The sequence below is a fragment of the Stegostoma tigrinum genome, chromosome 12, assembly GCF_030684315.1.
Source record: "Stegostoma tigrinum isolate sSteTig4 chromosome 12, sSteTig4.hap1, whole genome shotgun sequence".
In the NCBI taxonomy this organism is placed as follows: domain Eukaryota; kingdom Metazoa; phylum Chordata; class Chondrichthyes; order Orectolobiformes; family Stegostomatidae; genus Stegostoma; species Stegostoma tigrinum.
This window is the reverse complement of record NC_081365.1, coordinates 68,009,968-68,298,325: the sequence shown is the minus strand read 5'-3', so window position 1 is coordinate 68,298,325 and position 288,358 is coordinate 68,009,968. Positions and strand designations below refer to the sequence as shown.

The 288,358-nt window shown below is 41.1% G+C and overlaps 2 protein-coding genes across 11 annotated transcripts; one reads left to right on the top strand and one right to left on the bottom strand.

The window, feature by feature from the left end:
• The first annotated feature begins 83,944 nt into the window (after positions 1 to 83,944).
• Positions 83,945 to 185,410, top strand: scml2 (Scm polycomb group protein like 2). Of its 5 annotated transcripts, none has more exons than XM_048540754.2 (15): positions 83,945 to 84,058; positions 106,635 to 106,730; positions 116,516 to 116,584; positions 123,847 to 123,917; positions 127,695 to 127,929; positions 129,612 to 129,700; positions 133,769 to 134,012; positions 152,925 to 153,172; positions 155,640 to 155,775; positions 158,109 to 158,312; positions 169,404 to 169,586; positions 175,329 to 175,454; positions 177,998 to 178,276; positions 183,717 to 183,880; positions 183,986 to 185,410. In XM_048540754.2, exons 2-15 carry the CDS (start codon positions 106,706 to 106,708, stop codon positions 184,109 to 184,111), a joined length of 2,199 nt encoding a protein of 732 aa, XP_048396711.1. In that variant the 5' UTR covers positions 83,945 to 84,058; positions 106,635 to 106,705; the 3' UTR covers positions 184,112 to 185,410. The 5 variants fall into 5 exon arrangements, with proteins under 5 accessions (XP_048396711.1, XP_059506390.1, XP_048396712.1 ...); XM_059650407.1 differs by lacking the exon at positions 83,945 to 84,058 and adding an exon at positions 84,067 to 84,188 and having other exon boundaries at positions 178,001 to 178,276; XM_048540755.2 differs by lacking the exon at positions 83,945 to 84,058 and adding an exon at positions 84,067 to 84,188.
• A 16,204-nt stretch (positions 185,411 to 201,614) lies between these two features.
• LOC125457286 (retinoic acid-induced protein 2) lies at positions 201,615 to 287,478 on the bottom strand. 6 transcript variants are annotated; one of them, XM_048541293.2, is made up of 2 exons: positions 287,439 to 287,478; positions 201,615 to 210,199 (listed from the first exon to the last, which is right to left on the bottom strand). In XM_048541293.2, the coding sequence occupies exon 2, from the start codon at positions 210,113 to 210,115 to the stop codon at positions 208,430 to 208,432; it is 1,686 nt and encodes a 561-aa protein (XP_048397250.2). In that variant the 5' UTR covers positions 210,116 to 210,199; positions 287,439 to 287,478; the 3' UTR covers positions 201,615 to 208,429. The 6 variants fall into 6 exon arrangements, with proteins under 6 accessions (XP_048397250.2, XP_048397246.2, XP_048397251.2 ...); XM_048541289.2 differs by lacking the exon at positions 287,439 to 287,478 and adding an exon at positions 287,060 to 287,312; XM_048541294.2 differs by lacking the exon at positions 287,439 to 287,478 and adding an exon at positions 286,017 to 286,200.
• Between the last annotated feature and the right edge of the window lie 880 nt (positions 287,479 to 288,358).

The window sequence follows — 288,358 nt, the reverse complement described above, 5'->3', positions numbered from 1 at the left end:
CAGTCTTACAAATAATGAAACATGGTGGCAGCTGAAAGGCAGCAAAAAACTGCAACAGTTGTTGACTGCATCTATTGATGTGAACCACATGGTCAAGAAGAGGAAAGAAGTTTTCAAGACTCATCAGGACATCTGGGTACATCACGGGCACAACAGAAGGCTGTAATATGGATTTGGGAACAACACAGCAGTGAACAGTGAACCAAACAAGCAAGTAGCAGGTCAACCACAGCCATAGTCAATGAGCAGTCCCAGAGCATAAAGAAAGCATGGAGACTAATCTGTCATTCCCATATTATTCCAGGTGATTGACAGAACCCACCAGAATTGGGAATAGGAATAGTGGAAGAAAAGATTTATGAATTTTAGAATAACTTTAGACTTCGACAAAAAGGGGCAGAAGACCCAGATAATATGTTACCATACGCCTTGGGGCCCATTGCAAATGACGTAGTTGCAAGACAGGGCAGTGCGGAAAATTCTGCATCATATGGTGAAATGTTGAGGATAGTAAATGCATGTTTCAGTGTGAGGATACATTTAGTAATAGACAATGCAAAATACAATTAGAGGCCTGGGGAAAACATGAATTTGCTCAAAATTTCTTTTACATGCTAACAGAAAATTATGCATATGAAGTGCTGAAGACAGAACTAACTTGCAAGCAGGCTGTGGTCAGAGTTTCAAATGGGGCCTTTTCAGTTCTTTTACAAGCCAGAGAGGATTTGATGCTGGTAAAGGCAGTACAGATCACTGGGCAAACTGAACTTCAGAGGCAGGGAAGGGCTTTTGTTGAAGATAAAAAGAAGTGCTATGGAAGAAATCAGATGAGGTAATTCAGTACAGGCAATTCCATAGGAAAGAAAGCATGCAAGAAGCACAGCTAATGAAAATAGAGACCATCTACCCTTTGAAATGTCCAAGATGTGGAGGGACTAAGTCACACAATGGGATGACTGCTCACCAGAGAGAACACTACTGCAGCGGATTGGGACAATACAGAATACAGTAAATAAAGAGGGAAATGCTCTAAAATCAATGTAAATTCAAGAAATGGAAGGAGCACAGAGGTCAAAAACGTGTTCTGGGAGAAGTCAATGACTCTAGAAATAAATGTTGTATTGTTAAAATGAAAGTGAATGGATTCACCGTGGATTTTAAACTGGATACCAGACTTAATGTCTAGGTTTTATCACATCAGCTTAAATTGTTTAATAAAACTAAATTGCAACCATCGTTAATGACTTGACAGGACCAGACCAGTTTGAGCAAAGCGATTGCAAACTATCCTCAGGCTTTTGAGCCAAGGCAACATTTCGCAACCTCAGGATTAGGCACAACCAATTTTTATGCCAGAGATTACTTAAGGAAGGAATGTTTGTGTAGATAAAAACACATCAGAACTCATGCTTTAAATATTAAAATTGATGAAAAGTGGCATGTTGTTCTTTGACATCTACGTAAATTTAATTTTGTCACAGTAATTTACATAATCAAGGACAGTGTGCTTTATTGACCACATCACTAGCTCTGATAATGCACTGTTATTAGTATCTTACTTGGAAATTGTTTTTATTTTCTGATGGGATTACATGGATCACCCATAATATTCTATTGGGCCAAGAAAAATTCAGGCCTATTAAACTCTTAGTCCAGCAATGTACTGATTTTCATGAAGCTGAACACATCACTACAAACTAGCCGCTAACATTTCAACAATTACAAATAAAATAGTTTCATTTAGATATCTGCGAGAAGCCTATGGAAGTAGATTCTGTTCCTCTTGCAATGATGCAAACAAGCTGTAACAAATGGGTATATTGGTTAATTCGACACATTTTTCAGGGATCCATCAAGGAAGTTTTCTTGGTCTCTTTGTTTTTGTTCCTTGTATTTATCAGCAAGATGGTAGAGGTGAGCAAAGATTATTTGGTTTCATCAATGAAGGTTACACACTTTAGCTTCCATTCCCAAATTAGAGATAATTGGCAACATAACATACAGTAATAAACATAAATGGAATTGCCTAATGTCTGGAAAGGGAGGGTTGTTTCAGGGGGACCAAAGTTGGACAGGCTCAGAGTGTATTGGCTAGAGTTGAGAAGAGGAAGAAGTAATTTGATTGAACGATATAAGCTACTGAGGAGTCTTGACCAGGTCGATATACACGCAGTATAAGGAATGAGATAAATGAGCTTGTGGTGCAGATTGAAACTGGCATGTATGACGTGGTAGGCATCAGGGAGACGTGGCTGCAAGGGGATCAGGATTGGGAACTGAATATCCAAGGATATACATACTATTGAAGAGATAGACAGGTGGACTGAGGGGGTTAGGTTGCCTTATTAGTGAGAAATGAAATTAAATCAATAGGAAGAAATGAAGTAGGGTCAGATGGTGTAGAATCTGTGGGGGTAGAATTGAGGAACCTCAAAGGTAAAAACAAACCATAGTTGGAGTTGTGTATCGGCTGGCAAATAGTAGTCAGGAGCTGGGGCGCAAGATGCACCAGGATGTAAAAAAGGTGTGGAAGAACGGCAAAGTCACAGTGATCATGGGTGATTTTGATATGCAGGTGGACTTGCAAAATCATGTTGGTATTGGATTGCAAAAAAAGGAGTTTGTGGAATATCTACAAGATGGCTTTTTGGAGCAGCTCGTGGTGGAGCCCATAAGGAAACAGGCAATACTAGATTTAGTGCTGTGCAATGAGGCCGATTTGATAAGGGAGCTGAAGGTAAAGGAACCTTTAGGAGGCAGTGATTATAATATGATTGAATTTACTCTGCAATTTGAAAGGGAGAAGGTAGAATTAGAGGTAATGGTATTATAGCTGATTTAAAAACAACTACAGAGATATGAGGGAGGAGCTAGGCAGAATTGACTGGAAGAGGAACCTAGCAGAAAAGACAGTGAAACAGCAATGGCAGGAGTTTTAGGGAGTAATTCAGGAGACGCAGCAAAAATTCATCCAGAGGAAAAAGAAGCATGGTACAGGGAGGATGAGGCAACCACGGCTGACTAAAGAAGTCAGGGATAGAATAAAACCAAAAGAGAAAGCATATAATGTGGTGAAGGGCAGTGGGAAACCAGATGACTGGGAACCAACAGTGAACAACAAAAGTAAGAAATAAGGCAGAAGAATATTAATTATGAGGGCAAGCTAGCCAATAATATGAATGAAGACCGTCAGAGTTTCTTTACGTATATAAAGGGCAAAAGAGAAGCAAAAGTGGACATTGGACCATTGGAAAATGATGGTGGAGAAACAATAGTGGGGAACAAGGAAATGGCTGAGGTACTGAATAATTACTTTCCGTCAGTCTTCACGGTGGAAGACATGAGTAAAATCCCAAAAATTCAAGAGAGTCAGGGGGCAGAGCTGAGTATGGTGGCCATCACCAGGGAAAAAGTGCTAGTAAAACTGATTGGCCCAAAGGTGGACAAACAACCTGGAGCAGATAGACTACGCCCCAAAGTTCTAAAGGAGAAAGCTGAAGAGACAATAAAAGCATTAGTGGTGATCTTCCAGGAATCACTAGAGTCAGGGAGGGTCCCAGAGGACTGGAAATTTGGTAACGTGACACCCTCATTTAAAAAGGGAGTAAGGCAAAAGATGGAAAATTACAGCCTGATTAGCTTAACCTCAGTCGTGGGTAAGATTTTGGACTCCATTGTAAAGAATGAGATTTCTGAATATTTGGAAATGTATAGTGAAATAAGGCAAAGTCAGCATGGTTTCACCAAGGGCAGGTCATGCCTGACAAATCTGCTAGAATTCTTTGAGGAAGTAATGAGCAGGGTAGACCAAGGACAGCCAATGGATGTTATCTACCTGGACTTCAAGAAAGCCTTTGATAAGGAGGCTGGTGAGTAAGATAAGGGCCCACAGTGTTAGAGGCAGGAAGATTGGCTGTGTGGCAGAAAGCAGAGAGTGGGGATAAGGGGGTCTTTCTCAGGATGGCAACTGGTGACGAGTAGTGTTCCACAACGGTCAGTGCTGGGACCGCAACTTTTCACTTTGTACATTAATGATTTCAATGAAGGAACTGTGGGCATTCTGGCTAAGTTTGCAGACAATACAAAGATAGGTAGAGGGACAGGTGGTATTGAGGAGGTGGCAAGGCTTCAGAGGGATTTGGACAGGTTAGGAGAGTGGGCAAAGAAGTGGAAGATGTAGTACAATGTGGGAAAGTGTGAGGTCGTGCACTTTGTTAAGAAGAATAAAAGCATGGACTCTTTTGTAAATGGGGAGAAAATTCAGAAGTCTGAGGTGCAAAGAGACTTGGGAGTCCTAGTCCAGGATTCTGTCAAGGTAAACTTCTAGGTTGAGTCAGTAGTCAGCAAGGCAAATGCAATGTTGACACTTCTTTTAAGAGCACTTGAATCTAAAAGCAGGGATGTATTGCTGAGGCTTCATAAGGCTCTGGTCAGGCCACATTTGGAGTATTGTGTGCAGTTTTGGACTCCATATCTCAGGAAAGATGTACTGGCCCTGGAGTGAGGTCAGAGGAGGTTCACGAGAATGGCCCAGGAATGGAAAGATTAACATATGAGGAAGATTTGAGGACTTTGGAACTATACTCATTGGCATTTAGAAGGATGAGTGGGAATCTAATTGAAACTTACAGAATACTGAATGGCCTGGATAAAGTGGATGTTGGGAAGATGCTTTCATTGGTAGGAGCATCTAGGACCCAAGGGCACAGCCTTAGAGTAAAGGGAAGGCCTTTTAGAGTGGAGATAAAGAGAAACTTCTTCAGCAAGAGAGTGGTAAGTCTGTGGAATTCACTGCCACAGATGGCCACGGGGGCCAGGTCATTGAGTAAATTAAGACTGAGATAGATAGGTTCTTGATTATCAATGGATCAAGGGTTATGGGGAGAAAGCAGGAGAATGAGGTTGAGGAACTTATCAGTCGTGATTGAATGGCCTAATTTCTGCTCATATGTCTTATGGTCTTATGTAAGGAGAATGTTTGCTCTTGCAACTGGCCCGAATGGACTCCCTGGTTGTGCACTCAGATCCTGCGCAGACCAGGTGATGGGAGTATTCGCAAACATTGTTAATCTCTCCTTACTCCGATTTGAAGTCCCCACCTGCTTCAAGAAGACCACTGTCATCCCAGTGCCAAAGCGAAATCATGCAGCGTGCCTCAATGACTACTGCCCAGTGGCTCTGACCTCCATAATTATGATGTGCTTCAAAAGGTTATTCATAGCTCACATCAACTTCAGCCTACCAAATTACCTTGATCCTTTGTAATTTGCCTACTGGTGCAACAAGAACACAGCAAATGCCATCTCCCTGGTACTACACTCATCCTTAGAGCAAGTTCCCCCTTCAAAACCATAATTCCAAACATACTCATCTCTAAACTTTGAGACCCAGGTCTTGGCTCTCCGCTCTGAAATTGGATTCCTGATCCATAGAATGCAATCAGTAAGAACAAGTGACAACAGCTCGTCTGCCCTAAACCTCAACAGAGGTGCTATGCAAGGCTGCGTACTCAGCCCCTATTATACTCATTACATACTCAAGACTATGTGGCCAAATTCCACTCTACCTCCATTTACAAGTTTGCTGATGACACCAGCATTGTAGGTTGGATCTCAAACAATTATGAGAAAGAACACAGGAAAGATTGTATGCTTAGTAGCATGGCATAAAGACAACAATCTCTCCCTCAATGTCAACAAAATGAAGGAGCTGGTCATTGGCTTCAGAAAGTGGAGTGGAAAGCATGCCACTGTCTGCACCAATGGTGCTGAGATGGAGATTGTTGAAAGTATCAAGTTCCTGGGTGCAATGATCACCAACAATCTGCCCTGTCCACCCAAATCAACATGATTGTCAAGAAAGCACAATAACGTCTCCGTCTTCAGGAGGGTAAGCAAATTAAGCATGCAACAAGGATCTGACTAATTTTTATCGATTGCATCATAGGAAGCATCCTATTTGGATGCATCATAGCACGATATAGTAACTGCTCTTCCTAAGACCACAAGAAACTATACAGAGTTGTGAATGCAGCCCAGTCCATCACATAAACCAGCTTTCTATCCATTGACTCTATCTATACACCTACTGCCTTGAGAAAGAAACAAACATAATCCAAGACTCCTCCAACCCTATTTATGATCTCTTCCACCTTCTTGCATTGGGCAGAAGATATAAAGGTTTAGATACATGCACAAACAGGTTCAAGAATAGCTTCTTCCTCACTGTTAGTAGACTTCTGAATGGACATCTCAAATGTTAAATTCTGATCTCTCTCTCTCACTCTGTACCTTTTATGCAGCTATAAGTCTGTATTCGGCACTCTGTTCTGCTACCCTGATGCACTTTGGATGGTGCAATCTGTTTATATAGCACACAAAACACTTTTCACTGTATCTCAGTATAGGTGACAACCATAAACCAATCAATTCATCAACCTTCTGAGAGATTGTAGAATTAGGGGAATTGTCTAAATAACACTGTTTAAAGCATTTCTCTGAAAGTCATGAGTCTTTTGTACATTTTCTAGAAACAGAGTCTTTCAATATTTTGTTGGAAGATGGGATAGATTCTTGTTAAACAGAGGGTGAAAGGTCATCAGCAATAGACTGGAATGCAGGTTTGAGGTTATAGTCAGATCAGTTATGACCTTAATGAGTTGCAGAGCAGGCTTGAATTGCTGAATGAGGTACTTCTGCTGTTAATTCATACGTTTGTACGTCAGGAGGGTGGGTTATTTTCTTTGTGGTAGAAAAGCAACAAGAATCATGGTTCAGAGATATTCCATTGGGAGATAAAAGAAATTTATAAGACATGTTCCTCTTCCTGTCTTTACAAAGTAGCACAATCATCTTATAAGTGATCATTTCTGTCCTTTGAACTTGGTGTTGTTACTGTTAATTTTACTTTTACGGTTTTGGTAAAGACATAAATGATTATTTGAATAGCAACAAAGTCCAAGGGTATAGGGAAAAGACAGGAGGATAGCACTAATCTTAATGCTCATTTAGAGTTCCAATGCAGACATGATGGGTCAAATGGACTTTTCAATGCTGTAAGATGTCTTTGACTTTGTAATTCTGATCATTGGTCTTCATGACTTTTTACCTTATTTGTTCACAGACTATCAAACATGCACTTCCTCTCCTCTGCATTCTCACTGTGTTAAAATCAAAACTGACTATCCTAAATTTCACTTAAACTTACTCTTTTTTCAAACTTCAGAAGTGTGGAAATCTTTATTTCTCCCAGTGTCTTTTTCCTTGAAGAATCTGAAGACTTTTACTGCCAAGCTAGGCATCACTCCTTCATCTTTCATCTTAGTCATCATTCCCCAGCCCTTAAATTTTTTTCAATCTTGAATGTCTCTTACCCTTTGGATCTTTGCCATTCATCTCACGTTCTCAATTTTCTTAATATTATTAAAGAGGGTGGTTAAAAAATGGGAGCGAAAGATTGACATGTATAAAATAAGTAACTGTAATGTGCACGCTCAGAAATGGTGTGATGATAATTTCTGCTTCCTCAGTTAGAACACTGCTTGTGAAAAATTATTATAAGCTCCAATAGACGTCAAGCCAATTGGATTGCTTAGTTCCCAGTGTGAGACACCTATTAATACCACATTCTGCAGTTTGGCACCATGAGATCACAGAACATGCATAAGGATATTTGCTGGTTGCAGGTGTTTCTACAAGAGAAATGTTAATGCAAACAAGCACTTGTAAAATTATTCTACAATGCACAGCTAGTTGCCACCTCACACTCTGAGAAGTGAGGAGGTTTAGACTTTAAGTTGAAAAATTTCATATCTGGTGACAGATTTTTAGATTAAAAAATATACATAGAAATATATATAGGTGGGATGTTATTGATTGGTGGGAAACAACAAAATAGCTTTTCAGAGTGCAGTAGGCTATATATTATACTATACTCTTGAGATAAAAGGTGTCAAGAGAATGGAGTGCTAAGTGGCTTTGGTAAGCAAGTGATGGAAGTTTGAGACACACAGCTGACACTTACAGAGAACAATCAGTTGTGGTTTATTTATGTGACTTGGTGTCAGTTTGGATGGATGACAGTTCTCTGAAGAGCCTTGAGACATTTTACTACATTATAGATTTTGTATATGTGCAAACTGTTGTTGCTTGCTGTCTTGGAGCATGGAATAGACTTTGTGCAAGAAATAATAATATCTATTTTTGAGAAGGGAAAGGGAATCGAATTCAATTTAGGAAATAGCCAATTGAAATTTCATGAGCGAAGTAGAAACTGGCTGTAAACAAGCTAGCATACAAAACAAATGTTCCCACTAAAGTGCAACCCACCAAGTCCCAATCAGAACAACACAATTAGACCCCTCTAAATTACTGCATGGGTATCCCTGCACAAAAATATTAAGGGGGCTATATACACAAAAAATTGCCCGCACACTCTAAAGGAAATTGGAGGGAACATTGCAGGGAAATGTTAATTGTACCAGTGACTACTGTCTTTATGAGTTGATTTCATTTTCTTTTGTTGGCCAGGAGTCAATTCATTCCAGGCAAGAGCAATTGGGTTAGGCGACAAAAGGATTAACCTACTTGTAGGTCTTACGTTTAGTCTCTCATCTTTGCTGTGATTATTGATATCACTAGAGTATTGTAATTTGATACACCACAGGCCAGTTCTGGGAGAAGAATAATCCCAATACTGGATGTTATTGATTAGTGGGAAAGTTTGTACATATAGACATTGCTTGAGGATCATGTTTGTCTATTAAGCCATCATCTGATAGGTCAGTGAAAAGAAGCAGATCTAAAACATGAAATCAACTGTGCATTCCTACCCAGAATAACAGAATGAAACTAACCAGCATTCTCAACTGTCGGCAAGATATTCAACAGAGCAGACAATACAATGTTATGTGCTGTGGAAGAACTCATACATCTTTGAATAGTGAAGTTTGTTATATAAGAAAATTCATACACTATGATTTTTATTCATAACTCCCACAGCTGTTTTCTTTCCTAAACAAGGCCTCAGAATGTAAATTTATTTAGTTATATATTTGATAAACACATTAAGCATGGCAAAATCTGAGGCTTGATTCAGTAATCAATGGAGATTCACAATGGAGACAATGAACCTCCCTGCAGGATTAAAAAGAACTCAGCAGCAAAGATATATAGAATTGCTCTTACGTATCATTTTGGACTAATAATGTCGCAACATTGGCAGTTGGCTATGAGCTAACCTCTAAGAAAGCATATGAGCATAGATAGATAATATGTGATGTAACAGCAAGAACTCAGTGAAAAATAGAAAATACTGACAAAAGTAAAATCACTGCCATTCAATTTTTGCTAATAAGTAATTTATTTTCAGCTCTCGGAAAAAATAGAAACATGACCAGAATAAATCTCTGCTGCTAATTCAAAGCAGACTACAGCAAACAAGTGACAATGATGTTTACCCAAATTAATGGGTAAAACAGCTTCCTCTCAACCATCGACTCAAATTGCATCTGCTTTACTGCCAAGAGTCTGAAATACACAATGCAGGGATTAGCTTTGCAAACACTGCCATATATGTTTTCAGGATCTTTTCTAACTGTTATTCCACTGCTGACCATTTGTCCTACAACTCCATTAGTGTCATATTTGGTTTCTTCTTTGAAGTCATTCACAGAATTTAATGTCACTGGATAGGCCAGCATTTGTTACCCACCCCTAATTGTCTTTGAGAAAGGGAAGATAACTGCATTCTCGAACTGTTGCAATCCATATAATGTGTGCTGTCAAGGAGCTGTCTCCAGGATATACCCTGCAACAATGAAGCAAATATGTTCAAGTCATGATGATGTGTAGCTTTGAGGGAACCTGCAGGTCGTGCTACTCCTGTGTATCTGCTGTCTTTCCCTTCCATGTCATTGAAGTCATGGACTTGGAAGGTACTGACTAATAAGTCTTGGTGAATTATTGCAGTGCATCTTGTTCATAGTACACATGGCGGTCATTCAGTACTAATAGTGGAGGGATTGAATGTTGATAGTGTTAGATGGGGCTCCAATCAAGTGGGCTACTTTGTCCCTGTTGGTGTGAGCTTTTTGATTGTTGTTAAAGCAGTACTCATCCAGGTAAGTGGGGGGAATTTCATCTTGCTCCTGGCTTGTGCCATGTGGGTGATGAAGAGGCTTTGAGGAGTCAGCAGGACTAGCCTAGTTCATTTTTTGTTTAATGGCAACATTTAGGCTGTAGATAGTGGATAGTGGGGAGTTTATTGATGATGATTCCATTGAAACATGGGCAGTAGTTGGATTCCCTCTTAGCTCCCGGACGTTGGTAGGGAAGACTGTGCAGTGTTGACAGGGCTCTGCTTGCCATTGTCAGTGCCAGTGCTTTAGTTGATGCCCCATAGTCTGTTTGGTTTCATTTGTTTTATCACACGTTGAAGTGGTTAGATTTAGCAAAGTGGCTTGCTTCACCATTTCAGAGTCAGCCACATTCCTGTGATTCTGGAGTTCACATGCAGGCCAGACTAGGTGAAGATGGCAGAATGATAGTTGGAGGGTAGTTGTCTCATCTTCAGAACATCACTTCAGGAGATCCTCAGGGTAGTGTCCTCAGCCCAAACAGGTCAAGCTACTTCATCAGTGATCTCAGTCAAAAGGTCAGAAGTGGGAATGTTCACTGATGATTGCACAGTGTTCAGCACCGTTCATAATTCCTCAGATACTGAAACAGGCAATGTCCAACTATAGCAAGACCTGAGTCTGAGGCTGATGACCTTTGGCATCCATGAGTGGTCACAACTGCACAAACTAATCAGTTACAGTTTGCTAGCCAAATCTCACTCTGTACTTACCCCAGTTCCATGTCATCTACTCCCATCTACCCCAGTATGTGAACAAAGCAGCAATGTAAACACTACACACAATGAGTTTCAATAGTTTGTTTTTGAAAGTGTAACAACTCCTTCCACAGTCCTTGGTTTTAATAAAATTCCTTTTTCCATTTTAGGCCACAATCAAAAGTACAGAAAATACAATGGTGCAGTCTTTATAGCGGTCAGTTAACCATTTGAGGGATCAGACTCTGCTCCTTTATTCAGCAAGGGTGAAGAGCCAAATGTCAGACGACCCACTACCTGTCTTGACTCTGTCTGCCCTATTGTGGGTTGTTTCCCTCCTGGAATAAGAGAGATGTAGCTCTTAAGGAGGAGAAAAGTGAGGTCACAGCTGTTACCTTTGATGTCCTGAACTAGTAGGCAGTACAGATGATATGCAGGGCTATTAGTGTTAGAGATTGGGGTGGGTGACAATGAGTGAGGGAAGAGTTTGCAGGCAATTTTGAAAGGGGTAGAGGATGAACCTTGGTGCGATGCAGTACATAACAGATATAGTGAGTTTGAGTCATTGGAGACAAGATGATTAGCACTTACACTGGTGGAATAGAGAAGGTCATTGACGCTTCTCCTGCACCTTTGGGCATTTGTATAGCATAGAGTCTGCACTGTCTCAGGTGGTCATTTCAACCAAAGCAACCTAGCCTGGTATTATAACCTCCATTGCTGATCCTCAGGGAAGAGGTACTCCTACCTCTGTACCACCTCATTCACCAGGATCTCCAGGTCACTGCCCACAAGGCTGAACATCAATTTTGCTTTGTCTGCCATGTCAGGGCAAATATCAGGAACTGTGTGGGGCAACTGGACTAACGGTGGTTGTCCAGATGTACAACAGCCTTTTACATATGGTTCTGGCACCAGGCCTATTGTCCCATTTCGGGATATGCTAGCAGTGGCAAGTTGTTCTGTGTGTGTTTAGTGTTAGAATGGGACGAGAATTGGGTGAGATGTGTGCTACAGAAGTAGGGTTGTTAGTTAATGTGGTAGATTTTGTAAGATGCAGTGAGAGGTTTTGCAAAGCCCTGCAGCAAGAAACCCTTCACAAAACTCAATGGTACTGACACTTAGCTAGAATTTTGAAAATTCAACTCTGGTTACATTCCTGGTTACATTGAATTTGGATTGAATGGATTGTATGGACGGAATGGATTGGATGAAGGAATAAAAATGAGGCAATCGCTTTGATGGAAATAGTTTGGAGGGAGATAAAAGACCAAATGCCAAAATAATAAGGTGGTAATTGTGGGAGATTGTAATTAACCTTATGTTAACAATGATATAATCTGTGTAAAAGATGCAGTGGGCACAGAATTTCTGAATTGAATTCTAGAGAAACTTTTAGCCCAATATGAGTTGAAGAACTATTCACTATTGAAGGCACAAAATATTAACCACATCCGAAGGTTTAAATAGAGGAAGTAACTTAAGGTAGTTAATATCAACAGAAAAAAAAATTGTTAGAGAAAATTAAGGGACCAAAATCTGACAAATCCCCAGGATATGACAATTTATATCCTAGGGTTCTAAAAGAGGTCACTGACACTTTCATATCTCTTGGATGTAACGTAAACAGATGCTTTTGCAAGAAGGTTGCCCAGTTAGATCGAATAAGTATTCCCTTCCTGTGTCTGAACATGTATTTACACACATTATCACTTTATGAGTTATTGTACAAGGAAGAGCTTAGTTTGTGGCTCCAATTAAACCTTCTTTGGCAGTGTTCTAATGGTGGAATGGGTAGTTCTGAGTCCAAGTACTTTGAATTCCCTCTGTTTGGCTGTTTTTGTCTTCATATTTTTAAAACTGCATTTGTTAGCTTTATTTCGTTTCTCTTATTCTTCCATAAACACTTCTTGAACTTCACTTTGGACAACTCCTTGTTAAGATGCTGGTCACAATATCCATTATCTTCATTTACTTCAAACAGCCACAGGAAAATTGGCAAGCAGTGATATAATTATGGTAATCGTCAAAGATGTAGGCTAGAAATGTCATGAAGGCAGACGATCATTGCTTGCTTTCTTCCTGTGCAAAACTGACAGCAACTTCCAATCTCTGCATGTGCATAGTTAAACACAGAAATCTGGAAGATGCCCTCTGAGGTACTTACTCCTTCACAGGATGCGCTATCTAAATTCTTAAAAATGAAATCAACGCAGAATTAGTGATTTGATGTGAACTTAAGTTTATAATATTGTTTCTCACCGAAAATCATTGGCTGTACTAAACTTTATTTGATCACGAGCAACTGACCTTTTAATGGTGCATCAAGTCATTATTATTATTGATGCTCAGACTCAAATCTCTCTGATTTTGCAAAATTAATTTTACAAATGTGGCATTTCTCAATCAGGAAAACGTTTTAAACTGTATTTTTAAGCCATGACTTAATGTTCATTTTTGATAGTTCAGCTTCATTTTTAATTCCATCTACCTATATTTATTTTTCTTACCTTCAATAATTAAACTGTTAATCCCAAGTTTTACTTGCTGCCCTGGAATCGGTAAGAATCTGATTTCTGGTCAGCCTGTCAGTCTGCACTGTTGCTGGCCACCACAGATGGCGCCAAATTCAAAACAAAATGCGAAGAGAGAAAATCCGCTCTTGAGAGTTTGTAAAGCATTTTAAGGTCAGCATAGAGCTTTATTTATTCGTTGCTGATGGCAAAACCGAGCCATTGTCTCCCTTAAAACAATATTTCAAACAGTTAAGAAATATTAAGCATGAAATTCTAACAGAATAAAATTCTGCGAAATGTATGACTTGTGATGAAACTATGGCCAGAAGAGGTGTATTTTTTCCACTTTCTTCATCAAAAAAGGTTAAGGCAGAGGTACTAGGCAGTCTACTCCAAAGCCAAGAAAGTAAATAGCTTAAGATAACAAAGTGTGGAGCTGGATAAACACAGCAGGCTAAGCAGCACAAAAGCTGATGTTTCGGGCCTAGACCCTTCATCAGAGAGGGGGATGGGGAGAGGGAACTGGAATAAATAGGGAGAAAGTCTCTCCGCGACTCCCTTGTCCGCTCCACACTACCTTCCAACCCCACCACACCACCCTCCAACCCCACCACACCCGGCACCTTCCCCTGCAACCGCAGGAAGTGCTACACTTGCCCCCACACCTCCTCCCTCACCCCAATCTCAGGCCCCAAGATGACCTTCCATATCAAGCAGATGTTCACCTGCACATCTGCCAATGTGGTATATTGTATCCATTGCACCCGGTGTGGCTTTCTCTACATTGGGGAAACCAAGCGGAAGCTTGGGGACCGCTTTGCAGAACACCTCCGCTTGGTTCGCAACAAACAACTGCACCTCCCAGTCGCGAACCATTTCAACTCCCCCTCCCATTCCTTAGACGACATGTCCATCATAGGCCGCCTGCAGTGCCACCATGATGCCACCCGAAGGTTGCAGGAACAGCAACTCATATTCCGCTTGGGAACCCTGCAGCCCAATGGTATCAATGTGGACTTCGCCAGCTTCAAAATCTCCCCTTCCCCCACCGCATCCCAAAACCAGCCCAGTTCTTCCCCTCCCCCCACTGCATCACATAACCAGCCCAGCTCGTCCCCTCCCCCCATAGTATCCCAAAACCACCCAGCCTGTCTCCGCTTCCCTAACCTGTTCTTCCTCTCACCCATCCCTTCCTCCCACCTCAAGCTGCACCTCCATTTCCTACCTACCACCTCATCCCGCCTCTTTGACCTGTCCATCTTCCCTGGACTGACGTATCCCCTCCCTACCTCCTCACCTATACTCTCCTCTCTACCTATCTTGTTTTCTCTCCATCTTCGGTCCGCCTCCCCCGTCTCCCTATTTATTCCAGTTCCCTCTCCCCATCGCCCTCTCTGATGAAGGGTCTAGGCCCGAAAAAACAGCTTTTGTGCTCCTGAGATGCTGCTTGGCTCTTGGATTCTTCAGCATCTGCAGTTCCCATTATCAAAGTAAATAGCTTGTTCAGCCTTGAGTTTTTTTTAAGGTTGAAACAAAAGAAGCAACCAGAATGGGTGGGGTCAAGCTCCCACAGAACTAGGATTTTTTGTTTTAGCATGCAGTCGCTGTGGTCTTGAAGCTGGATCTGGAATCTTTAATTCCTCACTATGAGACAATCTATTTTACTGAATTCACCTTCGCCAAGGGTGTTTTTATGGGATGTTTTGAAATTGGAACAGTTAATTAGAATGAGTTTCTATATATTATATATATATATTTTATTAAGAATTTCAATAGAGCTACAGTTAAGCCAATTCTTTTTATTTTGTCTGTATTTTAAATATAGTTTATGAATAAAGTGCATTTTGTTTCAAGCCTGGCAGTTTGACCAATCAAATTGAATCTGGAACACAATATTTTACACTTACCTTTAAAATAAGGAAAAGTTATGGTCTAGGCTATCTTCTTAATATATCTTGAGGAAGTTTGGACTGGTCCATAAAAGAGTACATGAAACATTTAGTCACTTTTTAATTTTTTACTGCAAAGAGAAGTTTGTGTCAGACAGTTGTTTAACCTATTAGGCAAATAAACTTTTGGAGAAATCCACAATGCAGAAATTGTCCACTGGTGTTGTTCTACTCCATTCTGAGAACATCAGTCACATTGTCACTGGATGATTTCCCAACATCTCTCATAACATGTGAGAATTCATTGAAATCGGAATGGTTCAAACTTGTAATAATATGCAGGTATATTAATTAGTTTGCAAATGTGGAACAGTATATTAACCAAAGGGAATAACACGTTCTGACTATCAAGACTGACAGTTCCATAAAAGATTTCAAATTTAGTATCTTACTGCCTATCAGTTTTTAACACTGGTTTACCCAGATCAGGTGACTTCTTAGTTTGCTAAAATTAGACTTAATTCTGGTCAGTATTTACATTCTGGATTGCTACTGTCCTTGTCCATAACTAATCTAAAGTTTATATTACTATAATAACTATTCCTCTTGGGAAAGGTGATACTCTTTATTCCACCATTTCATAGGCCAGGACTAAAACCAGCCATTAAATTATCAAGTACAAGCTTGAGGAGCTTAATGGTCCGTTCTTGCCACTATGTTTTTATTCTGAAACAATTAAATCAAAGTTGTTGGACATTATTTGCAACTCAAGGCTATCTCCCATTAAATTAATAGGGACTAAGATCAACGAGGAAGTCCAGTGATCAAGTAAATAAGTTCATGACTCGGAAAGTTTTTGAGGGATTTGGGCCAAGTGCAGGCAAAGGGGACTAGTTTACTTTGGGAACATAGTCGCCGTGGATTGGTTGAACCAAAAGATCTGCTTCCAAGCTGTATTACTCTATGACTCCATAGGTGCACCACCTGACTTTTTCATACTTTTTAAATGAATCCTACTTTTCCTGGTTTGGCCCCCATCCCCTCTATGGGCTAATGTATGAAATGCTGCACAGTTATTCCAACTGGTTACATGATTTTCTTGACAATGGATTGGCAGTGGCAACATCATCAGCAGAGATGCCAAAACATCATCCAAGTTGAATTGCTCTTCCAAGGCTTACAACTTAATATTACTGCATGTTATATTTTATATTTGTGACAACTCATCTTACCTATCTATAACTCTTTAGGGCCTCTTTGCATGCCACTTACAGCTTACTTTCCTATCTAGCATTGTACTGGTAGCAATACTCTGAGCACTAGGCTAGGCTGTAATTAGATAAACCAGAGAAGAAATATCTTAAACACTTCCAGTTCCCAAGGGATTGTCACAGAGTTCTGCCCTCTGAAGCCCAAAACATCTGGTTTAAGGACAGCTTATCCCACAGAAGTAGAAACAACTTTTGGAGGAATAAGCCTTTGGAGGTAGACACAGTGAGGACATTGTCCAGGGATATCATTCTAAGTATGGAGTAGAACATAGTCACATTGCCACAGAAATATTTCACATTTTCAGGAATATGCCTATAGCTGATCTCTGTGGAAGTCTAAATATTTGTAACTTGAAGTAATATGCAGATAGATTGATGCAATCACTGACTTCACACAATGTTGTGGACCATTTCAGTGTGGTCAGGAGCTGTGGTTTCAGGAGAGAACAGTGTTCTTAGAAGGATAATTTTCTTCTTCAACTAATAGAGATATAGAATTCACTTAGTCAAATCGGGATGAGAATCCCTGTGGACTCTCACTCAGATTTGAAGCCTAATCTTGACATTAAAGATATAAGTGACAAAACCAGATTACAATTTTTTTGAATTTAGTTCTGATATGTTAATCATACATGATAATTCAGAAAGAAATAAAGGAAAGAAAAGAAAACTTCAATAAAAGGAAATAAAAACATTTTAAGAAATACAATTTTATTTGACCACTAGCAGTAACCCCAAATTAGTCTGTTCAGTAGAGGTTCCTACCATGATAAAATAACCTTGTTACATACATTACCAAGTTTCAAACATGGATGCACTCTACAGACAGTCACTCCATCAATGTCCTTTCCACCATCCACCTGGTCATCTCATTGACTGGTCAATTCAGCTGCAGCAGCAAATCCTGGAAGCAGCGTCCCCTTTGAGCTCATATCGTCAGTTTATAGGTTATTGTCCATCCATAAACTTTGTCTCCAAATGGTGACCCTATAGTCATTGTTGTGGGACGTAGTTCGATGGTCATCAAGATCAATATAGTAACAATAGGACTCTATTTAAAGAATGAAAGACTCTATTTTCCTAAATGATCGGAGGGAAAAATATAGTCACAACGATTATCAATATGGATAATATTTCTTCTGATTACATAACTGATAAATTTTCACAGAATCCCTACAGTGTGGAAGCAGGCCATTGAATCCATACAGACCCTCTAAAGAGCATGTCACCCAGACCCACCCCAGCCCCTATCCTATCCCTGTCACCCTGCATTTCTGATGGCTAATCCACCTAGCCTGCACGACCCTGGACACTACGGGCAATTTAGCATGTCCAATCCACACATCTGTGGAGTGTGGGAGTAAACTGGAGCACTCAAGACGAAACCCACACAGACATGGGGAGAATATGCAAACTCCACACAGTCACCTGAGGCTGAAATGGAACCTGGGTTCCAGGTGTTGTGAGGCAACAGTGCTATCCACTGAGACTCCTTACCACCCAAAATTTTGATTTAATTCTTCAATTTGACATTTGAAGCAGAGTCACTCATCGATTTATACAATTGTTTACAGAGTCCGAATTCACTTAAAAGCTTCACTTAAAAATCAAAAGTCAACACGGCTTTGTGATGGGCAGGTCATGCCTCACAAACCTTATCGAGTTCTTTGAGGATGTGACTAGAAAAGTTGATGAGGGTCGAGCTGTGGATGTGGTGTATATAGACTTCAGCAAGGCATTTGATAAGGTTCCCCATGGTAGGCTCATTCAGAAGGTCAGGAAGAATGGGATACAGGTGAACTTAGCTGTCTGGATACAGAATTGGCTGGCCAACAGAAGACAGCGAGTGGTAGTAGAGGGAGAATATTCTGCCTGGAAGTCAGTGGTGAGTGGTGTTCCACAGGGCTCTGTCCTTGGGCCTCTACTGTTTGTAATTTTTATTAATGACTTGGATGAGGGGATTGAGGGATGGGTCAGGAAGTTTGCAGACGACGTGAAGGTTGGAGGTGTCGTTGACAGTGTAGAGGGCTGTTGTAGGCTGCAGCGGGACATTGACAGGATGCAGAGATGGGCTGAGAGGTGGCAGATGGCATTCAACCTGGATAAATGCGAGGTGATGCATTTTGGAAGGTCGAATTTGAAAGCTGAGTACAGGATTAAGGGTAGGATTCTTGGCAGTGTGGAGGATCAGAGGGATCTTGGTGTGCAGATACATAGATCCCTTAAAATGGCCACCCAAGTGGACAGGGTTGTTAAGAAAGTATATGGTGTTTTGGCTTTCATTCGCAGGAGGATTGAGTTTAAGAGTCGTGAGATCTTGTTGCAGCTCTATAAAACTTTGGTTAGACCGCACTTGGAATACTGCGTCCAGTTCTGGTCGCCCTATTATAGGAAAGATGTGGATGCTTTGGAGAAGGTTCAGAGGAGGTTTACCAGGATGCTGCCTGGACTGGAGGGCTTATCTTATGAAGAGAGGTTGACTGAACTCGGACTTTTTTCATTGGAGAAATTGAGGTATACAAGATAATGAGAGGCATAGATAGAGTTGATAGCCAGAGACTATTTCCCAGGGCAGAAATGGCTAACACGAGGGGTCATAGTTTTAAGCTGGTTGGAAGAAAGTATAGAGGGGATGTCAGAGGCGGGTTCTTTACACAGAGAGTTGTGAGAGCATGGAATGCGTTGCCAGCAGCAGTTGTGGAAGCAAGGTCATTGGGGTCATTTAAGAGACTGCTGGACATTCATATGGTCACAGAAATTTGAGGGTGCATACATGAGGATCAATGGTTGGCACAACATCGTGGGCTGAAGGGCCTGTTCTGTGCTGTACTGTTCTATGTTCTATGTTCTAAAATGCGAAGCGAATTAAAAACTTAAAATGCAACAATTGGCAATGGCTAGCTTTAGGGCTATAGAGGGTATTATTGCTGTTTCCTGGATAATGAATGCAGCAGTAAACAGAAAAGTTCCTGTGGTCACATTCCACCTGAAAAATACTTGCATGCATATTCTTTTTCTTCATGATGTCATGAGGTTTACATGAAAATCTTTGATGCCAAATTGGGTGCCCAGGGAAACTCATTCAACACATACTTATAAAATCATAAATTGGTCAGGCATGCTCATCTGATGCCTACCTAATGAGGAAAGAAATGAATGGTTTGCTGCTTCTCCCTTGAATGTGTGTACTACATATGTCGCTGATGCAGCTTGATGGTGGTAAGTAATATTTACGCAGTAGTAACTTTGCGAAGAAATTTCTTCGCTGAGTTATCCAGTTACAGATCTTGATCTGGTGGCCAAATTATTACTATTAATATAAAGTTAGATGGGAAAGTAAACCATGAGGGAGATTCAAAGAGGCTTAAAGATATATTGACAGCTGAAATGAGTGGGCATGAATGTGGCACATGAAATGTTATGTGGAAAACTGTGAAATTGTCATCAAAGGTGATAGTAGAAAAACAGAATGAATTTCTGAAAAGGTGAGATATTGGTAATTGTGATATTCAGAGGAATTTTTAAAAATTCATTCATGGGAGGAATGTGTAGTATGCTGGCTGATCTCTCATTAGCTTTGGGAGGGTGGTGGTGAGCTGTCCTCTTGAACCTTTGCAGCCCATTTGGTAGAGGTAGACCCACAGTACAATTAGAGAGGAAGTTCCAAAATTTTGAACCAGCAACATTGAAGAAATGGTGATATATTTCCAAGTCAGGATGGTACATGGCTTGGAGGAGAACCTGCAGGCAGCAGTGCTGATGAATCTACCACCTTTGTCCTTCGAGATGGTAGTGGTTGTGCGTTTGAAAAGTCTTGGTGAAACCTAAAAAGTCTCGGTGAATTTCTCTAGTATCTCTAGCAGATGATATGTACTGCTGCTACTGAGTGTTGGTAGTGGAAGAAATGTCTGCGGATATGATACCCACCCAGTGGGCTGCTTGTACTGGACAGTGTCAAGCTATTTGAATATTGGAGCTGCACTTATTAGGTGGAGAGTATTCCATCACACTTCTGACTTGTGCCTTGTATATGGTGGACAGATACTGGGGAGTCAGGAGGTGAGTTATTCACTTTTGATCTGCTCTTGTAGTGACAATATTTAAATGGCTGGTCCAATTCAGTTTCTGGTCAATGGGAAATACCAGTATATCAAGAGCGATGGTTAGATTTTATCTTGTCTAAGATGGTCATTGCCTAACATTTAACAGCTCAAACCTGTATATTGTCCCGATCTTGCTGCCCTTGGACATGGAATGCTTCAGTGTTGTAGGACCTGTGAATGGCACTGAACATTGTGCAATCATCAGTGAACATACTCAGCTCTGAACTTGTGATGGTGGAAAGGTCAGGGTTTAGTGAGAGGGAGGAACTGAAGAAAATCTGTATTAGTAGAGAATGGTGTTGTGGAAATTGTGGGTTTAAAGGCTAAGAAATTCCCAGTATATGATAATCTACATCCAAGAGTACTTAAGGAAGTGACTCTGGAGAGAGTGGTGATCATATTCCAAGATTCTTTTGATCTGGAACAGTTCCTAAAGATTGCATTACCACTATTTAAAAACGGAGGCAGAGAGAAAGCAGGGAATCATAGACCAGTGAGTCTGATGTCCGTTGTGAGGAAGATGCTAAAATCCAGGACTTCGTAGCAGAGGACTTGGAAAACAGTGTCAGAATCAGGCACAGTCAACTTGGATTAACAAAAAGGAAATCTTGTTTGACCAATCTACAGAAATTCTTTGACAATTATTGTGGACCAGACCAAATCCCCTCAAAATATATGAAGAAGATAGCCCAGACCCGAAAGTTTTCTTATTTCAAAGGTAAGTGTAAGGCATTGCATTCCAGATGCAATTCAATTGGTTAAACTACTTGACTTTAAGCAAAACAGGTTTTATTTTTACACTACCGTTGAAGTACAGACAAAATGAAAATAAACAAAATGAAATTACTTCAATGCAACTCTTGAACTGCTTAACAAAATAACATATATATTCAACATTACTAAAAAACTGTTCCAAAATAGTAATATCATGTAAACACACTCTTGGCAAAGACAAATTCATCAAAATAGATTGACTCAAATGTAATTCTAGCAGCAGGAAGCGAATTCCAGCTTTTAGCTGCAACAAAGAGGGAGGAATAAAAGCTTCCACATCCATCTTCAAGACCCCAGTAATTGCTGAAAGCTAAAACTAAAAATCCTGGTTCTGTGGGAGCTTGACCCCAACCATTCAGATTGCTTTATTTGATCCAACTTTTCAAAAAGCTGTTTACTTTATCTGCTTTGGAGCACAGTGCCTCAACCTTTGTTCATTAAAAAAAGGACAAAATACACCTCTTAAAGCCATAGTATCATCATAGGATGCAATGAGTAGAGTTGATCAGGAAGCCAGGGATGTGTTTTATTTGGACTTTCAGAAGATTGTCAACAAATCTCACGTGATTTATGTGAGAAATTAAAGCACATAGGAATGGGGTTGTTGTATTGAGATTGATAAAGTGTTGGTTAGCTGACAGGAAACAAAGAGTGTTTTGTATTGAATGGCCAGCAGTGACTTGCAGGGATCAGTCCTAGGACTCCATCTATTCACAACATATGTTAATAATTTAAATGAAGAAACTAAATGTAATGTCTCCAAGTTTGTAGATGACACAAAGTTAGTGGTAGGATGAGCTGTGAAAAGCATGCAGTGTGAATTGAACAGGTTGAGTGAGTGGGCAAATGCAAGGCAGATGCAGGATACTGTCGATAAATGTAAAGTTATCCACTTTGGTTGCAAAAGTAGGAAGGCAGTTACTACTTGAATGGCGTAAATTAAGAGAGCTGAAGGTGCAATGAGACCTGCGTGTCCTCGCTCACCAGTTACTAAAAGTGTGTTGGTGAAGTAGGCACTAAAAAAGGCAAATTTTGGCCTTCATAGCAAGATGATTTGAGTACAGGAATAAGGATGTCTTGCTGCAATTATACAAGCACAGGTGAGGCCCCATCTGGTATGTTTTGGGTGATTTTGGTCACCTTATCTATGGAAGGAAGTTCTTGCTCTCGAAGAGTGCTGTGAATGTTTACTGAATTAATTCCTGGGATGACAGGACTTATGTGTGAAGATAGATTGAGTCAGGAAGAATTGTATTCACTGGATTTTAGAAGAATAAGGAGGGGGATTGCATAGAAATCTATAAAATTCTAAAAGCTCCAGATGAGTTAGAAGCAGGAAGGATGTTCCTGATAGCGTGGAGTCCAGAATGAGAGGTCATAGTTTTAGAATAAGGGGTAAACCTTTTTTGGACTGAGGTGGTGAGAAATTTCTTCATCCGACAATTGTCGGATGACAATTAGAAGTGCAAAGGGTATTGTAGGAGAGGAGGATCTGCAAGTCACCATCACACTGACTTAAATAGGAAGACAATGAATCACTACGGTGGGTATGGCAATTGTAAACCATATGTTGAGAAGAAGCATTGGGGATATTAAAGGTCAATTAAAATGCTTGTACAGGAACAAGAGGGGCTTGCACACTAATTTTCTCATAGAAGCCTATAAAAGTATAAAGGGACGAGGCAGAGTAGATGCAAGAAGGATGTTCCTAATGATAGGGAAGCCCAGAAACAGGAATCACAGTTTAAAGATTTTGGTTAAACCATTTAAAACTGAGAGGACCCAAAAATAGTGATTTAATGGAATCTGCTGCCACAGAAAATGGTTGAGGTCAAGACATTGTAATGAAGCGTTATATACAGCATTTGGTACATTAAAGTATCGAAGGATATGAGAGAAAACAGGAACAGGCTAATGAGTTGGATGATTATCCAGGATCGTAATCAATGTGGCTGGAAGACCGAATGACCGATTCCTGCTCCTATTTTCTATGTTTCTAATGGGGTGACAGGAACACAAAATAAAGCATGATGAGCACAGATGGAGGTAATCCTGACTGTCAAGTGGATTCAATAAATCACTTGTAAGAGCCTAAATTGGATAATGTGCCATCTTTGATCATATATCAAAATGCATGCTGATACCTTCATAGCGGGTGGACAAAGTTTATTTTTTGGTCTTTGTTGTCAGGGTGAACATGTTTGCAGCCTCTGCCATAACACTGTACTTCATATACAGCTCCTGCATTGGCTGACAATGCACATTAGAAATCTTGGCCTCAAGCAATCAAGACTATTCAGTTGTTTCTAACCATGGAACTAAATAATCTATTTGTGGCACAGAACTTGAGTAATGCTGAAAAAGACATTTTGTCACTGCTAATTGTAAAGAGGTTCAATGTATCCCAACACACTGGAGTAGCAGCTGGAAATCAAGCACTCCTAATTCCTGGAGTTCCTGTAAAAGTTACAGCTTTCAGAAGAAATATGCAAACTTTTTGATTTTCAGACCCAGGTTGATGGATAAAAGATTAGGTTTCCATACTTAACAAGAAGACATTATTTATTGTAGAACTTTATATTATGGCTGTAGGTAAACAATTAAACTAAATTAAGTAAACTCTACAAATTAAAACTCCAAACTCCTTATTAACTCCCCCTTGCATACAAACATGCATAATATACATAGGGATAAAAAGCACATGGGCTGAGGAAAACTAGGAAAACAGTTTTTTGTGGTCTTTGTTCCTAATCTGTATAGAGTTGTTTCCTGCTGATCTGAAGATATCTCCTTGACCTTCCTTTTTCCAAATGCTTCCAATAGTTTCCAAGATGTCAAGGTGATTGGTTCACTCAGGAAAGGCACTGACTTACCCAATTCAAAGTCACAACTTGCAGCATCTATTGAAGAAAAGATACATTGGCTTTGTTCAGGCTTAAAGTTGATCACTGCAGAAAACTGAAAGACAGAGAGAATTTTTAAGCTGCAACAGATCTAGTTTCTCTTCAGATCTGAAGAAGCTTCTCTCTATGTTGCTCACTGCCCAAAATGTTCACCCAAATGATAGCCTCGTGGAATTCCTCCGATCTCAGTTCCGGCCCATCTTTCCATGCATCACTCCCACAATAACCTCCCACTCAGTCCATTTCTGTCTGAAGACCAGCATCCCCTGTGCCCACACCATATCTAAATCACTGCAGTGCACCTGGTTAAATGTTGGCATTTCAGCGATACCCCTCACCAGCAATAAAATGATACAGCAGCTGCAAAAGCAAACTGCCCATAGCATATAGCTGACAATTCCAAAGACAAACCTGAGCTTTAGTTTATAGTTAGGAAAACAAAATGGAATGAAGCCACCAGGGGCATAACTGTGCCCTACAATGCCAACCAGATTCGGACATCCTGACCAAAAAAGTGACAGTTTGCTCTCAGCAGAGCAGACTTCCTCCTCTTTGCACTGAACAATTACACTTACTTTACACCTCCATCTCTCCTTTACCACCATTAGCATGCCCTTGTGTTTTGGTCTGGGCACCCTCACAACCTATCCCATTCACTTGTTTGTCAACAGCATAAAAACCATCACGTTTCAACCCCAATCAGTTCTGAAGAAGTCATATCGAACTTGAAACATGAACATGGACATGTTTCTGTCTCTATTGATGCTGCCAGATCTGCTGAGTTTATCTAAGATTTTCTCTCATTCTTTCAAATTTCCAGCACATGCAATATTTTGCTTTTCTATGACAGTTACTCTGCCCATTCAGGGTGTTTTTCCACCCATTTTCTAGGAGCACATTGCAACTAGAAAAGGGAAAGTGTGGCTAGCAATGCAGATTGTGCTGCACACTGTCAGCAACAGACTTTGCTTTGCCACCAGGTATGCTCTAAAGCCTACCCTCTGCTACCTTGCATTACCTGACAGCCCATTTCGACCCATTCCTCCAATGTGGAGATGCAACCTATTTAACTTTGTCTACACAATCCTCCCTGCCCCCAAGTCTTGGCATTACATCTTTGTGATATCCACACCCAACCTTTACATCCATCTTAAGAGTCACAGTCAACAACACTCCCTCCTTTTCTCCAATGTAGTTCCGAATTCTGGCCTCCTGACTTAAGTGTTCTGCCATCACCACTCTTATTTTATGTGCCCCTGTTTTTCTCCCAATCATGATATTACTACTCCTTTTGACATTGATCTCCATTCTGACCCAATAAACCACCCTCCCCTGAGTCCTCCTGAAAGGTGGACAGACATCCAGGAGCATATTCACCCCAGACCTTTCATTGGCTTCAATGAACGGTTTTTGGAAATGTCTCACTAGACCTCGTATCCCCCACAATCGAGCCTCTGATCAAACTAAAGGAATTTCTTGGTAAAGTATGATCAAAATTATGAGGCCTGTGCTTTGAAGTTAGTTTATCATCTGTGAAGCCAAAAGCATCTCCCCAGGATTGTTTGCCTTCATGACTTTTATTGTCACAATGAGTTGGATCACTGCCCAAAAAATGTCAGTAAAATGAGCATGTTGTTCACTAGAGCATCTTTGTCAGTTTATCAATTCACAACTAGCTCTGTCCTAGATTTGTAATCATTCTTGTTCAATTACCTTGCTGATAGTAATCTCAGAAAATAATACATGCTCAAATTTCAACATTTGCAAATGCAACATTTCATGAAAATAGAACAAAATGTTTCTAGCTTTCTACAACCACCACAAGGCCACAGACTGGAAATGTATTTTTCATTTAGTTTGACAAATTTGAAAATGAGCCACCATAAAAAAAACAGCATTTTCTAGTGTAGCTGTTGAGACAGACTGTGCTTCAACCAGAACATTTGAACACCTATAATGGCACCAGAATACAATGTACGTGAAGTAGTCAGCGCTCGCTGACCTACCATGACCTACAACCAAATAATGCCTTGATTTTAAAATTCTCATGCTTGTTTTCGATTCCTTCTATAGCCAGGCCCCTACCATTTTACTAATATTGTCCAGACCCAAAACCTCCTTAGATAACTATTATTTTCCAACTCTGCCCCTCAAGTTCCCTGCTTTTAACTTCTCCACAGTTGGTGGCTACGTCTTCAATTAGCTAAGTCCTTAGTACGACTGCCTTACAGTATTTTGGCAAGTCAGTTGATGAAGGAGCAAATTTTTACACAATCTTACACTTATTTACAGAGTATAGTATTAGAAGCTACCACCCCACAGCTTCAATGAATGTCTTTTTGTGACTAGCTCCAAATGACAGGGAACATCTCACTTTGGTTGTTTATGTGACCCCAACCCTAAAGCCATATGTTTCAGATACTGAGAAAACTAATTAGTATACTAGAGGCAAAATTGGCAGTTCATTATCCCTGGATTTAGAATTTTAAGGCTGGATAGAGTGGGTGACAAAAAAGACGGCGGGAGCAGTATTGGTTAAAGAATCAACTTCAATTGCGAAAAAGGATGATATACTAAATTGTTAACAAATGAGACTGTGTGGGTTAAAGTTAGGAATGGAAAAAGGGGCAGTCACGCTACTAGAACTATATTACAGATCCCCAAATAGTGAGAGGGTGATAGAAGAACACATGTTTAAATTTCTGCCTGTAGGAATAAGAGGGCAATAAAGAGGTTTCAAATAGTATAAGAGGAAATGAGGGTGAAAAGTTCATGTACCATGACCAAGAAATTTTTTTGAACAACGCATGACAAGCCCAACAAGAGGAAATGCAATTCTGGATTTAGCTTTGAGAAATGAAAATAGGCAAGTGGGTGAAGTGACTGTAGGAGACCATATCGGGGACAGTGACCACAATTCAATTAGATTTAGCATTATTATGGAAAAGGACAGAGATAAATCAGGAGTAAATACTCTTTGCATTGAAGTAAAAACACTTCAACCTAGTCAATTTCCTTTGCTGAATGCTTTTTAACCCTCAATTCTATTGTCTTCCACGTTGCCGACTGTATCACTGTTTAATGTTCTACCTCCCGTTTCCTGAAATGAATCTGACCAATCTAAGCCTACACTTTGGTTCCTATTCTCTTGCCATACTAATTTAAAACCTCACTAACAAAACTAGCAAAAGCCCCCACAAGGATCTTTGGCCTAGCTCTGCTCAGCTGTTGTGTTTGGATTCAAACGTCACTTTATGTCTTCTGAGTAGGTATGAAAGAAAATCTTTAAAACAAAGGCCAGACACACTTTCTCAATCTGACATCGTGTCACTCCATTTGTGTTAAAGCCTTGGATGTAGATGTTGCTCTTGCAGGGTTAGGTTTGCTCTAATTCCAATCTAACTGGTATCACGCTGCAGGCTGACTTAATTTTTTTAAGTCATTTACTTTAGCACTAATGTTGTCACCAATTGTTTGATTTCGGAAAACGTAGCTTTTGTTCTGTGCCATAATACATCTAGGCAGGAAGTTGGTCTAATGGTTAACATGCCCAACAAACTGTAAAAGAATTGCAACAAGAAGGTAATGAATCCAACAAATTGTTGCACTGTGTTTATATCAGTTGGTCGTTACATTGCTGCTACAGTTCTCATTTTTTTGGGAGCCTGGCAAAGACATTTTGCTGATATTTCTCCAGAGACCATCTATATCTAGCTGCTGTACTTCCTTCTAGCCATATACTTATATATGCAACATGATCCATCTTCTTGCAGTGATAACAGTCCTTTCCCCACAATAGGCATGCTTTCTTCTTTGCATGATGACCTCTGCAGTAGTTACACTCTGCATTTTGTGATTTTTCTGTCTTGTGTGCCTGAAGTACCAGTCAGCATAATGGGATACGTGGTCTGTTCTGCCATGAAGATGCTCTAATTATTGACTGACAATCTCAGTGCTTCTGTCAAATGCCTATTGCTCTCTTAAATTTATGTTTCTCTTCTGTCAGTAGATGTGCTTTCACTTCTGGGTCTCCATTGCCTAATATAATCCTGTCATTAACTACATCAGCCTTTAATCGTGCAAAATCATAGGTTACTGCATGCTAAGTTAATGATATTACATAGAAATCAATGGACTTTTCATCGCTTTGATCCTTAGCATTGAATACGAAAAAAAATCATGTATAACATTCATTTGGGATTTAGAGCATGCATTCAAAGCTTTTAAAATTCATGTATGTTTTCTTTGAGCTTCAGAGGGGTTTTGGGCGAAATATGTTTTAAAACAGTCTCTTTTGAACAGTGATAAAAGTACACCACCTTGTAACTGTTCCAGTTTGCTCAACAAATCCACTGCTATTTCACAGTTCTGTTATTGAGTGTAAGACGTTGCAATTTTGTTTTCTGTCTCCTGTCATTTGAACATGAGCTGGAAACATTTCTTTTAACCAGTGTTTTAACTGTGGTTTGCTTTGTTGTTTTTTTTACTCTGCGGGCAGCTCTCAGCTCTGCATCTGGCTGTATTTCCCTGTCAGCAGCTGCACTTATGCAATATTCACCTCAGTGCCTCTTCTGACACCATGTTTTGAGTATACAATACAACAGTGTGTTTGACACAAGGACTTTTTATTCAAGTGAAATCAAAATGTTTGTTTACAGTGTTTCTGCCTCATTTTAGAGGCCACATGTCTACAGCAGACTTGGAGGGACATTTGTACATGACTGCATTTCAATCTAAACACATTTTCAAGATGGTCATTAGCTGATAGATAAAACAAACACAGAGTGTTGGAGAAACTCAACAGGTCTGGCAGCATCTGTGCAGAGAGAATCAAAGTTAACGTTTCAAGTCTGGTATGACTGTGTTTCAGTTCTGCCAATAGATAGGTATGTCAAGAGTCATAGAATTATGAAGGTCTACAACATAGAAAAAAGTCTTATATCCTATTAAGTCTGCACCAGTCAATAACAACTGCCTAATTATTCAAATCTCATTTTTCAACACTTAGCCCATTGTTTTGTATGCTTTGGTGTCACAAGTGTACATCTAAATGCTTCTTAAATGTTATGAGGGATTCTGTCTCTACCACCCTTATAGACAGTGAGTTCCAGATTTCCATCACCCTCTCAGTGAAATTTGTTTTCCTCACATCCCCTCTAAACGTTCTGCCCCTTGTCTTAAATTTTTGCCCCCAGGCCATTGATCCTATATCAAGGGAAAAGTGTCTTCCTGACTCTTGCATTGTGACCCTCAAAATTTTATACACCTCAATAGTGTCCCCCCTCAATCTTTCCGCTCCAAGGAAAACAACCCCACTCTGTCCAGTCTGTCGTCATAAATAAAACTCTCCATCCCAGGCAACATTCTGGTAAATCTCCTCAGCACCTTCTCCAGTGCAAGCACATCTCTCCTACAATGTTGTGGATTCCAGAACTGCACAAAATACTTCAGTTTGGCTGAACCAACTTTTTATATTGTTCCAACATAACTTACCTGCTCTTAAACTTGGGCTAATAAAGACAAATATCCCATATGCTTTCTTATCAACTTTATCTGCATATTCTGATACTTTAAGGGACCGGTGGACGCACATACCAAGATCCCTCTGATCCTTAGTGCTTCCCAGGGTCCTACTGTTCATCGTGTATTCTCTTGCATTGCTTGTCCTGCCCATGTGCATCACCTCACACTTATCTAGATCAATTTCCATTTGCCACTGATCAGTCCATCTGACCTGCCTGTCTTTATCCTCCTGTCATCTTAGTCTGTCCTCCTCATTATTTACCACCTCAACAAATTTCATATCATCAGCAAACTTAATGAACAACCCTCCTGTATTCAAATCGAATAATTTACACATATCACAAACGGCAAGAGCCACAGCATTGATCCATGCAGAACTTCACTGACCACAGGCTTCCAGTCACAAAAGCACCCTTCAATCATCACCTCTGCTTCCTGCTACTCAACCAATTCTGCATCCAATCAGCTAAATTTTCTTGGCTCACATTGGCTCTTACCTTTGCTATCAATCTCCCATGTTGGATCTTATCAAAACCCTTGCTGAAGTCCAAGCAGACTAGTTCAAATGCATTGCCCCCATTTAAATATCTGGTTATCTCAACAAAAAATTCAATCAAGTTGGTCAAACATGCAAACAGGGTTCTGAGGAAGGGTCACCGGACCCGAAACATTAACTCTGTTTTCTCGTCCACAGATGCTGCAAGACCTGCTGAGCTTTTCCAGCAACATTGTTTTCGTTCCTGATTTACAGCATCCGCAGTTCTTTTGGTCAAACACGACTTCCCCTTAACCAAACTATGCTGACTGTTCTTGATTAATCCCCAGCTCTGTTAGTGCGGAACGATTCTGACCTTTAGAGTTGTTTCTAACAGTTTCGCCATCACTAAGGTTAGACTAACTGATCTATAGTTTCCTTGTTTATCTCCTGCTCCATTCTTGAATTATGTTACCACTTTGGCTGTCCTCCAGTCCTCTGGCACCTCTCCATTGGCTAGAGAGGAATTGAAAATTATTGTTAGCAGCCCTGCTAACCCATACCTCACTCAACAGCCTGGGATACATTGCATCCAACTCTGAAGATCTGTTTACTTTCAAACCTGCCATACCACTCAGAACCTCTTCTTTGTCTATGCTAATTGCTTTAAGTACATCACAGTTCTTGTCTCTGACTTCTACACTTATATCATCCATCTCATCAATGAATATCAACATAGAATACTCATTTAGAACCCCACCTACATCTACTGACTCCATGCACAAATTACCAAAATGCACCTGAATAGAACCTTAGGAGCACAAAAGCTGACGTTTCGGGCCTAGACCCTTTATCAGAAAAGGGGGATAGTGAAAGGATTCTGAAATAAATAAGGAGAGAGGGAGAGGCGGGAGAAGATAGGTGGAGAGGAGAGTATAGGTGGGGAGGTAGGGAGGGGTTAGGTCAGTCCGTGGAGGACGGACAGGTCAAGGGGGTGGGATGAGGTTAGTAGGTAGGAAATGGAGGTGCAGCTTGAGGTGGGAGGAGGGTACAGGTGAGAGGAAGAACAGGTTAGGGAGGCGGGGACGAGCTGAGCTGGTTTTGGGATACAGTGGGGGGGAGGGGAGGTTTTGAAGCTTGTGAAATCTACATTGATACCATTGGGCTGCAGGGTTCCCAAGCAGAATATGAGTTGCTGTTCCTGCAAACTTTGGGTGGCATCATTATGGCGCTGCAGGAGGCCCAGGATGGACACGTCGTCTAAGGAATGGGAGGGGGAGTTAAAATGGTTCATGACTGGGAGGTGCAGCTGTTTATTGCGAACCGAGCGTAGGTGTTCTGCAAAGCGGTCCCCAAGCCTCCTATGCTCGGTTCACAATATACAACTGCACCTCCCAGTCGCGAACCATTTTAGCTCCCCCTTCCATTCCTTAGATGACGTGTCCATCCTGGGCCTCCTGCAGTGCATTAATGACGCCACCCGAAGGTTGCAGGAACAGCAACTCATATTCCGCTTGGGAACCCTGCAGCCCAATGGTATCAATGTGGATTTCACCAGCTTCAAAATCTCCCCTCCGCCCACTGCATTCCAAAACCAGCCCAGCTCGTCCCTGCCTCCCTAACCTGTTCTTCCTCTCACCTGTACCCTCCTCCCATCTCAAACTGCACCTCCATTTCCTACGTACTAACCTCATCCCTCCCCAATCGACCTGTCTGCCCTCCCCGGACTGATCTATCCCCTCCCTCCCCACCTATACTGTCCTCTCCACCTATCTTCTCCCCTATCCATCTTCCATCCACCTCCCCCTCTCTCCCTATTTATTTCAGAATCCTCTCCCTCTCCCCCTTTTCTGATGAAGGGTCTAAGCCCGAAACGTCAGTTTTTGTGCTCCTAAGATGCTGCTTGGCCTGCTGTGTTCATCCAGCTCCACACTTTGTTATCTCGGATTCTCCAGCATTTGCAGTTCCCATTATCTCTGCACCTTAATAGAACCCACTCTTATCCTTCACGTATTTGTAAAATAACTGAGATTTTCCTTTACCTGTCATGATTCTTTCATGTCCCTTTTTCCTTTCCTAATTCCCCATTAAGCTTCCCCTTGCATATTCAGTCATCCTCCAGAGCTTCTGTTGTTTTCAGCCCTCATTATCTCCCACATGCCTCACTTTTTCTCTTTATCCAATCTTATATATGCCTTAAAATCCAGAGTACACAGGATTTAGTCATCCTACCTTTTATCTTTATTGGAACATGTTAGCCATATACGCTCCCTACTTCTTTCTTGAGTGCATCCCACTGCTCTGACACAAATTTATCAAGATATGTCTGTGCCCAGTCATTTCTGGCCAAATCATATCTAATCTTATTAAAATCAGGCTTCCCCCAGCTTAGAACTTTAACTTCATCCTCATATGTGGCTGCATTAATACAGAACATGTAATTGTGTGATTTTGGACACTTGAAAGATGATCTCTTGAAATATAAAATTTTCATAGGCACAAATTATTCTATTATGACACTGCAACTGCTAAGACAAGAGAATCTGGCTCTCAAGGTTGTCCTAACACATGCAGAAATTCTGCACTATAAGTCAACAACTACAGCAGATACTGAAAAAAAAACGCAAGAAAATCACAGTGGGTCAGGCAGCATCCAAAGAGACAGAGCAACATAATGTTTCGTGTGTTATGAAACAGAGGTCAACCCCCCCCCCCACCAAGTAACTCAAACTGACCAAGGGAAGCTCGCCTCGCCTCATAATCTGTCAAAGAAAGTGTGAAGAGTGATATAACCTGCCTCTCACTCCCCTAGTCTGTGATAACAGAGTGGTTAAATGAAAGAGATCCCTGATAATTTATTTAGACGGTGCTTATTCTGAGAGCTTAGAGAGTTCTGTGAGAGCCTGAGTCTTTCTTTTATAGCTGAGAGCTGTTCTCTTTGCAGATGACAGTTGACTCTCTCACCAATTTTCAAATGCCCTCTTCTGATGACCAATTAATTTCTTACAATAGGATTGGTGGTCCTAGATAGTCCAAGGCTGTCAAAGCTATCAGATTTAAATTTAATTGGATTTTGGTATCTAGGACCAATTTAAATTAATTTGCTAAATCCAAAAATGTGTTGTCTTGGTAATAATGCTACTTTGCCTTCTAACAATATCACTTTTTGATACAATGTTTCAAATTCAAGAACTCTGTGCACCTGTTGCTGCCTGCAGATTTTTAAAAATCTCCAACCCTAAAAAAACACATCATCTTTTCCAGGGACCAACACTCTTCCCACCTATCATTTCACAAACATCAAATTCTAAAATACTCTATCTGACTTCAGCACACTACCCCCTTAAGAAAAAATTGAACCATCATGAAGAAAAGATGTCATTTTTATTCTAAATCTTAACACCATTACTGCTAGGTCCATTAATCTAGAGTTACACAGTTCATTTAAATTCTATGTACATATATGTAACATTGGACACTACCGTTTTGATCTGATATACGTATTTTTCTTTTCAAACCTCAATAACACTTCTGCAATAACATTTTCATGACTCGCAACATGTACAATCTGTAAATTACATGCTTGTACCATAAGACTTCAGTGAAAAAGCCTGGTGTTCTTGTCTTTAAATCTTTCCAAAACTGTTAACAAATTTTGATCAGTGCATACAAACATCTCTGATACATTGTTTGCAACATAAATTTTAAAATGTTGCAAGGCCAATACCAAACTCTATAACTCTTCTTCAAAGGTTGAATATTTTCTCTGGTGAATATTGAGCTATCTTGAAAAATAAATGATTGGCCTTTCAAATCCACAATCATCCTCATATAACAACACAGCTCCAACCCCTACATCGCTTGGATCGATAGCAACTTTAAAGGGTTTTAAGAAATTTGGCATGGCTAAAACTGGTGTGGTAATTAACACTGCTCTTAAATTCTCCGATGCCTTCTGGCATTGTTCTTTCCACTGAAATTTCATCTGCTTTTACAGTTCCATCAGTGGTGCCACCATACTACTAAATGTTGGTACAAATTTCATATAGAATTCACTCAGCCTCAAAAATCATAGCACCTCTTTCTTCAAGGATAGTCTTGGAAATTCCTCAACAGCATTTGTCTTCACAGTCCTCTGTGTCATCTGTCCATATCCCACGTTGTGCCCTAAGAACATCACTTCTGCCTGCGCGAATTCTGTTTTTGTCAAATTTATATCAACTTCGCCTTCCATATTCTCTCAAAAAGCTCTGCCAAATACATCATGTGATCTTTCCATGAGTGGCTAAAGATCATTAAGTTGTCTGTCTTGACAGCAAAATTACTCAGTCCTGCCACAGTTCTGTTCATAAATCTTTGAAATGTGTCTGGTGCATTCTTCCTTCCAAAGAGCATTACTTTAAATTGTTGCAGCCTATTTGGGGTTACAAACATTGAAACTTCTTTCACTTTCTCCTCCAAAGGCACTTGTTAGTAACCACAAAGTAAGTCCAACTTTTGTGATGTAAATGGCTTGTGTAACTTTTTCCATACAGTCCTCCAGCCTTGAAATTGGGTATGAGTTTGATTTAGTCATGGTGTTGACCTTCTGATAATCTACGCAGAATTGTTGATTTTTAAGGCAAGGCTGGATAAATTTTTGAACAGCAAAGGAATTAAGGGTTATGGTGAGTGGGCAGGTAAGTGAGTCTTGAAAAGATCAGCCATGATCTTATTAAATGGTGGGGCAGACTCAAGGGGCCAGATGGCCGCCTCCTGCTCCTAGTTCTTATGCTCTTAGTACCATCAGGTCTGGGAACTAACACAATTGGCGAACTCCTCTCACTTGGACTTGGCTCAAATATATTTTCTTGGAGCATTGTTCGCATTTCCTTCTGTACCAGTGGTGCTTTGAGATGATTAAGCCTGTAGGGGTGTTGTTTTATTGGAACAGCATTCCTTATGTCCATGTCATGTACTATAGTGTTAGTCCTTCCCATTCTATTTCTATATATATCCTCACAGTGCTGCAACAGCCTTTCGATCAGTTCTCTGTTCCTCAGACAGATAGCTTACTACCCAATTCTATTTTTAAGGACTTCCTCATTATTCAATTTATTTTGAGGCACATCAAAGTCCACATCAGTGGATTTGATTTCTCACTCTGAAGGTCAGTAACTAATACCTGTTTCTCTGGTTCCCTTTCCCTGTCAGAGTAATGTTTCAGCATGTCCACTTGACATACCCGATAATTTTTTTTCCTATCTGGCATCTTTATTAGATAATTCACCTGATTGAAACTTCTTCTCAAGCTGATAGGGATCACTAACCCTTGCTTTGAAGAGATCTCCGACCACTAGAACAACACCAATACTTTAACCCCGCAGGCAAATATACAAATTTTAGATTTCCTATCTGCTTCTTGCTTCATTAGATGCTGTGCCACCTTTAAGTATTGTCTAGCTAATTCACCGACTCCATTTAATCTTTCTCTCACTTTAGATACGTAATCTAACTGTGAGATCTCTGACTTCGGACCATCAACCTTTCCTTAATTAATTTTAAAGTCCCTCTTACTTCGAGTCTGAGTATCAATTCAAATGAATTAAACTGAGTATCTGTATCAGCAAATAACATAAAGGGGATACCTGTATCCCAACCATTTGCGTAATCCTGGCAATAAGCTCTCAGCATTGTCTTTAGGGTCTGATGCCACCTTTCCAATGCTTCCTCGGATTCACGATGGCATGTACTTGATTTAAAGTGTTGGCTGCCCAAACTATCCCTGACCTCCTTAAATAGTTTGGCAGTAAACTGGACCCTTGGTCTGACTGAACCTCCCTGGGTAGTCCATAATGGGTAAAGAAAGCAAGCGATGTGCTTCTGAGGCTTTATAAGGCTCTAGTTAGGCCCCATTTAGAATACTGTGTCCAATTTTGGGCCCCACACCTCAGGAAGGACATACTAGCCCTGGAGCGTGTCCAGCAGAGATTCACACGGATGATCCCTGGAATGGTAGGTTTAGCGTATGATGAATGACTAAGGATCCTGGGATTGTACTCATTAGAGTTTAGAAGGTTGAGGGGAGATCTAATAGAAACTTACAAGATAATGTATGGTTTAGAAGGGGTGGATGCTAGGAAGTTGTTTCCATTAGGCGGGGAGACTAGGACCCGTGGGCACAGCCTTAAAATTAGAGGGGGTAAATTTAAAACTGAAATGAGACGACATTTCTTCAGCCAGAGAGTGGTGGGCTTGTGGAATTCATTGCCGCAGAGTGCAGTGGAGGCCGGGACATTGGATGCCTTCAAGGCAGAGATCGACAAATTCTTGATCTCAAAAGGAATCAAGGGCTACGGGGAGAGTGCAGGGAAGTGGTGTTGAAGTGCCCATCAGCCATGATTTAAATGGCGGAGTGGACTTGATGGGCCAAATGGCCTTACTTCCACTCCTACGTCTTATGGTCTTAACATTTCAGAAGTAGTGCAAATACTTGCAGCTCATACTACCAGAGACTAACCAGCTCCCATATCTCTCAATATTGTAACTTGTTTACCTTCTTCCCTGTTCTTCCTGATTAAACCTTACCCACAGAGGTGAAGTCTTTGAAGAGATCAGGCACTATCTTACTTTCCAGACCATGACTAGGCTGTGCATTCTCCTGTGCTCTTTGACTTCTTTTGGGATTTCCTTCGGTACTTCAACTGAACCCAATCATTTAGCCTCTTTTACCAAATCCTTTTTCCCAGTTTTGACATATTTGTATATATTCCTACCAGATCTTTGGCCACAATGAGTTTGCTTCACATCATTCTGCTCCTCACCAAACCTATCTTCTATCTTCATTTCCATCCTTTTAAATTGAATTTCCTATTTAATTGCAATTTCTGAACGTCAAACTCTCTTTTTCCCTTCCTTCTGTCTGTTTGTCTTTTTGTCTTTCATCTGCTTGTAACCATAAATCAGACCGTTTTGGTTCCCTTTCTTCTCCGTCTTTTTCCTTTTCTGACTCCACTTGTCTAAATTTTAGTTTATTTTTTTCTAATTCCACTGCACTTGACTGTTTCTTTGATACACCTAAACACTTGACCATCTCCATTACAATTTCAGCTTTTCTCTTATCCCCAGTTAAACTCAGTTCTAGTCTCAGAGATAACAGGAACGGGTCTAGACCCGAAATGTCAGCTTTCCTGCTCCTAAGATGCTGCTTGGCCTGCTGTGTTCATCCAGCTCCACACCTTATCTCCAATTCTACCCTGTTTGCTGCATCTAAAAGTATCTCCTTCCTTCGGCTTTTCAAACTCTCTTGGAAAATTTGGGAAGCATCATCAAACCCCACAATCTCTTGAGCAATGTTTAGAGCTATTTCCCCCAGTTTTATTAAATCAACGAGAAGTTTAATCACTCCTTCATAACTGATGACGGGGGCGGGGGTACAGTGAGAGGAAGATTATACCAGTTTTTGCACTTCCTTAAACAGATAACGAGGTGAAGCAAGCTTCTCTGGTGTTTTGGTTTTAGTTGTCAGAGTGGGGTTGACCCAGAGAAGCTCGCTTCACCTCGTTATCTGTTAAAGAAAGTGCATAAAACTGGTATAACCTGCCTCCCACCGTACCCCCCCCCATCATTTATTTATCTAAGTCTATTGGTAAACAAAGTAACAGAACTCCTAACAAATCAAGCAATTTCCCCTTCACTCCTAACTATTCCTGAATAAAACAAAATTCTAATAGCATGCTGTTCGAATAAATACATGTCCCACTTCTAAAAACCAAATTAATTTTACAAATTATATCTTAATCTCTCAAAATTACAGCCAGGTAAGTCTTCTGACATGTTGCTTGCCTTCTCTGCTGTCTTTCAGTCAGAAATGCCTTCTTCTGTTGAATTCTTGAGTCAGGAATATTAGCTAAGAGTGCCAGAGTATCTTTGTTTAGATGGTGCTTACTCTGAGAGCTTAAAGATTTCCATGAAAGCAGTGATTCTTTCTTTTAAAACTGAGAGTTATTCTCTTAGTAGATGACAATTGAGTCTCACACCAATTTTTGAATGCCCTCTTCTTTTATACCCTTAATGATCAATTGATTTCTTATAATACAAATGGTCAAAACCATCAGGTTTAAATTGAATTGGATTTTGGTATCTCGGACCTGGTTTAAATTAATTAGCTAAACTAAAAAACCTGCTGTCTTGGTGAAAATGCTGCTTTGCCTGCAATCAGTACAGACTTTTGATAAAATGTTTCAATTTCAAGAACTCTGTTCATCCATTGCTGCCTGTCAACTTTTTAAAATACCTAAACCTAGAAAAACACATAATCTTTTAAATGGACCACACATTCCTCCGCGCCCCCCCCCCCCCCCACCATCATCATCTTACAAACATCAAATTCTAACATCCTGCCTTCCAATCTATAACTACTGTACTCAACTTCGCAACACATGTCTAAATGATTCTTTGTCAGAGCTGGGGTACTGCAGCAACAACAACACATATGTGGGAAGTTTGTCTATAAAGTGGAGAAGCAGCTTAGATCTGTGCATTATTTTGATAAGCAGCTCAGACTTATTGGCGATATTTAAAAGCAAACTAGACCTTTGCAACAAATATGGAGAAGAACAATAGTAACCTCAAAAGATCTGCAGAAAGATCAAAGCTGAAAGACAAGTTGCAAATATTGTGAATTTCATCACATAAAACAACAGAAAACCTATCTAGCATGTAGAAACTGTTCTGACCACAAGAAGCTGAACCACTTTACATACAAGATTTATACCAAGGCTGAAGGAGTGCACTGTCAATTTACTCCTACCGCTCCATGGGTCACAATATAAAATAGAAGTACTTTGCTCAGTTATCAAAATGGTCAATTAAATACTTTATCAATATCAGGATTTAAATTGAAAAAACTATCAAGTAAGTTTCTTAAGAAATACAATTATTAGTTTTTTTCAAAACAAGACTTATTCAATTAAGATGCAATAATTAGTTGAGACACATTCAAGAAAATAGAAGAATGTCTACTTACACACACACACACACACACACACACACACACACACACACACACACATACACAAATATTCAGGAATTGGAGAAAAAAAGCTGATTTTTCTGCAGCTTTTTTCTGTCTAAATAAGCAACATTTTAGCCAATGAATTCATCTTGATGTGAAAGGATAAGGCACAGAATATTCTGAAGTCTGTTGCTCTATTGTTATGGTGTGGCCAATTCAGCATTGGGCACAATTTGCTCAGGAAATGCAGTGTAGAGAAGTTCTTCCAATCACTGCTTCAGAAGGAAAGAAATAAGTTTCAACATGAACTCCACAAGAGTGATTTATTTTCAGAAATGGGAGATCAGCTGGGCAGCCCTTCCCCACACGCTTCTTGACCCTAACTAATTCCAGACACCGAAACATTCTCTCCAAGTAAATCACTTCAAACAGCCTCAACAGGGATTTGCAGCAAAATAAAGTTATCACCAGTCATGTCAAAAAAAAAACTCAAACTGTGGCAGTGGCTTTTGTAGAATCCCTACAGTTTGAAACAAGTCCACATTGACTCACCAAAGAACTTCCCACCCAGATTCAACCCCTCCCCTATCCATTGCAGTTCCCATGGCTAATCCAACTAACCTACACATTCCTGGACACCGTGGGCAATTTAGCATGGCCAATCCACCTAACCTGCACATCTTTGGACAGTGGGAGGAAACCAGAGCACCCAGAAGAAACCCATACAGTCACGGGGAGAATATGCAAACTTCACATCAACAGTTGCCTGAAGCTGGATTTGAAACCAGGTCCGTGGCACTGTGAGGCAGCAGTGTTAATGACTGACAATCATGCCTCCCTCGACCAATTTTTAATAAAGCACTCTAGATACTTACATAAAACTTAAAATAAATTAGTATTTCTACAATTCTTTAAATCTTAAGTCCGCCATGAAAAATTAAACATAATGCGTGAGCTGTTCAGTAAGGAAGCAAACAAGCCTGTAAAAATCCTTGGGAACATTGCAACAGAAATGTCGGAACATGATACAAACAAATTAAGCATAAGTACTAGCGAGATATCAGACAAAGATTCACGCACTTCCATTAACAGCCCAGAATGGTTTTGCAATGCCAAGTATAAGGAAGAAAAATGGTTCAGAAATATAGTAATAAAGACAGCAGAAGGAGAAAGTCAAACAAATAAGAAGTGCCAGATAGATGCTTCCTACAACATTATGGGCTTCATAGACCTCTATAAATTTACATCAGGTAGTGATTTAAAAGTGAAACCCCTGTAGGTCAAGTTAAACTATGCTCACACCAAGAGGTTAAATCAGCTAGAGGGCCCAATGCTATGGCAAGATTGAACATCTGCAATTGCACAAATAACATAATTCCAGCATAATGCTAAAGCCACTCATCTCAGCAGGAGCAAGTCAAAAGCTCAGTTTGGTAACTGTAAACATTTCAGAAGAGATTTACAATGTCTAACGGTCTCACCAACTCATAAACAGGCAAATAAACAGCATGAAACAGCTAAAGGAAACTTGGTACGGAAATCAAAAAAATGAAATGATTGCCTTATGTTATGGTCCAGAGCAAATCCCCTCAAAATATATTAAGAACATAGCCTAGACCCTATTTTTTTCTTATTTTAAACGTAAACGTAAGGCGTTGTGTTTCAGATGCAATTTGATTGGTCAAATTATTCAACTTTAAGCAAAAAACACTTCATTTTTACACTACATTGAAAATACATACAAAATAAAAATAAAATAATTGGCATAACTGTAACTCTATCAAAATGCTTACCAAAATAATGTATATATTTACTACTACTACCCCCGTGTCTGCGTGGGTTTCCTCCGGGTGCTCCGGTTTCCTCCCACACTCCAAAGATGTGCAAGCTAGGTGGATCGGCCATGCTAAATTGCCCATAGTGTTCAGGGGGAGGTGGGTTATAGGGGGATGGGTCTGGGTGGGATGCTTCAAGGGGCGGTATGGACTTGTTGGACCGAAGGACCTGTTTCCACACTGTAGGGAATCTAATCTAAACTCTTCCAACATAGTAACATTACATAATATACCCTTGACAAAATCAAATTCAGTAAAAATAGATTAACTTACATGCAATTCTCGCAGCAGGAAGAGATCACTAGCTCTTATCTGTAACATAGGGAGGAATACTTTCAACATCCATCTTTAAGACCCCAGTAACTGCTGAAAATCTGTAACTAAAAATCCTGGTTCTTTGGGAGATTGACTCCACCTATTCAGGCTGTTATTATTGTTCCAACTTTTAATAAAATGCCCAAAGCTTCATCTTGGATTTGAGCAGACTGCTCTACGCCTCTATCAGACCTTTCTCCATGAAAAAAGTCAGGACACAACACACCTCTTAAAACCACAATATTGACCCACCTTCCCCCTTAAAAGAAAAGACCCATCAATACACAAAGATGACTTTATTTTTAAAAGACTTTAGCCTTAAGCTATTAGTTTACTACAATACATATACATTACATTGACACTAAGCATGTAAACACTACTAAAATCACTACTGACGTCTATTTCAGTCCACTTTTTCATGCTACTGAACGCCTCCATCTTCATTCAGTAAAGTTGCAACAATGCATCAGCAATTAAGTTCTCTCATCCTGCCACTCACATAAATGTTATATTGAACAGCTGCAATAATAAGCTCCATCTAAATAGTCTGGCATTTATATGCTTAAATTTTTCCAAAAATGTTCAAATTTTGCAATGCCAGTACTAAACTCAAGGTCTCCTTCCCAGTTCTGGAATATATTTGTTGATAACTTTTGAACTTTCTGGAAAAATACTTAATAGGTCTCTCTATTTTCTAATCATCTTTTTGCATGAGGGCAGCACTGACACACACATCACTTGCATCGATAGCCACTTTGAAGGCTTTGCATAACTAGCAGTGGCCGACACTGGGGTAGTGGTTAACACAGCCTTCAGGCTATCAAATTCTTTCTGATATTCCTCCATCCACTGAAATTTTAAGCACTACTTCAACAAGTCAGTCAGTGGAGCAACCACACTGCTAAATTTTGGTGCAAACCTCTCATAAAATCCACTCAGTCCCAGAAATTATAATACTTCCTCTTTTTATGGGAATCTCCTCAAAAACCTTTGTGTTCATATCCTGTGGGGTCATTTGTCCACATCCAATGACATGGCCCAGGAATGTGACATGGCGTTTTGCAAACTCACTCTTAGCTAGGTTTATCACCAAGCCCAACTCCTGAAGTCAATCAAACAATTCCAATAGATGCTCCAAGTGTTCCTTCCATGAGTGAATCCAAATAACCATCATCAATTAGCATCGCACATTGGGTATTCCTGAAATGACTTTTGGTTAGTCTTTGAAATGCGGCATATTTTTCATACCAAATGGCATGACTTTAAACTGGTACAGTCCATTCAGCATTGTGAAAGCCCAAACCCCTTTGCTCTTGATAAAGGTACCAGCCAGAATCCTCTGAGTGAATCCAACTTAGAAGTATAAGTTGCTTGTCCCACCTTCTCAATACACTCCGCCAAATGTGAAATATGACATGAATTAGATTTTGCATTTGCATTGACTTTGTAATAGTCCACATATAATTCTTGGGCACCATCTGGTTTTGGCACCATTACTATGGGTGAGCTCCATTCACTGCAACTCACTTCAATTATATTGTCTTTGAGCATGTATTCAACCTGTGCTAACTTTAGAGGGTTAAGTCTATAAGGATGTGGCTTAATTGGAACAGCATTTCTTGTATCAACTAAATGCATAATCAGATTAGTTCTTCTCAGCTTTTTCTCACTTATTTCCTCATGATTGTAATAACTCTTTCAGGTCATTTTGATTTTCCTCTGTCAGGTAACTCAGTAATTTACCCCTTTTTCTCAGGTCTTCCTCACTGTCCAATTTAATTTGAAGAGTATCCAATTCAGAATCATCTGAACTTGGTTCTTCACTCTATGTTGTTACCTGTAACACATTGTTCTTCCACTTTTCTTCCCTATCAAAATACCTTTTGAGTATATTCAGATGACACACTGTAAGATTTCTTCTATCTAGTGTTCTTATCAAATAATTCATCTCACTCGGTTTCCCTTCAATTTGATGAGGCCCACTAAACCTTGCCTTTAAAGGTTCACCTTCCACAGGTAGGAACATTAACACTTTATTTTCATTAGCAAAATTACGAATTTTTGATTTCTTGTCTGTTTCCTGTTACATCATATGCTGTGCTATTTTCAAATACTATCGAGCCAACTCACATACTGTTTTTAACCTTACCCTAAAACTTGACAACATGTTCAAATATATGGTCTCTGAACTCTAACAATTTTTCCTGAATTAATTTCAGTGGTCCTCTCACCTCATACACAAAAACTAATTCAAATGGACTGAATTTAGTTAATTCATTAGGTGCGTCTGTAGTTGGAAGAAGTACAATGGAACTCCTTTATCCCAATTCTCTGGACAGTCTTGACTATAAGCCCTCAACAGATTCTTTAAAATTTGATTCTACCATTCTAATGCTCCCAGTGAGTTCGAATGGTACGCAGTGAATTTGAATTGTTTTATTATCAGACTATCCGTTACATTATTGAATAATTTTGATGTAAAATTTGACCCTTGATCCAATTGTATTGCTGTGAGTTGTCTGTATGTAGTAAAACCTTTGAGTAACTCCTTTACAATCCTTTTAGCGATGATATTGCATAATGAAACGTTCCATGGAAATCTAGTAGATACATCCATTATGGTCAACAAATACTGATTCCCACTTTTGTTTTGGTTAGGGGTCCTACACAATCAATTAAGACTCTTGTAAAAGGTCCCTCAAATGTGGGAGTGGGTATTAAAGGTACTACTTTTATCATTGCCTCAGGTTTTCCAATTACCTGGGACATATGACATGTCCAATAAAATTCAACCACACAATCCAACCACCGACTGGTAATGCAACTTGGTGAACTGTTGTCCATTTCTCATCCTCCTGAATATGTAATGGTTTCCATTTCTTCATCAAGACAACACTTAGATTCTTCTTCTATGTTTGCTTTTTTCAAGAGCTGGTTTAGTTTCTCATCATTTTGCTTTAATTCAGGTATTTTTTCTGAACTAAAAATATCCACTTTGTCCTCCACCTGTTTGTGGATGGGTCTGGGTGGGATGCTCCAAGGGGCAGTGTGGACTTGTTGGGCCAAAGGGCCTGTTTCTACACTGTAGGGAATCTAATCTAAAAAAACCTTCTTGTTCTTGCTTTTTCTGAACCCTTTGACCAAACATTGTATCTGATAATTGAACTTCAACTTCCTTATCTTTACCCCTTGACTTCTTTTCCTGCCTCAACCTGTGACTTTGTGACCTTGTTACCACACAGTCAGGAATTTCCCAGCATTTACTTGCTGTGATACCTCAGTTGTCTGATTTTCCACTGGCTTTTCAACCACAGTAGGCATCACTGCCACCTGTGATCCAGCTTTTAATTACCAAGGATAAACTGTATTTTCAGAAATGAGAATTTCTCTATTACTCCTACGACCACACCACCACTTTTCACCAGACTGTCCAACCTCATTTTACATAACACAACTCTTCTCACCATGATTTCCACATTTTATCACTTTTTCTGGCAATACTCCTTCTGAATTACTTCTCACCTTCAATGATTGATTAGTTCCCGTATCTCTTAAAATGTTAGTTTCCTTATCTGGTCCTCCAGCATACATGAGTAAACCTTACCCTCGCAAATAAATTCTTGAAAGAGTCCTGGCATTTCTCAACCAACTCCTAATCACGTTGCACATTCTTTTGTAGCATTTTAGCTTCCACTGAGCTTTCTTTTACCACTTCAATAAAACTCACTAGCTTATCCTGCTTTCCCACATCTGTCTTGTCTGTACTTTTTCTAAACTAGCTACATTGTGACTTCCTGTGGCCTACTTTATTACAGTGAAAATACTTGAGCATTTTTACTTCCTTATCTCCTCTCTTGGGTTTCATTTTTACCCTGTGGTTAACTATCTATACCATCTTCAGTGAGATCTCCTTTTGCCTTTCGACCCAAAGGCTTCTCTTTTCCCCAATTTCTATCCCTCACAGATGAAAATGATGTCAGAAGCCAAAGTTTAATTTATTAACCAACTCATATTCATTGGCCATTTCTGTTAGTAATCTTGCAGTTTTAACTCTCTACTCTTACCCATGTGTTCTCACTTAAGCAAGTGAAGTTTTGAACTCCAAAATAATTGTCTGCCTAACAGCGTCATATGTTTGATCTATTTTCAATGCCCTTATCCACTCATCAAAATTACTTTGATCCTTTCAATCTCTTTGTATACTAGACCAGACACTTTCTCTGATAGTGATGAACATCTCTCACTAGCTCTACAAACAAACTTTGTTTAGATCAACAATACTCCATGGTCACCGGTCACTTCATTTGTTTAGCTACTTTCTTAAATGAAATGAAAAAGGCTTTGACATCCTTCTTGTTGAACTTTGGCAATGTTTGGACATATTTAAACAGAACCTCACCAGGCCTTTGGCTATAATGGGATAACTCTCCATCACTGTTCTCATCATTACTCCTATCTTTCACCTCCACCTCTGCCATTTTAAGTTGACTGTAAGTTTTCACTTCTGACCTCCGAAGTTCAAAATCTCTCTCTTTCTCCCTTTCTTCTGCTAGGGCTTTCCTTTCCTTTTCTTTTCGTTCTGCTCGTATTATTCTTTCTTTTTATTTTCCCTCTGCTACAGCTAGTGTCTCATTCCACTTTTCTTTTGCTTTCAATCATAATTCAAACTGACTTATTTCCTTGTCATGTTCAAGCTGCTTCATTTGCAGTTGAGTTTTTGCTATGTTCAAACATTTGGAAGGCATTTCCAGCAACCGTAAATGTCGGGCTATTGCTGCAATTATCTCCACTTTTTGCATGGACAAAAGCAACCCCCCAACTCTAGCTTGTCTGTCAGTTCCAAATGCTTTGCCTTGCTCACTTTCTGCAATCTCGTAAAATGACTCCTTCTGCCGCAAGGAAAGGCATAGTGACAAGGCACACGCTATTTAATCCAACCAACTACAACACCCAAAATAAAATAAAAACACCAATACAATCCACTTCTGCCTTTGAGTCCACTAATCCTAAACCCAACCTGGAATTAGAGATTTTGATCCCAACAAGAGCCCCCAATTTGCTACAGACCAAACCGAATCTCAAAATTAACCCTACAGCCTCACAAGCTGTTTGCTTTATTGGCTTTGAAACTGCTCGTCACCTGAGCATCAACCATTCTTCATAAAGAAAAAGGACAAAATACACCTCTTAAAGCCATAGTATTGTCACACTTACTGGATAGCTAATGCAACTAAAGGAAACAGGTACTAAGGCAACAGTATGATTCAGCAAAATCAGCTGAGAAGATTTCAAAATCGAAGCAGAGACCACATCATTTCAGCCAGAAGACATTGAGAAAAAGCCAACAACCTGCATCTATACAATCTCAAGATACAAACACTTTGAAGATCATGTGTGCCATGTGTGCAAATAAATAGACAAAAGTGGTGTCAGCATGAATAACAAACAGGTTTTCAGGCATTGGAACTATTGCTTGCATTGTTCATAACTTGAGTAATTCCTGTCACAAATCTTGTACACATTTCTTTTTTTTATTGTGAAAAAGAAAGTTATTTGGGTTAAAAAGCAATTGTACAAATGTCCTTCCTGCTTGCTATAATCGTGTGACCTCTGTCATGATTGTAGCAAGGTCAGCGACATGGACATCCTAGAATGTGAGTTCCCTGACTGGGGCTGTTAGCTTAGTTCAACTGGGGAGCCCTGGCTGACAGGTAGAAGCAAGTGTGTCAGAGGTTCTGTCTTCTCTGACAGGTGGCTCTGAGGAGGCTGGACCAGTGTCAAATATTATACTCGTGGAAATAATGGGTGACTTGATAATGGGATAGCAGCCTCTATGGAGTTGTTTCAATCTCTACCATGAGGCACTTACATTACAAGTAGCCATCTTACCAGGATTTTATAAGAAATACTAATAGTAAATACAAGACTGTGGTCTGATAAATATAGAACAAATCACTTTCTCCTCGTGACAGCTAACCAGTATCTAATAAGGAGGGATCATATAGCACTTATATTTTTATGATAAAGTTCTTAGCGAATTTATGGATTAAATGTTGCTTGAGTATTGATGAAATCTAAACAAGCTGATCTAAAACATCTACTGAAGTTTTTGAATGGCCCTCTTCATAAATCCATCAGCTGGTGAAGATGTCATGATGAGTAAACCTCTATGTAACATTTGCACTCTGACTCTACATTGATGTCTTTGTTACTACTAAATAGGTGGTCAGTAATAGAAAGTTTACCAAAAAGTTGTTCTGTCTTTCAAAGGAGCACTCTCCCAGGCATTTTAAGTGTTTGTTCATCCCACAGACTTCAAGTCCTTCAACACAGTTAAGTAAACCATCCTCCTCTGATGTCCCTCTACTACCAGTTGGAAGGACTCCACTCATTTGGTTCCGTTCTTATCTCTGCAGTTGGAGTGAGAGATTCACTCACAACGGTTTATTTTCCTGCCCTCACACAATTACCACTGGTGCCCAGTGTAACAGCGGAAGAGGGACCATTCCATGAAGCTTCTGCCGCTAGCCCCCACCTCTTCCTCCGCTACATCGATGACTGTATTGGCTCCCATGAGGAGTTTGAACAGTTCATCAACTTTTCTAACACCTTTCATCCCAACTCACATTCACCTGGACCACCTCCGATACCTTCCTTTCCTTCCTGGACCTCTCTGTTTCCATCTCTGATGACTGCATTATAACCAACATTTATTTCAAGCCCGCCCACCCACTCCAACAGCTACCTAGACTATACCTCTTCTCACCCACCTTCCTGCAAGAATGTGATCCCCTAGTCCCAATTCCTCCGCCACATCTGCTCCCAAGATGGAGCATTCCACTCTTGCACATCCCAGAATTCCTCCTATTTCAAGGACTGCAAATTCCCTCCTCCAGTGGTTGAAAATGCCCTCAAATGCATCTCTTGTGTTTCCCACATCTCTGCCCTCACATCACCTCCCCCCAACAAGAACAAAAATAAAGACAGTATCCCTCTTGTCCTCGCATATCATCCTCTGCAATCTCCACATCCAATGTATCATTCTCCGCCACTTCCACCACCTACTGTCCAACCGCACAACCAAAGATATATTTTCCTCCTCACCCCTATCTGCCTTTCTTAGGTACCGCTCTCTCTGTGATTCACTTGTTTGCCCCACACTCCCCACTAACCCTACCACCCCTGGCGCCTATCCCTGCAACCACAGGAAGTGCTACACCTGCCCCAATACTTGCCCTCTCCCCGCCATTCAAGGCAAAAAACAAACCTTCAACATTAGACAGGCCGGGGGGGTGGGGTTCACCTGCACATCCATCAATTTGGTCTACTGAATCCGCTGCACCTGCTGTGCCCTCCTGTACATTGGTGAGACCAAGCGGAGACTCAGAGATTGTTTTGTAAAGCATCTGCACTCTGTATGTGACGAATAACAACAGCTTCTGGTAATGAAACGTTTTGACGCTCCCTCCCATTCACTAGGTGACATGTCCATCCTGGGCCTCCTCCAGTGTCACAATGATGCCACCCACAAACTGGAGGAGCAGCACCTCATATTCTGTCTCAGGAGCCTAGCACCCGACGGCCTAAATGTGGATTTTATCAGTTTCAAAATCTCCCACCCCCGGCTTCATCCCCTGACCAACACTCCCTCTCATCCCTGCCTCCTTGATCTGACACAACCCGTCCATCTTCACTCCCACCTATCGGCCGCTCCCACCTCACTGACCAATCCTGACCACTGCCTACATGCACTCACCTATCACCATCCCACCTACTTTCTCCAGCCCTTTCCCTCCTCTTTCTATTTATTTCTGAACTCCCCTTCCCCATTTCTGAAGAAGGGTCCCAACCCAAAATATCAGCTTTCCTGTTCCTCTGATGCTGCCTGGCCAGCTGTGTCCCTGAAGCTCTACACTTTTTTATCTCTGACTCCAGCGTTGCAGTTCTTGCTATCTTGGTGGATAAAGATAAACCATTTCCAAAATTAGGGTCAGAATGTTCAGGGGAGATGTTTGGAAGAACTTCTAAACACAAAGCGTAGTAGTGTGTGCTGAATCAGTGATTAATTTAAATCTGAGATAAATAATTTTTTGTTAAGCAAAGGTATTGGGGATATCAGCCAAAGGCGGTATATTGAATTCGGTCACACATCAGGCATGATCTCATTGAATGGAGCAGCAGGCCTGAAGGCTGAATGGCCTACTCCTTTGTCATCTAGGGGTTCCTGCGTGCAGCTGCTGACCACTTAATTATCTGAGGAGATATAATTGAAACTGAACACTGTTCAATTATTAGTAACTTGTAGTCAAATTCCTACACTCTTCAAATGTACAATACCTCCTTGATGCTGTAATGATCAAATGCTGCCTTGATAACTAGGGCAATCACTCTCATCTCACAGAATCACAGTATCCCTACAGTGTGGAAACAGGCCCTTTGGCCCAACAGGTCCATACTGAACCTCAGACATCCCACCTAATCTACACATCCCTGAACATTAGGGCAATTGAGCCTGGCCAATCCACCCAGCCTGCACATCTTTGGACAGTGGGACGAAACCAGAGGACCCGGAGAAAACCCACGCAGACACTGGGAGAATGCACAAACTCCACAAAGACAGTCACCCGCGGGTGGAATTGAACCCAGGTCCCTGGTGCTGTGAGGCAGCAGTGCTAACCATTGAGCCACCGTGCCACCCCTTTAGTAAATTGTAAAACATTGTTCCCTCCAGTAAATGAGGAAGAATGACATTTTCTTTAACTTTAAACAGAACACCTGAGAAACTGACATGGAGGTGCTGGTGTTGGATTGGATCGGACAACAACAGGTTATAGTCCAACAGATTTATTTGAAAACACAAGCTTTTGTGCCTCACACTCCTCCTTCAGGAGTCAGTAAGAGAGATGGGTCAGACACAGAACTCACAAGTAAAAGGTCAAAGGGTCACATAACTGATCAGGATGCATTAAACAAACCCAAGATACCGCCAAATCTTCAGTTTGAAAGTTTTAACTGATTTTTCCAGAATTTCTTTCAAGTCACTACCCTGAGGGACCCAAAGCTTTGATCAGTGTGAACATCTTCTTTGGAATTTTACTCTTTGGTCCATGTTTAGACCAAGGCTGTGAGAGGGTCTGGAGCTAAATGGTCATGGTGAAATCTAAACTGAGGATCATTGAAAAAGGGATTAGTGCATGCTTCACTTGATAGCAGATTTAAAAACACTGCAATCATTTTGTTAATGACTGAGATTAGGTTATGGAATCAATTGGTCCATTTGGATTTGATTTGTTATTTCGTGGACAAGACATGCTTGAGCAATTTACCACTTCGTTAGGTAGTCCCTATATTGTATCTGTTCTGGAACAACATGTACAAGTCACAGCTCGTCCTGGTCTCAAGCCTTCAGGACTTACAACTGGGATGTTGTCGGGGCTATAGCTTTTGCTGTACCCATTGCAATTAGTTATGCCTCATTATCACATGGAGTGAATTGGATTTGCTAAGTACTGGTTTTGTGATGACCTCAAGAGCATGTCCCTTAAAGATATATAGTATGTCTACTGAGAAACCTAAGACAACAGACTACATGAATTTCTCTTCCACTGCTATCACTATATTTACTTTCAATGCTTTCTCCTTCCAATAAAATTATCTTTTAGTGTTGTTCAAAGCATTGAAAGTTGTTAGCGAGTTATGAGAAGATTTGTAGCTCAGGTTGAGGTTCTGGATGTGAGTTTGCTCGCTGAGCTGGAAGGTTAGTTTTCAGACGTTTCGTCACCTTTTTTTTATTTGAAAAAATATACTTTATTCGTAAGATGTACAAAAAATAAAACATATTTACACACCTACCCAGTCATGCAAGCCGCACCGGGTTACCCAGGGGGTACGTACACCAACTAAAGGTAAAAAAAAAGAAGGAAAATAAAAAGCAAAGAAAACACCCCGGCAGTTGTCACCCCGCACAGTCCCAGTTGGCCCCCTGACCAGTTGGGGAAGGCGCCAGCTGGGCCCAGTTACCAGATAGGGTTCTTTTTTCTATTCTGGATGAGGGGTTTCATACGGTGGTCTTTCCCCACCGCGCCTTGGCGGCGGCTGCCCCAGGCTTTACCGCATCCCACAGCTCTGGACCTTGGAGTACGCCAGTCTGCAACATTCGGTCGGGGTCAGTTCTTTCAGCTGGCAGACCACCAAGTTGCGGGCAGACCAAAGAGCGTCTCTCACCGCATTGATGGTCCTCCAGGCGCAGTTGATGTTGGTCTCGGTGTGCGTCCCCGGAAACAGCCCGTAGAGCACGGAGTCCCGCGTCATGGAGCTGCTTGGGACGAACCTCGACAAATACCACTGCATCCCCCTCCAGACCTCCTGCGCATAGGCACACTCCAGAAGGAGGTGATCAACAGTCTCGTTTCCACCCCCCCCCCCCCCCCCAACAGCTGCTTCGAGGGCAGCGTGCGGTAATGCAGAGATTCCGGGCATGCATAAAGGATCTCACTGGCAGAGCCCCTCTCACCGCCAGCCAAGCAACGTCCTTGTGCTTGTTTGAAAGTTCTGGCGATGAGGCATTCTGCCAAACGACTTTGGCAGTCTGCATGGGGAACCACACGACGGGATCCACCCTCTCCTTTCCCCGAAGGGTCTCGAGGATGCTACGTGCTGACCACTGCCTGACGGCCTTGTGGTCAAAGGTGTTTCCTTTCAAAATTTCTCCACGAAGGACAGGTGGTACGGAACAGTCCAACTACTCGGAGCGTTCCGCGGCAACGAGGCCAGGCCCATCCTTCGCAACACCGGGGACAGGTAGAACCTCAGTAAGTAGTGACACTTGGTGTTTGCATACTGAGGATCTACGCACAGCTTGATGCAGTTGCACACAAAGGTAGCCGTCAGGGCGAGGGTGGCGTTCGGTACGCCCTTTCCCCCATTTCCCAGGTCTTTGTACATGGTGTCCCTGCGGACCCGGTCCATCCTCGACCCCCAAATGAAGTGGAAGATGGCCCAGGTGACTGCAGCGGCGCAGGTCCAGGGAATAGGCCAGGCCTGCGCCACATACAACAGTACCAAAAGCCCCTCGCACCTGACAACCAGGTTCTTACCCGCGATGGAGAGGGACCGGAGCGTCCACCTGCCCAGCTTCTGCTTCAGTTTGGTGATACGCTCCTCCCAAGTCTTAGTGCACGCCCCAGCTCCACCAAACCAAACACCCAGCACCTTCAGGTAGTCTGTCCTGACGGTGAAGGGGATGAAGGAGCAGTCGTCCCAGTTCCCGAAGAACATGACCTCGCTCTTACCCCTATTGACTTTGGCACCCGAGGCCAGACGATCGGTACAGAAGACGGCGACATCGTCCATGTAGAGGGAGGTCTTGACCTGAAGACCTCCGCTGCCTGGGATAGTCACGTCCTTCAGGCTCACGTCCTTCCTGATGGATGCGGCGAAGGGCTCCACACAGCACACGAACAAGGCAGGAGAGAGCAGGCAGCCCTGCCTGACTCCAGATCTAACAGGAAAGCTGTCTGATTCCCACCCGTTGATCGAGACTGCGCTAACGATGTTGGCGTAGAGCAGCCGGATCCAATTGCGGATGCCCTCCCCGAACCCCAATTTGGAGAGGACGTCCCCCATGTAAGCATGAGAGACCGTCGAAGGCCTTCTCCTGGTCCAGGCTGACGAGGCAGGTGTCCACCCGCCTGTCCTGCACGTAGGCGATCGTATCCCTGATGAGCATGAGGCTCTCAGCAATCTTCCTGCCCGGCACAGCACAGGTTTGGTCCGGGTGAATCACCGACTCCAGGACAGACCTGACCCGGTTGGCTATGACCTTGGCCAGGATTTTGTAGTCCACGTTCAATAGTGAAATGGGACGCCAATTCTTAATTTCTTCCCTCTCCCCCTTTCTCTTGTAAATGAGGGTGATGATGCCCTTCCTCATGGACTTGCACATTTCCCCTGCCCGAAGCGCACTATCGTACACCTCCAGCAGGTCCTGGCCAAACAGGTCCCACAGAGCGGAATACAGCTCGACCGGTAAGCCGTCGCTTCCGGGAGTCCTATTCCTCTCCAAGGACTTGAGGGCTCTGGTCAGCTCGCCCAGGGATATCGGCCAGTCCAGCCACTCCCTCGTGCCGTCGTCTAGGACCTCCATGATAGACGACAGGAACGACTCGGAGGCCGTGCTGTCCGTGGGCTTCGTGTCGTACAGTCCGGCATAGAAGGATCTGCTGATCCTCAAAATGTCGGGCCGAGACGACGTCACCGAGCCGCCGTCCTCCTTCAGCCGGCTAAGCACAGAGCTGTCTTTGCGCACCTTCTGAAAGAAGAAACGCGAGCACGTCTCGTCCTGCTCCACGGAGCGGACCCTGGACTGGAAGATTATCCTGGAGGCCTCCGCGGCGAAGAGCGAGGCTTGCTGGCCCCTCACCTCGCGGAGGTCCTCCGTGACATCGACCCCCATCAACTGCAGAAGGAGCAGTTTCTGCACCCTTTTCTGGAGTCGCGACAGCTTTCCCCGCCTCTCTCTCGCCTTCCGAACACCCTTGAGGACAAAGAACCTCTTGATGTTCTCCTTCACCGTCTCCCACCAGTCGCCTGGAGACTCAAAGAGGGGTTTCACGGTTCTCCAACCGGCGTACTCCCTCTTAAGCTCCTCGACGTTCTCTGGGGTCAACAGAGTCGTGTTGAGCTTCCACGTCCCCTTGCCGGCCGGCTGGTCATCCTGTAAGTGACAGTCGGCCAGCAGGAGGCAGTGGTCAGAGAAGAACACCGGCTCGACGCTGGTGGACCTGACTGAGAACCCCGTGACACAAACAGGAAGTCTATCCTTGAGCGGATAGACCCGTCTGGCCGCGACCAGGTGTACCTCCGCTGCGCTCCGTCTGCAGGGGTGCTGAAGACGTTGAGCAGCTTAGTGTCCTTCACCGTGCCCATCAGGAATCTGGACGTGACGTCCAGTTGACTCCCCCCACCCGCTGTCCCCACGCCGGATCATCCATCTGCATCGATGATGCAGTTGAAGTCTCCGCCTAGGATGACCGGCCTGGACGTAGCCAGTAGGGGTGGAAGCCGCTGCAGGACGGCCAACCGCTCATTCCGTACCGCTGGGGCGTACACGTTGATCAGCCTCAGGGGAGCGTTCCTGTAGGTGACGTCAGCCACTAAGAGGCGCTCCCCCATCACCTACTGAACGTGAGAGATGGTGAAGTTGCGCCCCCGCAGCAGAATAGCCAGGCCCGAGGAGTGACAGTCGTTACCCCCCGACCAGATCGAAGGCCCACACTTCCAGGCGCCGGACCATTTCCCGTACCTGCCGAGGTGCGGTATCCCGCACTCCTGCAGAAACAGGAGGTCCGCCTTGATGGTGGTCAGGTAGGCCAACGTGGATACACATCTTGCGGTGGACTTGACACTGCGCACATTAATGCTCGCAATTCGTACCCCCATTGTGGGCAGTGACCGCAGTACCCTCCCCAAGTCCAAGGTCCAGCCCCCCCATCTGTCCCTTCATGCCCATTGCCCGGGCTAACTGCTGGACGCTTTCCGGGCTCAGGAAACCATCCGTGCTGCCTTCCGGGTGGCATCCCCCCGTCAGGGAAGCGGAGGCAGGAGTGTCCGGCTCCAGGTCAGGCTGGGGACGCGCTGTTTCCTCCTTCCTGCCTGGAAGTTCCGGGGGGCCCTCCAGTGCTCCAGCGGCACTTGACTGGGTGTCGGAGGGAGCCTCAGGACGCCTCCCATCACCTGGACGCGGGGTGCTGCTTTCCTTCCCCCTCGAGATCTTTAACTTCTGCTTCGGGTGGGCCCTCTCCGAATCCCCCTCGTCAGAGGATTTCTTATAGCCCCGCTGTAGCTGCCTCTTCCCGCCTGATAGTTGCGGTTCCTGGGCCCGTCGACGCACCTTCCTCCTTGCATTCCGGACTGTTGTCCACTCCCCTGGGTCGCCTGTCGACGCCTCCATCGACTCCGGGTTGTCGGGGGGGATTGGAGCCTGCAGGGTTGCTTTGCTGGCCTCGGGCCCATCCTGCGGGGCGGGGCCCTCCTGCACGGCCTGGCCCTCCTGCACATTAGTGGGGTCCTTGGTGGGCCATGGTGCCTTCCTCTCCTCCGGTGGGGGGCTGGCCCCCCCATTGCCCCTGCCGGCGACCTGGTCGTAGGTGGTCCCCCGCCGCAGGCATGCCCGAGAGAGGTGGCCCGCTTCCCCGCAAAGGTTGCAGCTTTTCTCTTGTGGGCAATCCTTTGCAAGGTGTCCCTCCTCCCTGCAGATGGTGGCTTTGCAGTCGGCTGCCATGTGACCTGACCTACCACAGGCATGGCAGACTCTAGGTTGCCCTGCATAGGTCAGGTAGCCCCTGCTCCCGCCGATCGCGAAGCTGGACGGTGGGTGTACGACATTCCCGTCCGCGCCCATCCTCAGCGTCACCTTGACCTGCCTCTTACTCGTCCAGATGCCAAAGGGGTCCATGATGTCAGTTAGGTCCCCTTCCACCTTCACGTACCTTCCGAGGAAGGTCAGGACATCAACTGCTGGCACATGCGGGTCGTACATGTGTACAGTCACCATACGGCTCCTCTGTGCTGGCATCACAAACAGCGGGACAGCGGTCAATACAGAGAGGGGGCCTTCATCTCCTTTCTCCTTGAAAACCTCCAGGAAGCGCTCGCAAAGCTTGGCACACCTGAAGGTCACGTGGTAAAAACCTCCTCCGGGGAAATCCTGCAGGCAGTAAATGTCCGCAGCAGCGAACCCACAACAGTCCAACAGGACCCTCTTCACGAAGAAGGTGCGGTCCACAGGTGCACCTTCATCCACCTTCTTTACAGAAACACGGATGGTGTTCCGGACCCCATGACCTGGGGCACGAGCACTTGCCGCAGCCATCGTTGCAGGATGGCTGCTCCCCTGAACCAGCGTTAGGCCGAAGCCAGCATTAAGATCCACTGGTCGCAAGGGTGCACAGCCAACCCGACGTGCTCCTGTCACCTCCAAGACAGCACTCTCCTCCTCTTGGTCCACAAGAGAGTGGGTCTTTATTTTGTTCCGGATGTAAGCTGGTTCACTGAGATGTAAGGTTTGTTCCCAGATGTTTCGTCACCGTTCTAGGTAACATCATCAGTGAGCCTCCGGTGAAGCGCTGGTGTTATGTCCCGCTTTGTATTTATCTGGTTAGGTTTCCTTGGGTTGGTGATGTCATTTCCTGCATTGGTGATGTCATTTCCTGTTCTTTTTCTCAGGGGATGGTAGATTGGCTCCAAATCAATGTGTTTGTTGATGGAGTTCCGGTTGGAATGCCATGCTTCTAGGAATTCTCGTGCGTGTCTCTGTTTGGCTTGTCCTAGGGTGGATGTGTTGTCCCAATCAAAGTGGGGTCCTTCCTTATCTGTGTTTAAGGATATGAGTGATAGTGGGTCATGTTGTTTTGTGGCTAGTTGATGTTCATGTATTCTGGTGGCTAGCTTTCTGCCAGTTTGTCCAATGTAGTGTTTGTCACAGTTCTTGCAAGGTATTTTGTAGATGACGTTTGTTTTATTTGTTGTCTGTTTCGGGTCTTTTAAGTTCATTAACTGCTGTTTTAGTGTGTTGGTGGGTTTGTGGGCTACCCTGATGCCAAGAGGTCTGAGTAGTCTGGCAGAAAGCGAGGAGGAAGGTGCATCGACGGGCCCAGGAACCGCAACCATCAGGCGGGAAGAGGCAGCTACAGGGGGGCTATAAGAGCTCCTCTGACGAGGGGGATTCGGAGAGGGCCCGCCCAAAGCAGAAGTTAAAGATCTCGAGGGAAAAAGATCGCAGCACCCGGCTTCCAGGTGACGGGAGGCGTCCTGAGGCTCCCTCCGACACCCAATCAAGTGCCGCTGGGGCACTGGAGGGGCCCCCGGAACTTCCAGGCGGGAAGGAGGAAACAGCGCGTCCCCAGCCTGACCTGGAGCCGGACACTCCTGCCTCCGCTTCTCTGACGGGGGGATGCCACCCGGAAGGCAGCACGGATGGTTTCCTGAGCCCGGAGAGCGTCCAGCAGTTAGCCCGGGCAATGGGCATGAAGGGACAGATGGGGGGGCTGGACCTTGGACTTGGGGAGGGTACTGCGGTCACTGCCCACAATGGGGGTACGAGTTGCGAGCATTAATGTGCGCAGTGTCAAGTCCACCGCAAGATGTGTATCCACGTTGGCCTACCTGACCACCATCAAGGCGGACCTCCTGTTTCTGCAGGAGTGCGGGATACCGCACCTCGGCAGGTACGGGAAATGGTCCGGCGCCTGGAAGTGTGGGCCTTCGATCTGGTCGGGGGGTAACGACTGTCACTCCTCGGGCCTGGCTATTCTGCTGCGGGGGCGCGACTTCACCATCTCTCACGTTCAGTAGGTGATGGGGGAGCGCCTCTTAGTGGCTGACGTCACCTACAGGAACGCTCCCCTGAGGCTGATCAACGTGTACGCCCCAGCGGTACGGAATGAGCGGTTGGCCGTCCTGCAGCGGCTTCCACCCCTACTGGCTACGTCCAGGCCGGTCATCCTAGGCGGAGACTTCAACTGCATCATCGATGCAGATGGATGATCCGGCGTGGGGACAGCGGGTGGGGGGAGTCAACTGGACGTCACGTCCAGATTCCTGATGGGCACGGTGAAGGACACTAAGCTGCTCAACGTCTTCAGCACCCCTGCAGACGGAGCGCAGTAGAGGTACACCTGGTCGCGGCCAGACGGGTCTATCCGCTCAAGGATAGACTTCCCGTTTGTGTCACAGGGTTCTCAGTCAGGTCCACCAGCGTCGAGCCGGTGTTCTTCTCTGACCACTGCCTCCTGCTGGCCGACTGTCACTTACAGGACGACCAGCCGGCCGGCAAGGGGACGTGGAAGCTCAACACGACTCTGTTGACCCCAGAGAACGTCGAGGAGCTTAAGAGGGAGTACGCCGGTTGGAGAACCGTGAAACCCCTCTTTGAGTCTCCAGGCGACTGGTGGGAGACGGTGAAGGAGAACATCAAGAGGTTCTTTGTCCTCAAGGGTGTTCGGAAGGCGAGAGAGAGGCGGGGAAAGCTGTCGCGACTCCAGAAAAGGGTGCAGAACCTGCTCCTTCTGCAGTTGATGGGGGTCGATGTCACGGAGGACCTCCGCGAGGTGAGGGGCCAGCAAGCCTCGCTCTTCGCCGCGGAGGCCTCCAGGATAATCTTCCAGTCCAGGGTCCGCTCCGTGGAGCAGGACGAGACGTGCTCGCGTTTCTTCTTTCAGAAGGTGCGCAAAGACAGCTCTGTGCTTAGCCGGCTGAAGGAGGACGGCGGCTTGGTGACGTCGTCTCGGCCCGACATTTTGAGGATCAGCAGATCCTTCTATGCCGGACTGTACGACACGAAGCCCACGGACAGCACGGCCTCCGAGTCGTTCCTGTCGTCTATCATGGAGGTCCTAGACGACGGCACGAGGGAGTGGCTGGACTGGCCGATATCCCTGGGCGAGCTGACCAGAGCCCTCAAGTCCTTGGAGAGGAATAGGACTCCCGGAAGCGACGGCTTACCGGTCGAGCTGTATTCCGCTCTGTGGGACCTGTTCGGCCAGGACCTGCTGGAGGTGTACGATAGTGCGCTTCGGGCAGGGGAAATGTGCAAGTCCATGAGGAAGGGCATCATCACCCTCATTTACAAGAGAAAGGGGGAGAGAGAAGAAATTAAGAATTGGCGTCCCATTTCACTATTGAACGTGGACTACAAAATCCTGGCCAAGGTCATAGCCAACCGGGTCAGGTCTGTCCTGGAGTCGGTGATTCACCCGGACCAAACCTGTGCTGTGCTGGGCAGGAAGATTGCTGAGAGCCTCACGCTCATCAGGGATACGATCGCCTACGTGCAGGACAGGCGGGTGGACACCTGCCTCGTCAGCCTGGACCAGGAGAAGGCCTTCGACGGTCTCTCATGCTTACATGGGGGACGTCCTCTCCAAATTGGGGTTCGGGGAGGGCATCCGCAATTGGATCCGGCTGCTCTACGCCAACATCGTTAGCGCAGTCTCGATCAACGGGTGGGAATCAGACAGCTTTCCTGTTAGATCTGGAGTCAGGCAGGGCTGCCCGCTCTCTCCTGCCTTGTTCGTGTGCTGTGTGGAGCCCTTCGCCGCCTCCATCAGGAAGGACGTGAGCCTGAAGGACGTGACTAACCCAGGCAGCGGAGGCCTTCGGTTCAAGACCTCCCTGTACATGGACAATTTTGCCGTCTTCTGCACCGATCGTCGGTCGGTGAGTAGACTATTGGACATCTGCGGCCAGTTTGAACTGGCCTCGGGTGCCAAAGTCAATCGGGGTAAAAGCGAGGTCATGTTCTTCGGGAACTGGGATGACCGCTCCTTCATCCCCTTCACCGTCAGGACGGACTACCTGAAGGTGCTGGGTGTTTGGTTTGGTGGAGCTGGGGCGTGCACTAAGACTTGGGAGGAGCGTATCACCAAATTGAAGCAGAACCTGGGCAGGTGGACGCTCTGGTCCCTCTCCATCGCGGGTAAGAACCTGGTTGTCAGGTGCGAGGGGCTGTCAGTACTGTTGTATGTGGCGCAGGCCTGGCCTATTCCCTGGACCTGCGCCGCTGCGGTCACCCGGGCTATCTTCCACTTCATTTGGGGGTCGAGGATGGACCAGGTCCGCAGGGACACCATGTACAAAGACCTGGGAAATGGGGGAAAGGGCGTACCGAACGCCACCCTCGCCCTGACGGCTACCTTTGTGTGCGGCTGCATCAAGCTGTGCGTAGACCCTCAGTACGCAAACACCAAGTGTCACTACTTACTGAGGTTCCACCTGTCCCCGGTGTTGCGAAGGATGGGCCTGGCCTCGTTGCCGCGGAACGCTCCGAGTAGTTGGACTGTTCCGTACCACCTGTCCTTCGTGGAGAAAGTTTTGAAAGGAAACACCTTTGACCACAAGGCCGTCAGGCAGTGGTCAGCACGTAGTATCCTCGAGACCCTTCGGGAAAAGGAGAGGGTGGATCCCGTCGTGTGGTTCCCCACGCAGACTGTCAAAGTCGTTTGGCAGAATGCCTCATTGCCAGAACTTTCAAACAAGCACAAGGACATTGCTTGGCTGGCGGTGAGAGGGGCTCTGCCAGTGAGATCCTTTTTGCATGCCCGGAATCTCTGCGCCACCGCATGCTGCCCTCGAGGTGGCTGCGGGGGGGACGAGACTGTTGATCACCTCCTTCTGGAGCGTGCCTATGCGCAGGAAGTCTGGAGGGGGATGCAGTAGTATTTGTCGAGGTTCGTCCCGAGCAGCTCCGTGACGCGGGACTCCGTGCTCTACGGGCTGTTTCCGGGGACGCACACCGAGACCAACATCAACTGCGCCTGGAGGACCATCAATGCGGTAAAAGACGCTCTTTCGTCTGCCCGCAACTTGCTGGTCTGCCAGCTGAAAGAACTGACCCCGACCGAGTGTTGCAGACTGGCGCACTCCAAGGTCCAGGACTACGTGCTGAGGGACGCGCGAAAGCTTGGGGCAGCCGCCGCCAAGGCACAGTGGGGAAAGACCACCGTATGAACCCCCTTGTCCAGAATAGAAAAAAGAACCCTATCTGGTAATTGGGCCCAGCTGGCGCCTTCCCCAACTGGTCAGGGGCCAACTGGGACTGTGCGGGGTGACAACTGCCGGGGTGGTTTCTTTGCTTTGTTTTTTTTTCTCTGTTTTGTTTTTTCCTTTAGTTGGTGTACGTACCCCCTGGGTAACCCGGAGTGGCTTGCATGACTGGGTAGGTGTATAAATGTTTTATTTTTTGTACATTCTATGAATAAAGTATATTTTTTCAAATAAAAAAAAAGTGACGAAACGTCTGAAAACTAACCTTCCAGCTCAACGAGCAAACTCACATCCAGAATTGAAAGTTGTTTCTGAGATGCATCATCCCCAAAGTATTATAAAGGAAGCCTGTTGAGATGAGTGAGAATTTCAATGACAAATTATATTGCTGGCACACAGATCAGAGCCTCTTTCAAATTCTCTCATTATTGATGTAATATTAAAACTGTGTAATTTTGCCAACATTTTGCAAGAATGGAAAAGGGGCATTATGCACAGCTGTGGTTTCTACTCAAGTTCTTTAGGCTCTAATCTGGACATCACATGCCAATCATTTTTGCCTTTAGTAGCCACTTGGAAGGCCACAACAATATTGCTGACTAATCATTGCCCAGTATTTTACAAACATAAGCTGGAAGAAACATGGATCTGCATTTAAGCATCAAAATATTGTTTAAAGGCTGGGCAGCATATTAGTGCTGAAACTGACAGTTTCTTTTCTTTGAGTTTAATAACTATAGGCAAAAAACTGCCTTAATGAGGTTATTAATGAATCACAAACTATATAACTAAACTCAGAATCTGCCAACTCATCATATAAATTCCTTTCCTGCTCACCTACAAATGCCAAACTTTGCTCTTGACAGTTTTTATGTTGGCTTTTGGATCAGTTACAACCCAATGCAACAATAGTTGGACCAACTGTGAGAAATGCTTTTATAGAAGGAGCAAAATCATGAAATTCTAAAGAGTGATAATTTCTAAAGCTCCTTTAACATAATATAACATCCAAAGGCACTTTATGGGAGCATTTTAGAACAAACATGACACTGAACCATGTACAAAGATATTAAGTTGGATTAAAAAAAAGCTTGATCAAAGTTAGGTGTTTATGTGGGTCCTCAAAGAGAAAATTGATTTCCTCACATTAAATTTTGAGAAGACTGAAGCTATTGTTTTTGGTTCTTGCTAAGAATATAATTCCATAGCTGTTACTCCATCTTTATCTCTGGCAATAGTCTAAGGCGCCAGCTGGGCCCAGTTACCAGATAGGGTTTTTTTTTCTATTCTGGACGAGGGGGTTCATACGGTGGTCTTTCCCCACCGCGCCTTGGCGGCGGCTGCCCCAAGCTTTAGTGCGTCCCTCAGCACGTAGTCCTGGACCTTGGAGTGCGCCAGTCTGCAACACTTGGTCGGGGTCGGGGTCAGAAAATTAGGGAATGCATCAGAGTCCAGAATTTGAGAGACACAGATATCTTGGAGGGTTGTGAGGCTCGATAAGGCTACAGAGATAGAGAGAATTGAGGTCATGGAGGGACTTGAAAAGAATGATGATAATTTTAAAATTACAACATTGCTTGATTGAAAACCAATGCAGGTCAGTGATTAGGGTTGTTAATGAGATAACACGATGTGAGGCTGGATGAACACAGCAGGCCAAGCAGCATCAGAGGAGCAAGAAAGTTTGACGTTTCGGGTTGAGACCCTTCCTCAGGGTTGCTAATGGAATGGGATTTGGTGAGAGTGAAGACCTGGGCAGTACTGTTTTCGATAGCTTTGAGTTTAAAGAGGGAGACAGGCCAGAACAGTTGATTATAGAGGCAACAAAGGCATGAATTCATGTTTCACCAATCCTTAGCTGAGACAAGACAGAAGTCAGACAATGTTACTGAAGTGGAAATAGACAGCCTTTGTGATAGCACGAATATAAGCTGAGAACTCATCACAGGGTTAAATGTGGCACCAAAGTTGCCAATGAATTGGAAAAGCCTCAGACTATTGCCAGAGATAAAGATGGAGTAACAGCTATGGAATTATATTCTTAGCAAGAACCAAAAACAATAGTATCAGAGATAATGGGAACTGCAGATGCTGGAGATTCCAAGATAATAAAATGTGAGGCTGGATGAACACAGTAGGCCAAGCAGCATCTCAGGAGCACAAAAGCTGACATTTCGGGCCTAGACCCTTCATCAGAGAGGGGGATGGGGGGAGGGAACTGGAATAAATAGGGAGAGAGGGGGAGGCGGACCGAAGATGGAGAGTAAAGAAGATAGGTGGAGAGAGTGTAGGTGGGGAGGTAGGGAGGGGATAGGTCAGCCCAGGGAAGACGGGCAGGTCAAGGAGGTGGGATGAGGTTAGTAGGTAGCTGGGGGTGTGGCTTGGGGTGGGAGGAAGGGATGGGTGAGAGGAAGGACCGGTTAGGGAGGCAGAGACAGGTTGGACTGGTTTTGGGATGCAGTGGGTGGGGGGGAAGAGCTGGGCTGGTTGTGTGGTGCAGTGGGGGGAGGGGATGAACTGGGCTGGTTTAGGGATGCAGTAGGGGAAGGGGAGATTTTGAAACTGGTGAAGTCCACATTGATACCATATGGCTGCAGGGTTCCCAGGCGGAATATGAGTTGCTGTTCCTGCAACCTTCGGGTGGCATCATTGTGGCAGTGCAGGAGGCCCATGATGGACATGTCATCAAGAGAATGGGAGGGGGAGTGGAAATGGTTTGCGACTGGGAGGTGCAGTTGTTTGTTGCGAACTGAGCGGAGGTGTTCTGCAAAGCGGTCCCCAAGCCTCCGCTTGGTTTCCCCAATGTAGAGGAAGCCGCACCGGGTACAGTGGATGCAGTATACCACATTGGCAGATGTGCAGGTGAACCTCTGCTTAATGTGGAATATCATCTTGGGGCCTGGGATGGGGGTGAGGGAGGAAGTGTGGGGACAAGTGTAGCATTTCCTGCGGTTGCAGGGGAAGGTGCCGGGTGTGGTGGGGTTGGAGGGCAGTGTGGAGCGAACAAGGGAGTCACGGAGAGAGTGGTCTCTCCGGAAAGCAGACAGGGGAGGGGATGGAAAAATGTCTTGGGTGGTGGAGTCGGATTGTAAATGGCGGAAGTGTCGGAGGATAATGCGTTGTATCCGGAGGTTGGTAGGGTGGTGTGTGAGAACGAGGGGGATCCTCTTGGGGCGGTTGTGGCGGGGGCGGGGTGTGAGGGATGTGTCGCGGGAAATGCGGGAGACGCGGTCAAGGGCGTTCTCGATCACCGTGGGGGGAAAGTTGCGGAGCCCAGCTCTTCCCCCCCACCCACTGCATCCCAAAACCAGCCCAACCTGTCTCTGCCTCCCTAACTGGTCCTTCCTCTCACCCATCCCTTCCTCCCACCCCAAGCCGCACCCCCAGCTACCTACTAACCTCATCCCACCTCCTTGACCTGCCCGTCTTCCCTGGACTGACCTATCCCCTCCCTACCTCCCCACCTACACTCTCTCCACCTATCTTCTTTACTCTCCATCTTCGGTCCGCCTCCCCCTCTCTCCCTATTTATTCCTGTTCCCTCCCCCCATCCCCCTCTCTGATGAAGGGTCTAGGCCCGAAACGTCAGCTTTTGTGCTCCTGAGATGCTGCTTGGCCTGCTTTGTTCATCCAGCCTCACATTTTATTAACCAAAAACAATAGCTTCAGTCTTCCCAAAATTTAATGTGAGGAAATCCAGTATTACATGTCAGATGAACAGTCTTACAATTTAGCAACAATGGAAGAGTTGAGAAAGGTAGTAGTGGAGATAGAATATGGTGTTTCAAGGGATTTGAGAAAACTTTCAGTCAGTGTAAGCAAGTGAGATGCAAGCAGATGGAAAATAGAACAGGACAGAGGCTAATATCTGATTGCAAAGCAGGCCAATAACAAATTTGTAATTCATTGACAACTGAAGGCATTTTGTTGAATACCTTTTGTTCCTTCATGGGATGAACGTTATTACTGGTAAGGCTAGCATTTATTATCCATCCCCAACTGCCCGAGAGAAAATGATAGTTAGCTGCATCTTTGAATGTTGCAGTCCTTGTGGTGTCCCTTTATGCAATTAAGATGGGAGTTCCAGGATTTTAACCCAGCAGTTGTGAAAGAAGGGTTATTCCAAACCAGGATTCTGTAGAAAACGGGCACCAGGAAAGGAAATAAGTCTTAAAATAATAGCAAACTAGTACAAAGAGTACATGTTTTCTTCGAATGAACTAAGAAGAGAGATATGATTGTATATAGCTATGAAAATCTTTTCTGAATATTGATAAAGAGCATCAGACGACTGGAAGTGCTGAATATCTTATTTCAAGAGGGAAGGTGTTTCATTCTGCTTCAAATCAAAGATGTAAGCCAAAAAAGATACCAAAAGATTCTGGACCAAGTCGGTTACTGATGCTAAATGATGACAATATTTGTTTTCCAGATGGGTTACTGCAGGAGAAAATATTAATTGGAGGAATGCATGCAGGCTGTAAACCAGTCCTATTGTACAGCATTGGATTAGTGAGTAAATTAGTAAATGACAAAGTTGGAGTTGTGAAGAAAGTCCTTACAGAAAAAATTGATTTTTACTTTGGGAAATGATCTGGCTGTTTCAAAAATAATGGCCTCACTGAAGATAGTGGAACAACCACTGGAGGTAAAAGAAACTGAAATGCTACAGGAGGAATTTCCTGGATTGCTTCCTGACTCTGTTGTGACAAGATATCAGGCTCATAAAATTAGGCAGAAAGAAGAGCTGTCAATGAGAAAGGAAGTTGACTTGAAAATTCACTTATCAGATGCACAGTCTCAAAATATTAAATAAAAAAGGACGATGGGTAAGAAAATGAAGCTGACATGTTTAGTTTGTCTTTTCAATAGAAATGCAACAAACAGACCCCATATTGAGAGGGTTACACCAAACAAGTGACTTAGAAATTGAATCAGCACCAACATTTAAGTGCTATTGTAGAAATGGGGAGCAACGCAAATACCAGCAATTGATGAATCATCAGTTGCCTGTCAAGTTCCATCCCACTATCAGAATGGAATTTTAAGGAAGACTCACAAGATTCCAATAGCAGGTCACGCAGGTATTCAGAAAACACCAGCTAAAACGTTAAAACATTTTTATTGACCATGATAACATAAAGATGTCATCAAATTTCATCAGCTGTCTACACATGTCAAATACTTGGAAAACCCCAACTATCCGTTGAACGTAAGTATTAATCCCAGAACCAGTTTTCAAAGAACTGTTATCGAGGTCTCAATAAATCATGTAGGACTCCTTCCTAATACTAGAAATGGGAAATCTCTAACTTGTAAAGATTAAGAATGTTTCCACAAGATTTCTGAGCAAGTTGGGAACCATTGGGTTAGATAGCATAATATGTTATCAATCAGGAAATTGTCAGAGTGACTTACAAGGACAATTACAGATTCCTAAATTGATTTGTGTGAAAAGGCCAGGAAAAGCTTCTGTGACTGTTGATAATGTTAAAGTAGCAGTTGTGTTACTTAAAGAACAACTTCATACAGATTAAATCCAGAGACATTATCTCAAGTGAGGGAAGAGATTAAGCTTATGATGGGAAAATTGTGTGTTAAACCAAGTCATAGTAGCTGTTGTGATGGTGCTGAAACCGGATTACTCACAAAAAGTTGGTTTTAATTGTATCAAAATCAAATGAGAATGAATGTGGACTCACATCCTCATCCAAGATTGGAGAACTGTATTAAATTGTCAAATTGATTGTATTGATGCATGATTCATCACCAAAATTAACTTACTAAAAGGGTATTTACAAGTTCCATTGACTGATAAAACCAGATAAATATTAGGTTTTATAACACCATATGTAGATCATCAATGCAAAGTCATACTATTTGGAATGAAAAATGCAAAAGAGACATTCCAACAAATAATCAGTGATAATGGGAACTGCAGATGCTGGAGAATCCAAGATAATAAAATGTGAGGCTGGATGAACACAGCAGGCCCAGCAGCATCTCAGGAGCACAAAAGCTGACGTTTCGGGCCTAGACCCTTCATCAGAGATGACCCCTCTGATGAAGGGTCTAGGCCTGAAATGTCAGCTTTTGTGCTCCTGAGATGCTGCTGGGCCTGCTGTGTTCATCCAGCCTTACATTTTATTACCAACAATTAATCAACCAAGTTATTGAGTGATAGGAAAATGACAAGGTTGACATGATGATTTGGTCATATTTAGCCAAAACCAGGGAGGACGTATACAACACTTGACAGAACTGTTTGATTAACCACAGATAGCCAATTTAGTTATGAATCTGGCTAAAAGTGAATTTCCAAAGCAAAAGCGACTTATTTGGACCACATTGTGGGACAAAGCCAAGCAGCATTTAGAAGCGAACGTAAAGGCTATTTTGGATCTTTCTTTATTTCGGACCACATGGAAAATTTTGCTAAATTTTGGGATGATTGGACTTTAGCAGAAGTTTGTTCTAAACTTTAGCAACATAGCCGCTCCTTTAACAACTTTGTTAAAGACTGAAAAATTGAATGAACTCAAAAATATCAGAATGCTTTTGATAACTTGAAAGCTGCACTGATAACTGCTCTGCTTTTAACCACATCAAACTGTGACAAGCTGTACATGCGAACTGGTTGTTAATGGTAGTGACATTCATGTGGGTGCTAAAGAAAAACCAGAAGAACTGCAGATGCCGTGAATTTGGAACAAAAACAAAGTTGCTGGAAAAGTTCAGCAGTTCTGGCAGCATCTGTGAAGGAGAAAACAGAGTTAATGTTTCGGGTCTGGTGACCCTTCCTTAAGCTCATCAGGTCGAGCAGCATTTGTGAAGGAGAAGACAGAGTTAACTTTGTTTTCTGCTTTACAGATGCAACCAGACTTGCTGAGCTTTTCTAGCAGGTTTGTTTTTATTCATGTGGGTGTTGTTTTACTACTACAAAATATGAACTGGGATCCAACACATCGTGTTGTTATTTTTCAAAGAAATCGAATGCATATCAACAGAACTATCTGATGGTGGAGTAGAAGATATTGAGTCTTGTGTTGGCTCTACATCCATTTAAAATCAATGTCACCAACAACGTTGAAGAAGCTGTTATTTATATTGATAATTTTTTCCCTGAAATTTCAGGACAAAAGATAATGGTTATTATGGTGGAGTTCTTCAGCCACACTATTTAAAACTCATTCACATCTTTGGAAAAAGGCAAGGTCGTGCCAGATGCCTTATTAAGACCACACAAGAAAGGAACCAAGTTATTGAGTGATAGGAAAATGACAAGGTTGACATGATGATTTGGCCATTATTAGCCTAAACCAGGGAGGACATATACAACACTTGACAGAACTGTTTGATTAACCATGGATAGCCAAAAATGCATAAAATGTAATTGCCATTAACTTGTTGTGTATTTAATGTCAATATATTATTACGATTATTGTGAAATGGGGTTAAAAATAATTTTTGTGATTGGAAGTTCAAAATAGCTGTTGCAGATAGGTTTTTAACTTTTGTGATGAAAAGTGTCTGATTTATATGTATAATATATAAATTGATAACATTTTCAGAGTTTGGATTTTAAAATCGTGGCATATGCAATTTGTTAATTTTCCAAGGAGATTTTACAAAAATGCTGGTACAATGGTCTAATCCAGTATTTGTCAGAGAACAGGTAACTTCTGAAGTGTTAATCAAAGATTGTTTGTACTAAACTGGTTTATGACAAGAAATGTAAACATTCAAGGTCATCAGCTTGTTTTAATTCAAGACAATCAAGAAAATATTTTAGCATTGGAAATCCAGTGATTTAAAGTTTTGTGTAGTTCGGAAGAGATCGGAAAAATGCACCAATACCTTTCTGAACCCACTCCTCAACTGATTCATAGCAACTTCTAAATTTAACTAGAGTATTGATATGGTCAATTATTTAAGCTTAAAGCTATACATGGCTTAGTATTAGAAATAGGCCAGACTCTGCACCAGAAGAGAGCAAATACAGTTTCTTTCCTAAAACAGAGAAGTGTTGGGCAGTTCAGAGAAAGCAATTAACTCAGTAAAAAAAGTTCAGTTTGTGCAATGTCTAGTTCAGGAGTGTTTGGTTAGAAGTCTTCAGGTTACTAAAATGTTGATACAGTCTAAGCACTCTGTTTATAGGTAATCATATAAAAATCATTCTCAAGGAAGAACCTAGGAGAATTAATTATGTTGGACTTTAAAATTTGATAAGAGAGGTGTAATTTCTCTAGATTTGAATTACTGTTAAATGATAGTCCTAGGTATTTTATAATTTGTTCCCTAATCATTTTCTACATCTAGCTTTTTTTTTGTTTGTGTTGTAAACTTTTATTCTGTTGTTAATGAATCTCTGCAGACTCTTGAGTATATTTTCTATGTTTTCTCCTCTCACCTTAAAATTATGCCCCCTAGTTTTGAACTCCCCCACGTAATGGCATTTGCTATTCACCTTATCTATGTGCCTCATGATTTTATAAACCTCTATAAGGTCACCCCTTAACTTCCTGTGCTCCAGTGAAAGAAGTCAAAGTCTATCCATCCTATTTTTAAAGCTCAAACCCTGTATTCCTAGCAACATCCTGATAAATCTTTTCTGAACCCTCCCCAGTTTAATAATATCCTTCCTATAACAGGTGATCAGAATTGCGCACAGTCTTCCAAAACAGCCCTCACAACTTCAACATGATGTCCCAACTTCTTTAATTAAAGATCCGAGTCATGAAGGCAAGCATGCTAAACACCTTCTTGTGCACCCGGTCTATCTGTGATGCAAATTTCAAAGAATTATGTACCTGAACCCCTGGATCTCTCCGTTCTACAACACCACCCAGGGCCCTACTGCTGATTATATAAGTCCTGTCCTTGTTTGTTTTACCAAAATGCAATTCCTCACTTTTATCCAAACTAAAATCCACTTGCCACTCTTCAGCCCATTGACTCAATTTATCGAGTTCTCTTTGTAATCTTAGTTAGCCTTCCTACTATTATTATCACCAATTCTGGTGTCATTCACAAACTTACTAATTGTGCCTCCAATATTCTCACCAAATCATTTTCTTACCACTTTATCCTAAAGTTTATTGGCAGCTATTACAACTTCATGATCATGAGGGCTCCTACTTTTAGTTCAGTTCCAATTCTATCCTGTGGCCTTTATTTCATCATTTAATCCATTCAAGCCATAACTGTGACTTTTGCATATATTTCTGTCAGGGCTACTTGTGCAAGATCTTCCACTTGCACAAGAGGATACACTTTCTCCAGGATGTGATTATTTTCTTTCACAAAAGTTACTTCTGGTCTCAATATCATGAAGCGATTGCTTGGCTAGAATGGTAGAAGGACAAGAAAGGTGTTCATATATGACCGGAATTTGAATGCAATGCATGGAGAAACAAAGGAAGTCAGCAAGGATTGCAATAGACATCAGTACAAGATAATCCCTGAAGGTACACGCTAATGGATTCTATCTGAGTACTTAAGCTAAAATGTAATCTATCTTCTGGCCTGTGGCAGTGAAACTCTTGGGTATAGAAAATTAAGGAGTGATTATGGGGATGTAGTTTAATTAACATGCAGATACGCCTGAGAGAAACTGTGATATAATTGTCCTCTTGATCATCATGTACTGGGACTCTACTTAAAGGTTCATAATGGCTTTTGCTGTTCTGTAGCCTACCATCATATGCAGTCTCATCAGAGTGTTCTTTACCCTGGAAGTGTGGCCTGAGCTTATTTGAACATCCAAAGGTGTGAATGAAACTTCAGCAGATTTTCAGACAGTTAGTAGTATTTGATTCTCACATCAGCCCAAGAAGAATATCATATTGAAGCCGTCCTCTTCAATCAGCAAACTAAGAAGACAGGAAAAATGGCAGACTCCATTATTCTGGACTTAGATCACCTGGCTACTTCAGAGTGACAACACATTGAAAGGTGAGCTCATTTGAGATAGAACAGTGGTCAGAGTCTTCAGCACCAAAGTCTCTGATTTCCTGCTGTCTAAAGAAAACTTAACACTGCAGCAAGCAGCCCGCATGAGGCAGACTAAATGAAGATTATGGAATACGGTTGTGATTTGGTGCAATTCCTTGGTTCAGAGTGAGCCCATTAGGTGGCTAGGCCTAACAACATCTATCTTGTCCAGAAGAAGCCTGTCAAAATCATGAAAGGGCACTTTGAAGTACTGACATTGCAGTTTAAGAAGGGAACACAGATGACAATATTGCCCAGCAAGAGCCATCCAACGCTGTACATCACGGAGAATGCTGCTTCTAATAAGTGTTCTTTAAAAGTAACCTAACATGCTGCTGAGATGCTTGGATGAAGATCCCTAAAGGAAATCAGTGAAACAGATAAGATTTTGGAATAAGTGATTTCAGTTTCACAGTCCCCATTACAGAGGTTAGGTTTCAGCAATTGGACTTCAGACAGCAGTCCATAAGGCCTCACTCACCAAAAAAGACTTTGAAGGGTCACATAACTGTTGGAAATCAGGCTGAGTTCACGGTAGCCATGGTTCACTCGGAGCTACAGACTCTAAAGCCTCACCTTGTGATCCTACTAGGGATTGCAACTGATAATTTGGACAGCCTGAAGTTAGCAACACAAATAAGCACACTCTCTCCGTGACTCCCTTGTTCGCTCCACACTGCCCTCCAACCCCACCACACCCGGCACTTTTCCCTGCAACCACAGGAAATGCTACACTTGTCCCCACATCTCCTCCCTCACCCCCATCCCAGGCCCCAAGATGACATTCCACATTAAGCAGAGGTTCACCTGCACATCTGCCAATGTGGTATACTGCATCCACTGTACCCGGTGCGGCATCCTCTACATTGGGGAAACCAAGTGGAGGCTTGGGGACCACTTTGCAGAACACCTCCGCTCAGTTCGCAACAAACAACTGCACCTCCCAGTCGCAAACCATTTCCACTCCCCCTCCCATTCTCTAGATGACATGTCCATCATGGGCCTCCTGCAGTGCCACAATGATGCCACCCGAAGGTTGCAGGAACAGCAACTCATATTCCGCCTGGGAACCCTGCAGCCATATGGTATCAATGTGGACTTCACCAGTTTCAAAATCTCCCCTTCCCCTACTGCATCCCTAAACCAGCCCAGTTCGTCCCCTCCCCCCACTGCACCACACAACCAGCCCAGCTCTTCCCCCCCACCCACTGCATCCCAAAACCAGTCCAACCTGTCTCTCCCTCCCTAACCTGTTCTTCCTCTCACCCATCCCTTCCTCCCACCCCAAGCCACACCCCCATCTACCTACTAACCTCATCCCACCTCCTTGACCTATCCGTCTTCCCTGGACTGACCTATCCCCTCCCTACCTCCCCACCTACACTCTCTCCACCTATCTTCTTTACTCTCCATCTTCGGTCCGCCTCCCCCTCTCTCCCTATTTATTCCAGTTCCCTCTCCCCATCCCCCTCTCTGATGAAGGGTCTAGGCCCGAAATGTCAGCTTTTGTGCTCCTGAGATGCTGCTTGGCCTGCTGTGTTCATCCAGCCTCACATTTTATTATCTTGGAATTCTCCAGCATCTGCAGTTCCCATTATCTCTCACACCTTTTGTTTGTTGCTTTTTATCATTCTTTTTGGTTCTGCAAAACTAACTGCTCTCCTATTCAATCTCTCCTGAAACTTACTCTTTCTCAGACATTGCTTATGTCCTTGTCCTTCCTGCCACTTGCTCAATATGGTCTATTACATTTCTTTTCTTTTCTTTTTGTGGAAATGTCACAGACCAAAATGTTAACTGCTGCTCTGTGTCTGCCCTGCTGAGATTTTCTGGCATTTACTGCTTTTATTTCAGATTACCAGCATCTGCAGTATTCTTCATTTTGCTCAATCTTGATTAAATGAGGGTATTAGAGTGACAGAACCAAGGTAGGTAAATAGTGTTTGGGAACTGAGCTATCTGAGTGGCAGAACAGTTTCCATGGATTGAATAGCATGTATGCTCCTGTGATGCAGCCACAGGACGAAATACAATTTTAAAAGCATCCTTTATCTACAAAAGGGACTGCTAACTTTTAAATCATTGCTTCATATTAGAAATGGTGAACTCAGCCAAGAATTTATCTTGCCACTCCAGTGCACTATATTAGAGCACCAATGACATGACGTAAGTACCTGAGCTTTCCATGTTACATATATTTCAGTGAACCTGAATTCTTAAATCTCAAAAGATTAATTTGGATGATAAAAATATATTTTAGAATGCTCTGTACAATTGAATTTGATCTGCACTGTTATCTAATTGGGTTTTAGCCTTTGTACTTTCACTTTCTGTTTATGTTTTCTCTTTTGGTTTCATTCTTCATGTATAACTGTTGTCCTTCTTAATACAAACAAACATGACAGTCAGAAACAGAATAGGTTAACTTTTTTAGTGCTGAACTCAATTTGCTTCTAACTTTCATGGCAGCTATGGAGACTGACACAGGACTTATCCTTAAATTTAAAAATTGATCAATTGTGATTGTGAAGAGAATCAAAAATGCAGCAATTTTATTGCCACTGATAACAGTTAAATAATACAAATGGAGAGGGTAATCTTTTACACTAATTTGAAATAGAATATGATCCTTGGCATTTTACCAATGACCCCATTTTGCAGGCAAAATATAGCTATACATCATGTTTAGACAAATAAAGTTACAGGTGCCCTCAGATAAATATTTTCCAAAATGTGAACAAAAGTATTATTTTTCCCAAAATTCAATCCTACGACATCTTCTTGTTTTCATTGGTCTAATTTAAAAAAAAGTGGTTAAGACATGATCAGATTTGACTGTGACAATAAAAAATGGGTTTGAATGACTGCCAACAATGTATTTGAAAGGTTGATGTACACATCATTGAAGTTCCAGAGGTCAGAACACAGTATGACTCTGTATCTTCAGGAAAGGTAAAAAGCAAATTGTAAAAGGAAATGATTGTTTAAAAGATATATTTCTCCTTTATAAATGACTACTGGAAATTTCAGTTGAGCATAAAATTTCGTGACCAACTGTCAGTCAAATTCTTCACAGAATGCCAGAATTATTCTTTCAAGATTGTGACGATTACATGCGGATCCTGGAGAGTCTGACTGCACATGAGTTTCTGTAATTTATGGTTTGCAATGAGGACTAAACAATATTTTGAAAAGCATTTTTCTCACACAAATTAAGGTTGGCAGATAGTTCTATAAAAACCATTCTCCAGGTATGTTTCTCATTGCTTGTCCTGTGTGGAATTATGAATGTCTTGTGATGTATGAAACCTCTATTGATCAAATGGCCTCCTTCTGTGCTACAACCATTCTATGATTTTGTATTGTTGAAAATGACAGTATTATTGTTTTGGGGGTTAGGACCCTGAAGCAACCTTGCAATGATATCACTGAGTTGCACATCAGAGTATAAATACCACAGAGTGATACACCCTCACCAGATAAACAGAAAGCAGGACATAACACCAGCGCTTCGTCGGAGGCTCACTGATGATGTTACCTAGAATAGTGACGAAACGTCTGCAAACTAACCTTCCAGCTCAGCGAGCAAACTCACATCTAGAACCACAGAGTGAGCAGAGATAGAACATTATTGAAGTATAGACTGGAAAACACCTACAGTGAGACCCTCTGGAAGGTCTGCAAAGAATACACAGACTTGAATGATGAAGAAGAGAGATTCTTCCTTAATGCAATCATAAGTAAGAACCTGGTATACCTAATCATTACCAAGTATTGCAGTATTTATTATTAATGTATCATACATATATTACCATTTTGAAGTCTAAACCTGAAGACAGTTCTGAACTTGGCTGTCCACTCAGTCTGTAAAGAAGTCATGGCTTGGCATCAAACCACAGAATAAAATAAACACAAATACTGAATTAACTTGGATCACTCCGGGACATGGTGGCCAGAATAGTGGATAAGGTTACAGAGATAATTGTGAACCTCACACAAAGAAAAAGAAAATTTACCATATGAAGAAAGAATAGAGTGCACTTTCAACTTTGAGTCAGGAAGATTCGTGGAGAGGGAGGAAGGGAACCCAAATTATAGAATACAGGTTCAAACTAAACCACTGCTGGTCTAGAAAAACAAATAGGAACTCTGGGGATTTCTCTTTGACAGAAGCATGCCTGGCACTTAGTCCAAGTTTAATTTGATTTATTGTTGTCATGTGCACCTAGATACACTGAAAAATTTTGTTTTGTGTGCAGTACAGGCAGATCATAACACACAAAGATTGAACAGAGTACGGAATACAATGTTTTGGCTGCAAGGAAGGTGTACAAAAAGCAAGATCAATATTACATGTGAAATTTGAGAACAGACTTAGAATTGAGGTTTAAAAGTGCAGAATGATTGTAAGAAACGTGGGAATAAGATCTGCTGTAGGGACCTTGTAAAGACTCGCTGTGTTGGCGCCAGCTTGAATCTTGAACCACCTAGCTCTGTCTGAAAATAGAAATCTGCGTCTTATTCAAGTCAAGAAATCCAGAATTCCATTTTAAAAGGACATTTCCCTGAATGTCCAATTATTTCAACAGTATTTCCCAGGATAGACTTTGGATTCATATAATTTTTATTCATTAGTTTTCGCTTGATTCCAAGATTAGCAATTCATTTGTAATTATACGAATGTTAATCTTATAATTTCCTGAATTTGCATTCTTTTCACTATTTCTGGATATACATTCCATTGGTGTCCAAATCTGATTTATCCCATAACTACTCATTTGGTTGGCAGTGGCTCACTTTCCAAAAAGGCCAATCCAATTTTCAGTCTCTGACACCATCATAGTTCTGACCAGCCTATCCGCTCCTTCATAGCCGGAAGTGTACATTCCAGTTCACCTTCCATTTTTCATTTGTACTCTATTCTGCATACAATGGGATAAATAATATTATTTCTATTCCAAACAGAAAGTGGATGTCTGGGCTCTGGATCTTGTGGCTGTGTGAAGAAGAAAACAGACACTTAAGGAAGAAAGAGAACGAAAGAATAACATGTAAAAGTATAGAATTATAAATGTGAGGCCTCTGAGGTGTAGATGCTAAGAGAAACAGAGAGGCAATAGATAACAAACAAGATCCATGTAGCAAAGTTAAAAAGCAAGATCCAGATCAACAATGAAAGCTTAATAGAGAAGGGTGAAGGGAACAGATTTGGACAAATGTAAGTAAAAGTTGCCATAGTCCTAGAGAATATTAGGGCTGCTCCCTTATTAATCTGTGGGTCACCATGCCCTGGGTGACAGGAGAGGTTGAGAAGGTGACACCTTCATGGTCACCTCAGCTAGTGCAGAAATTGAACCCGCGCAGTGACGTCACTCTGCGCCAAAAACAGCTGTCCCGCCAAATAAACTAACTGACCCTCATAACACAAAGAGACATACCTTTTAAGGTAAAACAGAAAACTGGAAATACTCAGCAGACTTAGCAGCATCTGTCAAGAGATAAAACAGTACTACTGTTTTAGGTCAAGAACCTTTCATCAGAATGGCTTTTCAAACTTATTAATGAGCAATGTTTTAAGAGATCTCCAAGAAACTTCCAGTTTTCAGCTGCATAGGCACCAAATGTTGCTCAATGAAAGAAAACAAAAGACTCATCCTCAAAACAGAATTCATTATTGCTGCTTCTCAGATCACAAAGTATGATTAAGTAATTCAAGCCTTCTTTCATTTGTGCAAAAAATTCAAGATTATTTGATCTCGCTTACAGTATTTCTTTTATACTTGTTAAAAATCATAACAGTTTACATTGTGTATCCTTCACAACGTGAAGCAATAATATAAATTAATAATTTGTCAATTTTAATGCATTTATTAAACAATAACAATATTAATTCATATATATGACAATAGGATAATTAGATTTGCTTGGAGCCAAACCAGTCAATTCGGATGTGATGATGGAATTCAGATGTCATTTCAGATTTCATTTCATCTGTCCAACTTCAAGAGTACACATTTGTACAGAACAGCAATGAAAGCAATATATTTGGTGCATGTTTCTAAAGGTTTGGTTAACAAGATTATGCTCATAAATTTATATACTAAGTGAGTTGAAAAGTGTGTTTCCTACAGCTTTACACCTGACATTCACACCATTCTGATTAATCTGCAAACCAAAAGCAAACCACTTTTCAGTCTATGTTTATTGAGCCTGTTGACACATGCATATAGTATAGTTCTGACCATGTAAATTCTATTCATCAGTGAACCTGGGGCTGAAACCAAAGTAATTTAGCAATTTATAGACAGCATTAGCATATTGTTCCCTCCATCTCAAGCCTTTCATTTTCTCTTAGCTTTTTCGCTGCACACAGTCCTTTGCAAACTATCCAATTGTTGTCTGAGCAATAAACCTGCCATTTACAAAAAAGCAGAATATTTTTCATTTTTCATTCCAGTTCATCCCCTCCCCCCACTGCACCACACAACCAGCCCAGCTCTTCCCCCCCACCCACTGCATCCCAAAACCAGTCCAACCTGTCTCTGCCTCCCTAACCGGTTCTTCCTCTCACCCATCCCTTCCTCCCACCCCAAGCCGCACCCCCAGCTACCTACTAACCTCATCCCACCTCCTTGACCTGTCCGTCTTCCCTGGACTGACCTATCCCCTCCCTACCTCCCCACCTACACCCTCTCCACCTATCTTCTTTACTCTCCATCTTCGGTCCGCCTCCCCCTCTCTCCCTATTTATTCCAGTTCCCTCCCCCCATCCCCCTCTCTGATGAAGGGTCTAGGCCCGAAACGTCAGCTTTTGTGCTCCTGAGATGCTGCTTGGCCTGCTGTGTTCATCCAGCCTCACATTTTATTATCTTGGAATCTCCAGCATCTGCAGTTCCCATTATCTCTGATATTTTTCATTTTACTCTTTTCCAATTGTGACAAACAATTTAACAGCAGCTTTTAAATATTATGAGACGACTCTCACTTTAATTTCTGTGTTCCTGAGGCTGCTACTCATTGCTGGGGTACAATTCTTAGAGCATTATTAGTTCTCTAGTACCTCAGGCAAGTGGCCATTTGCTGCTTCAAACAGATGTGTAAACATTAAGGCTTAGAAACTTGATCATGTTGTGCTCCTTTGCAAACGCAAAATGAGGACCAAATGATCCAGGATAACACAATTTGGTCAGGTTACAAAGACGTTGTGCACTAGGAAGATCATATACCAGTCAAAATGAACCAGAATAAGACCTCAGGATTCAAGGTCTCATATATTGCACTCAGACAGACTGATTATAAAATCTGAGTTTCCTTGTCGCAACTGTTGGCTAGACAGTTTTTTTAAGTCGTTTGCAAACGTGTACTTAAATATTCGGATTCATTATTTACCTTGATACAGTTGCAGATATGCTACTGAGCACTATACAAACCATTCATTTGAGTACAATAATATCTTTGTTTTGATGAGAAGAATACTAGTACCTTAAGAAGAATGTTTGGCAGAGGTTCTGGACAACTCTAAGGCATTGGACCTGCTGGTAGCAAATTCTCATTTAACTAAATACTTGAGGAGCAGAGAAGTGCAGTTTGATGTTCTGAGTTTCATCTTCATTCACATATTTATTGGGCAAGATCAGGTATGAAACAAGAGCATAAACAGAAAATGCTGGATATTCTCAGATCAAGCAGTTTGTGCGAAGAGAAACAGGGTTAACATTTCAAAACAAGACAAGCAGAGAGAAAAATTTACACACTCAAATATTTCACTCTTTCCAAAAAGGATCATTCTAGTAATTCAGAAAGTAAGACATGCTTCACTCATGCTAATAAAAATAAAGGCAAATAACCTATTTTTTCAGGTTTGAAACAGTGGCTCTTCATTAGTTTCCAACTAATATAGTAAGTACATTGGTCACTTTTTGAATGTTTCTCAATGCAAGAGTTTGGAAGAGTTGTCACATCGGGAACATCTGAATTCATTTAACTATCATATCCAATAATTATTTGTCACTGTTATCTCAAGAAGAAATCAAAGGACTGCATTTAAATAGCATATTCCACGATCATAGGATATCCGTTTACAATCACTAAAATACTATTTGAAGTGGAGTCACTATAATGTATGAAACATGACAGCAAATTTGCACACAACAAGCTCTAAGAAACAGCAATGTGGTAATGACCAGATAACCTGTTTTTGCAGTTTTGAGTGAAGGATAAACATCGGCCAGGACACTGGGGACAGCTGTCCTGAATTTCTTAATTGAATAGTGCCATTGAAACATTTACATCTATCTGAGAACAAGGTCTTTATCTTGTGTCTGATCAAAAAAAAGAACACCCCCAAAACAGTCCATTGCTATTGCTTTGATTTTTATGTCCGCCTTGATTTTTGTGCTTAAGTTCTGAAAATGGAATGTGAATCTACAATCATCATCTGTCTCAGGAGCAGGAGGACAACTAACTGAGTGACAGCTAATGATCAAATGCCTGATTCTGCTCACAAGTTTAAGCATATTGCATCATTTTTGCTTTCTAATCTGGTGACATGCCACAAACTGATGAATAATATATAGTTGATAAAACTTGGAAGGAAAAAGCAAATTTTGGTTGGTTGAATAAATATTCTGATCCACTCTAGAGTAGTGTGAATCCTTTCCTGCACATGGTACTGCTGAATTTTTTCTGACCATATCCTCCAAAATAGTTTCAGTAAATACCGCTATCCATTCTTTCAAACCAGTAAAAGAACAAATAAAGTCAATATTCTAATGGCACATCAGCAACTCCTTTGAAACATTTCCTCTTCAGGAATTTATACCACCAATTCAAAATGCCAAATTGCTGTGAGCTATAAAACAAGATCCTTGTCTTTCAATGGTATTCGGTCTAATTTCCACAATAAACAAGACCTTGGAGGCTGAATACCTCAATATATTATACTGAGCCCTAGTGCAACTCTTTGATTGTTGAACTGAAGTTTTGAGTTAAGAAATAATTCTAGCTATTTCTTGGATATGATGGACAAAGTGAAGAACATGTCATGGTAAATTTACAAAATGAATATTTGCAATATCTGTGTTTTCAAAATCCAGTAATTTGTAGACTAGCTCCATAAGTTTGACTTAAGTGTACTTATTTCAGTAAATGTATTTCAATGGAAGCAGAATTTTGTAAATTAATAAGTTATTTCAAATTTCCCCAAGAGTGAAAATAAAAGACCTCATCCATCTACATTTCCTTAAGATTTTGATATAATTTAAATGACTTAAGCATATTTTTCTGAAAGTGACCAACTTCCTCCCCACCACTTGCTGAGTGATTAGAGTCACACAGCGCGGAAATAGACCTTTCAGTCCAATCAGTCCATGCTGACCAGAATCCCAAACTAAACTAGTCCCACCTGCCTACATTAACCCATATCCCTCCAAATGTTTCTTATTCATGTACCTATCTAAATGTCTTTTAAACATTGTAACTGTACGCACTTCCTCTGGATGTTCATTCCACATGTGAGCCACTCTCGATGTAAAAACATTGCCCCTCATGTTTTCTTTTAATCTTTATTCTCTCACTTCAAAAATATGCCCCCTATTTTTGAAGTCCACCACCCCAGGGAAAAGACACCGGCCATTTGATTTTATAAACTTCTATAACGTCACCCATCAAATCCCAGGCACCAATGAAAAAATTACCAGTCTAACCAGCCTCTCCCCATAACTCAAGACCTCCATTCCCAGCAACATCCTGGTAAATGTCTTCTGAACCTTCTCCAGCTTAACTTCCTTCCTTTCACAGTAAAGAACTGCATGCAGTACTCCTGCATGCCAGTCCAGTCTTTGTTTGTTTTACCAAAATGCAATACATTACATTGAATTTATTTCCTGTCAATTATATACAGCATGATCATTGATGTGATTAAGGAATCTGTGGGTTGTCTTTTCTTTCTTTTGATGAAAAGTGGACATTATTAACAGTGATGTAATCTAAGCAGAAAAATAATAATGATGTGGTAATCACATAGCAATGATAATCCCTTTTATGCAAACTCAGATTGCAAAAGAGCAAAAATGTAAATGTTACAGGCAAATCACAAGAAACTTATTCAACAACAAACTCGCATTCATGTAACAGGAAAGAAAAGACTCTGGACAGAACTGTAGAGCAAGAACCCTTTGAATCCTAAGCAACAGAGAATGTTAAAATGGATGGTTCTAGTATCTTTGTAAGGATGAATTACAATGGGTTTACTACTATTGCTCACCTGCAACTAACAGCAGCAAATTGTATTTATTAAGCATGTTGAATATAACGAAATAACCCAAAGCACTTCACAGGAGCACTATAATACAAAGTATCATACCAAGCCACAGAAAAGGGCATATTACCAAAGGCTTGGTCAAAAAGGCAGTTTTTAAGAAGTGTCTTAAAATAGGAAAGCCAAGGTTAAGAGGGAATTTCAGAGTATGAGGCCTAGACAACTGAAGACACCACCAAAAGAGATGAAGCAATTATGTTTGGGAATGCACAAGACAGGAGAATTATAGGAGAACAGATAGAAAAAAAGTGATTGATGAGATTACCGTGATACAAAAGTGATACAGGGATTTGAAAACAAGGTTGATAATTTGAAAATCAAGATGTTGCTTGACTGGGAGTTAAATTAGATCAATAAGCATAGGGTGATAGTGGTATGGGACTTGATGTCAACTAAGAAATATGCAGCAAAGTTTTGGATGATTTCAAATTTATGGTTAGTAGTATGCAGAAGACATGCCAGAAGTGCCATAGAATGGTCAAGTCAAGTCGAAGGCACGGACAAGAGTTTCAGCAGCAGATAAGTTGAAACATGAAGAAATTGTGCAATTTTACGTAAGTAGAAAAAAGCAACATTAGAGATAGTCCAAACACGAGGATTGTAAACTTTTTGCAAGATCAACGTGAAAAGCTTGCAAACAGACCAGCTCATTATCAGACTATTGCCAGGGGTCAAGTACAAGACAAAGTTTGGAGTGGAAACCAGAAAAGTCATCACTCTTCCCAAAATTTACTTGGAGAAATAGCTTTTGACTTGATTCACCAAAAGTCAACTAAATTATACTTCATATGTGGATGACATCAGACATTGCATGGACTACCAGTAGTTATCTATCTATATAAACTAAAATGAAATCAGCAACCTGCACTCCCACTTGAAGGCAGCATAATCAGATGCAGAGCTATAAGTACTGACTTTACCACATAGTCATCATGAAAGGCGATTTCCTCTGAGTGGGTGAGGGTCAATTAATTCATCATTTGAGATTTTGACCCTACATTTTCTCCTCAGTTAAACTGAAAATATAAGATGTACTGATTATAAGTTTTCTTCCTCCACTGGAAAAGGGCTTTTATTTTGACAGTGGTGTAAGAACGATCACTTCTTTGGTCTGTATTGAAATAAAACATTGTAAAAATATTCAGATATGACATTATTAAGTGTTGTCTAGTGTAGACCACTCACAATCAGAGCAAATTTGTTTAAAACACCAACTTTCAAAATATTCTCAAAGCACCAAATCTTTGTTAAAAATGAGCTAATTCATGTTTCTATCAATGTTCTCTTCAGCAACAGACCTGAAGTACAGTGCACCTTAAAGACGTAAGGTAATTTTGTAAAAGCCGGATCATATGTATAAAACTAATTTCCTAATAATACCTCTTTTTATAATTTGTTTTTACTTATGAATGGGTTACCTATCTCAAAATAGTTTCGGACCAATACTCCATGGTGTTGGGTCAATATAAACTGGGCTTTTCACATGAAGCATTCTTGAAAAAAAATCAGTCAGAACAAATTAGTAACATCTTATTAGTTTTTATTGTCCTGTTCACATTTTTACATACATTTGTTGAATCAGATAATATTAATTATATTGCTTACTGATTCCCAATTGTGATGGAAACTAAGACAAAGTCTGAATTGTTTGCTTCCTTGACGGGAAGAAGTGAATTGTGTCTTCAGCCTTAGACTTAGGTCGGTTGGTTACTTTGATCTAAAGAATTAATTGTTCCATTGTGAAAACGTACTTGTTCAAGTAAATGTGCAATTGCTTTGTTGTGATTGACATTCTGGAAATTAAAGCATGTACTCTGCGATCTATTTGGTGTTTACATTCACGAAATTTTGTTGGATTTGTTGTGATAGAGTCTTATGCGAATCAGATAGTTGCATGATAAATTACTAGAAAACAGAAAATATAGTTTCCCAAAACCCGAGCTTTTGATGCCCTTCGGGGTAAAGCGTTGACTACTTGAGCAATCAAATTATTGGTACAGCTGTCCGTTAGAAGGAATCATGATGGTAGCTCCGTTTCAACACGGAAAAGTTTGCCAGAATTCTGACCGAGCTGAACAAAATAAGCTCTTTTCATGAACGGTTGTGGTTTTTGTGGTAATTCAAAGAGTATTTGTCTGCGTGGTGTGAAATGACATGCAATCCACAAGGCAGCTACGCCAAGTAGGATAATTGTGACAGATGTCTGTGGAGGAGCACAATAAAAGGTACTGCTTCTGGATCATTTAAATTAAAACAAAAGGCCGTTCTGTTGGCTGGCTCAGGCCGAACTCAGTACAGAAAACTTTCAAAACGTTATAAAAACAAATATGTCGGTAATTTCCGAACACTTTTTTGCAGCAATTCTGCCATTTCAGTTACCCATGTTAATTCAGACATTGTGTTTCCTTGCTGACTGCCTGATTCCAGGTGAACTGAAATGCATTCATTATCTCTGCACTTGACTGGGAATTCGGCTGCAAACAGAGTGACGGAAAATCATCTTGCTCGCTGCATCAAATAGAAATACGTGCTACATCACTGCAGTCAAAGAGTAGACGGGGTTGGTGCGATGGGATTAGCGCTAAACTTGCCTCCGTCTGATGGCTGTGAGCTGTCGGCACGTACAGTCCGATCCTCCCTTCGCCGTCGCCGCCGCCACGACTCGTTCGTGCACGCGATGCCCCTGACGTCGCGGTTACGCAGCGGAACATGGCGGCTCAGTAGAATCTGTGATAGCGGCGCTGAGCGGCTCTCAGCGACTTTTACACCGCGGGTGAGTGAGAGCGACTGCGGCTGGGAACGGTTTCGGTCGATCGGGTCCGACGGAATGGCCTTTTTGTTTTTTTTGTTTCGCAAGTTCGCCTCCCCTCTCGGTGTGAGGCAGGAGGATAGGAGATGTTTGGGTGAGTCGCAAGTCCCCCCGACGTTGGACGGTTGAGCTCCAACTGCCGCCGCTCGCGCCGGACTGTGGGGTGGAGGGATAGTGGCGCGCGGCGCAGCTCGAGCCCCCGGTCCTGTGCTGGGTCGGGCGGCGACAGTGAGCTTCACGCCCGCGACTTGCGCTCCGCGCTCTCACCTGTTCGGTTCCTTCAGCGCCGATCGTACAGCGGGAGCTCGGAGCCGGAGTTCCCAGCTCTGGGAGCAATTGGAGCTTGAGATTTCTTGGGTAATATTGGTAGAGCGGTGGGGTTGGAAGATGAGATACTGAAGTTGTAGATTCCTTCACTGCATGTCGCGATCTGACTATTGTTTATAGTTCTGCTTTAACTCATTATCCTCCACCTGCACCCGCCTGTTTCCCTTTCCATTTTGCTCATCTCTTTCTCCTCTTCCACCCGCCGCACTCAATATTTTTTCCGTTTCCGCACTGCGAGCAGCATGGTTCTAGTATTGAAAATAATGCAACGATTCTAGTTATACCTATAAATTTCGGACTGTGCAGACACTGAATGTTGCATAGATTGTAAGAAACTTGTGGTTTCAGCATTGTTCGCTGCCAAAGCAGCGGTTTCAGGACAGGTGTTTCGTTTCTAGGCCTTGGGGAGTACAGTATTTGCTTTGGGTTACTCGATCTGTTCGCAAGAATGGTAAGAATTTATCTCAAGACTGCGACCGCCTGCCCTCCCTAGATCGTTCGACTTTTCGCCGTTCGTATCAAACCGTATTGAGAAATGTTTTTTCCCAACGTTAGTCTAGTTACAGCGTGAAAAGAGGCTGTTCTCTTTCTCATTGCTTGCTCTAAAGGAGCAATTGACCTGATGCCAATCCCCTGCTTTTTCTTTTGCACTGAAGTCTTTTCCAATAATCCAGTTTTCTTTTGAAAGCCTAAATTGAGATTGCCCTCACCACACTTTTAATAGAATTCCTAAACACTCTCCTGTTTTCATAGTTTTTTTTGCTCATCTTAAATTTGTGCCCTCTGATTCTTGATCCATCCATGGGACCAATTTTTCCATATGCCGCTCTTAACTCCACACGTTTGGCTGTGTCCTTTTCAAAGTTCTGTTCTCTGTTCTGCAGTTATCACTGCTTTCAAATCTCATATCATCACATTTTGAAATTGTGCCTGGTACAAATTTTAATCATTGCTGAGAAAACTCTGCACGTCTGGCAGTATATGTGGAAAGAAGGCAGAGTTGATGATTTGTTTCGAAGAAGTGTCCCTGGACCTGAAACATTAATTCTTTCTTCTCTTGATCAAAAAATTCCAGCAAGTTAAATATGATTTGTCCTAACAAATCCTTACTAACTTTCCTCAAGTAACCTACATTTGCTTGAGTGATGATTAATCTTGCTGATTGCTCCCTACCATTGAAGTTAAATTTACTGGCCTCTAATTCATTAGTTTGTCTTTCTTTTTTTTGAACAAGGTTGTAACATTTCAATTCTTGGCTGCTAAAGACACCACATCTGTGGAAATTAGAAAATTATGGCTAATGTGACAGCAGAAACTTGTCCCAGTATCCTTTAGCTCTTCTCAGGTCCACAGATCTCATAACCTTGAAGGACAGACAGTTTATCCAGTACCTCTGCTTGTTCTTATTACCTCTCTTGTGCACCAGACCATTTTAAAAACAGCTGTGAAGTAGTTGTTTAATGCAACAACCATGTTTCCTCCCTCCAGGTGTAGGTAACCCCCCTTTTTTGCACCACCTTATAATCCTTTGACTGTTTACATGCTATAAAGGACTTTTGGTTTCTCTCTTATTTCGGTTGCCAGTTTGTTCCAATACTTGGTGTCAATGAATATTTTTTGTTTTATTTTCATTTCTCCTTTGAACTTACAATATTTGACTTGGTTCTCATCAATGTTATTCACCTGGCGTCTATTATAAGCACACTTATTTTTTGTTATAAATTTCTATCTCCTTTGGGATCTGGGGATCTGAATTTGTGTGCCCTACCTTCCTTCTGTAGAGTAATAACCAGACAGTACTTGACCTATCTCATTTTAAAGTCAAGACTTTACTCAGTTACATTTTTATTTACTATTTCTTTTTGGTCAGTGCGAGGTGCATTATTGACCCAATGCAGTTACCTTTTCCCAGTTAATGATTCTTAGTCTGGATTGTTCCTTTATCCTTTTCTACAGCCAACTTTAAATTTTGGCACAGTGATCTGTGTTACTGAAATATTTTCCTTTTTACACTTGATTCATTTGGTCCACCTTATTGTGAAGAACCAGGTCAAACAATACCCATTTTCTTGTTGGACAGAAGCACACTGCTATGGAACTTATGAACACAGTTCAGGAGCTCTTGCCCTTCATACTGCAGCAATCTGGTCTTTTTTATTCAGGCAATTAAAATTCCCACTATACCGGCTGAATAATGTTCTACGTCTGCAATTTCCTTGCAAGTTTATTCTGCTACACCTTTATTCCAAGTTGATGTATAGTCTACATTGAACCTTTTTTGTTCTTTACCTCCAGACAAATAGAATCATTTTTATGGCTTTGTTGAACAAATTCATATTTTTAATATTTTTCACAATATTAATGCACCACTGTCGTCATCCCATCTTGAAACTGGACTTGAACCCAGGTCTTCTGGTCTACAGGTGTGGACATAACCACTGCCTCAAGACCTTTCTTATTCATATTTTTAAATGTCATGTCTTTTACCAGAAGTAATTCCCTTTCGAGTATTCTCCATATATTTTTGCAAGTTGACAATGTTTAGTTTGTGTTCTTTGTCACTCACTTGGTAGCATCATTACCCCTCAAGTCAAAAGGTTGGGGTTCAACTTTGATCCTAGACCTGAACGCACAAATCAAAGATTACACTTCAGTGCAGTCCTGGGAGGAATACATGACTCGGCGGTCACATTTTTGAGATGAGATATTAAGCTATGACCCCATCTGCCACCTAAGCTGGACTAAGGAGTCTTCCACAATTTCTAAGGAGAACTGGTAAATTCTCTGTGGTGGCCACAATCAATACCGCAAGCAACAGGCCATTGGGAATTCTCAAATTGCTATTTGTAGGAGCTTTCTGCGCGTAAGTTGGCTGTCTTGTTTTCTACATTGCCAGTACCGGCATTGCAATGTACAACACGTCTGTTTTGATTTTGGATTAATTCAAAGTCTTCGCTATTCCAAATTGTTACACTTCTGCTTACTTTGTGTTTGAGTTATGGTTACTTTTTGCTTCAAGCATTCTTGGGGAATAAAAGAAATATAGGTATAGCACTACTTAATCTCATGTGAAATATCACTCTTTTGTAAAATTTAGGGCATCCTTATCGTAATCAAGTGCCAGTTCCTTTAATGCAAATATAAAAGGGCATGCATAGTTGGTAGAAACGGAAAACCGTTGTCTACTTATTGACTTGTTTGGAGCTGTAAAAATTTACATCAATGTGGTAAGGAAACTTGGAGATTCCGGGAAAGATCAATTCAAAATGAGCCAATTCATCATTAGTGTAGACAAGTATTATCTTGAGTAGGAAAACTGTTGTTGTGAACCTTTCATTGTGAATTTCTGAAGTCCCTTTCATTGCAAGAACATATGTTATTTGTTTAGGGGTAATTTTTTTTGTACTTTAAAGAAACATCTGTGTGTGTCTCACTGATGTATAATTTTTCATGATGCAAATGTAGATTGGAAGCCTAGATCTGATGTCCGCAATACTGTTTTGTTTTGAACTTGTTCAATGGAATTCATTTAATTCCGTTGAAGAGGGACAGAGTTTGTGTATCCAGGTATTAGAAAAAGGTAGGAACTTTGAGATTTCTGGAGTAGTTGTCAACTTTCCCGGTCTTTGGAAGACAAATTGTATGCGTAATGTTATTCAATTTATCAATTGTAGTATCTTAAAAGCATCTCTTTTTGTTCTCACTTAGCCATCAATTAACATAATTCTAAGTAATATTTTGGTAATCAATTAAGTTGAGATTTGACAAAATTTGATTTTGAAGCGAGTGTTCTGAGCTTTGGGTGATGTAGATTTAGTTCTGAAGCTGTGTCTCTGGTTTTGTTTTGTGCCAACAATGGGCGTGGTTGTTTGCCTGCTAACAGTGTTTTTGTAGTGTCTTTGGCTTGTTTCTAGCTGTGGTCTGAATTGCATTTTTGGGGCTCCATGATACAATGATTAAGATAAAATTTTAGTTTATACATAGTTTCCTTTATTGAAGCTCATCATACATAAATACAACGTAGAACTTGTTACAATTTAGTAATGCTTTTTTGCTCCTATTTGAGTAAAGGAATGAAGGCAGCCAAGCCTCTTATTGTAGATAATAAAATGTGAGGCTGGATGAACACAGCAGGCCAAGCAGCATCTCAGGAGCACAAAAGCTGACGTTTCGGGCCCAGATCCTTCATCAGAGAGGGGGATGGGGTGAGGGTTCTGGAATAAATAGGGAGAGAGGGGGAGGCGGACCGAAGATGGAGAGAAAAGAAGATAGGTGGGGAGGTAGAGAGGGGATAGGTCAGTCCAGGGAAGATGGACAGGTCAAGGAGGTGGGATGAGGTTAGTAGGTAGATGGGGGTGCAGCTTGGGGTGGGAGGAAGGGATGGGTGAGAGGAAGAACAGGTTAGGGAGGCAGAGACAGGTTGGACTGGTTTTGGGATGCAGTGGGTGGAGGGGAAGAGCTGGGCTGGTTGTGTGGTGCAGTGGGGGGAGGGGACGAACTGGGCTGGTTTAGGGATGCAGTTGGGGAAGGGGAGATTTTGAAACTGGTGAGGTCCACATTGATACCTTTAGGCTGCAGGGTTCCCAGGCGGAATATGAGTTGCTGTTCCTGCAACCTTCGGGTGGCATCATTGTGGCACTGCAGGAGGCCCATGATGGACATGTCATCTAAAGAATGGGAGGGGGAGTGGAAATGGTTTGCGACTGGCAGGTGCAGTTGTTTGTTGCGAACTGAGCGGAGGTGTTCTGCAAAGCGGTCTCCAAGCCTCCGCTTGGTTTCCCCAATGTAGAGGAAGCCGCACCGGGTACAGTGGATGCAGTATACCACATTGGCAGATGTGCAGATGAACCTCTGCTTAATGTGGAATGTCATCTTGGGGCCTGGGATGGGGGTGAGGGAGGAGGTGTGGGGGCAAGTGTAGCATTTCCTGCGGTTGCAGGGGAAGGTGCCGGGTGTGGTGGGGTTAGGGGGCAGTGTGGAGCGAACAAGGGAGCCACGGAGAGAGTGGTCTCTCCGGAAAGCAGACAGGGTTGGGGATGGAAAAATGTCTTGAGTGGTGGGGTCGGATTGTAGATGGCGGAAGTGTCGGAGGATGATGCGTTGTATCCGGAGGTTGGTAGGGTGGTGTGTGAGAACGAGGGGGATCCTCTTGGGGCGGTTGTGGGGGGGGCGGGGTGTGAGGGATGTGTTCCGGGAGACGCGGTCAAGGGCGTTCTCGATCACTGTGGGGGGAAAGTGCGGGAAAGTCTCTTATTGTGATGTATTTTTTTCCATTGTAGCTTGGTGATGAAGAACCTACGTTCAGTCCTTGTAATCGTTTTTGTTGAAATGATCTTCAAGAAAGGTGAAACAGAAAACTCATTAATTGATAGAGTTGCAAGTTGGTTTGAACACAGTCCAGACATTGTGAAATTAAATTACAGGAATAAATGCTGTGATGGCTCAAATGGTGTTTATTTTTTGACAATCTATTCTTTTTATTTGAGTTGTCAGTTCCTAGTCAGCATATTTTGGGCATTTGGCCAATGTTCAGGTATGAGGCTCTCAGGGTATCTTGAATGTTGGGATGTGATAATGACCTTCAGGCAGGTGTTAGCTTTAGTACTTGAAATATGCACAATTCACAGATAAGATATTTGGATATTGCCCGACCAGGACTGTAGTGAGAAGAGTTGTCCAATTGACCAATTGAAGAGGTAAACTCAAAGGCCTGAGAGAAGTATAGGCAAAAGGCTTTGCAAAATCATTTCCTGAGATTAGTGTCAAGGCAGTTGAAATTTGTCACTCAATTCAGAAGGGAAATCAGACGACAGGTGACTTTAAATGTTTTAGGAAATTATAAATGTGTTAAGTGTACAAAAAAGGTCCATTGTTTGTGTTGTGCATGTGCTTTGGGCTATCACTTCTGGTGTGCAGCAGTTTTAGGGATGTCCGGTCACACACAATGTGACTTCTGCCTGTTAGTCTGAATAAGAGAAGAATTTGTGTATTCTGTTACTGATCTTGTCTTGAGTGGTCGAAAATAGTGCAACAAAATTGGTAGTATCTGGTACAGACTACAAATGCTACTAAATCAGAAATGCTAGTTAACAAAACAAATACTGATTTTGATAGTAACCATGTATATATGAACAATTTAACCCTTGTCTGTATTTATTGTACCTGGGGAGCCAAATGTGGTGAAGAAAATAAACATGATTGAATTAATATTGCAAAAGAGGTGATCGTAGATAATTAGAGCATTCATTACCTTTTTAGTTGTGTTGTCATTCAAAGTTGGATAATTTCTAGTTGAAGTTTGTCGTTATGTTGGAGTTCTGGTGTTTATTGTCACTGGTGTGTACATCGCCACCTGGAATGTATATGTGATTCGGGTGGAAAATAACGCTTTTGGTTGTCGGAACTTTCTGAATTATATGGTGTCAGATAAGATTCGTAAAATACAATGTGGTAGGATTTTCAAATTTGACTTCCAGGACTCACCATTCCTGAAGAGAAACGATGCCCAAGGTCCTTGCCAACTTTCTAGGAACTTGAAGGCTGCGATAATTAGTTTCATTGCTTTGTACAGCACCTGTCTAGGCTGCAGGATCAAGCAGTCATAGACTTCATTGAACACTAGCCATTAAGATCTTGAAAGTCAGGTTTCTCACATTAGAAACAATTCAAGAAGTTGAATTTGCACTTTGTGCTGCACAACAATTCTGTATTTTGTACATATTACACAGTTAATTGTTCTTGTCCGCAGTGTTCTTATGAGATGATTCTTTTGGCTGCACTCCTTGAGCTTTCTCCAGGTACTTTTGTCTGCTTTCAGGAGGTATGTAGTGTCTAATTGACGCTTATCATAGCTCTGACATAAGGGTGAAAAGCCACAGTGACTGATGAGGAAGAATGAACTGGCTTTCTTCAGGTTTTTTAAAACTGTTGCGATAAGGGAATGTTCTTTCTTTACTGGAGGTCTGATGGCTTTTGACTAACCCTGCTTCCAAACATCCAAAAGTTGTATAGCTACCTGGAGCCACTTTCACAGTTCTTGATAGGCAGTACGCCTTTGTCAGCATCATTGTGTCACCTTTCTTCAAGCCAGTGAGCTACTTGTTGCTGACTGAATCTCCATTTGTGTGCAGTCCTTGGCTGTAGTTCATCTGCATTTAGCCTTTGCCCACTGCTTGAACAAATTGCAGTGTAGACAGCACTTAGTTTGTTTTTACAAGTTCTGCCAAGACCAATTCCCTTGTCATGAGTAACCCCCTGAATTAAGAGATTTTCCTTTTTGATACAGTAATGAATTGAACTTGATGGAACAATGCTGTGCTACATTATTGAAGTCTTTTCTATGAAGACTATGTCAGCGTGTAGTAAGTGTTTGTTGCAATGAATAATTATGGGTTGGTTTATTGAAATGCAGACAGCAAACATGATTTTTTTTCTCCTCGTATGTATGTATGTAGTATGCTGCTGTCATGTAAAATCTTCTTGGGGTAAATTTAACCTTATTAATGAAACTTGTGAACCGTATTTTGCAAAGTTTGTGGAGCACCTTTTTGGATGCTTTCCTGAAGGATAACCAAATGGGGGAAAAGAATGAGTGACAAGTCAGAAAATTATATTTGTGATAATGTTGGCAATGTCTCATTTAAAGTTTGGAGCTTGAAGCTACATATTAAGGGAAGAGAAGGTGATGTTACACGTTGTCAACTTGATAAATGACCAGTTCATGTTTTGTAATGTTGATTGAGAGAAAAACATTAAGGTTTTTGAGTAGATTTTTAGCTCGTGTTGTGGATGTTTTTGGTTGGTTAGCTCGCCGAGCTGGTTTATTGTTCCACAGACACTTCATTACTGTGCTGGGTAACATCATAAGTGCAGCCTCCAATGAAGTGCTGTTGTGTTTTCCCGCCTGTTAATTAGACTCTGATGTCCATTGAGCTGGATTACCTCACTTTAGGTTTGCCATCGTAATGGACCGTATATGGGGGTCTTGCTCTATGTATTTATTGATGGTTTTCTTAGTGGAGAACCAGGCCTCCAGGAATTTCTGTGCTTGTCTTTGCTTCGCCTGTCCCAGGATCCTAATGTCCCAATCGAATTAGTGCTTCTCCTTTATCCATGTGGATGGAGATGAGTGAGCATTGGTCACGTCTTTTTGTTGCCAGGCACCTATCACATTGATTAGCGAAGGAGTTACAAAGGAGACTAAAGCATCTCGTCAGCAAGTCACCTCACTCAATCCACGCAGCCCAAGAGTTCCTCAATTCCATCAAGGTTATAAGAATAGATGACGATGAGACCATGATATCACTTGGCGTTATTGCCCTATTCAAATCAATGGTCATACCACGAGCAAGAGCAACACTGGCAACCCAACTCAAACAAGAACAAGACACCATGTCCACAGACAACGCGCTGAAGATACTGCACCTATGCCTCACTACTCACTTTACCTTCTAACTGTCAAATGTATGAACAGATCAACGGGACACCCATGGGATCACCAGTCTCGTGACTAATAGCTGAAGCGGTGATGCAGAGACTCGAAAGCGTGGCCCTTCTGCTAATCCAACCAAAACTATAGATGTGTGTGGATAACACCTTCTTATTAAATGAAGCAAACTAAAGGAGATACACAGACTAATAAACAACTCCCTCACCGGGATCAGATTCACCAGAGAAGAGGAAAAGAACAAACAGCTCCCTTTCCTGGATGCCATGGTGGAACACAGCACCAATGTGAAATCCTAACAAGGGTACACAGGAAAGCCACACACTCTGACCAAGTATTGAATTTCAACAGCAAATTGTTGCCACTCCAAAATTGGAAGGTATTTCTTTGTAACCAGTTGTTTACCAACTTCACTACTGTGTGCACATTTAAGCAATTAAGCACCTTATCTTGCAACACTCCTTTCCAGATGAAGAGACCATTGATAATGCGAATTGAGGTGGTGAGTGCAAGGGGTACAGAGACATACTGGTCAAACTCTGGTACTCAGCATCTATGCAGCAATGACTTTCACAAGAATCTGACAGTGGAATCTCACAGCTACAATGTGATGCAGTCCTGCTTCTGAAGCTGTCAAGACCGGTTTGTACCTGTGGTGGGACAGTTGTTGACATGCACCTTTTTTTTGTATTTGAACAAGGGAGAAGTGCAACAAGGAATTTGGCCAGTGGTCTGCCAAAAAGGTTATTTGTTGTTGGATGTAAAGTAGTACAGGATAGAGTCCTTGGCCTTGACATTTTAAGCTGCTTCATTTAGTAATCTTCTATCCTTCAGGGTGCAATGAGGATCTTCACTGTACAAATCAGGCACCATTGAGACTCCTGATTACTCTAAAACAGCCAGTGTCAATGTATCACAAGATCATGGACAACATTTCAGGCTTTGCCTGCAAAGTAGCAAGTAACATGTGCCTCACAGTGCTAGGCAGTGAGAATTTCCAAAGGTGGTTCAACATTCTTTATCGCCCCTTTGCCAACTTCCCATCTGTCTGCATCTTGAGGGTTACCACTGACCAGAAACTGAACAAGAGCAGCCTTACATAATCTGCAATGTGAACCTCTCCTCCTTGCTTCCAAAGCCTGCTCACCTTTTATATGGCACAAATCAGGACTGCATGTTGTATGAGTGCAGCTTCAACAACACCAAAGAAGTTTGGCATAGTTTCAGACAAAGCAGCATGCATGATTTGGCTCCTCTTCCACCAATTACTTTGTCACCACACAGTGGCAGTAGTGAACCATTGACAAAATGTAGTTTAACAATTTGTAACAGGTTCTTTCAATAGCACTTTGCAAACCTGCAACATCTATCATCTTGAGAAACAAGAGCAGTCGATATGTCCAATCAGCAGCATTTTCAAGTTCACTTCCACGTTATCCTGACTCTAAGCTATATCTTCATGATCACTGGTCAAAATCCTGGAACTCTCCGATTTAGTCCTGTTGGGTGTACCCATAACAAGTACAGTACTTCAATGTAGCAATCGTCATCATTCTCTCAGGCAGTTATAGAATGGCAACAAATGCTGGTCTAGCCATCGATGCTCACCCCTGTGAAATAATTCTCTTAAGGCATGCCCTCAGTTCTGTTCTAAAGTGAACATTATTGGAACTGAAGCTTCAGGAAAGTATCCCCACCTCATTAAAATAATACTTAAGGATCTTTTGTCCACGAATGAGAGCAGATAGGACATTTTGTTTAATATTGTAACCAAAAGGTAGCAACTCTAACAGTGCAGAACTCTATCCTAGAATGGCACCCCAGTACAGATTTTCTGCTTGAGTCACAGTAGCTTTTCATATCAATTTCCAGCTGAAACCCCTCTTCCTTGATAGTATCCTTTTAAAAACTGTCATTATCATACAGACAAAAAAAGTTCATACAGTGAATTTGACATTATGGCAAACTTTGTGGTTATTCCCTTGTGAAATGCTGTGTTAGGTATGATATACAAATGGAAGGTGTTCTCTTGTACATCTGTGACTCTTAATACTCCTATCTAAATGCAGCTATTGCATAACAAGTGGAGTTGGAAAGCTGTTTTCACTCGCACATGAACTGGGTTTATATGTTACTAGTTAATCTTTTTAAAAAAAAGTCTTCCCACCTCTCACCACTCTTATGACTTAAAATAGGTCTGTACAAAATTATTCCTTTAAGCCTGACCAACTTTAAAACATGAATTCTCAATCAGTTCAATGAAACCTTGGAAAAGATCTGAACTGGCAGACAAATAATAAATATACTCTGGGAGTTCTGGGTAGAATTTTGTTAGAACAATAATGCTGTTAACACAGCATTAATGCTATGCAAATCAGCTAAAAACTCCAAATAATTAAATTTATGCTGTGTTTTGTGAGTGTCTAGAACTTTGTTCCTTTTAGCTTCCTGTTACTTCATGAATTTAGTACATTTAATTGTTAATCCTGGTACAGGAAGTTAAAATCTGGTAATCATCATAATGACCTTTTCAGCCATGTGATAATTGTTAGTGTAATATTAATCAAACTCTGTGGTCCTAGATTGGCAAAATTTGAAGTGCTAATTTGATATGTCCCGTAGGATGGGACTGTTTTCAGATGTGTTGTCGAGGGAAACTTTACACTTATGGATATAAAGCATGTTTTGATGAGTTTAATTTAGCTTTTGCTAATGTAACTATTTTAATTGACAGTGTCATTGTGCCATCTGGTCTTTGCTTACTTGGATTCTAAGGGGTATGTGTCTGTAAAACCTCTTGTGCATGTTAGTGCTTCACATTTTTAACAACAGTGTTAAATTTAGTTACTTTAATGTAATGCATGGTGAAGCCCACATGTCAGGAATCAAGCAGGCAGTTAAACTGTTCAGATTATCAAATCACGGCTTTGAATCACCTCATTTTTGGTTTATCATGTCTTTTGCAATGATTGAAATCTTTGTTCGCAGAACTCTGGTGGTTTTCAATTCAGTTCTTTTGTGGGTGTTGGACCAAAGTGTAAGGTGGCAAGTATGAAAATGTTGTTTAAACCGAAGCTACATGTTGCTCACGAAAGAAGTTGAGGCACATGAAAAAGTGACTCAGGACCTGTGGTTCCCTAGGGTTTCTTTGTTTTTTGCCATATAATTACTGGGTCATTGTAGAATATGAATTCAGTTGGTAGCTAAATGCAATATGTGACTACCAGGGTGAACTTTACGTATCCGGATTTTTTTTTTTGATGTGTAGACTGGGTGACCACTTTGCAGAACATTTGACATTCTGCTTGCAAGGAAGGCCCTGAGCTTCCAGTTGCCTGCCACTTTATCACAGCACCTTGTTCCCTAGCCAACATCTGTCTCTGGCTTGCTGCAGTGCTTCAGTGAAGCTCAACACAAGCTGGAAGAACAACACCTGCAGTCCACCAGACTCTGTATCAAATTCAGTAATTTTAGGGCCTAAACTCTCCTTTCTCTTAGTCTCATGTCCCGCACATCAGGCCTTGTAATCACATAGCCTGCAATTACATGCTACCTATTTTTAGTCACTAACAATTCCCATTAATAGCTGTTCACCCTTCTAGCTGGATTGTTATCAACTCCTTTGTCTATCCAACTGTCTTTTTCTCACTTCAGCTTCTATCCTTTTATCCTATCATTTATCCCGACCTTATCACCCTCCCTATTTTCTGCATATAAACTGATGATTTTCCCAGCTAGTATCAGTTTTGAGAAAAGGCCTGAAATGTTAACGCTGATTTTTTTTCTTCACCTGAGCTTTTCCAGCAACAACTTCTGTTTTTGATTTTTGTATATGTGAGATGTTTCCATGGGAACATGGGCATTGATAATTTTTATATCTTTGCAGCAAGGGCAATTGGTTGTAGAATGGCATATTAATATACATGTCATGTATAATTTTAGATGAAACATAGTAAAATGTTTTGTAACTTAACTCACCAAGGTGCCTACATCAATGACAGAAGTCATACATGATAATAAAACCAAGTAACGTTAATACAAAGTTCATCATAGTTCAGTTAATGTCTCCTGGGCTCGGGGAAAGCTGATTTGGGAACGATGGAAAATCCTGAAGACACAGCCGGGACCAAAGAGCCGTGCTGTACTGCTGGCCACAAGCCTCGCTGATGAAGACGGTCTCAGCCTAGCATGGCTATCTGTTGGGCTGCAGGAATACCTGGATGCTAAAGACGAAGATGAAGACCACCACATAGGGAGACTACTGGGCCAAGACAGCCTTTCTCCTACTTCAGGTGCCCAGGTCTAGCTGTGGACCTGGAGCCGCAGCCTACCTTGTGAGTCCAGGCCAGCGGAGTCAGTCGGGATCTCTTCCGTGCTCGCTGGGAGACCCTGGACGAGAGTGAAACTGCGCCCAGCTTCTCTTGGTGTTGATGCAACTGCTTCTTCTTCGATTTTGCACTTTCCAGGCTCAAAAGAAACAAAAACAAGGAAAGTTAAAAAAGAGAGAGAGAGAGAGATAACAGGAGTAGACAAGCCCCAGGCCCAGCACCACTACGCTGCCACCATCTTGAAAAGAAAAATAATTGTATACTGCATTGTTCAAAATGCTTGGACATTTTGCACACCCACCTTGCCATTGATAGTCTAACTTCTCAAGGATGAATGTAGCAATTTTCTGGACATCACTCTCTAATATTTGCTCTTCTGAAGTTTTACTTGCTCAATTTTTCTCCATTCATATGCCTGATGTGATTTTAACGTGTGTGCTATTGAAAATAGCCATTTCGAAAAATTTGCAGCGTCTAGATTCTGTTGCTCACTGATGTGACGTTCCCAAGTTCCTGATCTCATTTTTAAAAAAGTAATATAGTTTTAATGCTGATACCAGCTAAATGAAGTGTCCTGTTTTTCTTTTAGTTTGTATTTATATTATATGTCTCACTTAATCTTGGATATCTTGCCATCACAGCATTTGAACTGAAGGATAGTGAAGCAATGTCATGCTATTAATGAATATTTTCTCTGATAATTATTCTTGAGTGAAAAATTATACGAGAAGTGTTTCTGGTATCGTGGAACAAGCTAGATACATGCATTTGAAATTGGCAACCTGGGTGATTAGATTTATTAATGAAATTTGAAGGCACAAAATGTAAAACCTGAATCTGTTGCATTTCTTAGGTACTTTAAAAGAATTCGACAATAGTTTCTTAATTGTAAAGTATTTATTTTGAACGATTGCATTAATTTACTAGAAACAGAAGGCAAGCATTCTGTTTTAGGAGTCTTCATGGATTAGTCAAAACACTTAGTTGCAGCCGATTATACTTTGATTGCAAACAATTTCTGAAATTCCAAAACTAAATTTCTGAACAAGAAGTGAAGCGTTGATGAGATTTGTATGAGGGAATATTTGCTAGATAAAATCTAGAACTATTTCTTTTCACCATTTTGACCAGCTTCATACAAGAGCTTCACCTGATTTGACCCTTCCTGTAATTCCTTTTAACTCGTCGCAGCTTGGGATCAAATGTATAATGTATTTTTGGACACTCAAGTTTCACTTGGAAATTGGCAAATCCACGGTGTCCCAGATTCTGCTTCTTCTTTTCCGCTTCAAAGAGCTGCAATATATTGAAACTTTGATTTGGATGAAGAAAGTGAACATTATTCAGCCAAGTTTTTAAATAACCTCACCAATTAGCTTTCCATCTATTTTTGTGTAGAGAGAGTCTGCAGAGGGTTATAGATTTTGCCCACTCTCTCAAACCTTAGCAGATGAATATAATGTAGAAATGTCCACGGTTAAGTAGACTGAATATTAGGTGGCGGAATATTGCAGAAAGCAAAGGGGGTCTTGTGCACGTATCACATCCAACCTCACCTGGCTGTAGGGAATGCAAATGGAATGTTTCGCTTTTATTTTAAAGGGAAGAGAGTGTGAAAGTAGTGTGTTTTGCTAAAATTGCACCAAACAGTAGCCTGACCACAGTTCTGAACGGTTTTAGTCCTCTTATCTGAAGAAAAACATATTGCAGTGCAGAGAAGGTTCACTAGGCGGAACAGTCTTCTGAGTAGAGGTTGAGTAGCTCCAATGAGTACTCATTGGAATCTAGCAGAATGAAAGGTGACCACCTTGAAATGTACACAATTCTTATGGGACTTTGCAGGATGGATGTGTTAAGAGAGTTGAGGACCAGAGAGCAAAATCTCAGAATAAGGGGTCATACATTTCAAACAGATGAGGAGGAATTTCTTCTTGGGGGTGGTAAATCTGTGGAATACTTTATCTTAGATGGCTCAAGAGGCTGGGTTCAGCTTATTCAAGGCTGAGATAGATTGCTAAGGTAGTTGGAAGATAGAGGGAAAGGGCTTGGCAGTGGATTTAAGGATTATCAGATCCATCGTGATCTCATTGAGTGTCAGATCAACTCAATGGGCTGAATGGGCAACTTTTGTTCTCGTACCTTAGGATCTGTCTCCCTAATTGAAAGGTTGAAGAAGTTGCCATAAATGCACCGAAATTGTTTTTGCTATTGTTCTGCTGCTACATCAGAATCATTTGTGCAACTAGTCTGGTATTTGGCTGTGGTCTGATCACTTTGCTCATCAAAATCACTGAATACGTTTTTAAGTAATGGTGGGCCCAGATCCCTGTGGCACACCACAGTGACTGATGCCAACCTCCACCACCACCACCTGCAATAGGGTTAGGGTTAGCCCCACAGCGCCGCCCCCCCCCCCCCAAAAAAAGGAAGAACTCTGCTCTTAGCAGCAGTTAGGAAAGGAAACAATCACGGCTTGACATCTTCGAAAACTTAAAACACTGACCCTATCCAAGTGTCAGCATTACTTGGAAATCAGATCTGCGTTTCATGTACAGTTAAGCATGAGTTGTGACATGAGCAACAATAATAATTACCTGGGGTGTATAACTTGATCCTGGCGCATAGCTGTGTAGGAACAGAAATTGGCCATTTACTCGCTCAGGTCTGACACTTTGTTCAGCGTCTGCTTTCTACTCCATTTGCTCTCCTTTGTTTTATTTATCTTGCAAAGATAATCTATCAAGCTTTTGTGAAATCCCAATTAATCTGCATCTGTAGTCTTAGTATAATGTTATATTATATTTCTAGCTAATATCCATAGCTGCTGCAGTGGAGAAGTAGCCTGTGAATGCATTTTTGAATGCACTAGGATTGCAGCCTTACTCTGCATTGCAGATCCTAGTATCAATAGTAATTGTTAAGATTTTTACTGCAAACGATGTTGTAAAGTCAGCAAGTGAAAATTTGAAAGGACAGTTTTTATTGTGTGCGCTTTAGTGATTTGACTTGGCTCCATACGTGAATTTGATGTTTTAGGAGCTAATATAGGTTGTAGTATGAATGTTGTGTGCATTTGATCCTTGTCCTTTCTGAAATGGCTGGTGCTTTATGTTTCATTTACTTCCTGCTCTCTTCAGACTTTAAGTACCAAGAGTGTGTACTAAAGACCTGTCGGTACACATTCTCTGGTTGGACCATGTGGATTCCTTTCATGTACATTTCAGACAAGCCAGATGTTCCTTTTTAATGACTGAAATGTTTGACGCTGCGCCCTGGGAAATTAAGATGAAAGGCAGAAAGATGAAAACCATGACTACACTGTACTTTTCATCCTCTTCAGTTTGAAATGAACTATTAAGAGACAGCTGTTAAGTAAGATGAGGCAAGCTTTTTTTTAAATTTTTCTTTGACTTAATGATTGGTAATTCATGCTGCATTCCTTAACCTGGCTTAACTGATGACTGATATGATGCTAAGTACCTTTATATGCGTTTTACTAAACTAGGTACTGAAAAAAGTACGATCAACTGTTTGTTAATTAGGTGAATGAAGGACAAGTGAGTTAGTGTAACACTCTGGATTCGCTTCTTTATTTAGGAACTCGAGTATCCCTGCTTTTATCTTGTGATGCCAACACTAGCAGACATACGCTGGAAATGTCTGGTGGAAGTAACAGTATGGAACGTTCTCAGAAGTAATGTCACAGATAGCTAGCAGCATGGAGTGAGCGAGTGAAACTATCTCTCTTGTGGGGAAAATTGAGACGTCATGATCTTAAAGTTAGACCCATACCTGTCAAATGGGAATTCTGCTGCTATTTACTTTTAGGTGAACGGCTTATAACGTCTAATCTGGTTGATAGAAAATATCTCACATTTCTGGAGCAGGTGGAATTTCAACCTGGATCTCCTCTTTGAGGACCACAAGAGTGAACAGCTTTTAAACGGATACAGCTGACAAAAATAGGCTTAGCAGCTGTTCCATCACACTGATTTAGTGTGTGACTGTGTGGTAGACTGGAAAGTATTGTGCAGATCTGGTTCTGTGTTAAATATAACCTTTAAGCAGCCAAGAAATGTTAAAACGTACTACACATGGAAAAAATGGGTGTGCACAAAACAAAATTTTCAAGAAAATTTTGGCGTAAATTTTTGGGAAGGGTATACCGAAAGGCCTGTACACAGTCTCAAATGAACAAATGGAAAAAGTACCACACAGGAACAGGCCCTTTGACCCTCCAAGCCTGTGCCGAGCATCATGCCCTACTTGATGTAAAAACAACCTGCCATTTTTTTGATCTGTATCTCTCTATTTCCCTTCCTGTTCATTTATCTATCTAGGTCCCTCTTTATAAAGTCTTCAGTGTGCCCACTTCCACCCCCTATTCTGGTAGTGCCTTCCAGGCTGCTATCACACTGTCCGTGAATTACCTCTATTGTATATCTCCCTTAAACTTTCCCTCTCTGAACTTCAACCTGTGCCCCCTTGTTAATGAAACTTCAGTCCTGAGAAAAAGCCTCTGACTATCCACCCTATCTCTGCCCCTCATAATTTTGTAGACCTCTTATCGGGTCTCCTCTTAGCTACCGTCTTTCCACTGAAAACAATCCTAGTCTTTTTAACCTTTGCTCATAGTCAATGCTATGGAGACCAAACAGCATCCTGGTGAACCTTCTGTGCACTCACTCTGTCCACACTCTGTCCAAATCTTCCACATCCTTCTGATAGTGTGGTGACCAAAACTGCACACAGTACTCCAAATGTGGCCTAACAAGGGTTTTACATAGCTGCAACATGTTTTGCCAACTCTTGTACTCCATGCCCTGGCTGACGAAGGCAAGCCTGCTATATGCCTTCTTAATCACCTTGACTACCTATTTGTCAAATTAGGGAACTGTGGATCTGCATGCCCAAATCCCGGTGAATGTTAGTGTTCCTAAGGGTTCTGCCATTTTACAGTATAATTCACACCTAAATTTGATCTTCCAAAATGCATCGCCTCATATTTGCTCGGACTAAACTCCATCTGCCATTTCTGTCCCCAAGTTGCCAATCTATCTATATCCTGTTGGAGACTTTCACAAACCTTGGCACTGTCAGCACTTCCACCATCTTCGTGTCATCAGTAAACTTGCTTATCAGATCACCCACGTTTTCCTCCAGATCATTTATATATACTGCGAGCAACAAAGGACCTAAGACTAGCCCCTGTGGAACACTGCTAGTTACCAGTGTCCATTCTGAAAAACATCCTTCCACCACTACTCTCTCTCTCTTCTATGACCAAGCCAGTTTTATATCCATTTAGGCAGGCCACCTAGGCAGGCACTTTAGACACTTGGTCTTTAAAAACCTTCCACATGCCAGAGGCAGATTTGCACTCAAATAACTGCTTCCAATCCATATTGTCCAGTTTCTGTCTAATTTGGGTATAATTGCCCCTTGCCCAATTAAGCACCCTCACCCGAGGGCGACTCTCTTTCCTTGTCCGTGACTACTCAAAATCTTGTGGAGCTATGGTCAGTAAGCCCCAAGTGCTGTCCTACTGAAACATCAATCATCTCTTCTGGCTCATTGCCCAGGACCAAGTCTAATATGGCCTGCTGTCTGGTTGGATTGTCAACATTCTGCCTCAAAGCCCTCCTGGACTCAACCAACAAATTGCTCTCCATCCAAGCCCCTGGCTGTTTGGGATTCCACGTCAGTAAGAGGAAAGTTGAAGTCACCCACCACAACTACCCTGCTCTTTTCACACTTTTCTAGTATCTGACGTATGTCTGTTCCTCTCTCTCCCGTGGGCTGTTAGGGGGTCTTTAGAAAACTCCCAACATTTTTGATTTCACCTTTGCTGCTCCTGAGCTCCACCCATAATGCCACAATGTAAGATCCTTCCAATGTGTCCTCTCTCAACACAGCTGTGATGTGAAGCCTAATCAGCAGTGCAACTTCCCCACCCCTTTTGTTCCTCTTTCTATTCCTTCTGAAACAGCGAATGTTAAGTTGCCAGTCCTGTCCTTCCTTTTAACCTCCCTCCTGCTACTTGTCTGCCCCAAATCCTCACTTTTTCCTCCTTTTCGGATACTTTATAAAATTGTTTCTTTATGACCATGCTCTGGCTATCAGCCCAAATATAATTTTGTGTCTCTTGTGAAGAAAGTTGGTATGTCTTATTTTGTTGCAGCTGCTATACAGATATAATTGTTTATTTAAATGGTTTGAGTTCGAAATTTTTTTAGCTAAGTAGGGTGTAAGGCAACGACAAGATTAGTATATAGCTCTTAGTTAAGATCAGGAATGAGACTTGGAAAAAGCACTAGACTGCACAGTGGCTGAAGGAAACGAGGAGAATTCGGACTGCACGGGCAGTGAGGTATTAGAAACCTTAAATGGATAAGAGCAATTCTTGATGTATATAACATCGGATCAAGGGCATCAAGCCAGGGGCAATTGTTTAGCATGTGATTAAATTGTAGAATTAACTGATTGTATGCGTACATGACTAAAATCGTACATAAAGAGCAAAACTGGGGTTTTTCAGAGCACTCTTACAATGTCTAGGTCTGGCTGTGCCTGCTTATGCTTGACTACACAATCGTGACTTGAACCTGGAGTCTCCTGGTGGTTCGCCAAGTCACTCACAAAACCTAATTGTCTTGACTTGCATCTTATGTGGGTAATAAATATAGTTAAATTGTGATGTCTTTGATTTGAACTCGGTATACCATATACAGGTGATTTCGCAGCATGCTTTGATACAATAAATGCAATTTTCACTAAATTCAGTTACTCGCATTTGGTTATTGGCCTTCCAAAATTTCAGGAATTTTCAGTTAAATATTTAAAAACAGAAAAACAAGGTGCAGGAATAGGCCTTTTTAGCCTTTTGAACCCACCCTGCTATTGAATAAGATCATGGCTAATTGTGACCACAAATCTACATTGCTATGAACTTCCGACAACTTTGTACCCTTCGCTCCACCTAACATAGTAAAATATGGCCTCAAAATATTCGAGGGCTATGCTTCCACTGCCTTTTTGTAATGAGTTCCAAAGACTCTTGAACACCTGTGAGAACAAATTTTGTCTCATCTTGGAGTGAGTCTTGGCAGGTGTGGAAAATTGGTGACCCCTTTTAGTTCCAGTTTCTTGGATAAAACAAACATCACCTCCATATCCAGATTGTCAAGACCCCCAAGGATCTTCGTATGTTGCAGACAAGTCACTTCTTAGACTTCAAAGCGCTAGTGGGTACAAGTCTAGCCTGGCCGACCTTTCCTCCTGAGGTCACCCACCCACACCAGCAGGTGGTCTGGTAAGCCACCTTTAAATGCTTCCTTCCTTAAATGAAAAGATCAGTACTGTGATGCAGTTTTCCAGATATTGATCTCTATAACTCCAGGATAACCTGCCTACTTTTGTGCCCAGTTCCCCTTGCAATTAACTCACAATGTAGTATTAACTTTTTGGAATTGCTTGCTTTACCTGCATACTAACCTTTGTGATGTCATGCATTGGGTCACCAGGGTTCTTCTACATCTCCTGAGCTGCACAATCTTTCTCTATTTGGATTGCATGTGTTTTATTTCTCCTGTTAAAATGTAGAATTTCACTGTTAGGTTCATTTAATGACCAATCTATTTTTTTTTTAAAGAGCCTCCTAACGGCGGCTTCACAAGTTACTTGCCTATTTGTCTTCATGTTATTAGCTATTCGTCAACCGTACTCTTGGCCCAACTTTGGAGTTCCCAATACCGCTCGCCATGTCACATAATTTAGGTTTTATGAACCTGAAAAAACCTTGTTTCTGTTCAAGTTCTGCTTCCTGTTAGCAAAATAACATGACACCTTTATATACCATGAGTTTTCATTTTCGAAAATAAATAACCTTTTGAAGTGATACTTTATCAGATGTGTTCTGGAAATATAAATGCGGTGTATCCACTTGTTCTCCTTCATTCTGAGTATCTTATTTCCTTGAAGACCTCCAACAGATCAGTCAAACATGATTTCCCTTTCGTTAAACTGCATTGATTCTGTGTAATTACTTTGAACATCTCAAGTTCTGTTATATCTCTAATAACTTGTAACATTTTCCTTATGACTGATGCTAAACTAGCTGGCCTGCAGTTACCTGCTTTCAGTGTCCCTTTGTTTTGAATAAAGGAATTACTTGCTACGTTGTGATCGAATGGATCCTCCTGTAAGTCTTGGCAGGTGTGGAATTAAAACCATTGTGTCAACTATCTCATTAGTCATTTTGTCTGAGACCCTAAGATGAGGTCCTGCAGGACCCAGGTATTTGTCAGCCTGCAGCTTGACCATGGTACTCAGTATTACTTGTCTGGTGATTGTAATTTTCCTGGGGGAGCCTCCCATCTATTTCTTGATTTATAGTGCTTCTGAGAGTGAAGACTGGTGCAAAATAACTGTTCAATTCTGTAATGTACTTTACAGTATCAATTCCCTAAACTTACTTTCTATATTGAAAAACATTTGTTTGTCATAGATTTGTTCAAAGCACATCTTTGACTTTAGATTAGTGTCTCCCATTATTTAAAGAAGATGACCAGACCAAAAAAGCCTTCTATTAAGTGTACGATTCTTAGAATTTAACACTGAAGTGAAATAAACAATGTTCTCTTCTGTCCACGTGACCCTTTCAGCTGGTGAAATGTAAACTAGCTAATGACCATTTTCAAAAAGAAAGTTGATCTGTGTAATTTTTTTTTCTAACCAAAGTGAAATACTTTGAACAACAGTTGCTGACATAATTCTTACCTGCTACCCTACTTCACTGTGCTTCGTATATCCCGTGACTGGATGAAGGTTAAGCAGCCATTTTCTTTTGTAAAACTACTTTTAGTGCCAACAGTGCTCATTGATAAGTTATAATGCCATTACCCACACATTCAAATATTCTCTTTGTAATTATGTTGCAAGATGAAGTAACAAGTTTGTGCTTTCAGATGGCTGAAGTGTTATGACCAGTCTTATTTTATTCAGTTGTGGAACATGGTGTCACTGTTTAGGCTAGCATTTTGCCCATGCCTAGTCATGCTTGAGAAGGTGGTGACAAGTTATCTTTTATTTGAACTGCTGCAGTACATGTGCTGTAGTTAGACCAATGATCTGTGTACTTCATAGTGTGCCAACATTGTTGAGGCCTAACTGAACAGTTGAAGAGTTAACATGGGAGAGGAGTACAATTTGTTCACCCAGGATGTTGGCTACAATTTTAACCCTCAATGTTCAATTAATTCAAAGAACTCTTTATCAACCCTTAAAGTTCACACAGAAGAATGGAAGATTAGTCGGATAAAGGTAGCAGTTGTTTATAACTGATGTCTGCATCTTCTTTGTTAAAACTTCACGTCTAGGTGCATTTTCCTATTTTGTTCATAAGCAAATTATTACAGCTTCTATAATCTGCATTTTGCAGGAAAACTTTGAAGAAAAGAACGTTGGTTTTACTGCCGCTTTTGCGTGTTGTAGAACATTGCAGGAATTGCCATGGGGAGGGCTTCAGCAACAAAAGGTAAGCATGTCTGAGTAAAATTTTTTTTAAATTAATGTACCATCTTTGTGGATTGAAAGTATGTGATTTTGATTGGAGGTTGGATTTATTATGGATTGCCTTTATACCTTGCTGTGGTGTGCTTCACGTTGCAAATAAAATTAATGATTTTTTTTCAGTTGTTTAGTTTCAAGTGCCCTCATCTTTTTTCTTGTGAATAATTATCAGGAATTAGATCAGTACTATTTGTTGCCTGATCTGAATGTTAGTTTGAATAAAGCTGGTAGTGTGCAAGGTCTCATGGTAATTTTTCATTAGCCCTAAGCTAGTTTTATTGTAATCTTGAAGTGCCGTTAAAACCAAATTAAGGCTTTCAAAGTAGAAATGAATTTTATTGCCCGGCACAATCTTTGGGGAATGGCTTAAGGGTTGGATCTGCAGCTGATCCAATACTGTGACTGTTAAATGGGGATTTTGAGTTGATCAGCATTAACAAAAATTTTTTCAAGGCCTTTAAAAACAACCTGAAATGCAGCATCTTATGCATGATACGTGCATGAGGTTCTTGTTACCAAAATATGATATTGACAGTCATCATGCTGGAATGCTGTAAGAGCCTGGATTATGTGTTCCCCATTACTGAAAGCAAAATTACACAATGGAGAAGGTGCAAAACAAGTGTGTGAAGTTAACTGGGACAGAGTACCTCTTAGTTGGTGTAACAAGTTTTAGTCCAGCAAAATCAGTTGTGTCTGTCGCAGAAGTTGGATTGATCAAATGAGCAGTCATCCACAAAGCAGCATGTTCTGTTATTCAGTCCTGTGGTACATAAACAAGTAAAAGGCCCATTATAGGCAGTTGCAGAAATGTTCAAATTTCTTTTTTTGAAAGACCAGTCCTGGTTAATGATACAGCGAACTATAAATGCTTTATGGGAGGTTGGCTCATGACGTTTTAAATTCAGATGTTGTCACATTGTGGAACTTTGAGATTAAGTTGGACCAAGGCATTTTTGTCCCATTTGTTTGATTTTTATGGTAGATCATTCAAAAGAGAAGCTTTATTTTTGTTGTGTGGTCAGTCATTGAGGACCAAGATTCCACATTCTGATGTAAAAGAATTTTGAAAGCCTTGGTGATAAATTGTTGTTTATGGATGATTTGGTGGTTGAGTGCTACCATGTTATTTACCTGGGAAATAATGGTTTGAGACACATGAAATATTATTCTGTTCATTTGCATCTATTTAATCAGGTTCCAGCTGATAGAATTTTTCAAGTTTCATGGGTAGAATTTGACCCATTTCATTTATATAGATTTGACTGAAAGGTATAAATTATTTGTGTGGTAGCTCCTCTGTCGGACTCTCTACATTTGTTCACATTGTATACATTCTTGTGCTGCCATAGCACATGGAAGCTGGTTAGGAGGTTGAAAAGAATTATTCAATGAATGGGAATCAATACATCCTCATAACAATTACTTATTTTTTTAAACACTTCATAAGGATCTTGGTTTTGTGATTGCTCATAAGATTAAATTAGCTTCAAATTATAACAGACTAATGTTATGACAGAAAACAAATTTCCAGGATTATTGTTATGGACATGAGGGAGAGTAATTGAATTCTCCCAAGTTTCTGCTCTTCTGTCAGCTAGCATACATGTCTTAGTTTTGCTATTCCGTTTCCTCTCCTGTGAGAGGTTGTTGCATGATTTTTCCCCAAAACTCAATTTATGAGCTTAAATTTTGAAATGGCATGTAGCAAATGTTCTTGCTGATTAAATCACAAGTGTAGTTTACTCTGGCATTCAAACTCAGGTGATTGCTTTAAGATATGCATGCAGGTACAACGGGTAGGAAGGAAAAGTTTACAATGAGGTTTAACTAAGGAAAAAATTTCAAAGCATGGATGTGAACTTGTGATTTTTCTGAGGGTCCAGAAAGTCCGTAGCCAGTGGAGATTTTGCAAGACCTTGAATTCAAAAGGATGTGGAAGGCTGATATAACAGAATTCCGTTCATAGCTGATGAAGGACCAGCAAGATAATAGTGTCCAGACTTTTTCCACATTTCAAGTGAAGACAAGTTTTTCTCCAGATATAGATTTTGGAGGAAATGTAGACCAGATGCAGGTTGAACAAAGCCTGAGTTATATATTTTGCAAACTGTGATGTCAATAATAGACCAGACGGTTACCAGACAAAGGATGCCTTTAAAGCTTTATTAAAAGTAGGAGCTGGGAGGTCATGTTGTGGCTTTATAGGACATTGGTGAGGCCACTTTTGGGATACTGCCTGCAATTCAGGTCTCTCTGCTATAGGAAGGATGTTCTGAAACGTGAAAGGGTCCAGAAAAGATTGACAAGGATGTGCCAGGGTTCGAGCGTTTGAGCAATCGGAGGAGGCTGAATAGACTTCTCCGGAGAGGCAGAGGCTGAGGGGTGACTATTGAGGCTTATAAAAACATGAGATACATGAATAGAATAAATAGGCAAGCTTTTTTTCCCCCCAGGGTGAGATGTCCAACATAAGGGCAACTTGTCTCACAGAGGGTAAAGCGTATATGGAATAAGCTGGCATAGAACATGGTGGAGGCCGGTACAATTATTACGTCTAAAAGGCATCTGGATGGTTACATGATTAGAAGGGTTTAGAGAGACATGGTTCAAATGCTGGCAAATGGGACTAGATTATTTTAGCATATCTAGTCGGCATGGACAAGTTGTACCGAAGGGTCTGTTTCCCAGCTGTATATCTCTGTGACTCAAATTGGAAAGAATTTTGATTTGTGATGGGGCTCTTATAAGGATTAACTTTTTGAATTTAACAGGTTTCTGTCCCTCTGGCCAGAGATCCAGTATTCACCTTTTGCGATAAATGGGACAACAATCCCTTCATAAATATAAAAGGGTTAAATTGCTGTTGCCCTTGGTGAAATAAGTGAGATGTTGGGCCATTAGCACCATTTCAAGTATAGACATTCAAGAGTACCAATTTGTTTTTGGTCCCTGCCAGGGTGACGGGAGGGTAAAACAAATTGTTGACCTTTTGTTGACTGTGAAACTCCCACAATGCATGGATGAGAGATTCACTAGTATGATCTTTGTTCCTCCTGGTACTTGCTTTGAAATTTTCCAGAAACTTATTGTTATAACCATCAAGTGATCAATGTTTGCTTTGTTTTAGACCAACAAAGTCCTTTCTAAAATTTAAACTAGCAAATGTCCTTTAAAACAGTTTTATTTCCCTCACAGACAACAAAATGCGAGGCTGGATGAACACAGCAGGCCAAGCAGCATCTCAGGAGCACAAAAGCTGACGTTTCGGGCCTGGACCCTTCATCAGAGAGGGGGATGGGGGGAGGGAACTGGAATAAATAGGGAGAGAGGGGGAGGCGGACCGAAGATGGAGAGTAAAGAAGATAGGTGGAGAGGGTGTAGGTGGGGAGGTAGGGAGGGGATAGGTCAGTCCAGGGAAGACGGACAGGTCAAGGAGGTGGGATGAGGTTAGTAGGTAGCTGGGGGTGCGGCTTGGGGTGGGAGGAAGGGATGGGTGAGAGGAAGAACCGGTTGGGGAGGCAGAGACAGGTTGGACTGGTTTTGGGATGCAGTGGGTGGGGGGGAAGGGCTGGGCTGGTTGTGTGGTGCAGTGGGGGGAGGGGATGAACTGGGCTGGTTTAGGGATGCAGTGGGGGAAGGGGAGATTTTGAAACTGGTGAAGTCCACATTGATACCATATGGCTGCAGGGTTCCCAGGCGGAATATGAGTTGCTGTTCCTGCAACCTTCGGGTGGCATCATTGTGGCAGTGCAGGAGGCCCATGATGGACATGTCATCAAGAGAATGGGAGGGGGAGTGGAAATGGTTTGCGACTGGGAGGTGCAGTTGTTTGTTGCGAACTGAGCGGAGGTGTTCTGCAAAGCGGTCCCCAAGCCTCCGCTTGGTTTCCCCAATGTAGAGAAAGCCGCACCGGGTACAGTGGATGCAGTATATCACATTGGCAGATGTGCAGGTGAACCTCTGCTTAATGTGGAATGTCATCTTGGGGCCTGGGATGGGGGTGAGGGAGGAGGTGTGGGGACAAGTGTAGCATTTCCTGCGGTTGCAGGGGAAGGTGCCGGGTGTGGTGGGGTTGGAGGGCAGTGTGGAGCGAACAAGGGAGTCACGGAGAGAGTGGTCTCTCCGGAAAGCAGACAGGGGTGGGGATGGAAAAATGTCTTGGGTGGTGGGGTCGGATTGTAAGTGGCGGAAGTGTCGGAGGATAATGCGTTGTATCCGGAGGTTGGTAGGGTGGTGTGTGAGAACGAGGGGGATCCTCTTGGGGCGGTTGTGGCGGGGGCGGGGTGTGAGGGATGTGTCGCGGGAAATGCGGGAGACGCGGTCAAGGGCGTTCTCAATCACCGTGGGGGGGAAGTTGCGGTCCTTAAAGAACTTGGACATCTGGGATGTGCGGGAGTGGAATGTCTTATCGTGGGAGCAGATGCGGCGGAGGCGGAGGAATTGGGAATAGGGGATGGAATTTTTGCAGGAGGGTGGGTGGGAGGAGGTGTATTCTAGGTAGCTGTGGGAGTCGGTGGGCTTGAAATGGACATCAGTTACAAGCTGGTTGCCTGAGATGGAGACTGAGAGGTCCAGGAAGGTGAGGGATGTGCTGGAGTTTATTTCCCTCCATGTTTTGTGAAAAAGACAAAAACAAAACCAAGTTATATTGCCTGTCTGGAGTGTTGCTATGTTTTTCTTGTGTGAGTGTTTTAAACAGTCAAGTTGGGCTTCTTTAGTTTAAGCATGACATACAATCTAGAACTTGAAGTATTGTACAATGACCGTACAAATCTATTATTTTCAAGTTTGGGATACGCGTAGACCATTTAAGCATGTGTGCCTTTCTGGTTAGATTGTGGCCTGCATTTACTTAATTCCTTTTATTCTCTTTGTTTTAGATATCTTGCTACCGTGGCCCAACAACTATACATCAACTTTTAGTCTTCAAAATTCCAAATGACCTTGCAACTATTGCTTTTGGACAGAGCAAATTCTAGATTTTAACTTGTTTGAGGGAAAATATTTCCTGGTTGAATTGTTCAGTGGTTACTTTAAATTGAGATTGTGTTCTCTTGTTCTGGAATTCTTGTACAAGAGGAACTCACTTCTCTGTATTTACTTCACTTAATCCTCTGATTATTTTAGACCAGGTTTTTCTGACTGTTTTAGCATGGGGTGGCGCACATCAATTTTTTTGTCTTGGCTGGTGATCAGGTTTCAAGAAGGCAAGGTTGGGAACAGTGGTAACCATGGGCATGAAAAGAAAACATGATTCCAATCAAGGAGTGTGTACGGCTCAGTCTCCGAATTCAAACGCTCTCTCCATTTTGGCAGTCATTCATTCTTTCCCTTCTCGCACCCTCTCTCAGTCCTTTGTTGACCTACACACTCCTCTTAGCCCTGAGAGTAGAGAAGCATGCAGCCACCTTGATTATTCTTCAACAGTCCTGCACCAAGTACAGAGACTTGGCTTTAGCCTGACTTGCTTGCCATTTGGAAGCCTCTGCCCTATACACGAAGTCCAGTGGGTGCCCTAATCCTTGAACCCTTCATGAGAAAAGGAGACAGTGGCACTGCTCATGCTGTAAAGGGTTGGCTTGAGCAATGTTATTCTTGTTTGCACAACTGTTTCCTGTGTTTGCTGATCAGTTTACTAATGAGCTTATCAGCAGAGAAATGGCATTTGATCGAAGGAGCAACTCTTTGCAGTATCTTTTGGTTATGCTACTTTGTTGCCTGCAGGCCCCATGTTGGCTGAACATTGTGAACAAGTTAGGTAAATCACTGTCTAAAGGGAACTAAATCATCATATCCAGAATGGCTCATCAGTCTATTTGAAAGAAGCTACGTCATCTCAAGACCAGATGAAATGGAGTTGATGCCCAACTCTTGAGTTCTGGAAGATGTCTGCTCATGCAGCAAGACAATGTCTTGTGTGCAGCAGTTTTAAAGAAAGCTAGTTAGTGTTTTCTGTCATGAGCTTAACTGCAATGGTCTTGGTGCATACATGAATACAGGCTAAGATTCTACATTCTGTCTTCATAATATAACACTTTTCACCCATGTGATCATTGTAGTGTGTCTGCTGTACCCCTTCCAAAATTATTTGGTCTTTCATTTCCTCACATTTGTACCACTGCAGTATCTTTTAATGGTGTGTCCATAACACCTAAATCCCATTTCTGCTTCACAACTGCATGTATCTTGACATAAGGGAATTATTGTGATTTGTCAAGTACATTTACTTGCTTTTCCTAGGATTGAACTTCATCCTCCATAATTTTGCCCACTCACTTTGTCCATCTATGTGCCTTGTCTAAATTCCTCCTCCTTTCGACAAGTCCAAGTCATGAACATTGACAATGAAAAGCTGAAAAACCAGCTCAGGTGCCTAGGAACGTCCCTCGCTACATCTTGCCAAGGGGCAACTCTGTCCTTTTTCTCTGGTCTCCTATGTACCTCCCAATTAGTTGTTTGCAAAGCAAGGTTACCTACAAATCTCTGCATTCTAGTTTTCTGAATAGTCTCCCTGTGGAGAACTTATTCAATGCCTTCAGGATGTCTGTGTCAGAAACATTCACAGGCATTCCCTATCCACCATGTGTGTGACCTCAAAAATAAAAATCGAATAGATGAGTCAGATGTGGCCGACTTTTCATAAATTTGCATCCATTTTGATTAGCTCATACTTGTCTCAATTAATCACACTGCCACTGATGCATTTCAGTAACTTCCTGAAAATTATAAAATAAGCCTGAAGTTACTTAATTGCTTCATCTTCCTCTTTGTTCTTCCCCCAAGTGTAACATTGGAAAATTGCCAGTCTAAAAGTAAATTCATTCTTTCTGTTAAATTGTGACTGCAGTTACTATTTGTATACCTTTTCTCAACATGGTCATGGGTTGAAACTCTGTTTCTGATGATTTGTCTGTCTTAAATATCCATTTTTTTTAAACAAAGATCCACTCTTAAACATTTTATTTATTAACTCTTATGAAGTTCTTCCTTTCTTTTAGTTTCTCTTCCTCCAAGGATTGTTTAAAAAGTAAAAGTCTGCCATTACTTCATCCAGTCTTGCCATTCATCTTCAATGGTTTCACATTCCCCTCAAAACATTTGCCAAGGCTGTGCTATTAACTTTGATACCCCTTTAACATATTCCATTTTTGGAAGTCTTTTTGACTTGTTTACATAGTTCCTCCTGGTGACTCTGTTTATATTTTCTCTTGCATTTGTATGTGTGCACTTTCTTGTCATCTGATACTGTCTCTTTATTCTCGTGAACGACAAAGATTGAACCTTTACCTGCTAATTTGTTTCTTGAAAAGTTCCTGTTGTTTTCAGGTATATTTGATCTTAAGCAGATTAGCCCAGTGAACAGCCAAATTTGCATCAATTTTTAGATTTACGAGTGCCTATATCGTTTGAGCTTAATATTGAATTCAGATTGAAAACTAATTTCTTTTAGTTTCTCATCACTAAATCCAATATGATCTCTTCAGTTATAACACAGTCGGAGGTGGAGGAACATAGCAGGCCACGCAGCATCAGAGGAGCAGGAAAGCTGACGTTTCGGGTGGGATCCATCTCCAGAAATAGGGGAGGGTGAAGGGAGCTCTGAAATAAATCGAGAGAGTAGGGGTGGGGCTGGGAAAGGTAGGTGGGATGGTGATAGGTGTGTGCATGTAGGCAGTGAGGTGGGAGGGCTGGATAGGTGGGGCAGAAGACAGACAGGTCACGGAGGCAGGAATGAGAGGGAGCTAGTTAGGAGAGAAGACAGGTCAAGGAGGCAGGCATGAGAGGGAGGGTTGGTCATGGGATGAGGCCGGGGGGGTGTGGGTGCGGATTTTGAAGCTAGTAAAGCCAAAGATGTCAGACCATTGCGTTGTAGGCTCCCAGTTGTTGACTTTTCAGATTTGTTCTGGTTACTTTCTCGATATTCCAGGTTAATTTACTTGTTATTTTATTTGTCATGTGTCTTTGTACCACTTTATATTCACTCTCTATCCTCGAACATGTATTTCCTCATGAGATTTAAACTGCAGTTATTGCTCACTTAATTCAGCTCTCTTGTTGATAGTAGTGTTTTATCCTGCTTCCATTGTAAGTGTGCATGGTATTTATTTTAGCTGTCTGTTTGGAAAACACAAACACCAAGCCTTTAGTGCAAGCTACGACTAAAAATCTCTCCCCCCCCCGCCCCAAGTATGTAGAAAAGTAGTAAACCAGATAACTTCCCTAAGCTCCACCTGTCTTGAAAACTGTGGCCTGCTCAGGGATGTCTTCAAGTAGTATTTAGATTAATATAAACCTAGAGAATTGCGGATTCAGTACAACAGGAAGAAAAACAGAAGTTGCTGGAAAAGCTCAACAGATCTGGCAGCATCTATGAAGAGAAATCAAATCTGGTCTGGTGACCCTTCCTCAAAACCAGTGTGTAATTCCTTGGGTTCTTCTCCCCCCCCTCAACCCGCCGCCGCCACCGCCTTTTCACACTTCTTAAAAAGTAAAGTGATGTGAAGTGTTGCAATCCAAAGGAATAATCCCTGAATTGAGGGAAATCTGAAGCATTATCGTTAGGACTCTACAATGTGCTCCTCTGCTTCCTTTAACACTTCTGGAAGCCAAGTATCAGTGATGTGTCATTCTCTTAATTCCATTGATTTTCTCATTATTGATGTTTTATTTGTTAATTTTATTCAGTCCTTGTCTCCAATCCACTCTTAAATTCCTCGGGTTTTGAGGCAAGCTATCGTCCTTTTCTGCTGTAAATACTGCAGCAAAATAATTCTTCGATATGTTTGCTATTTCCTCATAATCATTGATAATATTTACACTTTGTCTTTGGTGCCTATATTGCATTGCTCCTGTCCACCTGCTTTCTCTTTATGTACTTATAGAATTTTGTCATATTGATTTTGATTTCCCAGAGAGTTTTCTCTCACTATCCCTTCTTGTAACTCTTATAAGCTTCTGTAGCCCATTTCTAGTCTGTCTTTCTTTCCCCTTCAGCAGGATCCATGTTATTTCTTGCATTTTATAAGCGCTTTCTTTAACTTTGTGCTGTCTCGTATCTCTTTAGTAATCCATGGCTGTTTTTCTGAAGTGGAGCTTTCGCCCTCTGCATAAACTTGTATTAAATGCTTCTTTAAACATCGGCTATTCTTCATTGTTTCACCCATTAGCAGATTTGTAATCCAGTTTACTGTGGACAGTTTGCATTCTCATCTTATTAAAGTTGACCTAACGAAAATCTAAAATTCAATATCTGAAGTTGATTTGTGCTTCTGGCTTTCCAAAGCTACATTGAACTTAATCATGTTATGACTAGTTGATAAGAGTTCATGTGTGATTGAGATACTAATTGAATCCGGCTCATTGCTAAATTCACTATTGAATCCAGCACACATTGCTGTAGGAAACTAACCTGGACACACTTCAGAAATTCTTGACTTTCTGAGATTGGGAGAGGCAGACAAGCACCTATGTTGAACTAAACCCTCACCCATTAATACTACTTTGCCTTTGCTTGATAGGCCCTTGCTTAATGTCAGCATTTATATAATCCAGCACATCAGAGCTACTACCACAGAATTTTCCACTAGAATGCTTTTTCCTTTATAACTATTTTAAACTGAATACATGAATATTTGAGGAAGATAGGGCTAATTATCTTGAATTTAATCTATTGAGCCATATAAAGGACTTATTCATACATTGCAGCCAATGATTAATGTACCTAAAGTGTTGTTTGCGTTTCCTCAGATGCAAAAGAAAATCGAAAAGAAAAAACCAGCAAGAGCCATGTACCAAACAATCCTCTTAAGGGTAGTGGTAAGTAACTTCTGTGTTAGGTTACAATTTTGTTCCACAAAACTTTACAGTACTTGATTTATTTTGTTTCTTAAACCACTCAAACGTGTTGGTATCTTAAAATGCACATGCTGTGCAAACCCAGGTGTACATATTTCATTTTTGCAAGTTAGGTTATTTCTAATAGCTTAAATACTGTTTTTTTTTATTTAACCGTCTTCAAACATTTATTTTTTCTCTAAATTGCATGCAAACATGTTTTGCAATGCTGAAGTAGTTAATGTACAATACCAACATGGTTTGTTTTTTGGGAATTTTTTGGTTTGCTTCTAAATAATTTGCCGAGTGACTAAAACAGTGTTGTGTTGGACTTCATTGATGAATTTGACCCCTCTGTCAATATGAGTGCGCTCTTATGAGACCAGTGGCCTGGCATAAGGTCTCTTTGCATTTTCCATTTGTCAGTTTATAGCATGAAATACTTTTTAACACTTAAAACAACTGAAAACAGCAAAATTCATCACTGTATACTCTGCATGATGCAGTTATTTGCATTCAGTCATCCATTTTACTTATTAGCTTGATGCAGAAACCAATTAGAACTGTGTCTAATTCATCTTTTAAGGATTCTATTCATTGGAAGTAATTTCTAAGTGTTTAACTAATATTTTTGTGGAAATACTGTTTCTATGCTTAATATTGCTTGTTGATTCTTGCAAAGAAGATTTTTAAAAATTGTATGTAATGAAATTGCATCCTAGTTCTCAAATACAACAAAAATAAGCTTACTGAAAGAAAATTGATATCCAAATCACTCTTTTCAAATTTTAAATTATGTAGTTTTTCTGACATTCACATTAGACTTTTAAATTTTAACTAACTTTTCCTTTCTTCATAGCAGGAGGTGTGGGGGTTTGGGGTGGGGGTTTGCTGGGGAAGGAGTTAACGACACTTGTCAGAGCACAAAGCTGGCGGGGTGTTCTGCATCCATAGTGTTATTGGTACGATGTTCAGTTTTTATTGTCCAGAGCTTGATCTGCTTTTCTGGCATCATCTGGTTAGGACTTGGTTTTGCTAAAGTGCTCATCACTTCAGGTTGACCATCTGTTGCATGTCTTTTTGGTTATGATTCCTGTTGTCTTGTGGTAATGTCACTTCATCCATCTTAAGAGCTGGCAAATCCTATTTGTTGTTTTTCTTTTGTGCAAGCATTTATCTCTTACCTGTTTTTTTGCATGCTGTCTATTTAAAATTCTCCACTTTTGATGGGTCTAAAAATTAACCTTTATTTTGGTCTGCACTACGACTGAAAGGTCTATTTGAATGGTTCCAGCATTTACTGTTCTTTGAATTCCTGCTTTGACTAGGTTGTACAGCACTGCAGTTTCCCCCAAGCTTGTGTGCTAAACTTTTGCTTACTCCACTCCTGTACTACAGAGGCTGATGTACAATCACATAAATGACTCATGGTGAGGAAGTTTAAAGGTTTATACATGTTATGTATAGGCAGGATCTTTAAACCTACCTTCCTCTGTGAATTTGTTAACAGCTGAGCAGGAATGTTTGTGCTTAAACTACATGAACAATCTGAAATAGTGCAACCTCTGAAACCTTTTCTCGAACTTTTAATTAGTGATATATTTAATCTTTCAAAATTATTCATTAATTTGTTTTTGTAATTCGCAAGACATTTCTGAGCCTACAGTGTTTCAAAAATTTACTTTTGGGAATTGAGCGTCTCAGTCAAGTCAGCATTTGTTGCCCAAACCTAATTGTCATTGAATAGGGTGGTCAGTTGTCATCCTGAGTTGCTGCAATATGTAGTTGCAGTTTATCCAAAGTAGTGTTGGCAAAGGTGCTTTATGATTTTGAACCATTGATAATGAGGAACTTTTAGGTCATGATGTTCCTATGCGTCTGTTCCTCTTCTCCTTGTTGAAAGTGTTTGTGGCTTTGGAAGGTGATCGCACATGAGGCCTTGGCAAGTTACTTGTAGATGGTGCACACTGCTACCACTGTATGCTGGTAGTTTGTGAGGCACCAGTAACATGGAGGTGTGGGAGTTGTGTCATGGGTCTCATAAATCAGACTAGCAATCTGGATTTGCATCTCACCACAGTAGATGCTGAATTTCAGACTCCAATGTTAGCTCTGTTCCCTCGACAGATATGCCAGACCTGCTGAATTTCTCCTGTACTTTTTTTCGTTTAAAACATGCAGATGCTGTTTGGTATTAGATTTTAACTTGATTGTTTTTACGTGGAACCTGATTCATTTGTCAAAATTTGGAATGCACTGCCTTTTGTTCAGGTGAGTTGTTCAAGATTTAACTGGTGATTGTTGTGTTTGAGGGGGTTAGATTTCCCGTAGAACAAGAATTCGGTACATGGAACACTAGTGCCCTCCAATGGTGTAATCTTGTCATTAGATGGCAGTGTGAGAATGCTGCAATTGTCATAAATACATCATGACTGCAGTGTACGGGCTCTGGATTTCTGTTAACTGGAATATGAGGAACTGTGTTACTTTGAATTGGCAGAAGTAAATTTCTTCAGACAGCGCTGCCTTGCTCTTATCAGAATTTTGAACTTCAGTTACTCGTGTTACGTGCAAAACAACTCCTTTACCATAACTACAAAACTTCTGTTTGCTTTTTTTTAGAATAGCTGACTTTAATTTTGCACACTGGGTATTCAGCTAATTTATAAAGTGCTTTATTCCAACATTGTCTTGGAACCCTCCTCCCTCTGTCTTTTCGTAATATATTTACTTTCGGATCACAACATCTAAAGTTCTGGTCCATCCATAGACTAAATCTAGAGACCTGCCAATTGTGCAGAAAATGCATTAGGTAATTGTTAGAGATTTATCTGTATAGTGATTCCATTAGTGGAAGATGCCAGTACAAGTACAATTTCTACTCTTCGAGGTGCCTGTCCACAGTGTGCTCTGTTGGGCAGGATAGATCGTTAATATGCCAGACATCAGACTGCATCCTCCAAGTTACACGTGCGTGGTTGAAGATTCTCAGAAGAACAAGGCTTGCTAAAGGGCAGGCCTCAAAACATGCCTGGAAGATGCCAAATATTCTTGCCAATACATTGGCAAACCTTGGTTTGTGACTGACCAGAATGGACCAAGTTTGTTTATGAAGGCACCAAATATATTGAAAGATGATGGTATCATGGTGATATCCTGAGGGTATAGGTTTAAATCCTACCATAGCAGCTGAAATTTAAAATCAGTTAATTAAATCTGAAATTGAAATCTAGTCTCAGTAATGCTGACTGTGAAATTATTATTGATCTTAATGAAATTCCATCTGGGGTTCATGAACATCATTTTAGGGAAGTAAATCTGCGGACCTTACATGTTCTGAACTTCATGTGACTCTAGATCCACATCTGTAGGTTTCACTGTGTACTGGCAGGCCCATTCATGTTCTGACCTAAGTATTATATACCAGACTGGACCCCTTCAATATGTTTTAAGAACTTAACCTAGATCGTAACTACTACTTTTTAGTGTTAGATGTGAAGCATTGTGTTCAATGCAATGCAACTGGTCAAACTACTCGATGTTAAGCAAAACACAATTTACTTAAACACTTTTTTTGGTTAAAATACAAACAAAAGAAAAACGAATTTAGAATAACAACTGTTGGAAAACTTTACAGAATAATAGATACAGTAACTAACTAATTAACTATTCCAATATTGTAACATCCCATAAATGCACCGCTTGGCAAAAAGGCAAATTCAGACACACATTCTTAAATATAGCTCTCCAAACCAGGTGAAAAAAAACATGAGAAAATTCAGAAAAAACTAGCAGTTAGGAGACATTCAGTGAAGCTCTAACTCTTCAGAGACTCCAAACTAAAACTAAAAACTGAAAAATAAACTCTGGACTGTAAGAAATAACCACACGCAGGCTGCATCCATTTTTCCAACTATTTTGTTAAAAAAAGCCCCAAGTCGTCACAAATTGTTTATTTTCTTAGAGACAGCTCGGTGCCTCTGCCTGACAACCTTTGTTTGTTTTTTTTAAAAAAAGACAAAATAACCTATTAAAGTGACAGCATCATCACCGACTCCTCCACAGCCATACATTTCAGCCTATACTGGCCTCTGAAATGGCCTATCAAGTAACTCATTTGTACTGACTGCTGTGGAGAATCTGGAAAGTATAAAGTCAGGGAAACCACCTGGCATAGACAAAGATGACAGAAACAACAATGGCACATATCTTCACAAGGTTGACAGGGTTTTCTTTAGCATCCAGGAGTTTGAACCAAAATTGGGGAAAGTAACCCACAACCTAGTCAAGCAACAGCCTAGTATAGTTAGAATCAGCATAACGTTGGCCTTTTGAATTGTTTGCTGCACCTATCTGTTTGCTTTTATTTTGACTGGTGTACAAGGACATCCAGGTCCCTTTGTGCATACACATTTCCCATACATTATCATTTTTAAATGATGTTTTCTGCTTTTCACATCAAAGACTAAACTTCACAGTTATCCATGTTGTTCGTGTTTTATTAAATAATTATTTCCATGTTTAGTTTCAGTCCTAAATGGAAGTATATTCAAGGAAGGGACTTCATGTGACAAGATTAGGAGAATGTGTAAACTCCCCAGTCAGTCGCCCGAAGTTAAAATCGAACCCGAGTCCCTGGTGCTGTGAGACAGCAGTGCTAAGCACTGAGCCACTGTGCTGCCTGAAGGTTTCATTGAGAAGTTATAGTTGCATCCCATCAAAAAGTTAACTTGATGTTTAGAAATGCCCATTTGAAAATCTTTTGCTGTGCTATATGTTCTTTTATAATGATCACAGAATAGAGTGAAATGCTGAATGTCTGACTTGAACTAGTATCAGACCTGAGGTTCATCCCAGTTTTCTCCCTGCCTAATTGGCCATGTTGGATATGTGGTGGGTTTATGTAATGTTCCTGTTGACATTTATATGTGGCTGATAGATTTTGGTCTTTTATGAAACATGTTGAAAAGCAGCCACTAAGCATAAAACATGAATGACAAATCATCATTAACTCTACACATTAGTGCTGCTGTTGGGAGTTTCATACACCCTTGGACCTACATCGTTGTGCTTGTAACTGATTTTGTGGGCACATGTTTTGGTGTTCTAAAAGCTTGCAACAACTTATGCCTGTTTAGCCTCACTTGTTTTGGACTTGTGAAGAAAGCTGAATGATGCAGAGTATGGGAAGAGATTAATTCATTTGCCATTGTGATGAAAGATCTAAACATAATATTATTTGAACACTTAAGGTTTCTTTGGAAGCTAAATGGATTTTGATGCTCAGTTCTTTGAAGGTGTGCATTTTTTTTAAAAACAAAGTTCAAGTTATTTTGAACTTTGAGCTCTGGACAGCATTTCCACAAAATTTTATGATTTCAACTAAGTGATTAACCAGCTCCCAGGAAGATGATTGCTCAAGCATTTGCAAGCAAGAAAGAGGATGAGGAGATTTGTGGTCAGAAACTGCTGTATTCAGAATGTTTCTTAGCAGTGCTATTCGTTTACTCCTCTCCATAACAGGGCAAAATTTGCTCAGAAGAAAGGTCCAGAAACAGAAAGAAAAATATCTTGTAAGGTTGTTCAAAGTGTGAATTTTAGTAATAATTGTGAACCGAGTTAACTGTTAAGGGTGTCTGGGAGCAACATCATTTGAAGTAAATAATATTAAGTGACTGAATCGTTGAATCTCAGAATTGTTATGGCATAGAAGGGGGCGACTGAGCCGCCATGTCTGCACTGGTCCCATTGCCTTGTGCCAGTCTCCTGCTTTTTCCATTTTTCCCTGCACACCATTTTTTATCAAAAAATCACCCACAGCCCGCTTGGCCTCAATTGAACCTGCTTCCACCACATTTCTATGCAGTACACTCCATACTCTAACTACTTATAAAAAATATTTTCTCGCATCACATTAAATCTATGCCATCTTGTTTTTTTACTTTTGTGAGCGGGAACAGTTTCTATCCAATCCCCTCATGATTTTAAATACTTCTATCAAATGTTTTATTAAATTCTTTGCCCACTTGACCTGTCACCTTTTAATGGTGTGTGTGTGTGTGTGTGTGTGTGTGTGTGTGTGTATATAACACGCACACCCAGGTCCCTTTGCTCCTGCACCCCCTTTAGAATTGTCACCAGCACCCCCCACCCCCAATTTTGTATTGTTTTTCAGTGCTGTATTGACAGAGTGCATCACACTTCACTGTATTGAACCTCATCTGCTATTTATCTGCCCACTCCACCAAGTTGTCCATGTCCTTCCACTCAAGCATGTGCAGAACTTTGACAAAAAGGATTGGATAAGGTGCATAGATAAACATAAAGTTTCCATGTGGTGATGGGATTTGGGGAGCCCTTTTCTGAGGTTTACAAGTGTGTAACATTGTTATTGGGGTTAAAAAGTTTAATTTTTCCTTCTGATATTTGTAGTGAGCTTATTTGAATAGTTCTTGTGTAATATAGTTTGTTTTTCCCTTATGAATGGTAGACTGTTGTGTTCGATTGGAAAAAGTAAATTGACAACCTCTTGTGAATTTTATCAATGATAGACTTCCACATATGTTCTGTCTAGCTAGGTCTTAGCCACATTCGCATAGGAACCTACAACAGGTTGAAACAGGGTAAATGCAGGAAGGATGTTCCTGATGGCTCGTCCAGAAACTGGTCACAGTCGAAGGATATAGGTTAAATCATCATGGACAAAAGAAATTTCTTCGCCCAGAGAGTGGTGAGCCTGTGGAATTCACTACTGCCAAAAGTTGTCAAAGCCAAAACATTATGTATCATGGAGAAGTTGGACATAGCATTTTATCTTCTGACCTCTTCAGCCATACAGGGGAAAAGCAGGAGCCGGCTATTAAGTTGGACGATCGGCTTTGTCATAGTGAATGCCAAAGGCAGAATTTCCTATTCCTCCCATTTTTGTATGCATCTACTTATCTTCATGAAAAGATTTGATGTCCTGCATAATATCTTGTGATTAAGGAAGAATTGTTTTGTCCGAATTTAAACAGTGATAGTTCAGTGTGATTTATTGAAAATGTCTTCTCAAGTCAGCTATGAAATTTAACTGTTTTTGTTGTATATATTCTGAGAGTGGCTGTAACCAGAACCACATGAAGCCAAGCAGAATAAATATTCCTTTGTTATCTGTATGAATCTCATGCAACCTTGAGTAGCATTAATGGCTTCGAAATGGTTCCATTTGAATGACTTACTAAACTTTTTCTGGTTGATCGCAGAACATTTTAACTGGGATGATTACTTAAGAGAAAATGGAGAAATCCCTGCTCCTCCACATTGCTTTAAACAGGCAAGTAACCACAGAAGCTGAATTTGGAATTGCAGTTTGTTTGACACAATTTCGGCATGTCGTGTTTCTGATGTCCATTTGCACAAAATTGTCATTGGTTTGAAAGTCAAGAATAGTACTGCAGAATATATTCATATGAGCATACATGGTTACATACCATGTATCCTCATATTCACCTGTTCCTGGAATAGAACTGGGCCGGGAATACATTCTGGGGATTTCTTATCGAGTCTAAATGACAACTTTGGTAGGACGTGACAATGCTAGAAACATCCTTGGCAACACAAGCATGTTATTTATGGTCCCAAACAGTCTGAAGATCTGAGCTCAAATTGGAATAACTGTTTATTTTTCCCAGTCCAGGACAACATGTTTCTATTTTGAGCTTTCAAGCTGCATTTGGGCAGTTTGGTATGATATTTTTTGTTTAGAGTTACAAATTGATTGGTTCATAATTGTTCAGCATGTATCATGTTTAACATATTTCTTGTTTGTTCTAACTTTGCGGCTGGGGAGCATTGCTTGTACAGTTGATGTGGGTTTAACCTGAATTGGCAGGGTCATAGGCTACGGAGTGCAGGTGCAATAGGGATGATGTGCATACAGATAAAGAAAAAAAATCAAATTGGTCTAGAAGGCAGTGTGAATATAGTCAAGTTCAAGCAGAAGGGAGCTGTCAAAGCTGGTGGTATTTATTTTGGCAGAGGACTTGAAGGCATTGATTTAACACCTCGGGATGTGGTATCACCACTATCACAGAGACCTGGTTGAGGATGGGACAGGATTGGCAGCTCGATATTCTAGGTTAGGCGAATAAAAGAAGTGATGATGTAATATTAATCAAGATGATGTAACGTTAATCAAGATGTCAATTACTGCAGGAGGGAGGGATGGCATCCTAGGTTCTTAAAATGCGGCCATTGAATTAGAATCAGCCTTTGTTGAGTATATGGGACAAGAAGTATAGTGAACAGTTTATATGTTGCCACTTGCGATGCCTTCCTAGGTACAAAGGTATGTATGTATGTATAGTTTCTTTCTTACAAGGTTTCATAAAATAGAGAAACAAAAGTTCAGAGCCATGGTTTCCTAGCTGATACCACACCGGCATCTAGCATCCAGAACGGACCAGGCCCTGGCTCTTGATTCTGCTAGGCTTCACGTTGAGAATGGTGAGACTGGGAGATTGCTATTGCTCCTGGCCACCTGCCAGGTCAGGAGGATGCCACGCCCAGAGGCCGCTACATCAGGCTGGTAGTTAGCCGTCAGTTACTGCAGTAAGGACAGTTGGCATCTTAGGTTCTTAAAATGAGACCATTGAATTAGAATCAGCCTTTGTCCCAAATACTCAACAAGTATACTGAACAGTTTATGCGTTGCCACTTGTGGTGCCATCTTAGGTACAAAGGTATGTAGGTATAGCTTCTTTTGTTACAAGATTTCAGAAAATAAAGAAATAAAAGTTCAGAACCACAGTCTCCTAGCTGGTACCACACTGGCATCTAGCCTCCAGACCATACCAGGCTCTGGCTGTAGACTCTGCTGGGCTTCACACTGAGGATGGTGAGACTGTGAGATTGCTTCAGGCTAACTGCTAGGCCAGGAGGATGCCACGCCCGGAGGCCGCTACACCAGGCTGGTATTTTGCCAAGCCATGTCTGGGGGCAGCTGTGCCATGCCAGGAGGCTACTGCACCAGTCTGGGAAGTCACCACACCCCACCACACTGGGAGGCTGTTGCACCGTGCCAGGAGGCTGCTGCATGTGGCCGGATGTCATTGGAGGCAGGGAGAGAGTAAATAAAAGAAACACAGATGTGAAATAGAAGAAAAGAAGAGGAAGAATGGTGGAGCGGATGAACTCGGCTTGGAGCATGCTGTCTCAGACTGGTCAAGTGGGCAGAACTTAAAAGGGGGGCAGTCGCTTTGTTAGTAATATGTAGACAGGGCAAAGTCAAAAGACAGAGACAGATATGTGTACAAATCTTGGAGTGTTAAAATAATAAGGGAATAACAGGGGGGATTTCAACTTCCCCAGTATGAACAGGGGAAAGTTTCAAAGGCTCAGAGGGGGCAGAATTCTTGAAAGGTGTCCTGGAGAGGTTGTTTAGTTTTCTCCTTGGCAAAAGTATACTTCATTCTTAATACACGTATGCAGTTACTGAAATATTTCTGTCCAGTCTTTGCATCTGAAGCAAACAAACATTGGAAATTTGGCAATCCGTGAAGTTGTGAAAACAAATGAAGGCATATGTTTGAGGCACCAGGAGGGTCTGATAACTGAGCGAGCTCCCCTTGTACTTTGGCAGAAAGACTTTAGGGTGGCCTTTCATCATTGTGTCTGGCAGCAGCTGCCCCAAGCTTTAGTGGTTCCTTCTGGACATCGGATCTTGCAGTGTGCCAGTCTGCAACATTGCTGGAGTCAACTCTTTGAAAGAGAAGACCAGCAAGTTCTGAGCAGATCAAAGAGTGTCTTTAACAAGGTTGATGGCTTCCGGGACGCAGTTCATGTTTTGTTTCTGAGCTTTCCCAGGAGCAAACTACAGAGCAGAGCTCTGCCTCGTGAGCTGCTCAGAATTAATCATGATAAGAACCATTGCATCTGTCTCCAGGCCTCCTTTGCAAAGGCACGTTGCAGAAGGAGATGTGTGGCAGTCTTGTCCCCCCTGCAGCTGCTTCCATGGTAGTGTCCAGTGATTTAGACATGCGTGAAGGCTCTCAAAGATAGTGCCTTCTCACCACCAGCCAAGCTATGTGTCAGTGCTTCTTGGAAATTCTGACAATGAGATGCTCTGCCAAATGACTTTTGATAGTCTGCTCGGGAACCACCCAACAAGATCAACCTTCCGTTTCTGAAGGGGCTCAAAGATGCTACGTGCTAACCACTGCCAAATGGACTTGTGATCAAAGTTGTTTTATTTCTCAAATTTTGCAATGAGAGGTGACGTGGAACAGTCTAACAACTTGGAATGCTCTGTGGCATTGAGGCCAGACCCCTCCTTCGTAACACTGGGGACAGGTAGAACCTCAGTAAGCAGTGATACTTGGTGTTTGTATGCTGAGAGTCTGTGCACATCTTGATATGGCCAAACATCAAGGTGGCCATCAGGATGAGGGTGTTGTAGACCACCCATCCCCAGCAATTCTTATGTGGCATCCCTTTGGGATGTTGGTGTAGTGCAGTTGGTTCCAACTGCAGATACCCTCCCCAAAGTACATTTTACAGTAAGTCTCTCGTGGGTGTGCAATATCCTGTCAAAGGCTTCCTTTTTCTCAAGGCTGATAAAGCATGTGTCCACCCCCACTGTCCTAACATAGGTGATCGTATCCCTGAGGAGTATGGGGCTCTGAGTTCTACCTGCCTGGTACAGTGCAGGTTTGGTGGGGGTGAATGACTGATCCCAGAGCAGGTGGCACTGTCCAAAAGCTGACAAGGTGGAAAAGCTAACTGTTGGGTTCAAGGCTGCCTTCTGATGGTATATCAAATATTTTGCCATGAATTGAATTTCTTTTCAGGACTTGGCACTTCTAGAATGCTCTGTTAGAATGCATTTTCCTCCAGCGTTTTGAGCGAAAGCTTTCCACTCTTGAACTTACTTGTGCACACTCGCTTTTGAAACCCTGTTCTAAGGGCTTAGTCGTGTGGTATCCTATGGTTTTGTTGTCAGGGTGTTCACAGATAAATGATTTTAAAATTCGCGTATGATGGCTTTTTATTGAACTATGTTGAGAAAGATATTTACTCAAAAAGGGAATTTACATTGTTCGCTCGCTTCCAGCCAAGAACACCACCTATCAATGAGTTCAAAATTGACATGAAACTTGAGGCTCAGGACCCAAGAAACGTTACCTCAATTTGTATAGCTACTGTTGTTGGAATAACTGGAGCAAGGCTACGATTACGATTAGATGGGAGTGACAACAAAAATGACTTCTGGCGATTGGTTGATTCATCTGATATACAACCTATTGGAACTTGTGAGAAGAACAGTGGAATGCTGCAACCACCACTTGGTAAGGTTATAAAACTTCTGCTTCAGAGGGAGATCTATCTTTCATCAAATCTGATGTATCTTTAATAAAGCAACCGATCCATATGTTGGTACCTTCACTTTATGTAAGACATTTGAAGTTTCTTTTTAAAGTGGTTCTGTTTCAGGTTAAGAAAATCACTAGGACATGGGGAGCATGTCTTAAAGGGCTGGAGGCCTACCAATTCCATAGCAATTTCTGTGCGTTGATGATTGATAACAAAACTGAATTGACATCAACAATATACTTAGTGGGCAATCTAAACAAAAAGCATTAGATAACCTGTAAATAGCCTTCCCTTCAAGAAGGTAGGCATAATTATTTGTAGCATCCTGCAAGTCAGTGTGATGGATTGTTAATAAGAATGAGTACTGACTTATCCGGAAAGTATCAATTTACGTATCAGTGCACATTGTACTGTCATTTTATAAATAAAAGTTAGGACCTTTTGCAATAGAAGTAATAATTATTTGTATCACTACCCCAAAAAGGAACCAGAATAGTTCAGGATATGTTGGAATTTACAAAGGCATCAACATTTAAATGTGTTTTTTATGGAGGAGAGAAGATTATGGACAAGATACAACGTTGGTCTTTAAAATACTGAAAAATATTTAAGATGAAATGTGCTTTTAACCTGAACAATGAATATAGGACTAGAGGAAAATGAATTTGATAATTACAGTCTTTAAGCAAATAGTTCTCCACCACCTTTTATTCTTTCTGCTTGTCTGGCCAGCTGACTATTTGGATAGATGGTATGGCACTAACCATTTGCCAAATATCAAGCTGCAACGTTAGCAAGAAAGACACAATTTGCATCATATTAGGCACGCTGGCAACATTGACTATGATATAAAGCTTTGTCTTTTTTTTAAAAAAGTAGTGCGGACTGCATGTATCAGCTGGTGACTACTCTGCTCTTACAAGCAATGTGTAGCAGCAGTCCCTTGTCTCTACACTTGCGGAGTTTCTTTAATTCCTTTGAGCCCGTCTTGCCAAATTTGAGCTCTTCAGTGTTCAGCACCCTTGTCCTGATTTAACCCCATGGGCGAGCAAAAGCTTCCTTCCAGATTCATGCTTCAGTTATTTGAAATTCCTGGGCCTTGTTGGTTTTGCAAGGACCTTCTGTATTCAGCATCCACTGGTAAAATAGGATAGATTGAGTTGATGACACTACATCTACTGTTACCAGTTAGAATTGTCTCTGGGCCAAACCTCCAATTAAGGTTTTTGAATGAGGCTGTTGAAAGGGGTTTGGTTCCTCTAGGCAAATTGCAAAAGATCCTTTTATTGTTTTTTTAAAAAAAAGGATCATTTTAAAAATGTTTTTCCAGCTGATAGAGGCCACCAGCTGCAGAATGCTTTGCCAAGCTCTGATGGGACCCCGTCAGATGCTAGAGAACTGTAAACATATGAATGGCCTTGACTCTAGCACTACACAATTAAGCACAGAGGTACATCCTTCTACAGGGTAGAACCTCATCCATATGAAAGTTTTATTGGCATTCCAGGTGAAATTCGGATCCCATTGCTGTCCTGAGCATATGAAATCTTACTTTGGAGTGGACCTTTCTCCTGTATGACAATTATATGTGTGGAGTACTTTGGAAAACTAACTGATTTGTTTGTTTATTTGTTTTTTTTTATATACGAGTGAACAGGCTTCAGAATGAATGCCTCATCCTGGCCAATGTTTCTGTTGCGAACACTAAATGGAGCAGAAATGGCCCCAGCATCCATATTTAAGAAGGTAAAAATAAGTGTTTAAAGACTAACTACATTTGTAGCATTTTTTATTATGCCCAGTGCCTCACTGCTTATTGGATTGTTTGAATAAAGTCCACTCTTTCATTGTCTAACATATCCCCTTAAATAATTAGACAGCATGACCAAAATGAATTTTCCCTTGAAATAACAATGATTTTACTGATTTTAAAAAAATTGATAAACTCTGCAGTAGTGGAAAGAAAACCCTTCGAGTTTAATTTTTAAAACTGGGTGGCATAGGTAAGTTAGGCCATAGGGTCAGTTTCCATGCAGTAGGTTTCTGACTCGGGGAATGATTCAGATTTTGAAGACTTTGACTTGCTTCCATGGATGTGAGTTTGCTCGCTGAGCTGGAAGGTTAGTTTTCTGACGTTTCGTCACCATTGTAGGTAACATCATCAGTGAGCCTCCGACGAAGCGCTGGTGTTATGTCCCGCTTTCTATTTATCTGGTTAGGTTTCCTTGGGTTGGTGATGTCATTACCTGTTCTTTTTCTCAGGGGATGGTAGATTGGCTCCAAGTCAATGTGTTTGTTGATCGAATTCCGGTTGGAATGCCATGCTTCTAGGAATTCTCGTGCATGTCTCTGTTTGGCTTGTCCTAGGATGGATGTGTTGTCCCTATCGAAGTGGTGTCCTTCCTTATCTGTATGTAAGGATACGAGTGATAGTGGGTCATGTCGTTTTGTGGCTAGTTGATGTCCATGTATCCTGGTGGCTAGCTTCCTGCCAGTTTGTCCAATGTAGTGTTTGTCACAGTTCTTGCAAGGTATTGTGTAGATGCTAGCCATAATGAGGGGTATGGACAGAATCGATAATTGTCTTTTCCCTAGGTTAGGAGTCACATTTTTAGGGTGAGAGGAGAGGAATTTAAAAGACATGAGGGGCAGATGTTTCACAGAGGCTGGTTCACATGTGGAATCAACTTGCTGAGGTCGTAGTAGATGCAGGTACAGTTACAAGGTTTAAAAAAGAGTTGGATGAATATGTGAATAAGGAAGATTTGGAGGGATATGGGTCAGGAACAGGCAGGTGTGTCTGGTTTAGTTTGAGATAGTGTTCAGTATGGACTAATTGAACTGAATGAGTTTCTGTGCTGTATGATTCTAAGTGTCTCAGGTTTTATTTCAAAGAAACATCTCTTTTTATGGAGAGATGAAAGCAGAGCGGCAGATGTTGCTTTGCTAAAGTCCATATAGATATTCAACAAGGTTCTGCATGGTACATTGCTAAGTAAGGGATCCAAAGGAAGCTAACCAATTGGATACAAAATTAGCTTGAAGATGGTTGACAGGGTGGTGGTTGAGGGGTGCCTTTCACACTGGAGATCAGTGGTGTGCCTCAAGGATTGGTGCTGGATCCATTGCTTCATCATTTATGTAAATTACTTGGATGTGAATGTAGGAGGCAGAGTTAGTACATTTGCAGATAACACCAAAATAGGTGGTGGTGTTGACAGTGAAGGAGATGATCGAAGAGTGCAATGGAACCTTGATCAGATTGGCCACGGAGTGGCAGTTGGAGTTGAACTCAGATAAATGTGAAGTGTGATAATGGGAACTGCAGATGCTGGAGAATCCAAGAGAACAAAGTGTGGAGCTGGGTGAACACAGCAGTCCAAGCAGCATCTCAGGAGCACAAAAGCTGACGTTTTGGGCCTAGACCCTTCATCAGATGAAGGGTCTAGGCCCGAAACGTCAGCTTTTGTGCTCCTGAGATGCTGCTTGGTCTGCTGTGTTCATCCAGCTCCACACTTTGTTATCTTAAATGTGAAGTGTTGCATTTTGGTAAGGCAAGCCAAGGCAGCACTTCTCCAGTTTATGGTAGAGCCCTGGGGACAGTTACCAAACAAAGAAACCAAGGGGTGCAGGTGTAAAGCTCCTTGAAAGTGGAGTCACAGGTAGCCAAGGTGGTGAAGAAGGGGTTTGGAATGCTTGCCTTTATTGGTCAGAAAATCGTGTGTAGGAGTTGGGATGTAATGTTGTGGCTGTACAGGTTGTGGTTGAGGCCACGTTTCGAATACTGCACATAATTCTAGCTGCACATCTTTCGCAGGAATGATGTTAAACTTGATAGGGTGCAGAAAAGATTTATGAGGATACTTCCAAGACTGGAGGGTTTGAATTTATAGGGAGAGGCTGAATAGGCTGGGGCTGTTTCCTCGGAGCATTGGAGGCTAAGGAGTGACCTTGGCAGTTTATCAAGTCGTGGATAGGGTGAATAGACAATGGCTTTTCCCCCAGGGTAATCAAGTTTAAAACTAAAAGCATAGGTTTAAGCTCAGGAGGGAAAGATTTAAAAGGGACCCAAAAGGTGACTTTTTTACGCAGAGACCGGTGTGTATATGAAATGAACTGCCAGAGGAAGTGGTGGAGTTTGGTATAATTAGTATAATTAAAAGGCGTCTGCACGTGTGTAGGAATAGGAAGGATTGAGAGGGATATGGGCCAAATGCTGGCAAATAAGATTAGTTCAGATGGACATATCTGGTTGGCACACCAAAGGGTCTGTTTCTGTGCTATATGACTGACTCAGTTGCTGGCTTGTGCCCATTGTCTGTTGCCCATGGTAAATTTTGCCTTATTGAGAAAATTAATGTTGTGGTTGAATGTATTGCTTTAAATTTAATGGAGCGGCAACGATGATTGGGAATATGAATAATTCTTCTAATTCTACTTTTTAGTTCAAGCCCACCAGATATCAACATACAGAAAAGTTTGCAACATCTAATGAAATTACTGAGACAGAAAAACAGGTCGCCAACAATTTTAAAAAAACCCTTGGGGAATATCAAGGGAAGCCCTTGAGGAAAACAAAATTATGTCCTGAAACTTTCCTCCATAGCACTTCACAACTCAAGTATTGGTGCTGATGAACTTTGGAATATGATGCACTGTACAAATACACTGTGTGTGTATATTTGTCCTGTTCAAAGAAATGAACATCAGCTCAGAACAGGAGATATGCAAAAACTTACTGTGCGTCGAATGAGGGAATAAACTCTGCTTGTATCCTTGCATGTATTGAATAAAATTAGGTAGTGTTTTCTGAAAGAACTACAGGCAACTATGCATGAATGGCAGACACTGTCATCAATTAATATATATGATGCCGTAAGTTAGTAAGGCACAGTGTATGCATGTCGTTTTGAAACGGGGCTCAGCAGAGGAGGGAATGGGGAGAAGGAGACAATTAGTAAACATAGCCCTAAATTTATACTTTAAAGACTAACTTAGAATCAGTAACTGGGCCAAGGTGTTGCTTGGGTGTGGGTGAAGTCATAGCATTGGAAGAGTGGAGTTTATTCTATCAGCTGCTAGTGTCAGTTTGTTATTGTACTGTAATCTTTGCTTCTTTCAATGGTTGTTTTCCTTTTTAACTGCACATTTAGTCCTGGCTAATGAGCACTGCTATCTTTTGACTATATTGCAGAGCTAAATGCTTCATTTTGATTTAAATTCTACATGGATTCTAGACTGCTCTGTTGTCTTTAAAGCCAGTTTTTTCTCTCTTTCTTTTCGTCTTGCATTTTGGGTATGGAGTTGAATACTTTTCCAGCTATGTTGGATTTCATAGACATAATTTTGAAACCCGTTGCACTGTTGCTAGCTGTGACCATGAAATGAAGTAATGACTGTAACATATCTTCTTTCGAGAAACAAAGCTTCACTTTGTTGGGAAGCCTGGGAAAATAGCACTTATTTTTGTGAGACTTCAGCTGTCATATATTAGACTTCAACTCTAATAGGGTTGTAATTTTTTGCTGTGTAAATTAAAACTCTCTCAAACTCACCAAATTGTGAGGTATCTTTATGTTTTGGATTTCCGTTTTTTAAAATGAACAATGCATTATTTGTGCATTTATAATATATCTGCACGCATTCAGCATTTATAGAAGTTCATTACACATCTGAAAGTGCTGAACTATAGTCACAGTCCGTAAATGCTAGTTTTTTTTTACTCAAAGGAGTTACAATCCATTTTGTTCTATGTTAAGTTCATGTTTGCACTTGGGCAGGAGAGAAAAAAGACTAATTTCTTTCCTGTTTGAGGAACCTCCAAGCCCACAGCAAAATCATTTCAAAGTTGGAATGAAACTAGAAGCAGTGGATCGAAAAAACCCCCATCTGATTTGTCCAGCAACCATCAGTGAAGTGAAAGGCGACGACATTTTCGTAACATTTGATGGCTGGAGAGGCGCATTTGATTATTGGTGCAGATATGATTCTCGTGATATCTTTCCAGTCGGATGGTGTGGCATGACGGGAGATGGCCTTCAACCACCTGGAAATAGAGGTAAGAATTTGAAATGGATTATCATTTTGTACTAAGTTTGCCAGAAAAGTGTTCTAAGTTGTGGAATACTTTCCACTAAAATTTCAGAAGAGCTCTATTTTAGAAGAGTGCAGGATCCTTTAACACTTTTGCTATATCATATAAATATTATATCAGCTTTTCTATGTTATATTAATTTTTTAAATGTCTATAAACTGACATTGTAGATGTTGTTAAAGGCCATATAGTTGACCTCTACAGGTCAGTTGTTCAGTTTGTGTCAAGTGAATACTGTATAATATCTTGTATTGAAGTTGTGAATATATGCTGACACAACTGTGCTCTTCTGCTTTGTTTTCTATGGACTGTTCCAACAGCGTGCGTTAGAATACACCATTATAGTCAGTGTACGTTTATGGACTTTTTTTATATTTCTGCTCAACCGTCATATTGGTTTGTGTCTGTGTGGTCAGGTATGCTTCAGTGTAAATAAGGAACTATGTTCAAGGACAAGGACTTGGAACCGCAGGAAGTGCTACACCTGCCCCTACACCTTCCCCCCTCATCCCCATCCCAGGCCCCAAGAAGACCTTCCACATGAAACAGATGTTCACCTGCACATCTGTGAAATGTGGTGTACTGTATCTGCCTTTCCCGATGTGGCCTCCTGTACATCGGGGAAATCAAGCAGAGGCTTGGAGACCGCTTTGTGGAACACCTATGCTCAGTTTGCAACAAATGACTGCACCTTCCAGTTGAGAACCACTTCAACTCCCCCTCCCACTCCTTGGATGAAATGTCCATCCTGGGCCTCCTCCAGTGCCACAATGATGCCACCCGAAGGTTGCAGGAACAGCACCTCATATTTCGCTTAGGAACCCGGCAGCCCAATGGTATCGATGTGGACTTCACAAGCTTCAAAATCTCCCTGCCTCTGACCACATCCCAAAACCAGCCCAGCTCGTTCCCGCCTCCCTAACCTATCTGTCCTTTCTCCCACCTATCCCCTCCTTCCATCTCAAACCTCACCCCACCTCCTACCTACCAGCCTCATCCCTGCCTCCTTGACCTGTCTGTTCTCCCTGGACAGACCAACCTCTACCCTAACTCCCCACCTACATTCACTTCTACTGGCTCCATCCCCACCTCCCTGACCTGTCCATTTCCTCTCCATCTATCTGCTCCTTTTATCCATTTTTCATCCCCTTCCCCCTATCTCTCTTTTATTTCAGAATCCCCTTCCACTACCCCATTTCTGAAGAAGGCTCCAGACTGAAACATCAACTTTCCTGTTCCCCTGCTGCTGTTTGGCCTGCTGTGTTCATCCAGCTCTACACCTTGTTATCTCCTACCACTATTTCCCACATTGGACTCCATCTGCCATATTTTTGACCATTTGCTTCACCTATCTAAGCAGGCTGAATGTTAGCAGGAAACATGCTTTCCTACCTGTCTTTGCCATCTGCAGATTTGGCCACCAAAGCTTTGTTTGCCACATCTCGGTCATTGACATGAACTGTAGAAAAATTGAGATGGCATTTACAGGTCTCTGTGGAACCTCATTCATTACATTCTGCCAATCTGAAAATTGCTGTTTTATGCAAGCTCTGTTTTCCTCCAGTCAGCCAATATAACATATGTGCCACGCTCACGTGAGCATAGCACATATGCTATATTGGCTGAGTGGAGGAAAACCACCAATGTGATAGTTTATTTAAAGTAGAAGATGTCTTACTATGAGCTTGTACTTTGCACAGTGACCTTTTCAATGAAACTTTGCCGAATGCTTTGTGAAAATCCAAGTATAGTACATCAGTGTCTGAGCTCCTCGTGATTTGTGAATACATTACTACCTCCGAGTTCCAATAATTTGGTTAAACACTATTTCCTTTTCACAAAGCCATGAGGACTCTTCCTAACTACTTTCCAAATGCCTAGTTATAACTTCCTTTATGTTAGATTCCAAGACATTGACAACTGCAAACATCAAGCTAACTGGGCCATTCTTGAGGAATTTCTACCTCCCCTTTCTTTCCAGGGGGAAGTGTTGGGCAAACTGAGAAGGGAAGCTGTTTATATTTTTAAAAATTCAGAACTTCCTAAAATAGGAAGGAAAATAAGATGCCAGAGTGGACTTAGGCTTCTTCAAGAGCAAGGTTGGAGGAATAATCAAGAGGAACGAGGAAGCAGTGGAAGAAGTACATAAATACTTTGCAAGACTCTTTATGAAAGAAGACACTAATAATATTTTAAAAATACTACGTAATCAAGGAGCAAAAGGGAGATGGGAAACACAATAACTGTCACAAGAGAAGTAGTACTCGTTAGTAGAGAAACTAATGAGCTAAAATTCATCAGCTGGTCCTGATTATATGCAACCTAGGATTTTATAGAAAGTTACAAAAGACACGTTGACACCCTGATAGTAGAATACCAATAGGCCACAGATTCTGGAAATGACCCAAAGAATTGGAAAACCACCACTGTGATAGCTGATTTAAAGTAGAAGATGTCAAAAAAAAATTCGAAGTCAGTTATCATATCTATTATTGGAAAAATGTTAGAGTCTATTATAAAGGATACAGTACCGGAACGTTTAGAAATGCATAATAAAATGAAGCAGAGTCAGCATGGTTTCATGAAGGGGAAAACATGCCTGACAAATATACTAAATTTCGTTGAGGTGGTAACAAGCAGATCAATTAAAAAGGGGAGTAGCAGATGTAATATATTTGGATTTCCAGAAGGCATTCACTGAGGTACTACATGTAAGGCCCTTAATCAGATAAAGCCAGGGTGTCAGGACTAGTATGTTAGCATGGATGGAGGATTGATGAAATCATTTTTTTAAAAATTGCTGAGATAAAGGACATTTTCAGGATGGGGCAACATGCACCTAGTAGCGTGCCACAGATATTTGGGACTACAGTAATTTGTGATGTGTTAATGATTTGGATGAGGGAAGTGGATGTACTTTGACCAGGTTTGTGGATTACACAAAAATAAATAGGGCGGCAAGCAGCGAGAATGAGGCTCTAACAAGGGATGTAGACAGGTTAACTAAGTCGACAAAAACATGGCAGATAGAATGTATTGTGTATAAATATGAGATTATGAACCTTGGCAGGAAGAGTTGAGGGGTTGAAAATTAATTAAATTTAAAAATATATAAGTACAAAGATCTGCAGATGTTGTTATTATGTAAGAGTCGGGCTGAAACATACTAAGTCTGGTACTAGGCCTCTGTTAAGAGAAAAATGGAATTAACATTTCGAGTCCAGTTTGAACAAAGGGCCACTAGACTCAATGTTAATTCTGTTCTTCTGTCAACACATGCTGCCAAACCTGCTGTTTCTCAGCTCCACTCTCTTTTGAATATTATTTATAAAATATGTATATGGGGAGCAACTTTAGAAATCTGCAGTGCAAAGGAATTTGGGTTCCTTGTATCAGAGATAATGGGAACTGCAGATGCTGGAGAATTCCAAGATAATAAAATGCGAGGCTGGATGAACACAGCAGGCCAAGCAGCATCTCAGGAGCACAAAAGCTGACGTTTCGGGCCTAGACCCTTCATCAGAGAGGGGGATGGGGGGAGGGAACTGGAATAAATAGGGAGAGAGGGGGAGGCGGACCGAAGATGGAAAGTAAAGAAGATAGGTGGAGAGAGTGTAGGTGGGGAGGTAGGGAGGGGATAGGTCAGTCCAGGGAAGACGGACAGGTCAAGGAGGTGGGATGAGGTTAGTAGGTAGCTGGGGGTGCGGCTTGGGGTGGGAGGAAGGGATGGGTGAGAGGAAGAACCGGTTAGGGAGGCAGAGACAGGTTGGACTGGTTTTGGGATGCAGTGGGTGGGGGGGAAGAGCTGGGCTGGTTGTGTGGTGCAGTGGGGGGAGGGGACGAACTGGGCTGGTTTAGGGATGCAGTAGGAGAAGGGGAGATTTTGAAACTGGTGAAGTCCACATTGATACCATATGGCTGCAGGGTTCCCAGGCGGAATATGAGTTGCTGTTCCTGCAACCTTCGGGTGGCATCATTGTGGCACCGCAGGAGGCCCATGATGGACATGTCATCTAGAGAATGGGAGGGGGAGTGGAAATGGTTTGCGACTGGGAGGTGCAGTTGTTTGTTGCGGACTGAGCGGAGGTGTTCTGCAAAGCGGTCCCCAAGCCTCCGCTTGGTTTCCCCAATGTAGAGGAAGCCGCACCGGGTACAGTGGATGCAGTATACCACATTGGCAGATGTGCAGGTGAACCTCTGCTTAATGTGGAATGTCATCTTGGGGCCTGGGATGGGGGTGAGGGAGGAGGTGTGGGGACAAGGTGTAGGTTACGTGGAACAGTCCCTCTTCCACACCTACACAGGCCCCAAACCCCACCTCTTCCTCCGGTACATTGATGACTGTATTGGCGCCGCCTCTTGCTCCCCAGATGAGCTCGAACAGTTCATCCACTTCACCAACACCTTCCACCCCAACCTTCAGTTCACCTGGGCCATCTCCAGCACATCCCTCACCTTCCTGGACCTCTCAGTCTCCATCTCAGGCAACCAGCTTGTAACTGATGTCCATTTCAAGCCCACTGACTCCCACAGCTACCTGGAATACACCTCCTCCCACCCACCCTCCTGCAAAAATTCCATCCCCTATTCCCAATTCCTCCGCCTCCGCCGCATCTGCTCCCACGATAAGACATTCCACTCCCGCACATCCCAGATGTCCAAGTTCTTCAAGGACCGCAACTTTCCCCCCACAGTGATCGAGAACGCCCTTGACCGCGTCTCCTGTATTTCCCGCAACACATCCCTCACACCCCGCCCCCGTCACAACCGCCCCAAGAGGATCCCCCTCGTTCTCACACACCACCCTACCAACCTCCGGATACAACGCATTATCCTCCGACACTTCCGCCATTTACAATCCGACCCCACCACCCAAGACATTTTTCCATCCCCTCCCCTGTCAGCTTTCCGGAGAGACCACTCTCTCCGTGACTCTCTTGTTCGCTCCACACTGCCCTCCAACCCCACCACACCCGGCACCTTCCCCTGCAACCGCAGGAAATGCTACACTTGTCCCCACACCTCCTCCCTCACCCCCATCCCAGGCCCCAAGATGACATTCCACATTAAGCAGAGGTTCATCTGCACATCTGCCAATGTGGTATACTGCATCCGCTGTACCCGGTGCGGCTTCCTCTACATTGGGGAAACCAAGCGGAGGCTTGGGGACCGCTTTGCAGAACACCTCCGCTCAGTCCGCAACAAACAACTGCACCTCCCAGTCGCAAACCATTTCCACTCCCCCTCCCATTCTCTAGATGACATGTCCATCATGGGCCTCCTGCAGTGCCATAATGATGCCACCCGAAGGTTGCAGGAACAGCAACTCATATTCCGCCTGGGAACCCTGCAGCCATATGGTATCAATGTGGACTTCACCAGTTTCAAAATCTCCCCTTCTCCTACTGCATCCCTAAACCAGCCCAGTTCGTCCCCTCCCCCCACTGCACCACACAACCAGCCCAGCTCTTCCCCCCCCACCCACTGCATCCCAAAACCAGTCCAACCTGTCTCTGCCTCCCTAACCGGTTCTTCCTCTCACCCATCCCTTCCTCCCACCCCAAGCCGCACCCCCAGCTACCTACTAACCTCGTCCCACCTCCTTGACCTGTCCGTCTTCCCTGGACTGACCTATCCCCTCCCTACCTCCCCACCTACACTCTCTCCACCTTTACTCTTTACTCTCCATCTTCGGTCCGCCTCCCCCTCTCTCCCTATTTATTCCAGTTCCCTCCCCCCATCCCCCTCTCTGATGAAGGGTCTAGGCCTGAAACGTCAGCTTTTGTGCTCCTGAGATGCTGCTTGGCCTGCTGTGTTCATCCAGCCTCACATTTTATTATCTTGGGTTCCTTGTGCCTGAATTGTAAAAAGCTAGTATCCACATTTAGCAAGAAATAGGGAAGGCATACATATGATGGCCTTTATTTCAAAGGGAATGGAGTATGAAAATAAGGAATCCTTGGTCAAGAAATCAAGGCATGAGTTTACATCATCCCAAGAATAGTGTGAATCGTTTTGGTCCCCTTAAACAAAGGGAACGTGATGTAAGGTTGAAGTCCAGACAGGCTTTACCAGGTTGAACCTGCATGGCAGGGTTTTCTCATGAGAGTTTATTGAGCCTGTGTACTTGAGAATTTAGAAGAATTTGAGGCAAATTTATTGAAACTGAAGAACGTTGAGGGGCTCAATAGTAGGTAGACAGTTTCCCCCCCCCACATTTGGGCAAGAGTGTAGGACTAGAGGACATATTCTTAGATTAAGGGATCACCCATGTAAGACAGATAAGAAAATTTCAACTTCTAGAGGCTGCAGAATCTGAGGATTGTTTTCATCAGAGGGTTTTCAATACTGGTTTGTTAAGTATATTCAAGGTTAAGCTAGTTTGTTGATCAGTAAGGGAATCAAGTGTTGTGGGGATAAGGCAGAGGGATGGGGTTGAGAACTATCAGGTCAGCCAGGTCTCTTTGAATTGTGGAGTTGACTGAGCAAGCCAAGTCCCCTGTTTTGCTTCTACATCTTTCAGTCTTAGGAAATATACTGAATTTGTTTTTCCAGAAAGAAGGGGTCTGTGCACAGTTGATCATGAGGTCTTATATTACAGCATTGGCTATAATTAGCAGTCTGGGTACAAATTTGGTTTCACAATTAAACTAGTTTTAACATGCTTCTTGTTCATGTTCATCCTTGAGTTTATTTGCATTTTGTCAGATGTAAATGTTCAATAAACCTGAGCAGTTGGCGAGTATTTTAGACTGTAAATTTGAAATATTTTCTGTTATAAACATCCCTATTATATTTCAAAATGTACCAGCTTATTACTTACTCGTATGATTTGAATGGGTTTATTTGAAACAAACCAGTGTTTTGTCCCTTATCTAAGGAACAAGTTGCAAATTAGTGAATATTTTGTTGAAGAGAAGCTGAACAGAATGATTTACTGGTTGTATTGGTGTACAGAACTCAAGTACTACTTTTTAAATATATAAAATTAATTTGAAATGTGCCTATTAATTAATTACACTTTTATATTTTAAAGGCCCCAAATATCAGAAATGGACAATAAATTGGTGATTCATTTAATCTGGATGCATGACCAATTTCTAACTTTTTGAACGAGTTCAAAACATCTGGAGCAAACTTTGCATTGGGCATGATTCGTTTTTTGAAGTTCTCTGATCTTCAGAATCTCCTGTAATAATTTTGAAAGATTAAAATCATGACACTTAGCTTTCTTTCAAATAATTATTTGCTACCCATTAGTTGAAGTGTTTTTGGTTGTGTCATATTATCTCATGTTTACAACAGGAAGCCAGCCTTTTCCACAGAGCAGGTCCAATCAGATCGAGTTAATTACCATCCCACTGATCTATTCTCATGATGGAAGATGCCTTTGACAGTCCAATCAAGTGGCACATAAACTGCAATAACCTACTCATCAATTTTCAGTTCACCTTCTGTCACAGCATTTGGCTTCCAACCTCATTACAGCCGTAATGCAAATTTGGACAGAAGTGATGAACTTGAGATAACTGCCCTTGCTATGGAAACGACAGCTTGAAGCTTAATACAGTCCAGGAGAATGCAGCCCTCTTGATCTGTGCCCTATCCACCGCCTTAAAGACCCACTCCCATCACTGCACAGTGGCTTCAGTGCTTGTCATCTGTAAGAAGCACTGCAGCATTTCATGAAAGCTCCCTTGAAAGCACCTACCCACCCAAGAACTGCCATCTAGAAGCACCCTCCAAGCCACAAGCTGTCTTAAGATGTCCCTGGATCAAAATCATGTTACTTAATTGTGAAACCAGACGATTGCACAATTTGAAGAAAGCACCTGACCACACCTTGAGTACAGTTAAGGCTGTGTAACAAATGCTGACCTACCAGTGGCACATAGGAAAGAATATTTAAGATTATTTTATGTGGTCAAAAATTATTAATTCCCACGACATCGCAAATGTGGTATTAATGGCTTGTTGATTTCATATTGCAAGCTGTGCTTGTGGTCACCACTGTTGAGCACAACTCTGATAAAGGTTGAAATTTGCGACTAGTGGAAAACTCACGGTGAATTGTGTATGCAAAAACATGTACATTTCGCTTAAACATGCCAAATTGTATGGTGTGTAGTAGACATTTGGTATTTTAAAAGGCACAATGTCTTGTTTTTGAGGTTTCCAGGGATTTGTTTTTTTTGGGTGAGAATATTTTGTAAATGCCAACCCAGTTTATGGTAGTAATCATGTTATCAAAGTCAGAAATATGGTTGAATTTCTCAGGGAGTCTTTTTAATCAGAAGCCTCCATGAATGTGTTTTCAAAACACAGCCTTTTGCTTTGAAGTGGAGTGAACAACTTGTCATGTGAGAGTAGTGGTTGTATTGCAAGATTTTTTTTGTTGTTTTCTATTATTTTGTGGATGTGGACAACTCTGGCATTGTCAATATTTGTAGTCCCTCCCTAGTTACCTTTAAATTGTCTTGCTTGCCAGGCCATTCCTGCAGGTAGTTAAGTAGCAACTACATTGCTGAGGATCAGAGTCACATGTAGGCTTGACTGGGTAAGGAGGACAGCTGAGTTTCTCTTAGCAATATTTTACAGCAATTAATAATTTTTTATGGTCAATATTATTAAGACTGGCTTCATGTTCCATGATTGCTACATGAAGTAAATTTTTTCACCAGCTGTCATGGTGGGATTCAAAAACATGTTCCAGCATGTCAACTTGCGTATCTGGGTTATGTCTTGTGACGAACCCATTACGCTGCAGTCGCCTGCTGAGTACTTTCATTGCCACCTGAGTTGCCTTCCTGATTTTTCTTCAGTGTTAGTGCTGGATGGTGTGACAAGGACCTTGTCATGATACAATGCATCAGTGTTTACAGAAGAACTTTTAGGTTATAGGAGTGTTTTCTTTAAAATTTCATGGACCCCTTGTAAACAAGGTATCTTCAGGTTTTAAATTGAACATCAGTTCTTTCTATATTATTGGATATGAAACATATTGTTGGTACTGTGTAGTTGTTCTGATGCTGTGACAACATCTTTGACATGTTTAATCTGGCTTAATAGTTTGGTTTTGTTGCCACTGAAGATCCAGCTTTGCATTATTTGCTGTACTGACCCAGCAACCTCTGCAGTACAGAATAAGAAATGCTGTATACATTGGGGCACTTGCTGTCTCCCAGAGTAGAAACCCCACTCTATAAATGCTGTGATCCCCATGCACACTGTTAATTTAGACAGAATAGTCAGTACATACAATTCAAGAGCAAGGCAAGAGGTGGAAGGGACTGGCAGGCAAGGGCAGGAAGAGGAGCATTTGGGAGAGAATAATGAAAATTGAACCATGCTGTGAAAAAGTGAAAAAGTAATTCTTGGATATGTGAAAAATAAATATTTCAGTACACTTTGCGAATGAGGGCTTATGAGAAGAAGGGAGAGATCAGGTCGATGACATGACTGGTATTCTGATGACCAGGACAGTTGTCAATCAATAGTTAGTGAGGAAATTAGCTGATCTGGAGCCTGGGTTGTGATGGGAAACCTTTACAGCCCCTTGGGTGCTCTATGAAGATCCCCAACTTAAATTAACTACGTTGACTCTTTCTGTCATATGGCACAGTTCCATTATGAATACCAAAATAACTAATGGTTTGAGCATTTCTATTAATGGGCAAACCAAAGGTATCAATCTTTTCATCAAATGCTGTTGAGTCTTCAGTAATTCATTGATAATTTCTTTCCATTATGTTGCTCCATTAAAATTTTGTTTTCATTTGAAGAAGGCACCGGTTAGCTCAGGGGTATGGGTATGAGTTTGAATTGTTTTTGGAAACAAATAATCAGAGATAGCAGAAAAGGTTTGATTTTTGGAATCGGTGCTGAGGCTGTGTTTATCTGAAACTGACAACTGAGTACAATTTCATTGTAGGCCTCATCAAGGAGGGAATTTGTGAAATGATACCTCAGGACTTGCAAACACAGAATGACAGATTCTTCTTTGCAGACTGCATCCTGTTTCTTCAAATTACATTCTTAAATGCTATTCAGAGCATACTATATGGCTGCCTTTAAATCTTTTTTATGAGACAGGGAGGAGAGATGTGACATATTCATTTGAGCCAATAAGACAGAGATTCTTTGTTCTTACATGAAAATCTGGTGCTGTCAGGAAGGCTAGAGTGTAGGGCCTACAGTGAACGTAGGACCTTCACTGATTAGATAGCAAAATTATTCTTCAAGGGGACCTCAGGCTCTGATTGAAACAAAATGATGTTACCATATGCTCAAGATTCATTTATTTTCTATGCCATGGAGGATTTTTAAAAAAAGTGATTTTCAAAAAAATGTCTGTGTAGTAATCAGCGTTTTAGTCATTTTCTACACTTTATTTTTTGTCCTGCAGATTGTTAACCCTTGCCTTGAGCCATACAATGAATTGCTAATTAAATGCATTCTAGATAATCAGCTTTCCTCATGAAAGCAATTAGATCAAGGTACTGTTAAGATTTTGTGGAGGCCTTTTTGAAGTATTTGAAGGAAAAGAATTAAAATTAAGTTAATAAACTAAATATTCATGTCTTTATTATTAAAGACAGTTTAAGGAATCATCTGTAACCTACCCTGATTTATAAATAACTTTCTACTCTGCCAAAATTGTTTATTTATATTGAGAAAATTGCTTTACTTAATATTTATGACACTTGGAGATAGTCAATCATCAATTAAGCAGACAAAAAAAAGTTTATGAACTTGAACTTTACAATATTTGGCCGATAACATAGCCTTAGAGACTTTAGCCGTTTTGATAATAGTAGTTTATATTTGACAAGTACAATCCCTGTTGCATAGTTTAAATATTACCTTTGACAGTTGACTTCATTGCTGCATAAGTCTATTCATGGTAGCTTCTGATTTGAGTGCAAGACTAAATGCGTATTTTGCTGGCTCCTCTATCTACTTACTGATTCAATCAGATAAATAATTATAAATTTCCAAAAAAAAATCTTAAAACAAACCAGTTGACTGTCAAAATCTCATTCCATCAGAATCTAATCCACATCTTTTTGGTTTGGTTTCATCGCTTATGCTTCAGAATAGACACTTTTGTCTACAGATGCAAATGACCAATTTGGTTTTCGGCCCTTTGTGGATCTGTGACCCATTTTAACCTTATAGCCTTCTGCAAAGTGGGGGTGGAGATAGCGGGAGCAGGTGACTGATGAGCACTGTCACTGTGGCTTGCACACAATATACATATTACTTTAAAACCCAAGTTGCCCCTCTTTCCCCCACACCACCCCCATCCTCTAACCAACCAAACAAATGCAAATATCCTAGACATGCTGTTTGCTGGTGGAGCCTCAGTCAGCATGAGCTTTGTTGATGAGCTAGCAGGCAGAAAAAAGTGCAGTCGACAGAGGAAATCTAGAAAGGAAATTCAAGGCTCCTAAACTGGTAGAAGTTTAAGAAGAAGTAAAACACAAACCACGGTGAGCAGTGCTGGAGCGTGAAATCCTTTTTTTAAGCAAAACTTTACTGCTAAATTGAACTGAGATGTAGGCCTTTGTTTGCCTGCATACCTTTTGTGTGCCAAGAGTGTATCAATCCAAATGAAGGCCGTAGGGTATGTCCTTTTGTTCAAAAAAAGTCTTTTTTTTATTGTTTTATTTTGGCAAACTAAATTCAAGTGTCTGTAGTTTTAGGCCAAGTGTTGCAGACCTAAACTTGAAATAAATAGTATTCCAACAAATTGTTATATAATGAATGTAGCAGTCTTCATTTGAGGGTTGCATTGTGCAATGTTTTAGAGTTCTGGCTTAACTTTACTGCAAATTTTGGTCAAAAACTTCTAAAACCATAACTTACTATTTTAGTGTATGTACCTTTTGCATTCAGTTGTGTTATATGATTTGAAATTTAAAATAAGCTAAAAGGCTTAAGGTTCAGTTCTTTCAAAGTAAATATTGCTCTTTGTTCTAAATAAAGGCCAGAGTAATTTATTGAATCTTAATAAACTCTAAGATTTCCATAGCATAACTTCAATTTTAATCATGTTTTCGTGTGAGAACTGTGTGTCTTGGTGAAAAATTAGACTCTGACATTGGGTCAGAGTGAACTTAGAACTAATTGAAAAATGAAAAATGAGTTCAATCTTTTTAAATATAAATCTACTGATACGGTATTCTTAGGCTTTTGTTTGCGTGAAAGCAATACAGCTGTGTCTGGAATATTTTGTATTTGAAATTAATTTTGTTTCATGTATGTCATTTAATACCCAAGAGTGACCAGCTGCCCCACAATTCAATTAAATAATAATTGGATCTTTGACATTTACATGCGTGAAAAGAAGAAAACACTCTGCCATTTATAATTGCCAAGTCCATAGTGCTGTCAAAGGTGTTTTCAGTACTGCAGCATTATTTCAAAAGATGACCACTATTTTTTTGTTAAATAATACCTTAAACTGTTTATAGAAGTAAATTAGGTAATCATTTGTAACCTGTGATTTGTAAATAATTTGATGCTGTAGAAAATAGTTAAATTGATGAAATTGCTTTTTTTAATATTCTTCCCCCATTTCTGATACATTTAGGCCTCACTTGGAGGCAGACAAAAATTGGAATTGCTGGAAAGGCTCAAGATCTGGCAGCATCTGTGGAGAGAAATCGGAGTTAACGTTTTGGGTCAAGTGACCCTTTCTCACAATTTCTGATTTGGAGGCAGTTGCTCAGTTTAGGTTGTGAGTTGTTTGCTTTGTATCAGAAGATTTAAAAAAAACACTGGTTACAGTTCTCCCAAACCACCTGATGGTTTTTAAGGTTTTGGAGTAGATCTGTAGCTTGGGTTGTGGGTGTCGAGATTGGTTGGTTCGCCGAGCTGGTTTGTTGTATCACAGACGCCTCTGATGAAGCCTTGGTGTGTTTTCCCCCATGGTTTTTAAACTCTGGGGTCTGTTGCGATGGATTGCCTCACTTCCAGGTTTCCTCCACGGTGGAATGTATATGGGATCGAGTTCAATGTGTTTATAAATAGCATGCTTCGAGGGGTGCCATGTTTCCAGGAATTCTCGTGCTTGTCTCTGCCTTGCCTGCCCCAGGATCTTGGTGTTGTCCCAGTCCAAGTCATGGTTCTCCTCGTCCACGTGGAATGAGATGAGTGAGTATTGCTCATGTCTTTTTGTAGCAAATTGGTGTTCATGTACTCTTGTTGTTAGTTTCCTTCCTGTTTGTCCGATGTAGTGTTTCTTGCAGTCTCTGCAGGGGATCTTGTAGATGACAGTGGTCCTGTCCATGGCGGGGAGTGGGTCTTTAGTTCGGGTGAGCACTTGTCGTAGGGTTTATGTGGGCTTGTGTGCCATTCTGATGCCCAGCGGTTGTAGAAGTCATGTGGTGAGTTCTGACATGTTCCTGATGAAGGGTAGTGTGATGAGTGTGTCGGGGCCTGTAGAATCCTTCTGATGCTGTTTGTGTAGGCATCTCCTGACTCAGTTCTTTGGATATCCATTATCCTTAAACACTTTGGAAGAGGTATGCCTCCTCCTCTTGGTTTAGTTCCATGTTTCTGCAGTGTGTTGTTGCCCTTTTAAATAGTGTTCGCACGCAGCTTCGTTTGTGTGTGCTGGGATGGTTACTGTTGAAGTTCAATACCTGGTATCTGTGTGTGGTTTTTCAGTGTACTTTCATTTGCAGTTCCCCATTTGTCTTGTGCTGTACCATGACATCCAGGAATGGGAGTTGTTTGTTCTTCTCCTCTCTGGTGAATTTTATTCCGGTGAGGATGTTGTTTGAGTTTTTGTCTCTGTTCTAATTTGGTCCTTTTCAATGATGACAAACATATCATATCCATAGTTTAGATTGGATTTGCGAAAGGGCAGTCCTTTCCAGTCTTTGCATCACTGCTTCTGCTATGAGCCTGGAGATGGGCAATCCCATGGGTTGCAGAAGCAGTGATACAAAGACTGGAAAGGACTGCCCTGCTGCAAATCCAACCTAAACTATGGCTGCTTAGATGACACCTTTGTCATCATTAAATGAATCAAATTAGGAGAGAGACACAAATGAGCCAGCTTGGAGAGCCAACCAACCTCAGCCGCCTGATGGTTGCTTAGTGACAAGCATTGGCTGAACTTTGTACTAAGCTAAATTCTTTTTCCACAGAATCATTAAATTGTTGGGGTGTACAAGGTACCATTTGGTCTGCATGGACTTCCTGAGCATTTTAAATTAAATTCTTGTCTTTTCCCATCGCCCTCCCATATTGTTTCAGTTTAAATAATAATGCAATGTTTTCTTGAGTGCCTCAAATGAATCTGTCACCATCGCATTTGAAGTCAGTGCATTCCAACCTGGACCATTCACTGTGCGCAGACATTTATTCTTGCCTCACGTTTGCTTCTTTTGCAAAATGTTTTAAAGCTGCACCATCTGGTTCTTGATCTTTTTTATAAGCAATGATAGTTTCTCCCTATCTAGCCAGTCCAGACCCTTCAAGATTTTGAAATGCTTTTAGTAAATCTACCCTCCAACAAATTGGATTGGTGTTTTGTTTTGATCAATTAATCTTTTTAAAAAAACTTCATATGGGTCAGGTTCATTTTACTAAATAGATAAATGATGAAAATGAGCAGAGTAACACAGTCTTTTTGCTGAAACCAGTTGCAAGCACTGGGTATCTCAGCCAGTCAAGTAGCAAGAATGGCAGATGCTGGAATCAGTCAATACGCCATGGAGCTGGAGGAACACAACAGGTCAGGCAGCATTAGAGGAACAGAAGAGTTGATGCTTTGGGCCCAGAATGAAGGGTCTAGGCTCAAAGCGTCGACTCTGCTGCACCTCTGATGCGGCCAGATCTGTGTTCCTCCAGCTCCACAATGTATTGATCTCAGCCAGTGAGGCTCCATTGGTGTCATGTATAACTGGAGTCCCCTAATGGAAATTGCCTCCTGAAACCCTAGTGGAAGCCAGCTAAGACAAGTGTAAGAAAATGACTGGTGACTGAAAGTTGTGCAGTGCTGCACATAGTGTAAGAAAAATGGGTACAGCTATACCAAAGACATTATCATAGAATTCCTACAGTGTGGAAACAGGCCCTTCTGCTCAACAAGTCCACACTGACCCTTGGAGCATCCCACCCAGACCCATCCCCCTATAACCCACCTAATCTACTCATCCCTGATTGCTGTTGGCAATTTAGCATGTCGTGCACATTGTTGGACTGAGGGTGGAATTGAACCCAGGTCCCTGGGGCTGTCAGGCAGCAGTGCTAACGACTGTGCTTCTGTTCCGTCCCTTATGTAGACATTAAACCTAATCCTAGGACTTGTGTTCACAAATTATGACTAGGGTCCCTGTTTTCAGAAACATTTCACAATCAAAACTGCTAAGCCACCTCTTCAGTGATGGCCTACAGATAAATTCAACAATAGGAATAGTTATTTTTACAGCAGTAAGGGTCACCAGTGTATTAATTTATATACTTAGATGCTCTAGTTACCACAATTATAACATACTACATCAACCAATTTACTGCTCACCGATGTCGTGTGCAAGAGGCATCAGTTTCCTTGTGGAAAGGATGCATTGCCTGAAAATAACCTCGACTGAATGGAAGAGTACCATGAGTTCAAGGTGTCATTCACCATCTATCAACAATACTTCCTGTACTTTGCAAAGTGGGAGTTAAAATCCTGTTTATGGATAAGCGTGCAAAGCCTAAGTTGATAGCTGAACACAAGAGTGCTGTTTTGTTAGTAATGATGTATTTTGTTCTGTATTTATTACCCTTGCAGAAAGAGTGTTTGGTGGCAGTGTGTGTTTTTAATGGGAACTTCATGGTGGAGATTGACATGTCCCTTTTCATGGAGGATCATGGAATGGTTCTGCAGTGTCTGGAGCTTTGGGTTTGTTCAGCTGCCTTGCTGCATCATTTATTTCTTCTGCTTTGCCTTCCTTCTCTTGCTTCACCCTAGCTGTTGTGGATTTGTTCAAGATGAGCAGGTTCCTGTGTTGGAATGGTATAATTAGACACCAGAGAACTGTGAAAGATACTATGAAAGTTGTTTCAAGCTTATCTCCTAGCCTGTCCATTCAGAAACTGAGAAGACTCTTAATTAGATAGTACAGCAGTCCATAAAAGAAATTCTGTAGTATGAGACCTGACCTTCACAGGCACTTTGGTACTCAATGCACAGCAAATCTTCTTATTGCAGCCGTAATAACAATGCTGTGTCACAAATCCTTGAAGATGTCAATAAAAAGAATTTATAATTGTGGAATGTCTAGAGTTAGCACCGTGAATTAATATCTTCTTTCTCTGCCACTTCCATGACTGATTCTTCACTTGGGCTTTATTTTGTGCTCTTTCCTTCACGGCGAAAATGCCCAAGGATGTATATACCCATACTGTTTCTTGAGTAACGTGACATAACAAATTGTGAAATACTGTGGTTATCAAAATGCCACTCAATCTTGAAGACCCTAAAGAATAGGAAATTGCAAATTTGTTTTTGTGGTATTAGGAAAGAATACCTTATACAGATAAGCTGCAAGAACACTGTGCCTAACGTTATTATTTTTCAAAATGTATGTCACTGCATATGGGAGCAATGATAAACTTTTTGTCTTTGTGATAATGTATCATTATATTCCAAATTATTTATGATACTGGAGGTGTAGGGAAGGATGGTGGAGGATGAGGAGATTTGGAAAAAGAGGAGAGGTGGCAAGTGCAGAGGAAAGGAGTGCGAGCGGTCAAGGAGGGACGGAGGGAGGGATGGAAGAAGACGATGAGATGTGCAAAGATGTTGAGGCATACTTACTGGTAACTGTGCAGCAAAAAGCAGGAACTTTCCTTTAGTTTTGGGTATCTCTTGATGGTCACATTCCTTTCTCCTGAAAGTGTGTATAATAAGTTCATATATCAGACTTTGGAAGAACTGTGCAATAGGTAAATGGGTACATAGTTTACATCTGTCATGATTGTCCCATGATAGTGCAGCAAACGTGTAATTTCAGATTGATTTTTGTCAGTTTGGAGAACATCCCAGAAAATGCTTCTTAAGTGATGAGAGTCATTTCACTGGTACATTGTTTAACTGATACTTAGCTTTGATTGAGAAAGGTTCAAGATGGTCACATTCAGTCTCATTTGGAGAAAACCAGCTTTGTAACTTTAGCATCTTGTCTTTTCATTAATGGTCTCACTGATATTGGTTATGCTTACCTTCATATTTTCTTTGCATGTTTACAACCGTTTTTAAACAAGTTTATTCGTCTTTTTTTGTATCATCACTCTTTACTTCTTTCATGGTGAGTTGCAGAACTTAAAAATTCTCCCATTCCTGAGCAGCTTGAGTTCCCTGTGCTCCTCCACATGGAGTCTGTGCAAATAAATTGGAAGTCTTGACTCCTGCCCATGAGGTCAGGCTTACTGCTTCTGGCTTGACCCTGGCAGCAATTCTGCAAAATCGGCTTTTTTTCCCTTCCTGCCAATGTTGTAGCCATTCACAAATGAGCAGGAAAGTGGATTGACTTGAGCTAATTTATGCCAGCCTGCTAGTTTTTTTTATGGATAGTTGATACACAGATTGCTATTCGTATAGTATAACTTTTCAGTTCGGGACGTTTGATTTTAAGAGTTGCAGGCTCAAATGCATTGCCTCTAAGTGCTGAAGTTCAAGGTTGATAAATATATCCCCTATTCTAGTTGTAACAGGGGCAGTTGCACATGTAAATGCTAAACGTTATTGATGTATAACAGTTAGTATTGAATCTATTCAAAACCTGAATCTTAGGTCATACCCAACATTTACAGGTTATCAGATCAGCATGGAAACAGGATTTTCCAAGGTAATAGCCAAAGATTTGTTGTAGGTTTGAGCATATGCAGGATTGGTATCAGTTTTTTTTTCTGCACGTCATCTGCATTGCTAAATTAACTTATTCTTCTTCTACCAAGTGCATAACGGGGCAAAACTTGAAAGACTGCAACCTTTCAAATAATGATTGGGGTCAAGTTTGAGATCATCCTAACTTGTGTCAGAACTTCAATTTATTGGAAATATTTCCAAACTCTGATAATATATGTAAATGTTCAATCCATCTGTCATGATGGTTGAATGAGGTCCGGTATAGGATGGACTCTCTTTTTTTAGTGTTTGTGTTTTTTCTCAATAGCTGCGTGTGTTTATTATTTTGCTCGTGGAACTCATCATTTTGGGGTCAGGCCACTTCTTTGGTTTCTAAGTCTCTACAAATGATTGAGGAGGTTTTTACAAAACACTAAATTTGATGCCAATGCTAGTTTTAACTCCTTTTTAGATCAGTTTAAGGTGGCAGTCAGATGTCTAAGTTTTTTGATTAACTGTCAAACTGGACAACCGATTATTAGACACATTTAACTTCAGCTGGATTGAGCAGAAGTTATTTCCATTCTGACTTGATACCTTCATGATTTTTTAATAAATGTATTTGAGTAGTTCTAAAATCTTATCAGGATGCTGGGACTGTTCCCCTACATTATGGTGTTTTGACTTCCACCTGAGAGAAGGATGAACCTTAGTTTGAGCTTTCTTTTTTGTAAGATGACACCTCCAGTGTTGCAGCTCTCCCAACATTTCTGTCACCAGCTAGTTCTCAAGTCATGAAGTGTGGTATGAACCTATGACTGTTGACAGGGAGGTGGGAGTACTGCAGTTGAGTGTACGTTGTCAGTGAAGCCTTAACTTATTAACTTCCACAAGAGAACTTAGAGACAAAGATACTCTTACTAGGCGATATGATAGATGATTTGGTTTGTTTTGAAGGAAAACATTTATTTTACATCAGTATTGTTGGATTTAATAAAGCATTTTTGAAATATTCTGCTTAATCTTAGTGTCAATTCCAAAGAGTATTCCTGCTACTCCGTCAGCTCCTTCCAGATTGCCTAAACGTACAATGCAATCACCACAGAAATCCGATGAGGTGACAAATCAGAAGAGTCATAAAAACATAAGAGGCAAACGACCTGGACAATCTACTTTGAAAAAGAGTACACCGTCACAATCCAATTCACCACTTCAATCTGATTCCATCTCTGATCCATCCAAAACTCTGAAACGAGGAGTGAAACCAGGAGTCAAGGTTTGTTCACACACAGGTGTAATTATATAATTGAAATGTTCCCAAATCTAGTATTCTGCACGCTGATACATTTTCAAGGATTTTATGTTCTGAATTGTAATAGACAAAATTTATTGTCGAGTTTCATTTGTATTTTGACAGGAACAATATTTTGAACCATTATCTCTCTTAACAAATGATGTTTTTGTTGTTTAGTAGAGGTAAATGTATATTTAATCCTACTAATATTTCTGTGAAGGGATATTGTTAATTTGGAAGTAACTATTTTGGTTTAAAAAGTGAGTGGCTGCTACATTCTATTGATGCTGTACATGATAGTTATATGGTGACTCCTTGACAGTGATGAGTTGTATTTTAAATGGTGCTTTCATCATAGTGAAACCTCCCAGCCCACCTAGGACATCATGTGAGTTCAGCCATTATCAACAACAATTTTAAAAAGACAATTGGATGAATATATGAATAGAAAAGGTTTGGAGGGATATGGGCCAGGAGCCGGCAGGTGGGACTAGTTTTATTTAGGATTATGTTCTGCATGGACTGGTTGGACTGAAGGGTCTGTTTCAGTGCTGTATGACTCTGACCCTGCGACTAAATAGGCATGGAAGACTTCCCATTAGTTAGACCAGAATCCTTATTACTAAAAACCACCATAATACTCCAAAATGAAAACTGATGTGTAGCAAAAAGGTTAGTGTTAAAATATTGTCTGTAGGCTTTCATTTTTAAATGGAAGACAATTAGTTACAAGTGGCACTGACTTATGCTGAAAGCTTAAGAAAATTTATTTGTTTTCGACCTACTATCAAGTAAACAGCCTTGAGAAGGACTTTTAAAAACAACTTTCTGGTGGTAAATAGTCAAAATTAAACCAAGCATGATACCACTTCAATGTGTAAGAAAAGCAAGACAGCTTTGCTTGTCAGTTCGCCAAATGTACCAGCAGTAATGGGTAGCTCATCCCTGCAAGACAGAAGATCTCACTCTCGTACCCTGCTGATGGAGTTTTCCACCTTCTTCCCATTCCATGTTTCTCCCTGTATTTCGTTTCAACCCATTGCACTAACTCATTCTGTCTAATCTTCTTCCTCTTCTCTGTCTGACCAATTCCAGTACCTCCCTGTACACAATGATGTGAAATGTTATGAAGGCGATGAGGAATCTGTACTATCTACTCCTAGGAAATCCCACTATATTATGAGCTCATCAAACAGTTAAGTTACTGGCGGGCTGTTCACAGGATTAGAACCGGGGTGGCCGTGGTGATACATGTGGAGGCCCCCCGCTCTTTTATTCAGGTGTCACTAGAAGGTTGTTGGTTGCTGCAGGCCAAGGATACAAGTGTTAGCACAAGGGCTTTGTGGGGTATGGATCAAGGAAGTTTGGCAATTACGGCAGGGGTGCGTGGCACTCGGTATGTTATACCTTCCTGACACCAGGTATCTTGATCAGGTGGTAAGTGATTTTAAATGAGGCACTCCTCTAAATAGACCACAGATCTGCATGTTGCGCTTCCCAGTTGGTGACTGGCCAGCCCACTTCCTCATTCCTGAATTAATTCTAGCAGTGATGGGAAGAGACCCTTAATTGGGCATTAATTTCCCACCTATAGGCTAAATTGGCAGTGAATGGAAAGGCAACTTACTGGCTTTTGTGCTGCTGTCTCAATTGGGGTGCTGTCTAATTAAATACCATACCAGCTTCCAAACCCACCAAAGAGTGAAACATAAAATACTGGCAAAAGTAAAGCAGGCAGTATAAACTAAATATTTAATGCAATGCAGCATCATGCACACAAATACAGGGCCATTTCTTGAGTAATGAAAAATAAGTAGTTTACTTACTAGTGATATAACAAAATTACTTAAGAAATCGCTTTTAAAATCTGGAGTGGTAGAAAGAGACTTCAGTTTCTACTGAAATCGGTGTAATGACTTGATGCACAGTTGTTGTAAATGAAACAAGGAGAGTGAAATTTCTCAACTTTGTCACATTTCAAATATCAAGGGTGGCCCAGGGGTTGGCACTGCTTCACAGTGCTAGGGACCCGGGTTCATTTCCACCCTCACGTAATTGTCTGTGGAGTTTGCACATTCTCCCTGTATCTGTATGGGTTTTCTCTGGATGCTCTGTTTTCCTCCCACAGTCCAAAGATGTGCAGGGTAGGTGGATTGGCCATGCTAAATTGCCCGTTATGTCTAGGGATGTTAGGTTAGGTGGGTTAGACTTAGGGTAATGCAGGGGTAGAGGAATTAGTCTGGATGGGATGTTTGTCAGAGGGGTGGTGTGGACTTGTCGGGCAGATTGGCTTGTTTCCACACTGAAGGGATTCTGTGATCTGATCTACGAAATGTATGGTTAAACTTTGGGTTCAGTGACTGTTGTTATTGAAATAGCGAAAAAAATCACATTGCAATAATTTATGCACAGTTGTCAGAAATTTTCAAGCTTTTTTTTAACGTTTCAGAGGAAGTCAAGAAGCGCACAGAGTCCACATCCTCCCTCTCCTACCACAACAACCCCTGAACCTGATATTAGCAGTGCCCAAGTACATCAAGATGCTGCTAGTATTCACAATACAACTCCATCTGTAATGTCTACAGGTAAATGTCACTAGTCATGTCAAACTAATATGCAATAGTGAATTTAAAAAAGCTGTCTGCAAATTGCCTGTTAGGATATAGCACGGTTGTGGGTATATGTCGTCGGTTCTTTATTCCTTGTACATGAATGATGAGCATCTCCTGAATGCTTTTTTATTGATTAGTTGTGCTCTTGTAATTTGAAATTAGGGCATATATCCTGAGAGAAACAATTCATTAAGTATTCTGCGAAAATTTGATATGAGTATTATGAAGTGAAATGAAAAACATGTACTTTTTTTGAACTAATATTAAATTTATGATCTAAGTGAAGACAACTTCATAAAGTACAATGGTGTATAATAACACAGATTTGATGTCTAACAACTTGATGTTTAATACATGAAATTAAATTAACTTGCTTGAAACCCAAGGAGCCAGGATTAGGAAATTGTACCTGTTTAGTTTGGTTTATGTATAATAATTTTTGAGATTTCCAAGAAAATATTTGAACCAGATGAATACCAAGTATTACATTACTAAAAGTTTAATGTTTGGATATTCATCAAATAAGCAGAATAACAATTGCAGTTTTTGAAGGATTAATTAATTTAATTTAAATTTGGTACATAATCAGATCAGATTTCCAACAGCTCACTTTGACTGCTGTGAAAAACAGATTAGTACATTATTTCATCATTCTTCCTCCACTTTGGAAAAAATGCTGTCTGCATAGAATTTTTGCCTACAGTCAAAGTGACATTAAGCTTTGCAGTAGTCTAACTTCTGTATCCTGTTTGTTGTAGCTTGTTATGTGGTGCAGTGTGCTGGAGTGGTGTGATTTAAAACTGATGAAGGTGGTTAAGTTTAACCAAGTAAATAAACTAATTGTTCAGTTGCATTTTCAAGGTTACATTTTAAGGAATTTGATGCAGTGGCGAATTGCAAGCTGTTGTGCCACTTGAAACTCAGATTTGAGTTTATGCCAAACTGATGGGTAGGAAAACTTCCCTCCTTTATATTAGACATAAGAACCCCATTTGAAATGCTTCTTTCTCACTCCTAATGAGTTGATTTACCATGTCAAAGAGCTCTCCTTAATTCAACGTGAAATTGCCATTCCGTTCCAAGAAACCAAAATAATGGATCATACGGAATATTGCACTTCTCAGGAGACCGTTTTGAGACTGGAGCATGTTAGAACAATATGTGGGGAGCTTTGCTCTGGATCTATCTGCACAGCACCCAACCTTTTGAACCTACAACCCATTGATGCTGGGTGTCAAAAACCATTATATCCCAAGGTAATGCCATTCTTAAACAAAGTGATCTGAACAAGGGTCACTGGACCTGAAAACTCCACTTTCTCTCTACAGCTGCTGCCAGATCGGCTGAGTATTTCCAGCAATTTCTGGTTTAGGTACTTGCATCCTACCCTGCTGTTAGATTTCAGACTTGCTGGACTAATCAAAGACCACACACACTTGCAAACAATAATCGAATGATAGTTGTTATCACAATTCACTTGCATTGGTTAAATGTAACATGGGCAGCAGTACACAACTGTATCTTAACATGACTTCTGCGCTTATTTCCTGCATATCTGTGGCAGCAGCTCTCCAAATGTTGAGTTGACTGATAATCTTTGGTCTACCCTGTTAGAACATATCCCAACCTTTGTCACATGATTTAGTCTGCTGTCGTAATTTCTTTTCATTTCAGTTCACAGACCCCTCTAGGGCTATGCTGTTCTTAGCAGCTGTTGCAAAAGATTCTGAAGGTCACAATTCTGCATAGCCTTTCAAGAAGTTCTCTTGGACAAAAATTCTAAACTTTTACAAGCATGTTATTGCATTTCCTTACCCAAGGCATTAATGCATAGAGTTACACTAATAATCCACTTCTCAACATTAAAACTTCAACATTTTATCAACCTCAATCTAAGTAATTTGCTCTTCTGGGTGAGGTGTCATACAAAGCATGTTTACATACTTTTTTCCTTACCATAGTTTACATATTTACCAACTACAGTTGGTTTATCCATATAAACGTCAAGATGTGATTGTTATGTTTCCAGACAAGGTTAACGATGCATTTTAGAATTTAGTCTTAGCATGACAAGCAAATTGGTAAAAAGATTACAAAAGCATCTTTAAAAGATCATAAGACTATTAAAATCTACGTGGTAAGCACAGAAGTTACCAAAGTGATTCATTTAACGGATAAAAAAATTGGGCTAGGAGCTATAATTTGTTAGTTGGTCACAAATATTATGTTAGTTACTAGTTAATAAATTCATCAACTAGACCAAGCTGAAGTATTAATGTTTAATATCAACTTTTTTTTTATTACAGTTTGTGTGTACGTTAACAAGCATGGAAACTGTGGACCACATTTGAATAAAAAAAACATTCAACAGCTTCCAGATCATTTTGGACCTGGTCCTGTACCAACAGTGCTTCAACAGGCTGTACAGGGTTGTGTTGATTGTGCCTACCAGGCTAAAACCGTCTTCTCCTTTCTTAAGTCTGGCCATCATGGTGGAGAGGCAATAACAGGTGGGGTTAAAAAAAATGCTGTATTTTTTAAAATTTAATTAGAAATGTTGGTAAAGAAAGATATTTTATTCAGTCTGTTCAGATATGATTTATTTCATCTACACTGAATATTTGAGTAAAGAAATGAATTTATATTGTGTCTGTCATGAGTTCAAATTGTGTCTAGGCCAACTGGATGCGTTCCATCTAGGTTTGTAGAATGTTTATAGCATGGAGTATGACTATTTGGCCCAAATTGCTGATACCATCTCTCTGTACGAGCAGTTCTCCCTTCCCTGTTTTTCTGCCTTTTCTTTGTAGCTTTTTAAATGATACGTTTTCAGTTAATTATCTAATTGTGTTTTCAAGGCCTTGATTGAAATTCTGTCCACTGCACTTTGAAATGCAGTTGATGTAAAGTTGTTTTATGGCAGTATTTTATATACTTTATTTTGCTGAAAGTAACAGTACAAAGTACTGCATCTGTTCTCCAGTATTGCTAAGGTGAAAGTTAAATAAGTTGATTGTGAATTACAAAATTCTGATTTTTAGCTTGGATAGCTAGACAACAAATAACAAGTGTAGACCATCAGTGTGGGCTTAATAGGTGCATGACAGACAGTCAGAAGTAGATCTTTGAGAGTGACTAAATGTTAAGAAGGAAATTTACATTAAACTCTGTACTTTTACTGTTATATACTGATTATACTTCTGTGTATTACTGTTTTGGGGAGCAGAGTGGCTCAGTGGTTTGCGCTGTTCCCTTAGAGCCCCAGGGGGCCAAGTTCAGTTCCAGCCTTGGTGATTATGTGGGGTATGCAAATTCTCCCCAGATCTGTTTTGGTTTCCTTACACAGTCCAGAGATATGCAGGTTGGGATGATTGTCTGTGTTAAATGCAGGGATAGCGTGAGGTTTGAGACTGGATGGAATGCCGTTCAGAGGGTTGATGCAGACTCAGGTCGAATGGCCTCTTTCTGCAGTCTAGGGTTTCTATGATTAAAATAGATTCCAGTTACAGTCATTGGCAAAATTTGAATTGTTTTATCTGAATCATGATTCAAAATGCACGTTAGCAAAGCCTAACCCAAATGCTAGAACTAAGGTTCAATGAAGTACCCATAATTTTACTCAAATTAATCTGTTGCCAACAGTGAGTCAATCAGTTTGTTTCAACTGGAATGTTCAGTAGTTGAAATTTTAAAACTGTATGATCAATGTATTTATCATGAATGACAGTTTCAAAAACTGTGTGCAAGGAAATATATTTATACTGTCATGATTTCAATGCACACCAAATGTTTTTCACTTAAAGCCAAACTAAGATGATTTCTGATGTGACAAATGTGATTTTCAAACAGTTTGTTGCGTTTAAATTTATAGATCTTCATCTATTTATGTCAACTAATTCTAACTTATTTGCTTTGTTATTTTAAACTTCTCATTCTTCAGAAGCGATGGTGCTGAGTGAAAGTCTTGAGTTTGAGTTTGTGATACATATAAACTGCATCTTTACCCATTGGAACACCATCTTTCCTTAAATATACCTGATTTCCTAATTTTATCCTCGTAGATACAACTTGTGTTTGGAATCCTTCCTCCTCTATTTGCTTTCTGATATGCTAGATCCCACTTTAAATTTACATCCGACAATTTAACAAATTTTGATATTTTCAGCCTACCTAAGGGCTAAAGTTGGTTAAATATGTTGGAAAATGTGGCTGGTTCTTAAAACCAAGGTGAGAAGTCGATTAAGGAAGCAAAGTTGTTTTCTTTAAAATCAAGTTCTTTGTGGGGAAGACACTACTATGGGAGAAGAGGGATATACAGTCTTTTGGAGAAGAATAAAAAATGATTATAAAAAAATCAAAAGAATTGGAAAATAAGTGCCTGAAATAATAGTGACTTTGACCTACAAGTTGAAAGAATACATGCGTCATTGTAGAAAGCTTATGTGACTCTGTCCACAAACATTCATTCGCAAGCCATTTGTGTATAGCTAAGCTATTAATTTGCAATTGCTAGCCACACAGTTGAAATTACTGCCTTTGACCACTTGCAAGGGCAAAGGAATTAAATAATAACTGATCTAACTGAATGGATTTTTTTTATTGCAGTGCTGTTGTGTAGTTTCCAAAACATCCTACAAATTTTTAAGTTGCTCAGAAGTTGCAATGTTGAAGACACTATGAAAGTGCAAGTTGTCATATATAACCTAGTCAGATTACATTTTACGAAAGCATTCAGAATAAAATAGATAAATTGATGGAGTAAATCAGGATGACAAGTGGTTTATGACTTGTGAAGGGGAAAGAGGGTTCAGGAGAGGTAATTGAACTTTCCAGAAGTAATAGGACAGAGTATGGAAAGGGTCAGAAATTTAACTGGAGGCACAGTAAAAAAGGGAACAATTATGAGAAAGAGGGCAGTAAACACAGGACTGAGGGTGTTGTATTTAAATACACACAATATATAAAACATTGTAAACGAACTTGCAGTGCAGATTAAAATTGATGGGTGCGCTGTGTGGGCACCGTAGAGACAAGGTGTTCAGAGCTGGCAACTAACTATCCAAGGCTACATGTCCTTTCAAAAGGGCAGACAGTTAGATGAGGTTGTCTTCTTAGAAAGAAATTAAATTAAATCAATAGTGAGAAGCAATGTAGGATTGGAAGGAGTAGAACCTATGTGGATCGGATTGAGGAATGGCAAAGGAGAAAAGGTCCGGATCTGAGTTGCATACAGGCTTCCTAGAAGTAGTCAGGATGTGGAGCAGAAAATAAGTCAGGAGACAGAAGTGTTAGAAAGGCAATATGATGGTAATCATGGGAGACTTGAGTATGCAGCTGGACTAGGAATATCAAGCTGGTAGCAGATCCCGAGAAAAGGAATTTGTGGAATGTCAGTGAGATGGTGTGTTTTTTTGTTGGAGTAGCTTGTGGTGGACCCCCACGGAGCAGCCACTTCTGCAGTTGATGTATAATGAAGCAGACTTCTTCAAGAAGGTGAAGGAACCCCTGGGGGCAGAGACCACAATATGATAGCATTAATTCTGCAGTTTGAGAGGGAGAAGCTGGAATCAGATGTAATGATATTACAATTGAGTAAAGATCACTAGAAAGACCTGAGTGGGGAGCTGGCCAGAGTTGATTGGAAGGGGAGCCCAAAAGGGCAGACAATGGAGCAGCAATGGCATGAGCTTCTGAGAATTATTAGGGAAGCACAGAAGTTCATCCAAAGGAAGAAGGAATTTACTGAGGGGAGTTGGGGGGTGCGAGGCAACCATCACTGATAAATGAAATCAGGGATACCATAAAAGCAAAGCAAAAAGCATACGATGTGGTGAAAATTATTAGGAAGTGAGAGTATTGGGAAACCTTTTAAAAAAAACTAGCAGAGGACAACTGAAAAAGCAATGGGGAGGAGGGAGACGCAGTATGAAATATGTGGGTAACAACTCGTAACATAACAGAAGATTGCAGGAGTTTTGAGATGTATAAAAGAGCAGCCAAAGAGGAAATTGGACTGCTAGAAATTGAGGCTGGAGAATAAGTAATGGGTAACAAAGGAATGGCACAGGAACTGAATAGGTACTTTGCACCACTCTTCCTGGTAGAAAACACCAGGAAAATATCTGGAACTTGAGTGTATTGGCCATCATGAAGGAGGAGGAGTTGGGGAAGTTGAAAGGTCTGAAGGTGCTTTCACCTGGACCAAGTGGACTATGCCCAGTGTTCTAAAGGATATAGCTGAGGAGATTTTGGAGGCATTGGTGGTCATCTTTCAGGAATCACTGGACTCAGGGAGGGTCCCGGAGGACTGGCAAATGGCGAATGGAACACCCCTGTTTATGAAGGAGGGAGACAGGCAGAAGGTAGGAAATTATAAGTGGTTACCCTGATTTCAGTTGTTAGCAAGATTTGAGTATGTTATTAAGGATGAGAATGCAGAGTACCTGGAAGTGCATGATAAAATACTCTGCACAATGGGACATCATGCCTGACAAACGTTAGTGTTCTTTGAGAAGTAAGTTAGACAAAGGAGAGCCAGGGATGTGATCTTTTTGGATTTTTAGAAGGTCTTTGACAAGATGCTGCTCAGGTTGCTGCTAAGTATAATAAGAGTCCAGGGGTTACAGGCAGGATACTGACATGGATAGAGGATTGAATTACTGACAGAAGGCATAGAGTAGAAATAAAGGGGTCTTTTTCAGAATGGTAGTTGGCGACTATTGGAATTCCGCAGGGGTTGGTGTTAAGTTTACAGCTATTCATATTATTCAGTAACAATCTGGACAATGGAATTAAGAGCATTGTTGCTAAGTTTGCAGATAGGTTTGGAACAGGTGGTGTTGTGTAGGCAAGGAAGCTGCAAAGGACTTGGGCAGGCCAGGAGAGTGAGCAAAGAAGTGGCAAATGAAATACACTGGGAAAACGTGAGGTTATGCACTTTGCTAAGAAGGGTGGAGGCGTAGACTATTCTGTAATTGGGGAAAAGCTTCAGAAATCTGAAGCACTAAGGGACTTGGTGCTAGTTTACGATTCTCAAGGTTAACATGCAGTATAATTTGGCAGTTAGGAAGGCAAATGCAATGTTGGCATTCATTTCAAGAATTAATTTCAAGAGCTAGAATGCAAAAGAAGGGATGTACTGCTGAGGCTGTATAAGGCTCTAGTCAGACCCTATTTGAAATATTGTGAGCAATTTTGGGCCCCCTATCTAAGGAAGGATGTGCTGGTGTTGGAGGGTGTCCGGAAGCATGATCTGGGAATGAAAGGCTTGTCACAACTTGCGGTTGAGGATTCTGGGTCTGCATTCAGTGGAGTTGAGGATGAGCAGTTCGAAGGGGGCAGGGACCGGGTATAATTGAAACTTAGAGTACTAAGGACCCTAAACAGAGTGGACGTGGAAATGTTTCCACTAGTAGGAGAGACTGGATCCGAGAGCACAGTCTCAGTTAAGGGACAACTCTTCAGAACTGTGGTGACGAGAAATTTCTTCAGCAAGAAGGTGGTGAATCTGGGTATCTCGTTGCCACAGAGAGTTGGGGAGGCCAAGTCATTGTATTTAAGATGGGAACAGGTACGTTCTTGATTAGCAAGGGTATCAAAGGTTATTCGGACAAGGCAGGAGTATAAGGTTGAGAAGCTAAGTGGATAATTCTGCTCCTATATTTTATGGTCCTATACTTCAGGATGAAGGCTTTATTTACTTCCTCTATCTGACATTCCAAAGGGATAAAAACACCTCAGATGGTCTGTCCAAATTTAAATTGACATTTATTCAATACAAAATTGCTGAAATTCTGGTTTTTTTTTCTTTTTCTGATCCAAATTTGTGGTGTTTGTTACAATCTTGAAAAACATATGTTACAACATGTTCTGTTTATTAACTTGCTCATATCATTTGTTGTAAAGATTTGACTAATTGCTGGGCCTATCAATTTATCTTTGAAAGGAAATTTCTAAAAACGAATATTCAGAATAGAATGAATAGTCACTTGGAAAAATGTACGGTAACTCTAGAGTAATCATAAATTTGTTGTGGAAAATAGACAATGGACAATAGGTGCTGGAGTAGGCCATTCGGCCCTTCGAGCCAGCACCACCATTCATTACGATCATGGTTGATCATCCACAATCAGTATCCTGTTCCTGCCTTATCCCCATAACCCTTGATTCCACTATCTTTCAGAGCTCTATCCATCTCTTTCTTGAAAGTATCCAGAGAGTTGGCCTCCATTGCCTTATGGGGCAGAGCATTCCATATATCCACCACTCTCTGGGTGAAGAAGTTTTTCCTCCACTCTGTTCTAAATGGCCTACCTCTTATTTTTAAACTGTGTCCTCTGGTTCTGGACTCAGCCATCAGCGGAAACATGCTTCCTGCCTCCAGAGTGTGCAATCCCTTAATAATCTTATACGCCTCAATCAGATCCCCTCTCATCCTCTTAAACTCGTGTATACAAGCCCAGTCGCTCCAATCTTTCAACATATGATAGTCCCGCCATTCCGGGAATTGACCTCTTGAACCTACGCTGCACTCAATAGCCAGAATGCCCTTCCTCAAATTTGGAGACCAAAACTGCGCGCAACACTCCAGGTGCGGTCTCACCAGGGCCCTGTACAGCTGCAGAAGGACCTCTTTGCTCCTATACTCAGTTCCTCTTGTGATCAAGGCCAGCATGCTATTAGCTTTCTTCACTGCCTGCTGTACCTGCATGCTTGCTTTCATTGACTGACGTACAAGAACACCTAGATCTCGTTGTACTTCCCTTTTATCTAACGACTCCATTGAGAGAGTGATCTGCGTTCCTGTTCTTGCCACCAAAGTGTATAACCGCACATTTGTCCACATTAAACTGCATCTGCCATGCATCCATCCACTCACCTAGCCTGTCCATGTCACCCTGTATTCTCATAACATCCTCCTCTCATTTCACACTGCCACCCAACTTTGTGTCATCAGCAAATTTGCTAATATTAATTTTAATGCCTTCGTCTATATCATTAATATATATCGTAAACAGCTGCGGTCCCAGCACCGAACCTTGCGGTACCCCACTGGTCACTGCCTGCCATTCCGAAAGGGACCCGTTTATCACTACTCTTTGCTTCCTGTCAGCCAGCCAATTTTCAATCCAACTCAGTATTTTGCCCCCAATGCCATGTGTCCTAATTTTGTTCACCAATCTCCTATGCGGGACTTTATCAAAGACTTTCTGAAAGTCCAGGTACACTACATCCACTGGTTCTCCCTTATCCATCTTCATAGATACATCCTCAAAAAATTCCAGAAGATTAGTCAAGTATGATTTCCCCTTCATAAATCCACACTGATTCTGAGCTGTTCTGTTACTGCTATCCAAATGAGTTGTAATTTCATCTTTTACAATTGACTCCAGCATCTTTCCCACCACTGACGTCAGGCTAACCAGTCTATAATTTCCTGTTTTCTCTCTCCCTCCTTTCTTGAAAAGTGGGACAACGTTTGCCACCCTCCAATCCGCAGGAACTGATCCTGAATCTATAGAACCTTGGAAAATAATTACCAATGTGTGCACAATTTCTAGAGCCACCTCCTTAAGTACCCTGGGATGCAGACCATCAGGCCCCGGGGACTTATCGGCCTTCAGACCTAACAGTCTATCCAACACCATTTCCTGCATAATATAAATACCCTTCAGTTCGTTCATTATCCTAGGTCATTCAGCCGCTATTGCATCTGGGAGATTGCTTGTGCCTTCCCTAGTGAGTACAGATCCAAAGTACCTATTCAACTCTTCTGCCATCTCCTTGTTCCTCATAATAAATTCACCCGTTTCTGACTTCAAGGTCCCAATTTTAGTCTTAACCATTTTTTTTCGCTTCACATACCTAACAAAGCTTTTACTATCCTCCTTTTATATTTTTGGCCAGTTTTCCTTCATAGCTCATTTTTTTTCTCTGTGTATTGCCTTTTTAGTTATCCGCTGTTGCTCTTTAAAAGCTTCCAGTCCTCTGGCTTCCCACTCATCTTTGCTATGTTATACTTCTCTTTTATCTTTATACAGTCCTTAACTTCCCTCGTCAGCCACGGCCCCCGCCTCCCCTTAGGATCTTTCTTCCTCTTTTTGGAATGAACTGATCCTGCACCTTCTGCATTATATCCAGAAATACCTGCCATTGTTGTTCCACTGCCATCCCTGCTAGGGTATTGTACCATTGAACTTTGGCCAGCTCTTCCCTCATAGCTCCATAGTTCCCTTTATTCAACTGCAATTCTAACACTTGCGATTCTCCCTTCTCCCTCTCAAACTGCAGATTAAAACTTATCATATTATGGTCACTACCTCCTAATGGCTCCTTTACTTTGAGGCCCCTGATCAACTTTGGTTCATTACACAACACCAGATCCAGAATTGCCTCCTCCCTGGTAGGCTCCAGTACAAGCTGTTCTAAGAATCTGTCTCCACAAACTCCCTTTCTTGGGGTGCAGTACCATCCTGATTCTCCCAGTCTACCCGCATGTTGAAATCTGCCATAGCAACTGTAGTGATACCTGTGTGACAGGCCAATTTCAACTCTTGATTCAACTTGCACCCTACATCCTGACTCCTATTTGGGGGCCTGTAGATAACTCCCATTAGGGTCTTTCTACCCTTAGAATTTCTCAGCTCTATCCATACTGACTCTACATCTCCTGATTCTATGTCCCCCCTCGCAAGGGACTGAATATCATTCCTCACCAACAGGGCCACCCCACCCCTTCTGCCCACCAGTCTGTCCTTTTGATAGCACGTATAGCCTTGAATATTCATTTCCCAAGCCCTGTCCACTTGAAGCCATGTCTCAGTTATCCCCACAACATCATACTTGCCAAATTCCCACTGAGCCTCAAGCTCATCCACCTTATTTCTTATGCTTCATGCATTCATATATAATATTTTTAATTTGTTTCTCCCCTCACCCTTCCTATCAATCCCTATTTCACTTGGCTATACTGTACGATCCCTTCTTGAGTTTTCTGCTCTGTTGATTCTGTTGTCTTTCTTAACTTCTCTTATTCTCACTTTCCCTTTAACTTCATTCTTAAATTTCCAGTTTGGCCCCCCTCCCCATTATTTAGTTTAAACACACCTGTGTTGCAGTGACAAATCTGCTTCCAGGATGCTGGTCCGCCACCTAATAAGATGCAAACCGTCCCTCTTGTGCAATTTATCCTTACCCCAAAACATATCCCAGTGATCCAAGAATTTAAATCCTTGCTTCCGGCACCAGTCCCTCAGCCACACGTTCAAGTCCATTATCTCTCTGTTCCTGCCCTCTCCAGCCTAAGGAACTGGAAGCAAACCGGAGATAACCACCCTGGAAGTCCTGCCTTTCAGACTTCTTCAGAGTTCTCTGAAGTCCCGCTGTAGAATGCCCCTACTTTTTTTCCCGACGTCATTAGTGCCAACATGCACCACCACCTCTGGCTCTTCACCTTCACCCTCGAGGATTCTCTGCACTCTATCAGTGACATCCTGGATCCTGGCACCAGGACGGCAACACACCATCCTCAAATCTTGCCTGTTGCCGCAGAAACCCCTGTCAGTCCCTCTCACAATGGAGTCCCCTATTACCACAGCTCTCCGTGATGCCTGACTTCTCGGCTCTGCCTCTACACCAATTTTGGACTCACAGACCTGTCCACCTCTCGGACTGGCAGTGTCGTCTGTCTCAACAGTTTCCAAGACAGTCAGCCTGTTTACAATAGGTGCTTCCCCTGGGGTGTCTTGTACTTCATTCATGTCTTCCTTCGTCATCGACATTCCCCTTCTCTCTTCAGGTATCCTCAGTGTAATGACCTCGCTAAAGGTCCTGTCCAGAAAATTCTTGTTCTATCGGATGAGCCTGAGGTCATCTAGTTCTTTCTTCAGGGCTGCAACAACATCCTTTAGAAGCTGAATGTGTACACACTTACCACAGCTATAGGAGCCAGAAACATCATCAGTGTCCCTGACCTCCCACATCATGCATGCAGCACACTGAATCAGCTTGGCAGTCATGTCTTCACCCTCTTCAACAGTGGCGTAATCTCCTCACCGAGCCTCTTCGAAAACTCCTGATCCAAAGACTTGCACTTTACTCACCAGGCACTTCCCTCAACCCTTGTTTTTTTTGCTGTGAGTCTGTGGACTCTTAATTAGGTTAGAGGAGGAGAAGGGTGGGAGGGAGGCCCTACCATGTAGGACCATGGGCCAAGAAAACACCTACTTAAATAGCACTCACTTACCTTCCCAACTGTCTCTCTGCCCTGACCTCACGTCCGCCCGGCTCATGCCGCTCTCCGCTGTGTCTAACTAACGTGCATTTTGAAAGGTAACAGAGGGTTATGGAGGGCAAGGCTGTTGTGGTAATGGTGGACATCCAAAAGGCATTCAGAACAAGGCTACACATTAAAATTTGAAGAAAGGGACATTTACAACATGGATACAAAATTGGCAATGTAATAGTGAATGAATGGAGAAAAGTTGGTTGTGAAATTCTGCCAGTTTTGGTATTAGAATGTTAACTTGTGTAAATTGACCTTGATCTTGGTGTGCAGGGGACAATTTAAAAGATGGCAAATGACACAAACTTAAAAAATTTGTCAACTGTGAGGATGAAAGTGTAGAAGTTGAAAGAGACATTGACAAGTTGAAATGGGTGGGTTCAATACAGATAAAGTTCGAAGTGAACAAGTATGAAGTGATAAACCTTGGTGCAAGGACCACGGAAAGCGAGTATAAAGTAAAGGGTTCTATTCTAAAAGCTGTGCAGGAGTAGAAAGACCTAGATGTACACATGCATGAACCATTAATGCTGCAAGGACGGATAGAGCTTCTAATTAAAATGTTCTGTATTCTAAGCATCATTAATAGGGCAGAGTGCGCAAGATCAGGAATGTTCCTATTGAACCTGTTCAGGGCACTGTACGGATCTCACCTTTTGGAATATTGTGTACAGTTCTGGATGCCATACTTGAGGAAAAGTTTTCCAATGCATTGGAAGAGAGAGCTGAAGAGATTTGAGACAATGATTCCACAGATGAGAAATTTCAGTTACAGAGATACATTGGAGAAATTGGAACTTTTGTTTTCCTTGAAGAGTAGAAGGCTGAGGGAAAATCTGAGAGGTTTTTGAAATCTTTTCAGGAGTACCTAGACAGGGAGAAACTGTTCCTGCCCCTCAAGAGATTGAGAATCAGAGGGCACAGTCTGAAAGTGTTTTGCAAGACAAGCAAATAAGGTGAGAAGAAGCTTTGACACAAAGTGAATAGTCCCAAGTTTGGAATGCATTGCCTGGAATTGTGTTGAAGGCAAATTCAGTTGAGACATTCAGAGATTGTTTAAACAATGTGCAGCATGTACGGGGTAAAGGCAGGAGTTCGGCACTCAGTCAAAATGTGCAGAAATGTTGGGCCGAATGACCCCCTGCAATTCTATTCTTCTGTAATTTTGATTGTATTGGACATTAGGTATTTTAAAGAACTGCATAGATATTTTTAAGGTTCACATATCATTAATTTATTTTCTGTTGTTCTATTTGTTGAAGTGTTTTGCACTTCGTCCAACAAGCACTTTCCACTTATCATCTTTTTCCTCTTGTAGCCACGTTTGATGGAGAGAAGCATACTGTGAAGCTTCCATCAGTAAATAGCGTCTCATTTGTATTGAGATTTCTGGAGAAGCTCTGTTACAGTTTGCAGTGCGAAAACCTCTTTAGCAGTCAACCTTTCAGCCCATATATAGGTAATTCACACACTCCAACAGAATACGAGAGAGTGAAATCAGGTAAAGGAGCCTCAATTTCTGTTAAAAAGAACCATTATTGTGATTTTAGAATGAAATTAGTTTTTTTGCATGGAAAGCTAAAGTGAAAATATTGAGTCTGAAGTGAAATCTGGGTCAATGAATTCATGTGCATTTATCAATATGGGTGAATTTATTACATTCATAGCCTCTTTTTATTATTTATTTTTGGTAGGAAAAAAAGTAAATTAGACAAATTTTGTCCCACTTTGCCTTAATTTGCTTTGTTTGCTCAATATTGTCGGAGTTTCCCCATCCATGTTTGCCATTGATATTTCTATCTCCTCATCTCAGCCCTCCAGCCACAGTATTGAGTTTTGGAATGTCAAATGTTTGCAACTATTTGTATTCAGTGGAAGAGTATTCAAGAAAAGTGCATGTTTTACGACTTGATGAATTTCACTCCAGATAAGTTGCTTGTCTGAAGTCGTGGTGTCAATTCTCTGGCGAAATAATATACAAATAAAGACACAAGCTGGCTTCTGAGTAGTTGTTTTGCTCTCGACAACTGTTTGCAAGAATACCAGTTTGAGAAAAAAATGTGTACTGTCAAAGATATGAGTGTTGATTAGTTGAGAACTGGATGCTAATAGATGTTTTGGTGGCACAAGTGGAAATAAATGAATGAGATTTGATATCTATTGCTCAGACATGGTTGCAGGGCAATCGAAACTGGAAACTTAATATTCAAGTGTATTTGATGTTCTGAAAGAATAGGCAATGAAGAAAATGGACTTGAGGTAATTTTATAACTAAAGGAAAGTATCAGTATGGTAGTGAGTTGCGAAATTGATCCATTAGATCATGATATGAAATCAGTTTGGGCGAAAATAAGAAATAACAACGGAAAGAAGTCTTGAGTGAAGTTATCTGTAGGCTCCTGAAGAGCTGCCTCACTGGTATAAATCAGGAAGTAATGGTGGTATGTGACAAGGGCACTAAATTGTCATAGGTGGTTTAATCTGCCTATTGACTGGACAAATCAGTTGGCCAGAAGTAGCATGGTGGATGAATTTGAGTGCATTAGGGCCTTTCTTTTCGTGCAGTTAAAGCATGTGTAACAATCTGGAAACAGGCAATTTTGGATTCAGTAATGTATAACGGGTAGAATTAACAAGAAATCTTGTAGTTAAGGATCCGTTGCAACATGGTAGGGTTTCTTATTCAGTTCGAGAGGAACGAATGTAGGTCCCAAACTACTGTCCTCAATTTAGGGTAATTACAGAGGTCAGAAGAAAATTGTTTAAAGTGGCTGACAAAATAGACTAAGGGGGAGGCCAATGTCCACACATTTAAACTGCTATCTCATTGCAAACAGCAAAAATTTTTGTCAAAATGTTGGACTCAAGGGCAAAATATCATGTGTCTAAGTTTGCTGATAATACAAACATCAGTGGCATAGCATGTTGTGATGAGGTCATGACAAATCTGCAAGGGGATATAGACAGCTTGAATGAGTGGACAAAACTTGGCAGGTGGAGTTAAATGTAGGAACAGTGTGAGATCACTGGATAGGAATAATGAGAAGGCATATTATTACTTAAATGGAGAGAGATTCCAAAAATGCAGCACAGATGGACCTGATTGAAACACAGCTAGCATGCAGGTGCAGCAAATAATTAAGATGGGAGGTGGTATTCTGGCCTTTCTTGCTCTTGTGCTGATGGAATTTAGAAATGGGTCAGTTTGTAGACACAGACACACTTGTGCTATGTGCTGCTTTGAATTGCATGTGCACACATTTGGTGGCAGCTGTGGTCTATGTGTTGCATCAGTGCTTAGATGTGAATGTGTTTCCCCAATGAGCGCCTGTGCGTAGTTGCCCACAGTTGTCCATATCAACAAACGCTGTTTTTAAATATAGGGAAGTCTTGTCACAACTGCGTATGCTGTTAGTGATGATGCAGCACCTGAAGTACTACATACTGTTTGGGTCTAATATTTTTAAAAAACTGGCAATTCAAGCACTTCAAAAGTCACTGAATTGATTCTTGAGCTGAAAGGGTTGACTAATGTAGGACAACTAAGCGGGTAAGGGGGAAAATGAGTTATAACAGATTTTTTTATCCCAGGCAGTAGTGAATGTCTGGAAATTCTCTACCACAGATAATACTGGAGGTTCAATAACTGAAACTTTTAAAGAGGAGTTAGATGTTTGTTCTCAAAGTCCCTGATATATTCAATGAAGCAATGACATGAGAGGAGAGTGGATGCCTAGGGCAGATCAGCCATTGTCAGTTGAATGCTTGAAAGGTTGAATAGCCTATTCCTCATAGCTTACATTCTTATGATTGGTAGAGGCGTTGAAAAACATACTTATTAATGCTGATTGATAGGCTGCAAGTTTTAAATCAGGCAGACTCATTCTGATTGGTCAGGACATTGCTGTGAGAAATTAACCAGCAAATAGTTGACACCCTTTTATGCTGGGCTAAGACAGATGCAGTACATATACACATTCACTCTGCCTACAACGAATAGGTAGTCTAACTGAAATGTCCAACGTTAAATCGGATTCTGCAGTTGGATAATGTTTGGATTATCCTGTGTATGCAAAAGATTACCCTGATTGACAACCAAATTGACAATCTTAAATTGGCTTTGTAGCGTGCCTATGTGTACTGTAAGCTACAGATATTAATACACAGTGATCTGTTCTGAGCAGAAAGCAAAAAACTCAGCGGATCAGTGATGGCCTTTCAGCGGTTAGTTTCTCAGAGCAATGTCTTGACCAATCAGAATTCACCTACCTGGTTTTGAATTTGAGCAAAGTATGCCAGTTAACTGTCGGTCAGCACTGGTGGATACACTTTCCATGTAATGACTACCAATCAGTGAACTTGTCAGCTAATCATTGCACTCTTCTTGTGCACATAAATATTGATTTTCTCCTTAAATTCGTATTCTTGAGAATTGCCTTGATGAGTCCAAGACAAGCGATTTCATCAAAATATGTACTATTTTTCAACAGTACTTATCTTAAGATTAAAGGAGTCTTAATATCCAAGAGAATTTGTATTCAGAGCATGGATTTTCCCCTCCTATTGTGGAAGAATGATTGGGCAAGTTGTCCACACAGAGATGCTAACTCTCACTCTTCACTTCACCAGTACTGGGTAGAAATATCCACAGGCAACTTTCTTGACCTGCCATCAGCTCAGCCTTTGTGATCAATCAATAAACACTTAAGAAGCTAAACATGCAACTTGCCCAATTAACTGTCTTCCTGGAGGATAATAAAGTGACTAGTTTTCAAAACCAGTGACTAGACGAGGTTGGTGATCAGACTTCCGATTACTCCTGTCTGGAAACAGTTGGAGTATGGATGAAAAGCAAGGGCTTGGCTTCTGAAAGTCTTGCATTCTGCCCTTTAATCTCCTCGTAACCCCAGGAAGATGGTAAAAGACCACCTCGTAAGTGGATCTTCCAAGAAGTAGGTCTTGATGGATCTTTAGGACCCACGTGTTGTTACAAATTAGTTAGCCAGCAAATTCTGGAGCCCAGTGTCAAGTCCTGCAATAGCCAACAAACTCATCCACACTTAGCTGTCAGCCCTTAGGGTGTTGGCACACGATAGATCCTGCTGCCTTATTCCCTCATTCGTTACATTTTTTACAAGGGGATAATTGTGCCTTGAATTTTTATCTTACCATAATTAGTGTAGTCCACCAATTGTCCACCTTTCACCTCTTGAAATGACCCATCAGATCAGAAGTGTACACAAAGCACTAGTGTTGTACTTACCTGTGTTGAATGACCTTAATAAACAAGCTGGAATGTTTCAGTTGACTTCAGCAATTGATGCTGAAAGCTCAGTTATGACGAAAAATAACCTGAAAATAATCATTCATGCTGCAGTTGTGGGCAAGAGCATCGGGCAAGGAAATCTTGTTTTAAGTTGCCTTTTGAAGAATATTGGACTGTATGTAGATACCAAAATCTTAAAGAAATTCAAGCTTCCAGCGATAAGCAGAAAAGTTGGCGCCAGAAGATTTAATATGTTGGGAGTAATTTTAACAGATAACATTTTTCCTAGGCATGCCCTTTCTAATTCACGATGAGACTCCAGTCGTCTTCTAAATCTTCAGGAATTTGTTTTTTTTCAAACCGAGGTTGAGCTCCGGTCCACATTTGTGTGTGACAAAACCGAGAGACTGCACATCCATCCTTCCACCCACTCCCCCATTCTGTCACTCTGTTTGGAAAACCTTAAATCAAATCCTAAAAATGGCTTTCTGTGAATCTGGAAATGCTAATTGGCTGTTCTTTAGACTTCTAACTACTTTTCCTTAAGTACGCACTTAAATTGTAACCATTTGCAAAACTCGACATTCTTGCCACCTTCCTGTGACTTTACAGACAAATAGTCTATCTGCTGTCAGTATCTAAGCCTCAGTCATTGTTCACACATGTCCTCAGTAAATCAACCTGAGTTATTCAGTTTTAAAAAGTGAAACTACAGGCAATCCTTGCTATTTGTAGGAGATATGTTTCAGAAAAACCTGACTATAGAAAAATAACCAAAAGCACGGCTTTCTTTCCCGTGAGAAGTAAGGAAAGAATTTTTGGCAACATGCTAAAATAACAAGTGCAAAGCAGCTGAACGAACTCTGTAAATTGTTCACTTATAAAATAAGATTGTATATTGAGTTAGTGAATCGTGTGGATCCTTGTACTTAGGTTTACTGTTAGCAGAATTCAGAATAAGTCTCATGGCTCCCTTTGTTTCTTGGTTTTGCCCAAAGTTAATGATTACTCCCTAAACACTAATAAATTTTATCTTCAGATTTGTGAAGACAGGAAGAATAATTAGGAGGTTGAATCTTTTCTCATTACAAATACCATTGTTAAATGGATTAGAATTCAAGTTTGCAAAACGTTGTCTATTTGGAACTTGAATACAATGTGCAAATATGTATTTGTACATGTCAAAAAAAATGACAGTGCACTACCAAAAAAGGCTTGCTGCTTTTAGCTTTCCTTAGTCACTGAAGTGGTATTTGCATGTATTACAGAGGGATTCTGTTTATTTTTGTGAAAACTAAGTGTGAACAGTACTGTTGGTGCATAAGCCTAATTTCTTTTTCCCAAGCTCACCTTGAAAGTTTGAAGTAAGCGTATTTTCTGTCCTGAAAACAGTAAATGCTGGAGATCACAGCAGGTCAGACAGCATCCACAGAGAAAGAGCTAGCTGATGTTTTGAGTCTAGATGATTCTACGTTTGCCTATTTACTGACAGGTGAACAATATTTTGACATATAAGCATAGATTTTTGAGAGTCTGAACCAGCTAAGATTGGAGAGTAATTTTGACAAATGCATATTGGAGAAACAATAACCAGTGAATAGAATGCTGCACCCACCTCTGTCTGATTTTCCTAATATCGTGCTTTGTAATGTTTCCAACTCTGAGGCAAGCTGTGTTGCTAAGTAAGTCTGGGAAGTATACCGTGGAAGTTATATTCTTGGATTCTGTATTTGTATATAAGGTATTATAGATAATATTATAAATGAAGCATTTGTGCATTCAGTAGAATGATTAGTTAACTTTGTTTTCAAAAATTTAATCCATGATTCTGAAGGAAAAAAATTTATCAAGTCGGTAATTATTCTACGTTCTTTGTTAGCCAGTTGAATGCCAGTTGATTTTAGTTTTCTGTTTAAATGTTATGATGTTACTGCTGCAATGTACTTATGACAACCAATGCATCCCTTTGTTTTTTAGCTGCAGAAGAAACATTAGACCCAGCCACGGTAACCAGGGGATTAAAACGGTTTCCTCAAGAATCTCCTCCATACGGTGCACCCCTCTCTCCAAAACTGCCAAGAACAGAGTCTCATCCTTCAGAAGGTACTGTATAGCTCATTAAAAGTGACCCATTACTTGATCCTTTGAGCATATAGTAAGAAAATGTCAGAGTAAATTGGCAAAATGCATTTACCTTGTGTAAATCATGACTTTTAAGATAAACAAAATAGTGATTTAAGTCGTGGAATTTCCCCTCGTGATTTTATCTAATCAGTGACACTCAATGATATGCATCATTGTTTTCCCTGGTTATGAAACTATTTATAAATGTTGGACAGAGATTGGGATGAAGAGAAGAAGGGCTGAAAGCAGTGTATAACTCCACTGATCTCATTGCTTGTCATTATCTGTTGTGCATGTCACTTAATCGTATTGCAACTGAGCAGTGTTTCACAAGTTCAAAATATGGAGTAGGATTAAGATGAGAAACATTTCTGCACATGTAGAGTAGCGAGCCTGTAGACTGTGGAGGACAAATCCCTAAATATATTCTTAAAAATAAATAGCATAAAGTTGCCAGAGGGTGTGGGAAGGGAGCGAGAGTATTGCTTTGAAATAGAGGATCCCTGTTATTATGTTGAGTGGCAAAGCAACTCCATCAGCCTTCTCCTCCTTTTTTTCTGTTTCTGAATAGCTGTTTTAGTTGATGAACCAGAAAACTAATGACTTAAGTTAGTCGACGATATAGTTCAAAAATATTCTCTCCTCTGCTGCTTGGCCTGCTGTGCTCATCCAGCTCTACACCTTGTTATCACTGCTCTCAAATGACTTCCACTGTCATCCTCCTAATGGCATTGTGAAACCCGTTGCATCCAGCTAGCAATGATTAAATATTATTCACCCTGATTATTTTCATCTGATGATAAGTAAATAGCAATTTACAATGCAATTGTTTACAAACTAATATTTTGTTTGGAATGAACAAATAAAACACAAGAACTGCAGGTGCTAGAAATCAGAAATACGAACAGAAATTGTTGGAAAAACCCCAAGTCTAGCAATACCTGTGGAAAAATGCAGAGTTAACATTTGGTTCCAGTGACCCTTCGTCAGAACACCTGGCAGTGCCACCCATTATTGGCTACAAGGAAGGAAGCAGACAAAGCGCAATCTGAATACAAGTTCTCAATAATGATTCAGTTGTAAATGTTCATTTGATATCAACGACTGCAATGGTAAATGAATGCTGCAGCAGTGGGGAGATTCTTACCCAAGGTTTCCTTGCCACAGGAACTCAATCCAGCTTCTGTCAAGGTCAACATGTCTACTGTTGTGCAACAGCATTCCAATGTTAAAAGCTGTCTTGCACAAGCCATCTGCCTAGAAAATGATATTTCCCCCACACACAACACCAGCTCTTTAGCAATCAGTACCAAAGGAACTGCAGATGCTGTAAATCAGGAACAAAAACAAAGTTGCTGGAAAAGCTCAGCAGGTCTGGCAGCATCTGTGGAGGAGAAAACAGAGTTAATGTTTCGGGTCTGGTGACCCTTCCTCAGAACTGAGTGACCCTTCCAGTTCTGAGGAAGGGTCACCGGACCCGAAACGTTAACTCTGTTTTCTCCTTCGCAGAGGCTGACAGATCTGCTGAGCTTTTCCAGCAACTTTGTTTTTGTTCCTGTAGCAATCAGCGACAAGTGGCAGGGACAGGTTTGTGACATGTGGAAATCCCTCACTTTGCACCAGTACTTAGGCGGTCAAGTTTGACTCAGTTGTTTTGCACTTGGAAAAGAAACAGGAAAGTGTTTTGGCAGCTTTGTTCATGAATGAGCAGTCCTTTTCTCTGGATAATCTGTTGGAATTGACGATGTGGGAATGGACCAGGAAGTAGTATCGAATGCTGATCTTGCTTAAGGAACCATATAGTCTATTCCTGCTTTTCTTTCTTATGATCTACTGTTATGAATGCAGTTCCAATGAAACCCAGCACCATTAAAGCCAAAGTAGCATGCATTCACCAACTTCAAACATTCAGTTCCTCATTCACCAACATGGAAGACAACAGAAGTGGTTATCATGCACAACATGCACCATCATCAACTCACCAAACCTCTTTGAACTCTACTTTCTGAATCCATAACATCCACCATTTAGAAGAATAAGGCTAGTTGTCACATGGAAATACACCACCCTGCAAGTTACCTTTTATGTAATGCACCACACTAACTAGGAACTATTTCATCAGTCCTTCACTCTTCCAGCATCAACATTCTGGAGTTCTTTTCGTAACAATACCATAAGTATACTGACATTACAGGGACTGCAGCAATTTAAAAGGCAACAGACTACCATCTCTAAGAAAAATCAGGTATGGGCAAGAAGTATGTTCCTCACCATCAAAGCCCACAGGTTTGTCTGATTTGTCTGATATTATTTGAAAACTGCTATTTAGTTGGGTGATCTTCATTTTTAATGAATCAACAAAAGGGCTAATCCCATGTTGTGTGAAAAATCCAATCAAAAATGAAAGTTGTGCACAGATTTTTGTGTAGCATTTGTCGTCTGTGAGAGAAATTGCTTTAATGGAACAAAGTTCTAATTTAAATGTTTTTAATATAATAATCTTTTTTAAATTTTGCCTTCAGCAGAAACATTGCCTGCAGAAGAGAATGTTACACCAAAGGAGCACAAATATTCAGAGTCCTTGGATTCCGCCTTAAATTCTTGTAAACCACCTAGTCCTCCTCAACGGAATTCCAATGAATATCGTAACTCAGGAAATAAATTTGTTTTCAGAAGTTCTGTTGTATCATCAGGCTGTACCTCAAACTCTGCACCTACTTTGAGAAGGCAGACTTCAAATTCAGCAGCAAATAATAGTTACTATGACATTAACAGAACCCGCATGCAAAGGAGAATAGAAGGTAAGTCTTTTGCTCCTGCAGCATGCCTTTTTAACAGAAGTCTTGCAGCTTTCTGTGTAAGGACAATCTTAGTGAAGTAGGAATAAAAGGAGTGCACAAAGAAAATGTAGATCAGATCTGTTTGGATCAAATAGCAAGTGTCCATTTTGCAATTTCTGTAACTACATATTGTGTAATTTATGCATTGTAATTTATTCCTAAATTACATAGTAAAATGTTCCAGGTTTTTCTGCAGTATAAAACAAATTAAATTTACAAAATGATGCAAGATAGTGGAATTGTGTGTCCACAGCACAAGTTGAATTTCCCAAAAATCAGTTTTCCAAACTGCTGTTAGATAGAGTTGATAAAGGTTCGCACTTTCTGCAAATACAGCTATTAGGGAGGGAGAAAAATTCATTGTAGAGAAGATGATGAACTCTAAATTTAAGAGGCACACCTGAAGCTGCAAATTGTCAGAATTACCTAATTGAAAATTGTGCATATATGTAAAAATACAAGTGATTTTGTTAGCCCCCTACAACAATTGATATTCAGGCATCTGTAATGGGAAGCAAGGTCTGAGCCGCGTCTTTAAATGTCAACTCCAGGATCCTGCTTCTTTTCAAGAAGAAAACATGCAAAGCACTCATTTAAATTACATTACCTCATCTCTTAATTTTGGAAAAATTGCAACTCTGTCTGTGTGGCATTAAAAGAAATGGCGAAGGTTTCCTATTGCCTGGCAGTTTTTAGCATGTTGTGCCTGTAGTTGTTTAAAGTTTTGGCAAAAATCTGTGGCTTGGGTTGTGGGTGTGGTTGTTGACTTGCTTGCCGAGCTGGCTTGTTTTTGTTCAGATGTTTCATCACCATGCAAGGTGACATCATCAGAGTAACCTCCAAAGAAGTGATGATGTTCTACTCCACTTGAAATTTATACTGTCCGGTCTGTTGTGGTGAGTACTGTCATTTCTGGTTTTGATCTGTGTGGGTTTATGTACGGTGTCCAATTCTAAATGTTTGATTGAAGTATGTTTGGAGAACCATGCCTCTAGGAATTCACAGTACTCACCGTAAAGGACTGGACAGTATAAATGCCAAGTGGAGAGAATAATATTGATTCATCAAAGGTTCCACTAGCATGTGACGAAACGGAATAAAAACAAGCCAACTCGGCAAGCAAATCAACAACTCCATAAAAATGAATCCAACTCAGTAATCATTTATAGAGGAGTCTTGAAAAAATTGGGCCATTAGAATTATAGTAAACATTTTCTGTATGAAGAAAATAACATGACCTTTCTGGTTGGGTTCCCTGTCCTGGTTGATCATATGAAAGCAGACCCATTGCTCCAACTAATCATCAGTGACTGTGTTCCCAAACAAAACCAGTCCCACTTTCTCCTGTCATCTTCAAAATTTGCCCCCGTGCATCTCCACCAAGTCTGACCTCAAACGTCTTTGTTGCCAAGAAAACAACCTCAGCTTAGCCAGCCACTCTCCATAGCTGAAATGCTCCATCCCAGTCAATATCCTTGTGAATCCCTTCTCCACTGCAATCACATCCTTCCTATAGTGCGCTGACTAATATGAGCCCCCTGCTATTATAATCTGTGCCATGACTGATAAAGGCAAGCATCCCATAAGCAGCCTTAACGACCCTATCAGACTACCCTACCACTCTTAGGAATTTGTAGACCAGCACCCCAAGATCCTTTTGTTCTTTTGAGCATCCTAGTGACCTGCCATTCATTTGAGTGTTCCCTGGACTTGCTTTCTCTTCCTCAGTACTTTACCTCATATTTATCAGGGTTAAATTCTGTTTGCCACTGATCAGCCTCTCTAACCAATCCATTTATACCTTCCTGTACACCACTTTCCTCACTGTCAAGCATCCAGCCAATTTTTGGGTTATCCACAAGCTTACTTATCATTCCCACCATTCTTATGTACATCATTTATGAATATCACGAACAATAACGGGCCAACCATTGATCACTGTGTATGCGAATGCACACCAGGCTCCAATGTCACAAACAGCCTTCTACAACTGCCTGTTTCCCGTCACGAAGCTAATTTTGGATCCAACTTGACAGGTTACACTAGATCTGATGAGATTTTACCTTCTTTTTCAATTTCCCATATGGGACCTTGTCAAAGCCTTGCTGAAATCCTTGTAAACTACATCAACTGCCCTACCCTCATCCAACACTGGGTCACCTCCTCAAAATTCCACCAGATTTGTTGGGCATGATGTCTCTCAGGAATAGCCCAATGGCTTTATCAAATCAAACCTTTGCTCACTAAATGGAGAATAATTTTGTCCTTCACTAGTTATTCCATTAACTTCCCCAACATTGATGTTAGACTCACTGGTCTCTCTCTTATCAGCTTTCTTGTAAAGTGTAACCACATGAACTGTTCTCTGGCACCTCTTTTGTGGCCAGAAATGATTTAAAAATTTTAGTCAGGGCCCATATAATTTTCTCTCGTGTCTCCCACGCCAGTGTTGGATACAACTCGCCCACACCTGGGGATTTGTCATACACTGCTAAATACTACTCTGCCTTTCTGTTTGTCTACACAACTGTATAACTTCTTCACATTTATCCATGTCTGGGTGCTCCGGTTTCCACCCACAGTCCAAAGATGTGCAGATTAGGTCGATTGGCTGTGCTGAAATTGCCCGTAGTATTCCAGGATATGTCACCTAGGAGGATTAGCTAGACTAGATGTGGGGTTGCGTACTAGGTCAATGTGGGATGCTGTTCGGAGGGTCAGTGTGGACTTGATGGGCCAAATACCCTCCTTCCATACTGCAGGGATTCTGTGATTCTATGATTATGCTCACTGAAACCATTTATACAAGCCTTGAATAGGTGAGGCCCAAGCACTGATCTGTTACGTGCCACCTATAAATACACTTATTTATTCCAACTCTGTTTCTGGTCTGTGAATCAATTCTCTGTCCTTGCCAGTATATTACACCAATCCCATGTACTTTATTAACAAAAGCTTAACCAAAATCCAAATATCCTGCATCCACTGGTTCTTATCTGTTCTACAAGTTACATCCTCAAAAACTTCCAGAAGATTAGTTAAGCATGATTTCCGTTTCTAAAATCCACACTGACATGTCTAACTCCATTAATGCCTTCCAGGTGTTCTGTTATCAGATCTTTGAAAATAGACTCCAGCAATTTCCGCACTACTAATTTTGTCACCCACTTATCTATGTATTATTGCACCCTCTCTAATTCTCAGTTTACAATCTCCTTGCTGTGGCTCGAACACTGATCCTTGCAGAGCCCCACCAGTTACAGCTTGCCCAATTGAAAGCTTTGTTTATCCTATTGTCTCACTTCCTGTGTGTTGAGCAAAGCTCAGAGCATGCTAACATACTTCCCCAGATCCATGAGTCCTCATCTTGCATTTTATCCTGGTACCTTATCAGATATCTTGTTGAAATTCAACCATACTACATCCACTAGCAATTCTTTTTAAAACTACCCTACTAATATATCCTCAAAAACCTCAAATGAATCTGTCAGATGTGACATTTCTGACACACTATCAACATCTTTTGAGTTACCAATGACCAGAAACTGCAATGGACTAATCATAGTTTGGATTCTGCCAGGGCTATTCAGGTGTTGTCTTCATTTCAGCCTTGGTTCAAACATGAATAAAGAGCTATAATTCCAGAGGTGAGGCAAGAGTAACTGCTGTTGACATCAAGGCTGCATTTCACTAAGATTGGCATCAAGGAGAAATTTCTCCGCATGTTGGGTTGATACCTGGCACAGAGTTCTTGATAGCTTCAGAGGAGAAGTGTACAATCAACAAAAAGAACCAAAGAACATATAAAAGGACATCCTCAAATCTCCCATAGGTACAAGTTAAAAGGTTGTAACAAGAGTGGGACTGATTTAAAGACTAGAAAAGGGTTTATGCAGGTAGGTGGAGGAATAGCTGAGACATTAACTTAGCTTACTTGGTAGAGAGACTGAGTATTGATATTTCTTAGGTTATGGTGAAAGAGGAGGCACTTCAAAAACTTGAAGGATTCAGAATTGATGAGATACTTTGGTTGTCTGTGCTAAAATGTTGTTAAGGCATCAGACCAAGTGAGATGTAGCAAGCGTACACAGGCTGGCTGTACTGGGTGGGACAACTGTGAATTTCAAAAAACGATGCAGCAATTACAAGTTGGTTAGTTTAACTTTGGTGATAGTGATACTTCTAGAAACAATAATTCTCTATAAAGTTATTAGTCACTTGAGCCAATCCAGGTTAATTAAGGGAAGCCAGCATGGCTTTGTTAGGACCGAATGTTTAACAAACTTGCTGGAGTTTTTTCAAGAGGTAATTGAGAAGAATGAGAGTAAGACTATTACTTGGTCTATTAATATCCAAAAGATAAGTACCACACCACAGACCTCTCATGCTTATGGAACTTATATTCAGCTGCTACTGTCAAATATAAAGTTAACCAATGATAGAAACAGTGTTGTAGTTGATGGATGTGTTGTGGAACGGAGCATGGTTTGTAATGGAGTTCCCAGGTGTCGATAATGTGATCCTTACTCCTCCTGGTATGTTAATACATATAAAGTTGTGGAATTGGCAGGTGATACAAAAATTAGAAACATTCAGCTATAAAATAGTGTAGGAGTGCAGAAGGACAAATAAGTTGTTGAAATGGACAGTCAACTAGCCAGTGGCATTTAATGCATTATTAAAGTGAAACATCATAATGAGAAACCTATGAAGATCATGTAAACGGTACTGAAGAAGTCATATTGAACTTGTAAAATTAACCATTCTTTTCTCTGCAGATGCTGCCAGACCTGCTGTGTATGTCCAATTCTTGCTTTTATCTAAGAGCCCCAACATCCATCATATATTGTGCCTTCAATAAAATAAAAGTTTAAATTCTAAAGGTGCTGCAGGGTCAGAGGGGCTTGGATGTAAATGTCTAAAAGTCACTGAAGGTGGCTGAAATGGCACTAGTTTTCTTTAAAAAGTTTTTTTAAGAAAATTATATTTTCTGTAACCTTTTCTGTTACTGGATCAAAAAAATTAGTTAAATTGTTCATGTATAATCTGCCATTTACACATTTGTGTAGAATGACCTTAAATAGCTCCACCTCTTCAGATGCCTATTGATGTTTATTTCCTGATTTTCCAAAATCTTACCCATTACTGATGTTAAACTGACCAACCAGTAATTATTAAAGTGCTGGCATTAATCTTTGGGAAAGATAGAAAATAGCCAGTTTTGAGCCCAACAAAAAAAATTAATTTTTAGAAATGGAAGTTAAATTTTATGTACTTTTTGTTATCATGAATCACAAAATCATCCACCTAGGTGAGGTTATTCAGATCCAGAAAACCTGAGTTCAACATTCCTGGTAGAAATTAATGCCTGGATTTATATATGTTTACCTTTCTGGTGTAGCTGCAAGTTCTACAACTGGACCTGACCTTCATTCAACAGAACGTGAATCCCCAAGAACGAGTAGTAAAGATCCTTCCACTTGGACAATTGAAGAAGTAATGAAGTTTGTTAAGGAAGCAGATCCCCAGGCTTTAGCACCGCATGCTGATCTTTTCAGAAAACATGTAAGTATTTTTCAGAGTTCTTTGAAATATCTTCTTAACATGCACTGGGTCTGATAATCTGTTTGCTAAACATGTTTTAATACTTTTTATTATGGTATGTTGCAGGAAATTGATGGAAAGGCATTACTCTTACTACGAAGCGACATGATAATGAAATATATGGGATTGAAGTTGGGCCCGGCTTTGAAGATTTGTTATCACATTGAAAGATTGAAACATGGAAAATACTAAAAGATCATTTCTTTCTTTTGTCAGCCTGATGAAAATATTTGTCCTCAAAGCCACTGAATTCCTCTTTATGTGAAATAACTTTATGATTTTTCTTAGAGGAGCAGTTATTTTGCTATTTAATGACTTTTAAACCAAGAAAATGTACAGTTTCATCCTGCAATATATTTGAAATGGGTCTGTTTTGCAGTGTCCAAGGAAGTTTTGTCATTTTGTGTTTCATATAACAAGGATGCGAAAGTACTGAATATTATGCATTGAAGGTGTTTCTGTATATGCTTTTGTAGCTCAACACGATTAAGTCTGCTGTTAGACATAGGATACAGAATTTTCATTTTTATCTTCCTGGTGTTAATGTGTTGGAACGCGGTGTTCCATTCGCAGGTTTTAGTTAATCCATAACAGCTTTTAGTGTCCTGGTACCAAATAGCTAAAATCCAAAGGATATCTGCATCAGGATTTTACTGTACTAAAATGTTTATGCAAAGCTTCTAGATTACTAGAAGGATTTTTGAGTGATCAGGTATTCTTGCCTCAGCAAACCCTGTGACTATTCTTACCTGGCTCCTCTTATGCTCCAGTGGAGCAATCGATCTTGTACGTATGATTTTTGTCATATGATCAACCAGGCTAATACTGTCGCCCTTGAAGGGATCAGGCAGTGGTTTACACTGTTATGCAGTAATTGAAAACTAGACCAGCACAATGTTTTGGCAGATTATCTTAAAGGCCTTTAACGTTTGTGTGTTTATACTATGTTCTTATCCTTAGTTTTTCTTTGTAATTTGTTGACTGATGATGTATAGTCAACCAGCCATGTTTTTTACACTGTGAGACCTAACATACTGATAGTAAGCTGTGTTACTATCTGTGCCTGTGAAAAAAAAGAATAAATCAGGGACACGAATGTAAAATCTCCTAGCCAGTAACAACTTGAATGTATTTCATAAATAAGTGTTAATTGGAAGAAATGACTATTTTACCTAAGTACGTAGTCTATGAAACTAGAGATTTTTATTTTGTTGCTGGTTGCCTTTTTATACAAGGTAAATTCGTTTTAGTAAGAAAACGTTTTTTGCATAGGTAACAACATACTTATGAAAGAATGCTTTGTGCATTATGGCTAATAAACATTGTAGTTATATAAACTCATGTATAATACTTTTGAGCGTAGTTGTGTTGTAATTTAAATACCATCGTCTGTGTTCATGAATAATACAGTCCCACTTTAACTGCACATTTTTCTATTGCAACTCTAATATACCACTGTACATAATAGAGCATCTTGGCAAGAAATAAATAAATTTGGTCTGTGTTCAGTTTTGGGTTTTACTACTTCTGATAAATAGTATAGCATGAATGATATTCTGAATGTGACCGGTTAAGGACTGAATTAGATCGAGTGTGGCAGTTTCAGCTGCCTGAAACTAGGCATCTCTTGAACACAGTATAATATTAACAACAGCAGAAATAGATGCAATTTTAATCGCTAACCTTATGGCCTGGAAGATAATTCATTCCTTGGCACTATCAAGCTTGGAGACTAATCTTGTATCAATGGAACATACTGTAATGGAATGTACCAGGAACAGTATGAGGCAAATTTTAGAATGTGTCAACATATTGAAGATACATATTGATATACATAACCAGAGCAGAACTAGATATGGTTTGTGAAATAATGCCAAAGAGGCAGGTATCCCATCACCAAGTCATCCTTTATTTGCAAGTGTGTATGACTCACATCCAGTTTCGTGGAGGACAGTCCCCACTGCTAGTTTTGATAAAACCTGTGTGTGAGCGACTGGGTATTTATCCAGCTGCAAAAAGCAGTTTACTGTTTATTTGAAATCCCCCCAAAAGGTTAACCGATCTGTTGGGCTTTGCAATTGATATGACTGGTACTGCCCATCACAGAAACTGGATTAGTTTGATGATTTCTTCGCTTTGCAGCCTCCTGATTTCAGCCTGTACTTTTGCCCATAATGCAGATGGCACAGGGCAAGCCTCGCAGAATCGTGGAATTGCTTCCTGGTGAACATGCAGGATAGGTTTGGCTCCTTTAATATTCCTAGGCCTGTGAAAAGCTTCCAGGTATTTAATTAAGACTTCTTTCAGCCTCAACCTTTTTCCATCAGAAAATGGCAGCCAATCAAGGTGAGCCTTTCTCACCCAATTTCACCCCATCAAGTTTAGGCCCAACCTTATACTGCAATCAGTGGTAACTGAACCAGTTCCTTCACATAAGAGACCAGAAGCAAAGTTGGACCCTTAATCTGTAAAGGTTACATAGTGTAGGGTCTCAGTCCATCTGAAGTCTTGTGCAAACCTAAGTCTAGAACAAATTTTGTAAAAGACTAGTTTTGTGATTACTGAAACGGCCAAGCCAGTATCGACCTCCATTAGATTCATTAGAACTGGATCACCATTTAACTAGATGTTTATTTTGATTGGTTCTGATTTGGATGTTGCTGAGCAACTTAACTGTTCTGAATCAGATGTAGTTAGACTTGACAGTGGGTGCACTTTCCTCAATAATGGCCTCTTGAGTTTTCCTACTCTGTTTCGGTCTAGTGGTACTCTTACTGTCTCAAGTCCATGTACAACTACAATGGCATGCCAGCATGGATCCTGAAGAAAATTTTAACAGTTTGCCCGAGGCTTGGCTTTGTTTTAGGGTTTTGCTGTTTTTCCAGCTGAGTGATCAGAACTTCTGATACTCCTGTTTTATATCTGTCAGCCAGGTCTCCTTGATTGGGGCTGTTAATCTGGTCTAATCAGAGAACTCGTATTCTGAGATCCACCTGGCTGATCTTGTTACAAAACTACAGTTGGGGAAATCGAACTAAAGAATAGACCAGCTGCACTGCTGGTTTGTGCTATAGAGTGCTGGGTCACCACACCTCACCAGGTTGCTAATGTTAAACCACCACCACCAGTTGGCTCTAATGACAGAACAGCCCTGTGGTCAGTTGAGTCAATGGTAACTTTGCAGAATCCAGACCATGCCTGAAAGTGGCCAATAAATGTTTCTAGGAACAAAATGGAAATGGTTCCCCAAAGCCATCTGTACTGATTTCAAAAGAGGTGATTCCGTCAATGTGCTGAACACTCAAAGCACCAAGCTTATAGGTAGCACTAAATTGTTCTACGATCAACTGATTAGGCCAAAGATCTCTAAACCTGCCATGTCTTTTGAAGGATGGTTGTCAACAATGAAGTTGGTCATGGAAGAAGATGGCATACATATTTCCAACCCTACCCCTGGTGGAGCCCAGCACACACAAGTGCAAGGAAAAACATGTTTTAGTGCTTGCCAATACCGCAAACAAAGTGTGAATAATTCTACTTGTCTAAAGGTTTTGAGCATGAGAAGTCTCCTGAAAATGTTCATTTGACACATTGCAAAGCAGTATCTGTGAGCACTGGCTACAAAAAAGCCTAAGTTTTGGTAGCATTCCAGCTGTAGTTCTGAAGATGTACACAAATAGAATTGGAATTAGCTGCATTGTCACATGTACTCAAATGAAAAGTGTATGAGTTGTCACTTAAAGTGCCATCTTAGGCACAAAGGTCCTTTAGTTACAATTCTTAGAAAAATAAAGAAGTAGGAAGTCCAGCATTGCAAATTTTAGGTAAATTATAAAGTGCAGAAAAAAAAGTTCAGAACAACAGTCTTCTAACCCAAGCCACACTGGCACCTAGCATCTAGTCTGCAGTGGGCTTTGACTCCAGACCATGCTGGGCTTCACCCCAGGATTCACGAGGCTGGAGATCGCTCTGGAATCACTTCACGACTGGAAATCCACACTGGGCTGAAAGATCATCACATCAGGCTGGGAGGCTGCCATGTCAGGTTGAGAGCACATCTCACTGGGTCTGCACTGAAGCTGGGAAGTTTGAGGCAGTGAGGTCAGAATCTGAGACGAGACAGGAGGAGGAGAAAAAAGACAAAGTGAACAGAAAAGGAACAGACAAGTCGAGCTGAAGCATCCCCTTTCACCACTAAGTTATAGAACAATGCAGCACATTGTGCTTGTACTGATGAAAGAAAGCAAGTTGACTGCTATCTTGCCCCTAGCCAAACCATTTCAGTTCGACTTTGACACTAGTGAACAATTGAGGTATGTGCTGCTATGCTCAATGCAAAGGGAAAATTCAAACAATTATGGACCTGAACAACAACTGTCAATCAATAGCAACAAACTCATCAATCCAGTCAGAGGATCCTATTTATCAATTATTTGTTCAGTTCAGTTTACAGCAGAGCTACTTGACTTCAGGCCTTATCATAATCCTTATCAGCCAAAGGTGGAAAGGTAATGGAAAATCCTGGCAAAGCCTGGATAAAGAAGTTTACCTGCCCAACCACCTCCTTGGCCTGAGTCATGGCTGACCCACAGATGATCAAGTTAGGAGACTGGTCATCACCGGTGCATAACATTGATACAGCTGCTTCACCAATGACTATCCATTGTTTTAGTCATAAATGAGTATCTTAGCTGATGATTATAGTATTTCAGTTCTTCAAAACTTTATTTTTGGAAGAAGCTGATATAGCTGCCCATAGCAACGCCTGGATAACATGTAGTTGTCTGAGAAATGGTACGTATAATTGTACCACAAGAGTTTCAGACAATGCCATTTACAACAAGAAAAAAGATAGTTGCCTTCTCTGACCTGTAGTGATCTACAAAATCCAGCAATACAGATAACAGTGCAAAAGCAATTAATTCAGCCCAACTGGTCTTTTAAAAGAGTTCATTCTCCTTACCAGACTCATCATATATTCACCTCTACCAAACCAACCCAGAAGCCAAACTAAGCATCTCAACACTGGCCATAAAAGCAGAGGCTGGATTCTGAGGCTCAATTTCAGATTCACTTCTTGTCACCAACGCCTCCACAAAATAAAAATGCCTCTGCTATCTAAACGATGCAAGTCAGTGTTGTGATAGGATGTCTATCACTCATCTGGTTTTGGCTGCAATAGTAAGAATCTAGAACTCTCTGAGAAACACCATGCTTAATCCCTTCTGCCACAGTTGTGTCTGCACTATGTAAATTTCACAAGATGTGCAAAGCAACCTACCAAACTTACTTCCACATATCTCCCATGCCTGCAACTTCATTGCCGAAGTGTATTGTGAAATTGTCACTGCTAAGTTCTTTGCAAGTTATTAATTGGTCTATGATCTTCGTGTTCTTAGCTCAATTTCAAAATGCTACATGTTTTCAATTGAAAATGCCATTCCATTTTGTGGCAACCATTGTCATGGAATAACTTAGTCCTGTCAATCTCCTGGTCTGGCAAATTGTGATTGCCCTTCCTAATCATGCTCTGACTAGGTGGTTGTTTTCTCATCCCCTATCTGAGTAGTGGCTTGGGATGCTTTTCTTTCTCATTAGCAATGCTAATAAATACAAGTAATGGTTGGTATAATTTTCTCCTTTGTTTTTAAGTTGCTAAGTTCTGTGAAGATTTTTTAATTGTATGGATGTTGGTTTACACTTTAGCCACCCAGAATCTTGATTGGCCCCTATAAATCAATAAACATTGGCTACAAGTTGGTTAATGAAAATTTCTCAGGATGGCAGAAAGTGAAAAGTGGTTTCCCATAGGGATCCACGCTGGACCATGATTCACTGCGTATATAAATGATTAGAACTCTTTTGAATCAACGTCAAAGCTCTCATGTATCAATCAAATTGGGGACATGGGGTGGATGGTACAGTTGAAGGAGTCTGGTGTACGGATAATAATGGAAAGGATTGTACCAAAATATAGAAACACATTTCGACTAAGTAAGTGTGAAGTAATTTATTTTGCGAGATAAAATATGATGATTTACCCGTAGAAAGGTAAGAAACTAAATGGGATTGATAAACAAAGAAAACATAAATTGGAGAAGTAGTGGAGCAAGATGCTGAAGTGATGAAAAGTGCAAGAAAGCACTGATACTCCTTTCTAAAGCAATAGATAAAAGCAGTAATTTTCAATCCACAGTGAAAATGAAGTTGAAATCATGTGCAGAGTTATGGTCTTGAGACGACAGAAGCATAAAGCACTGGACCAAGTACAGAAAAGATTTGTAAAGGTAATGCTAAAATTGAAAAGATGCAGCTAGCAGCAACAATTGAAAAGAAGAAGAGGCAAATGTGTCATTAAAAAATCTTAAAGTAGGCCAGGATGCATGGAGAAAAACTGGAATTCTCTGCAACATGGTGATGCACTTAAGGGTAAATTTGAAGTTGATAGAGAAATAAATTGTCATACAAGGCAGGAAAGAAGAAACAAGAACTGCAATAGGCTTGTAGGTAGCTTATTATAGCAAACATGTTCAATTGGGCCACTTTATTTTTCTGTGCTGTAAATTTTTATTTGTTCATGATGGTGGTTATTGCATGTTTTGAAGGTGTTCAACTCTCAGACAAATATCACTCCTATTTGAATTCTTTAGTTTTCTTTACTTAACTGGTTCTGACAAATTTGCCTTCTAAGACCATTAAGACTATTTCATGACAATAAAATGTGAGGCTGGAGGAACACAGCAGGCCCAGCAGCATCTCAGGAGCACAAAAGCTGACGTTTTGGGCCTAGACCCTTCATCAGAGAGGGGGATGGGGAGAGGGAACTGGAATAAATAGGGAGAGAGGGGGAGGCGGACCGAAGATGGAGAGTAAAGAAGATAGGTGGAGAGAGTATAGGTGGGGAGGTATGGAGGGGATAGGTCAGTCCAGGGAAGACGGACAGGTCAAGGAGGTGGGATGAGGTTAGTAGGTAGGAGATGGAGGTGCGGCTTGGGGTGGGAGGAAGGGATGGGTGAGAGGAAGAACAGGTTAAGGAGGCAGAGACAGGTTGGACTGGTTTTGGGATGCAGTGGGTGGAGGGGAAGAGCTGGGCTGGTTGTGTGATGCAGTGGGGGGAGGGGACGAACTGGGCTGGTTTTGGGATGCGGTGGGGGAAGGGGAGATTTTGAAGCTGGTGAAGTCTACATTGATACCATATGGCTGCAGGGTTCCCAAGCGGAATATGAGTTGCTGTTCCTGCAACCTTCGGGTGGCATCATTGTGGCAGTGCAGGAGGCCCATGATGGACATGTCATCTAAAGAATGAGAGGGGGAGTGGAAATGGTTTGCGACTGGGAGGTGCAGTTGTTTATTGCGAACCGAGCGGAGGTGTTCTGCAAAGCTGTCCCCAAGCCTCTGCTTGGTTTCCCCAATGTAGAGGAAGCCACACCGGGTACAGTGGATGCAGTATACCACATTGGCAGATGTGCAGGTGAACCTCTGCTTAATGTGGAAAGTCATCTTGGGGTCTGGGATAGGGGTGAGGGAGGAGGTGTGGGGGCAAGTGTAGCATTTCCTGCGGTTGCAAGGGAAGGTGCTGGGTGTGGTGGGGTTGGAGGGCAGTGTGGAGCGAACAAGGTAGTCATGGAGAGAGTGGTCTCTCCGGAAAGCAGACAGGGGTGGGGATAGAAAAATGTCTTGGGTGGTGGGGTCGGATTGTAGATGGCGGAAGTGTCGGAGGATGATGCGTTGTCCCTCACCTCTATCCCGGGCCCCAAGATGACTTTCCACATTAAGCACAGGTTCACCTGCACATCTGCCAATGAGGTATACTGCATCCACTGTACCCGGTGTGGCTTCCTCTACATTGGGGAAACCAAGCGGAGGCTTGGGGACCGCTTTGCAGAACACCTCCACTTGGTTCGCAATAAACAACTGCACCTCCCAGTCACAAACCATTTCCACTCCCCCTCCCATTCTTTAGATGACATGTGCATCATGGGCCTCCTGCAGTGCCACAATGATGCCACCCGAAGGTTGCAGGAACAGCAACTCATATTCCGCTTGGGAACCCTGCAGCCCAATGGTATCAATGTGGACTTCACCAGCTTCAAAATCTCCCCTTCCCCCACCGCATCCCAAAACCAGCCGAGTTCGTCCCCTCCCCCCACTGCACCACACAACCAGCCCAGCTCTTCCTCTCCACCCACTGCATCCCAAAACCAGTCCAACCTGTCTCTGCCTCCCTAACCTGTTCTTCCTCTCACCCATCCCTTCCTCCCACCCCAAGCCGCATCTCCATCTCCTACCTACTAACCTCATCCCACCTCCTTGACCTGTCCATCTTCCCTGGACTGACCTATCCCCTCCCCAACTATACTCTCCTCTCCACCTATCTTCTTTTCTCTCCATCTTCGGTCCGCCACCCCCTCTCTCCTTATTTATTCCAGAACCCTCACCCCATCCCCCTCTCTGATGAAGGGTCTAGGCCCGAAACGTCAGCTTTTGTGCTCCTGAGATGCTGCTGGGCCTGCTGTGTTCATCCAGCCTCGCATTTTATTGTCTTGGATTCTCCAGCATCTGCAGTTCCCATTATCACTAAGACTATTTTATGATTTCCTTCTAGTTCTCCTTGGATTGCTGGCCGAAGCTTCTTAACAATTCTGACGACTTCTTTACAAACTCTTCAATATGGAGACTTCACAAACTAAAACCCTTTTGCATTTGAACTGAAAACTGGATTCTCCTACTAGGAGGAAATGGTTTTTACGGACTGATGACCTGATTCTTCAGACATCAAAAGCTGAATTAATGGCCCCTGACCTGTTTTCTGAGCAATATTAACAATCCATCAATTCACATCATCAGTATCCTGTCAGGCACTTGACATAATCCCATGCTTTTTCTTTTGAAAATGTTGGACTAATGTTCCCATGTAGCAGTTGTGTTCATTTGAGGATGTTTCAAAAAGGATTTTGCTCCTTGACTTCTTACAAGATCTCTCACAATATTCTCACAGCTCATGAATAGCTATGGACCACATCTCTATGGTGACCCACTTTGCTATTGTGCACCTGGCAGTGTCTGAAGCATTCCTGGGATTCCCAGTACTGGCGCCATGCACCAGGTCTACATAGAACCATACAGCACGGTACAGGCCCTTCGGTCCACGATGTTGTGCCAACCTATTATCCTACTAAGATCAATCTAGCCTGCATATCCTACATTTTACTATCCTCTGTGTGCCTATCCAAGAGTCGCATAAAAGTCTCTAAAGTATCTGACTCCATTACCACTGCCGGCAGCGCATTTTATGCGCCCACCACTCTCTGTGTGAAGAACCTACCTCTGACATCTCCCCTATACCTTCCTCCAATCACCTTAAAATTATAGCCCCTCGTATTAATCATTTCTGCCCTGGGAAAAGGGCTCTGGGTGTCCACTCTATCTATGCCTCATAATTTTGTACACTTCTATCAAGTCACCTCTCATCCTTCTTTGCTCCAATGAAAAAAGCCCTAGCTCCCTCAACCTTTCCTCATAAGACTTGCCCTCCAGTCTAGGCAGCATCCCGATAAATCTCCTCTGCACTCTCTCTAAAGCTTCCACATCCTCCCTATAATGAGGTGACCAGAACTGATGACAATATTCTAAGTGTGGTCTAACCAGAGTTCTATAGAGCTGCAGCATAACCTCATGGCGCTTAAACTCAATTCCCGTGCCAATGAAACCCAACACACCATACGCTTTCTTTATAACCGTATAAACTTGGGTAGCAAGTTTGAGGGATCTCTGGACAATGGACCCCAAGGTCACTCTATTCCTCCACACTGCCAAGAATCCTGCCATTAACCCTATATTCTGCATTCAAATTTGACCCTCCAAAATAAATCACTTCACACTTTTTTGTGTTGAATTCCATCTGCCACCTCTTTGCCCAGCTCTGCATCCTCTCAATGTCCAGTTGCAACCTATAACTTGCCTCCACGTTATCCACAACTCCACCAACCTTAGTGTCATCGGAAAACTTACTAACTCACACTTCCACTTCCTCACCCAAGTCATTTATAAAGATCGCAAAGAGCAGAGGTCCCGAATAGATTCCTGCAGAACACCACTGGTCACCGAGCTCCAGGCTGAATACTTTCCATCTACTACCACTCTCTGTCTTCTATTGGACAGCCAAGTCTGTATCCGGTCAGCCAAATTTCCCTGAATCCCATACCTCCTTACTTTCTGAATGAGTCTACCATGGGGAATTTTATCAAATGCCTTGTTAAAATCCATATACACCACATCCACTGCTCGACCTTCAGCAACGTGTTTTGTCTAGTGTTGTGAACTAGCAGCTGGCCTTTACAGTGCGCTCAATGGGAGGTGAACAATAACATTTCTGAAAGCACAGAAATGGCATGGGTGACATTTCATTATAAATACAAGTTTACATTAGTAAATGTGTTGCTATTTTGCACCATTATCTGTTGGTCACTGACATTGTAACTGCAACAGCAAGAAACAGGCTACACAGGCTACCCATTCTTATTGTCGTCCAATTTTAGAATTTTAAGTGAGTGCTGCTCTTTGTCTAATGCCCAACATAGCATAATAAAAAAGACTAGACTGTGCAAATGCAATGAATAGTCTTTAAAGAAATATTACATGGTTTATAGCAAAAAAATATTCTCCCAAGTTACTAAAACACTAATTAAGATCAGTCAACCATAGCTGACAAAGGAAGTTCATGATTGTAAGATTAAAAGAAAAGGATTGTAAAGTGGCTAGAAACAGTAATAAATCGGAGGATTGGGAAGTTCTGAGAATTCAACAAAGGTGGTCCAAGAAACTGATGAAGAAAGGAAGTATAGAATACAAATGCAATCTAGCAAAAAAAATTAAAGCAAGATTTCTACAGGTATGTAAAAAGGAAACAAAGCTGAAAGTTGGCTTATTAAAGCAGGGTCAGGAGAATTCATAATCAGCTTAGAGAAATGAAACAAAATGTCAAAATGTTTACTTTGTGCCTGCTTTCATTGAGGAAGATACAATAAATCTCCCAGAATTAGAGATCCAAGTGTGAAGGAAGAGTGAGAAGTTGAAGGAATTTGTATTCAGGTAGAAGGTTGTACTGAAGAAGTTCATGGGGAAAAAGGTCATCGGTTCTTGGGACCTGATAGTCTACCAGAGAATTGAAGGAGATAGCAATAGAGATAGTCATTGCATTGGTAAACATCTTCCAAAATTGTACAGATTCTGGAATAAATCCTATGGATGAGAAGTAGCAGATGTCACCCCACTATTTAAGATAGGAGTAAGGGAAACAAGAGACCCATCAGCCTCATAAAAGTAGAGGGAACTGCTAGAATCTATTATAAAGGGCACGATAAATGGACACTTGGATAAAGTGATCTGATTGGACATATTCAGCATGGATTTGCAAATGTAAAATCATGTTTGAAAAACATGGAGATTTTTGAGGATGTTACAGAATTGATAAAGGGGAATTGGTGGACGTAGTACATCTGAATTTTCAGAAAGTCCCCCACAGAAGTTTGCTTAGTGAAATTAAGAGGTAATGTGCTGGCATGAATTAAATATTGGCTAACAGAAAACAAATACTAAATACATGGATCATTCTCATATTGGCAAATTGTGACTAGTGGATTGGCATGGGAAATGGCGGGGGTGGGGGGTGTTTCTGGCTGGGATATTCTTCAGAGCATTGATGTGGACTCAATGGGCTGAATAGCTTCCAACTATAGGATTATATGATTCTATGAAATCAGATGATATGGCTCAGCTGGAGGAAAGCTTAGGGTAAAGGAAAAAAGAAGAGATAGTGGCTCAGAGTGTGATTTTGATTCAAATTAGAGATTTGATTTAACTAGGAATCTACATTTAGTGTGTAAATTTAAAGATGGTGAATTGAAAAATACTTTACATTCTTTGAAAAGGTAATTATGAAATTGAAGTGGCTAAGAAGTATTTACAGTGTAATGGTGGGTAAAGCTATGAATGTGAATATCAGTTTGTTAGAAGAACAGTCTACAGACTATGAAACTGTTAAAAGGCAATGCCCAATGCTTATAAGGTTGTCCATGAAAGCTTACTGATTAGTTTAGCACTGTAAGGAAGAAACTAAAAATATTGCAAAGATTTATGAATCAAGGTATGCTAAACTGCCTGACTCTGTAATTCATTGAGAGAATTTCATCTCCTACTATTAAACCTAGAAGAGTAGAATAGTCATTTATTGCCATTTATATTTTTAACAAAAGAACGTGACATAATCCACATTGCAGGGGCTTTGTGATTCTATATTATTAACTGAAAGTATTGATAAGAAAAAGTTAAAAACAAATTATGACAAAGTCTTTCTTAGTTCAGTTCCTGGTTCTTCAATACCGACAAACTCTCCTTAATATCAGTACACTCAGACAATGAAGGCTATCAGTTTAACTAGGACAAGGTAACCGTAGAGGCCCCAGTCAAACATAGACACACAGGAATTCCAGGAGGCATGGTTCTCCACCCATAATACAATCGATAAACACATAGAATTGGACCCCATGTACAAACCTATACAGATCAAAACCAAAAAAGACACTGCTCACCATAATGGACCAGATGGTATGACTACCAAGCAGAGTAGAAGCACACTGCTTCATTGGAGAATCCACTGATGAAATCACCTAGCATGGGGACACAACGTCGGAACGAGAACAAGCCAGCTCAGCGAGCAAGTCAACAATCTCACACACAACCTGAAATACAGATCTTTGCCAAAACTTTGAACAACAGATTAGCATGGATAGGAGATTGGCTGGTTGGTAGAAACAGACAATGCATTTTAGTCTAATTGGCAGGGATGTGATGAGTAAGGCCTGTCGGGTATCCCTGTGGGTGTTCGAACTTTTACAACTTACATCAAAGATTTGGATAAGGAGATTGAAGATTTGGGAGCTATGTTTGCAGACAACACCAATATGGGTAGGAAAGCATATTGTGAAGCAGATATAAGCAAACTGCAGATGGACACAGTGAGCTTAGTGAGTGAGTGATAGTCTGGCAACTGAAGTATAATAATTGAAAATGCGAAATTGTGCACTTTGGCAGGAGGGATGGAAAATCTTTTCCTAGCACTTCTGTGATGTGAATGTTACTTGCCACTAATCAGTCCAAGCCTGGATATTATCCAGGTCTTGTATTTGGAGATGGACTTCTTCAGCATTTGGGGAGTTAGAAGTGGTGCTGAATATTGTTCAATCATCAGCGAACATTCCTAATTCTCACTTTATGATGGACATAAGGGCATTGATGAAGCAGGTGAAGATGTTTGAATCTATGATGCTACCCTGACAAGCACATGCAGAGACGTCCTGGATCTGAGATAGCTGACCTCCAACAATCACAATCATCTTCCTTTAAGCTATGTATTACTCCAAACAGCAGAGAGTTTGCCCCTGATACCCATTGACTCCAGTTTTGCTAGAGCTCTTTGATGCTGCACTCAGTCAAGTGCATCTTCAATGTCAAGGCTGTTATTTTCACTTCACCTTTGGAGTTCAGCTCTTTTGACCATTTTTAGATCAAGGACATAATAATATCAGGAGGGGCCCTGGTCAAACCGAACTGAGCATCAGTAAGTAGGTTATTTTTATACGAGTGCCTGTTGATAAAACTGTCACCAATCCCTTCTGTCATTAGCAGACTAATGGGGCAGTAGACTAATGGGTCAGGGTCAATTTGTCCTGCATTATTTGAACAGAATATACCGCAGCAATTTTCTTCATTGTCAGGTAGATGTCAGTATTGTAGTTGATTTGGAATAGCTTGGCAAGGAGCACAATTCTACAGTACTATAGCCAGAACTGGGGTCAAGGTTCATTGCCTTTGCAATATCCAATGTTTTCAGCTGATTCTGATGGCATTTGGAGTGAATCAAATCTGCTGAAAACTGACATGCTGCAGGTCTCAGGAGGAAGCAGGTATGAATCACTAACTTGGTACTCTGACTGAAGATGGGTTCTTCAGCCTTGTCTTTGTATGAATGTAATGGCTGACCACATAGGGGATATTTATGCAGCCCGCACTTTCACCCCCGTTAGTTGTTTAATTGTTCACCAACATTAAATATGGGATGAGGGAGGACAGCAGATCTGACCCATTAGTTGTAGGATGGCTAAGCTCTCCTTATTGCATGCTCCTCTGCCGTTAGCATGCAGGGAGGCCTGCGTTGTAGCTTCACCAGGTTGACACCTTAATTTTAGGTGTTCCTTGTGCTGCTACTGACATGCCCTCCTGCATTGTTCATTGAACCAGGGTTGATTCCTTGTCTTGATGGTAATGGTGGAGTGGGGATATGCCAGGCTATGACATTACAAATCTTGTTTGAAAACAATTCTGCTGCAGCCAATAGCCCACAGCCTCATGGACACCCAGTTTGATCTTGCTAGACTTGTTCAAAGTCTATCCCATTTAGTACAGTGGTATTGCACTGCAAAGACAGATCTTGTTATTCATAAGGTTTGCAATGGTCATTCCTACTGATCCTGCCAGGGACATGTGATTGGCAGATTGGTAAGGATGACGTCAAGTGTGTTTTTTCTTCTTGTTCCTTCCCTCACCACCTGCCACAGACCCAGTCCAGCACAAGTCTTTTAGGACGTGACCAGCTCAAAGTGAAATGGATTTATTAAGCCACTCTTGGTGTTGGACTTTCAAATTCCCTACCCAGAGTATATCTTGTGTCCTTGCCATCCTCACTGCTTCCTCCAAGCGTTGTCAACATTAAGGATATTAGTAATTAACTAGTCCAGGGTGAGGGGAATTATGGTAGGTGGTAACTGACAGGAGGTTTCCTTGCTCATGTTTAACCCAATGCCATGAAACTTCATGGGGCTCAGAATCGATTTTGAGGATTCCAAAGGCAACTCCCTCCCAAATGTGTCACTGCATTATGCCATCACCTCTACTGGGTCTGTCCTGCCAGTTTGGCAGGATATATCCAGGGATGGTGTTGGTGGTGTCTGGGACATTGTCTGTAAGGTATGATCTCATGGGAATGTCTGTGACAGGCTATTGCTTAACTGGTTCTGTGGGACATCTCTCAATTTTGGCACAAAGCCCCAGATGTTAGGAAGGAGAATTTTATAGAATTGGTAGAGTTAGGCTTGCATTGTCATTTCTGGTGCCCAAGTCAATGCTACATGTTCCATCTGATTTCATTTCTTTCTTTGGATTTTGTACTGGTTTGATACAACTAAGTGGCTTGCTAGGCTATTTCAGAGAGCAGTTAAGAGTTAATCACACCTGAAATTGTCAGCACATGTAGACAGGCTGGTGAAGAAGGAATATGGGGTGCTTGCCTTCATTACCAGGGCATAGAATATAGGAGCAAGGAAGTCTTGTTTCAATTTATAAAACATTGTTGAGGCCACAGATGGAATACTGTGTGCGGAGCTGGTCACCACACTATTGGAAGAATGTGATTGCGCTGGAAAGGTTGAAGAGATGATGCACCAGGATGTTGCCTGGGATGAAAAACCTCAGTTACGAGACTGGATAAGATTGGTTAGTTTCCCTTGGAGCAGAGGAGTCATGTCATCTGAAAACTTACTGATTATAGGAAATTATACATAGAAGAGTAAGAATTGGCTTGATTGAAGCATGTATGATCCTGAGGAATCTTGATGGCATAACAAAGATGTTTTCTTTTGAAAGAGTACCTAGAACTGGGGGTGGGAGAAGGACGTTGAAAGATATTAGATTTGTTTTTGCTGTCGTATGATTAAGTTTTTGGAACCCTCTTCCTTCAAAGGTGATGGGAAGAGGCTTTGAATATTTTTAAGGCAGAAACGAATAGACGTGTTTCAAGCAAGATGGTGAAAGGTTACCAGGGTAAGTGGGATTTGAGGTTACAGTCAGAATGATCATAGTTCTATTGAATGGTAGAGTAAGCTGGAGGGACTGAATGGTTTACTCCTGCACTTTGTTCCATATTTGGTACAGATTTATTTTTGTCACCATTATTTCATAGCCACCTATGTACTATTGAAATATACAAAATTATGAGAGGCATAGGCAGGGTAGACAGTGAGAAGACTAGAGAGTACAAATTTAAGGTGATGAGTAAGTGGTTCAGAGGATGGCACAGATATGGAGTGAGCTGCCTGAGGGTGGTGGAAGCAGGTACATGCACAACATTTAGGAAACATCTGGATGAGTCCTTAAAATGCAGGGCGTAGTGGGCTATGGGCCATGTGCAGGTAAATGGGATTTACGTAGTCAGCAGGGACATGGCGAGCTGAAAGGCCTTTTTTCATCTGGAGTCACGTATGTGCCAGACTAAGTAAGGACTGCGGATTTCATTCCCTAACAGACACGAGTGAACCAGAGACACAAAGGATATCTAAAGTAGGCGGTAAAGTAAACATTAAAGGTGAAGATCAGCTATTATCGTATTGAAGGTGGAGCAGGCTCAAAGGACTAAATGGCTCACTCCTGCTCAAATGTCTTGTTTTAGTGATGTTTTATGTGGTCGCATTGATCAAAATCCTTCACTAAATGAGCAATGCCAACTTATAATGATAAAGTGCCTTAAAATGTGGCAAGATGCTTGATGTAATTTGACACTGGGCCTTGAGAGATGTTGGGACCAGTGGCCCAAGGCAAGTCACATTTTTGGGTTTTTCAGTGAAAGTCATAACAAGTACAAGACATTTTTAATAATCACTTTAATAGAAGAAAATTCATAATATTTTCATAAGCAAACGAAACCAATCCCTGATGACGCTGTATTCTCTGAGTAAAAATTCAGTTCTCTGATATTCTATTAAATATCCACACCAAGCTTGTACTGCATCAACATACTGTACAGCATCATGAAAACAACTTGTATACAGAATGGTGTGCTTGCAATAAATTGAACACTAGCATAGAACATGCTGTTCAAAACATCAAACTGAAAGCAATAATCTGTAATTATTAAACTGGCTCAGAATACAGTGTAAGGCATGACATTTATGCAAATGTTAACTGGCATTACAGAGCATTAAAAAAGTTTCTGTAATATCTGATGTTTATATAGTTTTGGATGTATAAATAAAGTCTTTAAAAATATTTTTCAGCATAATTATATCCAGAAGTCTTGTCAGACTCAATGTTTCTTATAAAAGGTAAAATTATACATTTGATAGAACACTGGATATTAGAGTACAGTCCTGATATAATTGAACCATGTGGTGAAAGGAACAATAATCCATTTGACACAGTCACTTCTTATGACACCAGCACTCAGCTTAATCTGAATGATTAAACTTGTCATGGTTTCATGCTCTAAAGCTGACTTCAAATATGAAATTTGTATGTAAAATACCTTCAGCTACAAGTGCTTTGAACAGTGACACACATGATCCATTCATAGCAAGCTTTTTGTATGGGTAAAACATCCAAATTATTCGGAGCACAACCAATAGATTTATAAAATACATAAATCTATAGTACTATATAGTGCAAACAACATTTTTCCCTTTTTAACAAAACTTGTTACATTCTACTCAGATACAATATGTAAAAGGAACATTAACAGTGAAATAAATACAGGTTTGAACACACAGTGACACTGTACAACAACATGTAATCATCTGAAATCTTAATGCTTGGTTTTTCAACAATCAAGAATTGATGATGCTTTTTTGTAATAAAATGCACAAAAGAATGAATATGACTAAGTGTTTTATTTCACCGAATATATCATGATTTACGGTATAATTTTATGCATTATTGAAATGAAAGATTTTTAATAAATGTATCTAGCATTCACATTCTTAATCCATGTCATCAGTGCAGCATTCACAATACACAATGGGTCATAAAATGATATTCTTCTGTGTAGCTTCAATGCCTGTAAGGTTTTCTATACAGAAGAATGAAGAAGAACATCTGCTGCTCTGAAAATTCCGTCTGCAGCTCTGCTATAATGTAGCAGGAATGCATCTCCTTTTGTGTCTTTTTATTTTTCTTTGACATATTATTGCCTTACTGCCTTGTCACAAAGATACAGTACTTTCAAAATGAAGTAAAATCACACCATTAAACCAAAACATCAAAGTACCTAAACTCACTGACAGTTTCAGCATTGCACACATGTTTCTATGCTTCAGCAAGATCAATGTTCTGCATCTTATTACTTAGAGTTAGTTAGTAGCATTGTTCAATGCTGTTTAGAAAGGAAGTGTAGGCTAAAACCTTAACCACATCCACTGGAGGAAGGAAACCACTAGTGAACAAGCACTAGTGAACTGAAAAGAAAATTTAATCCATTATTTTTAAAAAATCTTCTGTTAGCAAATAAACACTTAAATAATAATGAAAATAAATTTGCTGAAGCATCAAGCAGTAGATTGTAACTTGAAAAAAAATCAATCATGGAATTGAAACAAATGAGAAATGAAATCTTTAAAAATTCTAGGATGGTACCCGAATAGAGACGTAATTTCGTTTCTCAAACATACCCCATTGCAGTGAATTTGGCTGCTTTTCCTGCAATTATTTGTTACTTTATACATTCATGGTGAAAGTACAAAAACATATAATAAATGGAGAGTAATGAAGAGAGATTAAGACGAAAAATGGTCAAAGCTTGCCAAAAAATGGTATTTTATTGGATTGGTTGTGTCTATGATGTGTAAAGAAAGCTTCATTATAGTGTAGCAACAAAGTAGCACACCTTCATACTGTTTTGATTTTAATTGCGATAATTAAAGACGAGATTTTAACTATTTAGAAGATCTTGATATTTCTGCATTGTATCCTTAAAGTAGCACAAAAAGGATGGTCTAAATGGCAGGTTGCTATCTAAGCTAATGGCTTGTATGAAGTTCATTCTTACCGTGGCTAATAACCCATCATGTTTATGGAAATTAAATATCCTGTCTCTAAATCTAAGGCATACTATATTTTCAATCTGCAAAACTAATACATGTTTTGCAAATTAGGCTTTGAACCACAAGATCAGTCCTTTCATAATGTTATTTTCATATTCTCTTTCCATGGATCGCCATTGTAATGTGATGGGGAGGCTTGCGTAATCTGATAATGCCATGAGCAATACTGTCAGGAGCTCTTTGCTCTAGGAGGAATCATCCTTGGTCAGGGAAAGATCAGGGTGAGGTGCCAGACAAAGTGCAGTTTGAAGGGCTTCAACAGCAGAACAAGTGAAGGAAGGCTGCGATTCTCACTTGCTGGGAAGGAGTACGGACGTTCCAGCACTGTGGTTTACCAAATCTCCAAAATCTGATAGCTAACCTGTGGGAGGCAGTGATGATGTTTGAAGATCCCCCATGTTAAATGACCTTGCAGACTTCTGGCAGGGTCAATTTGCCAAGTCCTAATAGCAATGGAGAATTGGCAATGTGAACAAGGCTGTGAATCTGGGAGTTCTTAATCTGGAATCCACACACAGGCCACACATGCATGAAGGTTGTTAGACATCTGTTGTTGGGGTAGTTGTCTCTTCAAGGAGCAGAGGTGACTGAGCCAAGCTCTTCAGGACAACCTCTGCTCACCCCAAGTGAGCAGCGGGGTGAGAAAAGGTTCCCAAAAAAATAAGCTGTCCTACTTTCTCTTGTCTAGGGAGCCACACCCTGTAGTAACTGTACCCAAATGTAACTTTAATACAATAGTGTAAAACAGTTGGTACATATCAAAACATCAACAATTTTAATGAAGTAAAGTGCTCACTTCAGTGACCTGCCTTTCATTTCAAAACAACTACACCCAATTGAAATGGAACTATGATTTTAAAAATCTACAGCAAACTCACCTCAGTCGTGGTTGAAGAAAGAAAGCTCATGTTCGAAAGATATCTTCAACTGGAAAGGAAAAGCTGATAGTGGCCCTCAAACCCACAGAGTGGATTTTGCCACCTAGGAGATGAATGCATTGCCAGAAGCCCCTTACTTTATGATTGAAAAACCCATGACACCCCACGTACAGTTTAGCTGTAACCAACATTCCACCCTCATTAGGTACTGGTCCTTCACTCTGATGAAGAAGTTAAAGAAAAGTTCTATCCTAATGTAGACCGTTATACTAACCATCGTATCACACAAAGCCCTTTTTGAAACCATGAGGGTCAAAATCTGCTTCACTCACAGGGATGGTGTTTCTCTTAATGATGACAATGCCATCCATCAAGTTTAGAACGAATATTTTCAACAACTCCCCAACTATGGTTCCACAATGGTAGCTTCTATTCTCCAGGCTATTCACGAGAATAGCCTAGGATTTATGTGCCCTATGGTAGAATCCAGTGTGAGTCAACAGCAATAGGATAGCTGAGATAAATAATCAAACAGATGGAAGACCGCAAAATCTGTGGCCAGCAATGTTATTCCAGCTGATGTCTTCAAAGCTGGTGAGCTTTTTGTTCACAGCTAGACTCCACACAATCAGATAGCACCCAATTCAGATAGCGGCAATAGAAAGACTACTGAGCAACAAGACAACAGAACAGGAAATGGATTGAATCATAACTAATTTGATAAGAATGGAACAAATAGCAGAAGTGTGGGAGTCTGACACAACAGGAATAGATGCAGTGCAAAAAAGAATACAGCCCAAATAAACAGTCATGGCCAAAGTGGAGGTCTACCAAAACCAAGAAACTGACAGAGAAATAGGAACACAGTGTGGAGCTGAAGGAACACAACGGGCCAGGCAGCATCAGAGGGGCAGGAAAGTGAATGTTTCAGGTCAGGACCCTTTTTCAGACACCTTCTGAAGAAGGGTCCCAACCCGAAACGTCCACTGTGTGGCCTCTGACTCCAGCGTCTGCAGTTCTTGCTATCTCAATGAAAATGGGAGTCACTTCCAGATCCTAACAAAGTATTAGCATTAGAGTATTTTGACAATTGGTGTTTTTAGGTGGTGATTTGAAGATTTATGATGCAGAAGCATGTATTTTGCCTTGCACATCACATCATGCAAATATTCATGTGGAATGTTTCATAGTTATGGGGAATTATTGATCAATTGTGTAGCAATTATAAAAAATTAAATGTGAAAAATTTGCTTGACAATTTCTCCAAGATTGTACTGGCAGGGTGTTTACTGAAGGACCAATTTCTTCTTTGGACAATTAAATCACTAAAGGTGGCAGGAGAGCATGGTTCATAAAGGACACATACCCTATGTTTTATTAACAAGGACATAGAGTAGCAGAGCAAAGAGATTAAGCTGAACCTGTGTGAGACATTAGTTACTGATGCTTCAGAACTGAACACTCACTTCAGGAGGGATAACAACGCATTTAGAGAGTGCTGAAGAAGTCTACCAGCATGGTTCCAGAGATGAGATACTTCAGTTATGAGGGTAGAGAGGAGAAGGCTAAGACAAGATTTGATAGAAGTTTTTAAAATTATGTGGGGCCTGGACGTTGTAGAGTTTTAGAATGATTTGAGGAAGAGGAAAACGTGATAAGAAAAAACTTGATCACAGTGAATGGTTTGTTCAAAAGTTTGGCAGAAGCATGTCTAATCAAAGAATTTAATAGGGCTTTAGACAATTATTGAAATAAAAACAATGCACAGGGTTACTGTGAAAGAATGAGAGAATGGTACTAAGTTATGCTGTTCTTCCAGCGAGGTGCTGCAAACACATTGGGCTGAGTAGGACTTCCTCATACATTGTAAAAATTCTGTGATTCTTTGATGTGACCAGCTTTGATGTATGTCTGTATAAAAGGATCACCAAACTTCATTAACAGAAATTAACAAATCGTATCAAAAGGACAGCTACTTAAAGGGCCAACTGAAATGCCAGAACTGGGGCTGAAATTCTAATATCTGCTAATTTTAGTAAAGAAGTAACAAGTTTGAAATGGTTAATGCCTGCTCAATATTCATGCTGACTTCTTCTTTAAAGTTAGTGACACTGCAATTTCATCCTCTCCATTAGTGGACAGCGCAAGCTGGGCATTAACAACCGCAAAATGTTCAATATTCAGATATTTGCTTCTCAAGCTATGTTTCATCCTTGCCATGATAGTGCAAAAAAAAAGACTAACTCAAAGGATCATTTGAGCATGATTATTGTTGTTGAGGAGAACATTTCGTATTGTGTTTGTTGTACATTAACACAGTAGCATTAAACTGTTGGTACATATCAAAGCTCCAATAATTTTAATCAAGGCAAGTGGTCAATTCAGTTACCTGCCTTTCATTTCAAAACAACTGCGCCCAATTAAAATGGAACTGTAATTTGAAAATTTACAGCAAATTCTAATGCCATATGATTGATAAGTGATGCACATAGATTTGTGTAGGGTAGTGAAACTGTAATGATTTATCAAAGCTTGAGTTCGATAGATTAGTGTAAGAAATTCTGGCCTCCATGGTAAACTATTCATAAGTTATTTTCACCCTTTGATCTTATAAACTTTATATTTAACTGGGCTTCCTGAAATTGCTATGTGGATCAGATTTCAATTTTGAAAGAGATATTGACTATGTCAGTGAAAGTCTACTAATCTTATTGACATGTGTGAAATTCCAATTTGAGCATGTGGATCCAATTCTCAATTTATGCAAATCAAAGCAAAATATGGCAGTTGCTGGGTATCTGAAAGAGAAACAGGAATTGCTGCAGAACTCTAACAGGTTTGGCAGCATCTGACCTTACACACCAAATTCGAGAGAGAAAATTCATCCTAATTCTCTCCCACTCAAAATACACACACACGCACAGAGTTTTATGGATTAAATGAAAAGACTTATCTGTTCTCTATAATGAGTAGTAATGGTGGACACCAATAGTTAGTGTGTCCCAAAGCCACATTAAAGGGTTATTACCTGTCATATTAGCACAAATTTATACTGACAGTGAATAGTGAAAATTTACTTGGGCTCCTTATTAGTTATTCAGATGATTAAACATTCACTCAACTGAAGACCACGCTCATGCAAGTAGTGCAGAAACTGGTATATGCAAATATGCACAAATGTGTAATTTTCATCCAAACCTGGTCTAACCTTGACAAAACAATGTGGTTGTCCTCAAGAATGCAACACTCCCACAGGAAATCTAAAGTATGCTTCTGACATTATGTTGTTGGATGAAATGAAAAAAGGACTTTGATAGAATGTCACTGTTCTTGGCAGAATCTGCAAAACCTCAGAAAAGAGGGCTTCACAGGAAGGCAAATACAATGATGAATGATAGTGTCAAGAGCTTACAGTTCAGTTCCATTTTTGGAACTGATGGAAATCAGTCAATGTTGGACAGCAACTCTGTGAGAAATAAGGCCAATACCAGGCTGACATTATGTCACTTAGTGAAGCGCGCAGAATCATGGAGACAAACTTATGTTTAAGCTAGAACAGCGTGATATCTTCCGATCTATTTTACTTCTGTGGCAGCTTTACATCTATCATAAACTCGTTATTCTCCAGGTTTACTTCAGACCATCATGGACTCAGAATTTAAGAACAATTTTTAAAAAGTAGCAATATGTTAGGGCTTGGATTGTAAAAACACAGTTAAAGACTCTAATCGCTGTAGCAACAAGAATATACAAATAATTCATTGTTTTTAAATCAATTTCAAAAATAAATAATTGAAAACAAAGCATCCTTAAAAATACTTTATATCAGATTAAATGCGAGTAACTGCAGTGATTGTAACGAGCTCAGCCAGATGGACCTCATAGTATAGGAGTTCCTGATTGGGCTGTTAACCTGGTCCAATCAGGGAGCCCTGGCTGACAGATATAGACAGGAGTGTCAGGGGTTCTGTTCGCTGAGAGCTGGCTCTAAAGGAGTCGGATCAGTGTCAAAGACTCTTCATGTGTAAATAATGAATGAATTGATGATGGAATACTGGCCTCTGTGAAGTTAATTCATTAACATGGTGTAATAAAAATAAATACCACATTTATACTGTACTGAATGGATTCAGATTAGTAGTTGGACAGAAAAAAAGTGATTCCAAGAAATGGCATACCAAAAAAATTCTCAAGTGAAAAACAAAGAAACAATTTTTCATCGATTTGTGTGGTCTGAAATGTGCTTATTGCCAAATACGTCCAGCACATGATAACAGGTTATGATGTTAAACAGGTTTCCGATGAAGTGATCTAAGCTGTTTCTCACAAGTATTTAAACCAAAGTAGGGGACAAACTTAGCACCTGCAGAATCAGGGATTCAACACAAAACATTTCAGGACAAGAAATAATATATCTTGCAACTCATATTCATACTATGTCAGAAAGGTACCTTGTCAACAAGGGTGTTTTATGAATGCTTCAGCTTGCCTGGAGTTGGAACGAAGAGATGTAGAGGGATAATTAATCAGAATTGTTCCAATGCAAACTGTAAGCATGATTCCAAAAAAAACTCTGAAAGTAAATGTTCCATTAAGTGTCATTGCTGCAAGATTCAATTTCATAACAGCAATCTTGTCCATGTTTCAGTGTTTTTTTATGGGTTTTCTTTCTCTGTACATCCAGAAGTACTTTCAAACAACCAAAAACTTTACTTCCTTGCGAAAAAGGCAGCTAGGCGCTGTTTTTTTATTGGAAGGACATGGAAATCCTGCGAACTCATTTTCTTTAATTTTATGCCTCTATTTTTATTACTTTTTTTGCTGTCTCTGAGCTCAAGTTGTGATTTGACATCATAACATTGTAAAACAGATTCCTGTGACAGATCAGTCTTATAAGAAAAGTTTTTCGTAGACACCCCAACAACAGTTTTTATCTTGCCACAGAGGATGGCTGGGCCAGCGTCCTTTACAGACACAATTACTTTCGCAGTATCTGTGCTATTGAGGGTTTCAGCATTATTGGCAGCTCGCATGTCATTCCTCAGTCTGCTGTAGTTTTGATCCATCACCCACTTAGGCTGGCCAGAAAACTCGCAGCTATTAGATGTGCCATGTAGCACCGTCTCTAATTTCTGCGCACCTAACAGTGGCACTGTGTTAGACCAGACTTCACTAGAACGAGTCAGGGGCTCATTCAACAAATTAGCTGACAGATTAGAAGATGCGTTACCTGGAAGGTTCTGACTCTCTTTCATTTTCTTGGGGCCTGCGACTGATAGATCCAGCACACCATCCTGTTCAATCTGCTGATAAAAAAACTCATTTTTCTTTACAACAGATGTTCGCTTCATAGATAGATCCAGTGCCTCAGTCTCAGTGTTGAACTTATAGTTGACATGTTGATAGTCTTGCACTCCTTGGTGCTGGATGTACTCTGAGACTTTTTGTTCTTCTTTCTCATTTGACGTTTGAGTGCTCCTGCTTGTGGTGCCAGAGCTGCTGGCTTTTCCGGGCATGTCCGTGAATCTGGCAGGATCTGGGTCCTTGGCCACAGGAATGGGAATGGGGATGGGAATGGGTATTGGGACTGGAAGAGGAACTATTATTGGATAAGGGACGAGAAGCGTAGCAGGAGGAACTAATGGGGAGAAAAGCCCACCACAGTTCTGGTGTGGAGAAGATGAGAAGCTAGGGGCCAAGTTCTCGGGGGCTGGTTGGACATTTGGTACTGAGGGTACAGTGCTGTGCGAAGGGAAAAAGTCCTGGAGGACTGTAGCAAATCCAGGGATCTGGAGAGGAGGGGGTATGTCATACTCTTGTGTTTGACTTAAAGATTTCTGGCCCAATGTTTGGGACTGAATGCAAGGCCCAGTTGTCCCCTGAATAATGTGGTTCTGGACAGAGTTCACAGGGCTTGCAGTAGGTGAAGCCAGCAGCAGAGGAGAATTTAAATGCTGAATCAAGTGTTGCTCCAGTAACACAGACAGTGGCATTGCTCCTTGATTAGTCATTACCCATGGTGCGTTACCACCCGCAGGTATCTGGGGGGCTGAGCTCCCAGCCACTTGCAAGTGGATGGGTAGGACCATTGGACTATCTCCTAAGCAAATTGGTTGCAGTACAGTAGCAGCTACTTTAAGAGATACTCCATTTGGTGGATCAGTTTGTGGCGTCATAATAGAAGATGCTGGAACAGCTACTAAGGGAGAAAGTGCTTTTTTCATGAGTCCTGTTGGATTGATATTCCAGGCTTCTGCAGTGATGAGCTGGGTCACTCCATTCTCCAGTTTATTGTTCGCAATAGTAGGGGACGGAGAGTCTGTCACATCCATGGGCAGGTTAGACTGAGCCTCTTTGTAAAATCGATCCATTTTATGCTGGTTGAGGCATTTCATGCTACAGAACCGAAGCTTGCTTTCACTGTCACTAGTGTCTACATAGTCTTTGGTGTGGTGGCTGTGTCTGCACCAATCACAGACCTGGAAGTTAAATCAGAAAAGAGTCTTGATTAGTTTTTAACCTTTTAAAAACTGCCTCGCCCAATATGGCAAGCTATAGAAGTTGTGCAATTGTTTGGTACAACATAATAAATCCTCATCAGCTTAGAATATCACAACCAAGGCACATTGAAAGAAGTTTGTTTTTTTTCCTGAACTGATTTCTTTGATTCCTTGGTTATTTTTGTTCGACCCAGAAAATGCAACAACCCAGTCAACAGACGGGGCAGAATATCCACTGACATCACCCCACCAATGTCTCATTGAACTTGTCCGGTGTGACTACGAGACACATTTATTGCAAAGTTCACAAGAAATCAATTGAAAGAAAGTGGTTAAAATGTGAAAGAGGTAGTTACAGCAATTAGCACACATCAGGGAGCAAGAAATAGGAAGTGACATTGAGGAAGTGAGGTAAAATGGAGTGGGATGATCATACAGAATAGGATCTCCAGCACTGGCCAAAACAGAACATGCTAGAGAAAGTCAACAGTTCAAGAAGCATCTATGGAGAGAGAAAAATTCGAGTTAGCATTTCAAGTCTGATATGACTCTTCTTTGGAGCTGAAGGGGGCTGGAATAACTTGTCTGTCACCTGGTGAGTAGAAGCACTGGCCAGTATGCCCATGGCAGATACAGAATAGGATGGTTCCAGCTTCAACCCACCCATGTGCCCAGTTAACTCTTCCAGGGCAACAGCATGGGGTTTCGAATTGGTCTTGCTGGACCTAGGCTATGAAAAGGAAGGACAGGGTTTTGTTCCCTATTTACTGACATTCTGCTGCATAGCAGTGGCCTCAAATTCAATGTATGATTATATGGACGGCAGGAGAGGAAATGATCACAGTTTCTTGCTCTAGCTACTGTGTTTTTCTAATCTCTGAACACTCATTGCCTGTATATACATATGGGCTGTTTGATAAGGTGTTGATAAACTGCAAGTGTCTGTGGAACTACATCTCAATATATCTTAACAACAGCTGTACAGAAGACTTGAGCCCAAAACAAATTGAGGAATTTATTTGCCTTTTGTTTTGGCAGGTACTGGGTGCTATAACAGCATAATACTTAGCACATGTTATCATAATGATAGAGAGATGAGTGATATCATCAATTAGATTTACAGGTGACAAAACATTTGCAGTAAGTAGGAGATGGTTAAATGTCAAGTTCCTGTAAGTGATGATCTGTCCTGGTCCACCCATGTTGACGTTACAGTCAAGTAAAAACAACAATGCCTCTACTTCCTAGGAGGCTAAGGAAATTTGGCATGTCCACAAAGATGCTTACTTATTTTTAAAGATACACCACGGCAAACATTCTGTCCAGATGCGTCACAGTTTGTATGGCAATTGCTCTGTCCAGTACCATAAGAAATCACAGAGTTGTGAACACAGCCCAGTCCATCACACAACCAGCCTTCCATCCACTGGCTCCATCTACACTTCTCACTGCCTCAGGAAGGCAGCCAACATAATCAAAAACCCCCCTCATCTGGTTATATTCTTTGCCAACATCTTCCATCAGACAGAAGATACAAAAGCTTAAACATATGTATCAACAAATTCAAGAACTTCTTCCTCACTGTTATTAGACTTCTGAATTGACCTACCAAATCTTAAATTTAATTTCGATCTAGTTCTCTGTGCTCCTCCTCTGCAGCTGTAATATTGAATTCTTTGCTCTGTTCTATTACTCTAATGCACTTTGTATGGTATGATCTGCCTGTTCTGCATGCAAAACAAAACTGTACCCAGGTACATGTGACAATAATAATTCAAATCAAAAATCAAAAAAGATGATCTTGAACTAATAACTAGAGATTAGTAACAGCAGGCAGGAACCTTGAAATGAAAGTCAACAGCACAAAACCAAACTGACGTATAAATCAAAAGTGCCAAGAAATATTCATATATTCAAAGAAGGAAGGGAACAAGAACAAGTTCAAGAATTGAAGCATTTAGGAAGTATGATATCAGCAGATGGAAGGTGCAACAAAAATAAGAACAAGGATAACAATGCAAAAAGCTACATTTAGTAAAAGCTAACAATTACTAACAGGAAGCTGAATATGAAATTCATAAAGTGACTTGAAAGGAATTTGCTTTGGAATATTATTTTGTATGGATATGAGATATGTACCTTATGGCAGGGGGAAACAAACTTGCTAAACAGCTTTGAAATTTGGGTTTGAAGAAGAATGGAAAGGCTCTGCTGGACAGAACAAATAACAATTGACGAATATCTGCAGGCAGTGAATGAACAAAGAAAGAACATAATTAGGGGAAGGCAGAGATATACATAGGACATATTTTAAGAGGAAGCTGACTTGTCAGAAACACTATGGAGGAAATGCTTCAGGGAATAAGAAAGAGATAATATCACAATAAGAAAACTTAAAAATCAAAGGATGTTATCAGCAAAAGAAGGAAATGGCACAGGATTGAGAGACACAGATCAAGTATTAATAGCTAACGGCCTGAATTTGGACATAGCACACAATCTGATGATGAAGAAGAACATGTTAAAGCCCAAACGATTTAATGTTTCTGCAGGTCCTTTTGAGTTGGGTCATACTCATCTTCTTTAACTTCCTCTGTTGGGCGCTTGTGTGGATGACTTCATTCCAAACGTTTCCATTCGGCTAGACCTTCTCCATTTCCCACTAAAGTGCTTCAAATACAGCTTCAGAAAACAATGTAATTAACTAAGGGCAAATGGCTTCAGGGAAAAGCACTTGATGAATCAATTTATGTTTGGAAATACACATTGCATCATCATGACTGCATGCACCAGTGACGTTATCACATTCTTCAGGGAGGAGTTACATTTACCACCGTACAAAATGGCACAGCAAACGCTTTCTTACAATGATGGTATGATATCAATGGTAAGGCAGTAGACTGCACAAATATTATTTTTTCTAGCTTAGTCTGTGGCATGTGCTCCTGAAGCTCTTCATTTCCAACATTTTATTTGGTGCACTGTCTAAAATTTTGGAATACATTTACATATGACGTGCACACATGTACACAGCACGCAGAGGCACACATATATATGATGTGTGGACATAATCTTGTCCATGTCCATACTCACTGTACATTGATGAATGCTTAAAAAAACCTACTGTACTTTTTCTAATCAACCTGTTCGGAGATACTATTACATGCTTGAACACTTTTTTTACAGTAAGTTAGACACAACACAGGAAGGTGTTCCACAGAGCCATCCAGTGGTCACTTCACACAGCACATGACAAACCACAGCAAAATTAAATCAGGAATGTTGATAATAGCATGGAATAAGACCAATTCCAATAGATAAATGCAACTGAAGAATAATGTGGATTTAAAGTTTGTGGATAGTATGTTTGCATCCCTACAAAGAGCTGTAACTAAGTAGATATAATTTCCAATACTGTTACAGTTTTAGAACGTGTGCTGGGCAAAATGCTAACAGAAAGTGAAGAAATATGTATTCACATATCCTTAATTCTTGGCATTTACATCTTGCAATATTATCATATTTCTTTCTGTCTTAAGTCACAATTGATCATATAAGTAGGCATTATTACTTTAATTTAAATGGTGCTCTGATCACTTAGTCAAAAATGAGAATACAGAAATATTATGAGCCTTGTGATTTAGGATCAACCTGGCAGATTTAGCATTTTTTTTAAAACAGGATAATATTTTTAAAAAGTGTTTCTTCTTGCAATATATGCAACTTATGGAAATCACCTTCACCAGATTTTGGCCTTTGTGTGTTTTTTGAGTCTAGATCTTGTCCGTCTCATTAATAGACATGGATGCATAACCTGGAGAAACAAAACATTTAAAAACTGCGCCTTCACTTACTTTTAGCCAGTCCTGACTTTAATGTACTACTTCCTACGTCTGCACTATCTACTGCAGCCATGACCTGGAACAGTGAACAGTTATAAAGAAACTATACGTCACTTTGCTCTGCAGGATAGGCAGCTTCACAACAATGTGGATAATTGCCCAGTACGTTCACTCCACACAAAACAGAGCCAATCCAATTATTGCCCAATCTGCCAATGCTCCACTATTATTAAAGCGAAGCCTACAAGCAGCATGGTACAACATTCAAGCCTGGCCTCATAAGTGGCAAGTAATATTTCAAATCAAAGAATCCCTGCAGTGTGGAAAGAGGCCCTTCAGCCCAAAAAGTCCATGCCAAACCATCCCCTATAACCCACCTAACCTACACATCCCCGAACACTATGGGCAATTTAGCATGGCCCATCCATCTAGACAGCACACCTTTAAACTGTTCATGCCACTCAATTGTGTTTTGTGCCCCAGAGATATGCAGAGTAACACTCACCAGGTTCTTCTTGAACAGTTCATCAACTTTACTAACACCCCAAACACAAATTCACCTGGACAACTCCAATACCTCCCTCTCCTTCCTGGACCTCTCGGTCTTCATCCCTGATGACAACCTTGTGTTATCTCTGACTACAGCATCTGTGATTCTTGCTTTCTGTATTGTGAATAGAACTGTATTGCAAATGCTTTTAAAATGTTTGCTGCTTTAAGCTTCCAGCTAGTTTCTGTTTGCACACAGCACAGTGAGAAATCAATGGACACATACAACCAGAAACCCAAACAGCTGAACAATTTGCATATATAAAATAATCAGAGGGTTAGATAGGGTGGATAGGGAGAGCCCTTTTCCTAGGATGGTGACGGCGAGCACGAGGGGGCATAGCTTTAAATTGAGGGGTGAAAGATATAGGACAGATGTCAGAGGTAGTTTCTTTACTCAGAGAGTACTAAGGGAAGGGAACACTTTGCCTGCAATGGTAGTAGATTCGCCAACTTTAGGTACTTTTAAGTCGTCATTGGATAAGCATATGGACGTACGTGGAATAGTGTAGGTTAGATGGGCTTCAGGTTGGTATGACAGGTCGGCACAACATCGAGGGCCCAAGGGCCTGTACTGTGCTGTAATGTTCTATGTTCTATGTTCTAAGTACGAGGAAATGATCATCGCCAACAAGAGTAAGAATGTAACCATCTCCCATACAATTTGAAGTTTGATTTCCGAACAACAACAGGGGTCACCATTCACCAGAAATCTAACTGAAACAGCCAGATAAATACCACGTGTAGCATGTCAGATCCTGGGCAGTCTGTAGTGAGTTAGTTGCTCAATGACTCTTCTAAGCCTTTTCAGCATTTGCAATTTGCAAGTCAAGAATGTGAGAGATTTCCCCAAATCTGTGACCTGCCACCTGGAAGGACAAAGACAGCAGGCACATGACTGATTGATTGAATTATTGTGGTCACATATACCACGATGCAGTTAAAGGAGTTGTTTTGTGTGCTGTACAGGCAGATTGCACCATACAAAGTGCATCAGGGTAACAGAACAGAGTGCAGAATACAGTGTTACAGCCACAGAAAAGGTGTAGAGAGAGCGAGAGAGAGACAGAGAGATCAGAATTAACATTTGAGAGATCGGGGGAAAGAAGCTGCTCTTTGATCTATTCATAATTGTATTGAAACTTCTATAACTACTGCCTTACTGAAGAGGGTGGAGGAGAGTATAACCGGGGTGGGAGGGGTCTTTGAGTATGTTGACTGCTTTCCCAAGGTATCGGGAAGTATAGATGGAGACAATGGTTACAAGGCTGGTTTGCAAATGGACTGGGCTATGTTCATGACTCTCTGTAGTTTCTTGTGGTCTCGGGAAGAGCAGTTGCTACCATTCAGATTCTTTTCCATATTGTGCCATTCATACACTGTCAGTCACTGGGTCAACATTATGGACCTCCGTCCCTAACACACTCACATCCAATGAATGAAGAAATAAGAAAGCCCATTATCAGCAAGCCCACTGACATGCCGTAAACCAGTAAATAAAATTGAAATGTTCTCAGAATTAGTCATGTTCCAAATTCAGGTTTTAACTATACAAATTAGGTACTTCTTTCTCCCACCAGATTGTCTTCATCAGTGAAATGAGACTAAGTTGACTAGAATAATAGATAATAAAATGTGAGGCTGGATGAACACAGCAGGCCAAGCAGCATCTCAGGAGCACAAAAGCTGACGTTTCGGGCCTAGACCCTTCATCAGAGAGGGGGATGGGGTGAGGGTTCTGGAATAAACAGGGAGAGAGGGGGAGGCGGACCGAAGATGGAGAGAAAAGAAGATAGGTGGAGAGGAGAGTATAGGTGGGGAGGTAGGGAGGGGATAGGTCAGTCCAGGGAAGACAGACAGGTCAAGGAGGTGGGTTGAGGTTAGTAGGTAGATGGGGGTGCGGCTTGGGGTGGGAGGAAGGGATGGGTGAGAGGAAGAACAGGTTAGGGAGGCAGAGGCAGGTTGGACTGGTTTTGGGATGCAGTGGGTAGAGGGGAAGAGCTGGGCTGGTTGTGTGGTGCAGTGGGGGGAGGGGATGAACTGGGCTGGTTTAGGGATGCGGTGGGGGAAGGGGAGATTTTGAAACTGGTGAAGTCTACATTGATACCATATGGCTGCAGGGTTCCCAAGCGGAATATGAGTTGCTGTTCCTGCAACCTTCGGGTGGCATCATTGTGGCAGTGCAGGAGGCCCATGATGGACATGTCATCTAAAGAATGGAAGGGGGAGTGGAAATGGTTTGCGACTGGGAGGTGCAGTTGTTTGCTGCGAACTGAGCAGAGGTGTTCTGCAAAGCGGTCCCCAAGCCTCCGCTTGGTTTCCCCAATGTAGAGGGAGCCACACTGGGTACAGTGGATGCAGTATACCACATTGGCAGATGTGCAGGTGAACCTCTGCTTAATGTGGAATGTCATCTTTGGGCCTGGGATAGGGGTGAGGGAGGAGGTGTGGGGGCAAGTGTAGCATTTCCTGCGGTTGCAGGGGAAGGTGCCGGGTGTGGTGTGCAACTCCATTGTGCAACTTTACTTTGAAATGAAATTGTTGACTTAAGTTGACTAGAAGTCAGACTTTGGGATCTGAGAGAAGAGAATATTTGTTTAAATGAGTTACTGTACTGCTAATCCCAATTTCCCAATTTGTTTTGATACCGCCTTTTAATAATAAATGTCCTAACATCAGTTTTCAAATAGATAAATAAAGGACCTACCGCTTAAAACAATCTGAGCTGAAAGCCTCGCCAACAGTTCAAAAACAAGTATTAGTTAGCAACTTGTATGTAATAAAACATCCCAAGACCACGTGATAATATGTAAAACAAAATTAGATACTGGGCCACATAAGGTGGTATTAAGCAGACAGACAGTCAAGGGCTCGGTCAGTGATGGTTTTAAGGAGCACCTTTGGCAGAAAGGAACTTGAGAGCTCAGGGCCGAGAAAGCTGAAGGCACAGCCACCAATAGTGAATTGATCAAACCAGGAGTCAATCAAGGAGGCGAGAATTACAGGATTGCAAACACCTCTGGGAGTTGTGAGGCGGGAGATTGGAGTTACAAAGGAACAAGGTCATGGGGGAGGGGGTGGGGATCTGAAAGCAAGGATAAGAATTTGAAAACAGATATTGTTTGGCCAGAAGGTAATGCGGGTTAGTGATAGGGGAAAGGGGCTTGGTACAACTTAGGATGCAGGCAACCAGTTTTGGATGGCCCTGGGTTTGTACAAGGTCGTTAATGGGAGATAGCCGGGAGTAATTTGAAGGTATATTATGTGTTAACAACTGGTCAACTGCAGCCATTAGTTATTAGATTGTCTTTGGCTTTTTGACGTCTAGCTCTATCCTCCAGTTATAGTACACTTCCAAGTATTGTGTTATCTGAGAATATCTGAATCCTGCCCTATACATCCAAATCTGGGCCATTAATACGTATCAAAAATTAGATTAGGACAAATGAGAAAAACTTGCTGTGAAAGGTTGGCTGAAAAGAGGGTTTAAAAAGAGTTCAGAGAGGGCAATTCAAAAAGAGTGAGATCTACATCAAAGTATTCATAGGACTTTGTCTCCACGATGATTGTGCAATAGTTTGAGCATAGGAAAGTGTTTCTTGTTAATGATTTCTACTTCAGTAGCTACCAAGGGTATTGCTATGCTCAGGAGGTTGGTGGGAGAGAGGAAAAATTATACAGCCGGTCTTAAACTGATCTCTGCAGTGACAGAGCAAGTCCACGAGAAAAACACCAGTTCCCATCGACTCACACCAACAAATGACGGTATGTGGTGTCGATCCCCCAAAAAAAGGCAGAGCGAACACAAATAGCTGGAATGGGCAAAATTCCATTTGTATGAAATGGTGGCGATAATATCAAACTCCATTGTGCAACTTTACTTTGAAATGAAATTGTTGGCTGTGAGTCAACAGCAGTAAGAATACAAGGAAACTGAAAACAAATGAATATTAATATTCCTTTGACCATGTTGAGCTCTGCTAAACTACCTCAAAGTGCTAAAATTACTTATATTCATATTTTATTATATTTATAAAGCTACTTTATAGTCCAAGCACGAACGTGTATAACGACCCCATCGAGATTTTTTTAATCATTATATTGTTCTGCTGAATTAACGCACAATAGATTTTATTTTGTAAGACTACCACATTAGTTCTGCAGCTTCCAGCCCCTTATTTAATTTTATTCTTGTTCAGAGACCAGTTTAAGGCCAGCTATGCAATTTTTCCCCTCTGCCACCAATCTCCTGAACACAGCAATACCCTTGGTAGCTACTGAATTAGAAATCATTAACAAGAACCACTTCCTATTCTCAAACCATTGTACAATCATTGTGGTGACAAAATTCCATCTTCACAGTAGCGGAGCACCCTCCTTCCAACAGTCAGAAACAGGGGATGTTATAACAGGAAACAAACAGCCAATTAAATACGTATTTTGGTTCTATCTTCACAAAGGAGGACACAAAGAATATCTCAAAAATGTTGGTGAACACAGGATCTAGTGAGAAGAAGAAACTGAAAAGGAATTGAGTATTATTAGAGAACTGGAGTTGAGGAAATTGATACGATTAAAGGCTAATGAATCCCCAGGGCCTGATCATTTATATCCCAAAGGTATTTAGGGAAGTGGCCCAAGAAATAGTGGATTCATTGGTGGTCATCTTGCTAATGGAACACCCCCCTTCTATTTTAAAAGGGATATAGCGAGAACACAGGGAACTATTGACTGGTTCGCCTGACATTGGTGGTAGGGAAAATACTAGAGTCTATTGAGAAAAAAATTTAATAGCCAAGAACTTGAAAAACCATAACAGGTTTAGATGGAGTCAGCATGGATTTGTGAGGGGAAAACATGCTTGACAGATCTACTGGCCTTTTTTGAGGATGTAACTAGTAGTGTTGATAAGAGGGAACCAGTGAATGTAGTTTACTTGGACTCTTAGAAGGCTTTCACTAAGATCTCACATAAAATATTAGCATGTAAAATTAAAGCACATAGGATTGGGGGTAGTGTGCTGACATGGATAAAGAATTGGTTGGCATGCAGGAAACAAAGAATAAAAAGGTCCTTTTCAGCATGGGAGACAATGACAAGTGGGGTACCACAAGAATCAGGGCTTGAACCCTAACTATTCACTATATTAATGAATTAGATGTTGGAACTAAATGGAATATCTCCTAGCTTATGGAGGACACCAAGCTGGCTGGGAGAGTTAACTATGAGGAGAATGCAGAGATGCTTCAGTGTGACTTGGACAAGTTGAGTGAGTGGGAAAATGCATGGCAGATCAAGTATAATGCAGATAAATGTGAAGTTATCCACTTTGGCAGCGAAAAGAAGAAGGCAGATTATTATCTGAATGGCAGTAAATTAGGATAGAGAGAAGTGCAATGAGACCTGGGTGTCCTTGGACATTAGTCCCTGAAAGTAAGCACGCAGGAACAGCAGGTAATAAGGAAAGCAAATGGCATGTTGGCCTTCATAGTGGGTGGATTGAAGTACAGGGGCAGGGATTCCTTGCTGCTGGACTTGAGACGATAGCTGGAATATTGTGTGCAGCTTTGGTTTCCTTATCTGAGGAGGGATGTTCAGGCTATGGGGGGAGTGCAACAAACATTTTATGGTCTGATTCCTGGGATGGCAGGACTGATGTATAAACAGTGATTTGATTGGTCAGGACTACATTCATTGGTGTTTAGAAGAATGAGAGAGGGTCTCAAAGGAACCAATAAAACTCTAACAAGACTGGACACAGTAGAAGAAGGATTTTCCAAATGACTGGGGAGTCCAGAATCAGGGATCACAGGATCTAAGGATATGGAGTAGACCATTTAGGGCTTAAATAAGGTAAAAGGTCTTCACCCAGAGAGCAGTGAGCCTGTCAAATTCTCTACCACAGAAAGAAATCGAGCAGAAAACATTTGTTTTTGAGAAGTTAAATATAGTTCTAAGGGTTTAAGGGATCAAAGGGTACGAGAGAAGAAAATGGGAACCAGGTACTGAGTTCGATGATCAGCCACAATTATACCAAATGATGGAATAGGGTCAAAGGGCTGAATGGCCTACATCTGCTTTCATTTTCTATGTTTCTTATGTTCAAGTTATGTAGCATGACCACTATGTAAAATGGTGTGGGTTCAGAACTGATCCAGCTGGTCAAATATGGACATCCAGGAGTTGGATACCATGTGCTATCAACAGTAGTATTGCACACCACCACAATCTGTAACCTGGTTGCCTGGCATTTCCTTCTCTCAACACAGGGCAGCAGTCCTGCTTCAATCAGAACTGTAGAAGTGCATGCCACCAGCAGCAACAGGCAAAGCTACAAATAAGATCTCAATTAGTGAAAAGAGAACTTAGGACAGCGTGATCGTTAAAACAAAAGGACCAAGCAATGGGTAAAGATTAGAAGTTCCATAACCAAGTCTCTGCAGGCCACTTGTGGGCAATTAAAGAATTTAGTCAGAGGAAGAGGTTCCACAAATAGCCCCATCCTCAGGGAAGTAAGGAATGTCAATGAATGAAGCAGAGATAACACGTGAGAGGCTGGGTGAACACAGCAGGTCAAGCAGCAGAGGAGCAGGAAAATTTGGCGTTTCTGGTTGAGACCCTTCTTCAGAAACAGCAGTTCCTACTATCTGTGTATCAATGATGAAGCACTCCCTTGAGAATCTCCTGAAGAGGTCCAACTAGGCAACTTGCCACCAGCTCCTCCAGAGCCATTAAGGATGGGCAATAAGTATTGATCTCAAAAATAATCCCTTATCTGGTGAATGAGTAAATCCTATTTGTATGGACAACATTATGAAGACAAGCAAAAATGATTCTGAATACTGACTACTAAAACAGAAATTGCTGGAAAAGCTCAGCAGGTAGGGCAGCATCTGTGAAGAAAAATCAGAGTTAACATTCTGGGTCCGGTTATACTTCCTCAAATATTGACTAGCCACCTTCTGCTTAGACACTGCAATGAAGCAGTTGACTAAAAACGACAGCATAGGGTCTGGGCCTGAACAATAGCAAAACACAATGGATTTGGGAAATCTTAAATAAAAAAGTAGAAAGTGCTGGAAATGCTCAGCAGGTCAGACAGTATCTGTGGAAGCACAATTAGAGTTAATGGGTAGGGTTTACAAACACTGCCACGCTATGCAGTAAAGGTAGATGGGGCTTAGAGTTATTACAACCAGCATTGGCCATTTTGCAAAGAGAAGGTCAGGCCAGCGCGGCCAGCTGCCCCCAGGAGTAAGACTGCCAAATCAATTCATCGAAGAATTTCCCAGTTGGACTCAAATTTCCAAAAGTAACAGGGTAGGATGGGTGTTGTGAGGCTATGGCCGTTGATTACACTCATTGGAGGTGTGTGAGCCAAGATGCCAGGGTTTTGGGTCACTCTCTGCTCCCACACACCACACCCCCAACCCTAACCCCCACCCCGCATCCCTCGACTCCCTGACACCCCACCACAATAATGAGCATGAGAGATAATGGGAACTGCAGATGCTGGAGAATTCCAAGATAATAAAATGTGAGGCTGGATGAACACAGCAGGCCAAGCAGCATCTCAGGAGCACAAAAGCTGACGTTTCGGGCCTAGACCCTTCATAAGAGAGGGGGATGGGGAGAGGGAACTGGAATAAATAGGGAGAGAGGGGGAGGCGGACCGAAGATGGAGAGTAAAGAAGATAGGTGGAGAGAGTATAGGTGGGGAGGTAGGGAGGGGATAGGTCAGTCCAGGGAAGACGGACAGGTCAAGGAGGTGGGATGAGGTTAGTAGGTAGCTGGGGGTCCACATCCATACCCAGTAGTGTCAAAGCCTGCTTCCAATATGCCATAAGTGTGAGTAGTGCATCTAAATTTGTAAGAAAATTGATGGAATTGCTGACTCAAGATCAAGAAACATCCAAAAAAGTAAGTCTGAGCAAGGACCATTCAAGTGCCGTTTCTGTTAAGAGACTTGGACATCTGTAGGAAGAACTGAGATACCATACAAGCCACTGGAATTGCCTTAGTGAGAAAATTAAGAATGATCCTTGGTTAAATTATCAGCTGATACATATGAAGGAAACCTTTAACCATATGAAGCAGGCTTTGACACTATTGGGTAAGGATGTGGACCCCCAGCTACCTACTAACCTCATCCCACCTCCTTGACCTGTCCGTCTTCCCTGGACTGACCTATCTCCTCCCTACCTCCCCACCTATACTCTCTCCACCTATCTTCTTTTCTCTCCATCTTCGGTCCGCCTCCCCCTCTCTCCCTATTTATTCCAGAACCCTCACCCCATCCCCCTCTCTGATGAAGGGTCTAGGCCCAAAACGTCAGCTTTTGTGCTCCTGAGATGCTGCTTGGCCTGCTGTGTTCATCCAGCCTCACATTTTAATAATGAGCATTGTTGCCTTATCTGGTTCTTACTTAGAGCTTTTTCTGACCCCAGAGCAAAAACCCAGCCCTTACTCCAGGTCGATGACCTCTACCTCCACAGGCACTGCCTGGCTTGTGGAGAATAGGAGTTCTAAGATTGTGCTGCATGCAACACCAGCATTCAACACGGCAGTTCACCCAAGTCATAACTGCAAGAGTAAGATCAAGCAGCTGATCGCTCTAATATTCCAAGTTCAGGAGACTGTTGTCACTGGATAAAGAGTCCTATTAGGGGATTCCTTCCCTAATTGAATTGAGGGTCAACCTACACAAAATAAACTGCAGTTCACCACCACCCTCACTGGGTGAATGCAGAATGAGCATAAATGCTGGCCCACCCAGCAATGCCCACCTCCCATGAATGAATAAGACAAAGTATATTTACATGGCAGTTTTATCAGATGATGACATATTTTATCACCATATTGAACAATGAGAATCTAATTAAGACACAGACATTATGCAAATAAGGGGGCACCTTATAATGGAGCTGCAGCAACTGAGAGCTCTGCTTCATATTTTTTACATCTCAGGCCTCCTAGGGATAACTCACTGCTTATTCAAGCCACAGTGTATTTTTGCCTGACTTTACAGCCTATTTCTTCAATAGTGACTTTGTACAAGCTTGAGTGCCCAACAATTGGGCCCGCAATTTGCTGCAGGATTTCATTAACAAACCAAATTGGAAGATTGTGAAATTAACAGTGAAAGGACTGGGAAGGAAATGTAAATTTGATGGGTGAATTCATTGACAGAGCTGGTTCAAAAAGAAAAGTAAAGAATGGGAAAGAGGAGTTGGATTTGGAAGGAATATATGTAAGAATGAAAGGGTTAAGAAAAAAGAAACTTTACACTTCCAACCACTAAAGCCAGTAGAAATGAAACTTAAAGTATTTATTTTTTAGTGTCAGAGAGGTTGGCTGGCAAAAATTAACACATTTCATGTTGCAAAAAACATAATTAAAAACCAAAAGAAAACAGGAGTGTTTCATACCATCATGAGAAAATGTATACATTTGAATGAAAAATACTTCTACTGTTTGGAGCTTAACAAAAGTTACATTTATACAAAAGAAAGCAACACAGTAGCACATACCACCTACTTTGTTCCAATAAATCTTGTGGCAAGTAGTGGAGCATTTTTCAATTCAAAAGGACTCAAATTTACAAAATTCAGGTTCAGGTGCCAGGTACGAAGTACATATTTGGATTTTCACAACTCTGTCATTTCACTAGGTGCAGAAAAGAGCAAAACTCAGCAATTAAAAAGGAGAGCTGTTGAAATTAAAATGTTTTTTCCATGCTCCATGTCCAAAAAATGCCAATATTGAAAATTCAAAATGAAAAGCTCTAATAGTGCTTTGCTTCTTTTCAAATGCTTTTGGGAAACAGGCCAAGAACTGTAGATGTTAATCGGATTTATTTGTCATGTGAATAATTCTATTCAAATTGCGGGATATATTTTGAAAGGCTATTAAAATCTGGCCATTCACAATTACTGGAGATTCAAACATTATCAATTTACTTGAGAGTAAGTAAAATTGCTAGCAACACAATTAAATCAAAAATTAAATATACTGCTGAGATTCTAAAATTTATATTGGTGAAAACATTATTACTGAAGATTATTCAGAATTTGGAAGAAACATTTGTTTGCATTAACTTGAGTGCTGTTGAGGAGAAATTTCAAATATTTTCTGCTTTTATAGGATATGGATTGAGAAATTAACGTTATTTATGTCTACCTGTGTTTATTTTGGATTACCTGTGCCTCCCTGTGTATACCCCTCATACAGCAGGGCCTTGGAAACCCTCACCCCTGGATACAGATCTTGCTCTGCAAGGGCCATATGGAAGTTGTTGTACAATGGCTAATGTGATGTGGTGTGACATGTTGATTAGCTGCAACTATCACCCTTTGATACTATAGTAGCTCCCATGATGCATGAATGAGACAATGGGTTACATGGCACTGGTGAATTCATGGACTTTTATTACTGTATCTTGTATCTATATATGTACAATACAAAGGGTGTAAGACATATGATCAGTAGGCTCACAGATGGCACAGAAATTGGTAACTAGTAGAGGAAAGCCTTAGATGACAGGCTGCTATAGACAGACTGGGCAGATGGACTGAACAGTAGCAAATGGATTTTCATCCTGAAAAGTGTGAAGTGATGCATTTCAGGAGGGCTAACAAGGAAAGTTGCATGGCAGGAAACCAGGGAGTTCAGAGGGATTTTGGTGTGTGCATCCACAGATCCTTATCAACAATAGGGCAGGTAGAGAAGCTGGCTAAAAAACATATGGGATATTGCCTTTGGTCAAAGCATTGAACACAAGAGCAAGGAGGTTATGACAGTGATGTATATAACATTAGTGACGCTACAGCTGGAATACTGTGCACAGTTTTTGCCACACTACAGCAAGGATATGATTGTACTAGAGAGAGTTCAGAAGAAATTCACCATGATATTGCCTGAGCTGGTGTGACTCAGATATAAAGAGAGAGAGACTAGATAGGGTCAGCTTGTTTTCGTTAGAGCAGAGAAGGCTGTGGGAGGATCTGATTGAAGTGTACAAAGCTCTGAGAGGAATAGACAGGGTGGATAGGGAGAAACCTTTCCCAAAAGCAGAGGGGACCATAACCAGGGAATAACTCAAAGGTGAGGAGCAAGAGGTTTGTGTGTTTTGAGGACTCTTGTTTTCACTCAGAATTTTGGGTATCTGGAACTCACTGCCTCAAAGGGTAGTAGAGCCGAGAACTCTCAAAACATTTAAGAAATATTTAGATGAATACTTGCAACTCCATAACATGCACTGCTGTGGGCAAGTGCTGAAAAATGGGATGAGAATAGGCAGTTAACAAAGCGTGGAGCTGGATGAACACAGCAGGCCAAGCAGCATCTCAGGAGCACAAAAGCTGACATTTCGGGCCTAGACCCAAAAGAGATGCTGCTTGGCCTGCTGTGTTCATCCAGCTCCACACTTTGTTATCTTGGATTCTCCAGCATCTGCAGTTCCCGTTATCTCTGAGAATAGGCAGTTGTTTGATGACCAGCACTGGCACAATGGTGCTTTATGCACCGTAAAAACTCTATGACTCAACAACAATCACAAGCACAAGTGAAGCAGTTTGAAAAATGTATTGTCTCACACTTCCCTCAGCAGGTCATGCTACAAGAGGTGAAAGGTCAGTAAGGTAGAGAATGAGATGTATACCATTAGGTCAGATGAGCATGTCCTCTCAAGGTATATTGTACACCTGCTGTGAGACCTAATACAATATCCCCCTTTTTCCACATGAAGAAATCCCAATTGGATATACTATTATTAATTCAATAATTATACTGTAAAAACAAAGTTAATAAAAGTAATAATTCAAACTTTGATAAAATGTTTTGGAGGCTTGCCTACTCTTTTTGATCAGGTTCTTTTCCCCCCTATTTGGAGCGGTATGTGTTATTCACAGTTTGGAGATGAAGAGGCCGAGGGAGGGTGGGAAGCCTGGGGTAGTGTCTGGGAGGAGGGAGGAGAAGGGGTCAGTAGGGGGAGGGTTAAGCTCACAATGAAAGAAGTAAGCGCAGAGGCGGAGGCGGCGTAAAAACTGTTCAACGTTCAAGTATAAGTGGTATTTGTCGATGCTAGGGTGGAAGGGGATAAAGGTGAGCCCTTTACCAAGGACTGACTGTTCGCCCTCAGTAAGGTGGTGGTCTGGGGGGGGTGGAGGGGGGGTGGGCGGGAGATGGTGAATATTCCACTCCTGAACATCCCAGATGTCCTCGTTTTTCAAGGATCGCAACATGCCCCCCCACAATGGTTGAAAACGCCCTCAACCGTGTCTCCCGCATTTCCCGCAACTCATCACTCATACCCCCTCCCTGCAATAACAACCAAAACAGGATCCCCCTCGTCCTCACGTACCACCCCACCAACGTCCGAATCCAACACATCATCCTCCGGCACTTCCGCCACCTGCAATCTGACCCCACCACCAAAGACATTTTTCCTTCCCCACCCTTATCTGCATTCCGGAGGGACCACTTTCTCTAGGACTTCCTTGTCCGCTCCACACTCCCCTCCAACCCCACCACACGCGGCACTTTTCCCTGCACCTGCAGGAAGTGCTACACTTTCCCCCATACCTCCTCCCTCACCCCCATCCCAGGCCCCAAGAAGACCTTCCACATCAAACAGATGTTCACCTGCACATCTGCTAATGTGGTATACTGTATCCGCTGTTCCCAATGTGGCCTCCTCTCCATCAGGGAAACCAAGCGGAGGCTTGGGGACTGCTTTGTGGAACACCTACGCTCGGTTCACAATAAACAACTGCACCTCCCAGTCACAAACCATTTCAATTCCCCCTCCCACTCCTCAGACGACATGTCCATCCTCGCCCTCCTGCAGTGCCACAACGATGCCACCGGAAGGTTGCAGGAACAGCAACTCATATTCCGCTTGGGAACCCTGCAGCCCAATGGTTTCAATGAGGACTTCACAAGCTTCAAAATCACCCCTCCCCTGACTGCATTTCATAACCAGCTCAGCTTGTCCCTGCCTCCCTAACCTGTCCTTCCTCCCACCTCAAGCCCCACCCCCATCTCCTAACTACCAGCCTCATCCCATCCCCTTGACCTGTCCGTCCTCCCTTGGCTAATCTATCCCCTCCCTAACTCTCCACCTACACTCAACTTTACTGGCTCCACCCCCATCTTTTTGACCTGTCTGTCTCCTCTCCACCTATCTGCTCCTTTATCAATCTTCTATCTGCCTCCCCTCTCTCCTTATTTATTTCAGAACCCCCTTACCCTCCCCCATTTCTGATGAACGGTCTAGACCCGAAACATCAGCTTTCCTGCTCCTCTGACACTGCGTGGCCTGCTGTGTTCATCCAGCTCTACACCTTTAATATATCAACTGTATGGACCTTTATTTTAACCAGACTAGAGATAAGACCACAAGACATAGGAGATGTTTATTAACTCAGTTAAACTCCAAGTTCCTTTTCAATGAAATCACATTCATCTCTTGGTGTTTCTGTCTGTATGGCAGAAGGCAAAGTCTGTTAACCTGGAATTTGATTTGTACTTTGAGCTTATCCTCAAATGCTTTCCCAATCTTCTCTGAATCAATTTTAACCATTTGCAAAGACAGTGAATGTATTTATTCTGTGAATTCCCTCCTTGCTAATAGCAAGAAATATTTTTAATCAATCGCCCTTCAGGATTAATTATGGCTTAATTTGTGAAATAAAACTGCATATGTTGCTTAAATAGTTGTAATTCAGTCAAGATGTCACTTGCTGTATAATCCATAATCAAATGCTTGTTTTCCATTTCTTGTTGCAGGTCCCCAGCCTTTTGTTTATCGATGTAGAGTGCAAGGCTGGTTTGTTCCTTTCTTTTACTTAGTTTGCTGGTCTTTCTGTATTTTTTTTCCTCTTTGATTGCTTCTATTTTGAAATATTTTTCACAGTTGTAGCTTCGTTAAGAAGAGCTTTTGATTTCAGGTCTTTAAAAGATAAAAGGTCTGTACTAGCAGGTTTCAGCCACCAAAAGGAGCTTTGCCCCAAATAAGCACTGATGCTATCATACAAGCTTTACCAAGCAGATGAACAAACAGGAGAAGAACACAGCAGGCCAGACAGTATCTGGAGCAAAGGAGCAGTCAGCATTTCAGGTATTACCCTTCTTCAGGGCTGGATGTGGGGATAGAAGGAGATACAAATAAGGGGGGGGGGGTGGTGGAGGCAGAATGCTGGTGATAGGTGGGCTATGGTAGTAGTTACGACCTGATTGGGCAACGGGAGGGATGAATCCAGTTGGTGGCTGGAAGGGAAGGTCAGAAGGTGGAATGGAAGGGAGGAGGTGGGGCTCGAAGGGGAGCTGGGGGATGGGTGGTAAGCTTAATTGAAATTACAGAACTCAAATGTTGAGTCCTATAGGCTGTAGTGTACCCAGGTGGAAGATAAGGTGTTGTTCTTCAAATTTGTATTGAGTCACTGTGGCACTAGACGAGACCGAGGATGGACATGGCGAAGGTTAGGTTGGCTTTTCCATACCAGGCAGAGATGCTCAGCAAAATGGTCACCCTGTCTATGTTTGGTGTCACCGACATAGGGAAGACCACATCGGGAGCACCAGATGCAATAGACTAGGTTGTAGGAGATGCAGGTGAAGTGGTCTCATTTTTAGGGCCCTGGATAGAGGTGGCGTGTGGGCAGCTGTTGCATCTTTTATGGTTACAAGGGAAGGAACCGGGGTGGGGGGGGGGCGTGTGGAGGGGGTGGGAGTTGCATTGATTGGTGGGGACTGTGGCGCGAACTAAGGAGTGGCAAAGGGAATGGTCCTTGTGGAAGGCAGAGAGGGGTGGGGAGTGGAAGATGTTCTGGGTGGCAGGGTCTAATTGGAGTAGGAAGAAGTGTTTGAGGATTATGCATTGGATGTAGAGCCTAGTGGGGTGGAAAGTGAGGACAAGGGGGCCCCTGTCTTTATTATGTTTGGAGGGGAGGATGGTTAAGAGCTGTGGAACGGGGTATGGAGGAGGCACAGTAGAGGCTGTCTGGCTGACAGAGACGGGAAAAAGAATGCTGTTTGGAAAAGGTGAACATCCGGGATGATTGGGCGTATGCTGGATGCAGATGCTGGCCAGGTAGAAAGTGAGGACAACACGTTTCCCCAACCACAGCACAAAGGTGAACATTTCGAAGTTAGAAAATCAACTTTTAGTGATTAAACATAATTTCTTTCAAACAGTAAGGCACTGTAGTTAAATTGAGATCATCCTTCGACTGTCAATATTAATTTTAAGCTTTTACGGAAGCTTATAGCTGCTGACACTGTTTTTAAAAAACTATAAGAAGCCTTTTGATTGCTGCATCTTAGTTATGTCAGGAAATGGGCTCAAAGGTCTTCTAGCTTGATTGGTCTTGGAAGTTAAGTAGAAATACTGTAAGTCTACCTCCTGGGTATTAATGTTGGAAATCTTTACCCAAGTAAATGTATTGTGGTTGATCCTGTGTCTGCTCTACAATCCAGGGTTGACTAATGAGAAGGGATTATTTCTTATGCAGTTACTGGTGTGCATTACCAAGCTGCCACCGCAATGTGACGTGGGGTGATGTACTGCTGACCTGCCACTCTCATGCTGTGATACTTTTGGTAGCTCCTATAATGCAAGGTCAAGATGTGGGTTATATAGTACTGAAGAATTCACTAAACTTTTATTACAGCTCTTGGTATTTACACATGTAAGCTACAATCACAGGTGCAGTAGTGTCTAAGTTCAAGTGAACCAATTCAGTGCACTGTCTCGCATTTGCTGTCATGCTGCAAGTGGGCAGAGCTCAGGAAGATGGAGTCTGAGCGCTATATCCCATTAAGTTGAAATCCATGTGATGGTGATGACATCATGAACAAGTCCCTTAAAGGTCTATCTCATATCTGCAGTGAGACATGGCCCAACAACAGGGCTGCCTCATGTTAAAACAGCCCATTGACAGGCAGCTTCAAAACCATCAAAATGAATTTTGAACCTGTGACACCGGGCCTCTCATGGACAATTCTAGCAGTGGTAGACCTGAGTTTTGTGCTGCTATCATTGCTCATGAACTCTGGAACTAGGACATTGCTATTGCTGAACTGAGTCAGGCACACAGGAGAAGACCAGCTAAAAGCACAAAGGGGTGAGTAAACCTTCTTTTGGAAAAGGTAACACAGAACAGAAATGTCAATTTCATGGGTTTGCTTTACCATAAAAACACAAACTTGTTGACCATCTCAGCTAGTCCCCTTGTTGGATAAATGACACTTTGGCTCACCCGAACAGTACACCACACACTCAGCAGTATATGCACACCAACCCAAAAAGGAATTCTGCCCCAACCTTTGTGCTGTAACTCAGAATAGGGAGGGTCACAATTGTTGAAAAATTGTGGATTAACAGGGAAGGCAGAGGTAAAGCAAAACCAAATGCCTAAAGCATAGTCTGGTCATAACAGACACACTATTCGATCATAGAGACTGGTACAAGGTCTCATGGCAACAACCTCGCCTCCAAACATTGGCACCTACTTGACTAGGATTGTCCAAGCAAGGGACCACAAGGAGTCAAACCTATTCGACCGGCCATCACCTGATCTGAACTATTTCCATTAAACTGTCCACTAAAGTGGCAGTGGCAGTACGAACGCTGCCAGAGGAAAGTCAGTGTTGATATGAAAGTATAAAGGAAAACAACGTAACAAAAAGTGTGGAGCTGGATGAACACAGCAGGCCAAGCAGCATCTCAGGAGCACAAAAGCTGATGTTTCGGGCCTAGACCCTTCAGAGGTCAAGGCCCGAAACGTCAGCTTTAGTGCTCCTGAGATGCTGCTTGGCCTGCTGTGTTCATCCAGCTCCACACTTTGTTATCTTGGATTCTCCAGCATCTGCCGTTCCCATTATCTCTGAAGAAAACAACGTGCTGATTTCAGATTTTAAAAACCTGCAATGTGAAAAGGACTAGGCATCAGCACAATTTGATGAGATTGCTGTTCCTGTGGAAACAAAAATCCTAGGAGAACAGAAACTCAAAAGCCTTCCAGGTTCCTGTGCAGCTGTTGAAATACAGTTTGTGCTCAGTACCTCTGCTACAATCTGGACACATTAATCCAAAATTCAGTCAAAGCTGCTACTACTAAAGTTTTGAAACGTCACAAGAAAAATGTACTTAAGGGAAATGAATACCAATCAATTGAAGAGGGAAACCTTGAGGGTGGACCCAACAAAAAAAAATAGTCAGTGATAATGGGAACTGCAGATGCTGGAGAATTCCAAGATAACAAAGTGTGGAGCTGGATGAACACAGCAGGATACTGCAACGTGCATCGACCTCACCCAGCACATCTGCCGACTCATACCCGAGCGCACACCACCACTTGCCAGCCTTGTGAATTCAGGAAATCTACCCAGAGATGTTTGCTATGGCAAAATGCATTAGTGTCGGTTGTCAAACTGTTGGCACTCACTCAGGAACATGTACCTTGTGAGCTTTTCTCAAAATATGCATTCAATAGTATTTAGTATTTGCAGTTGTGTAGAAATTATTAATTAAAAAATCAACAATGTAGTAAGTTATCATTTAAGTGTAACATACGTTTATGAATTTCAATATGAATTGATTGGAAAGTCTTTTTAGATGACTGGGAAAAATCAGCCTATGGGGTGGTCTGTTTTCACACTCATCGTTTCAATGGCCTTCAACTTCCACTTGGCATAAACCAAAGTAACACTAGTCTTAACGTCACTGGGAAAGCTGTCTTTTCCCTCTGAATGTAAATAGATAAATGATACTGCCGGACTCCACCTCTTCTCTCATCCATCTGGTCTCGCCAAGATCACCATGAGAAAAAAAAATCTGATTTTCTGGCTGTAATATCTGAGAAACTTATATTTAAAATAGTTTATTTTCAGCCCCCAAGAATTGGATTCCTTTGTAATTCATTCAATCAGGGAGGGGCCATACATAGTTTGGAAGAAGAGGCTGAGATTATTGCGATCATCTTGACATAGAAATGTACAATGGCTGTATTAAAAAAAAATCAAAATTTTAAACATCATTTTCATGTCTATTTTTCTGTGTTGGTTTGCTGGCAAAAACTTCATCATAGCACAACTCCCACCTGTTAATGTCATGGAAACTGTCCTGGTGCCAAATGAAAGACAAAGCCCAAAGCCAATTTGTGTATAAAGAATGCTTGTTGTACAGAAACACTATAGCGAAAATAATAATCATTAGATTAATGTTTAATATGTTACTCTTTGTTTACTGAGTTATTTATGGAAGAAGCATTGCCCAAAGGTTTGGTGAGTTCAGGATGGACAAATTAACTTAGAGTCGTCTCTTAACAACGCACAACTGCCCAAGTGAGTTCAAAATGTTACTGCGTCTTATTTGATACATGGTGCGGCAACATTCTGTTCAAAGCAAAGTTCACATGGTTCTATTATAATATTTGGATGATACAATTCTTCAAATGAATCACATTCATGGAAATCTAACGCATTGCATTTTGATTCTAATTTTGCATTTTTCTTCCTAAGCTACTAGCTGCAAAGCTCACTGCTGAGATCCTTGCAAACTTATTTGAAAACACCTATTTCCAATTGCACTTTCTGGAAAAAAAATAGTCACATAAATAAACAAATCCTGCGATTTATTATCGTAAGACTTTATTACACCATTTCTGCAGCTTGGCTATGTTCTTAATCTTTGAATATGACAGCAAGATAAAAACAAGCCAGAAAGAAAGACTAAGTGCTGTAAAACTCTTCACCCGAGTGACTGATGTGTGACTGGGATGCGATACACATATGAAAGCAGTACAGACTGTATAAGTGTATCCACCGAACCAAGTCATCCTCTTGGCAGATTGAGGATAATGAAATGTACTTATTGTTCTCCCATAAATGGGGCTCCAGAAAATAAAATGACTGTTGAATCAATTCAGGAACAGTTTGTACAATTGCATTTATGTATCTATTATAGAATCAAATATGGATTACATAATCAGGTATTTAGTTTGTGTATTTTTACAGAGTCAGGATGACTGGTGACATCAGTTGACATCACATTGACATTGATAATGCAAGGGCCCGGGAATATGGAGCTGTAAAAGGGGTGTGAGCAATGAGGGCTAAAGGGCCTAACAGCTTTTATTACAACTGGGTCAGATTCCTAGAGAACCATAATGCCCTTTCTAACCAGCTTGCCTTGACACTCTCCCAGCCCTTGCTACCAAGGATCTGTTTGCGTATTCAGCAGGCCTGATTTTATCATCCAGCTGCCTGTCCAGAGCTAAAAATCAGGCAATGGAGGGTTGTTTGAACCATGGTGGCTCTGTTGAGTCAGCAAATTTCAGAGAGAGCCTGGACCTTGGAGCACAAAAGTCAAGAGGTTGTTAAAACTTTGCAGATGGCTTTGTTACAAACTGACAGGACAACGATTTAGTTTGCACTGCATCTTTATTGATCTGGTTATAAAAAAGGTGGATGACTGCAGCAAGTGCCACTTGGTTAAGGTCACATGACCACAGTAAGCAGAGAGGCATAAAGGTACAGTATTGCATTTCTATCCCAAATGTCCTCTCTTCATACAAGTGAAAAAAAACATATTGAGTTACTTAAACTTTCCAATATGTACAGAATTTGCATATGCATTTCATTGTTCTCACCAGACTTTGCAAACACATTGCACATACAGTCTTTAAATTGTGCTGTTCTCTTAATGAAATGCACAAATGTTGTCATTGGCTGTTCATCTAAGTGGTGTTCTCTCTCCAAAGATTGTTATTCCCATGTCACTTGATGACTGTTGTCATTTCATTTCTCTTGTTGGAGTTCTATGCAAGTCCATGGTTTGTGCAGATGGGGAGTTCACATCTTTCTGATTGGCTAGCCAGTGATGGAATATCTTAACCACCTTTGCATACGAGCCTGAAGTTGTGATGATGTATTTGTCATTCACTTTCACTGTGTTTGATCACAGTGACCACTGCACTGTGCTAATCTCAAGTTGTCACCTGAGCTGATTCTTGCTGAGAAGTTTGTGAAGATTTGTACTGCATGTTTTATTGCTTTCAGCACATGTGCTTCTCCACTTGAGGATTGCCTCATTTACATCTGTGCTGAATTTGCTCAATATTTAAAATGATTCCTTTGGTGACACTTTTGCCACCTTCAGCCTTTTCATTTGTCTGGGGATAGTGGGGTTGAATTTCCCAATCGTTCATGAAGAGACTGAATTCTTCACGAGGGAACGGACAGTCATTGACATCAATCAGTGTCCTGAATGCCAGAACAACCCAAGAATGCCATCAGGTATTCCATAGCTTCACCAGCAGTCACTGAAGTCAACTGACCTACATCCGAGTAGCCAGAGTAGTAATCTATGTGACAAGGTAATTAATTTCTGTGAGAGTTGAAGCTTTGCGCATAGTCTGTCTGTTGTGTGTTGTCAGTAGTTCTTTCTTCAGAGGGTCAGTGTGGACTTGATGGGCTGAATGGCCTGCTTCCACACTGTAGGGATTCTATGATGACAATTCACATTTTATGCTGGGCATAAAAGGTCAAGCTTTCTTTTTGGAATAATTTTTTGATGCTTCAAACCTATAACCAATAGTAGGACCTTCCTCATATTCCCATAACCATTCTTGCTGGTCTGCCACCGCTGCTTAGCACAACAGAAATGCCCTCATATCAGCTTCCACCAAGGTATATTCTACGCACATCTAGACTCCTAGGTACTATTACAACGTTAGGTATGTAGATGAACCAGTGCTCTGAAATAAAGTGAAGATCACTAACATGCAAATTACAGTTCCCAGCAGGCTAAATAAAAGCTTAGTCATGAGAAACTATCCACATGAAATGTCTTTGCACAATACCTAACCTGAATTCGTCCATGCTCCCTCATGGGACTTCAGTCTGACATGGCCCTTATAGTTGCTGCTGCCTTCATAACACAAGCATTGCCTGGACTTCTTCAATGGCGGTCTACAACCAATGTATAACACTGACAGACTAATGATCCAGTTATACTTTTTATCCTGAATTGGCCAATTTTCAATAATGCATCTCAATGATTGCAATATTAGAGAAACTCAGTAATCTTAAACTAATATTGGTCAGTACTAATAAAAGAAGTTGGACATTCATTGATTTTTTTTATTCATCAAGCACTCTCTGCTCCTTACTATAAAGTGTTGTTATCTTGTTGCAGTTTGATCAAATTCATTTTTCCTTGTATATACTCACTGCACAAAGGATTAAAACATCTAAAGAAAAAGATCAAGCTGATTCTTCAAAAATTTCCAAAACAGTGTAAAATTAAATGAAAGATTTTGCCAGTTTAAAAGACAAATGTGAAGTTTGTTTAAACTTGAGCTAAAATCTGCAACACACAACAAGAAAGTTCTCTCTAATTTTGTTCTTACATATGGCATAGCTCCAGCAACAAGTTAACTGCTAAACTAAGTAGACCATACACTCTTTCAACTCAGTAAAATGTACGTTTCCACTTATCAGCTCATTCTGTCCGAGTTCAAAAGAAAAGCACTGGTTTCCATTACTACTTTTACAGCAAGTCCACCCGAGCACATGTACACAAATGTTTGGGAGCAATTTTGACCTTGTGAAACAATGTAAAGCAAGTGGCAGCGATTAGTCTGTCCATTTTACTTCTCTCCTATTGTCTTCTATGGGAGAAATATAAAGCAGCAGATGATTCAAAGTCACTCCTTTTACACTATTTTGCAAAATCAAAATGAACCCTTTGTTATTATGGCAGATTTTCCTGTTTGCACATATCATATTGCTTTGCATGGGGACATTGTGTATATGGAAACAACAGAAACAATTCTATGCCCATACTAAAGCCCTTTGATTATCATTCCATTTAAATTACAGGCCAGTTAAATAGAACTATTTTTGCAATACATTAACTTTTGTCCTATTTGTTATGGAAAATGATTCATGCCACCATGCTTATGAATTAAGAGCCAAAACAATTCAGTGCCTCCTCAATCAAATGGAGGGTACAACTTCAAAGTTCAAAAAGGAGCTCCACGTGACATTCAAAGTTCTTTGACATTGACACAGTCATCAGTGGCACTCATCATTTCTGACTTTTGTTATGATCCCTTCAGTTTTGAAAGGATTGTCCCTATAACTAATCATGCCAAACAATTGCTGAGAAATGTCATGCCCTTTAATCATGTCAATATCTTTTCATTCAATATACATTAATTTTGAAAAACCAGATGTTAATATGATTACTTGCTTTCACACAGGCTTTTGTGGAGGGACTCCGCACAGTCAACAATAGACTGTATATATTCCTTATCAGGGTTTGAAAGACAGGGAATTTAATTAGATTTTAGAATATTGAATGCTCTTTAAATGAGGGGTTTTATTTCATTTTTATGAAAACACATGTATAAGTGCACAAATTTACAAATAGTGCATTCTTGGAGCTCGACCATGTTGCAACTAATGCACAATGAAGATGTCAGTCAGAATAAAACCTACAACAATGGTGCTATAACACAGGTGGCCTTGTGACAGACATGAGAGCCGTAAGCAATGCTCTATAACCCAAGCCCGCTGTGCACTGTAAATTGGAGCCCTGATGGAGAGAGCATGTTGTAGAAAGGCCCACTTTACTAATTATGGGTCCTTCACATTTTTTGGATTGCATAAGGGAACACAGAAATGCTATTCATGAGTCATAAGGGAAATGTAGTCTAAATAGAGACTTCACTGAACGTGTGATAGACAGTAACACGAGAGGCTAACATGGGTTCCAAAAGTTACCACAATTGGCGGAATGTACAGAAGACAATGTTAATGTAAGCAAAGAGGATTATAATCAATGATGTAATGCTGCTCTATATATCTATATGACAGTCCATGATTTTAACTTTACTATATATGGATGCGAGTGTCAGTTATTTCACATTGATAGAAACTGTTTCCCCCCCTTTATTTTGGAATAGCAGCACACAAAAAATATGCAAATATACCTAGTACTTTACTCAACAAAAGAGAGACAGAGATGATGGGATAATTTTAGGGCCTTTACAACAAGTTATAAACTGCACACTTACTAAAGCAACTGAGAAATCTGTGTGTGTTACTGTTTAGATTTCCCAGCCATTAGTAATTGATTGCAGACTTCTACCTTGTTTTCAATCAGCTTATTGGCCTGCATTTTGTTACACCCATAGCATCAGAAGAATCTTCCAATGACCTTGGGGTGGGAAGCTGCAATGCTGCAGTTGGAAAATCATTCTCAACTGCTTTTGCTGGAATGACTGTCTCCCAGGAGGAGCCTCAGTGGAAACAGTCACAGAAACAATTCCCATGGCACTGTGAAACTTACAAATTGTGCTCTCAATGATAGCTCTTTCTTTCGTATACTAGCCCAAATGTGTGCTGTGTAGTTTGTTTAAATCATGTGAAGTCATGTGAAGTTAACAAAATGCCAACATTTATTGCTCAACCATAATCACCTTGAGAAGTGAAAGCCCATCATCAAGTCGCCCTTTACTCACCCATGGAAAGTCCTTGACCCTGCTTCCTCAGAGCCAGTTCTCAGAATGAGCAGAATCTCTGACACTCCTGTTCATACCTGTCAGCCAGGGCTCCCCGATTGGGGCAGTTAATCTGGTCCAATCAGGGAATTCTAAAGGTCTATCCGTTACACTCTCTACAAAGTGGTGTGCTGTCATTTCAAATACAACTGGATGGCATCTGAATGTGGGCCTGCAGCTATATCCCTAGGCCAGACCAAATAAGGGTGACCAATTTTCTTCCATAAAGACCATTAGTAAATTTGATGGAGTTAATATCAATGATTCAATGGGCATCATTGCCAATACTAGCCTTTTATTCCAAATTTGTTTAATCAATTGAATTTAAGCTCCTCAGCTGCTGTGGTGGAATTTAAATTCAAGTTTCTGAATCACTAGCTGCAGCATAAGCACTGTCCTCATGCACCCAGTGTGTACTTCAATTGCGCAAAAATGATACAAATTACATTGAACAACATATTCAGTGCCATTCATAGCTTTGTAGTTCTGGACACCAAGAATATCTTCATGCACCTGGAATCCTCAATTGCTATTGGCTGTGGAGATGGTGGGCCCAGGCTACAACACATGTTGAGCAGCAAATGCTAAGCGGCAGTTGTGTCAACTGCAGCCAGACTCTGATTCCCTCCCAAGCACAGGCCACATCAAGTGACTATGGAAGAATTTGGTCAATCTCAGAGAAAGTGAGGAATCAGGGCACATCCTTGTGCTAGGCAAACCTGCCTTTGGTGCCAAAGGAGTTTGAGGGATGAAGACAGACAGTGGGAGATTTTACTGCTCCTTTCAGGGAAGGCCAGTCCTGCCATGCTCCTGGCAGATAATGTTGAGACCATCATGTGAGCCTTCAGCAGGGAGTTAAAGCCTTGGGAACACGACAGATCTCCAGCTCCTCAGAGCTACTGCACCCACTGCAAGAGTAATTCTGGAGCCGCAAGGCTGTGGAGGACCCAGGACCAATTTTCTGGGAGTGGGGTTGGGGGAAAGAGTGGTTCTTGGTTAGGGCTTTGCAGACAGAGGGCAGTAGCAGGGAGTGGGGTTGGGAGAAGCAGCTGGAAGTGGCTCCTGCTCGATTTACAGTGCCTCAATTGGGCACTGACTTCCTTTGCACGAGGTCTCCTATCCCCCACCAACTAATTCACCCACAGCCCCCGCCAAAAACACAAGTGGCAAGCTATTTACACAGGCATCTTGCAGTTGAGTTAGCCCCAGTGGCTGTGGCTGAGCCTGTTAACTGCTCTTTAAATCGGTCACTTAAGGGCCCAATTTGGTGGTGGGGTAGCCAGATCAACCATAGGTCTTTCCAGCTGGGATTGAATGCTCCAGCAGAGGTGAGAATACAGACATGCCTGATTAAGTTCCCTCCCAGATTCCAATCTCGCCAGCTCCAGGGGCGAATGCCAAGCATTTAACACAAACAAAAATTTGCTCTGTTGTGTCGGAGTGCCTTACAGGGATATAGTGGAGATTTATGAGCAGTAACGTGAGACTTCAGCAATAAAGAGAGAGGTGAGTGAAATCGGGGCTCTTTGCATGAGGACATCAAAAAGGTAAAAGGAGAGATCCAGAGATGTTCAAAGTGTTAAAAAGGAAAATAATGTTTTCCACTGACCAGTGTGTCTCTAATTAAATGCCACTTCCCGAATAAGAGAAATTCTTACTTTTCTTATTGCTGCCAATGTTTGAACAGTTCTCATAAAAAAATGCATATTATTCATAACCAAATGTTTAAATTCATCATCATTAAAAGCCACAAAATGGGAACTGAATGTGACAGAAATAGACTGTCTACTTTCATGGTCATTCCATCCATGTCTTAAATACCATTCCTCTTGAATGTCATTAAGCAGAAAATAGCTAATGATAGCTACAATCAAATTCACCGAATGTGTAAAAATACACATGCAGTAAACCAGGATTAAGCCATGGGTTTTCCTCAGAGACCAACTGTGTTTTGTGACGATTGATAGCCAAATCTCAGGATCAACAGTTGCACATCATAATATGATCAAATATATCGAACCCATGGGATTAAAGTGGCAGTGATGCTTTAAGTACAAATCCGACAGAAAAATGAAAAAGCAAAAAGTATAGAGTGTTTGCTTCTCAGCCTGGAAGCGGGTGTAGAGTGGTTGATAAATTAATGATCCACACCTGCATTTGTGGAGTATCATTCCAAAGTTGCAAGTGGCACAAAGCTTGAAAATATAGGAAACCGTGGGGAAACAGTTACAGTTTTCAGATAATAAAAGCTGATAAACTGAGCAGGCATGTGCCAGATGAAATCCAATGCATAAATATGTGCCGTACTTTAGAAGGAGAAAAGGTAGTATGAACGAAAAGATAAAATGTCAAAGGTGTTGCAGGAACAGAGAGATCTTTGGGTTCACATCAAAACTCTTTCAAGTTAGCAGGGCAAGCTGGCAAGGCTCTTAAAAGAATTCGAGGAGTTCATTTGCTTTGTGCAGAAAGGCCATAAGTCTGATACAAAGCCATCCACCCACCACATTTCATTTCTCTGACAGAAACAAGTTCAAGTCAAATCCAAGATGGAGGACAGGAAAAATGGTGGTCGGAAGGGCTGCACCTTTTCTTCAGGTATTTTCAGAATTGGAACTGATTTTCTCAGGTTATAGAAGCAATAATTACTGTTTATAAGTTGTTGCATTCTTTTGGAACTTTGATGCGGCGGGGGAGAAGAAAATAAATCAAAGCAACAGCACTTTAAAAAGAAGGAAGACAGACAAAGGCAGTGACCACGTGGGGAGTGATTCAAACAGAGAAAGAAACCTACACAGCTGTCTGACCCAGCAGTAACCTGCACAGCTGCCTCCTGAGATGCTGCTGGGCCTGCTGTGTTCATCCAGCCTCACATTTTATTATCTCAGCTACCACCCTTGCTGTCTGTTTTCAAGTATCTCTGGATGCCCGAGTTCCTTCTCAGAAAAATAGCCCAGCAGCGAAATTCACAGCTGACCTTGGAGAAACCTGCGTGTAGGAACAAACAGCAGGGGAGCAGCTAAGTGCTTTTTTGTTTTAAAAGTGTAGCCTAACCGTTTTTCTTTTGTAAGTCAACAATAGTGAGTAGAGCGTTTATTTTATTATATGTTATTAAGACTTGTCTCTTGATTAAACTTTAAAAGTATAAAACATAGGTACTAAGCTAGACTGGAGCAGTGTTTTTGAAAGCAGTAAGATTGTGTTATTTTCTGGCTCAGTGCAAGGATGGCCCTTAGTAGACTAATGTGCCCTTCCGATCGGATGTGGGAGATTAGGGAGTTACTGATGATTATGTCAGCAGGAAGTGCATTTGGTTGCAAATTCTATCGGATTGCATGGATTGGTTGGAGCAGCAACTAGAGGTACCGAGGAAATTACATGAGTTAGGGGTGTGAAGGACAGCAGTTGCAGGGAGGGAGATAAACCAAAGAGCCACAGTCAGGTTGATAGGTGGCCTCCAGGAAAGATAGGAGAGGGAGGCAGGTAGTCCAGCAGTTCTCTGTGGCTAACACCAACCCAAAAAACCATGTTGCTGTGGAATATGTAGGGGTTAACAGACTGTCAGGGGAATGTAGCTCTGACAGCCAGGTTTCTGGTACCAAGACTCATTCTAATGAAATGAGGGGTATAGCAAATTTCAAGCAATCGATTGTGATAGGGGACCCAGGAAGATATTGAGGAAAGGGATTAGTCTGAGACGGATACAGTTGAGAAAAAGGGCAAGTCAAACAGTCAGGGCAGGCAGGAACAAAGTAAAGTAGAGAACGAAGTAGGATTGATAAATTAAACTGCATTTATTTCATTGCAAGAGGCCTAACAGGTAAGGCAGATGAAGCAAGGGCATCAGGAACAGACTGGCAGCTTCAAGTTCCAGGGTATAGATGCTTTCAGAAGGATCAAAAGACAGGAGAAGAAAGAAGGGGGAGTGGCGTTTTTTGATTAGGGATGACATTACGGCTGTATTTAGGCAAGATGGGAAAATATTTCTGGGAATACATCCAGGGAGGTTATTTGGGTAGAACTGAGAAATAAGAAAGGGATGATCATCTCATTGGGATTGTACTATAGACCCCTCTGTAGCCAGCAAGAAATTGAGAAATAAATTTGGAAGGAGATTTCAGTTATTTGTAAGAATAACAGGATGATTATGGTAGGGGACTTTAACTTTCCAAACATACACTGGGACTGCCATATTGTCAAGGGGTTGGATGCAAAGGAATTTGTTAAGTGTGTACAAGAAAAATTTCTGATTCAGTATGTAGATGTACCTACTAGAGAAGGTGCAAAACATGACTTAGTCTTGGGAAATAAGGCAGGGCAGGTGTCTGAAGCGTCACTGGGGAGCACTTTGGAGCCTATGGCCATAATTCTATTGAATTTAAAATAGTGATGGAAAAGGATAGACCGGATCTAAAAGTTAAAGTGTCAAAATTGGAGGAAGGCCAATTTCGAAGGCATTAGGCAAGTACTTTCAAAAGTTGATTGGGGCAGATGTTTGCAGATAAAAGGGACAGCTGGAAAATGGAAAGCCTTCAAAAATTAAAGAGAGAGACCAGAGACAGTATATTCCTGTTAGGGTGAAGGGCTGAGCTAGTAGGTGTAGGGAATGCTGGATAACTAGGGAAATTGAGGTTTTGGTCAAGACTGAGAAGGAAGTACATGTGAGCTTGACAATGGTGGTGGGCAAGCTGTTGGAGGGAATCCTGAGGGACAGGATTTACATGTATTTGGAAAGGCAAGGACTGATTAGGAAAAGTCAACATGGCTTTATGCGTGGGGAGTCATGTCTCATGAACTTGCTTGAGTTTTTTTTTGAAGAAGTAACAAAGAGGATTGATGAGGGCAGAGTGGTGGACATTATTGACAAGGTTCCTTGTGGTAGCTGGTTAGTAAGGTTAGATCATATGAAAGAGAGGGAGAACTAGCCATTTGGATACGGAACTAGCTTGAAGGTAGAAGACAGAAGGTGGTGGTGGAGGGTGCTTTTCACACTGGAGGCCTGTGACCAGTGATGCACCACAGGATCAGTGCAGGGCTCTCGGCTTTTCATCATTTGTATAAATGATTCGGATGTGAACATAGGAGGTATGGTTGGTAAGTTTGTAGATGAAGCAAAATTGGAGGTGTAGTGGACAGTAAAGAAGGTTATGTCAGAGTACAATGGGATCTTGATCAGATGGGCCAATGGGCCAAGGAATAGCAAATGGAGTTAATTTTAGATAAATGTGAGGTGATGCATTTTGGAAAGGCAAATTGGGTCAGGACTTATATACTTAATGGGGAGGTCTTGGGGAGTGTTGCTGAATAAAGAGATCTTGGTGCGCAGGTTCATAGTTCCTTGAAAGTGGAGTTGCAGGTAGATAGGATAGTGAAGGAGCTGTTTGGTATGCTTGCTTTTATTTGTCAATGCATTGAGAACAGGAGTTGGGAGGTCATGTTGCAGCTGTACAGTACGTTGATTAAGCCACTGTTGGAATACCACGCGGAATTCTGGTCTCTCTGCTATAGGAAGGATGTTGTGAAAGGATTCAAAAAAGATTTACAAGGATGTTGTCCGGGTTGGAGGGTTTGAGCTACAGGGAGAGGCTGAACAGACTGAGGCTATTTTCCTTGGAGCAGAGGCTAAGGAGTGACCTTTACAGGCGTTTATAAAATCATGAGTGGCATGGATACAGAAAACAGACAAGGTCTTTTCCCTGTATTGAGGAGAGGGGCATAGCTTTAAGGTGACAGGGAAAGATTTAAAAGGGACCTGAAGGGCAATCCTTTCACACAGAGGGTGGTGCGTGTATGGAAAGAGCTGCCGGAGGAAATGGTGGAGGCTGGTACAATTATAACATTTAAAAAGCATCTGGAGGGGTATACGAATTGCAATGGTTTTGAAGGATATGGGCCAAATGCTGACAAGTGGGACTAGATTTTCTTAGGATGTCTGGTCAGCATGGACAAGTTGGACCAAAGGATCAGTTTCTGTGCTGAAAATCCTTTATGAATAACGTAGATGGCTTCTACTGTGAGACTATGACTCTAAAAGTTTGATATTTCCCAGGAACCAAACTGCATGGGCACTGACAAGAAAATTGGGAACATCACATCACTAATGAGAACAGCAATACAGAGATTCTCAATATCACGAGTGAAACATCCAATTTTTCAACCAAGTATTGATGCTTTCAGCGAGGAACCTATTTACATGAATTAGCATGTATTAACATCTCATCATTGATCAATCTCACCTCATTGGAATGCAGTTGTATGTTCTCCCACTCACTGGATACAAACTAAATGGCAACAATTCCCAACATAAGAGTTGGGGCAATCACCTCTCCACCTTGGAACCCAGCACCAACATCTCAGGGCACACTCAGTGGATAGTGACCATGACCACTTCCATCCATCGGGGCCTCCAGGACCCTGTGGCACAGTGGGTTGTCAATTTTCCTCTGACTGAAATGTTTGTGGCAAATGACAGTAATCGTATGTGCTAGCTTTAGATGGCCAGCACTGGGCTGGCTGCATGGCTGGGCTTCAAAATATGGTGCTGGTGCCAGGAATCCTCAGAGGTTTTGGCATTGGTGAGTACTTTTGCCTGCAGTGAAAGGGTGGATATGACAAGTGGGGTGCCTCTGGGACTGGCTGCACGTAAAAGGTGAGTTTGGGAAAATAGAAACATTCCACTAGGGCTCATGCAGAAACCCACCATGAAACTAATCGAATTGACACAGCCGGTTTCTGGTAAAATTCAGCCCTACGTTTCTCCTCCAACCTTTAGCTCAACATCCTGAAACTGTCAGTCATTCTCCTTTGAACCGTTTCCAATGCACCAACTTCATTTTGCACACCCAAATAGATTTCAAAATGGCCCAAGTGATCCAAGACTATACCCAAATTCATTTAATGTCTTTACAACTGCTGCTGATGTACTTTCACAATGGGCATATTTAATGCTTCCTGTAACTCTAAGCATCAGTTACATTACTGTATCCATATACATAAAACCCACTTGTTATTCTAAGTGTCAGTTTCGTTGATCCAGATGATTAGGGTTTTGATTACTTCTGTATGCTATCTAGTCAGATACTTGGCACAGCCACCAAGCTTTGGAATATTTTATGCTGCTTATGCTCTCTTCAAAATCCTTTATGAATAATGTAGATGGCTTCTGCTGTGAGACTCCACTAGTCACCCCCTCCCACCCTCCCAAGAGTTTTATCCATTTGATGAAAATCAGACTTGCCAAACATGAAAGCCATGAGGTCAACTTTGCAAAATAAAAAGTTGAAGCACTTTGAGTGGAGAGCTGAGTCCTCTATTTAGTCTGATACATCCAGTCTCTTTTGGGAATTGTCCAACTGCAAACAACCACAGAAAGTACGCAGTGATTGACTAGAACAAAACCAGGATAATTATGAAAGAAGAAAGAATAAGGATAGTTAAACTGGAAACCTGACTGGTATCTTCAAAAAGCATCAGAAGTTTAGAAGATGCTAACGTGAAAGTGTGCTTTTAATTGTTGGTGAATTATACAGAAAGGAAGTATATATTTATTGTTGAAAGGAAAGAATAAAAAGGAGAAATTAGCAGAATTATTTTCTCACACAGGATGCATGTTTCTAGGAAAACTGTTTACACTGGCTACAACATTGGCATCTACTTGACAACGTGTAAATTGCTCAGGTATGTTCTGTCCATAACAAGCAAGATAAACTAAACCAGCCGATATTCACCATGTCAGTCTACTGTCTATCGTCAAAGCTGCGGAAGAAGTCATGGACAGTGCTATCAAGCCATACATACTAAGCAATAACCTTCTCACTGATGTTCAATTTGGCTTCTGCCAGGGCTGTTCAGCTCACAAACTCGTTATAATCTTGATTCAAACATGGACAAAACAGCTGAATTCCAGAGGTGAAGCAAAAAAGTGACAGCCCTCGATATTAAGGCCAAATTTGACAGAGTGTGGCAGCAAGCAGCCCAGCAAGATTAGAGTCAATACGAATTGGGAGAAAACTCCCTGCTGGTTGAAGTCATTGTGACCACAAAGGAAGATGGTTGTGGTTGTTGCAAGTTAATCATTTCAGTTCCAGGACACCTCTGCAGGAGTTCCTCAGGTGAGATTCTTAGATCCAACCAGCTTTAGCTACTTCATCACCTTCCCTCCATCATTAGGTCAAAAGTAGGGGTATTTGCCAACAATTGCATGATATTCAGCAACATTCGCAACTCCTCAGATACTGAAGCAGTCCATGTATAAATGCAACAAGGTCTGGCTTGTGACAAGCAGCATATATGCCACTCAATTGTCAGGTAATGACCATTTCCAACAAGAGAGAATCTAATCATCATGTCTTGAGGGTTAATAGCATTATCATCACTGAATTTCTATCAATATCCCGGGGGTTACCAATGATCAGATCAATGATCAATGACCAGCCACATGGTTACTAAAGCAAGTCAGAGGCTAGGAATTCTGAGGCAAGTAATTCACCTCCTGTCTCCACAAGACTTGTCCATCATCTACAATACAGAAGAGTGCTGGAATAGTCCTCACTTGCCTGCATGTGTGCAGCACCAACAGCACTTAAGAATCTTGAACCAATCCAGGACAAAGCAGCCAGTACCTCATTCATCAACAAGCTCTCTTTTCACCATCCAAACACAGTGGCAGCAGTGTGCACCAACTTAAAAAAGAGATGGATTGCAGTAACTCAGCAAGCTTTCTTTGACCGCACCTTCCAAACCCACAACTTCTCCCACCTGGGTGAATCAGTGTAGTAGGTACAGGGGTGCATCTCACACTCCAGGTCACCTCTGAGCCACACACTAGCTAAGTATGGAAAAATACAATATTCCTTAATTGTCGCTAGATAGTAACACTAGTAAAAGTTGACAAATCATCAGAACCTGATGCCTTCTAGCTCGGCCTTGCAAAGGAAACGGGTAAAGAGTTTGCAGATGCCATGGCTAATTTTCCAAAGCTCTTTTGATTTGGTAATTGTCCTTTTAGATTAGGAAAATTAAAAATGGTAAAAAATAACAGGTAATTATACGTTTGTTAGTCTAACATCTGCTGTGGGCAAGTGAGTTGAATCTATAATTAAGGATAGTGTTTAAAGCAACTTGAGCTGATTAATGAGAGCTAACATGAATTTGTAAAGGATTGACAAGTCCAAGCAAAATTTTTAAAGAAGTAGCTGAAGTAGACAGAAGAATGTCCATGTGTGGAGCTCGTATGAAAGGCATTCATCAATGGTGCAGAAAAGCAGCCATTTACTAAAAGTAATACTCATTACATGGAAGTCGAATTAATGATTTGATTAGGAGATTGGTTTGGGTGTAAAATTCAGGATCTAGAGATATTGGGTTTGTGCCTTGAAAAAGATTTGATTAGATTCCCTACAGTGTGGAAACAGGCCCTTCGGCCCAACAAGTCCATGCTGCCATTTGAAGTATCCCACCCAGACCCATCCCCCTACAACCCACACACCCCTGAACACTACGGGCAATTTAGCATGGCTGATCCACCTAGCCTGCACATCTTTGGACTGTGGGAGGAAATTCACGCAGACACAGGGAGAATGTGCAAACTCCACACAGACAGTCACCCGAGGCTGGAATCGAACCCGGGTCCCTGGCGCTGTGAGGCTGCAGTGCTAACAACTGAGCCACCGTGCTGCCGGGCTTCAATTGTTGACCATACTTGTTTGTGACTTAGATCCTAACACAATAGAGAGCTACAGATCTAAGTTTGTTGTTGACACAAAGACTTGTGGTACAGTAGGTAGCGGTGGAGATGGGAGCATAGCCTAAGAAAAAAGCATGATTGATTGAAATGCCAGGAGAAACTGGGGCAGGCTGATTTCAATACACAAAGTGGAAGATCGTTTATTTAGGAGCAAAAAGGGATAGTTCCAACTGTTTTTGAAATAGCTAAAAGCGAGAAATAGTGGAGGTGCAAAGAGATTTAGGAGTCTACATATTCAGATTAAAATGTAGTCATCAACTGCAGAACCAAAGAAAGGTAAGGGAATGTTAGCTGTTATATTTAAGAGGGGAAGAACATAAGGAGGAGGACACTATGATACATCTATACAAAGCCCTGATTAGATAGTGTTTGGAGAGCTATGTACAGCTGGGACACCCCGCTTTACAAATGATATTTTGGCTTAAGAAGGAATGCAATGCAAATGTTCCCAGGTCTCTAAGATTACAGATTATGAGGAGCTATTATATAAAATGAGCCTGTATTCTCCATAATATAGCAGGTTATGGGTTTATTTGGTTGAGGTTTATAAAACTTTGAAGGGAAGGATAGATAGAGAGAAACTGCTGGTGGGAGAGTCTAGAACAAGAGAACATAACTTACAACACTGGGCTGTTCAGGACAGGAGTCAGGAAACACATCTTTACCTAAGTTGTTGTAGAAATGTGGAATTCTCTCCTGTAAAAAGCAATGGTTATTCGCTCAATTAAATATTTTAAAATTGAAGATCAATAGATTTTTGATGGACAATTTGAGAGGAGTGGGGTAAGTAAATACTTGATTTCAATTTGATTTATTATTGTCACATGTACCAAGATACAGTGTAAAGTATTGTTTTGCATGCTCCATAGGCAGATTTTACCATACAAAGTGCATCAGGTAGCACTTTGTTTGGTTTTATTACTAATATTTATCATACTTTATTTATATCTTCTGTAATCAACTTTTATTCTGTAAATGCCCTTCTCTCTGCAATTAAACAATGAGCATCAAAAATATTGTGGAGCAGGATTTGAGAAGCCACTAGATAGTGAACTTTAAAACAGAGCTGAATTAATATAGTGATCAGAGATAATGGGAACTGCAGATGAAGGGCCAAGGCCCGAAACATCAGCTTTTGTGCTTCTAAGATGCTGCTTGGCCTGCTGTGTTCATCCAGCTCCACACTTTGTTAGCTGAATTAATATATAGACCTTTATTTCCTGATGCTCATATATATATATTTGAATAACATCAGATGACATATCCAAAGTAATTTCTCTGATGCACATTTGACTCCAATTCAGTCAGTCCCTTAATCCAAGTTATTAGTATAATTTATAAATAGTTCACCATTCAAGCAGTTACAGTTTTCCAACTGGAAACAGAATCATTTAGCATGGTTCTGTGTTTCCAGTCAGCCAATCCTCAATCGAAGATGATCTGTCACCCACAATGCAATGATTTCTTAACTTGTACAATAACCGCTCGTGTGACATCTTAGTTAATGTCTTTTTAAAATTTAAACATCTTATTTCTCATGGTATCCCTCATTCCACTGTGATTGAAAGTGTTTTAATAGATTAATCAAACATGATTTCCCTTTCACAAAGCCATGTTGATTCTACCTGATTATAATCAAGATTTTCCAAATCACTTGCTAATACATGCCAACATTTCCCAATGCCAGACGTTAAACTAACTGGACGATGGTGTTCTGATATCTGACTCCTTTCTTTTTTGCAGAATGCTGTAACATTTATGACCTTTTAAGAAACTTGGGGAATTTTGGAAAATTACAACCAATATACTTGTCATGTTTGCAGTCCATCTTTTGCTTTTACTTCTTAATTTTCCATTATTTTGGGATGGTACTTGGGATTGGTACTCTGTTGATAAATTACAAAATATTTATTCAAAATCTCTGCCATTCCTCCCCCCCCCCCCCATTATTAATTTCCCAGTCTTAACCGCAAAGGGACCAATACTCACTTTAGCTACTGTTTTCCTATTTTAATACAGACAGGAGCTTTTACTGTCAGTTTCTATATTTCTTGCTCAATTTCTTTCATGCACTAATTTCCTCCTCTTTTTTAGTCATCCTTTGAGGGTTTCTAAACTTTTTCCAATATGAGTGCCGCCACTAATTTTTACAATATCATGCAACTTTACTTTTGATTTTATACCTTCTTAGAGCCAAGGATGGATGAGACATTATTCACATTGAATATTTATAGTGGAAAATGCCCTTGAAATATTGCCATTGCTTCTCTACCACTGTAGCATTACAACAAGCTCCGTCTTCATTTCATTTCAAGACATTAGTTTAAGAACCATAGGTCATCTGCCAACTTGCCACCAGACTACCCCGCATACCTACGACTATAAATGCACCACACCACCCCCTTATCACCCACACAGGTGCCTGTCTTCATATCCAGATGCCAACCTACCCAGGCCCCTTAGCCCTTATTTGTCTGCACTGTCATTAGAAAACATTAAATATTAATGAAAAAATCTAAATTACACTGAGATTCATTACGTCATATCATGAATGTTTAAAAATATTCCATTTACAAATCATAAATAATTTTTAAAAAGTAATAGCTGAAAAATGCTACAGGAGTTTTATTAAATGTACCTTGCAATTTAAATGCCCATCCTCTCCGCTGCAGTCCCTAATGGGTGTTCTCAGCTCCTCCAGTTATATTGTAAGAGTCAATGGGACACTTGGGGTCCAGGTGAAGGCTAGGCCAATAGTGCAACACCCTCTTTTGCCACTCCTATGCCATAAATCCTGGTACCATGAATTGAAACACATTTCTTCCTCACCTATTCAACTCTTTGATCTGATATATTCTATTCTTATTTGCTTATGTTTCCAGTAATAATCCAGAGATTATTACAATACAATACCTCTTTGGCTCTGCTTTTCAATTTATCCTCTAATTGTTCATACTTCTTCAGCAGAGCTGCCTTCTTCATTACACCTAGGTTATTGGTATCCATGTGGACCACAATGAATGGATCCTTTCTCCAGCTCTGAGAGGGTGTCCTTGAACCCCATGCATAGTAATAGAAAAGTAAAATAGTGAATATTTATCTTAGTTTTTGGAAGGTTCATAATAGTACAGCTCACTGTTATTTTCAGATTGAGTTCCGCTGAGCTCTAGTTCACATCTGCAGGAGTACTCCACAAGCAGTAGTAATCACATGATATCATACCTCTTTATATTCTTTTCTATTAAAGAGATCTTTGAAACAAGAGACACAAAACAAACCATATGGTATGGACTGAAACCAAGCTGAATTGCCTTTTTTAATCAAGGATAAGCAGAATCTATGCACCTGGCTAAGTAAAGGCAGTGGATGTTGTTTCACAGAATCCTCGCATTGTTGAAGATATTCTATTATTTCCATTAATACTTTAAAGGCAGTTTAGCAAAACGTCTGGGTGCATTTTTTAACATTAACACTAAAATCTTTTTCTGTTGGGATTTTTACATTGTTTTGCAGTGACTCAAAATATGAGTCCCTTCTATGAATTGCAGATTTTATGAAAGCCAGTCAAGAGTTGGACGAACAGAGGCCAAGCCAGGATGAGAGGAAGCACAAATTGGAGAAAGGAAACTCTCTTAATAACACTATTGAGACAATAATTGGAGGCAGGTAGAACATACAGGAAGATCACATTTTCACAGGTCTGTTATTGTCAGTTCTCTTCCCTGAATGTACAATGTTTAAGTGGAATGCTGAACATGTTGTTAATATTGTGTATAATTACCTGCTTCAACTTCCAGATTAAACTCATACCTATCAAAAAGGTGTAATTGTTACTTGGAAGTATGTATCATAGCACATATCAAATCATAAAGGGCACCTCAGTTAATGTATTTCAAACATAAAGCTGGAATTAATCTAAAAATTTACGTGCACTTCTACATCTGATTCAATTTCATTTTTTTAACATTATCAAAACTAAGGTGCTAGGTAACAGCAGTTTTCTTAGGTCATCACCAACATTCCACAAACTAATCATGAATCACTGCGTTTATCAAATCATAGCATCCTTAATGCAGCATTCGTAACAAGATAAAATGCAGTGATAACAAAAATACAAATAAATGGGGATGAAAACAGAATGGTTGCAAGGTGACCAAAGTTGGAAACTGAAGGGCACTCAAGGGCATTTCACAATCAACAGAGGTAGGGGAGGAAGAGGAAAAAGGAGGTCGAGTAGCTGTATTAAATGAAAGAGGAGATCATGATTGTAGTGAGAAACAATCTTGGCTTAGAACAGTATAGATGAAAGTAAAAAATAGCAAGGGGAAGGTATCACTGGGGTGTAAATTATCGGCCCTCAAAGTAGCGACACAGTACAGAGTATAAATCAAGAAATAATGAAGGCCTATATAAAAGAAATGTTCTCCAATTTTCCCCAGGTAATTTTAACCTTTATTTAAATTGGACAAATCAAGTTGACAATTGACAAATAACTATGAAGATGATTTCATAGAATGTATTCATCACAATAAAATGATATATTGTCAAAACAACCAGGAATGAAGATATTTTACACCTGCTAATGTGAAATAAGGCTGGATTAATTTATAATGTTATCAGAAAGATTCCTCTAGGGAAGACTGTTCATAAAAACTGTAGAATCTCACATTCAGCATAAGGGTGGTCAATAGGTTTCCCAAGCATATATTTGAGTTATGTCCAATATTTACTCAGAAACAGTATCCTTTGTTGAGTACTCTTGAACTGTGCACTATTGCGTTATGGAGATAGCCAGTTTATAATGTTGCATTTTGCATCAGATAGCAGTGGAACCTTACCTCTTCCTCAATGCCTCCTAATTTTATGACAATTCCAAGTTCAAGAGAGTCTCATTTTAGTTCCATTGTCCAAAGTACTGGGTTGCCAACCGCAATTTCAAATAATATTGCCAACAATGTTTGCTAAATCATGCATTCATCCAGCTCGTTATGATGCACTGCTTGAGATCGGAAAGCTAAGATCAACATCTTGATTTTTTCATCATCAAGAAGGTTAATTTTATTCCCTAAAATAAAGCACCTTTATTCTACACTAATCCCAATAGCTATCCATGCACTAGTGAGTTCTTCCATTTTTGGTGAGCTAAAAGGCTAAATTGTTGTTAAATAGTGAAATTCTTCTGCTGCATTCATGATAGTCATGCACTGATTTTATTTCATTTGTTCACAGGGTGTGGGAATCACTAGACATGCATTTATTGCCCATCTCCTAATCGCCCAGGGGGCATTAAAGAGTCACTCCCATTGGTATCTGGTTTGGCCCAGATACCAATGACAGGTTCCCTTCCCTAGATATTAAATATGGCACTAGGAAATCCGAGAAATTACATCAACCTGCAGTGGATAGGGTGCCTTGGGGATGTGGTGCTTTATCGTAATGAGTTCAGCATGAAGAGATAGTGTGAGAAATCTTGTCAGGCCTCATGGAGCAAAACCATCCATGGAAATGCGACAAAACTGACACAGGCAAATTGCAGTCAAATTCAGCTCAAGGTGTAATTAGTAGATTATGTGCTGTAAGAAGTTGCATTCACTGAGGTTGACCGCTCAGAATAAAACATTGCAATCATGGCTTTACATTAGTGTCCTTGGGATAATTCCTGTCATTGGCTATCAATGGTTATCTGGTCATACTACTTCTGAGCGTTTCTTCCGTCAAGGTTGTGAAATCTTTGGGCTGACACACATTCTTGTTAATATACCATTGTTATAGGTATCCCAGAGCAGACACAAAACTTGGATGGACTCCGTCAAATGAACTGGTCAAAATGGAGTTACAGCCTGGCTGTATGTAGTGCAGGCTAGTTTTATTTCATAAATAAAAACCCGAAAGAGTGGTGGATGCTGTAAATCAGGATCAAAAACAGAAGTTGCTGAAAAAGCTCATCAGGTCTGGCAACATCAGTGAAGAAAAACAAAATCAGAGTTAATGTTTTGTGTTCTGTTCAGAGGAAAGGTCACCAGACGCAAAACATCAACTGATTTTATTTCTTCACTGACCCTGACAGATTTGCTGAGCTTTAACAGCAACTTCTTTCTTTGTTCCTAGTTTTATCTCATGTCAGCCTCAGTAATTTACGGCTCCTGTTGAGCTGCGCAGCCCATCAGCAATGCAGCTCATGCTGGCTGAACTATGCAATCACGTTAATTATTTGGCACTACAAAATTGGTGTCAGTGGCAATTAGCACTGGTTAATCCCTTCATTGTAACCAATGTTTGAGGGTTATTGAGTTCCACACCATTGTATCACAAACTAATACAATATAGAAGCCTACCATTCTGCACTGTCTCTTTTAAGAAGTAATCTAACTGGTCCCAAGCTTTTGTTCTTTCTCCACGGTCCTGCAAATTATTCCACGTCCAAGTATTTGCCTAATTTGCTTTTGAATGTTACTAATGGATCTGCTTCCACCACACTTATGATCATAAAATTTTTCCTGATCTTTCTATAAAAAACATTCACAGAAAATTTCTGCAAGTCGTGATTAAAAGGACCCTGATTTCTTTTCTTCTCTGAAGGAAAAACATTTATTCGTAAAATCTTTAGAACAGCTGCAATGCTCAAGTACTATATTCAAACTCTACTCCTTAGCTTGCTGCTAAGTAATAAGTAATTAATTGATTTAGATGTGTTTCAGTATACCAATAGCTAACAGGAACGAAGAATTATATCTAAAGCAAGGCATGTACATAATTCTGTTGTGTATGCAAGACTCTTGATCCAGTGAGTCCAATTCCATCTCAACATTACAAAACATAATTAGCTGCATGAGCAAATATCACCTTCTAAATTTGACTAGATGTAAATTACGCCATAGGTCTTATCATGTGTCAATAATTAACAGATTGTGAACAACAAAACCCTGAATGTAAAAGGTTTGCAGAATGGAGAAGATGGATGGCTGAACTTCACAATTTGTTAATCAATCCCCGTCCAATTTCTTCTGGCTTTTCTTATTTCTTCCAGTTTCCCCTCACAGTATGCCACTTTGTGGGTTAAACAGGCAGGGTGGCCCACATGCTGAGTTTTCAAGAAGGAACAACTTTTCAAAATAAAGGTATTATCTTACCTCAGTGGCACATTCTGACTGCTGGTGAGAAACAGGAGGCCAATTATATCCTGTACAGTATAATGAGGCTGTCCACCACTTTTATCATCTGGGCACAGCAGTAACCACATCATAAAATAACATACTCCAATGGAATTCACAAATGAAGTCTGCTACATAGTTTAAAAGTGCTATCAATATTAGTGTCAAATAAGCCAGCTACGGCTATGAGTAAGTAAATGCAGGAACTATAGTACTGGGCTAACAACTAGTTCAGGTTGAGAAGCATGTTGCAAAATTGAATTCAATACATCTGGTAATTTGGCTTCAAAACAAAAATGACTGTAAAAGCTTCCAGATTGCTGTAAAACTTCAACTGTTCACAAATGCGTCTCAGGGAAGAGAACCAACCACCTGCACTCAGTCTGATTTGCGTGCAAATCCAATCCTACATTGCAGATTCTTAATTCCCTTGGAGTGAGTAGGTAATAAATGCTGCCTGACAGGAAGCACCTATATACCAACATTAAATAACTGAACCCATCAACAAAATGGCTCTGAAATTATGCAAGTACAATCCAAGAAAATTATTTCATTTCTGACACATTACCTAAACATATTGAAGCATGCATTTTTACACTGTGATAATTTTTTATACTATATTACATTTTGAATTACATTGGGGCAATTAAATCTTTACAAGCACCATATGGAGCAGCAACATTTTATGTTCGACATTAGACATCTGTAAAGAATGTAATTATCAGTGAGCACATCATTACATATGCCAGAAACTGATCTACCACCTTAATGTCTTCAAGTTTCTTATATTTACAAATAGCACAGTCCAGTTGTGTTCTTTTCCGTTGAAAATATTATTCATAATTATCACCTTGATTTAATAGACTAATACAAAATGTATTAAATCAGAAATAGTAGTGAACCAGTAATTATGAATAAAGCCCCTATCAGGAATTTATTTGGGCACATTGTTATAAACAGAATTGACTGGGTTTTCAAGGCACTTTCTGAATACCTACATAACATGAAAATATATTTACCTTACATGTTTTATCCACTTACCAGGCAATGCATGCCCCTCAAGTACAAACCAGCTAAACTCTGCTAATTTCATCCTAACATATGGTTAAAATTTTACATTTTAAGTCTGAATTGCAAATAAATCAGTGAGTCCTAGTTTTGAATCATCTAAAATTTAATTATTGCTTATGTTAAACTATGTAAATGCAAAAGCAGGTCTACAGCCTGTCAATCCATTCAATTCAATAAAGGTTAAGATCATTACAGTAACATGGGATGGGATTGACAGAATCTGATTATTTGCATGAAACCAAATCTAATTTAGTAATGAAACAGAATAAAGAGTCTTTGAATACAGGCAACACATAGGATGGAATTTTGAGATGCATTTATTTACAGTGTAAAATCTGTATAATATTGGTGTTCAACCATTTCATTATTTTAATCTTATTCACGGACTGGAGAGTAAATTTCAGAAAGACATGGCATTATAAATTTAAAGTAGCAAAAACTGGGCATTTTTTAAGACCAAGCTTAAAATGAGAAGACTCATTTCTGAGTTTACTTTCACACCAGTGGTTTGAATACTGAGTTAGCGCATGTCTAGCACTGGTCTGCATCTGATTACAAACTCATTGTGGTGGCCCACAAGCTGTATGTTGTACACCACTGGCGTGCAGCACAAACAGGAAGGTATTCATTATTACCTTGTTAAATAATTCAGTAGGCATCTTAAGTGAGCTGCTTAAATTGGATGACTCCATTTTGTCATAGATATTCACTTTAAATAAAAACAGAAAGCGCTAGAGAGACTCAACAGGTTCCAAAGAATTCCTACAGAAATCAAATCAATGGGCTGAATCTTATGTTTTTTGAGCTGTTGTCTGTTTTGACGAGTTTCACAGAGGGATTCTCTCTATGAGGCCTAGCGAGATCTTCTGCTGCATCTTATCAAGCTCATCTCATTAACCTCGTACCCTGCGCCTAAGGCATCCCCTGACCCGATTCTAGCCTGATTCATCAAATCAGAAACAACTCACTACCCTCATTATTTGCCTTCCCACCTTGACTAGTCACTGCTGACTACAGGACAACCTGCCTGGCTTTGTACAAAAAAGTTACTGGAAAAGCTCAGCAGGTCTGGCAGCATCTGTGAATTAAAAATCAGACTTAACATTTCGGGTCTGGTGACCCTTGCTCAGAACAGGACCCGAAACATTAAGTCTGATTTTTTTTCTTTACAGATCTGCAGTCCTTCCAGTTTTCATTTTGCCTGGCTTTGTATCTGAGCTGAAAGGTAAGGCAAGACAGTATTGTTAACCTGTCAGCTCTGGCTGAGGTGGCAAAGAATAAATAGGTAAGGCGAGGCGAGGCAAGGCAAAGATACCGCAAGCATGGAAGTTGCACAAAGTGAGTGCGTGTTATTAAAGCGTCACAGTGGCTTAGAGGTGCTCACTTGGCTAATCCAGGAGTCTGATGCCTGCTCTGTGCACCAAGTGTCTTTCCATTAGCATTCCAATGAAAGGTGCTCCAAAGTGCTGCACTGGACATCCAGAGGGACAAGCAGAAAGAGGTGGAGTCACCAGGAACCCTCTCTGATTTTCATGTCAGGAATTCTCACTGTATAAATTTCCATGCAGCGGGTGGGAAAACGGGAAACTATATATTAGTGAGGCGAGATTGACTAGCACTGAAGGTGATAATGAGCGAGAATGCACGTAAATAGGCCTCTTGCCTCTCACTAGCAAGAATCCTGTCTCGTACCGTTTGACACTTGGTTGGAAATGTGACATTTTGTTCCTGATGTCGAGGAAATCCTCCCTGGATACCTCACCCAATCTTCTCACCTAAGGCCCCACTGTTCAGGAGCTGGGAAGAGTCCATCCGTTCTCTCGACATGAGCTGAGGTATTTGAGAAGCAGCAAACAGAATGATACAGGGATAAGCTGGGAAATGCATTGGCATAATCAAAAAGTTCAATTATCAATCAGGCAGCAGGGGTGAAGTGGTTCCCTCCTACGTTGTTAAGTACCAAGATTTCAATAATTTGGATAATATGCTTGACTTACAAGTAGCTTTCACAAATATACAAACAGTGTGTACATTCTTTACAGGTAAATCAAACTATAAGCTCTTGGAGCAGTTGAAATAAATGCTGATAGGCCTTATTTACCTTAATTTTCTGTTTGACGATCCCCTTTTCACTAACCCTAACGTTTTCAAATGGCTCAGGAATCATGGACCTCCAATCCAAATTATAATCTAATTCAACATTTAGAATACAAAATTGATGTGCGCAAAGTATATGTAAATAATAATTTTAAGAAGATATTTATTTGTAAGAGTTGAAAGTCGAGAGCAATTTCTTTGCTATTTCTTTGTTGAGAAAGACAATGCAGGTTAGAGATAAAAGGTAAACATGACTCCTCTAACATTCTCATGCTTGGTAGTGAGCCTGCTATTAAGGTGATTAAAGGTTGCCTGTTAATGGGATCCACATCCAGTCAGTCCACAGGTCGAATCCAATCCAAGTACCTATTGGCCAAATCAGCATTAAAAATGGCCCCCGTTTACGTAGATGTATGAAAAGTTTCAAAGCAGGTAATTATAGTCTTCATTTAGAAGAAAAAGTCTTTCCATAAACAAATGTGTTTCCTTCCCTCCAAATGCTCACATGAATACCACATACTTGAAAAAGTGTTTTGCAGACTCATTTAACCTTTCAGGGACTTTACACTATTGTAACATAGTGCAAGGTTTAACTTGGTCAAACTGACAGGTTTTTCAAGATTAAAACTGGCGAATCAACAAGACTCATTTCGACAACAAATGCAAGAAATCTAAGTGGCAGGAAGGCAACATTACAATACCACTTGCACACCACAGGAGTCCAAATTAAATGCAATCTAATATCACAGCAACAAGCAGTCTCTCACACAACATCCACTCACTAAAATTAAACGCTGTAGTCAAAGGACTACAAAGCTCCCATCCACTCAATGATTTAACTGAACAATGGAGAGGGAGGCAGCAAAGAGTGAAAGGTAACTAAACTGTAATCTTATACGTTCAGGATCTTGTGGATATGTTGCGTCTACTATATTGCAGCCATAGTCCTCAAATATTGCACACTTCATTTACTGAATGTCATCAGTTATATTTGTCAAGTGGCTATGAAACAGCTTTGCAGTGTTAATAGTAATCAGGCTTGGAATGTTAACTAGCAACTACTTGACTGAGAAAGCAAATGTCTTAAAAACAATTCTAACATAGACCCTGGTGAGAGTTACTCTGTGAATCTCTAATGCATAAATCATAATATCTGGCGACAAAGATGGAGAATCGCTTTGACTACCAGTTCTAGCATTTTTCCTTTACTCATTAGGAGCTCCACACACATCCCATGGATTTCAGAGTTCAGGGCCTACTTGGTCACGATGGGCAAAGATAGCCCACAGTTCGCAGCAAACCACACAAGGGCAATATCCATCAGTTACCTCAGGCCCAGCAGACCAATAAGTATTTAAGCGATAAACAGAAGAATTCAGAAGCATGTGGGCAAGATGAGGACCCTGAGACAGACAGTCAGCACCACTGGAAGAAATGGGTCAGGTGACAGGCCCTCTGACACACAGTGAGGATCTCACTCAATACAGATTTTTGGTGTTGAAAAAGAGTAAGGATGGCAGCTCCTTTGGGGGAAGTGTAGCCAAAGCCCTGTTGCAAAAGGGGGAAAAAGGGAGAAGGAACACTAGTGGGTAGTGAGGATACAGACAGGGATTACTGCAGTTGCAGATGTGACCCCAGACTGGTGTGTTGCTTTCACATTTAGATAAACGATATAGGTAGAAAGTGTGGTGAGGTTCAGGAACAAGAATTTAAGGAGCTAGGTTGTACATTAAAAAGTCAGGAGCTCAAAGTTTCTAATCTCTGGGTTATTCCTGGGCCCATGTGATATTGAAGAAAGGAATAAATGTATATCGTAAGAGTTGATTTTGGACTTTAAACAAATCTGGCAAGCTGGAACATGGTATGGGAGGTGAAATCTGTTGAGGCAAAGGGGAAGGGGGGGGATGTATGCAGACAGATGTAGAGAAAAAGCCAAGTCTGCAAGGAGGGCAGCGCATATACATCCATGTTAAAACACGTGGCAATGCAGGGAGGCATTTATTTTAATGTGAGGAGCCTTGGGAGTAAGGCTGATGAGTGTTAACATATGGGAAGAGAATATCATTCTCATCACAGAGGAATGGTTGATGTAGGGGCAGGACTGGCAATTCAATACACTGAGCATGCAGTCTTCAGGTGCAATGTAAAGGGTATATGGTGTCACAATCTTGGTCAAGACATCAATTAATGCAATAAGGTGGGTTAACATATTATATATTTATTCATTCAGGGCGTGGACATCACCGGCTAGACCTGCAATCATTATCCATCCCTAATTACCCAGAGGGCAGTTGAGAGTCAACTACATTGCCCTGAAGTCACATGTAGGCCAGGCAGTTTCCTTCCATGAAGGTCATTAGTGAATACAGCTCCTCCCACCCACCCTCCTGCAAAAATTCCATCCCCTATTCCTAATTCTTCACCTCCACCGCATCTGCTCCCAGGATGAGGCATTCCACTCCCGTACATCCCAGATGGCCTCGTTCTTCAAGGGCCGCAATTTCCCCCCAACAGTGGTCGAGAACACCCTCGACCGTATCTCCCACATTTCCTGCAACTCACCCCTCACATCCCGTCCCCGCAATAACCGCCAAAAGAGAATCCCCCTCGTCCTCACATACCACCCCACCAACCTCTGGATACAACGCATCATCCTCCGACACTTCCGCCATCTAAAATCCAACCCCACCAAAGACATTTTTCCATCCCCACCTTAGTCTGCCTTCTGGAGAGACCACTCACTCCGGGACTCCCTTGACCGCTCCACACTCCCCTCCAACCCCACCACACCCGGAACTTTCCCCTGCAACTGCAGAAAGTGCTGGACTTGCCCCCACACCTCCTCCCTCAGCCCCATCCCAGGCCCCAAGATGACTTTCCACATCAAGCAGACGTTCACCTGCACATCTGCCAATGTGGTATATTGCATCCACTATACCCAGTGTGGCTTCCTCTACATTGGGGAAACCAAGCTGAGGCTTTGGGACCGCTTTGCGGAACACCTCTGCTCGGTTCGCAACAAACAACTGCACCTCCCAGTCGCGAACCATTTCAACTCCCCCTCCCATTCCTCAGACGACATGTCCATCCTGGGCCTCCTGCAGTGCCATAATGATGCCACCCGAAGGTTGCAGGAACAGCAACTCAAGTTCCGCTTGGGAACCGTGCAGTCCAATGGTATCAATGTGGATTTCACCACCTTAAAAATCTCCCCTCCCCACACTGCATCCCAAAACCAGCCCAGCTCATCCCCGCCTCCCTAACCTGTTCTTCCTCTCACCTATCAAGCCACACCTCCCACCTCAAGCCACACCTCCATTCCCTTTCTCCTAACCTCATCCTGTCCCGTTCACCTGTCCGCCTTCCCCGGACTGACCTATCGCCTCCCTACCTCCCCACCAATACTCACCTCTACAGGCTCCATCCCCACTCCTTTGGCTTGTCGGTCTCCTCTCCACCTATCTTCTCCTCTATCCACCTTCAATCCGCCTCCCCCCCTCTCCCTATTTATTTCAGAACCCTCTCCCCATCTCCCTTTGCCGATGAAGGGTCTAGGCCCAAAACATCAGCTTTTGTGCTCCTAAGATGCTGCTTGGCCTGCTGTGTTCATCCAGCCCCACACTTTTTTATCTCAGATTCTCCAGCATCTGCAGTTCCCATTATCTCTCATTAGTGAATCAGATGGGTTTTTCTTCAGAATGGTTTCATGGCCATCATTAGACTTAATTCCAGTTTGTTTTATTGAATTCAAATTCCACCATCTTACAAAGTTCGTCAAATGAGGCTATATTGGTAGAACTTCAAAACAAAAAAAAATGATAATCACTTTGCTGGAAGTGTACTAAAAGAGGACATTGCTATGCCTAATTTTAGGAATAATGTCAAAGAAATATCACTGAGGGAACATTTTAGTGATGGTGACCACAATTCTGCAAGATTAAAGATAATTATGGAAATGAAAAAGCTGGAATGAATAAAGATCCTGAATTAGATAAAGTAAGGTTTCATATACAACACAGGATCTGGCTGAAGTGGATTGGGATAGCCACTTTTAGGACAATCTATAAAGAGAGCACTGGGAGTCATCCAAAAAATTCATAGTAAGAGTACTGGGTAGCCGTGTTCCCATAAAGGTGATCGGTAGAATTGATATTTGACTGGATGTCAAGGCATGTACAGAATTGGATAGGAACAAATGTAATAGATCCAAACAGCTCCAAATAGTAGAAGCCCTAGAGGAGTGTAGAAAATGCAGGGGATAACTCAGAAAAAGACTTAGAAGAGCCAAGTGGGAGCATGTAAAACACGGGTGGAGAAAATAAAGTCTAAAGACATCATGTGTTTAGGAACATGAGGATAACCAAGGAACAAGTAGGAACCAAAGTAGCAATCTGTGTGTGCAGATAAAAGATGTAGGAGAGTGCTTTATGGGAGTATAGTCAGTATTCACTTTAGGGAGGGGCTATGTAGGTCCAGTAATCAAGGAGGGTCACTGATATACTTGAATAAATTAACATTGGCAGGGAAGAAATATTGGCTGTTTTATTGGGCTTTCAAGAAGATCAGTCCCCAGGCTCAGATAAGATGCCTCCTAAGCAAATCTTGGATATAAGAGAGAGATTGCAGGGTCTTTGACATTAATTTTCAAATCATCTCTGGCCATAAGGAAGCTGCCAGCTAATGCAGAACCACTTTTTAAGAAAAGATGCTATGGATAAAACTGGAAACTACAGGCCAACATGTCTAATATCTGTAGCTTTGAAACTATTGGATAAGTTCTGAAGCATAGAATTAATCTCCAGTCAGAGAAGCAAGGAATAATCAGAGTAAGTCAGCATGGTTTTGTCAGGGAATTATCATATCTCACAAATTTGATTACATTTTTAAAGGCGGCAAGTAGTTTTTAAATCAGGGTATTGCGGTTGATGTAATCTATATGGACTTCAGTAAGGCTGTGGCATAGGAGATTGGTCAAGAAGAGTCAGTGGGATCCCAAGCAACTTGGCAAATTAGATTCAATACTGCCTTAGTGGCAAAACGCAGAGAGTGACAGTTGAAGGGTATGTGTGTGACTGGAAGTCTGTGCCCAGTAGTTACCACTGTTCAGTGCTCGGTCTCTTGTTTACTTTTGTGTGTATGTTAATGATCTAGACATAACAGAGTAAGGCATGAAAAACTGATGGTTTGGTAAATAGTGAGGAGGAAAGCCTTAGATTACAGGACCATTTAGATGGGCTGAATAGTGGCAAATAGAATTTAATCCTGAAAAGTATGAGGTGATGTATTTTGGGAGGGATTAAAAATGCAAAGGAATACACAATGAATGTTATGATGTTAGGAAGTATAGAAATCAGAGGGACCTTAGTGTATATGTCCATACATCTCTGAAGGCAACAGGGCATATAGGTAGAGATAACAAGGTGTAAAAAGCTGGATGAACACAGCAGGCCAAGCAGCATCAGAGGAGCAGGAAAGCTGATGTTTTGGGTCTGGAACCTTCTTCAAAAGGACCCTTTTTCTGAAGGAGGGTCAAGGCCCGAAATGTCAGCTTTCCTGCTCCTTTGATGCTGCTTGGCCTGCTGTGTTCATCCAGCTTTTTACACCTTGTTATCTCAGATTCTCCAGCATCTGCAGTTCCTACTATCTCTCAAGACAGATAGGTAAGGGGGTTAAGAAGGTATGTGGGACATTTGTTTTGAAATCAGTTAAAACAGTGAAGATAAGAACAGGGAGGTTATGATGGAGCTGTGTATAATGTTAACTGGGCAACAGCTGGAGTACTGTGGGCAGCCCTGGTTGCCAAACTACAGGCAGGATATGATTACACAAGAAACGGTGCAGAAGACATTCACGAGGATGTTGCCTGGGCTGGAGTGATTATGAAGGCAGACTAAAGAGACTTATTTTTCTTACAGCAGAGAATGTTGAGAGGGGACCTGATTGAGGTGATTACCATTATGAGTGGCATAGCAGGATGGATAGGAAGAAAGATAATAAAATGTGAGGCTGGATGAACACAGCAGGCCAAGCAGCATCTCAGGAGCACAAAAGCTGATGTTTTGGGCCTAGACCCTTCATCAGAGAGGGGGATGGGGGGAGGGAACTGGAATAAATAGGGAGAGAGGGGGAGGCGGACCGAAGATGGAGAGTAAAGAAGATAGGTGGAGAGAGTGTAGGTGGGGAGGTAGGGAGGGGATAGGTCAGTCCAGGGAAGACGAACAGGTCAAGGAGGTGGGATGAGGTTAGTAGGTAGCGGGGGGTGCGGCTTGGGGAGGGAGGAAGGGATGGGTGAGAGGAAGAACCGGTTAGGGGGGCAGAGACAGGTTGGACTGGTTTTGGGATGCAGTGGGTGGGGGGGAAGAGCTGGGCTGGTTGTGTGGTGCAGTGGGGGGAGGGGATGAACTGGGCTGGTTTAGGGATGCAGTAGGGGAAGGGGAGATTTTGAAACTGGTGAAGTCCACATTGATACCATATGGCTGCAGGGTTCCCAGGCGGAATATGAGTTGCTGTTCCTGCAACCTTCGGGTGGCATCATTGTGGCAGTGCAGGAGGCCCATGATGGACATGTCATCAAGAGAATGGGAGGGGGAGTGGAAATGGTTTGCGACTGGGAGGTGCAGTTGTTTGTTGCGAACTGAGCGGAGGTGTTCTGCAAAGCGGTCCCCAAGCCTCCGCTTGGTTTCCCCAATGTAGAGGAAGCCGCACCGGGTACAGTGGATGCAGTATACCACATTGGCAGATGTGCAGGTGAACCTCTGCTTGATGTGGAATGTCATTTTGGGGCCTGGGATAGGGGTGAGGGAGGAGGTGTGGGGACAAGTGTAGCATTTCCTGCGGTTGCAGGGGAAGGTGCCGGGTGTGGTGGGGTTGGAGGGCCGTGTGGAGCGAACAAGGGAGTCACGGAGAGAGTGGTCTCTCCGGAAAGCAGACAGGGGAGGGGATGGAAAAATGTCTTGGGTGGTGGGGTCGGATTGTAAATGGCGGAAGTGTCAACATCGTGGGCTGAAGGGCCTGTTCTGTGCTGTATTGTTCTATGTCGGAGGATAATGCGTTGTATCCGGAGGTTGGTAGGGTGGTGTGTGAGAACGAGGGGGATCCTCTTGGGGCGGTTGTGGCGGGGGCGGGGTGTGAGGGATGTGTCGCGGGAAATGCGGGAGACGCGGTCAAGGGCGTTCTCGATCACCGTGGGGGGAAAGTTGCGGTCCTTAAAGAACTTGGACATCTGGGATGTGCGGGAGTGGAATGTCTTATCGTGGGAGCAGATGCAGCGGAGGCGGAGGAATTGGGAATAGGGGATGGAATTTTTGCAGGAGTGTGGGTGGGAGGAGGTGTATTCTAGGTAGCTGTGGGAGTCGGTGGGCTTGAAATGGACATCAGTTACAAGCTGGTTGCCTGAGATGGAGACTGAGAGGTCCAGGAAGGTGAGGGATGTGCTGGAGATGGCCCAGATGAACTGAAGGTTGGGGTGGAAGGTGTTGGTGAAGTGGATGAACTGTTCGATCTCCTCTGGGGAGCAAGAGGCGGCGCCGATACAGTCATCAATGTACCGGAGGAAGAGGTGGGGTTTGGGGCCTGTGTAGGTGCGGAAGAGGGACTGTTCCACGTAACCTACAAAGAGGCAGGCATAGCTGGGGCCCATGCGGGTGCCCATGGCCACCCCCTTAGACTGTAGGAAGTGGGAGGAGTCAAAAGAGAAGTTGTTGAGTGTGAGGACGAGTTCATCTGCTCCCACGATAAGACATTCCACTCCCGCACATCCCAGATGTCCAAGTTCTTTAAGGACCGCAACTTTCCCCCCACGGTGATCGAGAACGCCCTTGACCGCGTCTCCCGCATTTCCCGCGACACATCCCTCACACCCCGCCCCCGCCACAACCGCCCCAAGAGGATCCCCCTCGTTCTCACACACCACCCTACCAACCTCCGGATACAACGCATTATCCTCCGACATAGAACAATACAGCACAGAACAGGCCCTTCAGCCCACGATGTTGACACTTCCGCCATTTACAATCCGACCCCACCACCCAAGACATTTTTCCATCCCCTCCCCTGTCTGCTTTCCGGAGAGACCACTCTCTCCGTGACTCCCTTGTTCGCTCCACACGGCCCTCCAACCCCACCACACCCGGCACCTTCCCCTGCAACCGCAGGAAATGCTACACTTGTCCCCACACCTCCTCCCTCACCCCTATCCCAGGCCCCAAAATGACATTCCACATCAAGCAGAGGTTCACCTGCACATCTGCCAATGTGGTATACTGCATCCACTGTACCCGGTGCGGCTTCCTCTACATTGGGGAAACCAAGCGGAGGCTTGGGGACCGCTTTGCAGAACACCTCCGCTCAGTTCGCAACAAACAACTGCACCTCCCAGTCGCAAACCATTTCCACTCCCCCTCCCATTCTCTTGATGACATGTCCATCATGGGCCTCCTGCACTGCCACAATGATGCCACCCGAAGGTTGCAGGAACAGCAACTCATATTCCGCCTGGGAACCCTGCAGCCATATGGTATCAATGTGGACTTCACCAGTTTCAAAATCTCCCCTTCCCCTACTGCATCCCTAAACCAGCCCAGTTCATCCCCTCCCCCCACTGCACCACACAACCAGCCCAGCTCTTCCCCCCCACCCACTGCATCCCAAAACCAGTCCAACCTGTCTCTGCCCCCCTAACCGGTTCTTCCTCTCACCCATCCCTTCCTCCCACCCCAAGCCGCACCCCCTGCTACCTACTAACCTCATCCCACCTCCTTGACCTGTCCGTCTTCCCTGGACTGACCTATCCCCTCCCTACCTCCCCACCTACACTCTCTCCACCTATCTTCTTTACTCTCCATCTTCGGTCCGCCTCCCCCTCTCTCCCTATTTATTCCAGTTCCCTCCCCCCATCCCCCTCTCTGATGAAGGGTCTAGGCCCAAAACATCAGCTTTTGTGCTCCTGAGATGCTGCTTGGCCTGCTGTGTTCATCCAGCCTCACATTTTATTATCTTGGAATCTCCAGCATCTGCAGTTCCCATTATCTTGGATACGAAGTAAGGTTTGTCCTGGTACAGGGGTCAATACCAGAATCATGGAGTGAAATTGAGGGGCAGGGATTTCAGAGGGGATTTGATGAAACTTTTTTTTGGACTCAGAGGGTTTTGGTATCAGGAGGTCACAGCCTGAAAAGGTAGTAAAAGGAGGAATCCTAACAATATTAAAGGAAATATTTAGATGTACATTGAAAGTCCATGGCATAGAAGACTATAGGCCAAAGCGCTAGAAAGTGGGATTAGTATCGATAGGTGCTTGATGAAGGATATGGTTGTGATGGATCAAAGGGCCTCATTCCATGCTGTAAAAGCTCTATAACTCTAAAATATGGGCTTCACTGTGCAAATTTGATGCAACAACCTACTGTCTGCTAGAGTAACCTCAGTTCCACAAATTCACGAACAGCTCCTGATAGAAAATGATGGTTTATTCTTGGAAAGATCCGCAGCTTTGGCAGTCCAGAATCAAGAAATTACACAGAAAGGCATCTTCAGACTCAGGGTTACAGACACAGCTTGCACAAACTAGCTCAAGTACAAGGGTCACACGCAAAGAGATCTCAGCAGTGTCATTGACACCGGTCCCATCTTGGCCAAATTACTCTCAATAATGTGCCCAGGTTTTTAAGGTACCCATTGATTTGTAATGCCATATTTGGTTATAAAAGGGAAAAAAAATGTAATTCACTTTAGTGGTGATTCACTTTGTAAAAGTGTGCTGATTGCTGGACACTAATCAGTGAAGTAACTATTTCTGAGAATGAAATATGGTAGTGCACAGCATCACAGACAATAAAGCAGGTCATCATTTTGAGGATTGCTCAGGAAATGCCTTAGATATTTCAGTATCTCTCCTCCTCAGTTTTGGTGCAAAAGTATCTGTATTAAGCAACAAACTCTACCATGGTTACATTTCATGTTCTTTCACTTTTGAAACATAAACAGTTCAAGCTCAAGAAGGCTTACTTCAGTTTTAGGAACAATCATGGTTTCAGTACAATAAAATCATCAACCTCGACAAGCACCTGTTCTACACAAGCCACCAACCTTAAAGGAGGTACACCCATTTGATAACCTTGGATTCAAACTTGAAGATTCCACAGGAGCACACATTCATTGACTAATGATACTGACTATCCACAACATATCCTTTTTTTTAAAAATTAGATTTAAGGAGATTAAGGAGTACAGTCATGCCCCTCTCATCAACACATCAATTCGGTCCATTTGGCAAAATTTGACATGGTTGCCATTTGTAATCTGTGCCAGTGAAGCAACTTGAAGCAGGTGATATCACTGAGTGAATCAACTCATCCCCGTGGATATCAAATCTTATTGTTGCACAATGCAAAAGTGATAAACTTGGAGCTTTTTTTAAATTCATTAATTGGATGAGGGTGTTGCTGGCTACACAGCATTTATTGCCCATCCCTAACTGCACAGAGGGAAGTTCAGAGTCAGCCACATTGCTGTGGGTCTGGAGTCACATGTAGGTCAGACCAGGCAAGGATGGCAGTTTCCTTCCCTTAAGGTTTATTAGTCAACCAGATGGATTTTTCCAAGAATTGACAATGGGTTCATGGTCATCACTAGATTCTTAAGTCCAGATATTTTCATTGAATTCAAATTTCACCATCTGCCACAACAGGATTTGAACCAGGGTCCACATGTCAACCTGACACCAGTCCATAAAATATTCATTCCCAACAGATACCCTCTTCCTATGATTCATGAACTAATAGAATCATGTGACGACTCCACATTCTTAACAAAGCCTGACAATGTGATGGAAAAATTCTTAGGTAATTTTAATAAAGTAAAGCCAATATTTTACAGCTTCTGTTAGGGCATTTGGTACGTATGCTGCTAAGGATTGAGTTCAAACTGAGCACATTCCGGAAGAATCACTTCTTCAGTATTGTCAGACATTGAGCAGACAAACTATTCAATGACATTGTTTCCAATGAAAGAGACAAGGCAGAAAACAATCTGCAGTGCTTACTCAACTCACACAGGACAATATGACACTCAACAAGGACAAATGCACATTTGTGGCACGGATATTGACTTTGTACAATACAGAGCGACAGCAGCTGCAGTAAAGCTTGAACAGCACAATGTCACTGCTTTTCAAATGCTTCCAATCCCAACTAACATGATAAAGTTGGCATCATTCCTCTGCACTACCAGCTTCTGTCAGAAATTCATTCCAAAGTATACAAAGATTATGGTGCCTCTTTGGAAACTATTGTGCAAATTGGACAATTGTACAGCAAACATCATTTGACACATTAAGGAAAATATAAGGTCTCAGTCATCCTCTTGCAATTCAATCCACATACAGAAAACACATTATTATAGATGAATCAGAAAATGGGATATTTGAAGAAGTGAATGACACATTGCTTACGCATCACATCTGCTGTTGGAAGCTGAACAGAAACACTTTACTGGGGAGCAGGAAACACTAACCTGCTTGTACACATGTGGATATTACTGCCTGTATCCCTATGACAGAAAGTTTACTCTCCAAACTGATCACCAAACATTGACTGTGTTAAATATTTATACAAACATAAATTACTAAATACTATATCCATCATGTCTGCGCCAGTCAAAAAACAAGCACCTAACTATTCTAATGCCATTTTCAAGCAACTGGCCATAGCCTTGTATGTCCTCATTCTGCAATGTGCATCTGAATACTTCTTAAATGTTATGAAGGTTTCTGCCTCTACTACTCTTACCGTAGTGAGTTCCAGATTCCCACCAAACTCTGAAATGAAAGTGTTTTCCTCACATACCCTCTAAACCTCCCACCCTTTACCTTAAGTCTATGCACCTTGGTCAATGATAATTCCATCAATGGGAAATGTTTCTTCCTGTACGCCCCTTCTATGCCTCTCATAACTTTATATATCTCAATCATAGCCCCCTCAGTCTCCTCTGCCTCTAAGGAAAATAATCCCAGTCTGTCCAATTTCTCTTCATAATTGAAATGCTCCAGTCCAGGCAACATCATGGTAAATTTTAAATAAAAACCAAAAGAACTTTGGGTGTTGTGAATCAGAAGCAAAAGCAGACATTGCTGGAAAAGCTCGGCAGGTCTGGCAGCTTCTGTGAAGAGAAATCAGAGTTAACATTTTGGGTCCAGTGGCCCCTTCCTCAGAACCAGATTCAAACTGTTAACTCTGATTTCTCTTCACAGATGTTGCCAGACCTACTGGGCTTTTCTGGCAACTTCTGTTTTTGTAACACCCTGTTAAATCTCCACTGCAGCCTCTCCAGCGCAATCACATCCCTCCTATAGGGGTAGATTCTAGAACTGCCACAATACTCTGGGTGTGGCCCAACCAACATTTTATACAATTCCAGCATAACTTCCTTGCTCTTAAAAGCAAATAACCCATATGCCTTCTTAACCACTTTATCCACCTGTTCTAATAACTTAAAGGGCCAATGGACATGCACACCAAGGTCCCTCTGATCCTTGGTTCTTTCAAGGGCCTACCTTTGATCATGTACTCCCTTGGCTTATATGTCCTGTCCAAATGGGTTACCTCAAATTTATCCAGATTGAATTCCATTTGGCACTGATCAGCCCATCTCTATCGACTTCACTATTTATCACCTCACCAATTTTCATAATATCTACAAACTTACTGATCAATCCTCCAACATACAAGTCATTTTATATAATCACAAATTGAAATGGTCTCAACATCAACCACTGTGGAGCCCAAATGACTGCAAAATTCCAGTCGGAAAAACACGCCTCAACCATCACCCTGTGCTTCCCGCCACTCTGCCAGTTTGCCAAATTTCCTTGGATCCCACGGCCTCCTGTCGACGCTATCAGTGTCTCATGTTGGATCTTCTCAAAAGCCTTGCTGAGGTTCAAAATAAGCTACATTGAAATTGTGGCTCATGTGACTAAATCACAGTCCCAATTAACCACCTTGGATTTAAAAAATATTCAAAGACTCTGCTTCCACCACTTTGAAGAAGAGAGACCTCCAAAGACAATCGATAGTCTGTGAGAAAAAAAACCTACCCATCTGTTTTATGCCCCTTATTTTTAACCAGGACTTGCCAGTTCTACAATCTTCCACAAAAGAAGACATCCTTTCCACATCCACCCTGTCAAGATCCCCAGCAATTACACATTTTTCAATCAAATCATATCTTACACTTCTCAACTCCAGCAAATACAAGCCTAGCCTGCCCAATTTTTCATCATAAGACAATCTGCCAATGCCAGGTACTTGTCCAATAAATCTTTAAACTGTTTCTTATGCATTTACATTGTTCCTTATAGAAGGAGAGCAATACTATACACCGCACTCCAGATGGGGCCTCAGCAATGTCCTATATATATTTTTGAAGAACAACTTCCTTCCTTTTATATTCAATTTCCCTTTCAATAAACGAGAAGGCTCAACTATCAGTCCTAAATGCTTGCTGTACCTGCATGCTAATATTTTGTGATTCATGTACAAGAACAGCCAGATTTCTCTGCACCATAGACCTCTGCAATCTCTCACCATTTAGAGAATATGCTTCATTTTATTCTTTCTGCCAAAATGGACAATTTCACATTTTCCCATATTATACTCCATTTACTAAATCTTCGTCCACTCACTTAATTCACTTATTTGCCCTTTAGGGCCTCCTTATGCCTACTGACAGCTTACTTTCCCACCTATCTTTGCATCATTGGAACATTTTGCAACCATTCCTTTGATGCCTTCACGCAGATCATTGATGTAAATTGGAAAAATTGATGCTTCAGCACTCATTCCTGTGCCACACCATACAACAACTTGTTACAACTTAAAACAGAAGCTGGTCTATTTATGCTTACTCTCTGCTTCCTGTTAGCTGCCTAATCTTCCAAAAGTGAATATATTACTCCCTACACAAGTTTTTAACTGTCTGCAATAAACTTTGATGTGGCAGTTTATCAAATGCCTTTTGGAAATCTAAGTAAAATGCATCTACCAGCTGTCCTTTATTGACCATGCATGTGAATTTCCTTTAAAAATTTCCAAAAATTTGTTTAAAATGACTTCCCTTTCACAACGGCACATTGACTCTGTTTGTACCTCACAGGTTTAGCCCTCCCAGCAGTGCAGATAGAATTTGAGATAGAATTGGGACTTTGGACATTGTAAACTGCATGGTTGCTGTCATTTAACGTGTGACCATGAAGTTTTTTTACACTGGAGGACATGAGGGCAGAATCGGCACACTGCAGGCTGTACTACCTAAAAACTGAGTGGCCTAAGGAAATAAAGGATAAAGCGATCCTGTATTGCAGAGTACAAAATAGGCTTACATTGTTTGACAACAACTATTTCATACACAGAACTCAAGGAAATATCCCAAAAGTAGAATAGTATGATGCAATATACCTTGCCCATGAAGAGCATCAGAGAATGATAGGGTGAAACAATGATTCCACAAAGCTGTTTGGGGAGCAACAATGGATTGGCACAAACTAGTTTATACCCACATATGAAAAAATGGTTAACTATGTACATCAGTCCTCCAACCATTTCCACAGCCAACAAAGGCATGGCAGCAACTCCAAGTAGGTATTTTTGGAGAAGTGCAAGCAGACTCTGGAAATAGGCACCTTTTGTTTGTTGTTCATTATCTACATGGCAAATGGCTGGAAATCACAACAATAAATTCCCTTAACACCGACTCTGTTGTTGACACAGTTTAGCAAGTCATAAATAAGGTCTGGAAGAGATTATCGCTACAATAGGTCACAGTTTGTTTCTAGACAATTCACAGAGATCATGTAAGCTACAAATTCTGCACCATCTGATATTGTGATACAACCCACAATTAAATGGTAGTGTAGAATAATTCAGGAGGGCAATCAAGGGCAGTCTGGAGGAGAAAATATTTGTACAATCTATTCATTCCATACTTTACATGTATCAATCCATTCCATGCTCCCTGATCAGAAGGGTGCTGGCTGAGTTTATGACTAGACGTAACTTTCACATACGCTGAACATTCTTATTCCATCGCTTCTATGCGAAAAGGATGTCAGAGAGAAAGCAGAAAAGATTACACAAAGATAAAGTAAGGCCAAAATGTATGTTGACAAGTGACTATGCACAGAGAAACTATGATTGGCTTGCATGAAATGGACAAAGCATCTCCACCAGCTTACATTGTCTCCATCAAGAACAATACAAATCAAACAGTAGTTCAGAGCCAATGTTTATCTGTTGGATGATTACACCAAATGAAATGCAATATGCTTAATAGTGAGCAAACCATGATATTTCGAGGACAGTGATTATGAAGACACATTTCCTTTTCCAAAGGGCAATCTCAATGTTGACCAGGCTCCTCACTGTGAAATTACAACCTTAAATTTGTTGACCTCAGTGCCACCACCAGTGAACTCCTACTTCAAAGATTATTTTTACACTTAGGAAGAACAGACACTCAGGACATTAGGAAATGACTCAATGTACATTTTTTTTGCTGTTTAGAATGATTTAATTTAAAATAAAGCTCCTTTGGTTGAACAAAATGTCCAATTGTTCAGTGAGTGTGTGGGTGAGAGAGAGCGCGAGAGAGATGGGAGGAGCGAGAGATGACTGCTCACTTTGCTGTGAGTCAAAGCTTTGGGTATGATACCCTGGTAAAACAGCAGTGAGCCTGAGAAAGCAACAAATTTTAAAATATTCCTGCTTGCACACAGAAACTCATGTTATCTGTGCCTTTACTAACTATTGTTAAGTGCAGGTATAATACTATTCTGCATGAGAAGATATAAAAATATTGATGCAAAATGCACTATGTACCAAGTGAGACACTGATGTTTGTGTCAATCTGCTGTACATAGATTTTTCAACAGATGCTGTTTCTGTCAGCATAGCAATGCTTCAATAATTCTTGCTGAAGTATTAACAAAGCCACAAAAAAATTCTACCTCTAATCCCATATAAATCTGTTTAACCTGAAGCTGAGCATGGCTGGCCCATTTAGTTGTTAATCTTACTCTAAGCGCTGTACGTTTAGTTGGGATATTAACCCTTCACTATTACAAATGCAGTTGTGGTGCATCTAAATAGTTCTTGCATTTGATTAACCATCAGAAGTTAAGATTATATACAGTACAATATTTCCCCCTGCAGCTTAGGTTCCTTGGCTAATGCAAGGAATTGCTCCAACATTTCTCTTCTGTTTGATTTAAACTTTCCATCTTCAATATCTTACCAACTTATTTTTCAATGAATATTAGGAGTGATTACCAGGCATTTTTAGTATGGAGATTAAATACATCACCTGTCTAAATGAATAAGCAGATAGATACACCTGGAAGAAAAAATCCAACTGGTTAAAATTCATGGTAAATACTCATTCGAAATTTTGAATGGCACATAAACAATTATCAAAGTTAAAGATATGGAACTGCACGTTCTTCAGAAATCATATACTCAAATTAAAATAACCATTTCAACCTGCTAAGTATCAAAATTATCTTCATTTAATGCATGTACTTGGAGCCTAGGAAGCAGAGGTGACTATGCTGTGACTCATTTTGGAAAAGAACAATTCATAGTTGCTAGCATTCCACTTGTATCTGAAGATTACCAGATCTTTAATTAAGAAATGGTACATCGCTTTAAAGATTTAAATGATTTGTACAAGTAATCTGATGACATTAAGTTAACCTTTAGCACATTAAACAAACAGGAATTCAATGGATTGTTATGAAACTGTAATAAACTGAAATATGCTTTTTGTGCGCTTCTACTCTCTGCTTTATTTTTGAATAGGACGCAAGCCAAATTGCGGCTGAACTCATGACAAATACAGTGTGTTCTGTACAGGATCAGGATCAGATTATGCTTTGGCAGAAGAAAAGACACATGGCAGGGATACATTCTACTATTTTAATCAATATTTCACCAGGTTTAGACAATTGCCATCTTGCCCACAGAAAGGTGTAATGTTCAGAATTGGGTGCCAACATAAATTTTATTGCTTTTCTGTCATCATTTTTGGAAAATTGCAGTCATCCCACAACTGTCAGAAAATTACTGAATGCGGTTAGAAAGAGTATAATTAATATTCTAATTTGTCCTTCACATCACCTTATAGCATTACACTGGAATTCAAATGCCAAGTTTCATATCAGCACAACATGAGCACAAGGCACTAAAAATACTTGTATCAGAAATCCATGGCAGGGGTGTGACCAACACCAAAAGTTGTAGCCAGGATGTCAATCTTCAAAAGATTATACCCTAGGTGCTAAGGCAATGACATTCAGTCACACAGAGGACAAACAGGTTTAAGCTGGGTGCTGTTCCGCTTAGTAGCGGATTTGAGCTGAGGCTAATGAAACGAAGCAAAGCAGTGAGTATATAGGATCTCCCCACATGGTGAGGGGAATTCAAACCTGAACAGTGTGGGACATTTCTTGATGACCAGATATTAGGGGCACTTGCAATACTGAGAGAACAAGCTGTTGGCCCAGCCCACCTAGCTACAAATGTTAGCTCTGACCAATGATGAATAGGGGTGAAAATGAAAAGTTTCCCAAGGACTGCAGTAAAAGTACTGAAGCCTGTACATTTAACACAAATGTACACAGATGTGTACAGCACTTGGTTGGACACTTGATGCCAATAACTGTTCTTGACATGGCAAAATCTACTGGCATAACTTTCTGCTTAATTTATTCATTCACAGAAAATTGACCAAATTCTATTGACCAATGTTTGTAAAAGTCTAATTAACTTTAAATATAAAGCCATGGAAAATTCACATGGTTATGCCACTTGAATAAATATAAATGTAGATGTAAAAACAGAAAATTGTGTTAACACTGAATGGGTGGCATCTGTGGAAAGAAACAGGTCGAAGTGTAAAATCATTGACTCAAAATATTAATGTAGAAAATTGTCTATGACTAGGTAACTCTGTGTACATAGAATTTCTTTTTGATTTGTCTGTATATGAATGTCACATGAATGTATGAAAAACACTGATGAATATTTACAATTCTATGCTTTTTTTCATTTTCAAAATGGTACACATTTTAAAAATATATAATTAGTTGAGTGTTCAGTCATATGGCAATAATAAGGAATATGGCTCAATTCACTAATTCAGATTATGCTTAATGAATAAGTGTAATTGCAATAACAGAAATACATTTATATTAATGTATGCATCATGGATATAAAATTCATGTAAGGAAATGCTCACTCAACTGATCAGTATGTGCAGTATCATAACACTCCTAGCATTAATTTAGATAATATGCATGATTAGAACTTGTTCATAAAGCTGATTTTCTTTCATTAAAAATAATGTTATCACTGCAGGAGTCCTTGTATGTATATTTTTAGTACATATTTTTGGTACATATTTTTGCAGCTTATTTCAATATTCTGCCAGTCTTCACAATCAGCTAATAATTACCAATGGATTAAAATGTTTACTTGCATCCGTTCAAGTCAGTTTACATGTTTATTAAAACACGGGTACTTGCTCTTAAACAATAAACTTCTCAGAAGGAAAATGTAATTTATTTTTTCCAAGGATCTCACATAATTGCTTTCTGACTAATCGGGCCCAGTTTCAGTGATGTCACATACAACAAACGCCAACTCTGCACAATCACTTAACCTTGTTAATGAAAAATACTGAAATAATCAGAGAATTCTTTGTAAAACTCAAAAGAGGTGACTATGATCTGTATTAGGTGCTGCAGCGTGAAGTAACGAAGCCAATTTCATGATGGGATTCATACCATGATTATAAAATTGCTAAGGTGAGCCATTGAATTTCCAGAATGGAGTTTACACAAAATACAACATTAATGCAAATTTATTTCACTAGAAAATAACTGCTGGGTGATAAATTACAGACCAAAGTCACAAGGTCATCTCTAATCATCACGTATATATGCATTAGCTTCCTGGCATTTGATGGAACACAGTGGAAATCAAGGGCAGTTATTGACCTGTTTTTTTTTCTCAAAAGCTTCATTAGTTGATTAATGTCAGGAAACTGAGATGCATTTAAGGATGAATATATCTCAATCTCTTACAAAATGCACACACGGCAATATTGAATGATGTTCAAACAGCAACCTGACGTGTGGTTTAACAGGAAGGCACTCCAATGTGCTGTTGCTGCTGCAGAATAATCCCTGAAGTTAAAAATACGGTGAGAAAGTTTAGAGTTACACACATTGGTGTTAGCTACAATTGTTTTTGTTTTCCTACTGCCATAAATTTCTGCATGAGTTTCCAATGAATTAATTATATAGACAGGTCAACTTAACTGATCAACTACTGGTCGAAGCAATCTTTCACCAAGTAGACATTCTACATTAACTCACACAATTGGAGACATTCAGCATCTAAATGGCACACGGCTTTAGACATTTTTAAATTAACCTGCACCAACATGTTCTGGCACACCTCTAATGCAGGTGGGACTTGAACCTGGGTCTTTTAGCCCAGAGTTAGGGAACACTGTCGCTGTGCTGCAAAACTGGGTCCCGACCTGAAACATCAGCTTTCCTGCTCCTCTCATGCTGCCTGGCCTGCTGTGTTCCTCCAGATCCACACTTATCTCTGACTCCAGCATCTGCAGTTCTTACTATCTCACTACAGTCTAGAAACTTTTTAATTTTTTTAAATATATGGAAGCATAGAATTTTATATCCCAGGAGACATTTGGCCCAGCATATCTGCACCTGTTCTCGAAATGGCTACCCAACTCATTTCACTATCCAGCTCTATGTCCATAGCCCTCTGAATTCATCACTTTCAAATATACATCCAGCTCCCTTTTGAAACCTCCAATGGAATCTGCTTCCATCACCCTCCCAGGCAGGACATTCCGAATCCCAACAATGCTCTGAACAAATAGGTTTCTCCTCATTTTGCTCCTAGCTCTTTTGCTGACAATCTCGAAGTTACTGATGTATCAACTAGCAGAAACAGAATATCCTTCTTTACCTTGTCAAAATTGCCCATAATTCTGAACACCTCAGTAAGGTCACCTCTTAATCTCTGCTACAAGGAAAATAAGCTCATTTATTTCTAATCTTTCCCTGTATCTAAAATCCCTCATTGTTGATAGAATTCTACAAACTCTCATCTGCACCTCTCCAGAGTTTTAACATCCTTCCTTGCATAAGGTGCCCAGATCTGAACACAGGATCCCATTCCCCATGGCCTGCTTCCACACTATAGGAGATACCATGTTCTGGGTTTTAGTCAAAAATGTTTTTTAATATTTCAAGTCACTGCTGCCATCCAGCGTAAGGTTTACTTAAGCTTAATGTCATGATTTGGGAAAAGCCACTTTTGTTATAGCTTTGATAGAAAGTAGACACATAACTTTCTGAATTAGCCTGCCTTTCAAAGCTTGTTTCTTAAAAGGTGCATGGTATATTTTTTAAGCACTGCAGCAGTCTTTAAGCTTTCATGGTCCATCATAATGCTTTCTTGCCATTGGCACATTATGTTTTGCAGCTTTTTCGGACTTATTCATTCTTGCAAAATGGTCAGAATGGGAATTATTCTGGCGGATTCAAATATACTGCCAGATTTAGATAAGAAAGCAGCTTTTGAGGGACAAAGAAAGGAGGAAATAGCTCCTCGAGGTTTAACGTGCACATCTCCTTTCTCCAGAATCAATGTTTATTAAGCCATACACAGCATCACAGGGGCCATCTGTGCTTGACAAAGAGGGTTGTAACATAGTCAGACCATTGCTTTGAGAGTGATTGGCAGACAACTTGCATCACTGCAGTTGTTCTCCCTATGACCATACAGATTAATACAGTTTTAAGTTTTTGCAACATTGTATCCTGTTTCTCTGCACCATCTGCCTGCTTTCATTCATGCTCTTCCTCAGTTGGCGCTCAGCGTCTCAAGCTAAACCTATCCTCCAGAATCTAAGTGGAGTGTGTTATTGCACGCAAAGTTTGAGGGAGGATCATACCACAGGAGCAGTGGAGGGTTCCTAAAGGCACCCGACGTATCAGTAATCATAATCTGATTTACTCGCACATTCAGTTTGAGGGAGAGATGATAAGGTTGAAACTTAATGTTTTAAAATTAAATGAAGGCAATCAGGAGGGCATGAAGATAGGGAAACTAGGCTAAGGTTTAGGTAAGTTAAGAAATAGTAGCAGACATTTAAGGGAAGATTTCAGAATATGCAAAAAGTATACATTTCAGTGAGAACAGAAGGTTCTACAGTCTATGTGGAGTTTGCACGTTCTCCCAATGTCTGTGTGAGTTTCTGCTGGGTGCTCCGGTTTTCTCTTACAGTCCAAAGATGTGCTGGTTAGGTGGATTGGCCATACTAAATTGCCTACTATGCCCAAGGATGTGCAGGCTAGGTGGGTTAACTATAGGAAATGCAGGGATAGGGGAGGAGGATGGATTTGGGTGGGATGCTCTTTGGAGGGTCGATGTGGACTCAATGGACTGAAAGGCCTGCTTCTATGCTGTAGAGATTGCGAGGTTCTAAGGAAAGGTCTTATCTTCCATAGCTGAAGGTTAAATATAATATGAAACTGAGAAACTGTGCACAAGGGTGGCACAGTCGCTCAGTGGTTAGCACTGCTGCCTCACAGTGCCAGGGACCTGGGCTCGATTCCACCCTCGGCCAACCGTCTGTGCGGAGTTTGCACGTTCTCCCAGTGCTTGTGACAGTTACTACTGGGCGCTCCGGCTTCCTCCCGAAGTCAAAGACATGCAAGTTAGGCGGATTGGCCATGCTAAATTGTCTATGGTGTTCAGGGATGTATAGGTTAGCCGTGGAGAATGCAGAGTTACAGAGATAGGGTAGGGGAATGGGTCTGAGTGGAATGATCTTTGGAGGGTTAGTGTGTACTTGTTGGGCCAAATGGCCTGTTTCCACACTGTAGGGATTCTATTCTAATTCTGCAAAGGTGACTGACAGGCCTGAAGATTAAACAATGTGTAATAAACAGCCAAGAATGACTAAAACATGAATAAGAAGAATGGAAAAGTTAGAGCATGAGAGAAAGCAAGCTACTAATTTCCAACAAGAGAGAAGGTAAATATTGCCCCTTGACATTCAACGGGATTATCTTCACCTGAATCCTTTGCTATCAACATCCTGGTTATTATCAGCCAGAAATGGGAATAGACCAGCTGTATAAATACAAGAGGAGGTCAGAGGCTAGAATTCCTGCAGTTAGCAAATAACCTGACTCCACAAAGTCTGCCCACCAGTGACAAGGCAAAAGTCAGGTGAATGTGATGAAATACTCCCCACTTGAATGGATGAGTGCAGTTCCAATAACACGCAAGAAGTTTGACATCAAACAGCCTACTTCATTGGTACAACATTTATCACCTTTAGTATTCATTCCCTCCACAACCAACGCAGTGTCAGCAGTGTGCATCACCTACAAAATTCACTGCTGTAACTCACCATCACTTCTCAGACAGCATCATCCAAATCTACAATCTCTATGGACTAGAATGTCAAGGACAGCATATTAAAGGGAACATCACCACCTGAGAGATCCCCTCCAAGCCATTCACTATCCTGAATTGGTACCATATTGGCAATCATCCATTTTCGCTGACTCAAACTCCAGAACTGACCTCCCTAACTGCATTGAGGGTGTACCTATACCACATGGACTGCAGCAGTTCAAGAAAACTGTTCACCAACACCTTCTACAGAGCATTGATGGATGGTCCACTAATGCTTGGCAGGGCAGTAATTCTTACATTATCTTGAACTAACATTAAAAAAATGTATTAAGGGTTTCTTACAGGTATTTAAACAGGAAGAGTTAGGAAAGTGATCATTGGTTCTCTTGAGTGAGAAGCTTAGAAATTAATATTGGAAAATAAGAAAATGACAAATAAATTGATGGACTTTTTTCTACTGCTTCACCTGAGCGGTCACAAATAATAGCGCCCAAATAATTGTGAATTAGAATGTGAATTGGAGTGAGGAACTTAAAACAATAACAAATCCCGGGGAAAGATTACAAAGAAAATTACAAACTAAAAATCTGACAAAATCAATCAGTGCCAAGGGATTTATCTTCAGGTGTTAAAAATAAAGGTGGTTGCTGAGAAAGTAGATGCATTGTTTTTAATTTTCCAAGATTCCCTCAAACCTGGAAATGTCCCTTCACATTGTAAGGTACAGAATGTTACCCCTCTATTCAAGTAGTAGAGAAGCAGAAAGCAGGGAACTGCAGGGCTTTTAACACAGGGGAAGTTCTAAAATCTGTCTTGTAGGAAGTTATAACAGGGCACTTAGAAAATCATAACATGATCAGAGTCAACACAGTTTTGTTTAAAAAAAAAAGGGAAATCATGTTTGCTACTTCTACAGAACTCTTTGAGAAAGTAACAGATGATATAGATAGATAAAGGAGAACTGAGGGTACTCCGTACATAGATTTCCAGAAGGTGTCACATCAAAGTATGCTATGCAAAACGAGAGGTCATGGTGTAAGGGGTAACATATGATATACCAACCCTCTTTCATGCTAATTGGAAGTCATGGGTGGGCATAAATAGGCTATTTTCAAGTTGGCTGGATATGACACATGGTGCTCCACATGGTTACAATTATTTATAACGTATAGAAATGACTTGGATGAAGGGACTGAATGTGTGGTAGTTAAATTGATGATGTTAGGACAATAAGTAGAATGTGCGTTGCGAAAAGGACATAATTCTACAAACGGATATTGATGGTTTATGTGAGAGGGAAGAAGATTGACAGATGGAGTATAACGTACGAAAGTGGATTTTTTTCACTTTAGCCGGAAGAATAGAAATTTTGCATGTTATTTAACTGGAGAGAGAGAGCAGAACTCTGGTGCAGAGGGATACAGAAAATAATTAGGAAAAGAAATGGAACATTGCTGTTTATTTGAAGGTGAATGTGGCCATAAGAAATAGGAGTAACTATTTGGCCCGTCAAGCCTACTTCAACATTCAATAGTGTCTTGGCTGATACTCACATCCACTGGAACATTGCTATTTATTTGAAGGTGAATGTGGCCAATTTTTTTTCCCAAACTGGTCATATACAGAAAGTAAAGGTGGGAAAGAAATTCTAATTACAGTTTCTCATTTTTACTTACATTACAACCTATTGATGCTAATATGCTCTCAACCAAAAAGAAGATTTTTGAAAACATGGCATTTAATAATATACAATCTTGTATCCAGTATTACTCTGGTATTCTCCCTGTCAATGGAATCAGTTAGATTTAATAAATGTAAATTAAACCTCTCACACTTTTCAAAGACATTATTATTTATTGTCAATATTATGGACCACCCTGAAAATATTTTAAGGTAGCCTAGACTCTAACATTTTCTTATTTTAAAGGCAAACGTAAACTGTCTGTTCCAGATGCAATGTGGCTGCTCAAACTACTCAACATTAAGCAATAATTTAAATACTATATTATTTAAAATACAACCAAAGAACGGGGACTTTAGAATAACTTAACTCCACTGGATAATTTAACCAAAATGATTGATAGTTACACTAAATATTTTAACTGTTCCAAAATAATCATATCCCATAAACACACCCATTGGCAAAAAAAAGGGAAAATTCAGGCACAGATTCTCACATGCCATTCTCCAATCCAGGAGGGAAAAAAAAAACATTATGAGGAAGTTCAGAGACAGTAGCAGCCAGGAGACATTCACTGAAGCTTCCAAATCTGTTGAGAGCCCAACAGCTTCCGTTGCTACTGAAAAACCAAAACCCAGAAATCCTAATCTGAGAGAGCTGGCCACACCTATTCAGGCAATTACAAAAAAAAAACCAATGTCTCCCTAGCGGTTTATTCAAGTGGTCTTAACAAGACACCTCTTTTCCTCTCATAGAAAACAGGACAAAATAACCTCTTAAAATTTTAGAACTATCACAGTCAACTACTTCATTCTGTGATGATCTGGTGATATTTAAGGTGTATACTTTAGAACTCAGAAGATGCACACTCAAGTCCTACCATTGGCAGCTGGCCAAAAGAGCCAATTTCAAACATGACAAACTTTATCATTCTTACTGATCCAGCTAGGTGAATATCTTAACAGCAGCAGTTTCCTGCACTTTTGGGAAAGGAAATCCTGACAAGTGTCTCTCATTCTGCCGTATGCAATTTTGATACACGAAATTATAAATAGAGCTGCATTGGCAGCTGTCATGCCAGAGGCTGCAGCATGGATTAACCTGGTTCCTGACCAAAAAGCAAAGAGTAAGAATAAAAAGTGGTAAAAAGAGGAAAGCAACACACAACAAAAAAAACCCACTGCAATTGCAGTCTTAAGTCAATTATTTATGGTAGAATATTTTACCATAATTATTCAAAAATAATTAATTAAATGCCACTCTCTAATTAACTGCTGCATAAACAACATAAAAAGGGTTTACAATTTTAAAAAGGAGCAAAAGCATTTAAGTCCGTGCAGACACAGGGATTTGGATGTTTAAATCACTTTCTGCCATCACTGACTAATTTGCCATCACCACAACTTTTACCGTATCTTAATTAGAGATACTTTCCCCAAAATATTTACTTGTAATGAAACTGTAACCGAATAATTTGCGTCTGAAATACATGACTGCAAGCTGGTGCCTTTAATTACTTTTGTGTGGACATTAGTTTCACTACCCTCCCACATCTATGTATTGTTCCTGCTTTGTGTGCAAATTAAATAAGGCAATGTTTTAGAGCTCTCCAAGTTGCCTCAAAACAAGCAGATGAAGCAAATGTATTTATTATATTCATTTAATGCATGTATGAAAACATAACTGCATAGTTTCTGTAAAAGTGTACATTTCACTAAATTACAATAGCAACTGTTTATGCTGCTGTTCTCTTAAAGGTCATCATTCTAAGCATCTCTCAACTTTAATAGAAACAACAAATAGGAACTCAACACAAGTGTACATGTACTTCCTTGTGTTATGGCGGTCAGTACAGCTGTTGAATACGATGGAGGGCAGCTTATTGTCTAGTAATGTAACATATTGTTTTAGACGAGTATTTTTTTTAAATGGTCTCTGCTGTCCAGGAGACAGAGAGACAAAGAGAAAGGAGCTGGATGGGTTAATTAAAGGTATGTGGGAAGGAAAGGAAAATTAGTTATTCTATTCATCATTTCTGTCAAATGACGATATGTTTTTAAAGATATTCTAGTGACACGTAAATTAACGTGTAATGTCAATCATATATATTTGACTTGCGATTACAGGAGAAACAAGCATGTTGATATCAGGTTAGCTACATTGTAATCCGGGAATTGATATACATTTTCTAGTTTATAGTTCAATGTGTCAGTTTTTTCTTTAAGTGGAGGAGGAGCGCAATATATTGCAGTAGCTCAGGTTCTTGTTATACTGCCCTCTTTTGTAGGCAAGGACAGCAGATGCATTAGGAACAGCACCATCTGCAAGTCTCTCTCCAGGCCACTAGCTATCCTGAGTTGGAAAGACATTACTGCTCTTTCGCTGTCAGTGGGTCCAGCTCCCTACGGAACAGCAGTGCGAGTGAACCTGCACTAAACCGACGGCAGTTCAAGGAGGGCGGCTGGGAATATCGCCTAAATTAATAAAAACTGGTGCAGATAAAGCTATTCAATTATAGCTGCTTGCACTTGAGAATAATATTAGTTCCAGTGAAATATCAAAATGGTCAGCCGCTTTCGATTACTGTTTTCATGATTTTTGATTTTTATGATTTCATGATTTTTATGATTTCATTGTTGGTGACCTCAAAGGCTGACACTGAGGAAACAGAAGATCGCCACCAGAACTCCCAAACACTGGCAACCTTCCTCCCGCCATTCCTTCGTTATTTCAACCAACTCACCTAAAATTCTTCTCGTTGACAGTCAGCAGTCGACCGTTCCTACCGAAATGCTAATACCAATGAAATGCCGTCCTCCCGAGCCTACGACCTCGCTGCAGAATGATTACATGAGGCATCCCCAGCTTTGCTAATCGTGTTATCAAAAATTTGGCACCACCGATTCACGAGACGTGTAAAAACAGGTTTTGGTACTAAGTGATCAGCCAGCTAATGTCACTTACTCCAACTTCTAAACCGCTGCCAATTTACAAAGTGCCACACAGTACAAAGATTGATTCTTGATTCAGTGCGCTACTCCGACTGGCCAGTTTACTAGTAAAATCAATTCAGGAAATTAAGTACAGGTACAGTACCATCGGAACAGAAGCCATTCTGTCCCTGATTTAGCCTGATCTGCGCAGAAGGTTCTGTCCTACTGAAACTGAGTGCGGTTTTGTTTAGCACTGCATTTTGATCAGAACTGACAGTTCAAAGGGTTAACTTGCGTTTTCAATAATGAACCTCACCATAACCTTACACTTTTAAACGACACTGCGGCTTCCTCGCTCGGTTCAAAACATAACATTGTCTCCACATTTCAATAAACGGTGCGCTGTGCGCAGACCCAAGCAGAGCGGCCAAATTTACAAACGGCAGTTTTAGTCAAAGGCTTCACTCTAAATAATCAGACCATTGCTTTACAACTTAACATAAATGCAAACAAAAAACTTGCTATATTTAAAAAAAAATCATAAACACTGCCTGTTATGCCTATTCATTAGCAAAAAAGCAACAAAAACATAGTAATCCCCTTCAAATTTTTGGTGAGAGGTAGTGAATATCTCTCTCACCTGTAAATATGCAGTTTACAAAGGAGACAAGTCAGTCCAGAGTAAAAATGGGGAGCGGGTGGGAGTAAAGATGAACCGAAGAGCGATGTTTCTGATCTGCTTTCGAAGTGATAGCAAATTAAGGCTGAGCCTCGTAAGAAAAACATTGGTGTCCTTTTTTCCCTGGCTATGTAAACCCATCAAACAGCACGTTCCGCCGCCAATGAAAGAAGAATTTTTTTTTGTTTTAAAGGTGTTTTGGAAATTCGCCGATTTCAGAGAGTGATACAGTTACAGTGAAGTCAAAGGTATCTTGTTTGTGAACACCGCAGCCAGTAAAACAGCAATAGGCAATCGCTGACAGGGTCTTCTCCCGTCTCCAAACTAACAGCAAACAGCTTTCGCTGTTCTGTCCGCCTGTACGTGAGGCATTTCCAATCGGCAATCATCTTGTTTTAGATAAAGCTGTGACTGGGGTGGGAAGCCTTCGATAAATTCCCCCTTTATTGTTTCGGGAATGATTTTTCCCCCCATCTCTTTACCAACCGCCCCCCCCCCCCATGCCCAACTCGGTTAATTTTGACCAGGGTTTTGGTCGGAAGCAAGGTGAACGGGGGCCGCCTGGATGGCCGGTGTTAAAACAAAATGACACGTTTGTATCCAGTCAAGGCCCGATGACGGGGATTATCCGGAGGAACCTGAGAACACGGGCACGTCGGTTCACGCAAACCGCAAAACAGCTGGATCTCCGCAAGGGTCCGAGGTACCTAACCTCTCTCCCCCCCCCCCAAAAAAAACGACAGTAAGGCGGAGATTGTTAACAGCAAAGGTGGAATAAACCGAGAATAAAGGAAACGAGAGTGTGTCGGCAGCAATAACTGGAAACATTGTCTTTAAAATAAATACAAAACGTTCACGGTCACAGAGATGACTTCAATTCCTTATTTACAGGCTGGTTACAATGGATCAGAGTGCTTGCTACACTGTGGATATTTGTTGATAAAACGACTCTTTTGTTTTAACAAATGAAAAATCCTTTGCGCATATTTTGTCCTGACGCTTACCTTTCTGTCTTCATTCATTCCCGTATTTTTCCCCAGCAGACACACACACAGAGAGAGAGAGAGAGAGAATCCAGACAGCAGAGCCTCGCCTAGTACTGTGTACAGCAGCTCCGTCTGATTACGTCCCCTTCCCTCTCCCTGGTTTAGCGATGTGGGTGGGTGAGGGGAAGTTGGGGGTGGGAGGGGGTTGTTTTAGAGATAATCCGTATTGTTTGGAGGCTCTCCTGTCAGGATGATGATTGTGATTCCCAGGGACTCCTTCCCCACTGGAGAGGTGACAGGCTGCGCACGCATTGCTATCAACATCCCAGCCACTGGGAATCAGTGCCCTCATCCCAGAGCAAACCCTGAAACTCATTTTTCACACCTCAGGGCTCACCTTATCCAGCAGTGTAATGCTGGAAATACAACAGCGCTGCGTCTTCACGCTGTCCCCTTCGTTCAGGGTCTTAAAAGGATTTTAAATTTAGATATGGTTCTCTCATTTACAAATCAACTTCACGTGGGGTCACGTCTTTCTCTCCGACTCGCATGTATGCCCACTACAGTTAATGATTTCCACATTCTACCTCACTATAGTATCAGAGATGTAACGAGTCTTAAAAACAGGTTATAATGCTCAGATCCGTACAGTGTTGCGGGGAATATTGACATGAAATAAGGGCATTTGATTTAAAACTTTCAGTAACAATTGTTGTTTCTTATGTCTACATCTCAAATTTTCTAAACTAGGCAATGATTTCGTACGTGCGACCTCTTTTTATTTATAAACAAAGGACTTATATAGTCAAGTATTCCACCCTCAAAGTGCCAATTTGCTTTTACCTTTTCTGCTAAAGTAATTTGTTCAGCCATTGAGTTCTAGCAAAATATCTCCGCCAGAAATATCATTTCTCCAGCGGCCAACCGACCCTTTGTATATTTCGTTTTAGCCCCGGAGGAGGCCACTCAGCCCATTGTGCCGGCACTGCCTCTTTAAACGAGCATCACCACTCAGTGCCAATCTCTTGCCTTTCCCCCCCCCACATCTTTTGCACATTTTTAGTCCAAATAATCGCAAATGGCCTCTTTAATGTCTTAATTCCCAGAAGTTGCTTTTTAACTCCATTTCACAGAGTCATAGGGCACAGGAGAGGCTCTTCGGCTCATCCATTCACTGCCCCATAGCCATGAATGTCATGACATTTCAAGGGCTCATCCAAATACGTTTTAAAGGTTATGAGGGTCCCTGTCTCTATCACCCTCCTAGGTAGTGAGTTCCAGATTCCTCTGGGTCATTTTCATTCCATCAAACCCCCT

Excerpts from the sequence above, each read along its gene's own strand:
- scml2 (XM_048540754.2), top strand. The coding sequence starts at position 106,706 with ATGGGGAGGGCTTCAGCAACAAAAG. Across the intron at positions 134,013-152,924 it reads TCAACCACCTGGAAATAGAG|TGTCAATTCCAAAGAGTATT; the intron begins GTAAGAATTTGA and ends GCTTAATCTTAG. Across the intron at positions 155,776-158,108 it reads TCCATCTGTAATGTCTACAG|TTTGTGTGTACGTTAACAAG; the intron begins GTAAATGTCACT and ends TTTTTATTACAG.
- LOC125457286 (XM_048541288.2), bottom strand. The coding sequence starts at position 250,905 with ATGAAGAAGGCAGCTCTGCTGAAGAAGTATGAACAATTAGAGGATAAA. Across the intron at positions 210,200-250,836 it reads TGAAAAGCAGAGCCAAAGAG|GTCTGTGATTGGTGCAGACA; the intron begins GTATTGTATTGT and ends TTTAACTTCCAG.